The 227,500-nt window shown below is 44.5% G+C and overlaps 3 protein-coding genes and 1 pseudogene across 11 annotated transcripts in view; 3 read left to right on the top strand and 1 right to left on the bottom strand.

Moving 5' to 3' along the window:
• LOC139547290 (divergent protein kinase domain 2B-like) overlaps window positions 1–38,776 on the top strand; it is a 40,184-nt pseudogene extending 1,408 nt beyond the window's left edge.
• A 7,611-nt stretch (window positions 38,777–46,387) lies between these two features.
• Window positions 46,388–153,910, bottom strand: LOC139547138 (lysine-specific demethylase 6A-like). 8 transcript variants are annotated; one of them, XM_071356168.1, is made up of 31 exons: window positions 153,406–153,908; window positions 153,209–153,272; window positions 142,104–142,212; window positions 141,420–141,469; window positions 136,059–136,117; window positions 132,567–132,611; window positions 124,410–124,530; window positions 111,788–111,842; window positions 110,278–110,312; window positions 97,545–97,638; window positions 95,677–95,803; window positions 87,486–87,584; window positions 86,707–86,926; window positions 86,051–86,200; window positions 84,248–84,370; window positions 83,880–83,957; window positions 74,009–74,116; window positions 73,370–73,816; window positions 71,639–72,549; window positions 69,916–70,045; window positions 67,799–67,904; window positions 64,247–64,452; window positions 63,943–63,989; window positions 63,753–63,827; window positions 63,272–63,420; window positions 61,175–61,289; window positions 60,722–60,909; window positions 60,233–60,374; window positions 59,988–60,114; window positions 57,067–57,237; window positions 46,388–47,843 (listed from the first exon to the last, which is right to left on the bottom strand). In XM_071356168.1, the coding sequence occupies exons 1-31, from the start codon at window positions 153,564–153,566 to the stop codon at window positions 47,817–47,819; spliced, it is 4,539 nt and encodes a 1,512-aa protein (XP_071212269.1). In that variant the 5' UTR covers window positions 153,567–153,908; the 3' UTR covers window positions 46,388–47,816. The 8 variants fall into 8 exon arrangements, with proteins under 8 accessions (XP_071212269.1, XP_071212274.1, XP_071212267.1 ...); XM_071356166.1 differs by lacking the exon at window positions 46,388–47,843 and adding an exon at window positions 56,157–56,831 and having other exon boundaries at window positions 153,406–153,910; XM_071356169.1 differs by lacking the exon at window positions 46,388–47,843 and adding an exon at window positions 56,157–56,834 and having other exon boundaries at window positions 153,406–153,909.
• A 2,187-nt stretch (window positions 153,911–156,097) lies between these two features.
• On the top strand, window positions 156,098–158,952 carry LOC139547144 (FUN14 domain-containing protein 1-like). Its single transcript, XM_071356189.1, has 5 exons — window positions 156,098–156,210; window positions 156,763–156,919; window positions 157,148–157,223; window positions 157,423–157,551; window positions 157,805–158,952. Exons 1-5 carry the CDS (start codon window positions 156,192–156,194, stop codon window positions 157,880–157,882), a joined length of 459 nt encoding a protein of 152 aa, XP_071212290.1. The 5' UTR covers window positions 156,098–156,191; the 3' UTR covers window positions 157,883–158,952.
• A 35,160-nt stretch (window positions 158,953–194,112) lies between these two features.
• The window catches only part of LOC139547145 (norrin-like), a 43,900-nt gene continuing 10,512 nt past the window's right edge, over window positions 194,113–227,500 (top strand). Inside the window, exons 1-3 of one of the 2 annotated variants that reach the window (XM_071356191.1) lie at window positions 194,113–194,363; window positions 225,188–225,340; window positions 226,342–227,406. In XM_071356191.1, the coding sequence (XP_071212292.1) occupies window positions 227,203–227,406 (204 nt within the window). In that variant the 5' untranslated portion in view covers window positions 194,113–194,363; window positions 225,188–225,340; window positions 226,342–227,202. The remainder of the gene's footprint in view (window positions 194,364–225,187; window positions 225,341–226,341; window positions 227,407–227,500) is intronic. The other variant, XM_071356190.1, reaches the window with a different exon arrangement.

The raw sequence follows: 227,500 nt of genomic DNA on the forward strand, positions 1-227,500 counted from the left end.
TGTCATGGCTTTAGAGGCTTCTGATCAAATGGAGGTGTACCTGTGGATGTATTTCTAGGCCTACCTTCAAACTCAGTGCCTCTTTGCTTGACATCATGGGAAAATCAAAAGAAATCAGCCAAGACCTACACAAGTCTGGTTCATCCTTGGGAGCAATTAACTGAAGGTACCACGTGCATCTGTACAAACAATAGTGCGCAAGTATAAACACCATGGGACCATGCAGGCGTCATACCGCTCAGGAAGGAGATGCGTTCTGTCTCCTAGAGATGAACGTACTTTGGTGCGAAAAGTGCAAATCAATCCCAGAACAACAGCAAAGGACCTTGTGAAGATGCTGGAGGAAACGGGTACAAAAGTATCTACAGTGAGGGAAAAAAGTATTTGATCCCCTGCTGATTTTGTACGTTTGCCCACTGACAAAGAAATGATCAGTCTATAATTTTAATGGTAGGTTTATTTGAACAGTGAGAGACAGAATATCAACAAAAAAATCCAGAAAACGCATGTCAAAAATTTTATGAATTGATTTGCATTTTAATGAGGGAAATAAGTATTTGACCCCTCTGCAAAACATGACTTAGTACTTGGTGGCAAAACCCTTGTTGGCAATCACAGAGGTCAGACGTTTCTTGTAGTTGGCCACCAGGTTTGCACACATCTCAGGAGGGATTTTGTCCCACTCCTCTTTGCAGATCTTCTTCAAGTCATTAAGGTTTTGAGGCTGACGTTTGGCAACTCGAACCTTCAGCTCCCTCCACAGATTTTCTATGGGATTAAGGTCTGGACACTGGCTAGGCCACTCCAGGACCTTAATGTGCTTCTTCTTGAGCCACTCCTTTGTTGCCTTGGCCATGTGTTTTGGGTCATTGTCATGCTGGAATACCCATCCACGACCCATTTTCAATACCCTGGCTGAGGGAAGGAGGTTTTCACCCAAGATTTGACGGTACATGGCCCCGTCCATCGTCCCTTTGATGCGGTGAAGTTGTCCTGTCCCTTTAGCAGAAAAACACCCCCAAAGCATAATGTTTCCACCTCCATGTTTGACGGTGGGGATGGTTTCTTGGGGTCATAGGCAGCATTCCTCCTCCTCCAAACACGACAAGTTGGGTTGATGCCAAAGAACTCCATTTTGGTCTCATCTGACCACAACACGTTCACCCAGTTGTCCTCTGAATCATTCAGATGTTCATTGGCAAACTTCAGACGGGCATGTATATGTGCTTTCTTGAGCAGGGGGACCTTGCGGGCGCTGCAGGATTTCAGTCCTTCATGGCATAGTGTGTTACCAATTGTTTTCTTGATGACTATGGTCCCAGCTGCCTTGAGATCATTGACAAGATCCTCCTGTGTAGTTCTGGGCTGATTCCTCACCGTTCTCATGATCATTGCAACTTCACGAGGTGAGATCTTGCATGGAGCCCCAGGCTGAGGGAGATTGACAGGTCTTTTGTGTTTCTTCCATTTGCGAATAATCACAGAAACTGTTGTCACCTTCTCACCAAGCTGCTTGGCGATGGTCTTGTAGCCCATTCCAGCCTTGTGTAGGTCTACAATCTTGTCCCTGACATCCTTGGAGAGCTCTTTGGTCTTGGCCATGGTGGAGAGTTTGGAATCTGATTGATTGATTGCTTCTGTGGACAGGTATCTTTTATACAGGTAAGAAACTGAGATTAGGAGCACTCCCTTTAAGAGTGTGCTCCTAATCTCCGTTCGTTACCTGTATGAAAGACACCTGGGAGCCAGAAATCTTTTTGATTGAGAAGGGGTCAAATACTTATTTCCCTCATTAAAATGCAAATCAATTTATAACATTTTTGACATGCATTTTTCTGGATATTTTTGTTGTTATTCTGTCTCTCACTGTTCAAATAAACCTACCATTAAAATTATAGACTGATAATATCTTTGTCAGTGGGCAAACGTACAAAATCAGCAGGGGATCAAATACTTTTTTCCCTCACTGTATATCCATAGTAAAACGAGTTCTATATCAACATAACCTGAAAGGCCGCTCAGCAAGGAAGAGGCCACTGCTCCAAAACCGCCATAAAAAAGCCAGACTACGGTTTGCAACTGCACATAGGGACAAAGATCGTACTTTTTGGAGAAATGTCCTCTGGTCTGATGAAACAAAAATAGAACTATTTGGCCATAATGACCATCGTTATGTTTGGAGGAAAAAGGGGGAGGCTTGCAAGCCGAAGAACACCATCCCAACCGTGAAGCACTGGGGTGGCAGCATCATGTTGTGGGGGTGCTTTGCTGCAGGAGGGACTGGTGCACTTCACAAAATAGATGGCTGAATGAGGCCGGAGAATTATGTGGATATATTGAAGCAACATCTCAAGACATCAGTCAGGAAGTTAAAGCTTGGTCGCAAATGGGTCTTCCAAATGGACAATGACCCCAAGCATACTTCCAAATTTGTGGCGAAATGGCCTAAGGACAACAAAGTCAAGGTATTTGAGTGGCCATCACAAAGCCCTGACCTCAAATCCTCAAGAAAATTTGTGAGCAGAACTGAAAAAGCGTGTGTGAGCAAGGAGGCCTACAAACCTGACTCAGTTACACCAGCTCTGTCAGGAGGAATGTGCCAAAATTCACCCAACGTATTGTGGGAAGCTTGTGGAAGGCTACCCAAAACGTTTGACACAAGTTCAACAATTTAAAGGCAATGCTACCAAATATTTTTGAGTGTATGTAAACTTCTGACCTACTTGTAATGGAAGAAATAAAAGCTGAAATAAATCATTCTCTCTACTATTATTCTGACATTTCACAATCTTAAAATAAAGTGGTGATCCTAACTCACCTAAAACAGGGCATTTTTACTAGGATTAAATGTCAGGAATTGTGAAAAAACTGAGTTTAAATGTATTTGGCTAAGGTGTATGTAAACTTCTGACTTCAACTGTATTTGATAGGAGAAAACTGAGGATGATCAACAACATTGTAGTTACTCTACAATATTAACCTAATAGACAGAGTGTACAGAAGGAAGCCTGTACAGAATAAAAATATTCCAAAACATGCATCCTGTTTGCCACAAGGCACTAAAGTAATACTGCAAAAAATGTGGTAAAGCAATTCACTTTGTCCTGATTACAAAGTGTAATGTTTGGGGCAAATCCAAAACAACACATTATTGAATATCACAATCCATATTTTCAAGCATGGTGGTGGCTGCATCATGTTATGGGTATGTTTGTAATTGTTGAGGACAGGGAAGTTTTTCTGAATAAAAAAGAAACGGAATGGATCTAAGCACATGCAAAATCCTAGAGGAAAACCTGGTTCAGTCTGCTTTCCACCAGACACTGGGAGATGAGTTCACCTTTCAGCAGGACAATAACCTAAAACACAAGGCCAAATCTACACTGGAGTTGCTTACCAAGAAGACAGTGAATGTTTTCCGAGTGGCCGAGTTACCGTTTTGACCTAAATCTGCTTGAAAATCTATGGCAAGACATGAAAATGGTTGTGTGGCAATGATCAACAACCAATTTGACATAGCTTTAAGAATTCTGTACAATCCAGGTGTCCAAAACTTTTAGAGACTTATCCATAAAGACTCACAGCTTTAATCGCTGCCAAATGGGTTTTCTACCATTTATTGATTCAGGGGTGTGAATACTTATGTAAATGAGATATTTCTGTAATTCATTTTCAATAAATGTACTAACATTTTTAAAACATGTTTTCACTTTGTCATTGTGTGGTATTATTGTGTGTAGATGGGTGAGAGAGAAAAATCTATTTAATCCATGATTTTATTCAGGCTGTAAACCAACAAAATGTGGAATAAGTTGAGGAGTAAGAATACTTTCTGAAGGCACTGTATATTCAGGGTAAGTTCCAAAACCATGTTTACAATGTGCAGGGATACTGGAATGAGGAAGGTAGATATATATATAGGGGTAAGGTGACTAGGCATAATGATATGTGATAAACAGAGTAGAAGCAGTGTAGATGGTGTGTGTGTGTGTGTGTGTGTGTGTGTGTGTGTGTGTGTGTGTGTGTGTGTGTGTGTGTGTGTGTGTGTGTGTGTGTGTGTGTGTGTGTGTGTGTGTGTGTGTGTGTGTGTGTGTGTGTGTGTGTGTGTGTGGTGAGCTGCGATTGCGTGCACGTTCGCATGTGTGTCTGTGTGTGTGTGTAGTAATCAGCTGCTAACACTTTTTCCACTGGGGAAGACAAACCTGTTCCATATCACGTGATTCTCTCTGTCACATACACTCTCTACACACACTTTCCCCATGCACAGCAGACAGCACTTCCTCCTAGAGTAGAGTTGACCTGGGAGTGAATGGAAAATAGTGATGAGCTGCTGTATATTTTATCATAGGGGACACAGTCAAAGACCCTGAGACTGACACACAGCCCTGGGAGAAACATTCAGTCAGTGGGTGAAAGACTGAGAGGGGTAAGATGGTGAAAGACTGAGAGGGGTAAGATGGTAAAAGACTGAGAGGGGTAAGATGGTGAAAGACTGAGAGGGGTAAGATGGTGAAAGACTGAGAGGGGTAAGATGGTGAAAGACTGAGAGGGGTAAGATGGTGAAAGACTGAGCGGGGTAAGATGGTGAAAGACTGAGAGGGGTAAGATGGTGAAAGACTGAGAGGGGTAAGATGGTGAAAGACTGAGAGGGGTAAGATGGTGAAAGACTGAGAGGGGTAAGATGGTGAAAGACTGAGAGGGGTAAGATGGTGAAAGACTGAGAGGGGTAAGATGGTGAAAGACTGAGAGGGGTAAGATGGTGAAAGACTGAGAGGGGTAAGATGGTGAAAGACTGAGAGGGGTAAGATGGTGAAAGACTGAGAGGGGTAAGATGGTGAAAGACTGAGAGGGGTAAGATGGTGAAAGACTGAGAGGGGTAAGATGGTGAAAGACTGAGAGGGGTAAGATGGTGAAAGGCTGAGAGGGTTAAGATGGTGAAAGGCTGAGAGGGTTAAGATGGTGAAAGACTGAGAGGGGTAAGATGGTGAAAGACTGAGAGGGGTAAGATGGTGAAAGACTGACAGGGGTAAGATGGTGAAAGACTGAGAGGGGTAAGATGGTGAAAGACTGAGAGGGGTAAGATGGTGAAAGACTGAGAGGGGTAAGATGGTGAAAGGCTGAGAGGGTTAAGATGGTGAAAGACTGACAGGGGTAAGATGGTGAAAGACTGAGAGGGGTAAGATGGTGAAAGACTGAGAGGGGTAAGATGGTGAAAGACTGAGAGGGGTAAGATGGTGAAAGACTGAGAGGGGTAAGATGGTGAAAGACTGAGCGGGGTAAGATGGTGAAAGGCTGAGAGGGGTAAGATGGTGAAAGACTGAGGGGTAAGACAACGGGGGTAAGACAACGCAGGAGTGGCTTCGGGACAAGTCTCTGAATGTCCTTGAGTGGCCCAGCCAGAGCCCGGACTTGAACCCAATCGAACATTTCTGGAGAGACTGAAAAGAATGAGAGAAACTCCCAACATACAGGTGTGCCAAGCTTGTAGGGTCATACCCAAGACAAACTTGAGGCTGTAATCGCTGCCAAAGGTGCTTCAACAAAGTACTGAGTAAAGGATCTGAATACTTATATTAATGTCATATTTTGTGTTTTGTGTTTTTAATACAGTTTTTGCTTTCTCATTTTGGGTTATTGTGTGTACATTGAGGAGGGGAAAAAAGCAATTTAATCAACTTTAGAATACATTTCAACCTTTATTTAACTAGTCAAGTCAGTTAAGAACAAATTCTTATTTACAATGACAGTCTACTGGGGAACTGCCTTGTTCAGGGGCAGAATGACAGATTTTTACCTTGTCAGCTTTGGGATTCGATCCAGCAACCTTTCGGTCACTGGCCCAATGCTCTAACCTCTAACTAGGCTGCCCCAAGGCACCTAGTGGTTGTAACGTAACAAAATGTGGAAAAAGTCAAGGGGTCTGAATACTTTCCGAAGGCACTGTATGCCCACCCAGCCCCCCCAATGGCTGCGCCCCTGCCAATGGCTGCGCCCCTGCCCAGTCTTGTGAAATCAATAGATTAGGGCCAAATTTTTATTTTTTAATTAGCTGATATCCTTATATGAACTGTAACTCAGCAACATCTTTGAAATTGTTGCATGTTGCATTCATATTTTTGTTCAGTATATTCAATTCAATTCAATTCAATTAGAGTCTTGATTGTCAGTTGTTGTAAAGGGAACCAAAACGTCTGACTCCTCTGTAAACTTAAGGGTTAACCTCACAAAGCAGAGACTGAAATCTGAGAACTGACAGAGGAAACCGAAAGAGAGAGAGAGAGAGGAAATGGGGACTGGTGACTTATGGGTATTGAAGAAAAGAGGAAGAATCCCTCGTTCGCATTGAGGGCTGTCCTTCTGCTATTCTGACTGACACAACCCACTCTCTCTCCCCCGCTCTCTCTCTGTCTCTTTCCATCCCGTCCTCCTCCGTTAGTGCTGTCTTTGGTCTGACAAGGCAGGACTGGACAGGAAGCCACAGAGGGGGACCACATTCAGTGTCGCGCTATCACAGACGGTACTTGCTGAACCGTTATATTGTTCCCTCACTTACTGCTCTGGGCTAATTCAGCCTCAAGGAATGTGCTAGAGCTGAGTCACACTTCCTCCTCGATATGACAGCACTTCCTCCTGAATATGACAGCACTTCCTGTCCGCCACGCTACTGATGTAACCCCACCCTCTCCCTGCTTCCCTCAATCCTCCTCCCTCAACCCTCTCTTCCCCCCTTCCCCCGCCCAATCTGCTTCCTCTTAGAATTAAAGGTTTTAAGGGGACATTAGCAACAGCCACAATCAATGGATCTCTGAGGCGCCTGCACAGTACGTCTCTCTAGCTTAGCACAGGTCTACAAACAGCTGTCATTCAGTCATTCGTTGTACAGTACGTCTCTCTAGCTTAGCACAGGTCTAGAAACAGCTGTCATTCAGTCATTCAAACTGCTACAGACCTAAATCTATCCTACCCTGCCTTTCTAAGGTCTTCGAAAGCCAAGTTAACAAACAGATTACCGACAATTTCAAATCCCACCATACCTTCTCCGCTATGCAATCTGGTTTCAGACCTGGTCATGGGTGCACCTCAGCCACGCTCAAGGTCCTAAACGATATCTTAACCACCATCGATAAGAAACAATACTGTGCAGCCGTATTCATTGACCTGGCCAAGGCTTTCGACTCTGTCAATCATCACATCCTCATCGGCAGAGGGCCTTGGTTAGCCTTGGTTAGCCTTGATAGCCTTGGTTTCTCAAATGATTGCCTCGCCTGGTTCACCAACTACTTCTCTGATAGAGTTCAGTGTGTCAAATCGGAGGGCCTGTTGTCTGGGCCCTGGCAGTCTCTATGGGGGTGCCACATGGTTCAATTCTTGGACCGACTCTCTTCTCTGTATACATCAATGATGTCGCTCTTGCTGCTGGTGAGTCTCTGATCCACCTCTACGCAGACGACACCATTCTGTATACTTCTGGCCCTTCTTTGGACACTGTGTTAACAACCTTCCAGACGAGCTTCAATGCCATACAACTCTCCTTCCGTGGCCTCCAATTGCTCTTAAATACAAGTAAAACTAAATGCATGCTCTTCAACCGATCGCTTCCTGCACCTGCCCGCCCGTACAACATCACTACTCTGGACGGCTCTGACTTAGAATATGTGGACAACTACAAATACCTAGGTGTCTGGTTAGACTGTAAACTCTCCTTCCAGACTCACATCAAACATCTCCAATCTAAAGTTAAATCTAGAATTGGCTTCCTATTTCACAACAAACCATCCTTCACTCATGCTGCCAAACATACCATTGTAAAACTGACCATCCTACCGATCCTTGAGTTCAGCGATGTCATTTACAAAATAACCTCCAATACCCTACTCAATAAATTGGATGCAGTCTATCACAGTGCCATCCGTTTCATCACCAAAGCCCCATATACTACCCACCACTGCGACCTGTACGCTCTCGTTGGCTGGCCCTCGCTTCATACTCGTCGCCAAACCCACTGGCTCCAGGTCATCTACAAGACCCTGCTAGGTAAAGTCCCCCCTTATCTCAGCTCGCTGGTCACCATAGCAGCACCCACCTGTAGCACGCGCTCCAGCAGGTATATCTCTCTGGTCACCCCCAAAACCAATTATTCCTTTGGCCGCCTCTCCTTCCAGTTCTCTGCTGCCAATGACTGGAACAAACTACAGAAATCTCTGAAACTGGAAACACTTATCTCCCTCACTAGCTTTAAGCACCAGCTGTCAGAGCAGCTCACAGATTACTGCACCTGTACATAGCCCATCTATAATTTAGCCCAAACAACTACCTCTTTACCTACTGTATTTATTTATTTATTTTGCTCCTTTGCACCCCATTATTTCTATCTCTACTTTGCACATTCTTCCACTGCAAATCAACCATTCCAGTGTTTTAATTGCTATATTGTATTTACTTCGCCACCATGGCCTTTTTTTTCCTTTACCTCCCTTAACTCACCTCATTTGCTCACATTGTATATAGACTTATTTTTCTACTGTATTATTGACTGTATGTTTGTTTTACTCCATGTGTAACTCTGTCATGTTGTATGTGTCGAACTGCTTTGCTTTATCTTGGCCTGGTCGCAATTGTAAATGAGAAATTGTTCTCAACCTGCCTACCTGGTTAAATAAAGGTGAAATAAAAAAAATATATTAAAAAAATGTCTTGTACAGTATGTCTCTCTAGCTTAGCACCGGTCTAGAAACAGCTGTCATTCAGTCATTCATTGTACAGTATGTCTCTCTAGCTTAGCACAGGTCTAGAAACAGCTATCATTCAGTCATTCATTGTACAGTACGTCTCTCTAGCTTAGCACAGGTCTAGAAACAGCTATCATTCAGTCATTCGTTGTACAGTACATCTCTCTAGCTTAGCACAGGTCTAGAAACAGCTGTCATTCAGTCATTTGTTGTACAGTACGTCGCTCTAGCTTAGCACAGGTCTAGAAACAGCTGTCATTCAGTCATTCGTTGTACAGTACGTCGCTCTAGCTTAGCACAGGTCTAGAAACAGCTGTCATTCAGTCATTCGTTGTACAGTACGTCTCTCTAGCTTAGCACAGGTCTAGAAACAGCTGTCATTCAGTCATTCATTGTACAGTACGTCTCTCTAGCTTAGCACAGGTCTAGAAACAGCTGTCATTCAGTCATTTGTTGTACAGTATGTCTCTCTAGCTTAGCACAGGTCTAGAAACAGCTGTCATTCAGTCATTTGTTGTACAGTATGTCTCTCTAGCTTAGCACAGGTCTAGAAACAGCTGTCATTCAGTCATTCGTTGAATTGTATGTGAAAGTTTCAATTCATCGATTGAGGCATCAATTGAGTGAGTTGAAATGGAATGAAGCCCGACCTTACTAAGTCATTCCTATCCTTAGTTTTTAAACTAAGCTCCCATTATGTTATCTATCAAGGGTTAAAGTTCAGGTTAGGTTTAAGGTTAGGGTCCCATTCTTAGCCTGGTCAGATATAGAGAAGACTGTGGGATCCAATTTTATTAAACAATGGTGTGGGGTGTTTGCACAATCTGATCCACTTTGTCACTGTGATTATTACAATGACAACTAAAGTGACCTAAAAAAGTATTGGGACAATTTTGTTGTTGTTTTGTCTCTGTACTCCAGCACTTTGGATTTTATAGGATACAATGACTATGAGGTTAAAGTGCTTTAATTTGAGGGCATTTTCATCCATATCGGGTCAACCGAAATTACAGCACTTTTTGCACATAGTCCCCCCCCCATTTTAGGCCCCCAAAAGTATTGGGAAAAATTCACTTATATGTGTATTAACCCCTTTTCTCAATAGGGGGGCGCTGTTTCCACTTTGTAAAAATGCGTTCCCAAATTAAACTGCCTCGTACTCAATTCTTGCTCGTACAATGTGCATATTATTATTACTATTGGATAGAAAACACTCTCTAGTTTCTAAAACCGTTTGAATTATATATGTGAGTAAAACAGAACTCAAGTTGCAGCAAACTTCCTGTCAGGAAGTGAGAAATCTGAAATCGGGCACTCTGTTCCAGGGTCAGTTTATTAATTTGCATGTAATCTATGAGTCGACATGCACTGCATACGATTTCCCCTAGATGTCAGTAAGCAGTGAGAATTGGAATGGGGTTGCTAGGTAGATCTGAGGCCGTATAAAGGCTCTTGGAACCGGGGATGCACTCTTTTCAACGTTCGTCATGACGCAAGACAGACCTCAGGAATGCATTCTGAAAAGCTCTCGTTATAGGAGTTAGATTTATCCGGCTCTGATTTTATTCGATATACAGTGGGGAGAACAAGTATTTGATACACTGCCGATTTTGCAGGTTTTCCTACTTACAAAGCATGTAGAGGTCTGTCATTTTTATCATAGTTACACTTCAACTGTGAGAGACGGAATCTAAAACAAAAATCCAGAAAATCACATTGTATGATTTTTAAGTAATTCATTTGCATTTTATTGCATGACATAAGTATTTGATCACCTACCAACCAGTAAGAATTCCGGCTCTCACAGACCTGTTAGTTTTTCTTTAAGAAGCCCTCCTGTTCTCCACTCATTACCTGTATTAACTGCACCTGTTTGAACTCGTTACCTGTATAAAAGACACCTGTCCACACACTCAATCAAACAGACTCCAACCTCTCCACAATGGCCAAGACCAGAGAGCTGTGTAAGGACATCAGGGATAAATTGTAGACCTGTACAAGGCTGGGATGGGCTACAGGACAATAGCCAAGCAGCTTGGTGAGAAGGCAACAACTGTTGGCACAATTATTAGAAAATGGAAGAAGTTCAAGATGACGGTCAATCACCCTCGGTCTGGGGCTCCATGCAAGATCTCACCTCGTGGGGCATCAATGATCATGAGGAATGTGAGGGATCAGCCCAGAACTACACGGCAGGACCTGGTCAATGACCTGAAGAGAGCTGGGACCACAGTCTCAAAGAAAACCATTAGTAACACACTACGCCGTCATGGATTAAAATCCTGCAGCGCACGCAAGGTCCCCCTGCTCAAGCCAGCGCATGTCCAGGCCCGTCTGAAGTTTGCCAATGACCATCTGGATGATCCAGAGGAGGAATGGGAGAAGGTCATGTGGTCTGATGAGACAAAAATAGAGCTTTTTGCTCTAAACTCCACTCGCCGTGTTTGGAGGAATAGAAGGATGAGTACAACCCCAAGAACACCATCCCAACCGTGAAGCATGGAGGTGGAAACATCATTCTTTGGGGATGCTTTTCTGCAAAGGGGACAGGACGACTGCACCGTATTGAAGGGAGGATGGATGGGGCCATGTATCGCGAGATCTTGACCAACAACCTCCTTCCCTCAGTAAGAGCATTGAAGATGGGTCGTGGCTGGGTCTTCCAGCATGACAACGACCCGAAACACACAGCCAGGGCAACTAAGGAGTGGCTCCGTAAGAAGCATCTCAAGGTCCTGGAGTGGCCTAGCCAGTCTCCAGACCTGAACCCAATAGAAAATCTTTGGAGGGAGCCGAAAGTCCGTATTGCCCAGCGACAGCCCCGAAACCTGAAGGATCTGGAGAAGGTCTGTATGGAGGAGTGGGCCAAAATCCCTGCTGCAGTGTGTGCAAACCTGGTCAAGAACTACAGGAAACGTATGATCTCTGTAATTGCAAACTAAGGTTTCTGTACCAAATATTCAGTTCTGCTTTTCTGATGTATCAAATACTTATGTCATGCAATAAAATGCAAATTAATTAATTAAAAATCATACAATGTGATTTTCTGGATTTTTGTTTTAGATTCCTTCTCTCACAGTTGAAGTGTACCTATGATAAAAATTACAGACCTCTACATGCTTTGTAAGTAGGAAAACCTGCAAAATTGTCAGTGTATCAAATACTTGTTCTCCCCACTGTAGGTGTTAAAAACATCATAATGTAGTTAATTTAAACCGAGTTATATCAGTTTATATCAGTATATTGCGATTTTCGGTATTTCATTTGTGCTGCGTTATAGTGAGTTGGACACGTCTTCGTCACATGGCTAACGTTTGCTGCTAATTCCAAAGTTGAAGACGACAATCTACAACCGAGCAACGATTCCTCTGGACAAAGGACAACTTGCACAAGATTCTGATGGAAGCTCATCAAAAAGTAAGAACTATTTATGATGTTAATTCGTTGTTCTGTTGAAAAATGTTACACTACTATTCCGCCATTAATTTCGGTGCGGTCTCGCTTTAACGCACGCTGTATGTCGTAGTAACGTTAATTTTAAAAATCTAACACAGCGGTTGCATTAAGAACTAATGTATCTTTCATTTGCTGTCCAACCTGTATTTTTTAGTCAAGTTTATGATTAGTTATTGATTAGATTAGGTGCCTCTCCCAAGATTTCTCCCGACATTTTGTTGGCAGCTTGGCTACTATTCTCATTGTATAACCACGATTTGTGCCGCTAAATATGCACATTTTCGAACAAACAATATATGTATTGTGTAATATGATGTTATAGGACTGTCATCTGATGAAGTTTTGAGAAGGTTAGTGAAAAATGTAATATCTTTTGCTGGTTTATTCGCTATCGCTAACGTGCATGAATCAATGCTGCTGTGTGGTTGGCTATTGTAGTAAGCTAATATAATGCTAAATTGTGTTTTCGCTGTAAAACACTTAAAAAATCTGAAATATTGGCTGGATTCACAAGATCTTTGTCTTTCATTTGCTGTACGCTGTGTATTTTTCATAAATGTTTTATGATGAGTATTTAGGTAATTCACGTTGCTCTCTGTAGTTATTCTAGTTGCTTTGGTGAGAGTTGTGATGGTGGCTGCAATGTAAAACTATGATTTATACCTGAAATATGCACATTTTTCGAACAAAACATATGCTATACAATAAATATGTTATCAGACTGTCATCTGATGAAGTTGTTTCTTGGTTAGTGACTATTTATATCTTTATTTGGTTGAATTTGTGATAGCTACCTATGCAGTAAAAAAATGGTGGGGAAAAAAAGTTGTGTCTTTTACTATCGTGGTTAGCTAATAGAAATACATATTGTGTCTTCCCTGTAAAATATTTTAAAAATCAGAAATGATGGCTGGATTCACAAGATGTGTATCTTTCATCTGGTGTCTTGGACTTGTGATTTCATGATATTTAGATGCTAGTATTTACTTGTGGCGCTATGCTAGGCTATGCTAGTCAGCTTTTTTACTGATGATGGTGCTCCCGGATCCGGGATTGTGTGCAACTAGAAGTAGTAGTAAAAAGTTTAGCATTTTGTCCCATATTCCTAGGATGCAATGATTAAATCAATCTTGAAACTCTACCAAATTGTTGGATGCGTTTACTTTTTTGATTTGGTTGTATTTCAGATTATTTTGTGACCAATACTAATGAACGATAAATAATGTATTGTCGTTTTGGAGTCACTTTTACTATAAATAAAAATAGAATCTTTCTAAACACTTCTACATTCATGTGGATGCTACCATGGTTACGGATAATCCTGAATTAATCGTCAATTATGATGAGTGAGAAAGTTTACAGACAAACAAATATATCATATCAAAATATTGGGGGTATGATATTTGTGCGTCAATCTTTCTCACTCATCATTATCCATAATTCACTCAGGACTGTAATTTCTAAACCGTTCAAAATACCCCCAAATTACAGCTGACAGTTTGCACTTTAACCTCATGGTCATTGTATAATTTCAAATCCAAAGTGATGGAGTAGAGACAATACAACAAAACATGTATCACTGTCCCAATACTTTTGGAGCTCACTGTATGATTCACTCACTGAAGTCCTGCTCCAAGACTCTTGGGCTGGAGCCAAGGGACTCACTCAGTCCAAAACCCCCTTACTTCCCTCTCCTTCACACACACAGACAAACACACACGCCCGTGCACGCGCACACACACACAGGACTGTGCACAGACCTTTCAGGGGCAGGTGTTCAAAATGAAAGAACGAACTTTGCTGCTTGTAACAATCAACCAGACCGGATAGTGATGATGATGTAAATCAAGTGTTTTCAAGCTTTAATCAAATGTTATGCTGCTATGGCATTACTGTTTAAATTAGGTAGCTAGCTACACACACTCCACCGGTGACCTCATCTCAAGCCATGCATGTTTGGATACCGGGGCGTGCACAATCTCCGTACAGGTCAGACTGAGAAAGAGGTGTGTGTGTGTGTGTGTGTGTGTGTGTGTGTGTGTGTGTGTGTGTGTGTGTGTGTGTGTGTGTGTGTGTGTGTGAATTATCTAATCATTCTAGTTGTTAGAGCAATGGAGTTCCCCTTGTATCCCAGGTAGCTGGTCAGTCTGCCCTACTGCATCACCTGCTCAGAAGACCAATACTCAGGGAACTAAAACCCTTTTCTTATTAAAAAGCTAAAGCAATGTCCTAAATGCATTCCATGGTAGAAAAATAGAATCCTGTATGTAGGCAATACCGCTGGATCTGCCAAGAGGTCTGGACTATTATGGCACATGATAACCACAGAGTCACTGGTTCAAGCTTCCATCTAGCTGTTCCTTCTTAACTGTTACATTATTAATGAAGTCATTAGAGATATTGAGGGAGCGTTGACCCTTCACCTACTTTACTCTGTATGATTGTAATGTGTCTGGATATGACTAAACCTTATCCACAATGGATTAACATGTGCCCACTGTTTCAAATGAGCAATGTGCTACAGGCACGTTGTAGGCTATTTACTGGAACATCCCTGTGTCTTATTTTTTTTTAAATTGTTCCAACATTCAACTGACAAAAATAAAGGCGGGTTTGTAAAAACCTCTCACCTGTAGGGTAAAGGTCTCCTCCAGTGATATCAATGTCTGACAACAACAAAAAGTCCCATCTCATGTGTTGGCCTTACAAAAAAAGATTGAGCTGAATAACAGTTATACTGCAATCTAACCACAAAATTACTGCAATAAAAAAATGGGTGTTATTTTTGCACAGCGTATTGCAGTATACTGCACTTTGACTGAAATATTTTTTCCAAAGGGCGATGATACATATTTGTTGTGAACAGTGCCACCACATGGCTTTTTTCTTTGTCAATATTGACCACGTGCATCAAGTAGGAGAGACTACATTGATGAATGTCAACTTTTTAATGGAAAAACTATGGAAACCAAGATAAACAAAATCTTTACCCAATGCAATCCTTCTAACAATAAGATGTATCATGTTTGGTATAACTAAGGCATCTTATCATATTCAGTTGTAGAGCACAAGTCTCCGACAAGAATGTCCTGTGGCGCAAACTTAAAAGTAACCAATGTGTGTTACTCACAATGGGAAATATAATCCCAATTAATAAAAAGAAAAAAAATATTTAAACGCTATAACTAGACCGTTGTGCCCAAACCAATTTAACATCAATGTCTCACTGCAGAGCGACCTGAAGGTCCTAATCCCCAGATCTGCTTTCACTCCTGAATCAGTCATAGGCCATAGAGGAATGCACAGGAGTGGTGTTGACAAATATAGCCTGAGTGGACAGAGCTTCCCATTGAGTCCTCCTCCAGTCTGCAAAACACGACTACGGCTCGGTGGATGAAAGCAAAGTGAAGTAGTTCATTATTTTACACCTGGCATATTATATAAATCCTGTGACTCGGTGCGTTACGATGCAAACCTCTAGAAACAACACCCGGCGCATCCGATGAGTCATGACAGGAATGTAGGGGAATTCTACCAGATTGTGGCTTTATAGGCATTAGCGATGCACTGGTTGACTCATAACCCGCAGTCCCCGTGGTTATATCTGCAGGGCGGACAGGTTTAGAGGTCGCAGGCGCCATATGGAGGGTGTGATGCAATATCCGGAGCCTCTGGAGGCACACAGAGGACAAATTGAGCTCCGTACCGCGTCGGTAAGTACCTCTGAAATCGTTCAACAATGGGGAGGGCTTCGTATAGCTCTGCATTGACATGATTGGTTGACAGTAGGTGAGGGCAGGAGGTACTGTATAAACACAAACTCACTTCCTTGACAACTTCCTTCACAACAGCTCTACCACTGCTTGGGAAGTGCAAGAAGTATGAATGCCCTGACTTCTGCAGAGGCCATTTCACTGTAAATGATGCACGACCTATGCAGAAGTCAGCATGAACATGCAGCGCCTTTAAGGTATTTCAATGTACCATAGCTATGTGGTAAAACACAAAGACTAAATGGTGTGTTAACCTCTCAATCAAAACAGAGTGCTTTAGACACACCCACTCCTGTCCACACGCCTACTACTTTCCTTTAGACACACCCACTCCTGTCCACACGCCTACTACTTTCCTTTAGACACACCCACTCCTGTCCACACGCCTACTACTTTCCTTTAGACACACCCACTCCTGTCCACACGCCTACTACTTTCCTTTAGACACCACCTCAACATATTGGGCTGCAGCTCCCCAGTTCTCTTCATATCCGGAGGGGACCGCAACCGCAAAGGGCATGAGCGCTCTGTGACTCACAGGGCGCGCGAGGAACCTATTTCTGGGCCGTATATATAGAGCCATGCGCACATGTGGAGACAAAGTTCTACTACAGTAGTTGACAGACAGGAGACAAGAGACTGAATCTGAAGGACAGACAGAGCAGTGTGGTTCATTGCACTGTCCTTGTTCATTCCTGTTGACTGTTGAACAACTGAATGGCAACGTGAGATCGTGTCATTGTAATACCTTTACTATGGGACTAAGATACAATATGCTTGCACAATAGTCCTAGTGAAAGTTGGATAACGCAATTAAGATTGCGTTATCAGATTGCACTGTGATGGTCCCGATGTTTCAGAGCAGAAGTGATAAAGACTGTCCATCTTCTACCAAAGATACAGCCTCTGCATTGGCTGAAGCATCGTAAAAGGCACCTTCAAATGTAACTGCATAAACTGTATTTAAAATCATAAAATATAAATTTCATATATTAGCATATTCTGGTTGAGAAACAGAATCTTTCCAATCCTTTATCTCTCTCTCTCCCTCTCCCATGAACATGCTTCTAACCCAATGAACCTTGACCGTCACATTTTTCAACAGCCCACCACTTCCACAACTGACTGTGCTTCCCTCTGGGCTGGTGAAATATTATTCTACCCTGCTGTACATCCAGTTTCCTCTCCCAAAACATTGACATGTGTGTTATGTGCTGAAGTGTGTGTGACTCACGGGATATAAGAGTAACAACAAACTGGAATGGAACGCACTCCAGCTGAGTCACTCTGTGAGTCACACACTTCAAATACACCTTCAGCGTTTAACAACTGCTTTGAACTAAGAACCTGTTCCTTCTTGTATGGGTGGGTGTCAGAGGAGGCTGGTAGGAGGCACTATAGGAGGATGGGCTCATTGTATTGTCTGGAATGGAATTAATGGAACGGTATCAAACACATGTAACAAATGAAACATGTTTGACTGTAAGGGTGCGTGCTGGTGGCAGGGAAGTCAGGTGCAGGAGATCGAACTTGGTAGAAAACGGAGCAGTTTAATAAGTGCTAAAAAACCTCCGAAAACCAAAATATACAAAATAATACATGTGGGTATGAAACCCGTCGCACACCAGAACATATCTTACAAACAAACAATCCCAGACAAGGACAATGGGGGGAAACAGAGGGTTAAATACACAACATGTAATGAATGGGATTGGAACCAGGTGTGATGTAAGACAAGACAAAACCAATGGAAAATGAAAAGAGGATCAGCGATGGCTAGAAGGTTGGTGACTTCGACCGCCGAACGCCGCCCGAACAAGGAGAGGGACCAACTTCGGCGGAAGTCGTGACATTGACTCCGCTCCATTTGAATATGTCTGATGTGTGGAGTAATTACAATGTTGTTGATCCATCCTCAGTTTTCTCCTGTCACAGCCATTAAAATCTGTAGCTGTTTTAAAGTCACCATTGGCCTCATGGTGAAATCCCTGAGCGGTTTCCATCCTCTTCGGCAACTGAGTCAGGAAGGACGCCTGTATCTTTGTAGTGACTGGGTGTATTGATTATAAATAATGTATAACCATGCTCAAATGGATATTCAATGTCTGTTTGTTTTTGTAAATCTGCCAATAGGTGCCCTTCTTTGCGAGGCATTGGAAAACCTCCCTGGTCTTTGTGGTAAAATCAGTGTTTGAAATTCACTGACTGACTGAGGGACCTTACAGATAATTGTATGTGTGAGGTACAGAGATGAAGTAGTCATTAAAAAATCATGTTAAACACATGCAACTTATTATATGATTTGTGAAGCGCATTTTTATTCACACTTGTGTGACGGGTACAGGTGTCTATGGGTACAGGTGTGTATGGGCTAATTTGTATCCCTGAATGTATTTAGGCTTGCCATAGCAAAAGTGGTTGAATACTTATTGACTTAAGACACTTCAGCTTTTCATTTGTAATTAATTTGTAAACATTTCTAAAAACATAATTCCACTTGGAATATTATGGGGTATTGTGTGTAAGCCTGTTACATGAAATCTCTATGGAATGAATGTTAAGTTCAGGCTCTAACAACAACATGTGGGAAAGGTTAGGTTCAGGCTCTAACAACAACACGTGGGAAAGGTTAAGTTCAGGCTCTAACAACAACATGTGGGAAAGGTTAAGTTCAGGCTCTAACAACAACACGTGGGAAAGGTTAGGTTCAGGCTCTAACAACAACATGTGGGAAAGGTTAAGTTCAGGCTCTAACAACAACACGTGGGAAAGGTTAGGTTCAGGCTCTAACAACAACATGTGGGAAAGGTTAAGTTCAGGCTCTAACAACAACACGTGGGAAAGGTTAAGTTCAGGCTCTAACAACAACACGTGGGAAAGGTTAGGTTCAGGCTCTAACAACAACACGTGGGAAAGGTTAAGTTCAGGCTCTAACAACAACACATGGGAAAGGTTAGGTTCAGGCTCTAACAACAACATGTGGGAAAGTTTAGGTTCAGGCTCTAACAACAACACGTGGGAAAGGTTAGGTTCAGGCTCTAACAACAACACGTGGGAAAGGTTAGGTTCAGGCTCTAACAACAACACGTGGGAAAGGTTAGGTTCAGGCTCTAACAACAACACGTGGGAAAGGTTGAGGGGTTGTGAGTACTTTCTGAAGGTACTGTATTATTATTGGTGTCACTACGTCAGACTTACCACTGGACCACCTCTCTCAAGTTTAGCTAGAGTGACACCTACTGGTTATGCATTAGTTCTGCACACTACAATTATAAGACCAGAATGTTCATACTTAAAAGGCCCAAAGCAGCCATTTTTATCTCAATATCAAATCAGGAAGTATCTTACTGTGACTGTTTTCAATTAAAATTGTTTTGAAAAAAAGACACATTTCTCAAACAAGAATTTAGCTTGGACTGTCTCGGAGTGGTCTGAGTAGGGAGGGGAAAACTGAAAACTAGCTGTTATTGGCAGAGAGGTTTGGAACTCTGTCTTTTTGGTCTATTAACTAATTAACCGCCGGACAAATCTCCATCCCACCAAAACAGGCTGAAATTTTCGGCGGTCATTTCAAACAGTATTTACACTAAAAGGGCATTATCATCATTTTCACAATTTCACATTATTATTCCAACCTCAGTGTGGAAATATATATAAAACACAGGGAAATCACGTTTTTGACTGCACTGGGCCTTTAACTATGTAAGACAAAACAAGACTGTTTCTTCACTTCAATTAATCAATCAAATGTATTTATTAAGCCCTTTTTACATCAGCAGACGTCACAAAGTGCTTACACAGAAACCCAGCCTAAAACCCCAAACAGCAAGCAATGCAGATGTAGAAGCACGGTGGCTAGGAAAAACTCCCTAGAAAGGCCAAAACCTAGGAAGAAACCTAGAGAGGAACCAGGTTCTGTGGGGTGGCCAGTACATGGTCATTAAGGCCAGATCGTTCTCCAAGATGTTCAAACATGACCAGCAGAATCAAACAATAATCACCGTGGTTGTAGAGGGTGCAACAGGTCAGCACCTCAGGAGAAAATGTCAGTTGACTTTTCATAGGTCAAGACAGCAGGTGCGGTAGAGACGGTGGTGGTAGTGGTGGTGGGGGGGGGGGGGGGTCTGGTAACACATCAGGGTTCCATAGCCACAGGCAAAATAGCAGAAACTAGATCAGCATCACGACCAGGTGGACTAGGGACTGGGACAGCCAGGAGTCATCAGGACAGGCAGTCCTGAGGCATGGCCCTAGGGCTCAGGTCCTCCGGGAGGGGGGAGAGAGGTGGAAGAATTAGAGGAAGAATACTTAAGATCACACAGGACACCAGATAAGACAGAAGAATTACTCCAGATAGGACAGACTGACCCTAGCCCCCCGGCACATTGACTATCACAGCATAGATACTGGATGCTGAGACGGACGGACGGATGGACGGAGGGGTTGGGGGACACTGTGGCCCTGTCCAACAATACCCCTGGACAGGGCCAAACAGGCAGGATATAACCCCACCCACTTTGAAAAAGCACAGCCCCCACACCACTATAGGGATATCAACAGACCGCCAACTTACAACCCTTAGTCAAGGCTGAGTATAGCCCACGAAGATCTCTACTGTATATGTCCTGTGCGTTTAAGTACTGTATGTTCCTCACACACCTCAATGTTACAGTAATGTGTGGCAAGAGTCCGAATGTGTAAAGTCTTAAGGAATATTATGACACAAGTACAGTAGATAATGGTGATACACCTAAAATACATGTCCCAAGATACCCGTTAAACTTCTGTCATCTACCAGAGAAAATTGTTATATTTCCATTGTTTCCAACGGATATCGTGCAATGGCCAGAAAATATCAACTAAGCCTCAATTGTGTTCCAAGACTAATTTCCTTTCCTCAGGTTCGATTGGTGGATGTCCCCGGATCCCACTCTCCCATTGGCTGAGAAGCAGAGTTTCCCGGGGAGCCTTACGGATGATTCGTTGAGCTGGCGTCCGGTGGTCTTGTCGTTCCTCGATATGGACATATGGGCTCAGGGACAAGTGTGAATAGATGTTAACGGGTACAGGTGTGTATGGGTACAGGTGTGTATGGGTACAGGTGTGTATGGGTACAGGTGTGTATGGGTACAGGTGTGTATGGGTACAGGTGTGTATGGGTACAGGTGTGTAAAGTTCAACATTCTGGAACGTGGCACACTCCTGAACCCATGACTGCACCCCTTCCAGGATCTGGTTCCTCCCCTGCTGCATTTCCCCTCCCAGAGGCTTTGATTTAACTAGGCCAGGCTGCTGGACCGCATTGTGTGCCGCTATGCTGAGGTGTTGGACGTGGGCAGTGTTCAGATGAAGCACTTCTCAGAGAGAGTCAAACTACAGCTGCTCTACACGCTAGCTGTCAATCAACAGCCTCTCATACTGCAGGTGGGCCAGAGATATATGTAGATAGATACTCAGAGCCGGATTTCCCTCACACAGATAAAGCCTAGGACAAAAACAACCATGTTAAATTAACATTCTCCATTGAAAGTGTACATTTTTTTTACAAGGACTAGGAATAATCTGTGTCCAGGAAACCAGCCCTTGAGTTTAGGCATAAGTATACTGTAGCATCCTACGTGCAAAACCAGCAACCTTGTGGACCTCTTTGTGTAATGTCTTGGTTTCGTAAAGGATTTGGACAGATGGATGGTTGTTTCTTCTACACGTGCTACCCAAGGGCTTTACCAGTTATATATCTATATTAGAACAAAAGTGACAGTGAAAGTTATAGCTACTGGTATACTTTAATCTCCTAAAGTCTATTGACGGTGCATCAATCTAAGTAACATAATTTAAAAAATAACCATCAAAATCCATCAGTTAAAGCTAGATATATATTTTTTTGCATGGGCTGCATCTCAATCCACCACATCCATCTATGTCGGCCTTCCGCATCTGTGGTGGATTGAGATGCAGCCCATACAAAAAAAACATCTGCTGTGGAAAGTGGCAGAGCTACAGAGCCGTTTGTCAGACCAGGAGACAAGAAAAACCGGGTCTTCTGGCGAAAACGGCCTACTATCTAATAGGACCACTCTATACAATAGTGTTCTTCGTTTTGCTCCACGACCCCCCCAAATGTCACGGGACTAGTCTGAAGTCGGTAATGTTGACGTGCCAACGTTTGTCTGTAGCGTCCGAACCGATTGGGCTACAAACTAATAGAATGGGGAGACTCTCACAAAGGTTTTCTCCGTTTTGCTCTACGACCCCGACAAGTCACGGGACTCGTCTAAAGGTAACCCATACATATTCATTTAAGTATTTTTGTGCCAATAAAATAAGGGGTTATATGTGTAAAATAAATTATATATATATATATATTTATATTTACAGTTGAAGTCGGAAGTGTACATACACTTAGGTTGGAGTCATTAAAACTCGCTTTTCAACCACTCCACACATTTCTGTAGCTTTGGCAAGTCGGTATGTGCAGCCACAAGTCATTTTTCCAACAATTGTTTACAGACAGATTATTTGACTTATAATTCACTGTATCACAATTCCAGTGGGTCAGAATGTACACTAAGTTGACTGTGCCTTTAAACAGCTTGGAAAATTCTAGAAAATGATGTCATGGCTTTAGAAGCTGCTGATAGGCTAAGTGACATCATTTGAGTCAATTGGAGGTGTACCTGTGGATGTTTTTCAAGGCCTACCTTCAAACTCAGTGCCTATTTGCTTGACATGATGGGAAAATCAAAAGAAATCAGCCAAGACCTCAGAAAAAAAATTGTAGACCTCCACAAGTCTGGTTCATCCTTGGGAGCAATTTACAAATGCCTGAAGGTACCATGTTCATCTGTACAAACAATAGTACGCAAGTATAAACAACATGGGACCACGCAGCCGTCATACCGCTCAGGAAGGAGATGCGTTCTGTCTCCTAGAGATGAACGTACTTTGGTGCGAAAATGCAAATCAATCCCAGAACAACAGCAAATGACCTTGTGAAGATGCTGGAGGAAATGGGTACAAAAGTATCTATATCCACAGTAAAACGAGTCCTATATCGACATAACCTGAAAGGCCGCTCAGCAAGGAAGAAGCCACTGCTCCAAAACCACCATAAAAAAGCCAGACTACGGTTTGCAACTGCACATGGGGACAAAGATCATACTTTTTGAAGAAATGTCCTCTGGTCTGATGAAACAAAAATGGAACTGTTTGGCCATAATAACCATCGTTATGTTTGGAGGAAAAAGGGGGAGGCTTGCAAGCCGAAGAACACTATCCCCACCGTGAAGCACGGGGGTGGCAGCATCATGTTGTGGGGGTGCTTTGCTGCAGGAGGGACTGGTGCACTTCACAAAGTTGATGGCATCATGAGGGAGGGAAATTATGTGGATATATTGAAGCAACATCTCAAGACATCAGTCAGGAAGTTAAAGCTTGATCACAAATGGATCTTCCAAATGGACAATGACCCCAAGCATACTTCCAAAGTTGTGGCAAAATGGTTTAAGGACAACAAAGTCAAGGTATTGGAGTGGCCATCACAAAGCCCTGACCTCAATCCTATAGAACATTTGTGTATTTAACTGGAAAAAGCATGTGCGAGCAAGGAGGCCTACAAACCTGACTCAGTTACACCAGCTGTGTCAGGAGGAATGGGCCAAAATTTACCCAATATATTGTGGGAAGCTTGTGGAAGGCTACCCGAAACGTTTAACCCAAATTAAACAATTTAAAGGCAATGCTACCAAATACTAATTGAGTGTATGTAATCTTCCGACCCACTGGGATTGTGATGAAAGAATTAAAAGCTGAAATAAATAATTCTCTCCACTATTATGCTGACATTTCACATTCTTAAAATAAAGTGGTGATCCTAACTCACCTAAAACAAGGATTAAATGTCAGGAATTGTGAAAAACTGAGTTTAAATGTATTTGGCTAAGGTGTATGTAAACTTCCGACTTCCACTGGATATTATAACTCCTAGATAGAGGACAGACACTTCAAAACTTTAATCTACATGATTTATTTTTTGACTGTCTTTTCTGCCTTTTATGAATGTGTTATTCAATGCATTTCTATGGGCTATAGTAGTAAAGACCAAATTCAATATTTTATGAAATAAATACACTGACCATGGAGATCACAATAAAAGCAGCAGAGAGGTGACTCTCTGTCCAGAACAGAAGGAACCCCTTTGATGCAGCTGCTGCCTTCATTCCCTCTGTACGTGGATCAAAGGGGTTCCCACTGTTCTGGAGACAGAATCACGGAACAACCCAGGGGCAAGCATACTGATGTTTGTTCACCATCTTACCCTCCTCCTCTCCTCCGCTGCTCTACTCTGTATCCTGTTTCCTCACCCAGGACCTGGGCCACAACAGCCTGGGCTTCCTGCTCTACTATACCCGGCTAGGGGAGGACATATTCGGCTTGCTAGACAACCAGAGAGTGTTCATCACAGATGCCAGCAGCATAGGAGTCATCGACCTGGAGCAGGGTGAGTGGAATGAATGGCTACCAGTGCTGACGTTACCGGAGGATGGGGAGACCGATGATGATGATAAGGGGTTGCACTTTCCCAAAGTACTCAAAGCTATTTTACATGTAGGTGGTGGGCCGAAGCCAAAAAACGTGATATTGATCCATCCCCTTTGAGGGAGGAGCATCATTTTTGTTTATGACATTAAAACATTCTTATGATGATTATAAAATTAGTTGACATCTTCAATTCTTGGCCATTTTCTCATAAAAAATATTTCAACACTGTCTGCTCAGGCAAATTTGCTGAACTGCTAAATGTAGAACCAATCAGAACTCCTGTACATTCCCTTCGTAATGAAGGCAGCCAACGGCCTGCTCCAATCTACATTTACATTTACATTTAAGTCATTTAGCAGACGCTCTTATCCAGAGCGACTTACAAATTGGTGCATTCACCTTATGATATCCAGTGGAACAACCACTTTACAATAGTGCATCTAACTCTTTTAAGGGGGGGGGGGGTTAGAAGGATTACTTTATCCTATCCTAGGTATTCCTTAAAGAGGTGGGGTTTCAGGTGTCTCCGGAAGGTGGTGATTGACTCCGCTGACCTGGCGTCGTGAGGGAGTTTGTTCCACCATTGGGGTGCCAGAGCAGCGAACAGTTTTGACTGGGCTGAGCGGCAACTGTACTTCCTCAGAGGTAGGGAGGCGAGCAGGCCAGAGGTGGATGAACGCAGTGCCCTTGTTTGGGTGTAGGGCCTGATCAGAGCCTGAAGGTACGGAGGTGCCGTTCCCCTCACAGCTCCGTAGGCAAGCACCATGGTCTTGTAGCGGATGCGAGCTTCAACTGGAAGCCAGTGGAGAGAGCGGAGGAGCGGGGTGACGTGAGAGAACTTGGGAAAGTTGAACACCAGACGGGCTGCGGCGTTCTGGATGAGTTGTAGTGGTTTAATGGCACAGGCAGGGAGCCCAGCCAACAGCGAGTTGCAGTAATCCAGACGGGAGATGACAAGTGCCTGGATTAGGACCTGCGCCGCTTCCTGCGTGAGGCAGGGTCGTACTCTGCGAATGTTGTAGAGCATGAACCTACAGGAACGGGTCACCGCCTTGATGTTAGTTGAGAACGACAGGGTGTTGTCCAGGATCACGCCAAGGTTCTTAGCACTCTGGGAGGAGGACACAATGGAGTTGTCAACCGTGATGGCGAGATCATGGAACGGGCAGTCCTTCCCCGGGAGGAAGAGCAGCTCCGTCTTGCCGAGGTTCAGCTTGAGGTGGTGATCCGTCATCCACACTGATATGTCTGCCAGACATGCAGAGATGCGATTCACCACCTGGTTATCAGAGGGGGGAAAGGAGAAGATTAATTGTGTGTCGTCTGCATAGCAATGATAGGAGAGACCATGTGAGGATATGACAGAGCCAAGTGACTTGGTGTATAGCGAGAATAGGAGAGGGCCTAGAACAGAGCCCTGGGGGACACCAGTGGTGAGAGCACGTGGTGCGGAGACAGATTCTCGCCACGCCACCTGGTAGGAGCGACCTGTCAGGTAGGACGCAATCCAAGCGTGGGCCGCGCCGGAGATGCCCAGCTCGGAGAGGGTGGAGAGGAGGATCTGATGGTTCACAGTATCAAAGGCAGCCGATAGGTCTAGAAGGATGAGAGCAGAGGAGAGAGAGTTAGCTTTAGCAGTGCGGAGCGCCTCCGTGACACAGAGAAGAGCAGTCTCAGTTGAATGACTAGTCTTGAAACCTGACTGATTTGGATCAAGAAGGTCATTCTGAGAGAGATAGCAGGAGAGCTGGCCAAGGACGGCACGTTCAAGAGTTTTGGAGAGAAAAGAAAGAAGGGATACTGGTCTGTAGTTGTTGACATCGGAGGGATCGAGTGTAGGTTTTTTCAGAAGGGGTGCAACTCTCGCTCTCTTAAAGACGGAAGGGACGTAGCCAGCGGTCAAGGATGAGTTGATGAGCGAGGTGAGGTAAGGGAGAAGGTCTCCGGAAATGGTCTGGAGAAGAGAGGAGGGGATAGGGTCAAGCGGGCAGGTTGTTGGGCGGCCAGCCGTCACAAGACGCGAGATTTCATCTGGAGAGAGAGGGGAGAAAGAGGTCAAAGCACAGGGTAGGGCAGTGTGAGCAGAACCAGCGGTGTCGTTTGACTTAGCAAACGAGGATCGGATGTCGTCGACCTTCTTTTCAAAATGGTTGACGAAGTCATCAGCAGAGAGGGAGGAGGGGGGAGGAGGGGGAGGAGGATTCAGGAGGGAGGAGAAGGTGGCAAAGAGCTTCCTAGGGTTAGAGGCAGATGCTTGGAATTTAGAGTGGTAGAAATTGGCTTTAGCAGCAGAGACAGAAGAGGAGAATGTAGAGAGGAGGGAGTGAAAGGATGCCAGGTCCGCAGGGAGGCGAGTTTTCCTCCATTTCCGCTCGGCTGCCCGGAGCCCTGTTCTGTGAGCTCGCAATGAGTCGTCGAGCCACGGAGCAGGAGGGGAGGACCGAGCCGGCCTGGAGGATAGGGGACATAGAGAGTCAAAGGATGCAGAAAGGGAGGAGAGGAGGGTTGAGGAGGCAGAATCAGGAGATAGGTTGGAGAAGGTTTGAGCAGAGGGAAGAGATGATAGGATGGAAGAGGAGAGAGTAGCGGGGGAGAGAGAGCGAAGGTTGGGACGGCGCGATACCATCCGAGTAGGGGCAGTGTGGGAAGTGTTGGATGAGAGCGAGAGGGAAAAGGATACAAGGTAGTGGTCGGAGACTTGGAGGGAAGTTGCAATGAGATTAGTGGAAGAACAGCATCTAGTAAAGATGAGGTCAAGCGTATTGCCTGCCTTGTGAGTAGGGGGGGAAGGTGAGAGGGTGAGGTCAAAAGAGGAGAGGAGTGGAAAGAAGGAGGCAGAGAGGAATGAGTCAAAGGTAGACGTGGGGAGGTTAAAGTCACCCAGAACTGTGAGAGGTGAGCCATCCTCAGGAAAGGAACTTATCAGGGCGTCAAGCTCATTGATGAACTCTCCAAGGGAACCTGGAGGGCGATAAATGATAAGGATGTTAAGCTTGAAAGGGCTGGTAACTGTGACAGCATGGAATTCAAAGGAGGCGAATCTATGATGTAAACAAAGCCTCTTGTGAAAACGTGAGCTGCTGTCTAATGAAGAGGAACAGATATACACTATATATACAAAAGGATGTGGACACCCCTTCAAATTTGTGGATCCGGCTATTTCAGCCACACCCGTTGCTGAGGTGTATAAAATCGAGCACACAGCCATGAAATCTCCATAGACGAACATTGGCAGTAAAATGGCCTTACTGAAGAGCTCAGTGACTTTCAACATAGCACTGTCATAGGATGCCACCTTTCCAACAAGTCAGTTCAAAAATGTTCTGCCCTGCTAGAGCTGCCCGGGTCAACTGTAAGTGCTGTTATTGTGAAGTGGAAACGTCTAGGTAAGCCACACAAGCTCACAGAACAGGACCGCTGAGTGCTGAAGAGCGTAGCACGTACAAATCCTCAGCTGCAACACTTACTACCGAGTTCCAAACTGCCTCTGGAAGAAAATCAGCACAATAACTGTTCGTCGGGAGATTCATAAAATAGGTTTTCATGGCCAAGCAGCAACAAACGAGCCTAAGATCACCATGAGCAATGCCAAGCATCAGCTGGAGTGGTGTAAAGCTCACTGCCATTGGACTCTGGAGCAATGGAAACGCGTTCTCTGGAGTGATGAATCACACTTCACCATCTGGCAGTCCAACGGACGAATCTGGGTTTGGCGGATGCCAGGAGAACGCTACCTGCCCCAATGCATAGTGCCAACTGTAAAGTTTGGTGTAGGAGGAATAATGGTCTGGGGCTGTTTTTCATGGTTCAGGCCCCTTAGTTCCAGTGAAGGCACATCATAATGCTACAGCATACAATGACATTCTAGACGATTCTGTGCTTCCAACTTTGTGGCAACAGTCTGGGGAAGGCCCTTTCCTGTTTCAGCATGACAATTCCCCTGTGAACAAAGCGAGGTCCATACAGAAATGTTTTGTTGAGATCGATGTGGAAGAACTTGACTGGCCTAGACAAAGCCTTGACCTCAATCCCATAGAAAACCTTTGGGAGGGTTTCGAACGCCAACTGCGAGCCAGGCCTAATCGCCCAACATCAGTGCCCGACCTCACTAATGTTCTTGTGGCTGAATGGAAGCAAGTGCCCGCAGCAATGTTCCAACATTAGTGGAAAGCATTCCCAGAAGAGTGGAGGCTGTTATAGCAGCAATGTTCCAACATTAGTGGAAAGCATTCCCAGAAGAGTGGAGGCTGTTATAGCAGCAATGTTCCAACATCTAGTGGAAAGCCTTCCCAGAAGAGTGGAGGCTGTTATAGCAGCAATGTTCCAACATTAGTGGAAAGCATTCCCAGAAGAGTGGAGGCTGTTATAGCAGCAATTTTCCAACATTAGTGGAAAGCATTCCCAGAAGAGTGGAGGTTGTTATAGCAGCAAAGAGAGGACCAACTCCATGTTAATGCCCATGACTTTGGAATGAGATGTTCGACGAACAGGTGTTCACATACTTTTAGTCATGTAGTGTAGCTAGCTTCCAAAGACTGAAATAAGATAAATATCTGTTTTCGAGTGCATTTAAATATCTGTTTTCGTTGACCATTTAACCAATTTTTTTAAAGCTAGCCACTGTTAATTTGACTAGCCTAGCCAGCTACTGTAAATGTCTATTTGCGTTTCATTACCTCTCTGTCAGTGAATTCAATTTTTGAATCATGTTTTGGCATGATTATACACTCAGTGGCCAGTTTATTAGGCACACCCATCTAGTAGAGTCAGATCCCCCCTTTCCATCCAGAACAGCCTGAATTATTGGGGTGTGGAAACGTTGCTCAATTGGTATCAAGGGACCTAACGTGTGCCTGGAAAAAATTCCCACACCATTCCACCACCAGCCTGTACTGTTGACACCAGACAAGACGAGGCCATGGACTCATGCTGCTTACGCCAAATCCTGACCAGGCAATGGTTTTCCACTCCTCTGTTGTCCAGTGTTGGTGATCGAGTGCCCACTGGAGCTGCTTCTTCTTGTTTTTAGCTGATAGGAGTGGAACCTACTGTAGTCGTGTGCCCACTGGAGCTGCTTCTTCTTGTTTTTAGCTGATAGGAGTGGAACCTACTGTAGTCGTGTGCCCACTGGAGCTGCTTCTTCTTGTTTTTAGCTGATAGGAGTGGAACCTACTGTAGTCGTGTGCCCACTAGAGCCGCTTCTTCTTGTTTTTAGCTGATAGGAGTGGAACCTGCTGTGATCGCGTGCTGCAGTAGCCCATCCGTGATACAGACCGATGAGTTGTGTGTTCTGAGACGCCGTTTTTCACAACGCTGTTGTACTGAGCCGTTATTTGTCTGCCTGTTCTCTTGCAAGATTCTTGCCATTCTCTCATCAACAAGCTGTTTTCACCCACAGGACTGCTGTTGGCTGAATGTTTTTTGTTTGTTTCACCATTCTCGGTAAAACCTAGACACCGTCATGCGTGAAAAGCCCAGCCGTTTCTGAGATACTGGAATCGGCGCGCCTGCCACCAACGATCATACCACGCTCAAAGTCGCTTAGGTCACGCGCTTTATTAGGTGGTGTACCTAATAAACTGGCCAATGAGTGTATGTATCATTTCAAGTAACTAGTAGCAGGCTTAAAGAAACATTAAATCATATACTTTGCAAAACCCAAACAAAAGCATGTAGATGGTAAGGTGTGTGTGTGTGTGTAAGCAAACTAAGTGTGTGAGTGTGCGTGTCATGTATACTTAATTAAATTGGCCTTTTATTGTCCACAGCACAAGCTGCACCTGTGTAATGACCATGCTGTTTAATCAGCTTCTTGATATGACACACCTGTCAGGTGGATGGATTATCTTGGCAAAGGAGAAATGCTCACTAACAGGGTTGTAAACATTTTTAAATGTGTATTAAAGGAACACAATTGCCTCTGAATTACGAGCACACAAAAGAAACCTGGGTTGGGTTCGATAGGGAAATAAAGTTTTGAAACAGGGCGGTGCAACCTGAAATTACACTGAACAAAAATATAAATAATAATTTTTTTTTTTTTTTTTTTTTAGCTCATTAAACATGGGACTAACACTTTATATGTTGCGTTTATATTTTTGTTCAGTGTAAGTTGTTTCAAAACTTTTTATTTCCCTATTGAACACAACCCAGGTTTATTTTGTGTGCTCGTAATTCAGTGGCAATTGTGTCCCTTTAAGCCTGACTGTAACTCTGTATTAGCCGGACAATTTACTGAGATGCTGTAATTGTCTACAACAGATGAAAATGCTACCCCGTGAGCAGTGAGTGTACAAACAGAACATCTAAAAACAGTCAGATAAATAGTTCTAATAATCACGAGTCCTAAGATCAAACAGTAGTTGTCTGAAGTAACTGCGAAGTTCCTGTTGCATATGAAACAAAAACAATATGTTCCACTATTCTATCAGATCTACAGAAGCTCAGTGGGGATATTTAATGATGTCTGCTGTCTTTGTGTATGGTGGCATCATATGGAAGATTGGGTTGGAATTGCGGGGGAAATAGGCCCACACACAGACTAGGGGAGAGAAGCTGATTTCAGACAGTATTTTAGAATTTTGTATTTTATTAGGATGTCCAATTAGATGCTGCCAAGGAATTGGCTACTCTTCCTGGGGTCCAAACAGAAAACAAAACAACTAAAATACATACTATACATAATACACTACATAGCACACTACATAGTACACTACATAACACACTACATAGCACACTGCATAGTACACTGCATAGTACACTGCATAGTACACTGCATAGTACACTACATAGTACACTGCATAGTACACTGCATAGTACACTACATAGTACACTGCATAGTACACTGCATAGTACACTGCATAGTACACTGCATAGCACACTACATAGCACACTACATAGCACACTGCATAGTACACTGCATAGCACACTGCATAGTACACTGCATAGTACACTACATAGCACACTACATAGCACACTACATAGCACACTACATAGCACACTACATAGTACACTACATAGCACACTACATAGCACACTGCATAGTACACTACATAGTACACTGCATAGTACACTGCATAGTACAATGCTAAATGCAATACAAAATATATCTCCGTGTCTCCTCACAGTCCCCGTTGTGCCGTAAGGTGTTCTTTATCCGGTTTTTGAATCTGGTTTTATTGCTAGATTGAGTTACCTGGGATGGCAGAAAGTTCCATGTAGTCATGGCTCTATTTAATACTGTGTATTTCCCAGCCTCTGTTCTGAACCTGGGGACTGTAAATGTCTTGTACCGGTGAGTGTCCGAACTGTGTGTCAACTGCTTGAACAGACAGTTGGGTACCTTCGACACATCAATACCTCGCACAAAGACCTATAATGATGCAGTCAATCTCTCCTCAACTTTGAGCCAGGAGAGATTGACATGTTTTCGTTGACATTCGGTGTACATCTAAGTGTAATACGTGCTGCTCTGTTCTGGACCAACTGCAATTTTCCTGTCCTTCTTTGCCGCACATGACCACACAACTGGGCAATAGTCCAGGTGCAACAAAACTAGAGCCTGTAGGACCTGTCTGGTTAATTGATATAAACACAGAGTATACCGTGCCTTCGGAAAGAATTCAGACCCTTGACTTTTTCTAAATGTTGTTATGTTACAGCCTTATTCTAAAATGGATTTAAAAAATAATATAAATCCTCAGCAACCTACACAGAATACCCCATAATGACATCACAATACCCCATAATGACAAACCAAAAATAGGTTTAGACATTTTTGCACATTTATTAAAAGTAAAAAACAGAAATACCTTATTTACATAAATATTAAAACACTTTGCTATGAGATTTGAAATTGAGCTCAGGTGCATTCTGGTTCCATTGATCATCCTTGAGATGTTTCTACAACTTGATTGGAGTCCAGCTGTGGTAAATTCAATTGATTGGACATGATTTGGACATGATTTGGAAAGGTCCCACAGTTTACAGTGCAAGTCACAGGAAAAACCAAGTCATGAAATCAAACAAATTGTCCATAGAACTCCAAGACAGGATTGTGTCGAGAAACAGTGTCACGTTCCTGACCTGTTTTCTGTTAGTTTTTGTATGTGTTAGTTGGTCAGGACGTGAGTTTGGGTGGGCAGTCTATGTTTTCTGTTTCTATGTTGGTTAATGGGTACCTAATATGGTTCTCAATTAGAGGCAGGTGGTTTTCATCTCCTCTGATTGAGAACCATATTAAGGTAGGTGTTGTCACATTGTTTGTCATGGGTGGTTGTCTCCTGTGTCTGTGTTTGTTTGCACCATACGGGACTGTTTCGTTCGTTCATCGTTTTATGTAGTCATTTTTCCTGTTCGTGCGTTCTTCGTGTTATATGTAAGTTCGTATGTTCAGGTTTGTCTACATTCGTTTTGTTGTTTTGTAAGTATTCAAGTGAAGTTCTTGTTTTTCGTCTACACTTAAATAAATTCATTATGTCTAAATACAACGCTGCAGTTTGGTTCAATCCCTGCTCCTCCTCTTCGGATGAAGAGGAGGAGGAACGCCGTTACAAACAGATCTGGGGAAGGGTACTAAAACATTTCTGTAGCATTGAAGGTCCCCAAGAACACAGTGGCCTCCATCATTCTTAAATGGAAGAAGTTTGGAACCACCAAGACAATTCCTAGAGCTGGCCTCCCGGCCAAACTGAGCAATCGGGGGAGAAAGGCCTTGGTCAGGGAGGTGGAGATCAAGCCTTTATGGTAGAGTGGCCAGACGGAAGCCAATCCTCAGTAAAAGGCACATGACAGCTCACTTGGAGTTTGCCAAAAGGTACCTAAAGACTCTCAGACCATGAGAAACAAGATTCTCTGGTCTGAGGAAACCAAAATTGAACTCTTTGGCCTGAATGCCAAGTGTCATGTCTGGAGGAAACCTGGCACCATCCCTACGATGAAGCATGGTGGTGGCAGCATCATGCTGTGGGGATGTATTTCAGTGGCATGAATTGGGAGACTAGTCAGGATCAAGGCAAAGATGAAGGTAGCAAAGTACAAGGAGATCCTTGATTAAAACCTGCTCAAGAGCGCTCAGGACCTCAGACTGGGGCGAAGGTTCACCTTCCAACAGGACAACGATCCTAAGCAAACAGCCAAGAAAACAGGAGTGGCTTCGGGACAAGTCTCTGAATGTCCTTGAGTAGGGCTGTGGCAGTCACGAAATTTCATCAGCCGGTGATGAACTGTCAGTCTTACGGTAATTAACCAATAATTAACATAAACACATTTAGCATCTCCTGGCTTCCACACATAACCTACAACCCATTTAAAAAGTATAATAATCCATGAAATATAGCCTACACCTTCACAATGAATCCATTATTTGTTTTAGACAGGTCGAAAGAAGCATGATATGAAGAAAATGTAGTCTATTTCAGAAGAAAAGAGTAGCATACTGAGTTGTCTTTATGTTAGGTCCTGATGTGGCTATACCAAATGGCTGTGGGCTACACTAGTTCATTTGGCAGACAATATTTGCTTATAATTGGCACTATTTTATATTATTTTATAGTATGAAGAATACAATTGAATAAAGCTGAATTAAATATTATCTCCTAAACGATTTGAGGGAGTGCGCACATGCGGCTATTCTGTGTTGAGCGGTTAATAAAGAAATAGGTACTCCTCAATGCTTAATATACAGTTATTAATGTAACTTTAGATGTTCTACAAATGTTGGGCTATATGTTTTGATTTTTAATACATTGTGATGAGATTAGAAATATGATTTGAAAAAAATGTGTGTGACAGGCATGAGCTCTACTTAGATTTTTGCTGGCTGTACACACTCCAATAGTCTCTCATTCACAATTTGACAAGCACTAATGCCTCGAATTTCACGGCAGCATCCCATTTGTTGCCGTAATGCACCCTAAAAAAAGTAGACTTTTTGCGGCCCGGAGTGCTGCGAAACATCGGCTACTGGCCACGTCCTTATGCAACTCCGAGGTGCATATTGAAGATATTGGATGAACTGTCTACATTTACTTTTCGTCAGCCAACAAGATGAATAGTTCTAACGAACAGGAAAAGCACGAGCCTGTCAATCTACTATCCCCCATAGTACAAAAGTCGACCAATTCTATTCTGTGCGAGAAATACATATTCCAAACATAGTCTGGGATAGTTGTGGGATGCGATAGATCCCATATTCATACAACCTTTAGCATCCCAAAACCTGTTTTAGCTTAAAATGTTGATAAACTATTAGGCTATTTCTTCACATTATAAGCGCAGCAATGTCCACATGATAATAGGCTATAAGCACAAATGTTCCATTAGCAGAATTCACCATTATCAACAGTGACCGCAAATGCAGTTATGCATGTAATGCTTTTATTATAAAGATGCATTTTTATGGTGAAAATAACGTAACAAAATGTGGAAAAATGACCGCCATCTCAGCAGTAAAAGACGATGCAATGGCCAAACTTGTTTGTTGATATTACAAAATAGGGAATGGATGCAGAGAAATTGTATACGTATATGTATCAAAATGTACAGGCAGGTCCATAATTATTGGCACCCTTGATAAAGATGAGCAAAAAATAATAATACAAATACTGAGCAATATTGTATGCTACATTTTCTTTTGCAAATGTTATTTATACTTGACATCATTCGACTGAGTTTATGGATTGTCCTCTTCAATTCAAACCACAGGTGTTCAATAGGGTTCAAGTCCAGAGACTGAGAAGGTCATGGCAAAATGTTGATTTGTGGTCAATTAAGCATTTCTTCGTGGATTTCGATGTGTGCTTGGGGTTACTGTCTTGCTGGAAGATTCAATTGGGGCCAAGTGTCAGCCTCCTTGCAGAGGCAACTAGGAGAAAATGTCCTGGTACCGGATAAAGTTCATGATGCCGGTGACCTTAACAAGGGCCACAGCACCAGTGGAAGTAAAATAGCCCTGTAATATAGAAAACGCACCACAATATTTTACAATAAGTATGAGGTACTTTTCTGCTTATGCTTCTGTTTTTCGATGCTAAACCCACCACTGGTGAGCATGGCCAAAGAGCTCCGTTTCCATGTCATCTGACCATAGCATCGCCTGGAGTTTGCTAAACGGCATTGGCACTTGGATTGGAACCGGTGCTATGGTCAGATTACATGAAAATAGAGATCTTTGGCCACGTACACCAGGCTCAATAGTGTCATCCTCACAAGGGAAGGTTGCTAGAGTGTTGAAAACAGGGAAGGCAATCATTTTGACCCCTATCTTTTTTAGATGTACTTGTTGAACAAAATCTCTTTCTCTGAGCAACTGAATTAGTATAAAATAATTTCCCCTTTTTTTAATGCATACAATATAGCTCAGTATTTGAATTATTTATTTTATACTGTCAATGGGTAGGTCCATGGTTAATATTGAGACTCCCCTCTCTCTCTCTCTGTCTCTGACATATTGTCCTGCCTAGGTCAGGGTGCGCCCCCCTCCTTGCAGCTCCGTCCACCCCACCCAGAGCCTCACTCTGCTCTGCACAGCCCTGCTGCCCTGACTGCTGCTCACATCCAGGGAGAGGGGTGGCCGAGCCAACCAGGCTACCCAGGGAGGCGGACGCAGGTATGCCGGAGACGTGTCACTGTTGCTGAGAGTGGGTGCAGACCCGAGCTGAAGGATCATGGCAGCAGTAAGATCTCTGAGGGACCTGCTTAAACCCCTGATGCCCAGCAACTCACGCTACGCCTACAGATACCCAGAGTGCAGATACAACCAGGAATACAGAGAGATGGCAGGACTACAGTACCCATACTTCCCTGCTATAGACAATGTTAAGTCCACAGGTGCAGATATGACCAGGGATACTGAAACCTGGTGGGACTGCAGAGCTTTGAGATTGGACTGGCACAGGGACTTTAGAACGTTATGGAACAGGACAGAACTGATGCCAGGGTGGTGTGTGCTGGAACTGACTATGCACTGAGCTGAATTGCCTATGCATACAAAGGGGGTGGTGCTTCTACACAGGGCTGTGCATGTGGTCTGTAGTAACAGCTTGTAGTGCTTGCTTGTGTAGTAATGAGGACTGTCAGAGTTAACTAATTCACTTTTTGTAATTTTAGTGTACTAATATTTTTTCATTGTGATGAACCGCATTGCGATCAAAATACACTGAAAACATCCGAAATACATAATCTACAGCTAAATACAACAATGTGATGTCAAAAGTTGACATTGATGTTAACCGTTAAAGTAATGCTTTATTAATTTACCTGATTCTGGCATGGGCACAGATGAGGATCTACCTGTGCAGAGCAGCACATGCCCCTTTGCCCTTCCAGTCTCCAAAGTGCCCTTTTTGTGGTGGTATAATTTCCTATACATTTTTGGCCAGTTGTTCTTTAAATTGTCATCTATGCTTCAGAATCAAAAAGTTGCGCGTCTTGATTCTTGACCAGTCATCAGCCTTGGTTATCAAAGTGGGCATGCACATCCAGAGTGACCAAAAGTAAAGTTTTTTTAAATTTACTCCAGTTTTGCAAAAACAGAGTTGGCCTACGTTTATCATCCATTGAAAATTCAGTTTAGCAAAATCTACTAGTGACTCATCTTCACTAGAACAAAAGACTACCTGGCGATCTACTAGTGACTCATCTTCACTAGAACAAAAGACTACCTGGCGATCTACTAGCGACTCATCTTCACTAGAACAAAAGACTACCTGGCGATCTAATAGTGACTCATCTAGAACAAAAGGCTACCTGGCGATCTACTAGCGACTCATCTAGAACAAAAGGCTACCTGGCAATCTATTAGCGACTCATCTAGAACAAAGGCTACCTGGCAATCTACTAGCGACTCATCTAGAACAAAAGACTACCTGGTGATCTACTAGTAACTCATCTAGATCAAAAGGCTACCTGGCGATCTACTTGCGACTCATCTAGAACAAAAGGCTACCTGGCGATCTACTAGCGACTCATCTTCACTAGAACAAAAGGCTACCTGGCGATCTACTAGTGACTCATCTTCGCTAGAACAAAAGACTACCTGGCGATCTACTAATGACTCATCTAGAACAAAAGGCTACCTGGCGATCTACTAGCGACTCATCTAGAACAAAAGGCTACCTGGCGATCTACTAGCGACTCATCTAGAACAAAAGGCTACCTGGCGATCTGATTGATCACTTTCATATTTCAGATACTGTAGGTGCAGTTCGGGTGGCTAGGGGCAGATCATACACACATACCCGACTTAGACACAGGCAGTAGTGCTGACACAACACTGACAACAGATTAGTGTTTGTCAACCATTTCCCGTACCAGTGACTGTTGAGACATGGTCCTCCTCTTTTTTAACCAGGTCATGCCACGGCTGCAGATCTGACTTTTTCTGGATTTTCTGTGCGTGTTTAGTAGAGAACATACAGTAGAGAACTCCGGATCTTTTAGTTCGAGGTCTAAAGATCCAGAAAAAGTTGGATCCGCAGCCAAAACATCAAAAACAAATACAATATGTCAAAACACCCCAGGAGATAAAATTCACCACTATAACTGTTCCTCTGGAGATACAACTCACCACTATAACTGTTCCTCTGTCTGGAGATACAACTCACCACTATAACTGTTCCTCTGTCTGGAGATACAACTCACCACTATAACTGTTCCTCTGTCTGGAGATACAACTCACCACTATAACTGTTCCTCTGTCTGGAGATACAATTCACCACTATAACTGTTCCTCTGTCTGGAGACACAACTCACCACTATAACTGTTCCTCTGTCTGGAGATACAACTCACCACTATAACTGTTCCTCTGTCTGGAGATACAACTCACCACTATAACTGTTCCTCTGTCTGGAGATACAACTCACCACTATAACTGTTCCTCTGTCTGGAGATACAACTCACCACTATAACTGTTCCTGTCTGGAGATACAACTCACCACTATAACTGTTCCTCTGTCTGGAGATACAACTCACCACTATAACTGTTCCTCTGTCTGGAGACTCAACTCACCACTATAACTGTTCCTCTGTCTGGAGATACAACTCACCACTATAACTGTTCCTCTGGAGATACAACACACCACTATAACTGTTCCTCTGTCTGGAGATACAACTCACCACTATAACTGTTCCTCTGGAGATACAACTCACCACTATAACTGTGCCTCTGGAGATACAACTCACCACTATAACTGTTCCTCTGTCTGGAGATACAACTCACCACTATAACTGTTCCTCTGGAGATACAACTCACCACTATAACTGTTCCTCTGTCTGGAGATACAACTCACCACTATAACTGTTCCTCTGGAGATACAACTCACCACTATAACTGTTCCTCTGTCTGGAGATACAACTCACCACTATAACTGTTCCTCTGTCTGGAGATACAACTCACCACTATAACTGTTCCTCTGGAGATACAACTCACCACTATAACTGTTCCTCTGTCTGGAGATACAATTCACCACTATAACTGTTCCTCTGTCTGGAGACACAACTCACCACTATAACTGTTCCTCTGTCTGGAGATACAACTCACCACTATAACTGTTCCTCTGTCTGGAGATACAACTCACCACTATAACTGTTCCTCTGTCTGGAGATACAACTCACCACTATAACTGTTCCTCTGTCTGGAGATACAACTCACCACTATAACTGTTCCTCTGGAGATACAACTCACCACTATAACTGTTCCTCTGTCTGGAGATACAACTCACCACTATAACTGTTCCTGTCTGGAGATACAACTCACCACTATAACTGTTCCTCTGTCTGGAGATACAACTCACCACTATAACTGTTCCTCTGTCTGGAGACTCAACTCACCACTATAACTGTTCCTCTGTCTGGAGATACAACTCACCACTATAACTGTTCCTCTGGAGATACAACACACCACTATAACTGTTCCTCTGTCTGGAGATACAACTCACCACTATAACTGTTCCTCTGGAGATACAACTCACCACTATAACTGTGCCTCTGTCTGGAGATACAACTCACCACTATAACTGTTCCTCTGGAGATACAACTCACCACTATAACTGTTCCTCTGTCTGGAGATACAACTCACCACTATAACTGTTCCTCTGGAGATACAACTCACCACTATAACTGTTCCTCTGTCTGGAGATACAACTCACCACTATAACTGTTCCTCTGGAGATACAACTCACCACTATAACTGTTCCTCTGTCTGGAGATACAATTCACCACTATAACTGTTCCTCTGTCTGGAGACACAACTCACCACTATAACTGTTCCTCTGTCTGGAGATACAACTCACCACTATAACTGTTCCTCTGTCTGGAGATACAACTCACCACTATAACTGTTCCTCTGTCTGGAGATACAACTCACCACTATAACTGTTCCTCTGTCTGGAGATACAACTCACCACTATAACTGTTCCTCTGGAGATACAACTCACCACTATAACTGTTCCTCTGTCTGGAGATACAACTCACCACTATAACTGTTCCTGTCTGGAGATACAACTCACCACTATAACTGTTCCTCTGTCTGGAGATACAACTCACCACTATAACTGTTCCTCTGTCTGGAGACTCAACTCACCACTATAACTGTTCCTCTGTCTGGAGATACAACTCACCACTATAACTGTTCCTCTGGAGATACAACACACCACTATAACTGTTCCTCTGTCTGGAGATACAACTCACCACTATAACTGTTCCTCTGGAGATACAACTCACCACTATAACTGTGCCTCTGTCTGGAGATACAACTCACCACTATAACTGTTCCTCTGGAGATACAACTCACCACTATAACTGTTCCTCTGTCTGGAGATACAACTCACCACTATAACTGTTCCTCTGGAGATACAACTCACCACTATAACTGTTCCTCTGTCTGGAGATACAACTCACCACTATAACTGTTCCTCTGGAGATACAACTCACCACTATAACTGTTCCTCTGTCTGGAGATACAACTCACCACTATAACTGTTCCTCTGTCTGGAGATACAACTCACCACTATAACTGTTCCTCTGTCTGGAGATACAACTCACCACTATAACTGTTCCTCTGTCTGGAGACACAACTCACCACTATAACTGTTCCTCTGTCTGGAGATACAACTCACCACTATAACTGTTCCTCTGGAGATACAACTCACCACTAGAACTTCCTCTTCTGTAGCCATTTGGTTTGCCTAACTGTTGTGCTGTCTATCTGTCTAGCATCTTCTCTGCTGTCACTCTGTGCTTCTTCTTGTTCTCTGTCTGTCAGCCTGCTTAAGCCTTATACGTTATAAAGGCTAAGATAACGGCTTAGGTTATATTGCAAATGAGTGTCTGTCATATGTGTTCCCCTGAATCAACACCTACCCTATGTGTTAATTATTATTACAGGCCTCCAGACTAACATTTTCCCTTGGCCCCTGACCAAATCATGAGTAGTCATCTTACAAAGTAATTCATCGTGCTTTTTTAAGAATGTAATAAATAGACTACTGAGCTATTCAAGAAATACGTTATTTCATCTAACTCGTCCAAGCAGGAATGCATGATTTTCTGCAACCTAATCCAGTGATTGTCAAGAATTTGGGGTTGACAATTAGACTATAGTTACTCTTATTTTACTGTCAAAATAGGACTCCTTTACAGATTTATTTTTGTTCAATAGAGATGAATTACATACATATTTATGTGCACTAAGTAATATCACAGGAATTTGGGGTTTAACACCTAAGGAAGTGGAAACTCAACACATTAACTACAGTGAGGTCCAAAAGTATTGGGACAGTGATACATTTGGTTGTTTTGGCTGTGTACTCCAGCATTTAGGACATGAAATTATACAATGACTGTAAAGTTAAAGTGCAGACTGTCAGCTTTAATTTGAGATTATTTTCATCCATATCAGGTGAACTGTTTAGAAATTACCACACTTCTTATACATAGCCCACCCCATTTTAGGGGACCAAAAGTATTGGGACAAAATCACATTTGTGTATTAAAGTAGTAAAAAGTAAGTATTTGGTCTCATTCATAGCACGCAATGACTACATCCAGCTTGTGACTCTACAAATGTGTTGGATGCATATTGCTAGATGGTCAATCCGCCCTACTACTGGCTATATGTCTAAAGAGAAGCAGCTGTAACATCGCACAGCCTTAAACCTGATAGGATGAAGATGTAATATTCTGGTAAATGTATAGCACTCTGCAGGCAGGCTGCCCTCCACAATGACAAAGTGAAAACATGTTAAGAAAAGTTTGCAAATGTATTGAAAATCAGATACAGAAATATGTAAATGAGATAAGTATTCACAGAGTCAATACATGTTAGAATTACCTTTCTGGGTTAGTCTCTAATAGCGTTGCACACCAGGATTGTACAATATTTGCACATTATTCTTTTAAAATTCTTCATGGTCTGTCAAGTTGGTTGTTGATCATTGCTAGAAAGCCATTTTTAAGTCTTGCCATAGATTTTCAATATGTTGATTGTGGCTTGTGGAATGTTGTCCCACTCCTCTTCAATGACTGTGTGAAGTTGCTGGATATTGGCGGGAACTGGAACACACTGTCATACATGTCGATCCAGAGCATCCCAAAAATTCTCAATGGGTGACATGTCTGATGAGTATGCAAGCCATGGAAGAACTGGGAAATGTTCAGCTTCGAGGAATTGTGTACAGACCTTTTGACATGGGGCCGTGCATTATCAAACATGAGGTTATGGCGGCGGATGAATGGCACGACAATGGGCCTTAGGTTCTCGTCACGGTATCTCTGTGCATTGAAATTGCCATCAATAAAATGATGTGTTCGCTGTCCGTAGCTTATGCCTGCCCATACCATAACTCCACCATGGGGCACTCTGTTCACAACATTGACATCAGCAAACCACTCGCCGACACAACGCCATACACGCTATCTGCCATCTGCCCATGAAGAGCACACGTCTCTGAAGTTGGTTACGACGCCAAAGTGCAGTCAGGTTAAGACCCTGGTGAGGACGACGAGCTTCCCCGAGGCGGTTTCAGACAGTTTGTGCAGAAATTCTTTGGTTGTGCAAACCCCCAGTTTCATCAGCTGTCCGGGTGGCTGGTTTCAGATGATCCCGCAGGTGAAGAAACGTGGTGGGGAGTTCTGGGCCGGCGTGGTTACACGTGGTCTGCGGTTGTGAGGCTGGTTGGACGTACTGCCAAATTCTCTAAAACAACATTTGGAGGCAGCTTATGGTAGAGAAATTAACATTAAATTATCTGGCAAAAGCTCTGGTGGACATTCCTGCAGTCAGCATGTCAATGGCACACTTCCACAAAACTTGAGATATGTGACATTTTAGCCTTTTATTGTTCCCAGCACAAGGTGCACCTGTGTAATGATCATGTTTAATCAACTTCTTGATATGCCACACCCGTCAGGTGGATGGATTATCTTGACAAAGGAGAAATGCTCACTAACAGGGATGTAAACAAATTTGTGCACAACATTTGAGAGAAATAAGCTTTTTTGTGCGTAAGAAAAATGTCTGTGATCTTTTATTTCAGCTCATGAAACATGGGACTGACACATTACATGTTGCATTTATATTTTTGTTTAGTGTATGAAGTGTGGCGATGTGTTGTGTTGGATTTGCCCCCAACAAAATGCTTCGTATTCAGGACAAAGTTTATTTTTTTGCAGTTTTACTTTAGTGCCTTATTGTTTTGGAATGGAAAGGCTACCTTCTGTTCACTGTCATTTACGAGGCCAATGGTGACTTTAAAACCGTTAAGAGTTTAATGGCTATGATAGGAGTAAACGGAGGATGGATCAACAACATTGTAGTTACTCCGCAATACTAAGGTGAAATCCCTGAGAGGTTTCCTTCCTCTACGGAAACGGAGTTAGGAAGGACTCCTGTATCTTTGTATCGACTGGGTGTATTGATACACCACCATCCAAAGTGTAAATAATAACTTCACCGTGCTCAAACGTATATTCAACGTCTGCATTTTTCTATACCCATCTACCAATAGGTGCCCTTCTTTGCGAGGCATTGGAAGACCAGCAACAAAAGTCAAGGGGTGTAAATACTTTCTAAAAGGCACTGTAGGCAGAGTAAAAATAATATGAGTAAAACAGGGAACAGTAGCAGCAGCGTTTGAGTGGGAAAGTATGGTGTGGTCTCAGTATGTGAATCCAGCGATTAACTCGATTACATTTTTTAAAACCGTTTGATAGCCCTAGTAGTAATGCTTGCCTGCCGCTTGCCTGCTTCAGACCTCAGCAGTGGTGTATTGATGCCTGGAGAAGTGGGTATACTCTAAATTTTTTCTCAAAATCTCAAAAAGTGACACGCTGAATGACCTAAAATTATCAACCCCATAAATGGTCTTTCACAGTAAGGCCAACCCAAGTTGTACAAGTAGGCTAATAGTAGAACTACTATTGAAACATGAGGCTATCAACTGAGTCAGAAATTCACAGGCTTCAGAGGTTTAATTTTCTTCAGGTTCTCTCTCTCTCAAAGTCCCACTTATTTTTCTAGAAATACAACATAGAATGTTCTAAGTCCACAACAATCCTTAAACCACATCAGGACACCACCTTTGAGGTCTGGGGAAAATCTTAGAAATGTAGATTTGAGTGTAGTTACCCTTTATTTCACTGTGCAGGCACCTTGGTTTCTGTAGTGCACACAAGATGGATTATTGATGCAAATAAACACAATATCATTGTGCCAGGTAAGCATATGCTACTTTGGAGATACAGCAGTTAACGTTGAATGGAGGATTTCGGGAAAGCCATTCCATCTACCAGAAGACTGTTAAGGCCTATCATTAGCATCGCTATGTCTTACCTTGCTTCAAAGCAGCCTATAGCCAAAATCCCACCATAGAAATGCGGAGGCAATTATTTAAAAAAATACTTCCTCATATGCTCTCTCCTGTTCTTTTGGTTTTCAAATCAACTTTCTTTCATAGTCTAGCAGCCAAAAGCTTTATCCTAGTTATATTAGCAACCCAAATGTAGTTTTTGCATCTTTAGATCTCCCCTCTTTCTAAATTCCTAATGGGATATTTCCATCTCTGTCCACGAAACTGCTCGCATGTGTGGTGTGCATTTTATAACCGTGTCTTTTGCGAGTAGGCCTACCACCTTGTGCACATTGCTGTGCTTAAAATGTGAAGAAGCAGTTTATCAACACTATAAGCTAAACGTTCTGATCTGTTCCATCAGCCTTATTAATTGACATGGCGTATACCTCCACTACACTACTTTGATACACATCGTGGGGATTAAGGAGTATACTCAATGCTGACAAAACGAAGTGGGTATACCCACCACTGCACAACTGGACCTTGGCTAGCTACTATCAGGTAGTGAAGCGGTCAGTAGCTGACCTCGGCTAGCTACTATCAGGTAGTGAAGCGGTCAGTAGCTGGCCTCGGCTAGCTACTATCAGGTAGTGAAGCGGTCAGTAGCTGACCTTGGCTAGCTACTATCAGGTAGTGAAGTGGTCAGTAGCTGACCTTGGCTAGCTACTATCAGGTAGTGAAGCGGTCAGTAGCTGGCCTCGGCTAGCTACTATCAGGTAGTGAAGCGGTCAGCAGCTGACCTCGGCTAGCTACTATCAGGTAGTGAAGCGGTCAGTAGCTGACCTCGGCTAGCTACTATCAGGTAGTGAAGCGGTCAGTAGCTGACCTCGGCTAGCTACTATCAGGTAGTGAAGCGGTCAGCAGCTGACCTCGGCTAGCCAGTATCAGGTAGTGAAGCGGTCAGTAGCTGACCTTGGCTAGCTACTATCAGGTAGTGAAGCGGTCAGTAGCTGACCTCGGCTAGCTACTATCAGGTAGTGAAGCGGTCAGCAGCTGGCCTCGGCTAGCTACTATCAGGTAGTGAAGCAGTCAGCAGCTGGCCTCGGCTAGCTACTATCAGGTAGTGAAGCGGTCAGTAGCTGACCTTGGCTAGCTACTATCAGGTAGTGAAGCGGTCAGTAGCTGACCTTGGCTAGCTACTATCAGGTAGTGAAGCGGTCAGCAGCTGACCTCGGCTAGCTACTATCAGGTAGTGAAGCGGTCAGCAGCTGACCTCAGCTAGCTACTATCAGGTAGTGAAGCGGTCAGTAGCTGACCTTGGCTAGCTACTATCAGGTAGTGAAGCGGTCAGCAGCTGACCTCGGCTAGCTACTATCAGGTAGTGAAGCGGTCAGCAGCTGACCTCGGCTAGCTACTATCAGGTAGTGAAGCGGTCAGTAGCTGACCTCGGCTAGCTACTATCAGGTAGTGAAGCGGTCAGCAGCTGGCCTCGGCTAGCTACTATCAGGTAGTGAAGCGGTCAGCAGCTGACCTCGGCTAGCCAGTATCAGGTAGTGAAGCGGTCAGTAGCTGACCTCGGCTAGCTACTATCAGGTAGTGAAGCGGTCAGCAGCTGGCCTCGGCTAGCCATTATCAGGTAGTGAAGCGGTCAGCAGCTGGCCTCGGCTAGCTACTATCAGGTAGTGAAGCGGTCAGTAGCTGGCCTCGGCTAGCTACTATCAGGTAGTGAAGCGGTCAGTAGCTGACCTCGGCTAGCTACTATCAGGTAGTGAAGCGGTCAGCAGCTGGCCTCGGCTAGCCATTATCAGGTAGTGAAGCGGTCAGCAGCTGACCTCGGCTAGCTACTATCAGGTAGTGAAGCGGTCAGTAGCTGACCTCGGCTAGCTACTATCAGGTAGTGAAGCGGTCAGCAGCTGGCCTCGGCTAGCTACTATCAGGTAGTGAAGCGGTCAGTAGCTGACCTCGGCTAGCTACTATCAGGTAGTGAAGCGGTCAGCAGCTGGCCTCGGCTAGCCATTATCAGGTAGTGAAGCGGTCAGCAGCTCTGTGCATCAGAGGAGAGAAGAAACTAGAGAAGAAACACGAGAGAAGTTCCAGATGTAAATAAAGACAACTTCTGTTTAATGACTCAAACAATAAAACCATTTCAAGGAATCTCTGGAAAAATGCATTGCTAAAGCAGTTTTATTCATATAGAAAACATAGGAAGGGTTGTGTATAAAATGACAAATCCTTTAAATGGCAGGTAATCTGGGGGAAAAAATTACAGCATTCGATCAACAAATATTTTCAAGCAATAAATATACATTTTATAAATAGTGTAAATTTACAAGATTAGAAAAAAAAAAGTTCATTCAATAAAAGTCTCTTGGTGACTTGGCTGTTAATATTTCTCTCATTAGAATACTATTTTACCTACTGAACCAAACCATATGGTTCCAAAATAACAAAGGCAGTAAAAAATATATATTACTTTACAAAATGTTTTTTTCTTATTTTCTTGCCCAAAGACAACTTCTATGTACTAACATACAAAAGACCAGCGATTCTATGACGTAGACTCAAGGGGGGGGACACCAACTCAGAGAACGTTTGTATCAGCCCACAAACAGAATTAATAAAGGGAAACGTGTATCAAGTCAGTAGTCTTTGTGTGTGATGTTGTTGCCAGTTTTAACTAAATATATACAAAAGAAATGCGGTCATCAGTTTTGTCAGCTATTGTGCCAGACAGCAATTAAGTAGTTTTTTTGGGAGTATCTGTACTTTACTATTTATATTTTTGACAACTTTTACTTCACTACATTTCTAAAGAAAATGTACTTTTTACTCCATACATTTTCCCTGACACCCAAAAGTACTCTTGAAATGCTTAGCAGGACAGGAAAATGGTCTAATTCAGTGATCTAACTGGTCTAACATCCCTGGTCATCCCTACTGCCTCTGATCTGGCAGACTCACTAACCACAAATGCGTCATTTGTTAATGATATCTGAGTGTTGGAGTGTGCCCCTGGCTATCTGTAAATGAAAAAAATTATAAAATGTGTCCGTCTGCTTTGCCTAATATAAGAAATGTGTAATTATTTATACTTGTACTTTTACTTTTGATTAAGTATATTTTAGCAATTACATGTACTTTTGATACTGATGTATATTTAAAACCATATAGTTTTAGACTTTTACTCAAGTAGTATTTTACTGGGTGACTTTCACTTTTACTTGAGTCATTTTCTATTAAGGTATCTTTACTTCTACTCAAGTATGACAATGGGGTACTTTTTCCACCATGGCTGGTGGTGGAGGCAGGAGTAATGCCCTCCCCCTCCAGTCCTCTAGGAGGAGACACCTCACCACTCTGGGCAGGTTGCATAGACACACAGCTTTTCACCCAGCTGCCTTGTGGAATATCTACAGAAAGCAGTGGAGGACTGCTGGCTCACTTCCTGAATATCAGAAAAGGGGCTTCCGGTGGGTTCTGGGAGTCCAGCATGGATTCTTATTGTCCTCAGAACAACAGAATGTTACCGTCAAGACAATGATGGCAGAGGAGGAGCCTGTGGAGGGAGAATGAGATAGGGATGAGAGAGAGATGAGATTCATGTAAACTGGTTAAAGACTTACTAATGAACAAGCTAGTACCTTAAAAAAAAAAAAAGTGCATGCTCAGACTCTTACTTGAACTAATATGAATTTTGACTCACTAGTGTGTAGACATACTACTGTGAATGCCACCATGTGTAGGGTAATGCTTTTTAAGGGGTGCCCACGTATTGACACCATGTGTAGGGTAATGCTTTTTAAGGGGTGCCCACGTATTGACACCATGTGTAGGGTAATGCTTTTTAAGGGGTGCCCACGTATTGACACCATGTGTAGGGTAATGCTTTTTAAGGGGTGCTCACGTATTGACACCATGTGTAGGGTAATGCTTTTTAAGGGGTGCCCACGTATTGACACCATGTGTAGGGTAATGCTTTTTAAGGGGTGCCCACGTATTGACACCATGTGTAGGGTAATGCTTTTTAAGGGGTGCCCACGTATTGACACCATGTGTAGGGTAATGCTTTTTAAGGGGTGCTCACGTATTGACACCATGTGTAGGGTAATGCTTTTTAAGGGGTGCCCACGTATTGACACCATGTGTAGGGTAATGCTTTTTAAGGGGTGCTCACGTATTGACACCATGTGTAGGGTAATGCTTTTTAAGGGGTGCTCACGTATTGACACCATGTGTAGGGTAATGCTTTTTAAGGGGTGCTCACGTATTGACACCATGTGTAGGGTAATGCTTTTTAAGGGGTGCTCACGTATTGACACCATGTGTAGGGTAATGCTTTTTAAGGGGTGCCCACGTATTGACACCATGTGTAGGGTAATGCTTTTTAAGGGGTGCTCACGTATTGACACCATGTGTAGGGTAATGCTTTTTAAGGGGTGCTCACGTATTGACACCATGTGTAGGGTAATGCTTTTTAAGGGGTGCCCACGTATTGACACCATGTGTAGGGTAATGCTTTTTAAGGGGTGCTCACGTATTGACACCATGTGTAGGGTAATGCTTTTTAAGGGGTGCTCACGTATTGACACCATGTGTAGGGTAATGCTTTTTAAGGGGTGCCCACGTATTGACACCATGTGTAGGGTAATGCTTTTAAGGGGTGCTCACGTATTGACACCATGTGTAGGGTAATGCTTTTAAGGGGTGCCCACGTATTGACACCATGTGTAGGGTAATGCTTTTTAAGGGGTGCTCACTTATTGACACCATGTGTAGGGTAATGCTTTTTAAGGGGTGCTCACTTATTGACACCATGTGTAGGGTAATGCTTTTAAGGGGTGCCCACGTATTGACACCATGTGTAGGGTAATGCTTTTAAGGGGTGCTCACGTATTGACACCATGTGTAGGGTAATGCTTTTAAGGGGTGCCCACGTATTGACACCATGTGTAGGGTAATGCTTTTTAAGGGGTGCTCACTTATTGACACCATGTGTAGGGTAATGCTTTTAAGGGGTGCTCACTTATTGACACCATGTGTAGGGTAATGCTTTTAAGGGGTGCCCAAGTATTGACACCATGTGTAGGGTAATGCTTTTAAGGGGTGCCCAAGTATTGACACCATGTGTAGGGTAATGCTTTTAAGGGGTGCCCAAGTATTGACACCATGTGTAGGGTAATGCTTTTTAAGGGGTGCTCACGTATTGACACCATGTGTAGGGTAATGCTTTTAAGGGGTGCTCACGTATTGACACCATGTGTAGGGTAATGCTTTTTAAGGGGTGCTCACTTATTGACACCATGTGTAGGGTAATGCTTTTAAGGGGTGCTCACGTATTGACACCATGTGTAGGGTAATGCTTTTAAGGGGTGCCCACGTATTGACACCATGTGTAGGGTAATGCTTTTTAAGGGGTGCTCACTTATTGACACCATGTGTAGGGTAATGCTTTTTAAGGGGTGCTCACTTATTGACACCATGTGGAAGTGACTGCAGTAATTATGCAAGGAAGAATGATAGCTTAGTGAAGTGAATGTTGGCTCCTTGCATAATGCCCATTTCCTTCTGCATCTGGCTTGTCAATATCCTGTTTCAGTGTCCATTTTTCCACTTGTTTAAACCTCCATCCTTGGGAGAGTAACTAAACTAAAAAAGAAACGTCCTCTCACTGTCAACTGCGTTTTTTTCAGCAAACTTAACATGTGTAAATATTTGTATGGACATAACAAGATTCAACAACTGAGAAATAAATTGAACATGTTCCACAGAAATGGAATAATGTGTCCCTGAACAAGGGGGGGGGAATCAAAAGTAACAGTCAGTATCTGGTGATACTTAACAAGAAGTTAAGCTTTTAAATGATGTATGACACATATTTTCATGAATGTTTAATATTACGATTTCTGTCATTTGAATTTGGCGCTCTGCAATTTCACCGGATGTTGGCCAGGTGGGACGGTAAGCGTCCCAAAGATCCGCAAGAAGTAAGTAAGTACAGCAGTGTATTTCCTCCTCATGGACTGCACCAGATTTGCCAGTTCTTGCTGTGAGATGTTACCCCACTCTTCCACCAAGGCACCAGCAAGTTCCCAGGCATTTCTGGGGGAGGGGGGGGGGGGGGGGGCCCTGGCACTCACCCCCGATCCAACAGGTCCCAGATGTGCTCAATGGGATTGAGATCGGGGCTCTTCGCTGGCCATGGCAGAACCGACATTCCTGTCTTGCAGGAAATCACGCACAGAACAAGCAGTATGGCTGGTGGCATTGTCATGCTGCAGGGGCATGTCAGGATGAGCCTACAGGAAGGGTACCACATTCCCTGTAACGCACAGCATTGAGATCGCCTGCAATGACAACAAGCTCAGTCCGATGATGCTGTGACACACCGCCCCAGACCATAACGGACCCTCCACCTCCAAATCGATCCCGCTCCAGAGTACAGGCCTCGGTGTAACGCTCATTCCTTCAACAATAAACGTGAATCCGACCATCACCCCTGATGAGACAAAACCGCGACTCGTCAGTGAAGAGCACTTTTTGCCAGTCCTGTCTGGTCCAGCGACGGTGGGTTTGTGCCCATAGGCGACGTTGTTGCCGGTGATGTCTGGTGAGGACCTGCCTTACAACAGGCCTACAAGCCCTCAGTCCAGCCTCTCTCAGCCTATTGCGGACAGTCTGAGCACTGATGGAGGGATTGTGCGTTCCTGGTGTAACTCGGGCAGTTTTTGTTGCCATCCTGTACCGGTCCCTCAGGTGTGATGTTCGGATGTACTGATCCTGTGCAGGTGTTGTTACACGTGGTCTGCCACTGCGAGGACGATCAGCTGTCCGTCCTGTCTCCCTGTAGCGCTGTCTTAGGCGTCTCACTGTACGGACATTGCAATTTATTGCCCTGGCCACATCTGCAGTCCTCATGGCTCCTTGCAGCATGCCTAAGGCACGTTCACGCAGATGAGCAGGGACCCTGGGCATCTTCCTTTTGGCGTTTTTCAGAATCAGTAGAAAGGCCTCTTTAGTGTCCTAAGTTTTCATAACTGTGACCTTAATTGCCTACCGTCTGTAAGCTGTTAGTGTCTTAACGACCGTTCCACAGGTACTGAACGATATCATAACCGCCATCGATAAAAGACAGTACTGTGCAGCCGTCTTCATCGACCTGGCCAAGGCTTTCGACTTTGTCAATCACCGTATTCTTATCGGCAGACTCAATAGCCTTGGTTTTTCTAATGACTGCCTCGCCTGGTTCACCAACTACTTTGCAGACAGAGTTCAGTGTGTCAAATCGGAGGGCATGTTGTCCTCTGGCAGTCTCTATGGGGGTACCACAGGGTTCAATTCTCGGGCCGACTCTTTTCTCTGTATATATCAATGATGTCGCTCTTGCTGCGGGCGATTCCCTGACCCACCTCTACGCAGACGACACCATTCTGTATACTTCTGGCCCTTCCTTGGACACTGTGCTAACTAACCTCCAAACGAGCTTCAATGCCATACAACACTCCTTCCGTGGCCTCCAACTGTTCTTAAACGCTAGTAAAACCAAATGCATGCTTTTCAACCGTTCACTGCCCGCACCCGCCCGACTAGCATCACCAACCTGGACGGTTCCGACCTAGAATGGACTATGTAAACCAGATTTCTAAGCGACTTGCTTTCAGTTCCTACGGCTTCCACTGGATGTCAACAGTCTAGAGAAATTGGTTGAGGTTATTCCTTTGTGTAATGAAAAAATACGGCCATCTTGAATTCGAGTCACTCTAGGTGTCCTGTGAGATAGAAGCGCATGACCAGAAGGCATGCTACGGTTGGTTTTAATCCTGTAGTGAACACAGATTATCCCGTCTTCAAATGTATCGATTATTAACGTTAAAAAATACCTAAAGTTGTATTACAAAAGTAGTTTGAAATTTTTTGGCAAAGTTTACAGGTAACCTTCGAGATATTTTGTCGTCACGTTTGAGCAAGTTGGAGTGTTTTTCTGGATCAAACGCGTCAAATAAATTTTGGATATATATCGACGGAATTAATCGAACAAAAGGACCATTTGTGATGTTTATGGGACATATTGGAGTGCCAACAACAGAAGCTCATCAAAGGCATGAATTATATTTTTATTTCTGCGTTTTGTGTCGTGCCTGCAGGGTTGGAATATGCGTATCTCTCTTGGTTTACAATGGTGCTATCCTCAGAAAATAGCATCGTATGCTTTCGCCGAAAAGCCTATTTGAACTCTGACATATTGGCTGGATTCACAACCAGTGTAGCTTTAATTTGGTATCTTTCAACTGTGATTTAATGAAAGTTTGATTTTATAGTAATTTTCATAGTAATTAATTTGAATATGGCGCTCTACATTTTCTCAGGCTTTTTGCCAAGTGAGACAGTAGCGTCCTGCCTAAACTCAGATTTTTTTTATATAAATATGAACTTTACCGAACAAAATATAGATGTATTGTGTAACATGAAGTCCTATGAGTGTCATCTGATGAAGATCATCAAAGGTTAGTGATTCATTTTATCTCTATTTCTGCTTTTTGTTACTGCTCTCTTTGGCTGAAAAAATGGCTGTCTTTTTCTGTGACTTGGCTCATACCTAACATAATCGTTTGGTGTGCTTTCGTCGTAAAACCTTTTTGAAATCGGCCATTTTGGCTGGATTTACAACAAGTGTAGCTTTAAAATGGTGTAAAATACTTGTATGTTTGAGGAATTTAAATTATGGGATTTCTGTTGTTTTGAATTTGGCGCCCTGCAGTTTCACTGGCTGTTGACGTCCCACATACCCTAGAGAAGTTAAGTAAATAAGGTCTCCGTTTTTTATTTGTAATATATTTGCAAAAAAAATCTAAAAACCAGTTTTCGCTTCGTGATTATGGGGTATTGTGTACGTTGAAGAGGGAAAACATTAAATTAATTAATTTTAGAATAAGGTTGTAACGTAACAAAATGTGAAAAAAGGGAAGGGGTCTGAAAACTATCTATGTATGATTATACAGTACCAGTCAAAAATTTGGACACCTACTCATTCAAGGGTTTTTCTTGATTTTTTAAAACTATTTTCTACAATTTAGAATAATAGTGAAGACATCAAAACTATGAAATAACACATATGAAATCCAAAATATATTTTTGATTTTAGATTCTTCAAAGTAGCCACCCTCTGCCTTGATGACAGCTTTGTATACTCTTGGCATTTTTATTAATATCTTGTAGCAGCATCTTGGTCTTCTTGCCATTGCAAATTACGCACACTCTCACTGTGTACTCCAAGTAAGTCAGAGTAAACTGAAAACTACTGATATTGTGTAGATAAAATGTTGAGATTATAATTAGAATATACCAATACAAAAGAATGTCCCTCCCTGTTCTTCATTCACAAATATGACTCGTTTCAGGAAACTAGGCGTACGTTGCGCGTCACAGGAGAGCCATTTAACCTACTTATAAAAAAATTATAATTATCAGTTTTTTGGCAGAATTACCTTCTGGAATATGTGAACTTTGATGTGCCTTAATAACAAACTTGTATGCCATCTGTAAATACAAATACAATTGTTAAAATTATGAACCTAGTTGGTTTAGCCATGTAAAAAGTCGGCAACCTTCCCGCGAGCCATGATTGGCAGAGATAATGAGTGGGCTGAACATACCGAGAGATGAGTTCGGATTGGTCTGCCATGTAGCAAGCTTCTGTCTATAATATTAGCTGGTCAGTATGTGTAGGTAATCCTGTCTATAATATTAGCTGGTCAGTATGTGTAGGTAATCCTGTATATAATATTAGCTGGTCAGTATGTGTAGGAAATCCTGTCTATAATAAGAGCTGGTCAGTATGTGTAGGTAATCCTGTCTATAATATTAGCTGGTCAGTATGTGTAGGTAATCCTGTCTATAATATTAGCTGGTCAGTATGTGTAGGTAATCCTGTCTATAATAGGAGCTGGTCAGTATGTGTAGGTAATCCTGTCTATAATATTAGCTGGTCAGTATGTGTAGGTAATCCTGTCTATAATAGGAGCTGGTCAGTATGTGTAGGTAATCCTGTCTATAATATTAGCTGGTCAGTATGTGTAGGTAATCCTGTCTATAATAGGAGCTGGTCAGTATGTGTAGGTAATCCTGTCTATAATAGGAGCTGGTCAGTATGTGTAGGTAATCCTGTCTAATAGGAGCTGGTCAGTATGTGTAGGTAATCCTGTCTATAATATTAGCTGGTCAGTATGTGTAGGTAATCCTGTCTATAATATTAGCTGGTCAGTATGTGTAGGTAATCCTGTCTATAATATTAGCTGGTCAGTATGTGTAGGTAATCCTGTCTATAATATTAGCTGGTCAGTATGTGTAGGTAATCCTGTCTATAATATTAGCTGGTCAGTATGTGTAGGTAATCCTGTCTATAATATTAGCTGGTCAGTATGTGTAGGTAATCCTGTCTATAATATTAGCTGGTCAGTATGTGTAGGTAATCCTGTCTATAATATTAGCTGGTCAGTATGTGTAGGTAATCCTGACTATAATATTAGCTGGTCAGTATGTGTAGGTAATCCTGTCTATAATATTAGCTGGTCAGTATGTGTAGGTAATCCTGTCTATAATAGGAGCTGGTCAGTATGTGTAGGTAATCCTGTCTATAATATTAGCTGGTCAGTATGTGTAGGTAATCCTGTCTATAATATTAGCTGGTCAGTATGTGTAGGTAATCCTGTCTATAATATTAGCTGGTCAGTATGTGTAGGTAATCCTGTCTATAATATTAGCTGGTCAGTATGTGTAGGTAATCCTGTCTATAATAGGAGCTGGTCAGTATGTGTAGGTAATCCTGTCTATAATATGAGCTGGTCAGTATGTGTAGGTAATCCTGTCTATAATATTAGCTGGTCAGTATGTGTAGGTAATCCTATCTAATGCGGCTTTTTTAAAAAGATATCACATAGTAGAACTGCATCAATGTTGCTCTCCACTGTCTGGTGGACCGAGTTTTGAAATCAGTGGAATTAGAGTATGACAGCTAAGGAAATGCAGAAAATTCTGCCGTTTTGATTGCAAATATGCAGACGGAGTCGAAAAGAGAACACACAGAAGGCTGTTGTATAAATCACCCGTCTCCGGATTACATCTTCAAACTATGTGGAATCCGTGACAGCGAGTGAGAAGTGTCCATCCATGTATACAGGTAAGATAGTTTAGCTAGCTACATTTTCAGATATTACACGTTTCTAATTTTGTCGCTTTCATTTAAACTTTAAGTGTACTGTTAAAGCTGTCTGGCTTGCTAGCTAATGTTACATGTATGATCTGTGTAGTAATATATTTCGTATCTCAGAGCCATTTGCATTGCTAATTATAGCCTAATGTTAGCTAGCTAACATTGAACCTGGTTGGTTAGCTACCTGCAGATTCATTCAGGTTAGTAATGTTTTGAGTTGGGATTATGGTTCATTGTTTACCTCGCTAGCTAACATTGAACCTGGTTGGTTAGCTACCTGCAGATTCATTCAGGTTAGTAATGTTTTGAGTTGGGATTATGGTTCATTGTTTACCTAGCTAGCTAACATTGAACCTGGTTGGTTAGCTACCTGCAAAATTCATTCAGGTTAGTAATGTTTTGGTTCATTGTTTACCTAGCTAGCTAGCTAGAGCACAGAATAACTGACACATTTACGAACGCTCAACACCCTGTTGAATATGGCCGGTGTCAGTGAACGTTGGCAAAAAAGCATCATTAAATTGTTGCCAGCAGCACAGTTGCAGTCACCAAAGCTCTGGATAACATAAAAACAGCCTACCCAGCTCTGTTAGAACACTCAGTTTTACGAACTCCCAGAAAACACTCTGGCACTCCAGATGAAATTTACGAACACACCAGTCGTATAAATCAACCTTTAGTCTTTTAATCTTTGGTTGTTTAGCACATGGCCTCACATGTGAATCTTTAAAGAGATGGGTGTGGCTAAAGCTTAAGAGGGTGTGAACGATGCTGAATGGGTGTAGACAAAGAAGGGCTCTCCAGTAGTAGTACCAAAACATACAAATGCCATTTTCTCAAAAGTGATTTTACAAGTTTATCAACTTTCAAAGCAGAATGACTTTCCCACCGTTCCTCAACTGTAGTGTATGACATACAATTTCAGAGCTCCGAGTCTACTTTTATCGAATGTAAAAAACACAATTTCAAATTTTACTACATAAGACCCGAACGAATCGAGACGGTCGGTCACAATTGGTGATTACACAATAATGCATTGTTTGTGTCCCCTCGCTCATCAACTCATCCATTCTCCCCCGTTCTCATCCATCATACTTTTTTCTTCATTTATTTAATCTGTTATATGTCTGAAATTAGGTACAATTTAGGTTCGCCCTTTGGGACTCCCAATCACGGCCGGTTGTGATAGAGCCTGGAATCGAATCAGGGTCTGTAGTGACGCCTCTAGCATGGACATTCAGTGCCTTAGACCGCTGCGCCACTCGGGAGCCTTCGGGAGCCCAGGGTATCAACTGGGCACCGTACCTTCCACTGTTGTGAGAAGGAGCAGAGCATGCCCTACTGTCGGGAAGGAGGAAAACCATTCAGAAAATGGCATGCTGGTTAAAACTCCAGGTCTGTTTGTGATATTAACACTCTAACAACGACAATTATAGAAAAAGTCAAAGACGGGGGGGGGCATGGCAGAGTAATAAACGGTTTTAAATTCACAAGCAGTCAAAATGAATGCTTTAGATGTTCAAGTGTTAACCTACTGGTCATCATATAGTCACTAGTGTCCTTGTTGACTTACGAGTGTGAACTGGTCGTAGACCTGTGTGAGGTCGTCCATCTTGTACTGCTCCAGCACCACAAATCTGTCCAGGTTAGAGCTCCCCCTACGGGCACAGTCCTGACAGTGCACCACGTACGTCTTCCTGCTGTTACTCTCACTGGTTACAAACAGTAGGGCAAACACCTCCACCTGGAAATAGAGCAAGAGTGAGTGTGTGAGGAGAGGTACATGTGTTTTTTTTGCTTTTACTATCCTTCTGGGGACAAGAAGTCCTCACAAGGAGAGTAAAACAAGGAAAATGCAGACAAGAGGGGACATTTCGCCAGTCCCCACAAGGAAAAAGGCTATTTTAGGTTTAGGGGTTAGGTTTAGGGTTAGAATTATGGGTTAAATGGATACTTCGGGATTGTGGCAATGAGGCCCTTTAGTTACTTCCCCACAATTTGCATGCCTCTGTGTCCAGTATGAAGGTATTTTCTAGTGTTAGTGGAATGACTGGAAGTCTATGGTATCTGCTAGCATTGACAAGCTTTCTAGCAGATACCCATAGGCTTCCAGTCATTACGCTAACGCTAATTAGGGGCAGAGTTCCCATTTGGGAAAGGTGACGCCAGACAATGCGACCCGGGAAGATTTTAATTTAGTGTCCGTTTGAGAAGTATTACTGAACCATATGCATTGGGTGCATAAAGCCATTACGGTGTCCACCCATAGTGCTCAGAATGATAGAAATCACATTTACAATATGATAATGCATCTTAACGGAACATGCAACACATGTAATGAAGCAGCCAAGAAAACGTCAAACATTTGACAAAAATGTAATTTGCGGTAAATGACAACCTTCTGAACAGAGCACCCTGATAGTGTTTCCATATCTGAACAGAGCACCTGATAGTGTTTCCATATCTGAACAGAGCACCTGATAGTGTTTCCATATCTGAACAGAGCACCTGATAGTGTTTCCATATCTGAACAGAGCACCTGATAGTGTTTCCATATCTGAACAGAGCACCTGATAGTGTTTCCATATCTGAACAGAGCACCTGATAGTGTTTCCATATCTGAACAGTTAGAAACTTAGTGGTAATGTGATGATGTAACAACTAGGATGGGTTGCTAATACGACTAGGATTGTGCCTTTGGCTTCCGCACAACAAAATAAGGTTTATATGAAAACCAATGGTATGCTTCCCCAAACTTGAAACTCACGCACCTCCTATAAATCTTCATAAAAGAATTGCCTCGTTTCCATAGTCGGATTTGAAGCAAGGTAGGACATGCCTCATAACATGAAATAAAACAGTCAGGATACAAACAATAAAGTATGTTTTAAAATGCATACTGCCTCCAGCTCACATTGTTAAGTGGTGGGTGAAATGCTGATATCCTGTTGCCTGCACCTGAATGGTGAATGGGAGGCGTGCTTCAACTACCAGTTGAGAAATAAAAATAGTAGCTCTTTTTAAATCGTGCACTACATGTTTTACTCCAGCAGCAACCAGCTGAGGAGCAGCAGGAGAACCACATGGTTTACTCCAGCAGCAACCAGCTGAGGAGCAGCAGGAGAACCACATGGTTTACTCCAGCAGCAACCAGCTGAGGAGCAGCAGGAGAAGCACATGTTTTACTCCAGCAACAACCAGCTGAGGAGCAGCAGGAGAAGCACATGGTTTACTCCAGCAGCAACCAGCTGAGGAGCAGCAGGAGAAGCACATGGTTTACTCCAGCAGCAACCAGCTGAGGAGCAGCAGGAGAACCACATGTTTTAAACCAGCAGCAACCAGCTGAGGAGCAGCAGGAGAAGCACATGGTTTACTCCAGCAGCAACCAGCTGAGGAGCAGCAGGAGAAGCACATGGTTTACTCCAGCAGCAACCAGCTGAGGAGCAGCAGGAGAAGCACATGTTTTACTCCAGCAACAACCAGCTGAGGAGCAGCAGGAGAAGCACATGGTTTACTCCAGCAGCAACCAGCTGAGGAGCAGCAGGAGAAGCACATGTTTTACTCCAGCAACAACCAGCTGAGGAGCAGCAGGAGAAGCACATGGTTTACTCCAGCAGCAACCAGCTGAGGAGCAGCAGGAGAACCACATGGTTTACTCCAGCAGCAACCAGCTGAGGAGCAGCAGGAGAACCACATGTTTTAAACCAGCAGCAACCAGCTGAGGAGCAGCAGGAGAAGCACATGGTTTACTCCAGCAGCAACCAGCTGAGGAGCAGCAGGAGAACCACATGTTTTACTCCAGCAGCAACCAACTGAGGAGCAGCAGGAGAAGCACATGTTTTAAACCAGCAGCAACCAGCTGAGGAGCAGCAGGAGAAGCACATGGTTTACTCCAGCAGCAACCAACTGAGGAGCAGCAGGAGAAGCACATGGTTTACTCCAGCAGCAACCAGCTGAGGAGCAGCAGGAGAAGCACATGTTTTACTCCAGCAGCAACCAGCTGAGGAGCAGCAGGAGAAGCACATGTTTTACTCCAGCAACAACCAGCTGAGGAGCAGCAGGAGAGCCACATGGTTTACTCCAGCAGCAACCAGCTGAGGAGCAGCAGGAGAAATCCCACTCAGAATAGACTCTGTATGCTGTACGCATGTGATAGTTGTGTTGGACAAATAAGATACATGGTGACTAACGAAGAAAAAAAAGACTGGCCAATTTAATTCCAGTAAATTAGGAAAATTAACCAATAGACTGATAAGCATGACGGTCAACTGTATTTCTATGAAGTGGTATTACCATCAATTAATAAAAAGCATTATTTAGCAATGGGATAATTGTTTCTCCCAGTCGTTTTGGTCGGCAACAGTTTTACATAATCAGCTATACCTCCTTTTTTAAATCATCACAGACTAACGGAAACCCTGCTTAGGGAAGATAGGATTTTGAATGGGAATCAATTGTTTGGGCCCCACAAGGACAGTGTGTGTGTGTGTGTACCTCACAGATGCTGCAGTAGTGTGCGGGCTCGTCCCTGGTCCTGCCGTGCCACACCAGCTCCTTGCCTGACGCCTGCAGTAGCTCCCGCACCATCTGACACTGCTTCAATGTCCGCAGAAGACAGTACCTAGCAGAGACCGAAAGACACAGGGGTTAGGTGTGTGTGTGCGTGCACAAGTGTGTATGAGTGAGAGGGCGAGCGAAAGGGAATTGTGTGTGTGTGTGTGTGTGTGTGAGAGACTCACTTGATCATCTGGAAGAGCTTGCTGTCGGAGACTTTGATATTCCTGGCCATGTTCCAGGAGAGGTGTATCATGGGAACAATGGACTTGACGCTCTGCAGCTTATTCCATTCATATCGCTCTGCTGCCAGCTTATACTGGTAGGCTGAGGAAGGAGGGAGGGAGGGAGAGAAAGAGAGCCAGAAAGTGAGAGGTAGAGAGAGACAGAAAGAAAGAGAGAGCGAGCGAGCAACAGAAAGAGAGAGAGACAGAAAGAGAGAGAGAGCGAGACAGAAAGAGAGACAGAAAGAGAGAGAGAGCGAGCGAGACAGAGAGATCAAGAGAGAGCGAGAGAGACAGATAAAGCGAAAGTGAGGGTGACAGAAGGTAGAAGGGGGTATTAATGACAATATCATTTCAATTTCACAATGTCAAGGCTTATCAGAATCCATCTATCATATTTAAATGATGCATGTTCATAGTAAGCATATCCCCTTGTTCTCCCCGTCTTACCAGTGAGGGGTCCTACGTTCCAGGCGATGTTGTTGCACCAGCCGATGGCCTGGACCCAGTGGACGGTGCCCGTGTTGAGCCACACCAGGTCTCCGGGGCGCTGGATGAAGCGGTACACAGGGACATCTGCCTCGTACAGGTCCTCCAGGTTGGGCCACCATGAACCCATCAGGAAGTTGATGTTGTTCCTGGAGGAGAGAGACACACACAGGATGTTAGAAATACAAATACTGCCGACTCCTTGCAGTTGATCAAATCAAATACATTGTTACATCATTTCGACAATGAATGAAAATATGGAAAAAATTATTCTACTTTTATTAGCATTAGGTCCACTATAGTCAAAGCAGAGTTAGACTTGTCTGTGACTTCAGATTGTATTGGCTGTAAACAAACAGAGGTAGGAGATCCACTTTGTGTTGAGTTAGAAGCAGGAGATTTTTGTTGACGTACTTTTCACAGAAGTGGTTGATGATTCCCCAGTAAGGCTGGGGCACAGAGAACCACTCACAGTCCCCCGGGCCGATGTTGATGTTCACGGAACAGAAGCTGTTGTTCTCTTGGTGACCTAAAAGACAAATACCTCATAAAACAAAATGCATAAAACAAAATGACTACAAAAAAACAAATTGTGTGTCAGACCTGGAATCAAATATATGATTATTTGTTATTTAAATACATATTTTCTGTGTATTTCCGTACTTTCAAATAATGCAGCCTGAATCAACCACTTTAAGTATTTTATTATGTTTTATAGTCACATAGAACAGATAGGTGCAGTGAAATGTGTTGTTTTACAGGGTCAGCCACAGTAGTACGATAGGTGCAGTGAAATGTGTTGTTTTACAGGGTCAGCCACAGTAGTACGATAGGTGCAGTGAAATGTGTTGTTTTACAGGGTCAGCCACAGTAGTATGATAGGTGCAGTGAAATGTGTTGTTTTACAGGGTCAGCCACAGTAGTACGATAGGTGCAGTGTAATGTGTTGTTTTACAGGGTCAGCCATAGTAGTACGATAGGTGCAGTGTAATGTGTTGTTTTACAGGGTCAGCCATAGTAGTATGATATGTGCAGTGTAATGTGTTGTTTTACAGGGTCAGTCATAGTAGTACGGCGCCCCTAGAGCAAATTAGGTTTAAGTGCCTTGCTCAAGTTCACGTTGACAGGTTTTTCACCTTGTCGGCTCAGGTATTCAAACCAGCGACCTTTCGGTTACTGGCCCAATGCTCAAATACCTGGCTTAAATGCATGGGACTTAATTTGAGTCAGTGTATTTGAGTATTTCTAAATACATTCCAATATTCAACTCCTCGTCTTAAAAAATAACATTTCAATATTTACTTGGAAATGTATGTGAAAGTAACGTAGATATTTGAAAAAGTATTTGAACCCAGGTCTGGTGTTTGTGTTGCATTTAGGTGTGCATACAGTGTGCACAGTGTGTATGAGTGCATCAGTGTGTGTGTGTGTACAGTGTGTATGAGTGCATCAGTGTGTGTGTGTGTGTGTGTGTGTGTGTGTGTGTGTGTGTGTGTGTGTGAGTGCATCAGTGTGTGTGTGTACAGTGTGTATGAGTGCATCAGTGTGTGTGTGTATGTGTGTACAGTGTGTATGAGTGCGTGTGTGTACAGTGTGTATGAGTGCATCAGTGTGTGTGTGTGTGTGTACAGTGTGTATGAGTGCATCAGTGTGTGTGTGTGTGTGTGTGTGTGCGTGTGTGTGTGTGTGTACAGTGTGTATGAGTGCATCAGTGTGTGTGTGTGTGTGTGTGTACAGTGTGTATGAGTGTGTGTGTGTGTGTACAGTGTGTATGAGTGCATCACTGTGTGTGTGTGTGTGTGTACAGTGTGTATGAGTGCATCAGTGTGTGTGTACAGTGTGTATGAGTGCATCAGTGTGTGTGTACAGTGTGTATGAGTGCATCAGTGTGTGTGTACAGTGTGTATGAGTGCATCAGTGTGTGTGTGTGTGTGTGTGTGTGCGTGTGTGTGTGTGTGTGTGTGTGTACAGTGTGTATGAGTGTGTGTGTGTACAGTGTGTATGAGTGCATCAGTGTGTGTGTACAGTGTGTATGAGTGCATCAGTGTGTGTGTACAGTGTGTATGAGTGCATCAGTGTGTGTGTGTGTACAGTGTGTATGAGTGCATCAGTGTGTGTGTGTGTACAGTGTGTATGAGTGCATCAGTGTGTGTGTGTGTACAGTGTGTATGAGTGCATCAGTGTGTGTGTGTGTACAGTGTGTATGAGTGCATCAGTGTGTGTGTGTGTGTACAGTGTGTATGAGTGCATCAGTGTGTGTGTGTGTGTACAGTGTGTATGAGTGCATCAGTGTGTGTGTGTGTACAGTGTGTATGAGTGCATCAGTGTGTGTGTGTGTACAGTGTGTATGAGTGCATCAGTGTGTGTGTGTGTACAGTGTGTATGAGTGCATCAGTGTGTGTGTGTGTACAGTGTGTATGAGTGCATCAGTGTGTGTGTGTGTACAGCGTGTATGAGTGCACAGTGTGTGTGTGTACCAGGCGTGTATGAGTGCACAGTGTGTGTGTGTACCAGGCGTGCGGCTCCCAGGGACCTTCATGTAGAGCTGGACAGTGTTCATGCCCAGGATGGTGTGTCCTACGTGGCTGAGCAGGTTGCCAGCAGACACCACCCTGGCGAACGCAGGCAGCTTACTGAGCTCCTGCAGATGCAGTTTCCACCTTGGATGAGGTCAGAGGGCAAGGGTCAGCAGTAAACTCTACTGCACAGACACACATCGCACCCAACCTCAGAGATCCTCATGATGATAACAATGCCTAATCCAAAACCAGCCCTTGTCCCTTCTCCCTAGGCCATACCCCGTGTCTGTTTCTACAACCAAACGGTCTGGAGATGGCTCCACCTGTAGACCCTAACCAGTCTGTTTTTGGACCATGATATAATCTGGTTTATATGAAGAGGTAAATCGACTCACATTAAAAATTGTCAAACTAAAGTCTCTCGTTAACAGAACTACATAATGTTGTCAGTGAGAGTTGGGTGGAACACTTACTTCCTATCGTCAGACAGGTCGATGTTGGTGCCAAACTTGATGTGTTTGAAGGGCCCTTTCTTCCGCCACGGCGCACTGCGGGATCATGGCATATGTAGTTTAGACAGAGCAGAGCGATATCACACACAGACCGAGAGAGAGACAGACGGCCAGGGAGGCAGAGACAGACGGCCAGACAGAAACGTCTTACCTCTCTGCGTTGGCTGCCTCTGCTTCCAGCTCCATCTTCTTCTCCTCCTGGGAAATACATTCAATATAGATTTATGTTGTCTAGTTTGAGTGACAGAGTCAGGAGAGAACATGTGAATATTCAGTGTCTGACAGGGGTTGGTCTCAGCACAGTGAACACACGGCCTTCAGAGAACAGGACCCCGCTCAAAACTCTGTGTGCCTCTAATCAACAAGGCCTTGTATTGAGAGCATTTGCAATGGTGATGGTTCTCTGTGTCGGTCTGTCTGTGTGTCTGTATCCTTCACCTGCTCCCTCTACTAACCCGTAGTGATTCCTGGAAGGACGACGCCTGGTATTGGGCGTACTTGGCGATGGTGGTGTGTGACTGGCTGCTCTGGCAGCGCCACATCTTCCTGGTGCCGCTCAGGTCCCAGTTCTCATCGGTGGGCTGAGACAGCTGGGTCCGGACCTCCACCAGGTGGTCTGGGTTAGCCTCCACCAGGGTCTTAGTAGAGAACAGACCCAGGTCTGACAGAGTGGACGAGCGAGAGAGAGAGCGAGCGAGAGAGCGAGCGAGCAAGCGAGAAGACAGCGAAGGAGAGGAAAGAAGTGGGAGACAGAGAAAGGGATCGGAAATGAGGAAAAGTGGAGAGATGTGATGTTTAGTAAACTCACAACTTGCATCTGCAAAGAATATGTCACTAAAAATCAGCTAATTTCTGACAGCATGGCTGAAAAGTATTACACTGCACCTATCATACTACTATGTCTGACCCTGTAAAACAACACATTACACTGCACCTATCATACTACTATGACTGACCCTGTAAAACAACACATTACACTGCACCTATCATACTACTATGGCTGACCCTGTAAAACAACACATTACACTGCACCTATCATACTACTATGACTGACCCTGTAAAACAACACATTACACTGCACCTATCATACTACTATGGCTGACCCTGTAAAACAACACATTACACTGCACCTATCGTACTACTATGGCTGACCCTGTAAAACAACACATTACACTGCACCTATCGTACTACTGTGGCTGACCCTGTAAAACAACACATTACACTGCACCTATCGTACTACTGTGGCTGACCCTGTAAAACAACACATTACACTGCACCTATCATACTACTATGGCTGACCCTGTAAAACAACACATTACACTGCACCTATCATACTACTATGGCTGACCCTGTAAAACAACACATTACACTGCACCTATCATACTACTATGGCTGACCCTGTAACACACCACATTACACTGCACCTATCATACTACTATGGCTGACCCTGTAAAACAACACATTACACTGCACCTATCATACTACTATGGCTGACCCTGTAACAACACATTACACTGCACCTATCATACTACTATGGCTGACCCTGTAACAACACATTACACTGCACCTATCATACTACTATGACTGACCCTGTAAAACAACACATTACACTGCACCTATCATACTACTATGGCTGACCCTGTAACAACACATTACACTGCACCTATCATACTACTATGACTGACCCTGTAAAACAACACATTACACTGCACATATCATACTACTATGGCTGACCCTGTAAAACAACACATTACACTGCACATATCATACTACTATGGCTGACCCTGTAAAACACCACATTACACTGCACCTATCATACTACTATGGCTGACCCTGTAACAACACATTACACTGCACATATCATACTACTATGACTGACCCTGTAAAACAACACATTACACTGCACATATCATACTACTATGGCTGACCCTGTAAAACAACACATTACACTGCACCTATCATACTACTATGGCTGACCCTGTAAAACAACACATTACACTGCACCTATCATACTACTATGGCTGACCCTGTAACAACACATTACACTGCACCTATCATACTACTATGGCTGACCCTGTAACAACACATTACACTGCACCTATCGTACTACTGTGGCTGACCCTGTAAAACAACACATTACACTGCACCTATCGTACTACTGTGGCTGACCCTGTAAAACAACACATTACACTGCACCTATCATACTACTATGGCTGACCCTGTAAAACAACACATTACACTGCACCTATCATACTACTATGGCTGACCCTGTAACAACACATTACACTGCACCTATCATACTACTATGGCTGACCCTGTAACAACACATTACACTGCACCTATCATACTACTATGACTGACCCTGTAAAACAACACATTACACTGCACCTATCATACTACTATGGCTGACCCTGTAACAACACATTACACTGCACCTATCATACTACTATGACTGACCCTGTAAAACAACACATTACACTGCACATATCATACTACTATGGCTGACCCTGTAAAACAACACATTACACTGCACATATCATACTACTATGGCTGACCCTGTAAAACACCACATTACACTGCACCTATCATACTACTATGGCTGACCCTATAACAACACATTACACTGCACATATCATACTACTATGACTGACCCTGTAAAACAACACATTACACTGCACATATCATACTACTATGGCTGACCCTGTAAAACAACACATTACACTGCACCTATCATACTACTATGGCTGACCCTGTAAAACAACACATTACACTGCACCTATCATACTACTATGGCTGACCCTGTAACAACACATTACACTGCACCTATCATACTACTATGGCTGACCCTGTAAAACAACACATTACACTGCACCTATCATACTACTATGGCTGACCCTGTAACAACACATTACACTGCACCTATCATACTACTATGACTGACCCTGTAAAACAACACATTACACTGCACCTATCATACTACTATGGCTGACCCTGTAAAACAACACATTACACAGCACATATCATACTACTATGGCTGACCCTGTAAAACACCACATTACACTGCACCTATCATACTACTATGGCTGACCCTGTAACAACACATTACACTGCACATATCATACTACTATGGCTGACCCTGTAAAACACCACATTACACTGCACCTATCATACTACTATGGCTGACCCTGTAAAACAACACATTACACTGCACCTATCATACTACTATGACTGACCCTGTAAAACAACACATTACACTGCACCTATCATACTACTATGACTGACCCTGTAAAACAACACATTACACTGCACCTATCATACTACTATGGCTGACCCTGTAAAACAACACATTACACTGCACCTATCATACTACTATGGCTGACCCTGTAAAACAACACATTACACTGCACCTATCATACTACTATGGCTGACCCTGTAACAACACATTACACTGCACCTATCATACTACTATGGCTGACCCTGTAACAACACATTACACTGCACCTATCATACTACTATGGCTGACCCTGTAACAACACATTTCACTGCACCTATCATACTACTATGGCTGACCCTGTAACAACACATTACACTGCACCTATCCAGTGTGTGTTGATGTGGCATGAAACAGTAGAGAACTGATGGAGTGAGGGAGCCAATATATATTCTTTGCAGCAAATACTTTACTCTACATGCCTACATTGAATGTAATGACACTCTCTGCTTGCAGGTGGTGCTGTTCTCATACATGTAAAGTTGTTCAACAGACACACACACCCCCAAGCCAGTGAATGAGTACACACACACACACACACATACACACACATACACACAAAGAAATGAGTGCATACAGATACACAAAGCTTTTACTACGTTAAACAAAAATTTGAATGATTTCCCAAACAGGACTAGACAGAAGACTTGTATTTATTTTGCTGGAGTGGAATGCCACCAGCAGCAGTACTGTATGTAATGACGGTGTATGACTGCCAGCAGTGTGTGTAACTCACCCAGTTTGAGCGCCCCGGCCAGCCCTCTGATGACAGTGACAGGGTTGGAGGGGTTGGTACAGAACTGATGAAGCGGAGGGAAGAAGGCGTCTCTCTTATTCTCCAGCTAAACACCATGGGAGAAACAGACAGATCAGAGACCACACACGCTCTAATGTCGAGTATAGCCAAACCACACTACCAAACTGTAACCAACTGACTACCAAATTATTTACATTTACATTTTAGTCATTTAGAAGATGCTCTAATCCACAGCGACTTACAGGAGCAATTAGGGTTAAGTGCCTTGCTCAAGGGCACATCGACAGAGCCTTGTCAGCCCAGGCATTCGAACCAGCAACCTTTCAGTTACTGGCCAAACGCTCTAACCACTAGCCGACCTGCCCACCTCTAACCCACTAGCCCACCTCAATTACCTCTAACCACCACCAGGCCACCTCTAACCACCACCAGGCCACCTCTAACCACCACCAGGCCACCTCTAACCACCACCAGGCCACCTCTAACCACCACCAGGCCACCTCTAACCACCACCAGGCCACCTCTAACCACCACCAGGCCACCTCTAACCACCACCAGCCCACCTCTAACCACCAGCCTACCTGCCACCTTAAATGGTGACTTTTGACTTGAAATGCAAACTAGACCGTTAGTTGTAATAAACACTAAGACCATAGAGCCCAGACCAGCCATAGAGCCCAGGCCAGCCATAGAGCCCAGGCCAGCCAGATGACAACTACATTTACCTGAGAGAGTAAAAAGCACAGGGGAATGAAATCCCAACCAGGGTTTCTGTTTGGAAAATGTGGCGCCGGATATTTGACCGGCAACATTTTAAATTTACCGGACATTCGAGAAATCTGCCGGACCCATATGCATAACCTGATTAGGGCGTCCACCCACAAGTGCTCAGAATGACATCACATTTAGAATATGGTAATTCATATTAACAGAACATGCAAGTCGAGGATGCAACCTTACAAAGCAATGAGTCTGATGCAACAGATCAGAACGTTTATCTTAAAATGTTAATAAGCTATTATTTGTTCACATTATAAGCGCAGCAATGCACACAAGGCAGTAGACTACAAGTGAATGTTTGTCCCATAATGCAACTGGCAGGAAACCACAGTGTCAAAAGGGCGCCTCTCACACAAACGGTTTCATGTGACAGATATTCAAATATGTGTTAGAAATGTAGAACGAGAGGAGATCTAGTAGGCTACTTTGAAGCAAGATAAGACATGCCTCATATGTTTTAAAATGTCCAGGTTTCAAACAATTAATTAGGCATAGCCTACTGACTTCAGATCATTGCAAAGTGACATGTGACACACTGATGAATCTTGCCATCTTTATGTAATACATGTATCACTAGCCACTTTAAACTATGCCACTTTATGTTTATATACCCTACATTACTCATCTCATATGTATATACTGTACTCTATACCATCTACTGCATCTGCCTATGCCGTTCTGTACCATCACTCATTCATATATCTTTATGTACATATTCTTTATCCCTTTACACTTGTGTGTATAAGGTAGTAGTTGTGGAATTGTTAGGTTAGATTACTCGTTGGTTATTACTGCATTGTCGGAACTAGAAGCACAAGCATTTCGCTACACTCGCATTAACATCTGCTAACCAATGTGTATGTGACCAATAAAATTTGATTTGATTTGCCTTCTGATGAATGTTTGAGATGCAGCAGCTTCAGCAGCTCTTGAGCAGTCTGACAGATTTTACACTCAAAGGCTCTGTATCTGTATGTTGTATGCGTGTGATAAATAAGATAATGAATATACTGTAGCCCACACACACACCAATTTAATTCCACTAAATGATGCAAATGAACCTATAGACCGATAAGCATGAGCAGTCAAATGTATTTACATCCACTGGTATTTCCATCATTCAAGAGGCTAAAAAAACATATTTCACAACGGGATTTTTTCTTCTTCTCCCGGACAATCGGCCAGCGCCAATTTCATTCATCTGGTTTTTCTAAAAATAAAAAATAAATAGTCCAAAAGCCGGCTATTACAGGCTAACGGAAACCCTAATCCCAACATACAGACATGACTAAAAACCCTCACAGCTATTTACTCACGTAGATACTGGGTGTGGAGGGGTTGAGTTTGTCCTTTGGCAGCGAGGGTGAGGGGGGCAGGGGGGGCCGGGGCGGGGGACACTGATCAAGGAGGATACTGCTGCTGGACAGGCCATTCTTCCCCAGGTTCCTAAAGACACGGGGAGGGGGAGATAGAGTAAACACTAGGTCTTAGTATAAACAGGAATTTTAAACTGTTCCAATAACAATGCTTTTTGTTGTATCTCTCCCATCTCTCCTCTGTAATTGGCTAGGTGAGAGAGCACAGATCACTTTTCAGCTAATAGGAGCAGCACAAACCAACACAATGAGTCTAGACATGCATTGTGGAGCGGAAAACACTTAACAGAGTACAGATTAACTGGTACTATGGCTGTGTTTACACAGGCAGTCCAATTCAGATAAACATTTAAAAAATATATATATATATTTTTTTTTTAACTTTTCACAAATCAGATCAGCTTTGGATTAAAAAATAAATAAAAAATAAAATCTGATGTGAAAATTTGACAGACATATTCTAATTGGGCTGCCTGTGTAAACAGCCTAATGAAGTGCTTCAGTAAGAGAAAGAAGCCTAGAGAAGCGGTTAACCAAATCTCCAATCATATACAGAGCTGTATATAACAGCTATGGCTCAGGTTGTGTACACACAAGGCTTACTGCTCAGGAACTCTACAGCCCTGTCAGTTACTGGCCACTCCCTGTAGACACTAAACAGAATGGGGCCTCCAGATGTGGTAAAAACAAATAACCCACCCATCCAGAAACATCCAGAAACATCCCTTAGTGCCCAGCCTAGTCACTGGTGTCCATCTGAGGACATCCCCATTGCCTATCAGATACTGCCATGTTCATCATGTCCAAGTCCTTCAGATCCACACTTTTTTAATTTTTTTTTATTATTAACCTTTATTTAAGTCAGTCAAGAACAAATTCTTATTTACAATGACGGCCTAGGAACAGTGGGTTACCTGCCTTGTTAAGGGGCAGAACGACAGATTTGTACCTTGTCAGCTCAGGGATTGGATCTAGCAGCCTTCCGGTTACTGGCCCAATGCTCTAACCACTAGTCTACCTGCCGCCCCCTAATAAGCACAACACTGATACAACTATTTGGTAACCCAGAGCGGAACTTAAACAGGTAAGGCTAACTAAGGCCTAACTAAAAGGCTAACTAATGAAAGGGGGATACCTAGTCCGTTTTACAACAATGCATTCAGCTGAAATGTGTCTTCCGCATTTAACCGCGTCAGCTCAGGGATTCGACCCAGCAACCTTTCGGTTACAAGTCCAACGCTCTAACCACTAGGCTACCTGCCGCCAACTAAAGGCTAACTAAGAGCTACAGGCCCATTAAGGCCAGGCTGGCTGGCTACAGCACAAAGACCTTCAAAAGGCAACTCAAACCACAGCCGTCTTTCTCACCAAAATAAATAAGTCATCAGCGACTCTGCAAGGCACCACAGTCAGGCACCACAGTCAGCCACCACAGTCAGCCACCACAGTCAGCCACCACAGTCAGCCACCACAGTCAGCCACCACAGTCAGCTCCATGTGACTCAGACAGTGAACTCTAGTTAGTATGACATTTACAATGGAAACACTGCATAACAACACATAGCCTTTACCACATCCATCTAATGGGCGTACACTCCGATCAAAACGCAAATTGGCTACAATTGAAGTGTGACTGATGTGACAGAAGGATATGATTTCCTACCTGCATGCTTTGAGCACCTGGTTGGAGCTGGGGTAGATGGATACTGAGGACCATGAGGCCAGGGCTGGCCTTCTGTGAGCCAGCTCAGTGGGATCCACCTTGACTGGGCTGCAAGAGTCCTCTAGCCGCTTACCATTGACCTGTGGGGTAGTGGTGGTACCGGTGGTTCCGCTGTTGGACGGGCTGCTGTTAAGGCTGGCGAGGTTGATGGCTGTGGGGGGGTGGGGGTTAGTGGAGCGAGGGGGGGAAGGGGTGGTGACGGACATGGCTGAGAGGGGCCAGGAGGCCACAGAGTGTTCCGACAGGGGTTTTGGACCTCCATGGTGGATGTTGTTGACCTTGATGTTATCGTCCGTGGTGGCTCCTTGATTAACGCCACAATGATGATGATTATTATTATCATGGTTATCATCATCCTTATTATTGTCCTTTCCTCTGAGCAAGGCTGAGAGCTGAGGGTCGTCTGAACTGAGCGCGCCCGGGGGAGAGCCGGGCTGGGATTGGCTCCCCGAGCTGTACGTGGTGGTCACCGCCCCCTGCTGGATGTGATTAGCCAATCCCTGTGTAAGGGCGGTGGAACTGGGACTGAGCAGTGTCCCTGCAGGGGTAGCCAATCCACTGCTGCTTCCTAAAGGCGTGGTCTCTTTGGTTTGGGCCCCTGAGGTAGTGGTGGCGGAGGGGAGGGGAGAGGAAGGGAGATGGTTGGGGGCACCGCCCCTCTGTGGCGAAGAGGAGAAGGAGGAGAGGGAGGAACAGGAGGAGGAAGAGGAGGCAGGGCAGGGCCCGGTGGAATGTCCGACCTGATTTAGACTTTGAACACCAGGGCCAGCAGCCTGGGTGGGATGGGAGGGGGAGGAAGGGTGTTCTCCGTTGGGACATGCCGAATATGAACCTGGACCTTTGTGAAGCCCCTGACGGAGAAACAAAACAGCAATGAACGTTAGAGGGTGAGACAAAACAGCAACGAACATTAGCGGGTGAGACAAAACAGCAACCAACATTAGAGAGTGAGACAAAACAGCAACCAACATTAGAGGATGAGACAAAACAGAAACCAACATTAGAGAGTGAGACAAAACAGCAACGAACATTAGAGGATGAGACAAAACAGCAACCAACATTAGAGGATGAGACAAAACAGCAACCAACATTAGAGAGTGAGACAAAACAGCAACCAACATTAGAGGGTGAGACAAAACAGCAACCAACATTAGAGGGTGAGACAAAACAGCAACCAACATTAGAGGGTGAGACAAAACAGCAACCAACATTAGAGAGTGAGACAAAACAGCAACCAACATTAGAGGGTGAGACAAAACAGCAACCAACATTAGAGGGTGAGACAAAACAGCAACCAACATTAGAGAGTGAGACAAAACAGCAACCAACATTAGAGGGTGAGACAAAACAGCAACCAACATTAGAGGGTGAGACAAAACAGCAACGAACATTAGAGGGTGAGACAAAACAGAAACCAACATTAGAGGGTGAGACAAAACAGCAACCAACATTAGAGGGTGAGACAAAACAGCAACCAACATTAGAGAGTGAGACAAAACAGCAACAAACATTAGAGGGTGAGACAAAACAGCAACGAACATTAGAGGGTGAAACAAAACAAGAAAGAGTGAGTGTGAGACCAAGTCAGAGCGAACGAGAGTGAAAGAGAGCTAGAATGATAGAGATAGACAGACAAGAGCAGTTCCCAGAGACAGTACCATCAATATGTACCTGAGGGGAGTTGGTGTGTTGCTGGCTCTTCCAGGCCTCCTCTGCATTACTGGTACTGTTACTGTGGTGACTGGTGTTGTTGCTGGTGGGGGTATTGGTATCACTAGTGGCTGTGCAGTTGTGAGGTAGACAGTTCTGCTGCAGGTAAGGCACGTTTCTGTTACTCCTGCCACCTCCCGTTAGACCCCCCGGTAAAGTGTCTGCACCCGGTAGACCGGGTGTGTGATTATTGCCCATGGTCCCCGCCTCCTGATTACCCAGCTGTCCCAGGTGACTTAAAGATAAAGGTCCGTTGGCCATTGGCTGAGGAGTGCAGGGAGGGTGGGCTGTGGTGTGACTGACAGGTGAAGTCCGGGAGAGGGGGTGAGGCGAGGGGAGGAAGTTTGGGGACAGCGAGGGGCCATTGGGTAGGCTGGGCCACAACTGGCCTACTGCCTGCTGTTTTACCTAGCAAATTAAAATGGAGAGATGGGAGAGAGACAGAAAGGTATCGTTAGTGGAAATTTAAAATAAAACAACGTTATACTAGCACGTCTTTTTCTTATATATAACACTCCAATTGTCTTTAAACACTGGAAGGGAATGGAGGCTGAAGTTATTCATACAGAAAGACACAGGTTCGTTTGAGTGTGTGTGTACCTGCTGTTGATGCTGCTGCATGAGGGAGAACTGGTTTTCCAGCTGATCCAGAATCTGTACCTGTGGTGGTTTCAGACTGGTCCGGTTGGTCCGGAGCTGATCCAGGAGCTAGAGGTGGAGGGAAAGGCATTTAGAACCATCCTTAACTGGTTCTAAACGCTTACGACTTAAATGCTTACGACTTGTATTCTTACTATTCAGTCCTCAAGTTGCATTGGAAAAGGGCTGTAGAGTCTAAAATTACTCGCATTAAAACCAGGCAAAGCTGATTGACGCTCTACAGCTTCAAACACTGACGTCCTTTTGAATCCTGACTCCCTCCCCCTGTGTGTTTATACTAGAGACGTACCGCTGAGCTGCAGCTCCCCCTGTGTGTTTATACTAGAGACGTACCGCTGAGCTGCAGCTCCCCCTGTGTGTTTATACTAGAGACGTACCGTTGAGCTGCAGCTCCCCCTGTGTGTTTATACTAGAGACGTACCGCTGAGCTGCAGCTCCCCCTGTGTGTTTATACTAGAGACGTACCGCTGAGCTGCAGCTCCCCCTGTGTGTTTATACTAGAGACGTACCGCTGAGCTGCAGCTCCCCCTGTGTGTTTATACTAGAGACGTACCGCTGAGCTGCAGCTCCCCCTGTGTGTTTATACTAGAGACGTACCGCTGAGCTGCAGCTCCCCCTGTGTGTTTATACTAGAGACGTACCGCTGAGCTGCAGCTCCCCCTGTGTGTTTATACTAGAGACGTACCGCTGAGCTGCAGCTCCCCCTGTGTGTTTATACTAGAGACGTACCGCTGAGCTGCAGCTCCCCCTGTGTGTTTATACTAGAGACGTACCGCTGAGCTGCAGCTCCCCCTGTGTGTTTATACTAGAGACGTACCGCTGACCTGCAGCTCCCCCTGTGTGTTTATACTAGAGACGTACCGCTGAGCTGCAGCTCCCCCTGTGTGTTTATACTAGAGACGTACCGCTGACCTGCAGCTCCCCCTGTGTGTTTATACTAGAGACGTACCGCTGAGCTGCAGCTCCCCCTGTGTGTTTATACTAGAGACGTACCGCTGAGCTGCAGCTCCCCCTGTGTGTTTATACTAGAGACGTACCGCTGACCTGCAGCTCCCCCTGTGTGTTTATACTAGAGACGTACCGCTGAGCTGCAGCTCCCCCTGTGTGTTTATACTAGAGACGTACCGCTGAGCTGCAGCTCCCCCTGTGTGTTTATACTAGAGACGTACCGCTGAGCTGCAGCTCCCCCTGTGTGTTTATACTAGAGACGTACCGCTGAGCTGCAGCTCCCCCTGTGTGTTTATACTAGAGACGTACCGCTGAGCTGCAGCTCCCCCTGTGTGTTTATACTAGAGACGTACCGCTGAGCTGCAGCTCCCCCTGTGTGTTTATACTAGAGACGTACCGCTGAGCTGCAGCTCCCCCTGTGTGTTTATACTAGAGACGTACCGCTGAGCTGCAGCTCCCCCTGTGTGTTTATACTAGAGACGTACCGCTGAGCTGCAGCTCCCCCTGTGTGTTTATACTAGAGACGTACCGCTGAGCTGCAGCTCCCCCTGTGTGTTTATACTAGAGACGTACCGCTGAGCTGCAGCTCCCCCTGTGTGTTTATACTAGAGACGTACCGCTGAGCTGCAGCTCCCCCTGTGTGTTTATACTAGAGACGTACCGCTGAGCTGCAGCTCCCCCTGTGTGTTTATACTAGAGACGTACCGCTGAGCTGCAGCTCCCCCTGTGTGTTTATACTAGAGACGTACCGCTGAGCTGCAGCTCCCCCTGTGTGTTTATACTAGAGACGTACCGCTGAGCTGCAGCTCCCCCTGTGTGTTTATACTAGAGACGTACCGCTGAGCTGCAGCTCCCCCTGTGTGTTTATACTAGAGACGTACCGCTGAGCTGCAGCTCCCCCTGTGTGTTTATACTAGAGACGTACCGCTGAGCTGCAGCTCCCCCTGTGTGTTTATACTAGAGACGTACCGCTGAGCTGCAGCTCCCCCTGTGTGTTTATACTAGAGACGTACCGTTGAGCTGCAGCTCCCCCTGTGTGTTTATACTAGAGACGTACCGCTGAGCTGCAGCTCCCCCTGTGTGTTTATACTAGAGACGTACCGCTGAGCTGCAGCTCCCCCTGTGTGTTTATACTAGAGACGTACCGTTGAGCTGCAGCTCCCCCTGTGTGTTTATACTAGAGACGTACCGTTGAGCTGCAGCTCCCCCTGTGTGTTTATACTAGAGACGTACCGCTGAGCTGCAGCTCCCCCTGTGTGTTTATACTAGAGACGTACCGCTGAGCTGCAGCTCCCCCTGTGTGTTTATACTAGAGACGTACCGCTGACCTGCAGCTCCCCCTGTGTGTTTATACTAGAGACGTACCGCTGAGCTGCAGCTCCCCCTGTGTGTTTATACTAGAGACGTACCGTTGAGCTGCAGCTCCCCCTGTGTGTTTATACTAGAGACGTACCGCTGAGCTGCAGCTCCCCCTGTGTGTTTATACTAGAGACGTACCGCTGACCTGCAGCTCCCCCTGTGTGTTTATACTAGAGACGTACCGCTGAGCTGCAGCTCCCCCTGTGTGTTTATACTAGAGACGTACCGTTGAGCTGCAGCTCCCCCTGTGTGTTTATACTAGAGACGTACCGCTGAGCTGCAGCTCCCCCTGTGTGTTTATACTAGAGACGTACCGTTGAGCTGCAGCTCCCCCTGTGTGTTTATACTAGAGACGTACCGTTGACCTGCAGCTCCCCCTGTGTGTTTATACTAGAGACGTACCGCTGAGCTGCAGCTCCCCCTGTGTGTTTATACTAGAGACGTACCGCTGAGCTGCAGCTCCCCCTGTGTGTTTATACTAGAGACGTACCGCTGAGCTGCAGCTCCCCCTGTGTGTTTATACTAGAGACGTACCGCTGAGCTGCAGCTCCCCCTGTGTGTTTATACTAGAGACGTACCGTTGAGCTGCAGCTCCCCCTGTGTGTTTATACTAGAGACGTACCGCTGAGCTGCAGCTCCCCCTGTGTGTTTATACTAGAGACGTACCGCTGAGCTGCAGCTCCCCCTGTGTGTTTATACTAGAGACGTACCGCTGAGCTGCAGCTCCCCCTGTGTGTTTATACTAGAGACGTACCGCTGAGCTGCAGCTCCCCCTGTGTGTTTATACTAGAGACGTACCGCTGAGCTGCAGCTCCCCCTGTGTGTTTATACTAGAGACGTACCGCTGAGCTGCAGCTCCCCCTGTGTGTTTATACTAGAGACGTACCGCTGACCTGCAGCTCCCCCTGTGTGTTTATACTAGAGACGTACCGCTGAGCTGCAGCTCCCCCTGTGTGTTTATACTAGAGACGTACCGCTGAGCTGCAGCTCCCCCTGTGTGTTTATACTAGAGACGTACCGTTGAGCTGCAGCTCCCCCTGTGTGTTTATACTAGAGACGTACCGTTGAGCTGCAGCTCCCCCTGTGTGTTTATACTAGAGACGTACCGCTGAGCTGCAGCTCCCCCTGTGTGTTTATACTAGAGACGTACCGCTGAGCTGCAGCTCCCCCTGTGTGTTTATACTAGAGACGTACCGTTGAGCTGCAGCTCCCCCTGTGTGTTTATACTAGAGACGTACCGCTGAGCTGCAGCTCCCCCTGTGTGTTTATACTAGAGACGTACCGCTGAGCTGCAGCTCCCCCTGTGTGTTTATGCTAGAGACGTACCGTTGACCTGCAGCTCCCCCTGTGTGTTTATACTAGAGACGTACCGCTGAGCTGCAGCTCCCCCTGTGTGTTTATACTAGAGACGTACCGCTGAGCTGCAGCTCCCCCTGTGTGTTTATACTAGAGACGTACCGCTGAGCTGCAGCTCCCCCTGTGTGTTTATACTAGAGACGTACCGCTGAGCTGCAGCTCCCCCTGTGTGTTTATACTAGAGACGTACCGCTGAGCTGCAGCTCCCCCTGTGTGTTTATACTAGAGACGTACCGCTGAGCTGCAGCTCCCCCTGTGTGTTTATACTAGAGACGTACCGCTGAGCTGCAGCTCCCCCTGTGTGTTTATGCTAGAGACGTACCGTTGACCTGCAGCTCCCCCTGTGTGTTTATACTAGAGACGTACCGCTGAGCTGCAGCTCCCCCTGTGTGTTTATACTAGAGACGTACCGCTGAGCTGCAGCTCCCCCTGTGTGTTTATACTAGAGACGTACCGCTGAGCTGCAGCTCCCCCTGTGTGTTTATACTAGAGACGTACCGTTGAGCTGCAGCTCCCCCTGTGTGTTTATACTAGAGACGTACCGCTGAGCTGCAGCTCATGGCCTGCTTTCTTTCTCCTGTTATAAAATGTGCGCCTATTCCATAACATGGGGCTTGTGAAAGCTGACCTTTTCTACACGAGAGGATCCGGATAAGAGAATCGTCATGATATCGTCTAAAACCTGAACAATGTAAGCTACAAAGTACACTGAACAAAAATATAAACGCAACATGTAAAGTGTCAGTCCCATGTTTCATGAGCTGAAACAAAAGATCACAGAAATGTTCCATATGCACAAAAAGCCTATTTGGCAGACAGCGTGTATGATGTCATGTGGGCGAGTGGTTTGCTGATGTCAACAATGTGAACAGAGTGCCCCATGGTGGAGGTGGGGTTATGGTACGGGCAGGCATAAGCTACAGACAACGAACACAATTACATTTTATTGATGGCACTTTGAATGCACAGAGATACCGTGACGAGATCCTGAGGCCCATTGTCGTGCCATTCATCCGCAACCATCACGTCATGTTTCAGCATGACAATGCACGGCCCCATGTCGCAAGGATCTGCACACAATTCTTGGATGCTGAAAATGTCCCAGTTCTCCCATGGCCTGCAAATTCAGACATGCCACCCATTGAGCATGTTTGGGATGCTCTGGATCAACATGTCTGACAGCGTGATCCAGTTCCTGCCAATATCCATCAACTTCGCACAGCCATTGAAGAGGAGTGGGACAACATTCCACAGGCCACAATCAACAGCCTGATCAACTTTATGCGAAGGAGATGTGTCGCCCTGTATGAGGCAAATGGTGGTCACACCAGATACTGACTGGTTTTCTGATCCATATCTGTGACCAACAGATGCATATCTGTATTCCCAGTCGTAAAATACATAGATTAGGGCCTAATGAATTCATTTCTCAATTGAATGATTTCCTTATATGAACTGTAACTCAGTAAAATCTTCGGGGAAAAAATATAAACGCAACATGCAACAATTTCAGTGTATTATGTCACCATTATGGAAAGGGGAGACTCTCACAAACACAATAGTGTCGGTTGTTTGGCTCTACGACACCCACACATTTTATGGAAATCCTGATTTTGAAGAGGTCTTCTCACAAAACCAACTGTCCAGACCAAACCGTTGGGAGCTACAAACCAATGTCACCAATAACGAACAGGGACACTCTCAAACACAAAGGTGTCGTTTGATCTGCTCTACGGCGCACACAAGCTTCAGGGGGCGTCGTCTGAAGGTAACCCAGAACCAGTGGTGTAAAGTACTTACGTAAAAATACTTTAAAATACTACCTTAAGTGGTTTTTTTGGGTATCTAATTTACTATTTATATATATATTTTTACAACTTTTACTACACTATATTCCTAAAGAAAATGTACTTTTTACTCCATACATTTTCCCTGACACCCAAAAGTACTCATTACATTTCAAATGCTTAGCAAGACAGGAACATGGTTCAATTCACAGATATCAAGAGAACATCACTGGTCACCTCTACTGCCTCTGATCTGGTAGACTCACTAAACACATCAAGAGAACATCCCTGGTCATTCTTACTGACTTTGTCTGGCAGACTCACTAAACACAAATGCTTCATTTGAGTGTTGAGTGTTGCAGTGTGCCCCTGGCTATCCGTAAAAAAACAAGATTGTGCCGTGTTGGTGCCGTGTTGGTTTGCTTAATATAACGTGACAAAACATGGGTCTAAAATATATAAATACAAATCCTGCCTTCTTATATCTCTCAGATATAGGACAAACACTTTAAAACATTGTTCCTGATGATTTATTTTTTGACTGTCTGTTTTGCCATTTATAAATGTGTTATTCAATGCGCTTCTATAGGCTATAGAGGTAAAGGCCAAATAAACTCAGCAAAAAAAGAAACGTCCCTTTTTCAGGACCCTGTCTTTCAAATATAATTCGTAAAAATCCAAATAACTTCACAGATCTTCATTGTAAAGGGTTTAAAAACTATTTCCCATGCTTCTTCAATGAACCATAAACAATTAATGAACATGCACCTGTGGAACGGTCGTTAAGACACGAACAGCTTACAGACGGTAGGCAATTAAGGTCACAGTTACGAAAACTTAGGACACTAAAGAGGCCTTTCTACTGACTCTGGAAAAACACCAAAAGAAAGATGCCCAGGTTCCCTGCTCATCTGTGTGAACGTGCCTTAGGCATGCTGCAAGGAGGCATGAGGACTGCAGATGTGGCCAGGGCAATAAATTGCAATGTCCGTACTGTGAGACGCCTAAGACAGCGCTACAGGGAGACAGGACGGACAGCTGATCGTCCTCACAGTGGCAGACCACGTGTAACAACACCTGCACAGGATCGGTACATCCGAACATCACACCTGCGGGACAGGTACAGGATAGCAACAACTGCCCGAGTTACACAAGGAACGCACAATCCCTCCCTCAGCGCTCAGACTGTCCGCAATAGGCTGAGAGAGGCTGGACTGAGGGCGTGTAGGCCTGTTGTAAGGAAGGTCCTCACCAGACATCACCGGTAACAACATCGCCTATGGGCACAAACCCACCGTCGCTGGACCAGACTGGACGTCATATGGCACTGAGCCCAATAAACCAGTGGCGGGGTTCTGTGTCAGTACCCTGACAGAGTCAATAAAGTAGGAATTGAAGGCTATTGCTATTTCGACTGCATCCTGTGTTAGATTGTTATTCACCATGATTTCTAGTCTTTTTGCAGTGTTACTATGGTCTTTCCCTGTTAACTTTTTTAGATTCTCCCAGATCAATTTAGAATTTCCCTTTGCTTCACCAATTATGTTAATAAAAAAAGTTTGCCTTGGCCTGTCTGATTTCTTTCATCACCTTATTTCTCAACATGGTAAACCTACGTCTGTCATGCTCTAATTCGGATCTAAGGGCTATTTTTAGAGCATAATCTCGTTCTTTCATCAATTTCCAGATTTCTCCATTTAGCCAAGGCAGAGTGAAATTTTGGCCAGGTTTGGATTTGATTTTCTTTAGGAAACCATTTATTGTAGTCTGGATTGTGGATAGAAAAACCTGACTATCAGCTTCCACGTCTGACAAGAGATCATTCCAGTAAATTCCCTTAATTGCGTTTTCAAAATAGTTGAATTCACTCTTAGGTATTCTTAGTTGTTCCGGCTTTCTAACAGTAGAGATGTTAAACCTGCTCTTAGACAGCTTTCTGGCTGTAAGTGTCAGATTATGATCAGATAGCCCAGTAACCATATTGAATGATTTAGTTACTCTCTCTGGTTTATTACTGAACACCAAATCAATCTGTGTTTTAGAGCAACAAGTCACCCTGGTTGGCCCTTTAACTAGCTGTGTAAGGTCAAAGGTATTAGTGATCCGTTTGAGGGTTTTCCTACAAGACTTGTCTTCATAATTAATATTAAAATCTCCCATTAAGATGACCTCTTTCCCTTAAATCACATTCCCTAAGCATGTTATTAAACTGATCAAAAAACACACTTTTGGTGGAAGGTGGCCTATTCATTCCAATGAGGGTAAAAGACATTTGGGGAGACAGTGTAACGTTCAGGCCAATACAGTCTAGTTCATTATCACATGACCACTCAATTTCTTTACATCGGATATGTTCTTTAATGTAAATCATCACACCCCCTCTTCCTTCAATCCTGTCTCTCCTGAAAACATTGTAGCCAGGCACAATCAAAGCAGCATATGGATAGTTTTTATGGAGCCATGTCTCTGAGAGGCAGAGGAAGTCAAGGATGGAGTCTGAGTAGATGTTGAATTTGATCACTTTTTGGAATGACACTACGAATGTTCAAGTGCCCCTCTAGTAGTCCCTTGGGCTTCTCTCGTGGGTGCCAGATGGCTCAAGAGTGATTGACACATTGAAAAAAGTAACATTTTCTGTGTTTTCTGACGGCTGGGTTTAGGCCGTTTTGTTTCGTTTTGATTAGGGGCAGTTCGCAATTAACAATCCCTCCCACCTGAACTGGATGCCGTGAACTAATTAAAACAGCTTGCGTACCAGAAGCAGAGTCAGGGACCGCATATAGCGACTTGGGTATGTTTGAAGAGTCAAAATCTATCCTGGAGCCGGGTGAGTCGAGAGAAACCATGGGACCATAGCACTCACCCACTTCCACAGTGGCGACGATCAGTGGACGAGGCCATCCACTGCTTTCCACTCCGGTGAGTATCGCTGGCTCGGTGACGTTAGGCCTAGGATTGAGTTGCACATCCCCGGAGAGCAGGAGGGTAGTGAACAGGTAGTTTCCGATAAAATGTTGGACTTGTGTTTGTTACACCTAAACGGTTCAGTGGAATAGGGAGCGAGGTAGACTTGGCCATTATTCAGAACATTATGGTATGCTGTGTACTGTCCGCTCCCGTGGAATGGTGAACCAATGTGTTTGGTGTTGATATTCTCCGGCAGTAGATTTATTGTGTCATCCCAGCAAGGACGCACTGAGATTATCAGTAGAGCAGCTACATAACTGACAATCATGGCAAAGTACTGGAGATAAGACATAATTGCGCTTTAACTCTTTGCATGAGTTACTTAGCTGGGGTCGGCGTACACCTGATGTTTTAGATATAATAACAGCATTCGTTTGAGAAGCGGCACCTGGCGCACCACCCTGTCTTCAGTCCGCCATTATCAGAAAAGAGCCAGCGAGTAGCGATGTTTGAAACATGGTCTGGGGCGGTGTGTCACAGCATCATCGGACTGAGCTTGTTGTCATTGCAGGCAATCTTAATGCTGTGCGTTACAGGGAAGACATCCTCCTCCCTCATGTGGTTCCCTTCCTGACATGCCCCTGCAGCATGACAATGCCACCAGCCATACTGCTCGTTCTGTGCGTGATTTCCTGCAAGACAGGAATGTCAGAGTTCTGCCATAGCCAACAAAGAGCCCAGATCTCAATCCCATTGAGCACGTCTGGGACCTGTTGGATCGGAGGGTGAGGGCTAGGGCCATTCCCCCAAGAAATGTCCGGGAACTTGCAGGTGCCTTGGTGGAAGTGTTGGGTAACATCTCACAGCAAGAACTGTCAAATCTGGTGCAGTCCATGAGGAGGAAATGCACTGCAGTACTTAATGCAGCTGGTGCATTATACCCCAGAATCGAATCTGATTTTACTGTTTAAGCCAATGTGTGTAAATGTGTCTGATTTTAGCTGAGATTATAGATCTTTAAACCTACTCTGACACCTCTTGATTGATTTGAGGATCCCTGTTGCCTTAAAGTGACCCTTCAGTACCCTTCAGATACTGACTGTTACTTTTGAATTTGACCCCCCCTTTGGTCAGGGACACATTATAACATTTCTGTGGAACATGTTCAGTTTATGTCTCAGTTGTTGAATCTTGTTATGTTTATACAAATATTTACACATGTTAAGTTTGCTGAAAATAAATGCAGTTGACAGTGAGAGGATGTTTCTTATTTTTTGCTAAGTTTATATATATTTTATTTGTATACCTACAGGGGCCCTAAAATTCACAATCAAATGGCTTCATCATCTTAAAACAATTCCATATGTTAACTTAGTTGCATTGCAATTTAAGGGCTTAGACCTACAGGGGTTAACAAATACAGTTCAAGGTCTGACTGACAGAAAATAACCCACCTGTAGTCTCTGTGGCGTTAGGTACCAGCTGGGGATCTGCTGTTGTACCGGATTGTTTGTCCACAAGTCCACACCACTCTGTGCTCAGAGAAAAGAGAGATGCTCGTCAATGTACCTTGTAAACGTTTCAGCGTCATTCCTGTTTGCGTTCACCAGTTGTGTGATGGAGTGGACAGTTCCCAGGCTTTAGTACCCGAGCTGGATTGTTGTCATTAGGCACCAAATGGATGGAAACTTACTGAAAAAGTGAGGGACTACCTGGACTTGTCCAATAAGAAACACTCACTTTAGTTATCCGTTGAAACACATCTGAATGAATATGACCCTGGTTTAGGGTCAGTTGGGCTGGGTAAAAGACTGAACCCTACCTTCGCTGGGCTGGTGGTGCGTTTCCTCTTAGCAGGGCTGGACTGACTGTCAGTGTGGCTGGGATGGGGAGAGACCTGTGTCTGTACCTGGCCTCCCTCACCACCCTGGTGGGGCTTACATGCCTGGAGGGGGGGCAGGAGAGGAAGGTTATAAAGGGAGGCAGGAGAGGAAGGTTATAGGGGGAGGCAGGAGAGGAGGGGTATAGGCAGGAGAGGAGGGGTATAGGCAGGAGAGGAGGGGTATAGGCAGGAGAGGAGGGGTATAGGCAGGAGAGGAGGGGTATAGGCAGGAGAGGAGGGGTATAGGCAGGAGAGGAGGGGTATAGGGGGGAGGCAGGAGAGGTATAGGGGGGAGGCAGGAGAGGTATAGGGGGGAGGCAGGAGAGGAGGGGTATAGGGGGGAGGCAGGAGAGGAGGGGTATAGGGGGAGGCAGGAGAGGAGGGGTATAGGGTGGAGGCAGGAGAGGAGGGGTATAGGGTGGAGGCAGGAGAGGAGGGGTATAGGGGGAGGCAGGAGAGGAGGGGTATAGGGGGGAGGCAGGAGAGGAGGGGTATAGGGGGGAGGCAGGAGAGGAGGGGTATAGGGGGGAGGCAGGAGAGGAGGGGTATAGGGGGAGGCAGGAGAGGAGTGGGAGGGAAAAGAGGGGGTCAGAGCAGATGCCACAATCCTGACAACAACGTAAGTGATACTTCTAATCAGGAATCTTAAAGCCAACAAAATGTGTGAAAGTCTTTTTTTCTTGGCAAGAGGAATGAGATGAATTTTAATGTGAGAAACATAAGGAACAAAAATATGGGGGTTACAACCATTTGCCATCAAACCTTTGGTGCCAAGGTAGTTTTAATGTCAAACGCTCATCCAAGAAAAAAAAGACAAGACATGCAAGTTGACAACAGCATATCAGTAGTTTACATTCATTCTGTACACGTCATGTCAAACAGGTAGTCAGGGTGAGGAGATGGGGTGAGTGAGAAAAGGAGTTGACTTATGACCTGTACTGCTGTATTAGGAACCACACAGAGAATTACACCTAGTAAATCTACTGTATTAGGAACCACACAGAGAATTACACCTAGTAAATCTACTGTATTAGGAACCACACAGAGAATTACACCTAGTAAATCTACTGTATTAGGAACCACACAGAGAATTACACCTAGTAAATCTACTGTATTAGGAACCACACAGAGAATTACACCTAGTAAATCTACTGTATTAGGAGCCACACAGAGAATTACACCTAGTAAATCTACTGTATTAGGAACCACACAGAGAATTAGACCTAGTAAATCTACTGTATTAGGAGCCACACAGAGAATTAGACCTAGTAAATCTACTGTATTAGGAACCACACAGAGAATTAGACCTAGTAAATCTACTGTATTAGGAGCCACACAGAGAATTAGACCTAGTAAATCTACTGTATTAGGAGCCACACAGAGAATTAGACCTAGTAAATCTACTGTATTAGGAACCACACAGAGACTTAGACCTAGTAAATCTACTGTATGTGAGCTTAGTGTTTGTGAGGGGGATTCTCTCAACTCAACTCCTTTGGTTTGTCTGCACTGATGCAAAACATTTCTAGACCGGTCGGGTGAATGCAGATATTACTAGAGGGAATCCACTGTATTTCAACTATACTGAGTTTGCAGATCAGTGCCAATGAGAGGAGGAAGACGAGGAAAGATATAGGCTATTAAGATGCACCAGGACAGGTTAGTTTAGGTAGTAGTAGTAGTAGCAGGGGTTTGTTAGCTGGGTGTTACATTATCTGGAGGGGGGGTCTCTAGAGGTCTCACCTGCTGCTGCTGTGCCTGTGGCCCTGGGCTGCCTGCTGCAGTGTTCAGGCCCCCCTGTCTGGAGGTGAGCTCAGCGGGGATGGGCAGGCTCCACGCCTCCTCAATACTAGGAAGCATGTTACCACCCTTCCCCACCGCAACACTACCTGTCTGAGGGTTACACAACCCAGCCGATAGGACGAGGGGGGAGGAAATGGCATACAGACACATTTCAGTACTGCTCTACGTTATGGTAGGACAACCCACTGACTGAGCACCTTGTTACACTAGAGGTAATTGCACATGAAATACAGCCTCTTCGGGGAGATGAGATGAAGTCAAATGAAAATAAATCACTCAAATAATGGTCAATGCTATGAGATGATGTCTTACATTACTGGTGAGAATGTGTAGTATCACATCACAATGAGTCAAATACAAAACTGAATCATCACAGCCTGTACAATAAACAGGGATACACACATGATTAAAACACAACTCTTTCAGAGAGTGAATAATGTCCTTGGTTTTAAAACACGTACATACACAACACACAGCACTACGTTTAACAGAAAACAGCCAGTCAAATCATTTGTTTCTGGTTGGTGTGTGTGTGTGTGTGTTTACATATCTCTGCATGTGTGTATGTATCCCTCCCTCTCTGCGTCCCTGCCTACCTGCAGCAGCTTAATGCGGTGTGTGAGGGCAGCGGTGTTGGTGCAGGCCTTGCTGCGCGTGGCGTTGATGTAACACTTGATGGCGTCGTGAGGCTGCCCGCAGGACTCGTAGAGCGTGCCCAGGTCCATCCAAGCAGCGGCATGACTGTGGTCCAGCTGCACTGCACAGATGTACGCCTGCAGAGCGTCCATAGGCTGGTTCTGCTGCTGGTACAGAACACTGGGGGATGGAGGGGGGAGGAGAGAGAGGGCAGGAGGGAGAGTGAGAGGGGAGGGAAGGAGATAGAGAGAGAGAGAGAGAGAGAGAGAGAGGGAAGGTGAGAGGGGGGAGGGAGGGAAGGAGAGAGGGGAAGGAGGGAGAGAAGGAAGGAGGGAGAGAGGGGAGGAAGGAAGGATGGAGGGAGGGTGAGGGAGGGGGAGAGAGAGAGGGGGGGAGACAGAGAGGGAAGGAAGGAGGGAGAGAGGGGGCGAGGGAGAGAAAGGAGAGGGAAGGAAGGGGGAGGGAGAGAGAGAGAGGGAGGGAAGAAGGAAGAGAGAAAGTGAGAAAGAGCAAGTGATGGGGAGAGGGGGGAGTGCATGGAGTTTTTAGTGTCCTCTCTCCCTCGGGTGGCCACACGCCAAGTCTATCCATATTTAACTCTAGGGACCACTACCTCCCTCCTGTTGCCATGGCCAACACCTAAAAGCCTTCAGATTGAGCAATCCTTCAAGACTTCTCCAAGGGTCCTACAGACAGATGATAGGTGAGTACACGCTGGCTGCAGTGAGTCAGGTCTTACCCTATGGAGCACCAGGTGTCAGCGCTGGCCTCAGACTTGTCAATGGACTGTCTGTAGGAGATGAAGGCATCCTGGACTTTCCCAATACTGGAGTAGCACCTGGAGAGAACACACATTATGTTTAGTACTATCAATATGAGTATGAAGAGATACTGTCAGACCGTCAGAGAGAACGAGAGGTGAGAGACCGAGAGGGGAGAGACCGAGGGGAGACATAAAGGGATCGAGAGTGAGACAGAAAGGGATCGAGTGTGAGACCGAGTGAAAGAGGCCGCGAGAGTGAGACAGAGAGGGAGCGAGAGTGAGACAGAGAGGGAGCGAGAATGAGACAGAGAGGGAGCGAGAGTGAGACAGAGAGGGAGCGAGAGTGAGACAGAGAGGGAGCGAGGTTGAGACAGAGAGGGAGCGAGAGTGAGACAGAGAGGGAGCGAGAGTGAGACAGAGAGGGAGTGAGAGTGAGACAGAGAGGGAGCGAGAGTGAAACAGAGAGGGAGCGAGAGTGAGACAGAGAGGGAGCGAGAGTGAGACAGAGAGGGAGCGAGAGTGAGACAGAGAGGGAGCGAGAGTGAGACAGAGAGGGAGCGAGAGTGAGACAGAGAGGGAGCGAGAGTGAGAGTGAGACCGAGAGTGAGACCGAGAGTGAGCGAGAGTGAAACAGAAAGGGGTGAGAGAGGGTGCAAGAACGAGAGAGAGAATTAACAAAAAACTGAAAACTAGAATGCTATTTGGCCCTAAACAGAGAGTACACAGTGGCAGAATGTCTGACTGACCCAAAACGAAACTTTTGAACTTTAACTATTTGCACATCGTTACAACACTGTAACAAATGACATTTTAAATGTCTCTATTCCTCTATTAACTGTTGTAAGTGTAATGTTAACTGTTCATTTTGTGTTTCACTTTTGTTTATTATCTATTCCACTTGCTTTAGCAATGTGAACATATGCTTCCCATGTCAATAAAGCTCAATACAATGGATCAGTCCACTCAAAGAGGAGCCAATCAGACAGGTGTCTTGTACACCATTTTTTTGGTGTTGTTGCTAGTGCTCCATTAAAGAAATCTTGGTCGACCAACAGCCTATCAACCAAACAATTGACCGGTTGACTAAATGGGGTCAGCCCTAAAGCTAACACTCTGCACGTCTACAAGCTCAAAGGGTGACTACAGCTCTTCAGAACCATTAGCTGTTGTATTCAGTGGCTCTACCACACAACAACCAATAGCAAAAATCCCACGGCCTGCACTTGACTTCTCCTACTTGCACCAACTTTGACGACAACTACTTTATTGAGAGAAAATGTACTTGCTACGACTGTGATGTGGTTGTCTCACCTAGCGATCTCACCTAGCTCAGGCTCCCGAGTGGCGCAGCAGTCTAAGGCACTGCATCACTGTGCTAGAGGAGTCAATACAGACCCTGGTTGGAAACCAGGCTGAATCACAGCCTGGATTTCAGTGATTGGGAGTCCCATAGGGTGGTGCACAATTGGCCCGACGTCGTCCGGGTTAGGGTTTGGCCGGTATGGCCGTCATTGTAAATAAGAATTTGCTCTTAACTGACTAGCCTAGTTAAATGAAAACAATAATAAAGGGGCAATCTGTAGTTCCTTCAGAAAGTATTCATACCCTTTGACTTATTGCACATTTTGTTGTGTTACAGCCTGAACCCATCTACACAAAATACCCCATAATGATAAAGTGAAAACATGATTTTAGAAATGTTTACACATTTATTGAAAATGAAATACAGAAATATCTCATTTACATAAGTATTCACACCCCCGAGTCAATACTTTGTGATGACACCTTTGGCAGCGATTGCAGCTGTGAGTGTTTCTGGGTAAGTCTCTAAGAGCTTTCCACACCTGGATTGTGCAACATTTGCCCATTATTCTTTTCAATATTCTTCAAGCTCTGTCAAATTGGTTGTTGATCCTTGGTAGACAACCATTTTCAGGTCTTGCCATAGATTTTCAAGTAGATTTAAGTCAAAACGGTAATTGGGCCACTCAGGAACATTCACTGTCTTCTTGGTAAACAACTCTAGTGTAGACTTTTGTTTTATGTTATTGTCCTGCTGAAAGGTGAATTAATCTCCCAGTGTCTGGTGGTAAGCAGACAACCAGGTTTCTACTCCTTTTTTTATCCTGAAAAACACCCCAGTCCTTAACAATTACAAACATATCCACAACATGATGAGGGTGGTACTCAGTGTTGTATTGGATTTGCCCCAAACATAACACTTTGCAGTCAGGACAAAAAGTTAATTGCTTTGTAACATTTTTTGCAGTATTACTTCAGTGCCTTGTTGATACAGGGATGTATGTTTTGGAATATGTTCTATTCTGTACAAGCTTCCTTCCTTTCTTTCACTGTCAATTAGGTCAGTATTGTGGAGTAACTACAATGTTGTTGATCCATCCTCAGTTTTCTAATATCACAGCCATTCAACTCCGTAACTGTTTTAAAGTCACCATTGGCCCCATGGTAAAATCCCTGAGCAGTTTCCTTCCTCTCCAGCAACTGAGTTAGGAAGGACGCCTTTATCGTTGTAGTGACTGGGTATATCATTACACATCCAAAGTGTAATTAATAACCACCATGCTCAAAGGGATATTCAATGTCTGCTTTTCTTATTTTTACTCATCAACCAATTAGGTGCCCTTCTTCGCGAGGCAGTGGAAAACCTCCCTGGTCTTTGTAGTTTAATCTGTGCTTGAAATTCACTGCTCGAGTGAGGGACCTTACAGATAATTGTATGTGTAGGGCACAGAGATGAGGTAGTCATTCAAACATCATGTTAAACACTTATTGCACACAGAGTGAATAAATGCAACTAATTATGTGACTTGCTAAGCTTATTTTTTACTACTGAACTTATTTAGGCTTGCCATAACAAAAGGGGTTAAATACTTATTGACAAGACATTTCAGCTTTTCATTTGTTATTCATTTTGTAAACATTTAGTAAAACATAATTCCACTTTGACATTATGGGTTATTGTATCGACACCAGTGAATATCAATTGAATCTATTTTAAATTCAGGCTATAACAACCAAATGTGGAAAAAGTCAAGGGGTGTGAATGCTTTCTCAAGGCTAGGGTTGTGAAAATTTTCCATGGTAACTTAAGCCTGGGAATTTGGGGAATTTTGCTAAAAATTCATCAAAAATGTTAGCTTATAACGGTGAACCTTTTTTTGTGGGATACACATAAGGCAATTCTAGGTCTTGTGGTATATGTTGGTTAATGTAAGGGCTGTCGCTTTCCTCATCCTCAGATGAGGTGAGGAGAGAAGGATCTTCGGACCAAAATGCGGAGTCAGGGAAATATGCCATCTTTATTTTTAATACGAAAACTGATGACACGAAAACAAACACTTACAAATTTACAAAATAACAAAACGACGTAGAACGGAACCTGAACATAAACTCACATGACAAACGTAAACTCACGAACAGGAACGTTACATCGAAACACACGAACAGCCAAACAGTCCCGATAGTGAATAACATCGACAACGACGAAAGACATCACAGGAGACAATCACCCACAAACAAACAGTGAGAATGCCCTACCTAAATATGACTCTTGATTAGAGAAAAACGCAAACCACCTGCCTCTAATCAAGAGCCATACCAGGCAAACCAAAACCAACATAGAAACGAATAACATAGACTGCCCACCCAAAACACATGCCCTGACCATAAACACATAAAAACAACATAAAACAGGTCAGGACTGTTACAGTACCCCCCCCTCAAGATGCGCACGCCGGGCGCACAAGCACAAAGTCCAGGGGAGGGTCCGGGTGGGCAGTTGACCACGGTGGTGGTTCCGGCTCAGGACGCTGTCCCCATACCACCATAGTCCATCCTAACTTCCTCCCTCCAAGAATGTCCACCCTCTTTTGACCCCCACAAAATCCCCTTAACAACATATCTAATAAGGACAACACCGGGACAGAGAGATAAATCAAGACAGAGGGATAGATAAGAATATAGAAGTAGATAAAGATAGAGAGGGAGATCAGGATAGAGGGGCAACTCCAGACTGAAAGGCAGCTCCGGACAGAGAGACAGCTCTGGACTGATGGGCAGTTCTGGGTATCTAGCCTTTTCAGGCTGAAGGGCAGCTCATGGCTGACTGACGAATCTCGACGCTCATGGCTGGCTGACGGCTCTCGACGCTCATGGCAGGCTGACGGCTCTCGACGCTCATGGCAGGCTGACGGCTCTCGACGCTCATGGCAGGCTGACGGCTCTCGACGCTCATGGCAGGCTGACGGCTCTCGACGCTCATGGCGCTCTGACGGCTCTGGCTGCTCATGGCGCTCTGACGGCTCTGGCTGCTCATGGCGCTCTGACGGCTCTGGCTGCTCATGGCGCTCTGACGGCTCTGGCTGCTCATGGCGCTCTGACGGCTCTGGCTGCTCATGGCGCTCTGACGGCTCTGGCTGCTCATGGCGCTCTGACGGCTCTGGCTGCTCATGGCGCTCTGACGGCTCTGGCTGCTCATGGCGCTCTGACGGCTCTGGCTGCTCATGGCGCTCTGACGGCTCTGGCTGCTCATGGCTCGCTGGCGGCTCTGGCAGATCCTGTCTGGTTGGCGGCTCTGGCAGATCCTGTCTGGTTGGCGGCTCTGGCAGATCCTGTCTGGTTGGCGGCTCTGGCAGATCCTGTCTGGTTGGCGGCTCTGGCAGATCCTGTCTGGTTGGCGGCTCTGGCAGATCCTGTCTGGTTGGCGGCTCTGGCAGATCCTGTCTGGTTGGCGGCTCTGGCAGATCCTGTCTGACTGACGGCTCTAGCGGCTCCTGTCTGGCTGACGGCTCTAGCGGCTCCTGTCTGGCTGACGGCTCTGTAGGCTCATGGCAGACGGGCGGCTTTGCAGGCTCATGGCAGACGGGCGGCTTTGTAGGCTCCTGGCAGACGGATGGCTCAGACGGCGCTGGGGAGACGGATGGCTCAGATGGCGCTGGGGAGACGGATGGCTCAGATGGCGCTGGGGAGACGGATGGCTCAGATGGCGCTGGGGAGACGGATGGCTCAGATGGCGCTGGGGAGACGGATGGCTCTGGCCGGATATGGCGCACTGTAGACCTGGTGCGTGGTGCCGGAACTGGAGGCACCGTGCTAATGACAAGCACCTTCCTACTAGTGCGGGGAGCAGGGACAGGGCACACTGTATTCTCAAAGCCTACTCTATCCCTGATGCGTGGTACCGGCACTGGTGACACCGGGCTGAGGACAAGCACATCAGGATTAGTAGGGGGAGAAGATACAGTGGGTTCAGGGCTCTGGAGACGCACAGGTAGCTTAGTGCGTGGGGCCGGAACTGGAGGCACCGGGCTAGATACACGCACTACAGGGAGAGTGCGTGGAGGAGGAACAGGGCTCAGGATACGCACTGGTAGCCTAGTGCGTAGTGTAGACACTGTAGGTACTAGGCTGGGGCGGGGAGGTGGTGCCGGAAATACCGGACCGTGGAGGCGTACTGGCACTCTTGAGCATTGAGCTTGCCCAACCTTACCTGGTTGAATACTCCCGGTTGCCCGACCAGTGCGGGGAGGTGGAATAACCCGCACCGGGCTATGTAGGCGAACCGGGGAAACCATGCGTAAGGCAGGTGCCATGTATGCCGGCCCGAGGAGACGCACTGGAGACCAGACGCGTTGAGCCGGCCTCATGACACCTGGCTCAATACTCAATCTAGCCCTACCAGTGCGGGGAGGTGGAATAACCCGCACTGGGCTATGCACTCGTACAGGAGACACCGTGCGCTCTACTGCGTAACACGGCGCCTGCCCGTACTCCCGCTCTCCACGGTAAGCCTGGGAAGTGGGCGCAGGTCTCCTACCTGCCCTTGGCCCACTATCTCCTAGCCCCCCCCCAAGAAATTTTTGGGAATTACTCACGGGCTTTTTTGGCTTCCGTGCCAGACGCGTTCCCTCATAGCTCCGGTTCCTCTCCCAGGTAGCCTCTGCTCTCCTCAATGCCTCCACCTGTTCCCATGGGAGGCGATCCCTCCCAGCCAGGATCTCCTCCCAAGTGTAGCAACCCTTTCCATCCAAAACATCGTCCCATGTCCATTGCTCCTTTCTCTCCTGTCCCTTACTCCGTTTCGTTTTCCCTTGCCGCTTGGTCTTAGCGTGTAGGTGGGTGATTCTGTAACGGCTGTCGCTTTCCTCATCCTCAGATGAGGTGAGGAGAGAAGGATCTTCGGACCAAAATGCGGAGTCAGGGAAATATGCCATCTTTATTTTTAATACGAAAACTGATGACACGAAAACAAACACTTACAAATTTACAAAATAACAAAACGACGTAGAACGGAACCTGAACATAAACTCACATGACAAACGTAAACTCACGAACAGGAACGTTACATCGAAACACACGAACAGCCAAACAGTCCCGATAGTGAATAACATCGACAACGACGAAAGACATCACAGGAGACAATCACCCACAAACAAACAGTGAGAATGCCCTACCTAAATATGACTCTTGATTAGAGAAAAACGCAAACCACCTGCCTCTAATCAAGAGCCATACCAGGCAAACCAAAACCAACATAGAAACGAATAACATAGACTGCCCACCCAAAACACATGCCCTGACCATAAACACATAAAAACAACATAAAACAGGTCAGGACTGTTACAGTTAAACTATCCCCAATTCAATGGAATTGAAACCCTCTGCATGCACAGTGCACTCTTCCATCACATGTACAGCTGATTCTCAAGATCTTGCACACTAATGAGATGCTATTGAGCCCACACTACTACACTGTCTGAGCCAAGGACTACATGCTTTCTGGTAAGTTTTGATTACAGTACTGGGTGGGGTGAATATATTTTATATGACATACGTGATTTTTTTGTTAATTAATTAGTAAATAGTAGCCTACAGCAAAGTGTGTTAAAATAATTTCTAAATCATTTTAAATCATAACAATTTCTACTAGTTAGTTTTAGCTTGAGCCTGCTAACTGAGGAGTGTTATTTCACCCGTTTCAATACATGTTTCATTTTAAAACATTATCTTACAAAGGAGTTGTTTAATCTAACTGCTTAACTATTTATCTGTACATGGGGTTTTTCTAATCTTTACAGGAAAATGCCACGGGCACGCTCAGGTAAAACTATTAGGATAATCTATACTTCCAAGTCCTATTCTAGAAGATCAAGGGGTGTAACATTTATTGGAATGACTGGAATTCTGATTGACTTTGGTTTTGAATGTAAAGATGTAATTAAATCATATTGTTATATGTAGTAGAAAGCGATGGGTTAGAAGAAGCCTACGTAACCAACCCCATAAAGTACAATGTAACATCCATATATTGCCAGCTATGTAAACTTTTACAATGATTTATCCTGCAATAGACGTTGATCAATTGGTAACATACATATTTGTCTTCTAATGCCTCTTTAGAGGAAAGTAATCTAAAAGTAACTGAACGTAATCAGATTACGTTACTGAGTTTGGGTAATCCAAAAGTTACGTTACCGATTACAATTTTGGACAGGTAACTAGTAACTAACATATTACATTTATAAAGTAACCTACCCAACCCCGCTTGCTAGCCATTAACTTCTCTCACAGCCGCTAACTCAACAACAAAAACATACTGCTGCAGCCCTCAGTGGTACTACAGGATTTAGCCTAGCACAAGCACCTGGACTGAAGGGCTGACAGACAGGAGGCCATCTATCCACTGCAACACTGTCTGCCACACTAGCCAAACCAGGTCAACTGTGGTCTAATGATCTATACTAAAATCAGTGGATTAAATAAGTAAGCCTTTATAAAAGTGTGTGGAATAACAGCAAGGAAAAATTCCATCTAATTAATAGCTCAGATTTACAGAGCTATTAATCATTAGGTCTCTGTGTAACACACTGTTTTCCCAGAATGTGCAGACTTGAATCAATAATAATCAGCGTGATCGGGAGGAGCAGCTCTGAAACAGCAGCTCTGAAACAGCTCCAGTTTCTCGGCCTACAGATTGTAGAGAAACAGGTGAGACAGGAGCTGAAGAGAGACAAGACCTTCAGGGCAGAGTCTTATTCAACACACAGCGGTTTAACGTTTTACACACGTGCTAAAAGGAAAACAATAGCTAGCAGGAAATCACTATGAAAGAAAATGCCAAAATGTTTACGAAAGAAAATACTTTTACCTGCCGAGGAAGTACCAGGACTGTCCAGAGTTGGGGTCTGCTTCTAGTGACTTCTGCAGACACTGGATGGCATAGCTGTCCTTGGAGCCTTGGTCCCCTAACTGCTCCACTGTGTGATGCATCCAGCCTGGAGGAGACCAGTGGAGTTAGCAGGGGGAAGGATCCAACAACCACCACTGCTAGTTTGGGTCCAGGGCTAGCCTTCTGCTAGCTGGTCAACAGAACCACTGCACTTTACACCACTGCTAGTCTGGGTCCAGGGCTAGCCTTCTGCTAGCTGGTCAACAGAACCACTGCACTTTACACCACTGCTAGTCTGGGTCCAGGGCTAGCCTTCTGCTAGCTGGTCAACAGAACCACTGCACTTTACACCACTGCTAGTCTGGGTCCAGGGCTAGCCTTCTGCTAGCTGGTCAACAGAACCACTGCACTTTACACCACTGCTAGTCTGGGTCCAGGGCTAGCCTTCTGCTAGCTGGTCAACAGAACCACTGCACACCACTGCTAGTCTGGGTTCAGGGCTAGCCTTCTGCTAGCTGGTCAACAGAACCACTACACTTTACTGTCTCCAATAGTAAGTCAACACAACTGATCCTGCAGATACTTCTGCTAGTCCATTATCAGGTCTAGTAGTACATATTAAAACGACACTAGACTGTCAGTCACAGAGGGGTACACTGCCTTCTGCCTGGTGTGTAAAAACACCAGTCTCATAAAAAGGACCAAAAGGCTCATCTATCTTTCTGAAGAAGAGGGAGGAGAAAGAGGGAGGGAGGGAAGGAGAGCAGGGGATTCGTCATCCATACACACATCAGCCGTGTCTTCAAAGGTCTAAACAACTCACCCCTGGGGTCGCTCCCACCTCTCTCTCTACACACACACACACACACAGACACATCTCCCCATCGCTCCACACAACAGCTGTGGCGAGCCTTGCTGGAAGGCCAACAATAAATAACATTTTATCGGTCACACACATATTCATCAGATGTTATTGCTGGTGTAGCGAAACGCTTGTGTCCCCTAGTAGGGTGGCTGGCAGGGCAGAAAAAGAGAATGTTTTTCAGACCCGAGGGAACATCCCAAACTGGGGAAGACGGCAAGAAACAAGACAAAAGCTGTCTGTGTTCAGAGAGGACTATGTCGGGGAAGGTATGTGTGTATAGCGTGAGGGTTGGGGTACAGACACTAACACCTCCATAATGAGCTGTTGCATCCGTCAGTCCAGGGCAAGGAGAGACTGGAGGCTTGGGAGAGACTTGGGAAAAGTGCGATGGGAGCAGGGAAGAGGTGGGGATCTGGGAATACTGTCCAGTTGGGAATATGGTAAACAACAAGGAGCACAACTTCTCCCAGAACACAATGCAATCCTGTGTTATCAGCCTTATACATCTGGTACATAGTAGCACCTTCAGCAACAAATGGTGCAGTTTGAGGACATGTGGAAGAAATGTATTAGGGTGCTGGAGATAGGGATAGTGGATATGGGCAGGTGTCATGCAGTAATGTTTGTATGTGTATGTTTTGTTTATAAAATAAAAATATATTTTATAAAAAATAAAATACAAAGTACTAGAGAGGCATAAATGTGGTAAAGTAACTGACGACTAAAAACACCACACCCTTCCTATAGACACTGCTCTAGAAAGTTCAACACTTTTTGTACATAACATGTAAAAGACTGCACTTTTCAAATAGAACCTTCAAGAACAAACTAGGAAATATTTTCAACATATTCAACAAGACGCAAAGAAAATTATAGGTTAAAAGGACATGTCAACAAATGACATATTGCTTGTAACAAGTAGGCCCAAATGCATCGTCTTCGATGCAGTAGTACATAGGAGAGAGGAAAGAGGAGGACTTACCTAGTTGCTGCAGTGTAGCAGCCTTCACCTGTGCAGGAAGATTCTCTGTCTGTAGTAAATTCTCATACGCTTCTTTTGCTGCTCTGAATTTCTTCTGCAGAATGACAGTGGGGGAAAGAGAGTGTGAGAGAGAGAGAGAGAGAGAGGGGGAGGAAAAGAGAGAGGAAGAATGTTTAAGTCAGACCGAAGAGTCAGTGTGTTTTATGGTCTCACTGGTCAGACACAAAAAAAAGTTTGGACAACTCAGACCACCCCCAGATACACTACAGGCTAAAAGTATGTGGACACCCCTTCAAATGAGTGGATTCGGCTATTTCAGCCACACCCGTTGCTGGCCGGTGTATAAAAATCGAGCACACAGCCATGCCATCTCCATAGACAAACATTGGTAGTAGAATGGCCTTACTGAAGAGCTCAGTGACTTTCAACGTCATAGGATACCACCTTTCCAACAAGTCAGTTCGTCAAATTTCTGCCCTGCTAGAGCTGCCCCAGTCAACTGTAAGTACTGTTATTGTGAAGTGGGAACGTCTAGGAGCAACAACGGCTCAGCCACGAACTGGTAGGCCATACAAGCCCACAGAACGGGACCGCCAAGTGCAGAAGTGTTTTTGCATTCCAGTTGAACATTTACCTGCTCTGTCACAGTCTATCATTAGAAACATTGAAGAAACATTGAAGACCACACGTGTAAATGTCATGCCATTTGAATTTGAGCAATATGACTGGCCGTTCAGCCAAGCACCACCACGCTGTCGCAAGTCACAACTTCTGGAGCAGTACATGAGTGGATGCCTTCACACAGCACGTCAGCTGTTCAGAGAAAAAAAACAAGTGCCCATCAATCTACTTGCTGAGCTTATTTTAGAAAAAGTAATTTACAAAAATAAACCTTTAATAGTGAACATAAAATATGCTAGCTACGGTTGATAGTCTGTAAAGAATGATAGAAAGACAACTACTGTAGCATTGATACACAGTGAGGCGGGGTTTAACTTGACCACGCCCCCTGAGTAGGGTACATAATAGCCAGAGGCCGGACTTGAACCCTATCGAACATCTCTGGAGAGACCTGAAAATAGCTGTGTAGCGATGCTACCCATCCAGCCTGACAGAGCTTGACAGTATCTGCAGAGAAGAATGGGAGAAACTCCCCAAATACATGTGTGCCAAGCTTGTAGCGTCATAACCAGGAAGACTCGAGGCTGTAATCACTGCCAAAGGTGCTTCAACAAAGTACTGTGTAAAGGGTCTGAATACTTATATAAATGTGATTTAGTAAAAAAGAAAAAGAAAAAAAAGAAACCTAAAAAACTGTTTTTGCTTTGTCATTATGAGTTATTTTGTGTAGATTGATGAGGGAAAACAAACCATTTCATCCATTTTAGAATAAGGCTGTAAAGAACAAAAAATTTGAGGGGTCTGAATACTTTCCGAATGCCACGTGCTGGTGTATAGGTTATTTACTAATGGTGTGCCAAATAGTCGGACAAAACGAGCATCTTAACGGATTTTTGCAATTTACTGTATACGACTACGATGTTATTCTTTTTTGTAAGGATCATCTGAAACTAATACATTTTCGGGTGCCAGCACACATCTTTCTCATGTCAGTCAGTCATGTGTCTGTAAAGAGACACATGACTGGCTGTATGTTGATCCTGGTGCTCTGATTGGACAGAGTGAAGTTGTATTTCTCCATCCGCTCGCTTCATAATTTCACCCAATCAGTTATCCCTTGCATGTTTTCGGTCTGATAATTTAGATTGCCGCTGCCTGTTACTATGGTAGATCACATGCCGATGGACGTTTGTCATCAAGCTATCATTTTGCATAACATCTAACAAGCGAGGCATGGGTAGGGTAAATATGAAAAGGTGATGCGCATTCTGACTGAGTGACAGCAAACTTGGCTGCCGGCTGCAAGTTGACAGACACACACACACACACACACACACACACACCTCAAAATCTGCAGCAGTTAAAATGGGCACGTAGTTATTTTGCCAACATCTACTTAAGCATATTAAAACACTTCTGTTATTTTCATTCACAAGTATTATTCCATCCCATTATCAACTGTCAATTTATGGATACGATTACGAGTAAGACCATGTGGGCACACCCATACTATTTACTGTGCTTTGATTGACAAACGGCACGCTTGACTTGTTTGTAAAAGTTGTCGAACTGACTAAATAAAGTCGATCTCATATCGTTGCCTTTCATAAATCATACAACCTAGTTTATATGTCCATGGTGTCGCATCCAGACAACTACTCTAAAGATCTTGTTTGCATTTTCCGATATGAAGTCCATCCGGACTCGCCAGAAAGTGACATTGAAGTGAGTGACTCGTCAGTAGCCTACCGAATTGTCTCAGTAAGAGAGCTGTTCATTTGGCTTCCCTAATATGCATACAGGTAGGCTTTTTGGCAATGATCTGCAGATAAACTATGAAAACATTCAATAAAGATGGTGGATGCTCCTCACTGCAAGAACAATAGGTAGGCTAGTGGAGAGAGCCTCACTGTGGTACACTTTCAAACAAAGTCAACAACGCAGCCACTGCTAGCTAGCCTATTTCACCAGCCAGCAGTACTATATCATTTTAGTCAATAAGATTTTTTGCAACGTAAGCTTAACTTTCTGAACATTCGAGACGTGTAGTCCACTTGTCATTCCAATCTCCTTTGCATTAGCGTAGCCTCTTCTGTAGCCTGTCAACTATGTGTCTGTCTATCCCTGTTCTCTCCTCTCTGCACAGACCATACAAACGCTTCACACCGCGTGGCCGCTGCTACTCTAACCTGGTGGTCCCAGCGCGCACGACCCACGTGGAGTTCCAGGTCTCAGGCAGCCTCTGGAACTGCCGATCTGCGGCCAACAAGGCAGAGTTCATCTCAGCCTATGCTTCCCTCCAGTCCCTCGACTTCTTGGCACTGACGGAAACATGGATTACCACTGATAACACTGCTACTCCTACTGCTCTCTCCTCGTCTGCCCACGTGTTCTCGCACACCCCGAGAGCTTCTGGTCAGCGGGGTGGTGGCACTGGGATCCTCATCTCTCCCAAGTGGACATTCTCTCTTTCTCCCCTGACCCATCTGTCTATCGCCTCCTTTGAATTCCATGCTGTCACAGTTACCAGCCCTTTCAAGCTTAACATCCTTATCATTTATCGCCCTCCAGGTTCCCTTGGAGAGTTCATCAATGAGCTTGACGCCCTGATAAGTTCCTTTCCTGAGGATGGCTCACCTCTCACAGTTCTGGGTGACTTTAACCTCCCCACGTCTACCTTTGACTCATTCCTCTCTGCCTCCTTCTTTCCACTCCTCTCCTCTTTTGACCTCACCCTCTCACCTTCCCCCCCTACTCACAAGGCAGGCAATACGCTTGACCTCATCTTTACTAGATGCTGTTCTTCCACTAATCTCATTGCAACTCCCCTCCAAGTCTCCGACCACTACCTTGTATCCTTTTCCCTCTCGCTCTCATCCAACACTTCCCACACTGCCCCTACTCGGATGGTATCGCGCCGTCCCAACCTTCGCTCTCTCTCCCCCGCTACTCTCTCCTCTTCCATCCTATCATCTCTTCCCTCTGCTCAAACCTTCTCCAACCTATCTCCTGATTCTGCCTCCTCAACCCTCCTCTCCTCCCTTTCTGCATCCTTTGACTCTCTATGTCCCCTATCCTCCAGGCCGGCTCGGTCCTCCCCTCGTGCTCCGTGGCTCGACGACTCATTGCGAGCTCACAGAACAGGGCTCCGGGCAGCCGAGCGGAAATGGAGGAAAACTCGCCTCCCTGCGGACCTGGCATCCTTTCACTCCCTCCTCTCTACATTCTCCTCTTCTGTCTCTGCTGCTAAAGCCAATTTCTACCACTCTAAATTCCAAGCATCTGCCTCTAACCCTAGGAAGCTCTTTGCCACCTTCTCCTCCCTCCTGAATCCTCCTCCCCCTCCTCCCCCCTCCTCCCTCTCTGCTGATGACTTCGTCAACCATTTTGAAAAGAAGGTCGACGACATCCGATCCTCGTTTGCTAAGTCAAACGACACCGCTGGTTCTGCTCACACTGCCCTACCCTGTGCTTTGACCTCTTTCTCCCCTCTCTCTCCAGATGAAATCTCGCGTCTTGTGACGGCCGGCCGCCCAACAACCTGCCCGCTTGACCCTATCCCCTCCTCTCTTCTCCAGACCATTTCCGGAGACCTTCTCCCTTACCTCACCTCGCTCATCAACTCATCCTTGACCGCTGGCTACGTCCCTTCCGTCTTCAAGAGAGCGAGAGTTGCACCCCTTCTGAAAAAACCTACACTCGATCCCTCCGATGTCAACAACTACAGACCAGTATCCCTTCTTTCTTTTCTCTCCAAAACTCTTGAACGTGCCGTCCTTGGCCAGCTCTCCTGCTATCTCTCTCAGAATGACCTTCTTGATCCAAATCAGTCAGGTTTCAAGACTAGTCATTCAACTGAGACTGCTCTTCTCTGTGTCACGGAGGCGCTCCGCACTGCTAAAGCTAACTCTCTCTCCTCTGCTCTCATCCTTCTAGACCTATCGGCTGCCTTTGATACTGTGAACCATCAGATCCTCCTCTCCACCCTCTCCGAGCTGGGCATCTCCGGCGCGGCCCACGCTTGGATTGCGTCCTACCTGACAGGTCGCTCCTACCAGGTGGCGTGGCGAGAATCTGTCTCCGCACCACGTGCTCTCACCACTGGTGTCCCCCAGGGCTCTGTTCTAGGCCCTCTCCTATTCTCGCTATACACCAAGTCACTTGGCTCTGTCATATCCTCACATGGTCTCTCCTATCATTGCTATGCAGACGACACACAATTAATCTTCTCCTTTCCCCCCTCTGATAACCAGGTGGTGAATCGCATCTCTGCATGTCTGGCAGACATATCAGTGTGGATGACGGATCACCACCTCAAGCTGAACCTCGGCAAGACGGAGCTGCTCTTCCTCCCGGGGAAGGACTGCCCGTTCCATGATCTCGCCATCACGGTTGACAACTCCATTGTGTCCTCCTCCCAGAGTGCTAAGAACCTTGGCGTGATCCTGGACAACACCCTGTCGTTCTCAACTAACATCAAGGCGGTGACCCGTTCCTGTAGGTTCATGCTCTACAACATTCGCAGAGTACGACCCTGCCTCACGCAGGAAGCGGCGCAGGTCCTAATCCAGGCACTTGTCATCTCCCGCCTGGATTACTGCAACTCGCTGTTGGCTGGGCTCCCTGCCTGTGCCATTAAACCCCTACAACTCATCCAGAACGCCGCAGCCCGTCTGGTGTTCAACTTTCCCAAGTTCTCTCACGTCACCCCGCTCCTCCGCTCTCTCCACTGGCTTCCAGTTGAAGCTCGCATCCGTTACAAGACCATGGTGCTTGCCTACGGAGCTGTGAGGGGAACGGCACCTCCGTACCTTCAGGCTCTGATCAGGCCCTACACCCAAACAAGGGCACTGCGTTCATCCACCTCTGGCCTGCTCGCCTCCCTACCTCTGAGGAAGTACAGTTCCCGCTCAGCCCAGTCAAAACTGTTCGCTGCTCTGGCACCCCAATGGTGGAACAAACTCCCTCACGACGCCAGGTCAGCGGAGTCAATCACCACCTTCCGGAGACACCTGAAACCCCACCTCTTTAAGGAATAGGATAATAGGATAAAGTAATCCTTCTAACCCCCCCCCCCCCCCCCCCTTAAAAGAGTTAGATGCACTATTGTAAAGTGGTTGTTCCACTGGATATCATAAGGTGAATGCACCAATTTGTAAGTCGCTCTGGATAAGAGCGTCTGCTAAATGACTTAAATGTAATAATGTAATGTAATGTCCAAAATGGGATAATGGCGCAGGAGGGAATGACGGCCATTTTACGGGGTCCTGACCAATTGAACCATTTTGTGTATTTTTGCCACTGATAGTAATTTTTTTATTTTTTTATTTTTTTTACATAATGTTTCTGCCATCCTATGACTGAAAAGAGCTTCTGGACATCAGAACAGTTATCCCTAACATCCATTTGGACAAGAACTTCTACTTCAATGAGTTGGAGGCTGGATGAAACTGGATCAGCTCCGTTCGAGTCCATCCTATCAATGTGATCTGAAGAGCTGTAATATCCTAGGTTTCTCTGGGTCGTGGCTGAACAAGGACACGGTAAATAGAAATCTAGCTGGTTCTCTATACATCAGCAGAACAGAACGTCTGCATCGGGGAAGCTCAGAGGGGGTGTGTCTCTTTGTTAACAACAGCTGCTGCACCATCTCTAATATTAAGGAAGTCTCGAGGTTCTGCTCGCCCGAGTTAGAATACCTCATGATGAGCTGTAGACCTCACTATCGAGAAAGAGAGTTTATCTATATTGTTTGTAGCCGGTTTACCGCCAATAACCGATGCTGGCACTAAGGCGACACTCAATGAGATGTATAGGGCCATAAAGCAAACAAGAAAATGCTCACCCAGAGGTGGCGCCCCTAGTGGCCGGTGACTTTAATGCAGGAAAACTGAAATCCGCTTTACCCAATTTCTACCAACATGTCACCTGTCCAACTAGATGGAAAACAACTCTAGCTCACCTTTACTGCACAATTAATCAGACTCATTCAAAGCTCTGACCTCAGCCTTCATTTGGCAAATCTGACCATAACTCTATCCTCCTGACTCCTGCTTACAAGCAAACACTCAAACAGGAAGAAGCAGACTGAAATATGTTCCGGGATTGATTCGATGGCATTGAGGAGTGTATCACAGTAGTCACCGGCTTCATTAATAAGTGCATTGATGACGTTGTCCCCACAGTGATTACAGGCAACATCCACACTGAGCTAAACATCATTTTTGATATAAAAAAATATTTTAAAAAATTTAACCTTTATTTAACTAGGCAAGTCAGTTAAGAACAAATTCTTATTTACAATGACGGCCTACCCCGGACGACGCTGGGCCAATTGTGTGCCGCCCTATGGGAGTCCCAATCACGACCGAATGTAATACAGCCTAGATTCAAACCAGGGACTGTAGTGATGCCTCTTGCATTGAGATGCAGTGCCTTAGACCGCTGTACCACTCGGAAGCCCTAAAGGCTAGAGCTGTTGCTTTCAATGAGCGGGACACTGATGTGGCAGAGCTTGCAAACTATCATGGATTACGAAGGGAAACGCAGCCACAAGTTGTCCATTGATGCGAGCCTACAAGACAAGTTAAATACCTTCTATGTGCTTTGAGGCAAGCAACATTGAACTATGCACCAGCTGTTCCGGATGACTGTGTGATCAAACTCTCTGTAGCCGATGCGAGTAAGACCTTTAAACAGGTTAACATTCACAAGGCCGCAGGGGTTACCAGGACTCGTACTCAAGAGCAAGCGCTGACCAGCTAGCAAGTATCTACAATTACATTTTCAACCTCTCCCTGACCCAGTCTGTAATATCTACATGTTTTAAGCACACCACCATAGTCCCTGTCCTAAAGAATGCCAACGTAACCTGTCTAAAAAATGACTATCGCCCTGTAGCACTCACATCTGTAGCCATGACATGCTTTGAAAGGCTGATCATGGCTCACATCTACTACACCATCATCCCAGACACACAACAATTTGCTTACCGCCCCAACATATCCACAGATGACAATCTCTATTGCACTCCACAATACCCTTTCTCACCTGGACGAAAGGAACACCTATGTGAGAATGCTGTTCATTGGCTGCAGCTCAGCGTTCAACTCCATTGTGCCCTCCAAGCTCATTACTAAGCTAAGGACCCTGAGGGGGGGGAAAAAACACCTCCCTCTGCAACTGAATCCTGGACTTCCTAAAGCCCCCCCCCCCCCCCCCCCAGGTTGGTGACGGTAGGCAACAACACATCCGCCACGCTGACCCTTAACACAGGGGCCCCTCAGGGGTGCGTGCTTAGTCCCCTCCTGTACACCCACAACTGCATGGCCACGCACCACTCCAACACCATCATTAAGTTTGGAGACGACAACGATAGTAGGCCTGATCACTGAAGACAATGAGAGAGCATATAGAGAAGTCAGAGACCTGGCAGTGTGGTGCCAGGACAACAACCTCTCGCGCAACGTCAATTTAATATATTTTAAATTCAGGCTGTAACACAGGGATGTCAAACTCATTCCATGGAGGGTCTAGTGTCTGCGGGTTTTTGTTTTTTTCCTTTCAATTAAGACAGACAACCAGGTGAGGGGAGTTCCTTACTAATTAGTGACCTTACTTCATCAATCAAGAACAAGGGAGGAGCGAAAACCCGCAGACACTTTTGTTGTAACAGTTTGAGACACGTACTGTAACACACGAAAATGTGGAAAAAGTCAAGGGGAGTGTGTACTTTCTCAAGGCTCTGTACATATCTACCTCAATTACCTTGTACACCTGCACTCGGTACTGGTACCCCGTGTATATAGCCAAGTTATCCTTACTCATTTTCTAGTTAATTCTTGTTATAATTTTTCCATTTATTTCTTGCGTTATAATTTTTCTATAAAATGTAAGCGTTTCACCGTTACTCTACACGTTGTTTACAAAGCATGTGACAAAATAAAATGTTATTGGATTTTGATTTGAAATATGATAAAAGAAAACAGATTGAATTGTTTTAAAAGTTAACACCTGCTTCATTCTTCAATCATACCTGTATTGCAGAAAGCTGAGAAAGTGCCTCTTAAAAGGAAGCTTGAAGCCTGTGGAAGTCAGCAGTAGAAATAATGTTTGTCTGGGGGTTTTATATCATATTGTACAACAGTTAATGAAACTAACACTGTAAAAGTGTGACATTTTTTTTAAATGCAGTGTTATTTCCTGATAGTTGCTGGTTGAAAATACAATCTAGCATTATAATGTACCAGAGGCCACCAAATTAGAGCTTGTCCTTGGAACCTGGCTGGCTACTTCTTCTATTTGGCTAGCTACTCCATGTGTTTGTGGAAAAAGGTGTGTGTGTGTGTGTATGTATGTGTGTGTGTGTGTGTGTGTATTATCCCACCTTCAGTGCTGTTTTGTATCTGGGTAAACCTGAAAAGCACACAGACTTGTTTTTTATTTTTCTCATTGATATTGAGTCTGATCCGGTTGTGTGTAGTCTGGAGGGCTCTGTTCTTATCTGCTCTTACTCAGTCATCACCAAGGCGAAGCACCTCCATGTCTGTAGCCGTGAAGGCCCTGATACACACACACAGGGCCATAAAGCAGTCTGGCTTTGGGCTCTTCCTGCCTGTCTACATCTCAACGTGAGGTGGTGTTTACCTTTCCAATACGTCCGATTAGAAAATACGTTGGGATTTGCCAGGGACCTTACGATACGATATTATCACGATAAGATACGTATTGCGATTGTCACGATTCTAAACTCAGCAAAAAAAGAAACGTCCTCTCACTGTCAACTACTTTTATTTTCAGCAAACTTAACATGTGTAAATGTTGGTATGAACATAAGATTCAACAACTGAGCTATAAAACTGAACAAGTTCCACAGACACGTGACTAACATAAATGAAATAATGTGTCCCTGAACAAAGGGGGGGTCAAAATCAAAAGTAAGAGTCAGTAGCTGGTGTGGCCACCAGCTGCATTAAGTACTGCAGTGCATCTCCTCCTCATGGACTGCACCAGATTTGCCAGTTCTTGCTGTGAGATGTTACCCCACTCTTCCACCAAGGCACCTGCAAGTTCCAGGACATTTCTGGGGGGGATGTCAATCCGGCTCCAAATCGATCCCGCTCCAAAGTACAGGCCTCGGTGTAACGCTCATTCCATCGACGATAAACGCGAATCCGACCATCACCCCTGGTGAAACAAAACCGCGACTCGTCAGTGAAGAGCACTTTTTGCCAGTCCTGTCTGGTCAAGCGACGGTGGGTTTGTGCCCATAGGCAACATTGTTGCCGGTGACGTCTGGTGAGGACCTGCCTTACAACAGGTCTACAAGCCCTAAGTCCTGCCTCTCTCAGCCTATTGCAGACAGTCTGAGCTCTGGAGGGATTGTGCGTTCCTGGTGTAACTCGGGAAGTTGTTGTTGCCATCCTGTACCTGTCCCACAGGTGTGATGTTCCACAGGTACATGTTCAGTAGTTGTTTATGGTTCATTGAACAAGCATGGGAAAGTGTTTAAACCCTTCACAATGAAAATCTGTGAAGTTATTTGGATTTTTACGAATTATATTTGAAAGACAGGGTCCTGAAAAGGGGACGTTTCTTTTTTTGCTGAGTTTATATGAATTGCGATTCGATGTTCCAAACATATTGCTCACCATATGTCTGCTGCAGAGGGACAACAGCCATGAGGAGTCAATATACGTTTCAAAGGCTGATTAAAACTAGTCCTACTAACTGTAAATCTGAAATTCAACTCATTCTAAAGCTTTGGACACACCACGAATGGCTAAAAGCAGCAGGGCAGGTAGCCGTCCTATGGCTTGCTGTCACCAGTGTGTTTCAGGGACCAACAGCAAGGTGTTACCAAGCAGTAGCTGTCTTAATCAACTGAACATGTCTACTATCCAGAAAATAACCATGTTCGCCCCTAAAACACCTCATTACCCATTTGAAACTATGTGTTGTTGCCCTGGCATCACCACAGCTCTAGGCATGGCAGAGAAGAGCTGATTGGAGGAGTGAGTGGGGGGATTGAAGCAGACTATAGCAGGTTAGGAGAGCACTGTGACTGGAGCTGTAGAGTTCTCCTGGCTCACGTTGTCACTGGACACTGATCTGAGGTCAGTTTTGTTTTTCACCAAAGTCATTCCTTGGAGAGCCAAGTATCTGCGGGTTTTTTGCTCCTGACTTGGGGGGGATCAGAGATCCGGCATTTACAAAATTACACTGATTGGCCCAAGGGGGGCGCTACAATAATCAACTGAAATTCCAAACTTTGAACAAGCTTATATCCTATCCCTTTTGAGCTATAGTCATGACATGTTGTACATACAGTACCAGTCAAAAGTTTGGAAACACCTACTCATTCCAGGGTTTTTCTTTATTTTTACCATTTGTTTAACCAAAAAAAGTGTTAAATCAAAATATATTTTATATTGGATATTCTTCAAAGTAACCATCCTTTGCCTTGATGACAGCTTTGCACACTCTAGGCATTCTCTCAACCAGCTTCATGAGGTAGTCACCTGGAATGCATGTCAGTTAATTTGTGGAATTTCTTTCCTTCTTAATGCATGAGCTAATCAGTTGTGTTGTTACAAGGTAGGGGTGGTATACCGAAGATAGCCATATTTGGTAAAAGACCCAAGTCCATATTATGGAAGGAACAGCTACAAATAAGCAAAGCGAAATGACAGTCCATCATAACTTTAAGACAAAGGTCAGTCAATTCGGAAATCAGAGTTCAAGTAACAGACATCTCAACAACTGTTCAGAGGAGACTGTGTGAATCAGGTCTTTATAGGTCAAATTGCTGCAAAAGAAACCACTACTAAAGGACACCAATAAGAAGAGACTTGCTTGGGCCAAGAAACACGAGCAATGGACATTAGACCGGTGGAACTCTGTCCTTTGGTCTGATGAGCCAAATTTGAGATTTTTGGTTCCAACCGCTGTGTCTTTATGAAACGCACATGTGTTTATGAAACGCACATCTCCACATGTGTGGTTCCCACCATGAAGCATGGAGGAGGTGGTGCGATGGTGCTTTGCTGGTGACACTGTCAGTGTTTTTTTTATTTTTTAGAATTGATGGCACACTTAACCAGCATGGCTAACACAGCATTCTGCAGCGATACACCTTCCCATCTGGTTTGCACTTAGTGGGACTATAATTTGTTTTTCAACAGGACAATGACCCAACACACCTCCAGGCTGTGTAAGGGCTATTTGAGAAAGAAGGAGAGTGATGAGTGCTGCATCAGATGACCTGGTCTCCACAATCACTCGACCTCAACCCAATTGAGATGGTTTGGGATGAGTTGGACCGCAGAGTGAAGGAAAAGCAGCCAACAAGCCAGCATATGTAGGAACTTCTTCAATACTGTTGGAAAAGTATTCCTCATGAAGCTGGTTGAGAGAATGCCAAGAGTGTGCAAAGCTGTCATCAAGGCAAAGGGTGGCTACTTTGAAGTATCAAAAATCTACTTAGATTTGTTTAACACTTTTTTTGTTAGTACATGATTCCATGTGTGTTATTTCATAGATGTCTTCACTATTCTTCTACATTATAGAAAACATAAAAAATAAAGTAAACCCCTTGAATGAGTAGGTCAAAACTTTTGACTGACTCGATAAGCTCATTCACAAAAAGTTCACATTTTATAAGTGTGTGTAGACTATGTATAGGTACTTTAATTCCATACAGATACAGTTGACAATAAATGTTGTTAATATTTCTAGTTGTCACTAACAGGCCCTGGGGGGGGGGGGGGGGGGGGATCTGCATCATTCGAGGCGGACGACATGTTTACAGTTACCTTGTTTCAGTTTGTATATGCCTACTTCCTGCTGTCACAGAGGACAAAGAATAACGGTTTGTGCAGACCACAAGGTAAACAGACCACAGCTAACTTCCCTTTTAGGAGTAATGACAACAACTGATAAGGGATTACAAGATAGGCTATATTATAAGGTATAAAGTGATACTAGGTCACTCGAAGTTCTATATTGTATGAGGTCAACTCAACCTATCCACCACCAATATGTACAGCAGACTTCACAGCAGCCTTCACTACCAGCACCAGAGAAAAAGGGGAAATAAGGAAGGATTTCTTACCTGAATCTCATATAAATGAGCGATGTGGAACTGGACTGTAAATAGAAAGAGAGAGTTACAAACTGATAGAAAGGACTGGAGATTAAATCACTTACATAGTGTGCTCTCTCACATTTCCCCTTAGTGATGAAACCAAACAGAAGCTCCAGCTGGTAGAAATTCATGAAATGGAGAAAAACACGTTTTTTACAGAGAGAGTTATGGCAAATTCATCCATGCACTGCTTCTGACTCCCCTGGGGCACCGCTTCTGACTCCCCTGAGGCACCGCCTCTGACTCCCCTGGGGCACCGCTTCTGACTCCCCTGGGGCACCGCTTCTGACTCCCCTGGGGCACCGCTTCTGACTCCCCTGGGGCACCGCTTCTGACTCCCCTGGGGCACCGCTTCTGACTCCCCTGGGGCACCGCTTCTGACTCCCCTGGGGCACCGCTTCTGACTCCCCTGGGGCACCGCTTCTGACTCCCCTGGGGCACCGCTTCTGACTCCCCTGGGGCACCGCTTCTGACTCCCCTGGGGCACCGCTTCTGACTCCCCTGTGGCACCGCTTCTGACTCCCCTGTGGCACCGCTTCTGACTCCCCTGTGGCACCGCTTCTGACTCCCCTGTGGCACCGCTTCTGACTCCCCTGTGGCACCGCTTCTGACTCCCCTGTGGCACCGCTTCTGACTCCCCTGTGGCACCGCTTCTGACTCCCCTGTGGCACCGCTTCTGACTCCCCTGTGGCACCGCTTCTGACTCCCCTGTGGCACCGCTTCTGACTCCCCTGTGGCACCGCTTCTGACTCCCCTGTGGCACCGCTTCTGACTCCCCTGTGGCACCGCTTCTGACTCCCCTGTGGCACCGCTTCTGACTCCCCTGTGGCACCGCTTCTGACTCCCCTGTGGCACCGCTTCTGACTCCCCTGTGGCACCGCTTCTGACTCCCCTGTGGCACTGCTTCTGACTCCCCTGTGGCACTGCTTCTGACTCCCTGGGTGCAGACGGAAGGAGTCTGCATGGTGTGTGGCTACAGATGGGAGAGAGGTTAGGTTCCCAATGTGTGTGTGTGCATAAAATTGCTCACATGTACGTGTGGCAGAGTCTGAGCTCTAGCGAGCAGCTCTCTGCCGATTCCTTCTAATGTGGTCTCCTAGGCAACTCAATCTCAGGCAGGTGGTCGGAATGAGCGTGTGTGTGTGTGTGTGTGTGTGGCCTTGAAAACCCCAGGGTCAGGCGTACAGACCATGGGGAAATGGCACGGCAACCGGGAGTAAATAACGAAATGATAAAAATATCCAGACAGCGTTCTATGCCCTTTCCTTTACGTGGTTAAAACTGACAAATGACCAAGTCAACATGACACTGTCATTATGGATAATGCATTATCTCACATAGCTAGTGAGTACATAACTCCACATGCTGGGGACAAAACAGGAAGGAGAATTCATTGGGGTTTCAGTGACGGTACCAAACAGGAGAGGAATGGTGTGCTTGAGTGTGAGTGTAGAAGTGGGGGTGTAATGTTACTTACTTTCAGCTTTGGACAAAGTGCAGGGGTTGGAGTCAATCAAAGCCAGCTGAAAATGCTGCAGAGAGAGAATGCATGTCATTAAGGAGGGTTTCTATGCAGCGTTGGTCCGTTATGACAAAGGTTAGCATTTCACATGAAGTATACAAACATGTCTGGTCCCGCCAGGCTTACGAACAACAGCTAAAGTATGACAGTGCAACGGACAGAGAGGACGTTCAAAGACAGGGTTGACCATGTGACTAGCCTCCACAACCCTGCTGCAGTGTCTCCTCCACAGCAGACCCAACTCTCTGCGGATGCACACGGCCTTACGACCAGCCTCTCTAACCCTGTTCCTGGAGAGCTACCGTCCTGTAGGGTTTTTTCCCCAACCCAAATCTAGCACACCCAAATCTAATAATTAGCTGGTTGATAAGCTGAATCAGGTTAGTTACAACTGGGGTTGGAGTGAAAACCTACAGGAGGGTCTCTCTACAGGGACAGGATTGGAGTGAAAACCTACAGGAGGGTAGCTCTCCAGGGAAAGGGTTGGAGTGAAAATATACAGGAGGGTAGCTCTCCAGGGACAGGATTGGAGTGAAAACCATACAGCAGGGTCTCTCTACAGGGACAGGATTGGAGTGAAAATATACAGGAGGGTAGCTCTCCAGGGAAAGGGTTGGAGTGAAAATATACAGGAGGGTAGCTCTCCAGGGAAAGGGTTGGAGTGAAAATATACAGGAGGGTAGCTCTCCAGGGAAAGGGTTGGAGTGAAAATATACAGGAGGGTAGCTCTCCAGGGAAAGGGTTGGAGAGCCCTGCCTTAGAACATATCATTTCCCCAACTCCTAGTCCTGTGTGTGTAGACCTGAATGGGACTGGATGTGTGTATAGGGTATGTTGTTCCCATGGTGACTATTAAAACCTACTCAAAACCTAGAGTCCTCAGAGCATGTGCAGACCAGCTGCCTGGAGTGTTTACGGACATACTCAATCTCTCCCTATCCCAGTCTGCTGTCCCCACTTGCTTCAAGATGTCCACCATTGTTCCTGTACCCAAGAAATCAAAGGTAACTGAACTATCGCCCTGTAGCACTCACTTCTGTCATCATGAAGTGCTTTGAGAGGCTGGTTAAGGATTATATCATGTCTACCTTACCTGACACAATAGACCCACTTCAATTTGCTTAACGTCCCAAAAGATCCACAGACGACGCCATTGCACTGCACACTGCCCTATCCCATCTGGACAAGAGGAATACCTACGTCAGAACGCTGTTCATTGACTACAGCTTAGCCTTCAACACCATAGTACCCTCCAAGCTCATCATTAAGCTCGAGGCCCATGGGTCTGAACTCCGCCATGTGTAACTGGCTCCTGGACTTCATGATGGGCCGCCCCCAGGTGGTGAAGTTAGGAAACAACATCTCCACTTCGCTGATCCTCAACACAGGAGACCCACAATGTTGTGTGCTCAGCCCCCTCCTGTACTCCCTGTTCACCCATGACTGCGTGTTCACGCACGCTTCCAACTCAACCATCAAGTTTGCAGATGAGACAACATTAGTAGTCCTGATTACCAACAATGACGAGACAGCCTACAAGGAGGTAGTGAGGGCCTTGGCAGAGTGGGGCCAGGAAAATAACCTCTCTTTAGACGTCAACAAAACAAAGGAGCTGATTGTGGACTTCAGGAAACAGCAGAGGGAGCATGCCCCTATCCATATTGATGGGACAGCAGCAGAGAAGGTGGAAAGCTTCAAGTTCCTTGGTGTACACATCACTGACGATCTGAAATGGTCCACCTAGAGACAGTGTGGTGAAGAAGGCGTGACAGCGCCTCTTCAACCTCAGGGGCCCTCAGAAACTTTACAGATGCACAATTGAGAGCATCCTGTCAGGCTGTATCACCGCCTGGTACGGCAACTGCACCGCCCACAAACGCTGGGCTCTCCAGAGGCTGGTACAGTCTGCACAACGCATACTGGGGGGACACCTACCACACCCGATGTCACAGGAAGGCCAAAAAGATCATCAACCATCCAAGCCACTGCCTGTTCACCCCGCTATCATCCAGAAAACAAGGTCAGCACAGGTGCATCAAAGCTGGGACCGAGAGACTGTAAAACAGCTTCTATCTCATGGCCATCAGACTGTTAAATAGCCATCACTAGGTGGCTACCACCCGGCAACTCAACCCTGCACCTTAGAGGCTGCTGCCCTATATACATAGACATGGAATCACTGGTCACTTTAATAATGTTTACATACTGCTTTACTCATCTCATATGTATATACTGTATTCTATTCTACTGTATTTTAGTCAATGCCACTCCGACATTGCTCGTCCTAATATTGATATATTTCTTAATTCCATTATTTTACTTTTAGATGTGTATTGCTATCAATTGTTAGATATTACTGCACTGTTGGAGCTAGGAGCTCAATCATTTTCACTACAATCACAATAACATATGCCAAATATGAATTGATGTGTAATCAATATGGAGATGGCTCATGCGTTGGCGCCTGAATAGCAGACCAGCAGCGGAGAATATCAGAGCTTGCAGAACCACTGGGAATGGTTAACACCCTTCTGGTCACTCTTTCCAGGCTGGGCAGGGATGTATAGTTGTTTTTTCCTGTAGGTAGGCCTAAAGGATTATAGGTAAAATAACCCTATCAAAACAGAAAGCTTCTTGAGCGGTAACTTGCCAGGCCGATTGGGCCAAAATCAACGATGGCCTATTGTATAGATAATATAACGAAAACTAATATAACTTTTAAGAGGTCAGATTTTTTTGTTTTGCTACATTGACACACTTAGCTAGCTACCCACCTCATTCCTTTATGTTATAGCATGTGCATGTACTAAGTACAACATCATGCTTTTGGGATACTTGTCTTTTCAGATTTCACAATGATTCTTTAAATTACATAAAAAATACATTTTTATTAGTTTTTAGGCTACCTGTCTGGCTCCTGAAATATTTAGAGTGTTTATTTGCTTTTTAAAAACGACATGTCGTCCATTTGAAATGAGTGATTTTAATGAATGGAGCGAATTTGGAGCGTCAGTTTTTTTTGGAGGAGCGGTTTTTAACGGAGCTGTTGGAAAGGATGTGCACAAGCACCACTCCATGAGCTTTGATTTCCGACCGCTCAGCTCACATACTCTGACCACTACACAAATACACCGTGACAATAATGCTTAAGCTACAAAAAACATATCACAGGTTCTGCAGCACACCTTATTACTCTGTCTTAGACAACATCTTATTGCCATCACCAGCCTGTGACATACCAACAGAACATAGTATAATTAAGCAGTAAGGCACGAGGTGGTGTGGTATATGGCCAATATATCACAGCTAAGGGCTATTAGGCGCGACACAAACTCCCGAGGTGCCTTATTGCTATTATAAACTGGCTACCAACATATTAGAGCAGTAAAAATACATGTTTGTCATACCCGTGGTATACGGTCTGATATACCATGGCTGTCAGCCAATCAGCATTCAGGGCTCAAACCACCCAGTTTATAATAAAAGACATACTGTAACATATGCACATTCTGTACTGGTAACGCAACACTGGAAACTGGAAGCACACTGTACTGGTAATGCAACACTGGAAACTGGAAGCACACTGTACTGGTAATGCAACACTGGAAACAGGAAGTAAAGGACTGTAACCCAAATCAAAGAGATAAGGCATAACACCTCATCAAAAATAACAACAGACTGAGGCGCCTGTCTAAAATAAATATACTTAACAGTGTCACACACACACACACTTGTCAATGTCAGGCAGATAGAAATCAGGGTACCTCAGCCAACCTCCCTCCCCCCTCTCTATTTCCCACACCTCAGTCAGGGCTGGCAGAGTGTAAGTTACAGTTCAGCTAATCAGACACACGTGCACACACACACACGTGCACATCAGCTGAGGAGATATACCTGGAACAAACAAACACATCTTCAAAGTCACACACACTCAACATTGAAAATGTATCACTAGACCAAAACACAAACAATACTCTACTATGCATGCCAAACCTTCTGTACGGTGAAGGACCAACATCTTCCAGCAGCTCTCTAGAGCTCCCCCTTGCCCCTTCTCTCCCTCTACAGCTCCCCCTTGCCCCTTCTCTCCCTCTACAGTTTCTCCTTGCCCCTTCTCTCCCTCTACAGTTTCTCCTTGCCCCTTCTCTCCCTCTACAGCTCCCCCTTCTCTCCCTCTACAGCTCCCCCTTGCCCCTTCTCTCCCTCTACAGCTCCCCCTTCTCTCCCTCTACAGCTCCCCCTTGCCCCTTCTCTCCCTCTACAGCTCCCCCTTCTCTCCCTCTACAGCTCCCCCTTGCCCCTTCTCTCCTTCTACAGCTCCCCCTTGCCCCTTCTCTCCCTCTACAGCTCACCCTTCTCTCCCTCTACAGCTCCCCCTTGCCCCTTCTCTCCCTCTACAGCTCCCCCTTGCCCCTTCTCTCCCTCTACAGTTTCTCCTTGCCCCTTCTCTCCCTCTACAGCTCCCCCTTCTCTCCTTCTACAGCTCCCCCTTGCCCCTTCTCTCCCTCTACAGCTCCCCCTTGCCCCTTCTCTCCCTCTACAGTTTCTCCTTGCCCCTTCTCTCCCTCTACAGCTCCCCCTTCTCTCCCTCTACAGCTCCCCCTTCTCTCCCTCTACAGCTCCCCCTTGCCCCTTCTCTCCCTCTACAGCTCCCCCTTGCCCCTTCTCTCCCTCTACAGTTTCTCCTTGCCCCTTCTCTCCCTCTACAGCTCCCCCTTCTCTCCCTCTACAGCTCCCCCTTCTCTCCCTCTACAGCTCCCCCTTGCCCCTTCTCTCCCTCTACAGCTCCCCCTTGCCCCTTCTCTCCCTCTACAGCCCCCCCTTGCCCCTTCTCTCCCTCTACAGCTCCCCCTTGCCCCTTCTCTCCCTCTACAGCCCCCCCTTGCCCCTTCTCTCCCTCTACAGCTCCCCCTTGCCCCTTCTCTCCCTCTACAGCTCCCCCTTCAGCTCCCCCTTCTCTCCTTCTACAGCTCCCCCTTGCCCCTTCTCTCCCTCTACAGCTCCCCCTTCTCCCTCTACAGCTCCCCCTTCTCTCCCTCTACAGCTCCCCCTTCTCTCCCTCTACAGCTCCCCCTTCTCTCCCTCTACAGCTCCCCCTTCTCTCCCTCTACAGCTCCCCCTTCTCTCCCTCTACAGCTCCCCCTTCTCTCCCTCTACAGCTCCCCCTTCTCTCCCTCTACAGCTCCCCCTTCTCTCCCTCTACAGCTCCCCCTTCTCTCCCTCTACAGCTCCCCCTTCTCTCCCTCTACAGCTCCCCCTTGCCCCTTCTCTCCCTCTACAGCTCCCCCTTGCCCCTTCTCTCCCTCTACAGCTCCCCCTTGCCCCTTCTCTCCCTCTACAGACCCCCCTTGCCCCTTCTCTCCCTCCATCTCTACAGCTCTCTACAGACTGCTGCAGTAGAGGATCTCCCTCCCTCCCCAGGAAGAAGGATTCTCATCAGGTGACTAACATGTACCAGTAATTCCTCTAGTGATCCCTTACCCTCGCCCTCTGTCTCCCTCACTGCCTACATTAGCACCTGCTGAGAGAGTGACTGAGTGGGTGTGTTTGTTGTAGATACAGTAGCATGTGGTGTCAAAAGCACATCAATTTATGCAAAATGGCTGGATATTTCCATAGGTTGGCTCATTGATTCCTTTTACATGAAAATACAAAACTGTCTCCATGCCTTTTCTCCATCCAGCCAACTTCCACTGCCTCTCCCCCCCCTCCCTCTTTCAGGAGGGAGGGAAACAACTTCTATTAGGCCGTATGCACCAACCCTCCCTTTTCTATCTCTCCCCTCCTTTACCTTCTCATCACTCAGCCTCCCTTCTATTCAGTCTGCTTGTACCCTCTCATCACTCAGCCTCCCTTCCATTCAGTCTGCTCGTACCCTTCATCACTCAGCCTCCCTTCCATTCAGTCTGCTCGTACCCTCTCTTCACTCAGCCTCCCTTCCATTCAGTCTGCTCGTACCCTCTCTTCACTCAGCCTCCCTTCCATTCAGTCTGCTCGTACCCTCTCTTCACTCAGCCTCCCTTCCATTCAGTCTGCTCGTACCCTCTCATCACTCAGCCTCCCTTCCATTCAGTCTGCTCGTACCCTCTCATCACTCAGCCTCCCTTCCATTCAGTCTGCTCGTACCCTCTCATCACTCAGCCTCCCTTCCATTCAGTCTGCTCGTACCCTCTCTTCACTCAGCCTCCCTTCAATTCAGTCTGCTCGTACCCTCTCATCACTCAGCCTCCCTTCCATTCAGTCTGCTCGTACCCTCTCATCACTCAGCCTCCCTTCCATTCAGTCTGCTCGTACCCTCTCATCACTCAGCCTCCCTTCCATTCAGTCTGCTCGTACCCTCTCATCACTCCTCCCCTCCTATTTTCTCTCTGCTCACACCACCTCCCGCTCTCTCTGTGTAGATAACTGGGCTAGTGTGTGTGTGTGTGACTAAGGAAGAGAGAGGACGTGCAGCATGCGTGTAGACTGTTCAGCTCAATACTGCTGCTTGCACACACACGGTAGCCTCATGAACCCAGTGCTGCACACACACACACACACACACAGTGTTCCACAGAGCTGATAGGCCGTCAGCAGCCAATCAACGGGAAGCCAGTGCAGAACCAGAGACAGACAACTGGCCTGTTCCTCTCCTCTCCCAAGGTAGGATGTCCCTCGCTGGCCATCTCCCCGGTCCTGAGAGAACCCAGAGTCTCCATAACAACATGTGTATCCATCCACAGACAGTGTTTTAGATTAGGTCACTTTCTAGGACTAGAGTGATGGAATTCAACATGCTGAGAGGGAAAGCTGTAGCTGAAGCAGCCTTATTTGGACAGATCCCTGAGGACTATTCCCCTAATCCAATATACTGCATGCAAATCCACAGTTACATATAGCATGCAAATACATAGTTACATATAGCATGCAAATCCACAGTTACATATAGCATGCAAATACATAGTTACATATAGCATGCAAATCCACAGTTACATATAGCATGCAAATCCACAGTTACATATAGCATGCAAATCCACAGTTACATATAGCATGCAAATCCACAGTTACATATAGCATGCAAATCCACAGTTACATATAGCATGCAAATCCACAGTTACATATAGCATGCAAATACATAGTTACATATAGCATGCAAATACATAGTTACATGGTAAGTAGCCTAGCGCAGGGGTTTTCAAACTGTGTCCACTATTGAAAAAATATTTGTAGGGATTTGTCTTTTTAAAAATCATTATTTTATAAATATCGCTAGCTGCAACAGAATACCATCATGGATACCACTTATATGTCTCTGCGTCCAGAATGAAGGAAGTTATCATGCTAGCTGTTCCTGTTCATCCAACTCTGGTTGAAGTAGATAAAGGGATTCATTGACAAAATCTCAAACTATCCCTTTAATATGGAGCTAATTACAGGTTTTCTTTCTGTATAGATAATTCTTAGGTGGGCCGACTTAGTGGACATTTCCGGAATGTAAAAACAGTTTGTGTCAACTTAAACGACCAAAACTAGATAAAAAGTACACTGAACTATATATATATATATATATATTTTTTTTTAATAATACCATCTCTGTGAACAAACAATCAAATAAAATCTGGACAGTCAGGGAGAATAGAACATTCAGGGAACATGCACATTGATTTAGTTCCATGTTTAAACAGCGGAACAACATTAGCCATGGCAAAATGCATAGAATTTGGGGAAATTAGCTTTAACTGCAAAAGGGTCCCTCATCTCCATGCCAAATGTGTAGAATTTCCCAAAATTTGCTTAAAAGCTGGTAATTTTCTCTTAGCTCAATGGAAACATTTCTAGAATTGCAGAAAATGTGCTTTGCAAAAGCAACATGTTCTCTACACCGCCATGATACCTTTCTAGCTAATAGACTGTCAGAGTTTACACTTAGTTCCATATTCCATGTAAACCCACCGTTCCATATTCCATGTAAACCCACCGTTCCATATTCCATGTAAACCCACCGTTCCATATTCCATGTAAACCCACCGTTCCATATTCCATGTAAACCCACCGTTCCATATTCCATGTAAACCCACCGTTCCATATTCCATGTAAACCCACCGTTCCATATTCCATGTAAACCCACCGTTCCATATTCCATGTAAACCCACCGTTCCATATTCCATGTAAACCCACCGTTCCATATTCCATGTAAACCCACCGTTCCATATTCCATGTAAACCCACCGTTCCATATTCCATGTAAACCCACCGTTCCATATTCCATGTAAACCCACCGTTCCATATTCCATGTAAACCCACCGTTCCATATTCCATGTAAACCCACCGTTCCATATTCCATGTAAACCCACCGTTCCATATTCCATGTAAACCCACCGTTCCATATTCCATGTAAACACACCGTTCCATATTCCATGTAAACACACCGTTCCATATTCCATGTAAACCCACCGTTCCATATTCCATGTAAACCCACCGTTCCATATTCCATGTAAACCCACCGTTCCATATTCCATGTAAACCCACCGTTCCATATTCCATGTAAACCCACCGTTCCATATTCCATGTAAACCCACCGTTCCATATTCCATGTAAACCCACCGTTCCATATTCCATGTAAACCCACCGTTCCATATTCCATGTAAACCCACCGTTCCATATTCCATGTAAACCCACCGTTCCATATTCCATGTAAACCCACCGTTCCATGTTCCATGTAAACCCACCGTTCCATGTTCCATGTAAACCCACCGTTCCATGTTCCATGTAAACCCACCGTTCCATATTCCATGTAAACCCACCGTTCCATATTCCATGTAAACCCACCGTTCCATATTCCATGTAAACCCACCGTTCCATATTCCATGTAAACCCACCGTTCCATATTCCATGTAAACCCACCGTTCCATATTCCATGTAAACCCACCGTTCCATATTCCATGTAAACCCACCGTTCCATATTCCATGTAAACCCACCGTTCCATATTCCATGTAAACCCACCGTTCCATATTCCATGTAAACCCACCGTTCCATATTCCATGTAAACCCACCGTTCCATATTCCATGTAAACCCACCGTTCCATATTCCATGTAAACCCACCGTTCCATATTCCATGTAAACCCACCGTTCCATATTCCATGTAAACCCACCGTTCCATATTCCATGTAAACCCACCGTTCCATATTCCATGTAAACCCACCGTTCCATATTCCATGTAAACCCACCGTTCCATATTCCATGTAAACCCACCGTTCCATATTCCATGTAAACCCACCGTTCCATATTCCATGTAAACCCACCGTTCCATATTCCATGTAAACCCACCGTTCCATATTCCATGTAAACCCACCGTTCCATATTCCATGTAAACCCACCGTTCCATATTCCATGTAAACACACCGTTCCATATTCCATGTAAACCCACCGTTCCATATTCCATGTAAACCCACCGTTCCATATTCCATGTAAACCCACCGTTCCATATTCCATGTAAACCCACCGTTCCATATTCCATGTAAACCCACCGTTCCATATTCCATGTAAACCCACCGTTCCATATTCCATGTAAACCCACCGTTCCATATTCCATGTAAACCCACCGTTCCATATTCCATGTAAACACACCGTTCCATATTCCATGTAAACCCACCGTTCCATATTCCATGTAAACCCACCGTTCCATATTCCATGTAAACCCACGTTAGACTCAGACAGTCTACTACATGCTACTCCTCTCTGAGCTCTGCTGGGAAGCACCATTCAACCCCTAGCCCTATCCAATGCATGGCAGCTCTAACCCTGTCTGGTTCAGAAGCCCTCAGGTGCGTGTGTCTGGTCTGGACAAAACAAAGTATACATTCAGACGTATCACTTTCACAGAGGAGAAAAGACACAGAGATCCACCCTAGCTTATAGTGTCAATGGCACCAGACAGGCCTACACACCCACCAAACAGGCTATTATTTTCTACACATAATCCAGTAGGGAAGATCGTTCTGTGAAATAGGAGACATAGACGGTCATAAAAGAGAGCACTGATTTAATCGTGCAGAAGAGAAGCTGATAAGACCATGCTAGTGTTAGACTGGGGAGGGATCTGTTGACCCCTAGAGGGTACTAGGGCAGTGGGTCTCACTCCTGGTTCTGGAGGGCTGCAGTGTGCTGGCTAAGAGGGTTGTGTATCATGTACAGTACTAGATAGGCTACATACCTAGGCTTACCCAGCAGCAGGCTGTCCCCGACTAAAGAAAATCTTGGTCGACCAAAAGTTGTCTGTTCTTTCAACCAATCGATTGGTTTACATTTTTAAAAGGGTATTTTTACATATATAGACACACCCTTATGTGTTTTAATAAAATCAACCATATGCATTGAGCTGGTCTGATTCTTTAAGCTTACGGTTTGATGAATTAAGACAAAATGATTCAAGAGAGGCAGAGATCTAGATATGTTGACATTCTCGATATTCTAAAAAAAAGACCCAAGCCAATAATAACACATGCCTAATGATACACTTCTCCAATCATTCATTACTGCTGCAGTGTGTGATGTAGCGCTGAGTGGAAATAGGAAGAACATTTCATGTTTTATAAAAATAAGTGTTGAAAGTGCTGTGTAAGAACTTAAAACATCAATTCAATCAAAAACCGCAGCTCTTTGCTGTATTCTTTGACAGTCTCGCTCTAGTCATTGCTTTAAATGTTTTGAAATCTCACAGTATCAACTTCGCTGTAGCTTTCTTTTATGCGAGCGGTAGATTTATAGTGCACTTGATTTGCTCACAATAAGGATTAGGCACAATAGAGGAATTTGTGGTTTTCCTTCAAAATAAAAGTGTCATTGACAGTGATGCAAATTAATACAAAAAGTAGAATGTCATACTTTTATTTTGAAGGCTAACTGCAAAATCCACTATTGTGACTAATCCTTATTGTGGCTAGCTTCACATAGATGGGTCCGACCACCATTAGTCAAATAAGAACTGTCTTATAAATTAGGGTTATTTTAGATGATGACACCTAGATTGTCATTTTGCTATGTTTTTGGGGAAGAACATTGTTTGCATCCATGAGCTAGCTTTTTTTTATGACCAGCACTGTAGGTGCGCCAGACAACTTTACCATCATCATGGCATACGTATCAATGAATCATTGTGACATGAAATACGAGTGATAGTGTAATCAATGTGTAATAACTACGAAAGAAATGTATGAATGCGTTAAATTATTATGTGACGTGCAGTCATATTCAGGTCCTGATTGGTCAACAAGCTTATTTGACACCTCAAATAGTGTTATTTGACGTGTATATTTTTTTGACGCGCACATTTAAAAAAAATAATAAGTTATCGGTATCTTTTTTTTTGGCAAGGAAAATATCAGATATCGGTCAAAAATGTCATATCGGTGCATCACTACCCAAAATGAGTAATGGATCTCCTGCACCTAAATATAAACAGTACCAGCACCCAAAATGAGTAACAGAACCTATTTCAGTCCAAGTCAAGCACTGATAAGAAGTAAATCAGGTAGGCATGTTCTATGATGTTTCCACTGGATCAGAACATGACATTTATCTCTTTCACGCTGAGAGGTTACTGAAAGGGAGAGCGCTGGAAAGATGTTTCAAATACATTGAGGAACTGTTGTCATTCTCAATGGATGTAGAAACAAGACTTTGTTTGCTTGATGTTTGAAGTGAAGAAAACATTACTTTGAGAAGCTCCACAGGTCATTAGTGGTGGTGTGTTAAGCAAATCAAAAATACTAAAATCAGATCCCCCATATACATTTGCTCGCAGCCCAGGTAGCCTATATACTTCTACGCATAAATCAGGTGCTCAACATTGACAGAATCGCTCCAAACTAAAGATAATGACTAAATTGAATTGACAAAACTTGTAAATGGAATGAAATAAACAAAAACTTGTTTCTTGCAAGCGTAGCATAGGTGGTGCGCTCTGCAAACAATGTGTCCCCTCCAACAATGTGTCCCCTCCAACAATGTGTCCCCTCCAACAATGTGTCCCCTCCAACAATGTGTCCCCTCCAACAATGTGTCCCCTCCAACAATGTGTCCCCTCCAACAATGTGTCCCCTCCAACAATGTGTCCCCTCCAACAATGTGTCCCCTCCAACAATGTGTCCCCTCCAACAATGTGTCCCCTCCAACAATGTGTCCCCTCCAACAATGTGTCCCCTCCAACAATGTGTCCCCTCCAACAATGTGTCCCCTCCAACAATGTGTCCCCTCCAACAATGTGTCCCCTCCAACAATGTGTCCCCTCCAACAATGTGTCCCCTCCAACAATGTGTCCCCTCCAACAATGTGTCCCCTCCAACAATGTGTCCCCTCCAACAATGTGTCCCCTCCAACAATGTGTCCCCTCCAACAATGTGAACGTAAGACTGGAATAATTAAAATAATAATAAATCGAATGCATTAACATAAATGACCATAATCTAACAAACATAGATTAGAAATGACAGGAATTACAGTAATCGTACTACTGGTGATACATGTAATGAGGAAGTGATATAGACTAAAATGCAGTCGACTAATTGGGATCAGCCCTTTAATAGTAGTAGTACATACCTTCAGACTGGACTCGTAATCGGTGTTGCCTTTAAACATGAGGCCCAGTCTCATGTGGATCTCTGTGGCTCGGGAGAAACTGGGGTCAATATAGAGCCCATCCTGAAATGCTTTTATCGCCCTGCATACAGAGAGAAACAGGAGGAGAGCGTTAAACATAGGATGGAACAAAACACACACAAAAAATAACTAATTCACAAAAGCAAAATGTGTAGAAATAACCATATGTTAAATGAGGATGCTTTTTTTCTGGGATAAAAAAAATCGAGGAACAAAAACCTTGACACGCTCCTACTGTTGTTAAATACATTTGTATTTTACATTCAGAGGCATGGAAGAGTCCTGCAGTTCTTTACTAGAGCATCTCTGGATTGAGCCACAGAGATCGAGAGAGAATGAACAGAAGCAAGAGGGAAAGCACTGCTGTTACCGTGGCAACATAACCCCCACCCATAACAACACTGATGTAAACCACAAACTATATAGGCTGCAAAATAAACCTGACCCACACTAATGCTTCACCCCTCTGATACACAAATACCCATATTCAACACATAACCAAACAATTACAAGAACCTACACAAACAAAAAAATCCACTCACAGTGCAGTTGTGAAAACAAAGGCTATAACATGTCAGGGGACTGCCACAGCACGAGAGACTATAGTAGAAACACTGATCTCACTACACACAAACACATAGGACAAGCATTCTGAACCCATTGGCCTCAATACCCCTCCTTTCCCTGTTTTAAATCCTTCATCCCTCCCGCTCTCTTATTCATCCGTTCCTTCCAGAGTGGTAGGCACATTACCTTCTCTAGGCTGGAACAGATTGGCAGTGAGAATGAGTGAAAACAAGCTAACAGAAAACCAGACAGGTAGAGACAGGAGGCATACCATCAAACAGTCCCCAGGCCAGACAGACTGGTAGAGACAGAGGGAGAACATTAAACAGTCCCCAGGCCAGACAGACTGGTAGAGACAGGAGGCATACCATCAAACAGTCCCCAGGCCAGACAGACTGGTAGAGACAGAGGGAGAACATTAAACAGTCCCCAGGCCAGACAGACTGGTAGAGACAGGAGGCATACCATCAAACAGTCCCCAGGCCAGACAGACTGGTAGAGACAGAGGGAGAACATTAAACAGTCCCCAGGCCAGACAGACTGGTAGAGACAGGAGGCATAACATCAAACAGTCCCCAGGCCAGACAGACTGGTAGAGACAGGAGGCATAACATCAAACAGTCCCCAGGCCAGACAGACTGGTAGAGACAGGAGGCATAACATCAAACAGTCCCCAGGCCAGACAGACTGGTAGAGACAGGAGGCATAACATCAAACAGTCCCCAGGCCAGACAGACTGGTAGAGACAGGAGGCATAACATCAAACAGTCCCCAGGCCAGACAGACTGGTAGAGACAGAGGGAGAACATTAAACAGTCCCCAGGCCAGACAGACTGGTAGAGACAGAGGGAGAACATTAAACAGTCCCCAGGCCAGACAGACTGGTAGAGACAGAGGGAGAACATCAAACAGTCCCCAGGCCAGACAGACTGGTAGAGACAGAGGGAGAACATAATGTAAGTCGCTCTGGATAAGAGCGTCTGCTAAATGACTTAAATGTAATGTAAATGTAAATGGATCTCCCGGTTGCGGCCGGCTGCGACAGAGCCTGGGCGCGAACCCAGCCCAGCCTGGGCGCGAACCCAGAGACTCTGGTGGCGCAGCTAGCACTGCGATGCAGTGCCCTAGACCACTGCGCCACCCGGGAGATTAGAGACAGGAGGCATAACATCAAACAGTCCCCAGGCCAGACAGACTGGTAGAGACAGGAGGCATAACATCAAACAGTCCCCAGGCCAGACAGACTGGTAGAGACAGGAGGCATAACATCAAACAGTCCCCAGGCCAGACAGACTGGTAGAGACAGAGGGAGAACATTAAACAGTCCCCAGGCCAGTAGGACCAGACTACTGGTCTACTAGTCCAGCCCTGTAGCTCTCTAGGACCAGGGTTGGTTGGAGACCACAGCTCTAGGACCAGGGTTGGTTGGAGACCACAGCTCTAGGACCAGGGTTGGTTGGAGACCACAGCTCTAGCCCTGTAGCTCTCTAGGCCCAGGGTTGGTTGGAGACCACAGCTCTAGCCCTGTAGCTCTCTAGGCCCAGGGTTGGTTGGAGACCACAGCTCTAGCCCTATAGCTCTCTAGGCCCAGGGTTGGTTGGAGACCACAGCTCTTGCCCTGTAGCTCTCTAGGCCCAGGGTTGGTTGGAGACCACAGCTCTTGCCCTGTAGCTCTCTAGGCCCAGAGTTGGTTGGAGACCACAGCTCTAGCCATGTAGCTCTCTAGGCCCAGGGTTGGTTGGAGACCACAGCTCTAGCCCTGTAGCTCTCTAGGCCCAGGGTTGGTTGGAGACCACAGCTCTAGCCCTGTAGCTCTCTAGGCCCAGGGTTGGTTGGAGACCACAGCTCTTGCCCTGTAGCTCTCTAGGCCCAGGGTTGGTTGGAGACCACAGCTCTTGCCCTGTAGCTCTCTAGGCCCAGGGTTGGTTGGAGACCACAGCTCTTGCCCTGTAGCTCTCTAGGCCCAGGGTTGGTTGGAGACCACAGCTCTAGGACCAGGGTTGGTTGGAGACCACAGCTCTAGCCCTGTAGCTCTCTAGGCCCAGGGTTGGTTGGAGACCACAGCTCTAGCCCTGTAGCTCTCTAGGCCCAGGGTTGGTTGGAGACCACAGCTCTAGCCCTGTAGCTCTCTAGGCCCAGGGTTGGTTGGAGACCACAGCTCTAGCCCTGTAGCTCTCTAGGCCCAGGGTTGGTTGGAGACCACAGCTCTAGCCCTGTAGCTCTCTAGGCCCAGGGTTGGTTGGAGAACACAGCTCTAGCCCTGTAGCTCTCTAGGCCCAGGGTTGGTTGGAGACCACAGCTCTTGCCATGTAGCTCTCTAGGCCCAGGGTTGGTTGGAGACCACAGCTCTAGCCCTGTAGCTCTCTAGGCCCAGGGTTGGTTGGAGACCACAGCTCTTGCCCTGTAGCTCTAGGCCCAGGGTTGGTTGGAGACCACAGCTCTAGCCCTGTAGCTCTCTAGGCCCAGGGTTGGTTGGAAACCACAGCTCTAGCCCTGTAGCTCTCTAGGCCCAGGGTTGGTTGGAAACCACAGCTCTAGCCCTGTAGCTCTCTAGGCCCAGGGTTGGTTGGAAACCACAGCTCTAGCCCTGTAGCTCTCTAGGCCCAGGGTTGGTTGGAGACCACAGCTCTAGCCCTGTAGCTCTCTAGGCCCAGGGTTGGTTGGAGACCACAGCTCTAGCCCTTTAGCTCTCTAGGACCAGGGTTGGTTGGAGACCACAGCTCTTGCCCTGTAGCTCTCTAGGCCCAGGGTTGGTTGGAGACCACAGCTCTTGCCCTGTAGCTCTCTAGGCCCAGGGTTGGTTGGAGACCACAGCTCTTGCCCTGTAGCTCTCTAGGCCCAGGGTTGGTTGGAAACCACAGCTCTAGCCCTGTAGCTCTCTAGGCCCAGGGTTGGTTGGAAACCACAGCTCTAGCCCTGTAGCTCTCTAGGCCCAGGGTTGGTTGGAAACCACAGCTCTAGCTCTGTAGCTCTCTAGGCCCAGGGTTGGTTGGAGACCACAGCTCTAGCTCTGTAGCTCTCTAGGCCCAGGGTTGGTTGGAGACCACAGCTCTAGCCCTGTAGCTCTCTAGGCCCAGGGTTGGTTGGAAACCACAGCTCTAGCCCTGTAGCTCTCTAGGCCCAGGGTTGGTTGGAAACCACAGCTCTAGCCCTGTAGCTCTCTAGGCCCAGGGTTGGTTGGAGACCACAGCTCTAGCCCTGTAGCTCTCTAGGCCCAGGTTTGGTTGGAGACCACAGCTCTAGCCCTGTAGCTCTCTAGGCCCAGGGTTGGTTGGAGACCACAGCTCTTGCCCTGTAGCTCTCTAGGCCCAGGGTTGGTTGGAGACCACAGCTCTTGCCCTGTAGCTCTCTAGGCCCAGGGTTGGTTGGAGACCACAGCTCTTGCCCTGTAGCTCTCTAGGCCCAGGGTTGGTTGGAGACCACAGCTCTTGCCCTGTAGCTCTCTAGGCCCAGGGTTGGTTGGAGACCACAGCTCTTGCCCTGTAGCTCTCTAGGCCCAGGGTTGGTTGGAGACCACAGCTCTAGCCCTGTAGCTCTCTAGGCCCAGGGTTGGTTGGAGACCACAGCTCTAGCCCTGTAGCTCTCTAGGCCCAGGGTTGGTTGGAGACCACAGCTCTAGCCCTGTAGCTCTCTAGGCCCAGGGTTGGTTGGAGACCACAGCTCTAGGCCCAGGGTTGGTTGGAGACCACAGCTCTTGCCCTGTAGCTCTCTAGGCCCAGGGTTGGTTGGAGAACACAGCTCTAGCCCTGTAGCTCTCTAGGCCCAGGGTTGGTTGGAGACCACAGCTCTAGGCCCAGGGTTGGTTGGAAACCACAGCTCTAGCCCTGTAGCTCTCTAGGCCCAGGGTTGGTTGGAAACCACAGCTCTAGCCCTGTAGCTCTCTAGGCCCAGGGTTGGTTGGAAACCACAGCTCTAGCCCTGTAGCTCTCTAGGCCCAGGGTTGGTTGGAGACCACAGCTCTAGCCCTGTAGCTCTCTAGGCCCAGGGTTGGTTGGAGACCACAGCTCTAGCCCTGTAGCTCTCTAGGCCCAGGGTTGGTTGGAGACCACAGCTCTAGCCCTGTAGCTCTCTAGGCCCAGGGTTGGTTGGAAACCACAGCTCTAGCCCTGTAGCTCTCTAGGCCCAGGGTTGGTTGGAGACCACAGCTCTAGCCCTGTAGCTCTCTAGGCCCAGGGTTGGTTGGAGACCACAGCTCTAGCCCTGTAGCTCTCTAGGCCCAGGGTTGGTTGGAGACCACAGCTCTAGCCCTGTAGCTCTCTAGGCCCAGGGTTGGTTGGAGACCACAGCTCTAGCCCTGTAGCTCTCTAGGCCCAGGGTTGGTTGGAGACCACAGCTCTAGCCCTGTAGCTCTCTAGGCCCAGGGTTGGTTGGAGACCACAGCTCTAGCCCTGTAGCTCTCTAGGCCCAGGGTTGGTTGGAGACCACAGCTCTAGCCCTGTAGCTCTCTAGGCCCAGGGTTGGTTGGAGACCACAGCTCTAGCCCTGTAGCTCTCTAGGCCCAGGGTTGGTTGGAGACCACAGCTCTAGCCCTGTAGCTCTCTAGGCCCAGGGTTGGTTGGAGACCACAGCTCTAGGCCCAGGGTTGGTTGGAGACCACAGCTCTTGCCCTGTAGCTCTCTAGGCCCAGGGTTGGTTGGAGACCACAGCTCTAGCCCTGTAGCTCTCTAGGCCCAGGGTTGGTTGGAGACCACAGCTCTAGGCCCAGGGTTGGTTGGAAACCACAGCTCTAGCCCTGTAGCTCTCTAGGCCCAGGGTTGGTTGGAAACCACAGCTCTAGCCCTGTAGCTCTCTAGACCCAGGGTTGGTTGGAGACCACAGCTCTAGCCCTGTAGCTCTCTAGGCCCAGGGTTGGTTGGAGACCACAGCTCTAGCCCTGTAGCTCTCTAGGCCCAGGGTTGGTTGGAGACCACAGCTCTAGCCCTGTAGCTCTCTAGGCCCAGGGTTGGTTGGAGACCACAGCTCTAGCCCTGTAGCTCTCTAGGCCCAGGGTTGGTTGGAGACCACAGCTCTAGCCCTGTAGCTCTCTAGGCCCAGGGTTGGTTGGAGACCACAGCTCTAGCCCTGTAGCTCTCTAGGCCCAGGGTTGGTTGGAGACCACAGCTCTAGGCCCAGGGTTGGTTGGAGACCACAGCTCTAGGCCCAGGGTTGGTTGGAGACCACAGCTCTAGGCCCAGGGTTGGTTGGAGACCACAGCTCTAGGCCCAGGGTTGGTTGGAGACCACAGCTCTTGCCCTGTAGCTCTCTAGGCCCAGGGTTGGTTGGAGACCACAGCTCTAGCCCTGTAGCTCTCTAGGCCCAGGGTTGGTTGGAGACCACAGCTCTAGGCCCAGGGTTGGTTGGAAACCACAGCTCTAGCCCTGTAGCTCTCTAGGCCCAGGGTTGGTTGGAAACCACAGCTCTAGCCCTGTAGCTCTCTAGGCCCAGGGTTGGTTGGAAACCACAGCTCTAGCCCTGTAGCTCTCTAGGCCCAGGGTTGGTTGGAGACCACAGCTCTAGCCCTGTAGCTCTCTAGGCCCAGGGTTGGTTGGAGACCACAGCTCTAGCCCTGTAGCTCTCTAGGCCCAGGGTTGGTTGGAGACCACAGCTCTAGCCCTGTAGCTCTCTAGGCCCAGGGTTGGTTGGAAACCACAGCTCTAGCCCTGTAGCTCTCTAGGCCCAGGGTTGGTTGGAGACCACAGCTCTAGCCCTGTAGCTCTCTAGGCCCAGGGTTGGTTGGAGACCACAGCTCTAGCCCTGTAGCTCTCTAGGCCCAGGGTTGGTTGGAGACCACAGCTCTAGCCCTGTAGCTCTCTAGGCCCAGGGTTGGTTGGAGACCACAGCTCTAGCCCTGTAGCTCTCTAGGCCCAGGGTTGGTTGGAGACCACAGCTCTAGCCCTGTAGCTCTCTAGGCCCAGGGTTGGTTGGAGACCACAGCTCTAGCCCTGTAGCTCTCTAGGCCCAGGGTTGGTTGGAGACCACAGCTCTAGCCCTGTAGCTCTCTAGGCCCAGGGTTGGTTGGAGACCACAGCTCTAGCCCTGTAGCTCTCTAGGCCCAGGGTTGGTTGGAGACCACAGCTCTAGCCCTGTAGCTCTCTAGGCCCAGGGTTGGTTGGAGACCACAGCTCTAGCCCTGTAGCTCTCTAGGCCCAGGGTTGGTTGGAGACCACAGCTCTTGCCCTGTAGCTCTCTAGGCCCAGGGTTGGTTGGAGACCACAGCTCTAGCCCTGTAGCTCTCTAGGCCCAGGGTTGGTTGGAGACCACAGCTCTAGCCCTGTAGCTCTCTAGGCCCAGAGTTGGTTGGAGACCACAGCTCTAGCCCTGTAGCTCTCTAGGCCCAGAGTTGGTTGGAGACCACAGCTCTAGCCCTGTAGCTCTCTAGGCCCAGAGTTGGTTGGAGACCACAGCTCTAGCCCTGTAGCTCTCTAGGCCCAGAGTTGGTTGGAGACCACAGCTCTAGCCCTGTAGCTCTCTAGGCCCAGAGTTGGTTGGAGACCACAGCTCTAGCCCTGTAGCTCTCTAGGCCCAGGGTTGGTTGGAGACCACAGCTCTAGCCCTGTAGCTCTCTAGGCCCAGAGTTGGTTGGAGACCACAGCTCTAGCCCTGTAGCTCTCTAGGCCCAGGGTTGGTTGGAGACCACAGCTCTAGCCCTGTAGCTCTCTAGGCCCAGAGTTGGTTGGAGACATCTGGTAACATTACATCTGATAGTGCTGCATTCCTCTGTAGCCTCTAGCTGTTGAAAGTAAGTTGTAGTACATAGAGGGAACCCAGATGACATGCTTCCCTGTAGCCCCCTAATCAAAGTTTGTTTGCGTACACAGATTTGCAGAAATGTTTGTGTTTCTAGCTCCAACTGGGCAGTAAGACCTAGCAAGAAAAAAATACAACGATAGATATATAATCCAGGTCGAGGTGAGAATTATTTAAGATACTGTTTGAAGATTAGGGTTTCAGATGTTTTCGGAAGATGGCCAGGGCTCTGCTGTCCTAGCTGAGCGGGAGCTGCCCTCCCGTAGGAGCAGGGTGACATGAGAACTTAGGAAGGTTAAAGACCAGGCGAGTTCCAGTGTTCTGGATAAGTTGCAGGACTTTGATGGCACAAGCAGGGAGCCCAGCCAACAGAGAGTAGCAGTAGTCCAGATGGGAGAGGACAAGTGTCTGGATTAGGACCTGCGCCACTTCCTGTGTGAGGTAGGGTTGTACTCTACGGATGTTGTAGAGCATGAACCTGCAGGAGCGGGTCACTGCTTTGATGTTTGCAGAGAACGTGAGGGTGTTCTCCAGGGTCACGCCAAGTTTCTTTGCACTCTGGGAGGGGGATACTGGAGTTGTCTACCATGATGGTCCGACTGTTGGCTTTACTACACGTAGATTCAAGATGGCTCCTAGTCAGGGCAGTAACACTTCCTAGCTGCATCATTCTCTATGGAATTACTCAAATGTAGATGCATAATGAATGCCTAGACAACATGTAGATTCAAGATGGAATCAAGTTAAATCAAAGACACATTCTAGCAGAATTTCTCCATATGGAAACCAACATAGTGGGCCTACCTTCTCTGTCCTGCCTGGGCCTCTGAGGAGGAGGGCTGCACTGACCTAGACAGGGAGAAAGGGCACCTACAGTAGTCAATATCAGGCAATGCCACAGATGCCTAACACCACTACACAGCCAAAGCAAAGTACTTACTCAACAATGTCCCAACTTCAACTCCAAAGTACAGTAATATATTCCCTATAATAGCTATATGGGGAGTGAGAGTATTTTGGTAAAAAGCTTCTGTTGTGATTTAAAATGATTTAGTTAGGCTTATTTGGTTATAGTGGCATCCAGTGGTAGTCGCTCGTCCCATACACTTTACAGGCTTGGATAGTGGTAGAAAACAGTGAGGTAAGCATGTGAAGAGACCGAGACACAGTACTGTTAACAACACAGCAGGGTCTGGTAACTGGTTACCTGGCTGAGACAGACAACGAAGACTGAACACTGGATTCCACACACAAAGCACCCTACTGCAGAGGCAAAGTGTGAGCAGACAAATAAAATTGTCCGGGAGAAAAATAATATCCCATTGTGAAATAATGTTTTTTTATCCTATGGAAATACCAGTTGATGTAAATCGGTCTATGGGTTCATTTGCATAATTTAAAGGAACTAAATTGGTGTGTATTCGTTATGCATCTCATTTATCACATGCACACAGCATACAGACAGAGAGAACGGAAAAACCGTCAGACAACGCTTTTATAAGCCCAATCATAACGCAACCATTCTAAATGAAATCGTGTGTTTAAAAAAGTTTTGGGGCCATGATTAAAAAAGTGTGCTTCTCATTTTAAGAAATTATAGTTTATCAACATTTTAAGCTAAATGTTCTGATCAGATTCATTGCTTTTTAAGTATTTTATTGTAGTCTAGACCTACTGGTTGTATGAATTTGGGATCCATCGTCCCACAACTGTTTCTGGAGTCTGTTTGGGCTATTTCTTTCTCGACAAGTTGACCAATTGAATAGGTCAACTTTTCTACTATGGGGCAAAAGTAGATTAACTTAGGCTCATAGGCGGCGCGTCCATACGGTTAGGGGAAGCTTTCCCCAAGTAATTATATAGCCTACTTCTGTCTATACATAAATAAATACAATCATTCAAAATAGGCTACGAAAGCATGATTTGAACACAGAGGATCATTAGCTTGTTTTAAACCGCATTGCCTACAGTTGGAAAGGCAGGCAGCGCATGTAATTTGGGCAACGCGCGTGAGTTATACCAAATAGACGATTGTTGAGTTGCAACTGCCAGCGAAAAGTAGAGGCCCAGCCAGGCATATTGCAATATTTAAAAAATGTAAATCGCGGGGAAAAAATACGTTTGGAAAGCAAATGGCTCTTGCTGTAAAGAGAACACAATTTAAAAAACAAATCTGCTTTTTAATTAATCAAAATTCTCACCTTAATTGATCGAACAACAGTAGGCCTATAGCCTATCTTATTGGCACCAGTGGAAAGCATCGGCCATATTCCCGGTGAGTGAGCACTGTGCATATTCACCATCATTGTTGGGTGTTTAGACAATAATTTCCCCCTCCAGTTTAGATGAACGTCATATTCTATTCGTCTCCCCCCCTTCTCATAAGCCTTATATACACAACCGTTCAAAAGTTTGTGGTCACTTAGAAATAGCCTTGTTTTTGAAAGAAACGCTCATTTTTTGTCCATTAAAATAACAAATTGATCAGAAAGTGTGCACAGTGTACAGATTGTTAATGTTGTAAATGACTATTGTAGCTGGAAACGGCTGGTTTTCAATGGAATATCTACATAGGCGTACAAAGGCCCATTATCAGCATTCATCACTTGTGTTCCAATGGCACGTTGTATTAGCTATTCCAAGTTTATAATTTTAAAAGGCAAATTGATCATTAGAAAACCCTTTTGCAATTAAGTTAGCACAGCTGAAAACTGTCGTTCTGATTAAAGAAGCAATAAAACTGGCCTTCTTTAGACTAGTTGAGTATCTGGAACATCCGCATTTGTGGGTTCGATTCCAGGCTCAAGATGTCCAGAAACAAATAACTTTCTTCTGAAACTTGTCAGTCTATTCTTGTTCTGAGAGATGAAGGCTATTTCATGCGAGAAATTGCCAAGAAACTGAAGATCTTGTACAATGCTGTGTACTACTCCCTTCACAGAACAGCACAAACTGTCTCTAACTAGAATAGATCGAGGAGTGGGAGGCCCCGGTGCACAACTGAGCAAGAGGACAAGTACATTAGTGTCTAATTTGAGAAACAGATGCCTCACAAGTCCTCAACTGGCAGCTTCATTAAATAGTACCCGCAAAACACCAGTCTCGACAGTGAAGAGGTGACTCCGGGATGCTGGCCTTCTAGGCAGAGTTGCAAAGAAAAGCTATATCTCAGACTGGCCAATAAAAATAAAATATTAAGATGGCCAAAATAACACAGACACTGGACAGAGGAACTCTGCCTAGAAGGCCAGCATCCCGGAATCTCCTCTTCCCTGTTGACGTAGAGACTGGTCGCACCCCCAACACAAACTCTGTCCGCAATAATGCTATTTAAGACAGCATATCACACTACGCCCTCTCCCCACACTTTAACCTTTTCATGATCGTAACTTAAGCTCGAGTGTATGAACGTAAAAGGATTTCCTTTCCCTGAACTGTCAGCTGCCTAACTTCCTCTTCCCCCCCCCCCCCCCCACCCCACCCGAAACTCAAACAGGCTCTAGTCTTGCTGCATATCAAAACGTCTATATTTACTGTAAGTAGTATTCTGGGCTGTCTGACCTACAAATGACAGAAGCAGTAAAAAGCAACATTCTTAGAAAAACAAGTGTCATACAAAGCAATGGCAGCACTAATAAACAGAATTTACCGAGAGAATGGAAAACAGCTTCTGTCTATGGCCATCAGACTGCTAAACAGCCATCACTAACACAGAGAGGCTGTTGCCTACATTGAGACCCAATCACTGGACACGTAATAAATGGATCACTAGTCACTTTAAACAATGCCACTTTAATAATGTTTACATATCTTACATTACTCATATCATGTGCATATACTGTATTTTATACCATCTACTGCACCTCGTCTATGCTGCTCGGCCATATACTTACATGTACATATTCACCCCTTTAAATGTGTGTGTATTAGGTAGTTGTTGGGGAATTGTTAGATTACTTGTTAGATATTACTGCACTGTCAGAACTAGAAGCACAAGCATTTTGCTAAACATCCTCTAACCATGTGTATGTGACCAATAAAATGTTATTTGAATTTAAAGTATGAGTTTATAGAATGAAAGAAGCACAATTGACTCATCAACAGTCAATCCCATCAGTCAGGTAAGGGTTCAATGAAAACATACACACAGTAAGGAACATACAACAGCTACACAAATGTAATGTACTATATAGCCTGTGTATCACTACACAGGCCCACGAGGCCAAGCAACTCCAGGTCTCAAGCTAATGAAAGCACACTATAGTCCAAAGGAAAATACTGTGAACGCGTACTTACCAGTGAAATGTGTTGTAATGGAAGTAGACCAAACCAAGGCCATATAAAAAGCCAGCATTCTTGAGAGAGGGAGAAAAAACATTAGTGGCAGGAACATTTAGTCTATTTCTCAAACAGCATTGGTAAAAAAATAAAAAAATAATAATAATAATTAAATAAAAAAATTAAAGATACCATGTCTGAACAACACCGATTACTCAGTCAAGTTTCAACAACAAAAAGGACACTTCACATCCCTCTAGGATTCATCTGGGATTTTGTTGTGATATTTGCAGAGGGGGGGGGGACACTTCACAATCCCTCTAGGATTTATCTGGGATTTTGTTGTGATATTCGCAGAGGGGGGGGACACTTCATTTCGCAGTGCCAATTGACATTTTTGCATTGCAATATGCAAAGATACAATTTGTCACGAAAAAGCACAAAATGTAGATGGTTTTATTGTTTTATGAGGAAACAGTGCTGTGATTAGTCAAGTTTGCAGGCCCTTGCATAGCATAATATGAAGGGAATTGTTGATTTTGCCCACAAAAAATGATAATGCAATCCTGGAGGGATTGATATCACTAACATACAGTCCTGACTGAGTCATCTAAATGGAAAGTGTTTAGTTGGCCTAGTCAAAAAAACAGTAGCTCCTCATCCCTCTCAGGATTAAAGTGCATTCTATGCCCATAAGGTCAATGGCAGAGTAGAGGCCTAAATACCTACTGCAGTTCGTTTCCAAAGAGTGAAATTCAGAGGTTACCATTGTGTCCCAGTAATTCACCTTTCAGAGGTTACCATTGTGTCCCAGTAATTCACCTTTCAGAGGTTACCATTGTGTCCCAGTAATTCACCTTTCAGAGGTTACCATTGTGTCCCAGTAATTCACCTTTCAGAGGTTACCATTGTGTCCCAGTAATTCACCTTTCAGAGGTTACCATTGTGTCCCAGTAATTCACCTTTCAGAGGTTACCATTGTGTCCCAGTAATTCACCTTTCAGAGGTTACCATTGTGTCCCAGTAATTCACCTTTCAGAGGTTACCATTGTGTCCCAGTAATTCACCTTTCAGAGGTTACCATTGTGTCCCAGTAATTCACCTTTCAGAGGTTACCATTGTGTCCCAGTAATTCACCTTTCAGAGGTTACCATTGTGTCCCAGTAACTCACCTTTCAGAGGTTACCATTGTGTCCCAGTAATTCACCTTTCAGAGGTTACCATTGTGTCCCAGTAATTCACCTTTCAGAGGTTACCATTGTGTCCCAGTAATTCACCTTTCAGAGGTTACCATTGTGTCCCAGTAATTCACCTTTCAGAGGTTACCATTGTGTCCCAGTAATTCACCTTTCAGAGGTTACCATTGTGTCCCAGTAATTCACCTTTCAGAGGTTACCTTTATGACTCAGTAATTCACCTTGGAGGTTACCATTGTGCCATAGTTTCACATGACACTTTAGTACCGGTATCAGTCACAACTGAAAGCCTCTAACCACAGAACCTCCAACTCATACAGACATACCAATCAACCAGAAAACAAATGTCATTTTCAATACCAATCAGATGTAAATGTTCTTAATAAGAATTAAATTTTTTGGGGGTGAGAGGAAGAGAGTGGATCAGACAGAGAGCATGGCTGAGTTAGGAGGAGAGAGGAGAGGATCAGACAGACAGCATGGCTGAGGAGTTAGGAGAGGAGCAGACAGACAGCATGGCTGAGGAGTAAGGAGGAGAGGAGCAGACAGACAGCATGGCTGAGGAGTAAGGAGGAGAGAGGATCCGACAGAGAGCATGGCTGAGGAGTTAGGAGGAGAGAGGAGAGGATCCGACAGCATGGCTGAGGAGTTAGGAGGAGAGGGGAGAGGATCCGACAGACGGCATGGCTGAGGAGTTAGGAGGAGAGAGGACCAGAGACAGCATGGCTGAGGTCAATATCATTACATGAGGTCAATATCATTACATTTGACTTTTTAGATTTGAATGTATGCATTAATGAATCAATTATTTAAATCACACAGTCAATTTGACAAACTGTTTCCCTTCCATTTGGGACTTATTTTATTGATCAACAACATCTGCATAGAAGAAGCAATCTGTTATTTTATAAAAGTCTGCGCTGTCTCTTTAAGACCCATTACATCTCAGACACAGACAGACAGCGAGGCTCGAGCTAAGATGATCTTGACTGGGAAAGAGGTGAGGCGGGGGAGATGAAGTGAATGAATAAAGTTATGTTATAATGGACATTGTTTTGCGAACAGTAATTAAATATTTTCAACATTTCTACATACATTATTAGAGTTGAACTTCTGTGCAGCGTAACTGATGCAGCCCAGACTCCCAGTGAGTGCAGTGGTTCCTCAGGACAGACAGACTCTAGCCTCTAGAACTAGCTATGAGTAAGTGGAGCAGGCGATAAGGGGACATCGGCTGCTCTGACAGACTTGATCCTCTCTCTCAATCAGTAGACGACGTGAGACACATTTGACAGAAGTACCGAAAGCAACAAACATTTCAGTACCAAACCGTTTTTCAGGTTCTAGCATCGGAAAAAGTACAGAAGTTTCAGTATACCATGCAACACCAGTAATAATTCATCGATACGCATCGGTCCCCAGAGTAAGACGATGTGAGAGTTGAGAAAGTGAGAGAGGATGCGTGAGTCTGAGTAAGAATGTTTCTGACAGCCTGCCAGCCTATCCTTCACATTCACCTCACGTATCCCATGAGACAGACAGACTCAGTCAATGTTTTGACCATTTCTTCCACAGACTCAGGGAGTATAGCCTACCTCCCTGCTCCTCCCAGTCTCAGCATAGCTCAGTCAAGTCCTCTACCCCAGACCTGGCTCCTCGCCAACAGTCTCACACTCAAGCTCCAACCCTACACCCCAGCTTCAGCCCTCTGCCCAGTCCCAGGTAGCCCTTCCTTACTTCAGTCTAAAGCCACAGCCCTTTCTCCCAGGCAGCCCCAGAACCCGAACCGCAGCCCGGGAGAGATCATCAAACACTTCCCCAGCTCTGCAGCAGTGAACAGGGGCAGAAACACAACGCTGTCTGTCCCCATCACGGTCATATCCCAAACACCTCATCTCCACTCACACGCCAATGGGCACCACGGCAGACTGGAACTAACATCCATCCTCCTCTTATCCACCCACACTGGGCAGGGAGAGGACACACCGCATGATAAGAGCTGGTGGCTGGCCTGGCCGGGTCAAACGGTCGACTGAATATGACCCTGGAGAACAGCTTCCCTGGTCTAACACCATTCCTTTATGAACAGACAGGCATCGTCAAGGTGGTTGTATGCAGTTGAATGCCAAGACAACAAGGGATCAGCAGTCGACAGCTAGATCTACTTGGACACATGGTGTTTCAGAAAGTAGCAATTCGACAGCTAGATCTACTAGGACACATGGTGTTTCAGAAAGTAACAGTCGACAGCTAGATCTACTAGGACACACGGTGTTTCAGAAAGTAGCAGTCGACAGCTAGATCTACTAGGACACACGGTGTTTCAGAAAGAAGCAATTCGACAGCTAGATCTACTAGGACACACAGTGTTTCAGAAAGAAGCAATTCGACAGCTAGATCTACTTGGACACACGGTGTTTCAGAAAGTAGCAATTCGACAGCTAGATCTACTTGGACACACGGTGTTTCAGAAAGTAGCAGTCGACAGCTAGATCTACTTGGACACATGGTGTTTCAGAAAGTAGCAGTCGACAGCTAGATCTACTTGGACACGTGGTGTTTCAGAAAGTAGCAGTCGACAGCTAGATCTACTTGGACACGTGGTGTTTCAGAAAGTAGCAGTCGACAGCTAGATCTACTTGGACACGTGGTGTTTCAGAAAGTAGCAGTCGACAGCTAGATCTACTAGGACACACGGTGTTTCAGAAAGTAGCAGTCGACAGCTAGATCTACTAGGACACATGGTGTTTCAGAAAGTAACAGTCGACAGCTAGATCTACTAGGACACATGGTGTTTCAGAAAGTAGCAGTCGACAGCTAGATCTACTAGGACACACGGTGTTTCAGAAAGTAACAGTCGACAGCTAGATCTACTTGGACACATGGTGTTTCAGAAAGTAGCAATTCGACAGCTAGATCTACTAGGACACATGGTGTTTCAGAAAGTAGCAGTAGACAGCTAGATCTACTAGGACACATGGTGTTTCAGAAAGTAACAGTCGACAGCTAGATCTACTAGGACACATGGTGTTTCAGAAAGTAACAGTCGACAGCTAGATCTACTTGGACACATGGTGTTTCAGAAAGAAGCAATTCGACAGCTAGATCTACTTGGACACATGGTGTTTCAGAAAGAAGCAATTCGACAGCTAGATCTACTTGGACACATGGTGTTTCAGAAAGTAGCAGTCGACAGCTAGATCTACTAGGACACATGGTGTTTCAGAAAGTAGCAGTCGACAGCTAGATCTACTTGGACACATGGTGTTTCAGAAAGTAGCAGTCGACAGCTAGATCTACTAGGACACACGGTGTTTCAGAAAGTAGCAGTCGACAGCTAGATCTACTTGGACACATGGTGTTTCAGAAAGTAGCAGTCGACAGCTAGATCTACTTGGACACATGGTGTTTCAGAAAGTAGCAGTCGACAGCTAGATCTACTTGGACACATGGTGTTTCAGAAAGTAGCAGTCGACAGCTAGATCTACTAGGACACACGGTGTTTCAGAAAGTAGCAGTAGACAGCTAGATCTACTTGGACACATGGTGTTTCAGAAAGTAGCAGTCGACAGCTAGATCTACTTGGACACACGGTGTTTCAGAAAGTAGCAGTCGACAGCTAGATCTACTAGGACACACGGTGTTTCAGAAAGTAGCAGTAGACAGCTAGATCTACTTGGACATACGGTGTTTCAGAAAGTAGCAGTCGACAGCTAGATCTACTTGGACACATGGTGTTTCAGAAAGTAGCAGTCGACAGCTAGATCTACTAGGACACACGGTGTTTCAGAAAGTAGCAGTCGACAGCTAGATCTACTAGGACACATGGTGTTTCAGAAAGTAGCAGTCGACAGCTAGATCTACTAGGACACACGGTGTTTCAGAAAGAAGCAATTCGACAGCTAGATCTACTAGGACACATGGTGTTTCAGAAAGTAGCAGTAGACAGCTAGATCTACTTGGACACACGGTGTTTCAGAAAGTAGCAGTCGACAGCTAGATCTACTTGGACACATGGTGTTTCAGAAAGTAGCAGTCGACAGCTAGATCTACTAGGACACACGGTGTTTCAGAAAGAAGCAATTCGACAGCTAGATCTACTAGGACACATGGTGTTTCAGAAAGTAGCAGTAGACAGCTAGATCTACTTGGACACATGGTGTTTCAGAAAGTAGCCACTCACCTTCCAGTAGTCCGACTGTAAACTGTAGTACCTCTGATATGCAGATAATGCTGAGAGGAGAGACCAGTTAGTGAACAGATCAGAACAATACTGTAACAATTAGCCTACATTACATCATCTTCATCCACTCAACACAATCTTATGGTGGCACTACCTCATCAGCAATACAGGCCAAATACAACCCAAAGCATAACAATAAACAGCTCTTCCAACTTAAACACTCAAGCATGAATACACACAAACTACATTTCTTCAAGAAACTCCTCCAGACTTGTAGTCATATAAAGCCCAGAGCCATCCGCAAACAATGGCAGTGGAATTACATAACGGCAGAGAAGACTCAGACTATCTGTGTGACAACAGAGACAGCAGAGCACGCCACACACCAACATAACTGCCTACTATTATTTGTAATTTTCCAGACACTTTTTACAGGGTTTGGGAAGAATAAGAGTGTAGTCTGTCTGGCAGCTGCTGCTACTTTTAAAGGACAAATTCCAACACCGAAATCCTACATTCTGCCAAACATACAATTTCAAAAGCATTGTTATTACTAAATTAAGGATGTCATCTGGTGTAGACTGTGTGTGTGTAGACTGTGTGTGTGTAGACTGTGTGTGTGTAGACTGTGTGTGTGTGTGTGTGTGTGTGTGTGTGTGTGTGTGTACTTATACGTTTGATCACCTTTTGGATAGTTCTCCAGGAGAAGATTGAAGTGGCCCAGCTGACAGAACATCTCTGGCTCTACTTTCCCTTCTGACTTCAGGATGGCAGAGTCATAGCAGATTACAGCCTACGGGGAGAGGGGGAGAGGGGAGGGAGAGGGGATGTGGAGAGGGAGAGGGGGCGAGGGGAGAGGGGGAGAGGGGATGTGGAGAGGGAGAGGGGAGAGGGGAGAGAGGCGAGGGGGAGAGGGGGAGAGGGGGAGAGGGGAGAGGGAGGGGGAGAGGGGGAAATCATTTCAACACCCCGTATTAAAAATGGTGGCCTAAAGAAGGCCCCAACTTTTAGAAGTCCACACTAAATCAGTTTGAGCTTATAGGCCTAAGTCTCCTAAAAACTCTGCACGTTGGTTGCGGTCTGTCTAATAACAAAACATCCTGATGAGGAACATATGAAAAGAATAACAGCCATCTAATGTGTTACAAAACAGCAACTACAAGTCCCTAAAATAACTTGATCATCACCGAACCATATCGCTGTACCTCTCATAAAAATAGATACAGGTTTATGGCAGGTCGCCCCAGACACACAGGTGTCCCCTCCTACCTTTCAGTGGGAGGGTGCATTGCAAAGCTTTCACCGCCCAAGTAATTTGGCAAGGTGACAAGCCAAGGCTCCCATGCCAAAGTTGGGGTTATAGTCTGGCAAAATGTAAATAACAGCCACACAAAATCACCACCACAGACTTTCAAAGAGGGAAGAGGGAGGTGTGCCTACCCAGTTTGGCTGAGAGCCAAATGAGAGAGAGCAGCACCTAGAAACAGGCAGTGAGCTGGAGGATGGAGATTCACTGGCTGAATAAAAAGTATGTGCACCCCAGCTGTATATCACCAGGACCAGTGGCCGGGATATAGCCTATCCACTCAGAGAGAGAAAAGGGAGCAGTTCGCTCGAGCCATTTCAAATCCTCCAACTTGATATCAAAACAACATTTGTTAGGTATGTTATCACAGTGCAGGAGCAATGGCATTCCAGGAACCAGGGTAAAGCGGTGGTCATGTGTTCCTCATTAGACGCACAATGTAGAGCAGGTGACACTGTAGAGCTGTATTGACTACGAGGGGGATCTCAGAGTCAGTCAGGCAGCCAAAGGTGTCAGACAGAGTGAGTGAAAAGAGAGAAAAATAAAGGAGAAAGAGAGAGAGGTCAGTGCAGTCCTGAGGGGAGACCGAGACACACAGACAGCATAGTCTCAATCGTCACACCACAGCCCTGTCTCATCCATTCAGATCTAGCCAGCCAGACACAGACATCCCAGACACTGTGCTACAGGATCACTCAAGACCTGACTGAAGCAGACAGTGGCTGATATGAACCAGACAAATGTCACCCCTTTCCCCCCCCAAACACCCCCCCACCCCAAAAAAAACACACCATTCCAGGTCACCCCTTCCCCCCCAATAACACGCCAATGCAGTCACCCCTTTCCCCCCCAAATAACACACCATTGCAGGTCACCCCTTTCCCCCCCAAATAACACGCCATTGCAGTCACCCCTTCCCCCCCAAATAACACACCAATGCAGTCACCCCTTTCCCCCTCAAATAACACGCCATTGCAGGTCACCCCCCCCCCCCCCAGAGCACTATTTGACCACCCTATGGGGGCTATATTTCCCATATACCCCTGGGTACAGGGCTCTGTCCTGAGTTGCCAGATGAAGAGAGCCAACCGTCCAATCAGGCACTGCAGCTAGGCTCCATAGCATGAGATGCCAGCCTAATGAAGAACAGGGAACCAATAGGAGGGCATGAACTATGGTCCCACAGAAATGTTCAAACTTCCTCGACATGCTGCAATTCTATTGCAGGGTAAAAAATATATATACTTTCAGGCAAGCAGGCAAAGGTACATCAAATCAAACTTACAGGCCCTTCCCAACAATGCAGAGAGAGAGAAAATAGAGAAATAATAGAAAATGATATCTAAAAAAAAAAAGATGTATTTAATAGAACAGTGAAACGCGTACAGTAATAATAAAAATGCATAAAATGCACAGTGTGTGATAACTTTGCCAAACACAGGGAACCAGTACAGAGTCGATGTGCAGGGGCAGGGTCTAAAATGAACAGCCTGCGGGTTGATTTTGGCATTGGCGGGTAAGCTATCCATTCACCAGCCACGTTGGCGGGTGTTCAGGGCTCCACAGTTTGAGCATTTATTGAATAAAATAAAAGTCAAGTATGATCACATTTATAGTCAAATAAATGCTGCAGTAGCTGTTTAAGTATTTCCTCCGTTTTATTTTATAGCTGGTAAATGAAAGTCAAACTACGAATCCTGTATAGCCTATTCCACCTGGCACTGCAACTGCCTGGCTGGGGGATCTGTGCACACGTAAAGAGCTGAGTGAAAGATTCCTTTTTATAAGCCCTGTAAGCCCTGTGAACAGGCATAAAATTTAGTCTAATTGACTTGGCTATTTACAATGTTTTGATCACAACATTTGTTGATTTTCGGTTTGAGTTTCAACTGCAAGGGAAGAGAAGACAATGCTGCTACTAGTCGGACTCAATCTCAACGGCACAAACACGACTCAGGTAACACAAATATAAACATAGCATGTCAAGTGTTGGTCCCATGTCTCACGAGCTGAAATAAAAGATCCCAGAAATGTTCCATATGCACAAAAAGCTTATTAATCTCAAATGTTGAGCACAAATTTGTATACGTCGCTGTTAGTGAGCGTTTCGCAAAGATAATCCCTCTGACAGGTCAGGTGTGGCATGGCAGGAAGCTGATTAAACAGCATGAACACTACACAGGTGCAACTTGTGCTGGGGACAATAGAAGGCCACTAAAATGTGCAGTTTTGCCACACAACTGCAGTTCTGTTCAACAGAGCTGTTGCGGGCAAATTGAAAATAAATGTCTCTACCATAAGCCACCTATAAAAACATTTTTTTAGAATTTGGCAGTACATCCAACCGGCCTCACACCCATAGACCACGTGTAACCACGCCAGCCCAGGACCGTCAAATCTAGCATTTACACCTGCGGGATCATCTGAGGGGGGGGGGTTGAGAAGTAGTTCTGTCTGTAATAAAGCCCTTTTGTGGACATTCTGACTCTGACCCGCAAAAACCCAGTCTCAACGTCAACAGTGAAGAGGTGACTCCAGGATGCTGGCCTTCTAGGCAGAGTTGCAAAGAAAAAGCCATCTCTCAGACCAGTCAATAAAAATAAAAGATTAAGATGGGCAAAAGAAAACACAGACACGGGACAGAGGAACTCTGCCTAGAAGGCCAGCTTCCCGGAGTCGCCTCTTAACTGTTGACGTTGAGGCTGGTGTTTTGCAGGTACTATTTAATGAAGCTTCCAGTTGAGGACTTGTGAGACATCTGTTTCTCAAACTAGACACTCTAATGTACTTGTCCTCTTGCTCAGTTGTGCACCGGGGCCTCCCACTCCTCCTTCTATTCTGGTTAGAGATAGTTTGCGCTGTTCTGTGAAGGGAGTAGTACACAGCGTTGTACGAGATCTTCAGTTTCTTGGCAATATTATAAAAATGTGAAATTTCAGAATAAGAAGAGAGAATTATTTATTTCAGCTTTTATTTCTTTCATCACATTCTTAGTGGGTCAGAAGTTTACAAATTAGTATTTGGTAGCATTAGCTTAAAATTGTTTAACTTGGGTCAACCGTTTTGGGTAGCCTTCCACAAGCTTCCCACAATAAGTTGAGTGAATTTTGGCCCATTCCTCCAGACAGAGCTGGTTTAACTGAGTAAGGTTTGTAGGCCTCCTTGCTCGCACACGCTTTTCAGTTCTACCTACAAATTTTCTAATGGGATTGAGGTCAGGGCTTTGTGATGGCCACTCCAATACCTTGACTTTGTTGTCCTTAAGCCATTTTGACACAACTTTGGAAGAATGCTTGGGGTCATTGTCCATTTGGAAGACCCATTTGCAACCAAGCCTTAACTTCCTGACTGAGGTCTTGAGATGTTGCTTCAATATATCCACATAATTTTCTTCCCTCTTGATGCCATCTATTCTGTGAAGTGCACCAGTTCCTCCTGCAGCAAAGCACCCCTACAACATGATGCTGCCACCCCCATGCCTCACGGTTGGGATGGTGTTCTTCAGCTTGCATGCCTCCCCCTTTTTTCCTCTAAACATAATGATGGTCATTATGGCCAAACAGTTCTATTTTTGTTTCATCAGACCAGAGGACATTTATCAAAAAAGTATGATCTTTGTCCCCATGTGCAGGTGCAAACCGTAGTCTGGCTTTTTTATAGCGGTTTTGGAGCAGTGGCTTCTTCCTTGCTGAGAGGCCTTTCAGGTTATGTCAATATAGGACTCGTTTTACTGTGGATATAGATGCTTTTGTACCTGTTTCCTTCAGTATCTTCACAAGGTCCTTTGCTGTTGTTCTGGAATTGATTTGCACTTCTCGCACCAAAGTACGTTCATCTCTAGGAGACAGAACGCATCTCCTTCCTAAGCAGTATGACGGCTGCGTGGTCCCATGGTGTTTATACTTGCATGCTGTGGTTTGTACAGATGAACGTGGTACCTTCAGGCATTTGGAAATTGCTCCCAAACATGAACGAGACTTGGAGGTCTACCATTTATTTTTCTGAGGTCTTGGCTGATTTCTTTTGATTTTCCCATGTCAAGCAAAGAGGCACTGAGTTTGAAGGTAGGCCTTGAAATACATCCACAGGTACACCTCCAATTGACTCAAATTATGTCAATTAGCCTATCAGAAGCTTCTAAAGCCATGACATCATTTTCTGGAATTTTCCAAGCTGTTTAAAGGCACAGTCAACTTAGTGTATGTTCTGACGCACTGGAATTGTGATACAGTGAATTATAAGTGAAATAATCTGTCTGTAAACAATTGTTGGAAAAAAGTTTCTGTCATGCACAAAGTAGATGTCCTAACCGACTTTACAAAATTAGTTTGTTAACAAGAAATTTGTGGAGTGGTTGAAAAACAAGTTTTAATGACTCCAACCTAAGTGTATGTAAACTTCCGACTTCAACTGTACATATACACATAATAGTTTTTTTTATATCGCACCTCGCGCGCACATTCAGTAATACCATATACATGGTCCTGCCATGGTACAGAAACAGTATGAACATCTGGATACCATCCAAACTACTAACAACGCCAAGTCAACTAATTAAATGTCTGTCAAATGTCCAAGCAAAGCAAGCTACTATGGTATCTCCAAACATGCCCTAATAAAAGGGTAGCCTACATCAAGCTTACCCGTCCTGCTTGTCCATCCATTGGCATGACAAAACAACAGTTGACAGTTTCTATAACAGGAACTAGTGCACACAGTACAGTAACCAAACAAAGCCTTCCAATCCAGGGCAACACTTTCACATCCCCCTCTCTCCCCCCCTTTCTGGAGCAGGTCCAGAGCTGGCTAACACTGTTTTCATGCCTTAATTATCAGCTGAAAGCCGGCCATGTGCCAAGAGAGGAGGGTTTAAAAAAAAGGAAAGTGAAGTGGTGTACTGGCTGGATGCCAAGTGGTCCAACGTCCCCGCCCAATAATGTTTGTACCATGTTATGTTGCTACCATGTTGTGTTGCTGCCTTGCTATGTTGTCGTCTTAGGTCTCTCTTCATGTAGTGTTGTCTCTCTCGTTGTGTGTTTTGTCCTATTTATATTGTATTTATTTATTTATTTTAATCCTAGCCCCCGTCCCCGCAGGAGACCTTTTGCCAGGCCGTCATTGTAAATAAGAATTTGTTCTTAACTGACTTGCCAAGTTAAATAAAGGTGAAATAAAAAATGAATTGACCTGTCTTTAGCTCCAGCAGAGCTCTCTCTGCCCTGCATGGTGCCGGGCCCGCCAGAGCCCCCTGTGACTTAGCAATATGACTACTGATTATACCAGAGACATTACTCATCTCCTCACAGATCATTACTCAACCAGTCAAATATATATTACAGGCCTCATATTAATGTAGTGTTACATTCTGAAGTTGATGGAGTTAGGTCAATGGTTTTCAACATGGTGGGTCAGACTCAGAACCCCGCGGTGGGCTTGTCTTGGGTCCTGCCACGGAGTGGTTTCTTTGATGTGTTACAAGACGTCACAATGCTTCAGATTGGTCATCATAACACACTGAATTGCCATTAACCATGAGGGAAGTGGTAGCCTTACTACTAACTCCCAGCTAACTAGTTGTACATATAAAAAGCAAAACATTTATAAACCAAATGTTTCCATGCAAACACTAAAATAATAAACACTAAAAACCTACACTAGGCTGTGAGTGAACTAGCCTACAAAATACACTGCATAGGAAATCCGCGCCATGCATGGTGTTGTCATAGAAACCAACAACTTTGATTGATGATTATTTCATTTGGCTCCCAGCGCAAAATCTGGGAGGGACACTGTGGCAAGTTCTAGGCAGCTCAACAGATTCTCCATTTTCAATAACCCTGTATGCTCAATGGCAAATCACATTTCATTGGTCACATACACTCGCATTAACATCTGCTAACCATGTGTATCAAAATGCTTGTGCTTCTAGTTCCGACAGTGCAGTAATATCTAACAATTCCTCAACAACTACCTAATACACACAAATCTAAATGGGTGAATGAGAATATGTACATATAAGTATATGGATGAGCGATGGCCGAGCGGCATAGGCAAGGTGCAATAGATGGTATAAAACACAGTATATACATATGATATGAGTAATGTAAGATATGTAAACATTATTAAAGTGGCATTATTTAAAGTGGCATTGTTTAAAGTGACTTGTGATCCATTTACTAAAGTGGCCAGTGATTGGGCCATTCTTTTACTGAACAAAAAGTCAATATATAAAGGACAAAAAGGAGCAGTAGACCATTAAGTAACAGGCCTTCATCAGCCATGCGTCTGTAGGTAACCTAGTACCGGTAGTAAGTGTGGAGTCCGCCAGCCTCGCCTCCCCTCCCCCACGACTAGCTCTGATCAAACAGCACTTTATTTGAGCTTGACAGTTATTTGACGGGACAGTTCCAATATGAATGGGACATTTGAGCTATGAAGTCTGTTGCCAACACATAAAAAAAAAAAGTTGTTTGTTGTTGCTTATTAGCAGGCATTCCTGTATGTAAATGATGTAAAAACAATAACAAAGCTGTCTCCCTGCCCCTGGTTTGGTAGAAAGCGGAGTGATGCGGCTGGAGAACTCTAACCACTCAAATTCAGAGAGAGAGCTATGGATGCAAGGACTGACCATCCATGATATCAAAATTATAGTTTTAACTATGTTTTGAGGCTATATAGTGTTTGATTACCTATTGTTTGTTAACAGAGTAAAACAAGCTTAAATTTGGGTTCCGATGGGATACGACAGTTGAACTAAGCTCATGAGGTGTTAAGTTAAATTCTTCAAGAATCATATAATTATTTTATAAGTCCAAAATGGGATATAGTAACTTCTGATTGCCCCTTTAATATGAAGTAGCTAGCTACCATGTAATTGTGTTACGGTATAAGTGCATGGTGACTGGTGATTAGTATTGCACGGTATACTGAAACATCAGTACTTTTTCCGATACTAGAACACAACATTTTTGTTACTTTCAGGACTTCTGTCAAATGTGTCTCCCGTCATACACGGATTGAGAGGATGAAGTCTGTCTAGTAATTTGTCCGAGTCTTCTCAATGGGGCAGCAGTAAGCTACCCAGGCTACTTGCGCTTGCAGCTGACACAGCCACTTTTGAGAAGCAAACGAGAGAACAGAAAAAGCCAACAGCATGGTTTCTAACGAAAACATACCTCCACGCATTATACTCATGTGACAGAGGGTATCACGTCCGCTGCATGCACAGTTGATGAGCATATTTCTCGAGTCAGTTGTTCGAATGGAGCTAGCTAGTGTGTTCATGTTTCCAAGTTTCAAACATGTTCTCAAATGCCATTGAAATGTCAGCAGCGGTATGACAACCAGCACATTCATGAGCATGCAATACGGCTTTCCTCAGTACGAAAGCCTTGACCACTCACTGATGTCAGACTCAGCATGTTCATGGGGCTGATATCGCTGGTCCAAATATCAGTCGTGAAGCTAATAGCAGTGACGCTATTACTATGTAACTCCGGTAGGGCAACATCTGAAAAATAGCGCACTTGTTAGTGTGTACCGGTACTCGAACATTTTGCGAAAGCCAACATCACCCACGACAGAGAACGGTTGATTGTCAAGGGCAATGAATTCCATTATCTTGGCGTTAATGGACTTCACCTTTGAGTTGTCTCGCTGAAATGTTCTTACTCTTTCAAATGCTCGACTTGTTGACTGCTCGATCCACACAGCAGACATTGTGGGCTATGTTAGGAATGCTGTGTTGCACGTGTAGCGCAAAATTTTATGTGGTGCCATTACGTCATGTACCTACGTTATATAGGTATGCACGTCAGCTTTGACATCGGTTTTGCACATCAATCGCCGTTAAACTAGACATCGGGTTGATGTTGGCATTTTTAGCTAATATTGTCCGATTCCAATATGTTCACCCCTAACATACACTAAGGAATTTGTGAAAATGCTATAGTAATACAGAGTAGGAAAGTGGACGTGCGTTTGGACAATTAATAGACGCTGAAGCAAATAAAACCTAATAAAAACATCTGTCTCATCCAAGACTAGAGTCTACGCCATAGCCAATCAGAGCTACAGTAGACCTTTATTTGCCACACAGGCCTGCCATCATTCACTTTGAACTAGACTGTGTGTTTACAGGCAGTAACAACAGCGTGACTTTACATCATTAGAACACATTCGTCAAAAGCCACAAAATACACCTGAATGGATTTCTGCAAATATGTAATTACCACTTGGGAGTCCTCTTACATTTGGGAACTTTACAGTCCTATTGATCAAACAACCATGAAAAAGGTAGGCTCTCGCTCCCTCAGTCATGCATATCAACAACAAGATCAACAACTAATGCTAGACAGAGAAAGATGAGCTCAAATCTAATGAAAGAACATTACATAAACCCTCAAAATTGCACTGAAACGATGGGGAATTGTAGCCTACTCGTCCTTCTGCAGCCTGGCTGACAACAGTACATGCTTGTCCCAACCAAGCACCCAAAGTTAACTTGCTACAGTATTTCCAAACACAAATGAGACAACACCTCACTCTGACCATTTTACTCACCCTAGCAGAGCTGGTTAGGCTGTTTACATGTTATCTAGAGCGTTCTTGACTAACTATTACTTTCTTTGCCTACGTTTACTAACACCGGTTGGTCATATTCAGTGGGTGTTGCGCTTTTGTAAATTCATCAGTTATTCTGTGCTCTTGCACACTCAGACGAGAGTGCTTTGAAATAGGAGTAGATAGCGAGAGTGAATTGGCAAAAGCAAGCGATATATATGCTAACGGGATAAGAGTTGTTCAAGTTCTTGCTAGCTAACCAAATGACACCTGCATCTCTAGCTGAGTATAGTATAGCCACCAAAAAAACAATATGAGGGGGAAAAGTGTCACTCACCCACTCCTCCAATGACATGACATGTAGCTAATGTTAGGCTCCATGTTTTTAGCTTGCTACATAAATAGATGTGCTAGCCTATTAGCCACGTTATGACTGATCTTATGACAGATCTTTGCCTTTGCTAGTTTGATTGTATTGACATTCCCAGCCTTAGTTACATTATTCCATTTTTTTTCAAAAATATTGACCCATTAAAACTCAAACAGTGCATCCTAATGGAGGCAGCAAACAATGTACCAGGCCAGCTGTGATTTTCAACCTGATAGCAATATTTTGGACTACCAAGAAAAGCATTTTTATTTTGCCTTTATTTAACTAGGTAGGCCAGTTGAGAACAAGTTCTCATTTACAACTGCGACCTGGCCAAGATAAAGCAAAGCAGTGCGACACAAACAACACAGAGTTACATATGGAATAAACAAACGTACAGTCAATAACACAATAGTAAAAAATGTATATACAGTGTGTGCAAATGAGGTAAGATTAGGGAGGTAAGGCAATAAATAGGCCGTAGTGGCGAAGTAATTACACTTTAGCAATTAAACACTGAAGTGATAGAGTGTTGGTGAATTAAATGTATTGGTGAATTATATTAATCAAGCATTGAAATACATCCATCTATTCTTCCAACAATACCTTAGTGTATGTCATGGAATGTTGAGGAAAACAGAACCTATTATTAAAACCTCTTATAAAGTTGGTTTTGTAGCATAAACTGGGAAATGTATATTTTTGACTGATATGATTGTCTGTTTCATATCTGCAAAGTAGTTAAAACGCCATCAGTTCCACTTTAAGGAACGAACATTAGTATGTAGCCTACTGCCATGTGCAAATTGCTGTGCTTATAATGAGATTAAATAATAGTTTTATCAACATTTTAAGCTAAAAGTTCTGTTCTATTGCATCAGCATCATTAGTTTCCCATTTTTGGCAGATGTAGCCTAGGCCTACTGGTAGTATGAATTTAGGATCCATCTTCCCACAACTGTCCCCGAGTTGGTTTGGAATAGCATATTTCTTTCTCGCACATAACGAAAAACTGACCAATAGAATGTTAACTTTTCTACTATGGGGGAATAGTAGATTGACATAGGTTAGTGATTTTGCTGTTCATTACTGGTCTTGATGGCTGAGGAAAAGTAAATGTGGCAGTTATTCTAACATGTTTAAATGCGCATCTGAATTTGGTCAGGACGCACGCAGTTGCATCCTACAACTGCATGTTCTGTTAAAATTAATTACGATCATCGAAATGTGACTTGGGTCATTATGAGCACCGTGGGTGGACGCCATAATCAGGTTACGCACCCAATGCATTTCTCAAATGTCCTGTAACGTTAGTTAAATTAAAATGATGCCGGACAAATGTCCGGAGCCACTTTAACAAGATACAACTATACTTCATACTGACTGGAAAGGGAATTCATTAACGTAATATCCACCCACTTGTACGCCTGGCTTCTGGCTAATGGAAGGGGATTGTGGTTAAATGTCCAGCAGGTCCCTGACACTTATTCCAGATATGCACGAATCAGGAGTGACAGCGGAGGGGCGACTCTGGTCCTATCTGTGACATACCTTTAACAGTAAGGTCTTCGTTCTGGCGCCATCTTCATGAAGCCTCTGAAATCCAAATAGTGAACTGCAAGCAGAGGACAACACAGGCGGTTCCGTATTACTTGGGACATATACTTCGTTTTAAAGACTTTAATGTACGAAAACTCAATAGACAAAAACGTAGACAAAGAAAGCAAATGCATTGCTCATTTGCTAACCTGTCAATTTCGACCAAGCTTTCTCTCTCCTGCGCTGTTAGCTTCGGAAAGTCCAATTCGATTTCATTCGCTTTTCCCGCCGCCATTTTCTTTTCCTCATCGCCAGCAGTGCCGAGACTTCGAGCAGCAGCGGCGTCGAGCGACACTCCGCACGATTTCATAGAAAATGAACAGGGAAGCGGCGACAAACTCCACCAAAATATAAGAACGAAAGTACACCACGGTATGTAGGACTGAAAACGTAGCTAGCTCAGCCGAGTGATTGCCAAATCCTGAAGGAAAACAAGACCCGTCCAAAAAAGCCTTATCGCATGATTGTACACAAAATACTAAATGTATGTAATTGCCAAATAATGCATGGAGTAGAGTTGATGCCGGTTTTTACGATAGGACGTTATTTGGTAATATAGTAAACTTCCCCCCACACCAACTCAAAGTTGTTGTAAATGTGTCACATAGGCGAATGCACGCCGCCACCGTAGGAACGCCCTCTCCTCACTGTGACCAACGAATGTATCTGTGTGTAATCATGTGACTTAATTTTTCTTGGGTGTCGTTCCTCACACACATGAATAACAAACCCTCAACTTTACGCAGTTCCACAGCTTCTTTCGATTGGTTTCCCATGTTGCATTGTGATTAGTATTACGTATTTGTAGGTCTACTTTGAGGTATCTTATTGGTTAAGGTGTCCTTTTCAAGGGTTGCCAGTATGGTTAGTGATAATTTGGGATCCTTGGGGCATCCCTACACTAACCCTAAATCTAACTAACCTTTACTATAAACTTTTAACAACCCTTACTTAAAAAAAATGTTTTTATTTAACTAGGAAAGTCTAGTTACCTAACCCTAACGTTAACCCTTACCATGACCATTTGAAATCTAAACTACATGGGGTATGGACGTCCCAAGGATTCTGGAGAGCATGGATGGGAGGGGGTACAGGTCAGTTGGTTGCCAAGGGTTATGCATGAATGCTGCAGTGTTGCTATTACTATTTTATCTGATGTTATTGCTTTATTATCACTGTTTGCAATAACAATGTAGTGTGTGATTTACAAAATGATAGTTTGTAATAGTTCAGAGAATGCCAAGAGTTTACAAAGCTGTCATCAAGGCGAAGGGTGGCTACATTGAACAATATAAAATATATTTTGATTTGTTTAAAACTTTTTTGGTTACTACATGATTCCATATGTGTTATTTCGTAGTTTGATGTCTTCACTATTATTCTACAATGTAGAAAATAGTATAAATAAAGAAAAACCCTTGAATGAGTAGGTGTGTCAACTTTTGACTTGTACTGTATATAAGTGCTATGTGTTACAAGTGTTAGCATAGACTAATGTGTTTATTTTTGCAAGATGCCATTGCCATTGTAGGCAAAACATATGCCAAACTAGAACTTGCCAGAAAGGCATTTCACTGTACTTGTGCACGTAACAGTAAAACTTGAAGCTTCTCTAAATGGTCTGATGCTGGAGTACTCATATGGGAGCTGACTAAACATGCCCATCACAACACAACAGGCCTTGGGGAGTTGGGGTTGTTACCAATGTTCAACTCATAATGACATAAGGTGAAGATTTGGGTAATTGGATGAAGTATATGGGGAGCCTTGATCCTGCTGGCTGTTGTTGTTGTTGTCTCCTGCAGACGATGTGGCTTCGTCCATCAGACTTGATAACTCAGAGCAGAGGTCGCTTTCCAGTTCGATTGGAATGCCCACAACGCCCCACCCCCCCTCTCTCTCTCTCCTGCCACAAATTGTCTGGGCTGTAAATCTGTCATCACTGTCATGGTGGCAGAGATAGATGGCCACCTGTCGCCGTCTTGTAACAGGAAGCAGTGAGGTTTGAGGGGGAAAAAAGAAAGGGATCAAATTAAGCTCCTGGTTTCAATTAAATCAATGAAGCATAATGGTTATCAAACACATAGGCAGCAAACACCATTATGCATAGGCCTACCAAATCTGCTAATTATTTTACCCAAGATTCAACAGTACATCATTTAGCATTGTAGATATACTGTAGAAACACAGATAACTTTTGCACCTGGAGTTTATCTAATAAAATCTGTCCATTTAATGGGTGGCTGCCAAAGAGATGAAACACAGACTCCAGATTGTGCCTTTTCAATATAAAGGAAATAATAACCGACCATGAAGTCAGAGAATAGGCTTAGTTACAAAAAGCTCAAGAGCTCTTAGACATTGGACATATTGAGTTAGGTTATGTGTAATCCTAAAACATCTCCCAGAATTCCAGTCCAGTTGTCATAGTGTCATACTGTACAGTTGTCATATCACATACCATACAATAGTACCACAGGGTATATTATCCATAAATCACTCTGATGAATGTTAATATGAAATACACAAAAAACATTAAACATTAAAACGTTAATCAGTCATTTATTGCAAAGGCTGCAGACCCGACTCTATTATAGCTATAATCATGCTCCAAAATAACAGACTGAAGTAGCCTATTCTGTGCTGTTGCATTTACTGTGTACAGTTGTATATTTTGTAAGCTATACATTTTTGTGGGGTAAAACATGTTATTTGTTAATATGTCAGTTTTGTTTATTTGTGAGGCAACCTACATGTATGAAACCTGCATTAAATTATAAACTGTATTGAGACATTCTAATAAGATCAATAATTAGAGTGATATTTTTTAAATGCATGAAATTCTGTTTGACTGTCTGACAAACTATGCAAACCATGTATCCCATCACGCCTGTGACAGCATTTGTCAACATCATTCAAATCAAGACACTCCAAAATGGCGGATCGTGAAGAGGGTAAGTGTCGCTCTCAAACCAAAAACGACCTTTATGTTTCCATATTTGGACCCATATTTCCATCTTAGATGTACGCTATAGAGCATTAAATCATATCCATATATGTCAAATATGTGGCAACCTACTCGCTAAAAAACTGTTAGGTCTACTCTCTCGGTCTCTGATCGCACTCACTCGGTGTGTTTCAATGTATCAACGTCATAGGTTATATCAAGATAAATAGGAATGGCTACAGTTGCAACATTTTAACCACCTTATAACACTATGCAATTTGACGTTTTAGACTGCTATTTCCCCACATACGCGAATAGATTATTATGCCAAGATGTGCCTGTAAGAAATTAGACTCATAATCCTCTCCTTCCAACATGTTTTTACGTTAACGTTACTTCATTTAACGTTCTACTGTTTCTCACGAAAACGAAACAGACTTTGCCAATGGAATATGGCACAATCAGCCAAAACGTCTGACGGGGATATTAATACTTGTGCTATTGCCAATTGTTCGCCTCTTGTACATAAAGTGCTCTACTTTGTTTCTCCCGTCCCAAGAACCAGAGAATGAGGACACATATGAGGTGGTCGACCTGACACAATATGCCAGGCGTCAACAATGGTGGGGCTGCCTATTTGGTGGGAACAATTCGGGTCCTATGGCTGAGAAGTATTCGGTGGCCACACAAATAGCATTGGGTGGTGTGAGCGGCTGGTAAGTCCTGCAGGCCAAGGTAGCCTATATTGATTAAACAACGGAGCATCCTCAGGACTGTTCTTTATCATTTGATATCTCTCTCACATGGTGGTCAATGTTACTGTACTTGAATGCATGGTATGATCAAAATACAGGCTTCCTCTGTAGAGGATTCTATTGCCCTGTTTAGTGTACTACATGCAGGATAGGGTTTAATTTGAGTTTTGCATTGTCTCTCGCTGCCAGGTGTGCGGGATATCTTTTCCAGAAGGTGGGGAAGATCGCAGCCACCGCTATGGGTGGAGGATTCCTGTTATTACAGGTAGGAACTCAACACAAGTTATTAATGTACAGTATAAAAGTCTAAATGAGTTATTTCACATGCTGCAAAGAGAAGCTTGCTCTTTGGCTACAATACTATTAGCTAAAATCCTTATTGTCATAGATTATTTTACCAAGCATTTTTGCTTAGTTTTTTTTAATCGTCCCGAAGAAAAAAAAATGTCTATTCTATTCTCCAGATAGCCAACCACAGTGGCTATGTGCAGGTGGACTGGAAGAGAGTGGAGAAGGATGTCAACAAAGCCAAGAGGCACCTGAAGAAGAAAGCCGACAGGGCTGTACCAGAGCTCAACTCTTTTATCGACCAGGTAGCCCTACACCTGTTGTATTCGGCGCATGTGACAAATAACATTTGATTTGATTTGATTTGTGCATGACAAAGCATTGTGAATTGAACTACATTCATACTGACATAATACAAATTCTGCCTACTTGTACAGACTAGGCTGCTAAGTCAAAGGATCAATTATCCATATGCATTCAGATTTGTTGTTTGTCTTAAAAGGATATTGCACTTTTCTTAAATTTTAATACCGTTATTTATCTCAATCTCTCTCCCAGTCCACAGAGTTTGTGAAGACAAACATTATCGTCACCAGTGGATTCTTTGGAGGCTTCTTGCTTGGGCTGGCATCCTAAGAACACAACAGGGGCCTGCAGTTTTATATAGGAATCATTTGAGAGGTCTGGCTGTGAAGTGAAGTGCCCTTTTAAAAACGTGGTGGGAACAACAAGAACAAATGCACAGCACAATATATCAAATTGAGCCAATTACACAACCCGCAAAAAGGTACCGCAGTTGTAAATACTCTGTAATGTGTACTTACTGTACTGTTTCACAATACCTACCTGTCTACCTACCATGTAATTGCATGGTTTTAGCACCACCTGATAGAAACTGGAAAAGATTTCCTGCTGCTCCACCATATAAACAAAACCGTGTTTCTAGCTAGGCTTTAGCCCCCAACTCAAGGCAATCGGGTACAACCCAAAAGGAACTAGCCAATGGGTCCTGTGGGAAACGCTGGTCTACAAAACAGTTATTAATCAAAACGCGATAAGAGCACACAGGTGTTGCGACCCTGTAGATGGGATCCAGTGTTCCTGGCTCACTCTGATTCATATATTCATCATATGAACAGATAGAAACATACTCACTTCCAATGGCTTTGAGCTGGTGCTGGAGATGGACGTATGTACATATGTAAAAAGGATAGAAAGATGCAAAACACTGCGATTGATGCTGTATTTATTCAGATCGACGGTGTGGTCTTCATCAGAACGTCATGCATGTGTACAGTATATGCACAGTGTACTGTTGCACTTGTTACACATACACACCTAATTGGGCTGCAATGCGGGAACTTATTGATTACATCTGGGTCTAGTTCTTTGGAGTGTTTTCTGGTCAATATAGTCCTACACCGCAGGTATACCCAAGTCATGCAGTGCACCATGTTTCCACAACATATGCCCTTTTCATTCATTGTATGAGTTAATACTTCAATCACATTATATTTATTGATTTAGGATTACCATGACTATCTTTCTTTTGCCTTTACGAGCGGTGCAATATTTGCTTGGAGGTAATTTAGCCTCTTTTGTGTGTTCTCTTTCACATGAAAGAAATGTACCTTTGTTATTGAATTACAATGCTGTTGTAGTTTGTGTATATATTCTTATTATAAAAGACCAAAAGCAACCAACAATCATGGCTTTCTTTCTTTATTTCAAATGAAAGACTAGGCCTACGTCTGTGTCAAGTTTAGCTTTAAAAAACAGATTAAAACACATTGTATCACAGCGCCTCTACTATTTCTAAAGATCTAATTTACCTGTACTGTATATAAAAATGTATGTATAGTGTGTAAATTATATTTTTGTTGTCTCTTGGTGTCTCCTAAATATAACTTATTTTTTATTTAGTGTAATATATTTCATTTAATGTAATATCTTATTGTTCTTGTCTATTACTGTTCTGTACTTTGTCATGTATTTGAGTGTTTTATGTGGACTCCTGGAAGAGTGCAGTAGCTAATAGGGACCCTAATAAACTAAACTTCCTACAGTACTTTGAGTTTAGGGTGCAGATAATTTCCTGCCCTCCAATTTGAGTTAAATTACTTTAAATAGCAAGCATTTATCTTTCAAGTCATCGTTACTATGTCATTGAAATTGTATATTATTTCCAAATGTTGTTGCAATATTGCAAAATGTTCCTGTGCAGTGTTACCATTTTCAGAGAAGAATGTTGCAAAAAAAGTAAAACTGAAACCCTAGATTCTGACGCTGCACGGCAACGGACCATAGCCGGCACGCTCCATGGCAACCTAAAACTGGTGAAGAACGGAAGAAGTTCTCAGGAGTTGGACGAAGTATAAAGTACATTTATATTCCAAATACTGCCTCTATGGCGCTGCCGATGGTGCCTGGCAATTCTCTTATCAAAAACGTAAGTTTTGTAGTGGATATATTTGACTTTATTTTGTTTATTGAATGACCATATAATCCTCTGCTAGGCGAATTGAAGCGAACAGCTCACGCTGACTAACGTTATATATCGACTAGGTGCGTCCACAGATTGTGCAAGTGCATGGCCTTATATAGTGCATTCCTGTTTGCTGCGAGGAAATTAGGGCAGTAATTTGCATGTTATGAATTCCTGCTTGTCTGACTTTATCCTCTTACCACAAACCATAATATTCCCCTGCAATTGGCTCTGTTGTCTGTGCTTGACTCATTTGTGACTTCCTTATCCTACAGTTGGGGAAAGACATATTCCACAAGTCCTGGGATTTTGACTGTTTCAAAGGGGGTCCCTATGATGGTGGGTTCAGGGAAGCCAGGCATTGAAGGGGAGTTGCTGCTGGGCCAGAAGGCGCAACCAAACTACTCTTGTCTTCCCCAAAGGAGAGGGCAGGGACACTGTCATGGGTGGCTTTTGACAACCAGGTCTGTCATGGAGCTGTTTTGGGCTTTCCAAAGATTCTTGGAAAGAGTGCATACACATTGTGGTTAATTGTTGTCAAGAAGGATGACTACAGACAGACTGCTATATTTTCACCATCTCTCTCCCTCAGGTGCTGAGCTTCGACACATTCTTTTGGGAGGCTGTGCCTCAGAAGCGAAAGGAGAAGTATCACTTAATTTTGTTAAAGTTAAAATGTTTTACTTAACCTTTATTTAACTAGGCAAGTCAGTTAAGAACAAATTCTTATTTACAATGACGGCCTACCGGGGAACAGTGGGTTAACTGCCTTGTTCAGGGGCAGAAAGACATATTTTTACCTTGTCAGCTCGGGATTCGATCCAGCAACATTTCAGTTACTGGTCCAACGCTCTAAGCACTAGGCTACCTGCCGCCCCCCCAAAAAACAAGAGCACCCAATGTGGGACGCGAACCCACGACCCTGAAATTAAGAGTCTCATGCTCTACCGACTGCGTGTAAGATCTGTTTCCATCTGGAGGACAACGCCATCCAGGTGGTAGACCCAGAATTCAAGAACAGTGGGAGACAATTGAGTGGCCAGGCCAAGCTTGCAAAACCAGGTATGAGCCTACTGTAATAACCAGCGAATCCGAGGAAAGACTGCACTTGTTTTACTGTCTGAGGGATAGCCCAGCCAGCTCTGGACAATGGCAATCTTTTCTGGATCGGGGGCAACTCACTGACAATTTGTCCCAGGATCTTGTTGTTTGTGAAACAAAGTACATTTGTCAGGGTGCAGTTTCAAGCCAAAATTCTTCAGCCTTTCAAACACTATATCCAGGTCAAGTGTTTCAAAGTCTGCTAAATACACAATGAAACCGTCAAGTTAGACCAAAGGGGACTCTGCTACGAAGTTACCCAAACAGCTTTGCATTAGTCTTTGGAAGGTTGCGGGGGCATTGCACGACCCAAGGGGCATGCGTTCAAACTTCTAAAGGCCAAGCGGGGTTCAGAAAGACCTTTTCTCATGGTATTGGTCTGTCACTTCCACCTGGCCAAATCTAGGGTGGAAGAGTAACGTGCTTTTGTGAGTGTGCTCGGTGATTCCTCAATTCTGGGCAACGGATGGGCATCTTTTATGAGTTTACATTTTTCATTTTCTGATAATCAACACAAAAATAGAAGTTCTCCATTCTTCTTTCTGACTAAGACAGTTGGTGCGTCCCTGGGGCTTCTGCTTCCCTTACTACTCCTGTTTTCAGCACGGTCCCTAAGAGACTATCAACCTCCTGGTACATGGTGGGAGGTATGGCCATGTATTGTGGTAGCGTGGCAATATGACTGGAAAGGAGTTTAGATTCTTCACCCTGACTGGTACCCACACCTTTTATGTGGGTGTTGTGGAGGCCTTGATCCGTGGCTGAGGGGTCAGCAGATGTTGGAAAGAACTCATTTTTAATCTGTGAATCAGAGAGAAGCGTATCCTGTCGTGATGCATTGATGTGCAATGAGTTCACTCCTTGAAATCACAATCCCATTGTACTTCAACACAAGCTCTCCCACCTTTACATCTGCTAGTACATAGCCAACGTAAGGGATTTGTAACCCATTTGCTGCAGTCAGTGTCAGCCAGCCAAGGTCCTCCTTGGAGCCAACATCCTGTTCTGGAAAAAGTTGGTTAAAACAAGCCTCTGTCATAAGGGTAACTTGGGACCCAGTGTCCATTTACAAAGAAGTGTCCTCATACCTCACCCTGGTTCCTCAAAGCTTTCCCAGATGGTTCAGCTGAGGTCTGCCATTTGCTCCTTCATCTCAGCCAGCGGTTCTCTTTTTACCTCTTCTTTCCAAGAATAATGTTTGGGTTATTTGGAAGATCCCAAACCACTGCGCAGGTTGGTTCATCTTTATATTGGCCACGCCCATCTTCCTCAAGGTACAGGGCCTCCCGGTGCAGCTGATGGAAGTTATGGTCGGGGCCATAGTTTCTGACCTTTCTCGCAGGCCCGAGGATGTACTGGTCATGTGTGTCTGTCTGCTCGGCGGTGGTCCTGTGGGTCTCAGTTTTGAAAGCACTGTGCCAGCTCACGTAGGCGTAGGACATATGAATGTGCAGACTCCTCAGGCTTCTGTCTCCAATCAAAAAACAGAGCACGTAAAGCACCAGTAGATATATCAAATATGGGAAAATTAGTATAGGGTTAGCTCGTACGTCCTCTTCAAGAATGAAGATTTCTCTACGGGCCTCTCCTTCCAATGCACTCATGATGAAATCACATTGCTGAGCTTCCGACCACATTTGCGCGCAACATGGCTTGAATTTGATCTTTCCAGTCTTCATAGCGCACGTCTGAGCCTTGGAATTTTGGCACCCATGGTGCTCCAATCAAAAATGTAAGGCATACCTTACACTCATGGGGCTTCTTCTGCAATGTCACTCATTGTTACGGTCCTGGGTTCCAAATACTGTAGTCACAATCCTGCCACTACTCCACCTGATGGAGGTTTGGAGACCAGGACTCTTAAATGTATAAGGTTGTCATGAGCAGTTGGGAACCACACTAATCATAAAACACAAGGAGGTGTGATTTCAGCAAAAAGCTTGGACATTTATTTTGAACGCAAATAAATAGGTAAAAATGTAAGCCACCTACTAATGGGATAAAGTGGAATTTCGTTCCACAAAAAGAGAAAAGGTCTTCCTCCAGTTTAAGGGGTGGGGAAGTCCGATCATGGTTTTCCTTCTGCTCTGTCCTCTCCACCTCCTCTGGGTTAGGCCCGAGGAACAAAGAAATGTTGAGCAGTACAATGCCACACAATTGTCTTTGAGTATATATTTACAATAAACCACAGTCTATTCCTTAAAAAGCAAAATCCGTTCTTTAAAATAACGTGATTCCTGTCCAGTGGGGGGGGGGGGGAACGGTGGACTTCCCAGTCCGTGTTTTCCATCAATGATGCGGCCAGAGCTCCACCCCATTTCCAGTTTCTCCGTGTTCATTTGTGATCCTTCCTCATCAGCGCCGTGAGCCGTTTTGCCTCCATGCTGCTTCTGCAAGGGTTTAAATACAGGCTACAATATGCAGTGAACCAATGGGAATACATCTGAATGATTGTACCTGCATTCTCGCAAGGGGATTGGTGTGCCAACAGGTCCATGAGTTCCTCTGCTTTCCTCCCGTTGTTAATCTCCAGTGAATATAGGCAGTGAAAGTGAAATCATACCATACACATGTAAAAAAGAGTAAGAGCAAGCCATTTCCTGGTAGAATGCACAACATTTTCATTTGATTTCGTCATATCATGACAGAAGTGTAGTCAAGAGGAAAAGTGCCTCTTTCTCTTTGCTTGGATGGCTTCTCCCTCACTCCTTCCCTCACAGATCTCTCATCCACTCTGACAGGTCTCTCTCTCTCTATCAGTCTCTCTCTTTCTTTCTCTCTCCCTCCCTCTCTCCTTCTCTCAATCGCTCCTTACCGCCCTCCCTTCCCTCACATAGCTCTCATCCAACCTGACAGGTCTGCAGTAATGGGGGTGTCAGGTAGCCTAGTGGTTAGAGTGTTGGACTAGTAACTGAAAGGTGGCAAGATCAAATCCCCGAAACGACAAGGTAAAAATCTGTCGTTCTACCCCTGAACAAGGCAGTTAACCCACTGTTCCTAGGGTGTCATTGTAAATAAGAATTTGTTCTTAACTGACTTGCCTAGTTAAATAAAGGTAAAAAATACCAACATCTAGCTGTCACTGTTCAGACACTAACTCAACATAAAAAATACCAACATCTAGCAGTCACTGTTCAGACACTAACTCAACATAAAAAATACCAACATCTAGCAGTCACTGTTCAGACACTAACTCAACATAAAAAATACCAACATCTAGCAGTCACTGTTCAGACACTAACTCAACATAAAAAATACCAACATCTAGCTGTCACTGTTCAGACACTAACTCAACATAAAAAATACCAACATCTAGCTGTCACTGTTCAGACACTAACTCAACATAAAAAATACCAACGTCTAGCTGTCACTGTTCAGACACTAACTCAACATAAAAAATACCAACATCTAGCAGTCACTGTTCAGACACTAACTCAACATAAAAAATACCAACATCTAGCTGTCACTGTTCAGACACTAACTCAACATAAAAAATACCAACATCTAGCTGTCACTGTTCAGACACTAACTCAACATAAAAAATACCAACATCTAGCTGTCACTGTTCAGACACTAACTCAACATAAAAAATAACAACATCTAGCTGTCACTGTTCAGACACTAACTCAACATAAAAAATACCAACATCTAGCAGTCACTGTTCAGACACTAACTCAACATAAAAAATACCAACATCTAGCTGTCACTGTTCAGACACTAACTCAACATAAAAAATACCAACATCTAGCTGTCACTGTTCAGACACTAACTCAACATAAAAATTTGCTCATTTGTTTCCAGTTGTTTTCCTTGTTCTTTTTCTCCAGAGATTGTCATGCTGTTTGTTTCGGTTGCCTCTCTCTAAATGTCATCCTGAAAGGTTCCATCTGAACCTCCTAGCCAGTGGCACATAAGGATTTTCCCCAGATAAAAAAGTAAGCCTGTCCCTCAAGACAAATTATAATGATTTGGTCTGTTTGTCTTCTTTCTCTTTCTCCCTGTTATGTTGCTTCCATTCCCAAGGACTAGGAGGCAAGAACCAGCCACTTGTGTGGAGGTGGTGTGGTGTGTGTGGGTTTTAGCTTGGCACGTGTGTGTGTATAAGTGTGTGCGTGTGTGTGTGTGTTTTTAATTCTGACTCTTCTCCATCTGTGCGTTTTCTCCTCTGTTCTCTCCTGCAGCATACTCCCATTCCCAAGCATCAGCCCGGAGAGATCACAGACCGCAGGGTGCTCAACATGTTTGGTCCTATGGGCCAGGCAGGATGCTACATCCTGGACACCCTCAAAGTTAGGTGTTGCTAGGGAGATTTTACGCAGTAAAATGGCCACATTTGGCAATGTCGAATGTGAAATAGAAAAGAAGCCTATAATTTGGTGACCTGTAAGGGATGTTGTAGAAACACAGTTCTGTTCTTTAGAGTGTAGGTCAGTTTGATCCATCATATTTTACTGTTGTATTCCTCTTTCTCTCACTCTCTCACTCTCTCTCTCTCTCTCTCTCTCTCTCTCTCTCTCTCTCTCTCTCTCTCTCTCTCTCTCTCTCTCTCTCTCCTCTCTCACCTTTTCTCTCTCTCTCTCCTCTCTCACCTTTTCTCTCTCTCTCTCTCTCTCTCTCTCTCTCTCTCTCTCTCTCTCTCTCTCTCTCTCTCTCTCTCTCTCTCTCTCACCTTTTCTTCCTCTCTCTCTCTCAATTCAATTCAATTCAAGGGGCTTTATTGGCATGGGAAACATGTGTTAACATTGCCAAAGCAAGTGAGGTAGGTAATATACAAAAGTCAAATAAACAATAAAAATGAACAGTAAACATTACACATACAGAAGTTTCAAAACAATAAAGACATTACAAATGTCATATTATATATATGCAGTGTTGTAACAATGTACAAATGGTTAAAGCACACAAGTTAAAATAAATAAACATAAATATGGGTTGTATTTACAGTGGTGTTTGTTCTTCACTGGTTGCCCTTTTCTCACCTTTTCTTTCTCTCGCTTTGTTTCTCTCTCTCTCTCTCTCTAGCTCTCTCTCTCTAGCACTCTCTCTCTCGCTTTCTCTCTCTCTTTCTCTAGCTCTCTCTCGCTTTCTCTCTCCTCTCCTCTCTTCTCCTCTGTCAGATGGGTGCGGTCCATGAGAAGTTCTATAAGAAGGGGGACACTGGGAGGTGTGGTCAATGTGTGGGGACGCAGGGTGGTCATCTGTGACTGTGAAAATTTCAGCAAAGCATTCTACTGCTCCAAATACGAAGTTGGTGAGTCACACAATACAAACACACACCAACTTTGGTAATCTGTTTTATCCCATACCTTAGCCCATTGCCTGCAGTTCTGGTGTATAACCACTGGATGTCAGTATAAGTATAATATAAACTTCACTGCATTGCTCTGGCAAACTCAAGTGCACCCATGTTTGCTGTTTTCAATGTCAAGTATTTCCATCATCTTTACATTTTTTAGATTGACCCCAAGATGCTCTCCATATCTGAATTTAGATTTTGTCATTCATATTTAGTGAAGGTTCGATATGTGACCGGCTGGAGATGAAAATTATATTATAATAATTTTTACCATCAATATGATAATAATTTTTTATGGAAATTTCTCCACTGCATCAAAACCATGCAACTCTTAGAATAATCACTGTCAATGAATCAAAATGTGTTTATATACTGTATATAACAACAACATATGTCACAAAGTGCTTTACAGTAACCAAGCCTGGACGCTTGGGTGATAGAGCGGCGTTTACAGTAACCAGGCCTGGACGCTTGGGTGATAGAGCGGCGTTTACAGTAACCAGGCCTGGACGCTTGGGTGATAGAGCGGCGTTTACAGTAACCAAGCCTGGACGCTTGGGTGATAGAGCGGCGTTTACAGTAACCAGGCCTGGAACCTTGGGTGATAGAGCGGCGTTTACAGTAACCAGGCCTGGAACCTTGGGTGATAGAGCGGCGTTTACAGTAACCAGGCCTGGACGCTTGGGTGATAGAGCGGCATTTACAGTAACCAGGCCTGGACGCTTGGGTGATAGAGCGGCATTTACAGTAACCAGGCCTGGACGCTTGGGTGATAGAGCGGCATTTACAGTAACCAGGCCTGGAACCTTGAGTGGTAGAGTGGCGTTTACAGTAACCAGGCCTGGACGCTTGGGTGATAGAGCGGCATTTACAGTAACCAGGCCTGGACGCTTGGGTGATAGAGCAGCGTTTCCAGCACTGACATCATAGTAAACAAAGCTTTGACTCTCATGGTGATATCAGCAGTTCAAGCCCACTGTGTGAACATAGTCTTACCCATAGTTGGAGTTCTGGAGGCTGTGGAATTCCAGATGTCATTTAGAACTCTTTCCAACACCAAAGCAGCAGCTCCAGGCCTGTCCGTCTCCTGTCCCTGACTGACAGTAGATACTCCACCTCCACCTGATGATTCGCCACTGTGAGCGAGAAGCTTTGAAGTTAATCCGCTATCATCATGATTCATGTGCTTGTTTTTTCGGTAACATGTCCGCCGTATTGCACCATCCAAATGGGGCCCACATTTCTGTAGACGGGAGGGTTTAGGAGAGGTGGGGTTCAACCAGTCTGCAGTAATCTAACTCTTGTCTGTGGGTGTGTGTTGGTCACTCCACCCCACTCTGCTTCCCCTCCTAGGTATCTTGGTAAGGTTAAACTGACTATGGGGGGGGGCTCCCTGTATTAGTCACAGACTATCCCAGGGCCCCCCCCATGATGGAGAGGCCTGATGGGGACATCAGGGGGTCAAATGTTGTATAGGTCATTGTCTGAGGCTCAGGTCTGTTAGGGATGGATCACCTAACCCACTGTTGCCTTCTCTCTCCATCTCTACTACCTTCTCCTCTCTCTTCCTTCAAATGTTTTGTCTCTCTCTCTCCCTATCATTCTATCTATCAATCTCTGGACTGATTCCCTAAGAAAACATTCAGGTAGGAAATGCTGGACTGATTCCTTAAGAAAACATTCAGGTAGGAAATGCTGGACTGATTCCCTAAAAAAACATTCAGGTAGGAAATGCTGGACTGATTCCCTAAGAAAACATTCAGGTAGGAAATGCTGGACTGATTCCCTAAAAAAACATTCAGGTAGGAAATGCTGGACTGATTCCCTAAAAAAACATTCAGGTAGGAAATGCTGGACTGATTCCTTAAGAAAACATTCAGGTAGGAAATGCTGGACTGATTCCCTAAAAAAACATTCAGGTAGGAAATGCTGGACTGATTCCTTAAGAAAACATTCAGGTAGGAAATGCTGGACTGATTCCCTAAAAAAACATTCAGGTAGGAAATGCTGGACTGATTCCCTAAAAAAACATTCAGGTAGGAAATGCTGGACTGATTCCTTAAGAAAACATTCAGGTAGGAAATGCTGGACTGATTCCCTAAAAAAACATTCAGGTAGGAAATGCTGGACTGATTCCTTAAGAAAACATTCAGGTAGGAAATGCTGGGACTGATTCCTTAAGAAAACATTCAGGTAGGAAATGCTGGACTGATTCCCTAAAAAAACATTCAGGTAGGAAATGCTGGACTGATTCCCTAAGAAAACATTCAGGTAGGAAATGCTGGACTGATTCCCTAAGAAAACATTCAGGTAGGAAATGCTGGACTGATTCCTTAAGAAAACATTCAGGTAGGAAATGCTGGACTGATTCCCTAAAAAAACATTCAGGTAGGAAATGCTGGACTGAGGAACTAGAACCCCAGAACCAATTTAGTAGTCAAGAAACGATGGTGTTTGAATCAAATGTTACCGGTTGGTTATTGTGTGTGTGTGTGTGTGTGTGTGTGTGTGTGTGTGTGTGTGTGTGTGTGTGTGTGTGTGTGTGTGTGTGTGTGTGTGTGTGTGTGTGTGTGTGTGTGTGTGTGTGTGTGTGTGTGTGTGTTTGCCAGGTGCTTGCTGGGGGGTCTGTCAGAACCCGAGGTGATGATGTCGAGTCGTAGTTTCTGTGAGCGCCAGCAGCCCGAGGCGGAGGTGGGCCTCATGCCGGCCGTGGCTCAGGACCACCTCCGCAAGAAACACTTTGAGAGCTTCTCCGACATGACCCGATCCTTCACAAACAAGGACCGACACAGGTAGGGAGCCATACACACGCACACACACACACAAGCGCACACACACACACACACACACACATACATACATACATACATGCATGTGTGTGCACACACTTTAACACAAACATACACACATACCTTGACCCCAAAAACAATATTTACCCCAAACCCAAACAGACAGAACCACACAGACAGGCAGCGACACGGCCTGCCAACAATCAGCTGGCCAATGGCCCCAGATCCCTAGCTGCTTGAGTAGCAGCCCTTAGTTCCAGCACTGTGTGAGTGAAGCATTGGAACCAGAAGATCCCCACAGACCAGCATGTCAGGAGCCACACACACACAGTAGATTGTAGCATGTAGGAAATGTCTAGCCACGCCACAGGGTCAATCAGCTTGTTTATGTGGCCATGTGGTTACCCTGGGTTAGTTTCAGATTTGTCTTAAATGTCTTCCTCCTCCTCCTCCTCCCTATCCAATGCAGCTGTAATGAAGATGGTATGTCATAATGTCAAGGACTGGCTCCAGACTCCTCAACAACACACGGAAAACAGCTGTGTCCTCACACAAAAACGTGCACGCACGTCTTGCATCTCCTCTTTCAAGCTTGGCATCAATGATGATTTCTCATCTGTGCTCGTCTGGTCTCCCTTGACTAATCTCTGCGCTCGTCTGGTCGGGAGAGAGATGGAGGGAAAGGGGGAGAGTGAGGGAGGAGGGAAAGGTGGATAGGGAAAGTGGGAAGGAGGGAGTGAGAGGAGGGAGAGAGATAGGGAATGGAACGGAGAGAGGGAGGGAAAGGTAGAAAGAGGGAGGGAGAGAGGGGGGGGGGGGGGGGTGGAGGGAGAGGGGGGAGGGAAGGGGAGAGAGAGATACTCTGTTCACAAACAGAGCCCGTAGAGCCACAGGACAGCAACACAATTAGACCCAGCCAAATCATGAGACGTATTGGAAAGCATCAACAGAGAGAACACAGTGGCAGAATACCTAACCACTGTGACTGACCCAAACTTAAGAAAAGTTTTGACTATGTACAGACTCAGTGAGCAAGACCTGACTCTCAGGCTATGTGCCCACAACTCACAAAATGAGGTGGAATCCAAGCTGCACTTTCTAACCTCCTGCCAAATGTATGACCATATTAGACACGTGTACACTACATGACCAAAGGTATGTGGACACCTGCTGGTCAAACATCTCATTACAAAATGATGGGCATTAATATGGTGTTGGTCCCTCCTTTGCTGCTTTAACAGCCTCCGCTCTCCTGGGAAGGCTTTCCACTAGATGTTGGAAAATTGCTGCGGGGACTTGCTTTCATTCAGCCACAAGAGCATTAGTGAGGTCGGGCACTGATGTTGGGTGATTAGGCCTGGCTCGCAGTCGGTGTTCCAATTAATTCCAAAGGTGTTCGATGGGGTTGAGTGTGCAAGCCACTCAAGTTCTTCCACACCGACCTCGACAAACATGCTGTCATGCTGAAACAGGAAAGGGCCTTCCACAAACTACTACCACAAAGTTGAAAACACAGAATCGTGTAAAATGTCACTGTATGCTGTAGCGTTAAGATTTCCCTTCACTGGAACTAAGGGGCCTAGTCCGAAGCCATGAAAAACAGCCCCAGACCATGATTCCTCCTCCACCAAACTTTACAATTGGCATTATGCATTTGGGCAGGTAGCGTTCTCCTGGCATCCGCCAAATCCAGATTTGTTCGTCAGACTGCCAGATGGTGAAGCGTGATTCATCACTCCAGAGAACGAGTTTTCACTGCTCCAGAGTCCAATGGCGGCGAGCTTTACACCACTCCAGCCGACGCTTGGCTGCTCGGCCATGGAAACGCATTTCATGAAGCTCCCGACTAACAGTTATTGTGCTGACGTTGCTTCCAGAGGCAGTTTGGAACTCAGTAGTGAGTGTTGCAACCGAGGACAGGCGGTTCTTACGCTCTGCTGGGGGCTACTCTGCCTTTCTAAACCAGCTACACGGACACACCAGAGAATAACAATGGCTGCCGTGACTTTGCATCATCACGTCCTCACGTCTCTGTCTCACAGTGATGACATCAGAAGAGTTGCTTGATTCTGCTTGTGGACTTGCTTTGGGTTGTTTGCCCCATCATCCAGGCTCTGTTATTTTCCTGATTGTCCGCTTCTGCTGATGCCTGGCATCTACAGTACCTATGTCATCCTGGGACTCCTGTTTGAACATATTGTTTCAGTTTTGATTTAGTTTTGTTACCACTAACATTGCACTTTTTCAAAGCCAAAGCTGTTATGTTTTGTGAATGTATTTGATCTGCATCTATTTAAGTTCAGGGATGTTACTAGTGTGACAATTATTTAATTTAGGACTTCTAACCCACTGGGCACACACTAGTTGAATCAAAGTTGTTTCCACGCCATTTCAATGAAATTACATTGAACCAATGTGGAATAGACGTTGAATTGACATCTGTGCCCAGTGGGAACCTTTATTTAACCAAACAAGTCAACTGTCATCCTCAATGAGGGACTTGTCCAGTCCTATATTGTGTGTTGCCTTGAGCCCTTTGTTCTGATATTGTTGAATTGAATCGACTTAATTGATTGTCCACAGTTTGACATGGACTGGAGGTGAAGACCATTAACTACTCTGTCCTCCTGGAAGATATGTTCGGTAGTGTCCAGACCAACATCGACCCAACACTCTAACCGACCCAACACAGGCAACACAGAGACAAAGATATGAGAAGAAAACCGCCAGATAGATCATCAGCCTATGAAATCAATCACCTCACTGCTCGCTGTATATATTATCCTCTTTCAATAAAAGACATGGATTATGGCCTCCCTAGTGGCACAGCACTCTAGGGCACTGCATCACAGTGCTAGAGGTGTCACTACAGGCCTGGGTTCGATCCTGGGCTGTATCACAACCGGCCCTGATCTGGAGTCCCATAGGGTGGCACACAATTGTCCCAGTTTTTTCTGGGTTAGGGGAGGGGGAATAGGCATTGTCGTGCCCTCTTCACGACTGTCTTGGTGTGTTTGGATCATGATAGTTTGTTGGTGATGTGGACACCAAGGAACTTGAAACTCTCGACCCGCTCCACTACAGCCCCGTCGATGTTAATGGGGGCCTGTTCGGCCCGCCTTTTCCTGTAGTCCACGATCAGCTACTTTGTCTTGCTCACGTTGAGGGAGAGGTTGTTGTCCTGGCACCACACTGCCAGGTCTCTGACGTCCTCCGTATAGGCTGTCACATCGTTGTCGATGATCAGGCCTACCACTGTTGTGTTGTCAGCAAACTTAATGATGGTGTTGGAGTCGTGTTTGTCAACACAGTCGTGGGTGAACAGGGAGTACAGGTGGGGACTAAGCACGCACCCCCGAGGGGCACCCGTGTTGAGGATCAACGTGGCAGATGTGTTGTTGCCTACCCTTACCACCTGAGGGCGGCCCGTCATGAAGTCCAGGATCCAGTTGCAGAGGGAGGTGTTTAGTCCCAGGGTCCTTAGCTTAGTGATGAGCTTTGTGGGCACTATGGTGTTGAACTGTAGTCAATGAACAGCATTCTCACATAGGTGTTGCTTTTGTCAAGGTGAGAAAGGGCAGTGTGTAGTGCAATTGAGATCGCATACTCTGTGGATCGGTTGGGATGGTATGCGAATTGGAATGGGTCTATGGATGATGGTGTTGATATGAGCCATGACCAGCCTTTCAAAGCACTTCATGGCTACCGACGTGAGTACTACGGGGCAGTAGTCATTTTGGAAGGTTACCTTCGCTTTCTTGGGCACAGGGACTATGGTGGTCTGCTTGGAACATGTAGTTATTACAACCTCGGTCAGGGAGAGGTTAAAAATGTCAGTGAATACACTTCCCAGTTGGTTATAAAAGGCATTTAGCCTGTCTGGTAGCTTGTCTGGGCAGCTCGCGGCTGGGTTTCCCTTTGTAGTCCGTAATAGTTTGCAAGCCCTGCCACATCTGACGAACGTCAGAGCCGGTGTAGTATCATTCAATCTTAGTCCTGTATTGATGCTTTTCCTGTTTGATTGTTCGTCTGAGGGCATAGCGGGATTTCTTATAAGTGTCCGGATTAGTGTCCTGCTCCTTAAAAGTGTCTGCTCTAGCCTTTAGCTTGGTGTGGATGTTGTCTGTAATCCATGGTTTCTGTTTGGGAAATGTACTTACGGTCACTGTGGGGACGACGTCGTCGATGCACTTATTGATGAAACTGGAGACTGAGGTGGTATACTTCTTATGCCATTGGATGAGTCACGGAAAATATTCCAGTCTGTGCTAGCAAAACAGTCTTGTAGCGTAGCATCCGTGTCATCTAACCACTTCCGTATTGAGCAAGTCATTGGTACTGCTTTAGTTTTTGCTTGTAAGCAGGAATCAGGAGGATAGAATTATGGTCAGATTTGCCAAATGGAGGGCAAGGGCGACCTTTGTATGTGTCTCTGTGTTTGGAGTAAAGGTGGTCTAGAGTTCTTTTCTCCTCTGATTGCACATGTGACATGCTGGTATAAATGAGGTAAAACGGATTTAAGTTTGTCTGTATTAATGTCCCTGACCACTTGGAGCGTCGCTTCTGGATGAGCATTTTCTTGTTCGCTTATGGCCTTATTCAGCTTGTTGAGTGCGGTCTTAGTGTCAGCATTGGTTTGTGGTGTTAAATAGTCAGCTACGGAAAAATATAGATGAAACCTCTCTTTGTAGATAGTGTGGTCTACAGCTTATCATGAGGTATTCTACCTCAGATGAGCAAAACCTCGAGACTTCCTTAATATTAGACAGTGCGCACCAGCTGTTATTGACAAATAGATACACACCACCACCCCTCCTCTTTCCGAACGTAGCTGTTCTGTCTTGCCGATGCACGGAAAGCCCAGCCAACTGTATATTATCTGTGTGAAACATAAGATATTACCGTTTTTAATGTCCCGTTGGTAGGATAGTCTCGAACGGAGCTCATCCAGTTTATTCTCCAGTGATTGCATGTTGGCCAATAAAACGGATGGTAGAGGCGGGTTACCTACTCGCTGAGGAACTGAGAAAGCACCCGGATCTGCGCCCCCAGTTTCTCCATCTTTTCTTCATGCGAATGACGGGGATGGGCCTGGTCCAGGAGCAACAGTATATCCTTCGCGTCCGACTCATTAAAGAAAAAATCTTCGTCCAGTACGAGGTGAGTAATCGCTGTTCTGATATCCAGAAGCTCTTTTCGGTCATAATAGACGGTGGCAGAAACATTATGTACAAAATAAGTTACAAACAACGTGACAAAACACACACAATAGGGGAGAAGGGTAGAGAATGGGACCGCAGCCTGTGCCTGACAGTAGTTATAGCCTTCTGGATTGTAAGCTAAGTTTGGATGCCCCTGCCTTGTCAGAAGCTTATCCCTTATCATGCCGTTTCTTATCTAGTCGGAGCAGCAGAGGGAATACAGGGGATCCAGTGTAATCAGAAGCGTACCTGTCTGCCTGTGGATAATGGCGCCGGGGGGGATGGCTGCTGTTTTATAGTTCCTAACCAATCAAATCAAATCAAATTGTATTTGTCACATGCGGCGAATACAACCTTACCGTGAAATGCTTCTGACTTTTAGGGTTTTAAGCAAGCGGTGTCAGAAAAGTTACCACATGGATAACTGGCTTGTGGCGGCCAAGCGTTCATAGCGACGTCGCTTTTTGATGTCGGCTCTTCCTATCATTGTGAAGCAGAATTCACCAAGCGTTGGATTGTTCACCCACTAATAGGGAACGTGAGCTGGGATTAGACCGTCGTGAGACAGGTTAGTTTTACCCTACTGATGATGTGTTGTTGCAATAGGTTAGTTTTACCCTACTGATGATGTGTTGTTGCAATAGCCCTTAACCAACAATGCAGTTCAAGAAATAGTCAAGATAATATTTACTAAATAGACTAAAGTAAAAAATTAAATAAAAAGTAACACAATAAAATAACAATAACAAGGCTATATATAGGGGGTACTGGTACAGAGTCAATGTGCGGGGGTACAGGTTAGTCGAGGTAATTTGTACATACTATGTATAGATAATAAACACTGAGTAGCAGCAGTGTAAAAAATAGCCTTACATCACCTCTCAGTATGATTATAATGAACAAGTGTCTATCTTGCACCGTTATGAAATTATTAAGAGACTAGATACAAGTAGCCAATCCTGACCAATGTTCTAGCATTACTTTATTGAGGCAAGCAGATCAGAGACGTCAAGGTGGAACCCAAGCATGTGCTATGTGTATAGTGTAAATAACAACTACCAATAGACCTGCTAAATTATAAGCGTTATGGTCAATCAAATAATTACTTTGTAAAACCAGGGCTGCATTTACTCAATTCAACTAATATAATGTATTAGTCAAAAATAATTAACACTCAAACAATTCCAGTGTACATGAAATGCATGATTCCAGAGTACTCAGAGTAAATGACTATCACCAATAGGTTAAGACTTAACGTGGTTTCCACGTGTCTTCATTCCAGAATCATCTCTTCAGAGGAAGAAACGATGTGTGTCTGATACACACAGGAGCTTGATTGCAAGATCTCTAAATATGGGCGAATTCACTGCCCTTTTAACCAAATACAAGCAGGAACGCACCCCCAACATGAATTAACATGTCTTAGCACCATGCTAGTGAAAACAAAAGACAGGAAAACACACCCAGATTGTAATCTAATCAACTCAATTTAAATGATAGGAGTGCACCTCCTGTGTTGTTCTTGTTATTTCACATTTTCATCAGTCTTCACACCTCTCCTAGCTTCAGTGACCCCAGGACTTCCGTGAGAACGTCTCTTCCTTCAGATTGCCACAGATAAGGTGTGTTTGACCCCAGTGATAGCCCACAGATGGTCTGCCATCCAAACAATGTCATAAATCGTGATTGAGTCATCACACTGTGCTCCCACGCTAGCTAGTTGCGAGTATATCACCTTCTCTCATTCTTCCACTGCATCCACACATCAATAAATGTACTTCTAAAAATGAACAGGTGTTAATCAATGTCAGGGCATGAGTAATCAGGCAAGACTTGATTATGTGACGTATGACATTATGACAATCGCCACAGTCCTCTGTCCTCCTTTCCTATTTTCTCTTCTCCTTTCCTCTGCTCTCCTCTCCTCTGTCGTCCTCTCCTCTGTCCTTCTCTTCTCTCATGTCCCCTCCTCTTCTCTCCTCTGTCCTCTTCTCTTCTGTCCTATTCTCTCCTCTGTCCTCTCCTCTGTCCTTTTCTCTCATCTCCTTTTCTCTTCTTTCATTTCCTCTGTCCTCCACTTCTCTCCTCGGTCCTCTTCTCTCATCTCATTTCCTCTCCTCTGTCCTCCTCTTCTCTCCCAACCTCTCCTTTTCTCTCATCTGTCCTTCTCTCCCCTCCTCTCCTCTGTTCTCCTTCTTTCTCTGTCCTTCTTTTCTCTGTCCTCTTCTCTCCTCTGTCCTCCTCTTCGCTCCTCCTCTTCTTCTTTCCTCTCCTCTCATCCTCTTTTCTGTCCTCATCTTCTCTCTTCTTCTCTCCTTTCACCTCCTCTCCTCTCATTCTCTCCTCTGTCCTCCTCTTCTCTCCTTTCACCTCCTCCCGTCTTCTCCTCTCATCCTCTTCTCAGGCTCAGTGGACTACCCTCTATGTACCATGATGATCATGATATTCTTGGGGTCTTTGGCGGCCTGTGTGTGTGTGTGTGTGTGTGTGTGTGTGTGTGTGTGTGTGTGTGTGTGTGTGTGTGTGTGTGTGTGTGTGTGTGTGTGTGTGTGTGTGTGTGTGTGTGTGTGTGTGTGTGTGTGTGTTTTTTGCTCTCGGGGTATAAAAAGTAACGGCAGGTTGGTCGGCAGGTTGGTTGAAATTAGAGCCTCCATCTATGTCACTGATATGTTTCTCTGGTCCAGGGGATAACTCAAACATTTGCTAATCAACCATCCAATCCCCCGCCTCTTAAACAGGGAACAGAGAGATCCCAATCCATCAACACAAACACACTCACACACACGTGCGCAGCATACACACACAACCCCCCCCCCCCCCCCCTCCCACAACTCGGAGCTCAGAATGAGTGTATGACATCACCTCTAGGGCATTATTGGGTCTTCACTGTCTGCTTTCACACCTACTCAAATATTACCCTCCCGAGTCATACACACTCCTGCCCGGTGCCTCCACCGCCACCCGCTTAAACAAACTAAAAACAACTCTTGACGTCATCTGGAGGAAGGGGGAGGAAGGGGAGGCTTGAGTGCATACTTGTCCTTTTATGCATCCTGAAACAGAGTGTGAGGAGGGACAATAACCCTCACATCCTTCCCTCCTCCCCCTCCCATCGGACTATGTAACACAGTCACTGGACCAAAGACAAAGTTACCAGGACATAGAAAAAGCACAGGTCACATTTCACAGGTCAGACTGACCTCCCTCCAGATGCTATGGTGGTGTGACCTGGGGAGTGGGAAAGGAGAAGAGAGATGAAAACACACCCAGGTGGGGAGTATGTAATGTTGTCCTTTCCTTGTTTAACTTTACTGTCGTCCTGCTCCCTCCCTCGGTACTGGCTGTAAAACACTGTAAAATACGATACGCCGGAAAAGGTCATAAAAGTCTCTGGGGTTAAAAGGTCTCCTGTGAACACGTGCGTGCGTGTGCGTGTTAGCTACATGTGCTAACAGAAGAATGCAGGCTTGATGCTGCCTGGGCCAATGTTGGAAGGACTGACTCGTTACAGACCCCAGTGAACGATAGGGGAAAGTTTTCTAGTGTGTTTAACGACAGACTTTTCTCGTAGTACCGACTCCTTTAACAGGAGACAAACACAAGGAGAGGCTGCGTTCCAGCTGATTCAATTTTTTGTGTGACACCTTGCTCTACAGATAACTGTGGATAGGTCAAAGGTCGATGAATAGGTTAATCTATCTGATATATAATCTGACATACAGCCCTGCATGTAGAATATGCAAGTAGCTAATTACAGAAAGATCATATTACAGTCTGGTTAAGACATTTTTGTGTGGTAGTTAAAACATCATTTTTGTGTGGTAGTTAAAACATCATTTTTGTGTGGTAGTTAAAAGTGGTTGGTTTTCAACCAGCATTCAACCTGATCACAGCATCACAAAACAACGCCAGCCTGATGTTTCTTCATCCAATTTTGCATTTAGGGTAGCCTTAGTAACTGCATTACTATTCAATAAAATAGGCCCCTGCTGGAGAAGAGATTCCGATGCTTTTAGTTAAATGCATATTCTACAGATGAAACAGAGGAGCAGTTCTAATGAGAGATGAAGAGAGAGATAAAGAGAAAGACGAAGAGAGAGATAAAAATAGATGAAGTGAAAGATGGAAAGAGAGACAAGAGAAAGATGAAGAGAGAGAGAGATATAGAGTGATGAAGAGATGAAGAGTGAGATGAAGAGAAATTAATTGAGATATGAGGAAATATGAAGAGACAAAGACAGAGATGAAGAAAGATAGAGAGAGATTAAGATAGATAAAGAAAGAGATAGAGAGAAATAAAAATATATGAATTGAGAGATTAAGGGAGATAGAGAGAGATGAAGAAAGATTAAGAGAGCTAATTAGAGATAGAGAGATGAAGAGAGAGCTTAGATAAGAGATGAAGAGAGAGGAAGAAAGATAAAGAGAGGTGATAGAGGGGTGAATTTAGAGATTACGAGAGATGATGAAGAAAGATGAATTTAGAGATAACGAGAGATGATGAAGAAAGGTGAGGAGAGTGCGATGAAGAGAGAGATTAAGAGACTAGGAGGCTGGTTTTGGCTGCTGTCTTTCATTCCATTATCCCTTCCTTCCTGTAATTCCTCAGTACCTATAGGTGTTGGCAGCAGACCAGACTTTCAAAGTGTCAACCAAAGCCAGGTGCACATGGGGAAACAGTTACTCTTTATATTTGTTAATCCCCCCCCTCTCTCTCTCTGTGAAAACCTTTTTTTCTGGATCTCTCTCTCTCCTTGCTCTCTTAAAATAATATATCTTTCTTCGTTCTCTCTCTCTGAATATCTCTGGTGTGTGTGTGTGTGTGTGTGTGTGGGTGGGTGTGTTTGTTTATGTGTGTAAAGAATAATCAGCTAAATTCTTGGGAAAATGCTGGGAGAAAATCAGTGAAAATGCCCTACTTCTTCAGACAATTCCCCATTTCTTTGACATTTTGTTCCCGTAACAGTCATTATCCATTTACTACCTCCGCCTAAAAGGTTCTGAACACTTGTTCAGCAGAAGTCTATCCCCCGATGCTCAGTCAAACCTGGTACACTAATCAAACATACGTGCGCGCAGACACACACACACAGGTTGTTTTTGGCAGCGAGCGGGCATAACATTATTCTAGCTGCTTAAATAAAGAGAAGTTATTCTACACCGGCTGTAAATTAGTTCTAGGGGACTATTTTCATTTGGACTATCATTCCCGGTAGAGCCCATTTTGGAGGCGAACAGGCCTGTTTGTCTGTTGCGCACCGGTCAACATAAATCTCCCCAAATGATGGGCCCTTTCCCTTTTTTCATGTAGCTGGAAATCGATCTCCTAAATGAAGACAAATAAGGCTGGAAATCAATCTCCTAAATGAAGACAAATAAGGCTGGAAATCAATCTCCTAAATGAAGACAAATAAGGCTGGAAATCAATCTCCTAAATGGAGACAAATAAGGCTGAAAATCAATCTCCTGAATGAAGACAAATAAGGCTGGAAATCAATCTCCTGAATGAAGACAAATAAGGCTGGAAATGAATCTCCTGAATGAAGACTGAATGTGTTTCTGGCCCATAAGTTAGAAGTATAGTCTCTGCCCCTCTCACGCAATAACACCAAGCAGCCCTGCAAAAGCCTGCTGCTGCTACTGCTGCTGCCAATGCTACCGCTGCTACTGCTGCTAATACTGCTACTGCCGCTACTGCTACTGCTACTACTGCTAATGCTACTACTAATACTGCTACTGCTACTAGTGCTATTACTGCTACTAATACTACTGCTACTACTGCTACTGCCGCTACTGCTAATGCTACTACTAATAATGCTGCTACTGCTACTTCTGCTCTGCTACTGCTACTACTACTGCTACAACTGCTACTGCTGCTACTGCTAATACTGCTGCTGCTATTACTGCTACTGCTGCTACTGCTACTACTACTACTGCTGCTACTACTGCTACTGCTAATCCTGCTGCTGCTACTACTGCTACGGCTACTGCTACTAATGCAACTGCTACTGCTGCTACCGCTACTACTACTACTACTACTGCCACAACTGCTACTACTTCTACTGCTACTGCTACTACTGCTACTTCTGCTACTTCTGCTACTACTAGTACTACTGCTACTGCTACTTCTGCTACTTCTGCTACTACTAGTACTACTGCTACTACTGCTACTACTGTTACTACTACTACTACTACTACTGCTACTACTGTTACTACTACTACTACTACTACTGCTACTGCTACTTCTGCTACTACTACTGCTACTACTACTACTGCTACTACTGCTACTACTACTACTACTGCTACTGCTACTTCTGCTACTGCTACTACTACTAATGTTACTTCTGCTACTGCTACTACTACTACTGTTACTTCTGCTACTGCTACTACTGCTACTACTACTACTGCTACTACTGCTACTACTACTACTGCTACTACTGCTACTACTGTTACTACTACTACTGCTACTACTACTACTACTGCTACTGCTACTTCTGCTACTACTACTGCTGCTACTGCTACTACTGTTGCTACGGCTGCTATGGCTACTGCTGCTACTGCTGCTACTGCAACTGCTGCTGCTACTGCTGCTGCTACTGCTACTACTGCTACTACTACTACTTCTACTGCTGCAACTGCTACTGCTGCAACTGCTACTGCTACTGCTTCCTCTGCACCTGCAAGTACTATTACAGCTGCTACAACGGCTACTGCCACTACTGCTAGTACTGCTATTGCTGCTGCTACTACTGCTACTGCCGCTACTGCTACTACTGCTAATACTACTACTTCTACTGCTGCAACTGCTACTGCTACTGCTTCCTCTGCAAGTACTATTACAGCTGCTACAACGGATACTGCCGCTACTGCTACTTCTACTACTACTGCTACTACTGCTACCTCTGCTACTGCTACTACTACTACTACTGCACCTGCTCCTACTGCTACTACTAATGCTACTACTGCTACTTACGCTACTGCTAATGCTACTACTAATACTGATACTACTACTACTGCTGCTACTGCTACTACTGCTAATGCTACTACTACTACTGCTACTTCTGCTACTGCTGCTACTGCTACTACTGCTACTGCCGTTTCTGCTACTGCTGCTGCTGTTATTGCCGCTACTGCTTCTGCTCCTGTTACTACTGCTACTGCTACTACTGCTGCTGCTACTGCTGTGCTGCTATCACTGCTACTGCACCTGCTGCTATTGCTGCTACTGCCGCTACTGCTACTGCACCTGCTGCTACTGCTACTGCTTCTGCTAGTGCTACTGCCCTCACTCCCTCCTCTCACTGCCCTCAACCCCTCACTCCCTCCCCTTACTGCCCTCAACCCCTCACTCCCTCCTCTCACTGCCCTCAACCCCTCACTCCCTCCACTCACTCCCCTCAACCCCTCACTCCCTCCTCTCAACCCCTCACTCCCTCCTCTCAACCCCTCACTCACTCCCTCCCCTCACTGCCCTCAACCCCTCACTCACTCCCTCCCCTCACTGCCCTCAACCCCTCACTCACTCCCTCCCCTCACTGCCCTCAACCCCTCACTCCCTCCTCTCACTGCCCTCAACCCCTCACTCCCTCCCCTTACTGCCCTCAACCCCTCACTCCCTCCTCTCACTGCCCTCAACCCCTCACTCCATCCACTCACTCCCCTCAACCCCTCACTCACTCCCTCCCCTCACTGCCCTCAACCCCTCACTCCCTCCTCTCACTGCCCTCAACCCCTCACTCCCTCCCCTCACTGCCCTCAACCCCTCACTCCCTCCCTCACTGCCCTCATCTCTGTTTTCTTATTATATGTAGATCAACTGTGGATGACAGCTAATTCATCTTTACTGAAGACATGCAGGACTGAAACTTCCTCTCTTCTCCTTACAATGAAAAAGTGATTTTCTTCATCATTCACTGTCTACCATGGAAGGCAATGTCTCTATTTAATGTGCCACTGAGATGAAATCCCGTTTTAGGAGGAAGGAAAATCATTTCTAGAGAATGAAAGACCCCTGTCATAAATTGACCAGCCCCAATCTTTCCCTAGTTCATCCATTAAAGGCCAAAAGTATTTGGGTTTTAGTGGATGCCATGTCGGGACGATTTTAGTGCTGAGGCGGTTTTACCACACTGAGGTGGTTTTACAGTGCTGTGGTGGTTTTACAGTGTTGTGGTGGTTTTACAGTGTTGTGGTGGTTTTACAGTGTTGTGGTGGTTTTACAGTGTTGTGGTGGTTTTACAGTGTTGTGGTGGTTTACAGTGTTGTGGTGTTTTACAGTGTTGTGGTGGTTTTACAGTGTTGTGGTGGTTTTACAGTGTTGTGGTGGTTTTACAGTGCTGTGGTGGTTTTACAGTGTTGTGGTGTTTTACAGTGTTGTGGTGTTTTACAGTGTTGTGGTGGTTTTACAGCGCTGTGGTGGTTTTACAGTGTTGAGGTGGTTTTACAGTGTTGTGGTGTTTTACAGTGGTGTGGTGTTTTACAGTGTTGTGGTGTTTTACAGTGTTGTGGTGTTTTACAGTGTTGTGGTGGTTTTACAGTGTTGTGGTGGTTTTACAGTGTTGTGGTGTTTTACAGTGTTGTGGTGTTTTACAGTGTTGTGGTGTTTTACAGTGTTGTGGTGGTTTTACAGCGCTGTGGTGGTTTTACAGTGTTGAGGTGGTTTTACAGTGTTGTGGTGTTTTACAGTGTTGTGGTGTTTTACAGTGTTGTGGTGTTTTACAGTGTTGTGGTGTTTTACAGTGCTGTGGTGTTTTACAGTGTTGTGGTGTTTTCCAGTGCTGAGGTAGTTTTACAGTGTTGTGGTGTTTTCCAGTGTTGTGGTGGTTTTCCAGTGTTGTGGTGGTTTTACAGTGTTGTGGTGGTTTTACAGTGTTGTGGTGTTTTACAGTGTTGTGGTGTTTTACAGTGTTGTGGTGTTTTACAGTGTTGTGGTGGTTTTACAGTGTTGTGGTGGTTTTACAGTGTTGTGGTGTTTTACAGTGCTGAGGTGGTTTTACAGTGTTGTGGTGGTTTTACAGTGCTGTGGTGGTTTTACAGTGTTGTGGTGGTTTTACAGTGTTGTGGTGGTTTTACAGTGTTGTGGTGGTTTTACAGTGTTGTGGTGTTTTACAGTGCTGAGGTGGTTTTACAGTGTTGTGGTGGTTTTACAGTGTTGTGGTGGTTTTACAGTGTTGTGGTGTTTTACAGTGCTGAGGTGGTTTTACAGTGTTGTGGTGTTTTACAGTGTTGTGGTGGTTTTACAGTGTTGTGGTGGTTTTACAGTGTTGTGGTGGTTTTACAGTGTTGTGGTGTTTTACAGTGTTGTGGTGTTTTACAGTGTTGTGGTGTTTTACAGTGTTGTGGTGGTTTTACAGTGTTGTGGTGGTTTTACAGTGTTGTGGTGTTTTACAGTGCTGAGGTGGTTTTACAGTGTTGTGGTGGTTTTACAGTGCTGTGGTGGTTTTACAGTGTTGTGGTGGTTTTACAGTGTTGTGGTGGTTTTACAGTGTTGTGGTGGTTTTACAGTGTTGTGGTGTTTTACAGTGCTGAGGTGGTTTTACAGTGTTGTGGTGGTTTTACAGTGTTGTGGTGTTTTACAGTGTTGTGGTGGTTTTACAGTGTTGTGGTGGTTTTACAGTGTTGTGGTGGTTTTACAGTGTTGTGGTGGTTTTACAGTGTTGTGGTGGTTTTACAGTGTTGTGGTGTTTTACAGTGCTGTGGTGGTTTTACAGTGTTGTGGTGGTTTTACAGTGTTGTGGTGGTTTTACAGTGTTGTGGTGTTTTACAGTGCTGAGGTGGTTTTACAGTGTTGTGGTGGTTTTACAGTGTTGTGGTGTTTTACAGTGCTGTGGTGGTTTTACAGTGTTGTGGTGTTTTACAGTGCTGAGGTGGTTTTACAGTGTTGTGGTGGTTTTACAGTGTTGTGGTGTTTTCCAGTGCTGTGGTGGTTTTACAGTGTTGTGGTGGTTTTACAGTGTTGTGGTGGTTTTACAGTGTTGTGGTGTTTTACAGTGCTGAGGTGGTTTTACAGTGTTGTGGTGGTTTTACAGTGTTGTGGTGGTTTTACAGTGTTGTGGTGGTTTTACAGTGTTGTGGTGTTTTACAGCGCTGTGGCGGTTTTACAGTGCGTAGGCGGTTTTACCACGCTGAGGTGGTTTTACACTGTTGTGGTGGTTTTACAGTGCTCTGGTGGTTTTACAGTGCTGAGGCGGTTTTACAGTTTTGTGGTGGTTTTACAGCGCTGAGGTGGTTTTACAGCGCTGAGGTGGTTTTACAGCGCTGTGGTGGTTTTACAGCGCTGTGGTGGTTTTACAGCGCTGAGGTGGTTTTACAGTGTTGTGGTGGTTTTACAGCGCTGTGGTGGTTTTACAGCGCTGTGGTGGTTTTACAGCGCTGTGGTGGTTTTACAGCGCTGTGGTGGTTTTACAGTGCTGTGGTGTTTTACAGTGCTGTGGTGGTTTTACAGCGCTGTGGTGGTTGTACAGTGCTGAGGTGGTTTTACAGTGTTGTGGTGGTTTTACAGTGCTGAGGTGGTTTTACAGTGTTGTGGTGGTTTTACAGCGCGTTGTCAGAGAGCAGCTGATGACACACACTGTCAACCCCTCTACCAGTACTCCTCCAGGCTTCAACACATAAAGGATACACACGTACACACACACGAATGCACAAACACACAAGCACACAAACACATGCTCACACACACACACAAACACACACACACAAACACAATCTACTGCAGAGATAGCCTGCAGTTCTATCTTACTATCCAGGTCTGTACCAAAACAATTCAAGCTTCTACTTCTAAAAATACCCCTTTCCAGAAACAAGTCTCTCACTGTTGCCGCTTGCTATAGACCACCCTCTGCCCCCAGCTGTGTCCTGGTTGTCCGGTCCTCTGGCAGTCTCTATGGGGGTACCACAGGGTTCAATTCTCGGGCCGACTCTTTTCTCTGTATACATCAATGATGTTGCTCTTGCTGCGGGCGATTCCCTGATCCACCTCTACGCAGACGACACCATTCTATATACTTCCGGCCCTTCCTTGGACACTGTGCTATCTAACCTCCAAACGAGCTTCAATGCCATACAACACTCCTTCCGTGGCCTCCAACTGCTCTTAAACGCTAGTAAAACCAAATGCATGCTTTTCAACCGTTCGCTGCCTGCACCCGCACGCCCGACTAGCATCACCACCCTGGACGGTTCCGACCTAGAATATGTGGACATCTATAAGTACCTAGGTGTCTGGCTAGACTGCAAACTCTCCTTCCAGACTCATATCAAACATCTCCAATCCAAAATCAAATCAAGAATCGGCTTTCTATTCCGCAACAAAGCCTCCTTCACTCACGCCGCCAAACTTACCCTAGTAAAACTGACTATCCTGCCGATCCTCGACTTCGGCGTCATCTACAAAATAGCTTCCAACACTCTACTCAGCAAACTGGATGCAGTTTATCACAGTGCCATTCGTTTTGTTACTAAAGCACCTTATACGACCCACCACTGCGACCTGTATGCCCTAGTCGGCTGGCCCTCGCTACATGTTCGTCGTCAGACCCACTGGCTCCAGGTCATCTACAAGGCTATGCTAGGTAAAGTGCCGCCTTATCTCAGTTCACTGGTCACGATGGCTACACCCACCCGCAGCACGCGCTCCAGCAGGTGTATCTCACTGATCATCCCTAAAGCTAAAACCTCATTTGGACGCCTTTCCTTCCAGTTCTCTGCTGCCTGCGACTGGAACGAATTGCAAAAATCTCTGAAGTTGGAGACTTTTATCTCCCTCAACAACTTTAAAAATCTGCTATCCGAGCAGCTAACCGATCGCTGCAGCTGTACATAGTCCATCTGTAAACTACCCACCCAATTTACCTACCTCACCCCCCATACTGCTTTTATTTATTTACTTTTCTGCTCTTTTGCACACCAGTATCTCTTCTTGCACATGATCATCTGATGATTTATCACTCCAGTGTTAATCTGCTAAATTGTAATTATTCGATTTATTGCCTCTCATGCCTTTTGCACACATTGTATATAGATTCTCTTTTTTCTACCATGTTATTGACTTGTTTATTGTTTACTCCATGTGTAACTCTGTGTTGTCTGTTCACACTGCTATGCTTTATCTTGGCCAGGTCGCAGTTGCAAATGAGAACTTGTTCTCAACTAGCCTACCTGGTTAAATAAAGGTGAAATAAAAAAAATCAAAATAAATCAAAAAATAAATATATGAATTGATTGCCCCCCATCTATCTTCTGAACTCGTGCTGCTAGGTGACCTAAACTGGGACATGCTTAACACCCCGGCCACCCTACAATCTAAGCTTGATGCCCTCAATCTCACACAAATTATCAATGAACCTACCAGGTACAATCCCAAATCCGTAAACACGGGCACCCTCATAGATATCATCCTAACTAACTCGCTCTCCAAATACACCCCTGCTGTTTTCAACCAAGATCTCAGCGATCACTGCCTCATTGCCTGCATCCGTAATGGGTCTGCGGTCAAACGACCACCCCTTATCACTGTCAAACGCTACCTAAAACAGTTCAGCGAACAGGCCTTTCTAATTGACCTGGCCGGGGTATCCTGGAATGACATTGGCCTCATCCCGTCAGTAGAGGATGCCTGGTTATTCTTTAAAAGTGCCTTCCTCACCATCTTAAATAAGCATGCTACCTTTAAAAAATGTAGAACTAGGAATAGTTATAGCCCTTGGTTCACTCCAGACCTGTCTGCCCTTGACCAGCACAAAAACATCCTGTGGCATTCTGCATTAGCACCAAATAGCCCCCGTGATATGCAACTTTTAGGGAAGTTAGGAACCAATATACACAGGAAGCTAGGAAAGCTAAGGCTAGCTTTTTCAAACAGTAATTTGCATCCTGTCGTACAAACTCACAAAAGTTCTGGGACACTGTAAAGTCCATGGAGAATAAGAGAAGCTCCTCCTAGCTGCCCACTGCACTGAGGCAAGGAAACACTGTCACTACCGATAAATCCACAATAATTGAGAATTTCAATAAACTTCTTTCTATGGCTGCATGCTTTCCACCTGGCTACCCCTACCCCGGTCAACAGCCCTGCGCTCCCCACAGCAACTCGCCCAAACCTCCCCTACTTCTCCTTCACCCAAATCCAGATAGCTGATGTTCTGAAGAGCTGCAAAATCTGGATCCCTACAAATCAGCCGGGCTAGACAATCTGGACCCTCTCTTTCTAAAATTATCTGCCGAAATTGTTGCAACCCCTATTACTTGCCTATTCAACCTCTCTTTCGTATCGTCTGAGATCCTCAAAGAAGACTGGAAAGCTGCCACGGTCATCCCCCTCTTCTAAGGGGGAGACACTCTAGACCCAAACTGCTACAGACCTATATCTATCCTACCCTGCCTTTCTAAGGTCTTTGAAAGCCAAGTTAACAAACAGATTACTGACCATTTTAAATCTCATCGTACCTTCTCCGCTATGCAATCTGGTTTCAGAGCTGGTCATGGGTGCACCTCAGCCACGCTCAATGTCCTAAATGATATCTTAACCACCATCGATAAGAAACAATACTGTGCAGCCGTATTCATCGACCTGGCCAAGGCTTTCGACTCTGTCAATCACAACATTCTTATCGGCAGACTCAACAGCCTTGGTTTCTCAAATGGTTGCCACGCTTGGTTCACCAATTACTTCTCCGATAGAGTTCAGTATGTCAAATCGGAGGGCCTGTTGTCCGGACCTCTGGCAGTCTCTATGGGGGAGCCACAGGGTTCAATTCATGGGCCGACTCTCTTCTCTGTATACATCAATGATATCGCTCTCGCTGCTGGTTTTTCTTTGATCCACCTCTACGCAGACGACACCATTCTGTATACCTCTGGCCCTTCAATGGACACTGTGTTAACTAACCTCCAGATGAGCTTCAATGCCATACAACTCTCCTTCTGTGGCCTCAAACTGCTCTTAAATGCAAGTAAAACTAAATGCATGCTCCTCAACCGATCTCTGCCCGCACCTGCCCGCCCATCCAGCATCACTACTCTGGACGGCTCTGACTTAGAATATGTGGACAACTACAAATAGCTAGGTGTCTGGTTAGACTGTAAACTCTCCTTCCAGACTCACATTAAACATCTCCAATCCAAAATTAAATCTAGAATCGGCTTCCTATTTCGCAACAAAGCATCCTTCACTCATGCTGCCAAACATATCCTCGTAAAACTGACCATCCTACCGATCCTCGACTTCGGCAATGTAATTTACAAAATAGCCTCCAACACTCTACTCAACAAATTGGATGCAGTCTATCACAGTGCCGTCCGTTTTGTCACCAAAGCCCCATATACTACCCACCACTGCGACCTGTATGATCTCGTTGGCTGGCCCTCGCTTCATACTCCTCGCCAAACCCACTGGCTCCAGGTCATCTACAAGTCTCTGCTAGGTAAAGCCCCGCCTTATCTCAGCTCACTGGTCACCATAGCAGCACCCATCCGTAGCACGCGCTCCAGCAGGTATAACTCACTGGTCACCCCCAAAGCCAATTCATCCTTTGGCCGCCTCTCCTTCCAGTTCTCTGCTGCCAATGACTGGAACGAACTGCAAAAATCTCTGAAGCTGGAGACTCTTACCTCCCTCACTAGCTTTAAGCACCAGCTGTCAGAGCAGCTCACAGATCACTGCACCTGTACATATACCATCTGTTAACAGCCCATCCAATCTACCTCATCCCCATACTGTATTTATTGATTTATCTTGCTCCTTTGCACCCCAGTATCTCAACTTGCATATTCATCTTCTGCACATTCTACCATTCCAGTGTTTAATTGGTATATTGTAATTACTTCGCCACCATGGCCTATTTATTGCCTTACCTCTCTTATCCTACCTCATTTGCACATGCTGTATATATATTTTTCTACTGTATTATTGATTGTATGTTTGTTTATTCCATGTGTAACTCTGTGTTGTTGTATGTGTCGAACTGCTTTGCTTTATCTTGGCCAGGTCGCAGTTGCAATTGAGAACTTGTTCTCAACTAGCCTACCTGGTTAAATAAAGGTGAAATAACTAGCCTACCTGGTTAAATAAAGGTGAAATAACTAGCCTACCTGGTTAAATAAAGGTGAAATACATTTAAAAATTAGAAAACATGCGCACACACACAGCATCTCCTCTCCTGCTTTAATACGTCATCCACAGTACTACTCTCCTGCTTTAATACGTCATCCACAGTACTACTCTCCTGCTTTAATACGTCATCCACAGTACTACTCTCCTGCTTTAATACGTCATCCACAGTACTACTCTCCTGCTTTAATACGTCATCCACAGTACTACTCTCTCAGACTTACTTCATGTGGGATTTGCTTTTTGCTGTAGCGGAACAATATGAAGTATATTATTTTATTACGTATGTGATTATATTATATTATTTTGGGGATTATTGTGTGCTTGTTGACATTTACTGATTGATAGGAACATTTGGTTGCAGCCGCCATAAAACCTGCCTAAATGGTTATGTACGCGACCAATAACATTTGATTTGATTGATTTTATATTATATTTTGTAACATCAGTTCCTAGACTCATTTAATATGTCACCACCTCATGCTAACACAGGCGTTCTATTCCAAACAGGGATACTCTTTGTCTTTGTTTAAAGCACGTTGAATATCTTTGTTACAACATGCTTTTTCTCTTTGTCTTTGGTGTCCTTAGACAGTGGAATCTGAAGGTAACATATTCCTCTCTCTCTGTCTCTCTCTCTCATTTGTATTCTGTTTTCCACTTAGAATCACTGAGGCGATCCTTTAAAACCAGTGAAACTATTAAAGCTCTTTTCAAAATAGAAGTACAGTCTCTTGGATCTCTCCAAGCTGCCTGTTGGTGAGGTGTAACTTTCCACTCTGTCTCTCTCAGCTGTAAATCGCTCCTGTCAGAGACGGGTGAAGGGATGTGTGTGTGTGTGTGTGTGTGTGCGTGCGTGCGTGCGTGCGTGGGTGGGTGGGACAGAAGGTGAGATCTTTTGAGGGTCAGCTAAGGTCTTTCAGGTATAGTTGTGAGGCTTGCCTCCTTATTTCCCCAGAGAGTTTAGACTGCATACCAGGATGTCTGTCTGTCTGTGATATGAATGATTATCTAGGTATATGTTGTCATTAGACACACAGCTTTTATTATAATACTCACTCAGTCATATTTGATTCGGCTTGGTTGTTATTCTTAGATTGTCTCAGGCGCCTGTTGTTTAAAGCACGTTGAATATCTTTGTTACAACATGCTTTTTCTCTTTGTCTTTGGTGTCCTTAGACAGTGGAATCTGAAGGTAACATATTCCTCTCTCTCTGTCTCTCTCTCTCTCTGTCTCTCTGTCTCTCTCTCACTCTCTCTGTCTCTCTCTCACTCTCTCTGTCTCTCTCTCTCTGCTGGTCTCTGTCTCTCTCACACTCTGTCTCTCACTCACTCTCGCTCTCTCTGTCTGTCTCTCTCACAATCTCTCACTCTCTCTCTCTTTTTTGCTCGCTCTCTAAACTTTGTATTTTTGTATGGGATCCACACTTCATTTTGCAGATTACATTCTCACCACTGGTGCCAGTATTCCTGGTAATATGATATTGATCTTCTCAAATTGTGTAAAAATTGCACAAATACATTAAGAAAAGAGACATGAAACTGTAATATTAGCAGCATCTGTGTCCGCCTTGGGAGAAGGTATGGCTACTGCTGTATCCCACTAACACCTTGGGAGAAGGTATGGCTACTGCTGTATCCCACTAACACCTTGGGAGAAGGTATGGCTACTGCTGTATCCCACTAACACCTTGGGAGAAGGTATGGCTACTGCTGTATCCCACTAACACCTTGGGAGAAGGTATGGCTACTGCTGTATCCCACTAACACCTTGGGAGAAGGTATGGCTACTGCTGTATCCCACTAACACCTTGGGAGAAGGTATGGCTACTGCTGTATCCCACTAACGCCTTGGGAGAAGGTATGGCTACTGCTGTATCCCACTAACACCTTGGGAGAAGGTATGGCTACTGCTGTATCCCACTAACGCCTTGGGAGAAGGTATGGCTACTGCTGTATCCCACTAACGCCTTGGGAGAAGGTATGGCTACTGCTGTATCCCACTAACGCCTTGGGAGAAGGTATGGCTACTGCTGTATCCCACTAACGCCTTGGGAGAAGGTATGGCTACTGCTGTATCCCACTAACACCTTGGGAGAAGGTATGGCTACTGCTGTATCCCACTAACACCTTGGGAGAAGGTATGGCTACTGCTGTATCCCACTAACACCTTGGGAGAAGGTATGGCTACTGCTGTATCCCACTAACGCCTTGGGAGAAGGTATGGCTACTGCTGTATCCCACTAACGCCTTGGGAGAAGGTATGGCTACTGCTGTATCCCACTAACACCTTGGGAGAAGGTATGGCTACTGCTGTATCCCACTAACGCCTTGGGAGAAGGTATGGCTACTGCTGTATCCCACTAACGCCTTGGGAGAAGGTATGGCTACTGCTGTATCCCACTAACGCCTTGGGAGAAGGTATTGCTACTGCTGTATCCCACTAACGCCTTGGGAGAAGGTATGGCTACTAATGTAGCAGGTAGCCTAGAGGTTAGAGAGTTGGGTCAGTAACCGAAAGGTTTCTAGATCGAATCCCTGAGCTGACTAGGTAAAAATATGTCGTTCTGCCCCTGAACAAGGCAGTTAACCCACTGTTCCTAGGCTGTCATTGTAAATAAGAATTTGTTCTTAACTGACTTGCCTAGTTAAATAAAGGTTGAATAAATTGCGATTAACAAAAGCATTTGAGTTGTTTGGAGGATGTTTTTACTCTGACGTCTACCGTCACATCCAGCAGAGGTAAGTTACCCTGCCCCCCCCCGCCCCCCTCCTCACCCCAACCCCCTGGTGTCCTATAGTGATTGGTCGTGCGCGAACAGGAAGGCCAGGGGACCAGTTGTTTTTAAATAAACTAATTCTGCTAACAGTTTTATAACCCCGACCTCGTAAAACTGGCCCAGGCTTTTGGTCGGCCCTCTGATGGCGCAAGTAGAGCACAGCACTCCCTGCCTGGAATACCCATTTGCCTTGTGGGAGCTTGTCTGTGTGTCAGCTGGTGTGTCTGATGTATGACTACTGTGTCACGTTCCACATCAAACGCATCCAAGCCCTTCCCTTTTTGTTTCCCCCTTAAAATAGGGAGTGTGAGAAAGAGAGAGAAAGACTGAGATAGAGAGAGCGGGTTAGAAAGAGAGAGAGAGTGAGTGAGCATAGAGGAAGAGCGGGAGAGTAGAGAGAGAGGAAGGGCGGGAGAGTAGAGAGAGAGAGGGGAAGGGCGGGATAGTAGAGAGAGAGGAAGGGCGGGAGAGTAGAGAAAGAGAGGAAGGGCGGGAGAGTAGAGAGAGAGAGGAAGGGCGGGAGAGTAGAGAGAGAGGACGGGAGAGTAGAGAGAGAGGAAGGGCGGAGGAGTAGAGAGAGAGAGGAAGGGCGGGAGAGTAGAGAGAGAGGAAGGGCGGGAGAGTAGAGAGAGAGGACGGGAGAGTAGAGAGAGAGAGGAAGGGCGGGAGAGTAGAGAGAGAGGAAGGGCGCTAGAGTAGAGAGAGAGAGGATCCAATTAGGATCTGGCTATAAAATACTTGAATCAGTTATAGAACCCATTGCCCTTTATTGTGAGGTCTGGGGTCCGCTCATCAACCAAGAATTCACAAAATGGGACAAACACCAAATTGAGACTCTGCATGCAGAATTCTGCAAAAATATCCTCTGTGTACCACGTACAACGTGGTCCCGTGTGGCTCAGTTGGTAGAGCATGGCGCTTGCAACGCCAGGGTTGTGGGTTCATTCCCCACGGGGGGACCAGGATGAATATGTATGAACTTTCCAATTTGTAAGTCGCTCTGGATAAGAGCGTCTGCTAAATGACTTAAATGTAAATGTAAATGTAAAACACCAAATAATGCATGCAGAACCAAATTAGGCCGATAACCGCTAATTATCAAAATCCAGAAAAGAGCCATAAAATTCTACAACCTCCTAAAAGTAAGTGATTCCCAAACCTTCCATAACAAAGTCATCACCTACAGAGAGATGAACCTGTAGAAGAGCCCCCTAAGCAAGCTGGTCCTGGGGCTCTGTTCACAAACACAAACAAACCCCACAGATCCCCAGGACAGCAACACAATTAGACCCAACCAAATCACGAGAAAACAAAAAGATAATTACTTGACACATTGGGAAAAAATTCTCAGAAAAACAGAGCAAACTAGACTGTATTTGTCCCTGAACAGAGAATACACAGTGGCAGAATACCTGACCACTGTGACTGACCCAAACTTAAGGAAAGCTTTGACTGTGTACAAACTCAGTGAGCATAGCCTTGCTATTGAGAAAGGCCGCCATAGGCAGACCTGGCTCTCAAGAGAAGACAGGCTATGTGCTCACTGCCCACAAAATGAGGTGGAAACTGAGCTGCACTTCCTAACCTCCTGTCAAATCTATGACCATATTAGAGACACAAACAAACCCAATGTTGATAAACTCCCATATCTATTGGGAGAAATATCACAGTGTGCCATCACAGCAGCAAGATTTGTGACCTGTTGCTACAAGAAAAGGGCAACCAGTGAAGAACAAACACCACTGTAAATAGAACCCATATTTATGTTAATTTATTTTCCCTTTTGTACTTTAACTATTTGTGCATAATATGACATTTGAAATGTCTTTATTCTTTTGCAACTTTTGTGAGTGTAATGTTTACAGTAAACAAAAAATGGTTTCACTTTTGTTTATTTTCTACTTCACTTACTTTGGCAATGTTAACATATCTTTCCCATGCCAATAAAGCCCTTAAATTGAAATGTAATTGAAATTATATTGAATTGAAGTGAGAGGGAGGGAGGGAGAGCAGAGAGAGGGAGGGTGGGAGAGCAGAGAGATGGAGGGAGGGAAGAGTGAGCGAATCAAAGAGCGAGAAAGGGGGTGAGCAAAGCTCACACGATCAGTCTGCACGAGTCTGTGTGAGAGAGAGAGACAGAAAGAGAGAGACAGAGATATATAGAGTGTGACAGAGAAAGATAGATAGATAGATATATAGAGAGAGAAAGAGAAAAAGAGAGAAGGAGAGCAAGTGAAATAGGGGACAGAGGGATTGAAAAGCTATTGTAGAAGGAAGAGGAGACTCTACTGGCTGTGTCGGATCAGCAGCAGCTGTTGGATATTCCTGTCTTCCTGTCTACGGTGGCGGGTTGAAGGTAAGACCACCATGGAACCACCAGAGATCTGGAGGTGACCCAGGGCTCCTCTCACTCTCAACCCAGGATCGGTGCACCTTCTCTGGATTTGATACTCACGATCACTGGGTGTCCTCAGGGGTTATTCCATCATAACTGGCATTTATGGGGTACATTAGCATACTGTCATGTTCAAACTGAATGTAGGTTAATACTGTGGTTTACAGCATTAGGGCTCCAGTATGCTATTGCCTGCACATATAGACAGAATAACTGTGATATCATGTTTTCCATCAAAAGGTATTTTACCCGGTAAGCAATTAATGTTCAAACTGAATGAAGCGTAATTATAGCACAGCATTGCTTTAGGTAATGGTTGCCTTATCTTATGTACTATACAGACAAATATATCAACAGTAATGTCATTCCTTCCATCAATAGGAAGATGATATATAATACAGGTATTTTTAAAGCCATTAGAGGATGGTTGAGGCATTGGTCCTGCCTGGTTGTGTCAGCTCATTGCGTAGTCATTCAGCCGCAGTCATCAGGTATTTCCTGACTTCGCTGTGGTATTTCTAGCCTCATGTGTCCAGGCACTGTTCTGGTTAAAAACACACATTTCAACAGCCTGACCCTGCCACTTTGTTTGGTAAGCTGAGGGATGAGGCTGGATGCATCAACTGACAATACATGAGAAGTTTTGAAACAAACACATTGTTTGTTTCTAAATACTTATTACAATAATTGAATCTCTACATTTTGGGTAATGATATAACATTTAGAAGTTCAATTCTTTGAGTATCAATATGCACTATTAAAATGATCAGAAAATCAGAAACAGATTTAGCATTTAAGGACTGTGATGATCATACAACCATAGACATGGATAGATGGAGTAATACATCTAGCTATGTAATGTTGAAGGTATTACATTACTCAACATACTCTATGTAATGTGTTGAAGGTATTACATTACTCAACATACTCTATGTAATGTTGAAGGTATTACATTACTCAACATACTCTATGTAATGTTGAAGGTATTACATTACTCAACATACTCTATGTAATGTTGAAGGTATTACATTACTCAACATACTCTATGTAATGTTGTTGAAGGTATTACATTACTCAACATACTCTATGTAATGTTGTTGAAGGTATTACATTACTCAACATACTCTATGTAATGTTGAAGGTATTACATTACTCAACATACTCTATGTAATGTTGAAGCTATTACATTACTCAACATACTCTATGTAATGTTGTTGAAGGTATTACATTACTCAACATACTCTATGTAATGTTGAAGGTATTACATTACTCAACATACTCTATGTAATGCTGAAGGTATTACATTACTCAACATACTCTATGTAATGTTGAAGGTATTACATTACTCAACATACTCTATGTAATGTTGTTGAAGGTATTACATTACTCAACATACTCTATGTAATGTTGAAGGTATTACATTACTCAACATACTCTATGTAATGTTGTTGAAGGTATTACATTACTCAACATACTCTATGTAATGTTGAAGGTATTACATTACTCAACATACTCTATGTAATGTTGTTGACGGTATTACATTACTCAACATACTCTATGTAATGTTGACGGTATTACATTACTCAACATACTCTATGTAATGTTGAATGTATTACATTACTCAACATACTCTATGTAATGTTGAAGGTATTACATTACTCAACATACTCTATGTATTGTTGAAGGTATTACATTACTCAACATACTCTATGTAATGTTGTTGAAGGTATTACATTACTCAACATACTCTATGTAATGTGTTGAAGGTATTACATTACTCAACATACTCTATGTAATGTTGAAGGTATTACATTACTCAACATACTCTATGTAATGTTGAAGGTATTACATTACTCAACATACTCTATGTAATGTTGAAGGTATTACATTACTCAACATACTCTATGTAATGTTGTTGAAGGTATTACATTACTCAACATACTCTATGTAATGTTGTTGAAGGTATTACATTACTCAACATACTCTATGTAATGTTGAAGGTATTACATTACTCAACATACTCTATGTAATGTTGAAGGTATTACATTACTCAACATACTCTATGTAATGTTGTTGAAGGTATTACATTACTCAACATACTCTATGTAATGTTGAAGGTATTACATTACTCAACATACTCTATGTAATGTTGTTGAAGGTATTACATTACTCAACATACTCTATGTAATGTTGTTGAAGGTATTACATTACTCAACATACTCTATGTAATGTTGAAGATATTACATTACTCAACATACGCTATGTAATGTTGTTGAAGGTATTACATTACTCAACATACTCTATGTAATGTTGAAGGTATTACATTACTCAACATACTCTATGTAATGTTGAAGGTATTACATTACTCAACATACTCTATGTAATGTTGAAGGTATTACATTACTCAACATACTCTATGTAATGTTGAAGGTATTACATTACTCAACATACTCTATGTAATGTTGAAGGTATTACATTACTCAACATATGTGTTGTTGAAGGTAGATATATAAATCAGAGTGTGACCACAGCGCAGACAGACAGACAGACAGACAGACGATGACAGAACTGGAAGGTGTTTATGTGAACATTTGTATGAAGTGGTGTGTGTGCATGTGTGTGTGTGTGTGTGTGTACATGTGTGTGTGACCATGGCTGCTTGTATTGCCAAATATCTTATTCATAATAGCCGTAAGAACATTGTTACTGTCAGTGTGACAATCATTATGCTGCTGTGTTATGATGTCAAATCAGTCCACATAATTACACCCCTGGCTCATAGAACGGTGTGTGTGTGTGTGTGTGTGTGTGTGTGTGTGTGTGTGTGTGTGTGTGTGTGTGTGTGTGTGTGTGTGTGTGTGTGTGTGTGTGTGTGTGTGTGTGTGTGCACACGCTGATGAGGGAGACACACAGAGAGGAGCCAGACAGGAACAAAAGGACTGTTTATTAAGTTGACGTGTGAAGGAAGGTTGTGTGTTTATGCGAGAGTATCAAAATATCAAATAAAATCACATTTTATCGGTCACAGATACGTGTTTAACAGATGTCATTGCGGGTGTAGCGAAATGCTTGTGTTTCTAGCTCCAACAGTGCAGTTATTTCTAACAAGCAATAATCTAACAATTTCACAACAATACACACATATCTAAAGTAAACGAATGATATAAGGAATACATCAATATTTATGTGTGTGGGGGGGGGGGGGGGTTGTGGGTGAGAGGATTTATAAGGTGAGGTTTGTTGTGCCTGAATTATGTACCCGAGGGACATGGCTTTTTCAGTGTGTGTGTGTGTGTGTGTGTGTGTGTGTGTGTGTGTGTGTGTGTGTGTGTGTGTGTGTGTGTGTGTGTGTGTGTGTGTGTGTGTGTGTGTGTGTGTGTGTGTGTGTGTCAATGTGAGTGTGGGTCTGCGTGTGTGAGTGGGTGTGTGTGTGTGTGCGTGTGTGCAGGGTTAGTACTGGGGTTATGGCCTCATGCTCAGTGGCGATGATGACAGCTACAATGGGACACCGGTAGAGAAGAGAGACAGATTGCTGGATAGAGAGAGAGACAGAGAGAAAGAAACGCATACTTCCATCCAGACATCTCACTTCAGTCGAAGCCAACGATACCAGCTGAGAAACACCTCATGCTCATTGTGTGTGTTCTGCTGGTGTGAAAATACTGTTCTTGAATTGTTTGGAGAAGAGTAGGAGGAGAGGAGGTGTGTTTGAAGGGTCAAACACGTCTCCAGAAACATGTGTAGTCAGACCAATCCAGGTGTGTGTGTTCGTGTGTGTGTCTATCCATCTATGTGGGGATCGTTCTCTCACCATCACACACCATCACACACCAGTGTGTGATTCTATTCACCAGTGTGTTTCTATCCACCAGTGTGTTTCTGTCCACCAGTGTGTGTTTCTATCCACCAGTGTGTTTCTATCCACCAGTGTGTGTTTCTATCCACCAGTGTGTTTCTATCCACCAGTGTGATTCTATTCACCAGTGTGTTTCTATCCACCAGTGTGTTTCTGTCCACCAGTGTGTTTCTATCCACCAGTGTATTTCTATCCACCAGTGTGTTTCTATCCACCAGTGTGTTTCTATCCACCAGTGTGTTTCTATCCACCGGTGTGTGTTTCTATTCACCGTGTGTTTCTATCCACCAGTGTGTGTTTCTATTCACCAGTGTGTTTCTATCCACCAGTGTGTTTCTATCCACCAGTGTGTTTCTATCCACCGGTGTGTTTCTATCCACCAGTGTGTTTCTATCCATCAGTGTGTTTCTATTCACCAGTGTGTTTCTATCCACCAGTGTGTTTCTATCCACCAGTGTGTGTTTCTATCCATCAGTGTGTTTCTATCCATCAGTGTGTTTCTATCCACCAGTGTGTTTCTATCCACCAGTGTGTTTCTATCCACCAGTGTGTGTTGCTATCCACCAGTGTGTTTCTATTCACCAGTGTGTGTTTCTATCCACCAGTGTGTTGCTATCCACCAGTGTGTTTCTATCCACCAGTGTGTGTTGCTATCCACCAGCGTGTTTCTATTCACCAGTGTGTTTCTATTCACCAGTGTGTGTTTCTATCCACCAGTGTGTTTCTATTCACCAGTGTGTGTTTCTATCCACCAGTGTGTTGCTATCCACCAGTGTGTTTCTATCCACCAGTGTGTTTCTATCCACCAGTGTGTTTCTATTCACCAGTGTGTGTTTCTATCCACCAGTGTGTTTCTATCCACCAGTGTGTTGCTATCCACCAGTGTGTTTCTATTCACCAGTGTGTGTTTCTATCCACCAGTGTGTTGCTATCCACCAGTGTGTTTCTGTCCACCAGTGTGTTTCTATCCATCAGCGTGTTTCTATCCACCAGTGTGTTTCTATCCACCAGTGTGTTTCTATTCACCAGTGTGTTTCTATCCACCAGTGTGTTTCTCCACCATCCACCAGTGTGTGTTTCTATCCACCAGTGTGTTTCTATCCACCAGTGTGTTTCTATCCACCAGTGTGTGTTGCTATCCACCAGTGTGTTTCTATTCACCAGTGTGTGTTTCTATCCACCAGTGTGTGTTTCTATCCACCAGTGTATTTCTATCCACCAGTTTGTTTCTATCCACCAGTGTGTTTCTATCCACCAGTGTGTTTCTATCCACCATGTGTTTCTATCCACCAGTGTGTGTTTCTATCCATCAGCGTGTTTCTATCCATCAGCGTGTTTCTATCCATCAGTGTGTTTCTATCCACCAGTGTGTTTCTATCCACCATGTGTTTCTATCCACCAGTGTGTGTTTCTATCCACCAGTGTGTTTCTATCCACCAGTGTGTTTCTATTCTCCAGTGTGTTTCTATCCACCAGTGTGTGTTGCTATCCACCAGCGTGTTTCTATTCACCAGTGTGTTTCTATTCACCAGTGTGTGTTTCTATCCACCAGTGTGTTTCTATTCACCAGTGTGTGTTTCTATCCACCAGTGTGTTGCTATCCACCAGTGTGTTTCTATCCACCAGTGTGTTTCTATCCACCAGTGTGTTTCTATTCACCAGTGTGTGTTTCTATCCACCAGTGTGTTTCTATCCACCAGTGTGTTGCTATCCACCAGTGTGTTTCTATTCACCAGTGTGTGTTTCTATCCACCAGTGTGTTGCTATCCACCAGTGTGTTTCTGTCCACCAGTGTGTTTCTATCCATCAGCGTGTTTCTATCCACCAGTGTGTTTCTATCCACCAGTGTGTTTCTATTCACCAGTGTGTTTCTATCCACCAGTGTGTTTCTATCCACCAGTGTGTGTTTCTATCCACCAGTGTGTTTCTATCCACCGATGTGTTTCTATCCACCAGTGTGTTTCTATCCACCAGTGTGTGTTGCTATCCACCAGTGTGTTTCTATTCACCAGTGTGTGTTTCTATCCACCAGTGTGTTGCTATCCACCAGTGTGTTTCTATCCACCAGTGTGTGTTGCTATCAACCAGTGTGTTTCTATTCACCAGTGTGTGTTTCTATCCACCAGTGTGTTTCTATTCACCAGTGTGTGTTTCTATCCACCAGTGTGTTTCTGTCCACCAGTGTGTTTCTATCCATCAGCGTGTTTCTATCCACCAGTGTGTTTCTATCCACCAGTGTGTTTCTATTCACCAGTGTGTTTCTATCCACCAGTGTGTTTCTATCCACCAGTGTGTGTTTCTATCCACCAGTGTGTTTCTATCCACCAGTGTGTTGCTATCCACCAGTGTGTTTCTATTCACCAGTGTGTGTTTCTATCCACCAGTGTGTTTCTATCCACCAGTGTGTTTCTATCCACCAGTGTGTGTTGCTATCCACCAGTGTGTTTCTATTCACCAGTGTGTGTTTCTATCCACCAGTGTGTGTTTCTATCCACCAGTGTATTTCTATCCACCAGTTTGTTTCTATCCACCAGTGTGTTTCTATCCACCAGTGTGTTTCTATCCACCAGTGTGTTTCTATCCACCAGTGTGTTTCTAGTCACCAGTGTGTTTCTATCCACCAGTGTGATTCTATCCACCAGTGTGTTTCTATCCACCAGTGTGTTTCTATCCACCAGTGTGTTTCTATTCACCAGTGTGTGTTTCTATCCACCAGTGTGTGTTTCTATCCACCAGTGTGTTTCTATCCACCAGTGTGTTTCTATTCTCCAGTGTGTTTCTATCCACCAGTGTGTTTCTATTCTCCAGTGTGTTTCTATCCACCAGTGTGTTTCTATCCACCAGTGTGTGTTTCTATCCACCAGTGTGTTTCTATCCACCAGTGTGTGTTTCTATCCACCAGTGTGTTTCTATCCACCAGTGTGTTTCTATCCATCAGTGTGTTTCTATCCATCAGTGTGTTTCTATCCACCAGTGTGTTTCTATCCACCAGTGTGTTTCTATCCACCAGTGTGTTTCTATCCATCAGTGTGTTTCTATCCATCAGTGTGTTTCTATCCACCAGTGTGTTTCTATCCATCAGTGTGTTTCTATCCACCAGTGTGTTTCTATCCACCAGTGTGTGTTTCTATCCACCAGTGTGTTTCTATTCTCCAGTGTGTTTCTATCCACCAGTGTGTTTCTATCCACCAGTGTGTTTCTATCCACCAGTGTGTGTTTCTATCCACCAGTGTGTTTCTATCCATCAGTGTGTTTCTATCCACCAGTGTGTTTCTATCCACCAGTGTGTTTCTATCCACCAGTGTGTTTCTGTCCACCAGTGTGTGTTTCTATCCACCAGTGTGTTTCTATCCATCAGTGTGTTTCTATCCATCAGTGTGTTTCTATCCACCAGTGTGTTTCTATCCATCAGTGTGTTTCTGTCCACCAGTGTGTTTCTGTCCACCAGTGTGTTTCTATCCACCAGTGTGTTTCTATCCACCGGTGTGTTTCTATCCACCAGTGTGTGTTTCTATCCACCAGTGTGTTTCTATCCATCAGTGTCTTTCTATCCACCAGTGTGTTTCTATCCACCAGTGTGTTTCTATCCACCAGTGTGTTTCTATCCACCAGTGTGTACGTCCATTTATTTGGACCGTGGTGACACTCAGATGGCCAGTTTGCTGGTAAACTAGTCTGGTAATCTAGTCTGATGAACTATGTCTGGTGAACTAGTCTGGTGAACTAGTCTGGTGAACTAGTCTGGGGAACTAGTCTGGTAAACTAGTCTGATGAACTCTGTCTGGTGAACTAGTCTGGTGAACTAGTCTGGTGAACTAGTCTGGGGAACTAGTCTGGTGAACTAGTCTGGTGAACTAGTCTGGTGAACTAGTCTGGTGAACTAGTCTGATGAACTAGTCTGGTGAACTAGTCTAGTGAACCAGACGTTCACCATCTCTAGGAGACACAACACGTCTCCTTCCTGAGCGGTATGATGGCTGCATGGTCCCATGGTGTTTAAACTTGTGTACTATTGTTTGTACAGATGAACGTGGTACCTTCAGACTTTTGGAAATTGCCCCCAAGGATGAACCAGACTTGTGGAGGTCTACAATTTTTTCTTGGCTGATTTTTAAATTTTTTCCCCATGATGTCAAGCAAAGAGACACTGAGTTTGATGGTAGGCCTTGAAATACATCCACATGTACACCTTCAATTGACTCAAACTATGTAAATTAGCCTATCAGAAGCTCACTGTAGCAGGAACGTGCCTTTGACTGATGAACACACTGCAGGTACAGTAAATTCATTCTGATGAACACACTGCAGGCACAGTAAATTCATTCTGATGAACACATCAAGATGCTGGAGGAAACAGGTACAAAAGCATCTATATTCATACTAAAACGAGGCCTAAATCAACATAACCTGAAAGGCCGCACAGCATGGAAGAAGCCACTGCTCCAAAGCCGCCATAAAAAAGCCAGACTACAGTTTGCAACTGCACATTGGGACAAAGATCGTACTTTTTGGAGAAAAGTCCTCTGGTCTGATGAAACAAAAATGGAACTGTTTGGCCATAATGACCATCGTTATGTTTGGAGGAAAAATGGGGGACGCTTGCAAGCCGAAGAACACCATCCCAACAGTGAGGCACGGGGTTGGCAGCATCATGTTGTGGGGTGCTTTGCTGCAGGAGGGACTGGTGCACTTCACAAAATAGATTGCATCATGAGGGAGGAAAATTATGTGGATATATAGAAGCAACATCTCAAGATATCAGTCAGGAGGTTAAAGCTTGGTTGCAAACGGATCTTCCAAGTGGACAATTACCCCAAGCATACTTCCAAAGTTGTGGCAAAATGGCTTAAGGACAACAAAGTCAAGGTATTGGAGTGGCCATCACAAAGCCTTGACCTCAATCCTATAGAAAATTTGTGGGCAGAACTGAAAAAGTGTGTGTGAGCAAGGAGGCCTACAAACCTGACTCAGTTACACCAGCTCTGTCTGGAGGAATGGACCAAAATTCACCCAACTTATTGTGGGAAGCTTGTGGAAGGCTACCCGAAACGTTTGACCCAAGTCATTGTCAATGATCTAAGCCCAGTCATTGTCCATTATCTAAGCCCAGTCATTGTCTATGATCTAAGACCAGTCATTGTCTATGATCTCAGCCCAGTCATTGTCTATGATCTCAGCCCAGTCATTGTCTATGATCTCAGCCCAGTCATTGTCTATGATCTAAGACCAGTCATTGTCTATGATCTCAGCCCAGTCATTGTCTATGATCTAAGCCCAGCGGTGGGTAGTATAGTAGAGTGTTGGAGGCTATTTTGTAAATGGCATCGCTAGAGTCAAGGATCGTTATGATGGTCAGTTTTACGAGGGTATGTTTGGCAGCATGAGTGAAGGATGTTTTGTTGCTAAATAGGAAGCCAATTCTAGATTTAATTTTGGATTGGATATGCTTAATGTGAGTCTGGAAGGAGAGTTTACAGTCTAGCCAGACACCTAGGTATTTGTAGTTGTCAACATATTCTAAGTCAGAACCGTCCAGAGTAGTGATGCTGGACGGGCGGGCAGGTGCGGGCAGAGATCGGTTGAAGAGCATATATTTAGTTTAACTTGAATTTAAGAGCAGTTTGAGGCCACGGAAGGAGAGTTGTATGGCATTGAAGCTCGTCTGGAGGTTAGTTAACACAGTGTCCAACGAAGGGCCAGAAGTATACAGAATGGTGTCGTCTGCGTAGAGGTGTATCAGAGAATCACCAGCAGCAAGAGCGATATCATTGATGTATACAGAGAAGAGAGTCGGTCCGAGAATTGAACTCTGTGGCACCCCCATAGAGAGTGCCAGAGGTCCGGACAACAGGCCCTCCGATTTGACACACTGAACTCTATCAGAGAAGTAGTTGGTGAACCAGGTGAGGCAGTCATTTGAGAAACCAAGGCTGCTGAGTCTGCCGATAAGAATGTGGTGATTGACAGAGTCGAAGCCTTGGCCAGGTCGATGAATACGGCTGCACAGTAATGTCTCTTATCGATGGTGGTTATGATATCTTTTAGGACCTTGAGCGTGGCTGAGGTGCACCCATGACCAGCTCTGAAACCAGATTGCATAGCGGAGAAGGTACGATGGGATTCGAAATGGTCGGTAATCTGTTTGTTGACTTGGCTTTCGAAGACCTTAGAAAGGCAGGGTAGGATAGATATAGGTCTGTAGCAGTTTGGGTCTAGAGTGTCTCCCCTTGGAAGAGGGGGATGATCACGGCAGCTTTCCAATCTTTGTGAATCTCAGACGACACGAAAGAGAGGTTGAACAGGCTAGTAATAGGGGTTGCAACAATTTTTGGGAGATCATTTTAGAAAGAGAGGGTCCAGATTGTCTAGCCCGGCTGATTTGTAGGGATCAAGATTTTGCAGCTTTCAAAACATCAGCTATCTGGATTTGGGTGAAGGAGAAATGGGGGAGGTTTGGGCTGTCAAGGCTGTGGGTAACTGGTGAAAGGAGTCAGGCACAGGAGAGCTGAGATGCGTGGGCAAGGTATTTAATTCAAGAAAACACCAGTGCAAACACAATACTATGGTGCTGGAAAAATACCGGTACCACGAATAAACGGACGTAACAACAAAACCCGGCAACAATAATACCAGCCGTCAGATACAGCCTAACAATAAAACAAACACGCACACAAAAATTGGGGAAACCAGAGGGTTAAATAATGAACATGTAATGTGGGGAATTGAAACCAGGTGTGTAGAAAACAAAGACAAAACAAATGGAAAATGAAAAGTGGATCGGTGATGGCTAGAAGGCCGGTGACGTCGACCGCCGAATGCCGCCCGAACAAGGAGAGGGACCGACTTCGGCGGAAGTCGTGACATGGGCGAGTTGCTGTGGGGGGTGCAAGGCAGTTGACCGGGGTAGGTGTAGCCAGGTGAAAAGCATGGCCAGCCATAGAAAAATGCTTATTGAAATTCTCAATTATAGTGGATTTATCGGTGGTGACAGTGTTTCCTAGCCTCAGTGCAGTGCGCATTTGGGAGGAGGTGCTCTTTTTCTCCATGGACTTTACAGTGTCCCAGAACTTTTTTGAGTTTGTGCTACAGGATGCAAATTTCTGTTTGAAAAGCTAGCCTTAGCTTTCCTAACTGCCTGTGTATATTGGTTCCTAACTTCCCTGAAAAGTTGCATATCACGGGGGCTATTCGATGCTAATGCAGTATGCCACAGGATGTTTTTGTGCTGGTCAAGGGCAGTCAAGTCTGGAGTGAAGCAAGGGCTATAACTGTTCCTGGTTCTACATTTTTTGAATGGGGCATGCTTATTTAAGATGGTGAGGAAGGCACTTTTAAAGAATAACCATCGAATAGGACAGTCGTGAGTGATTAGTAGGGTTCCGTGTAACAAAGTGGTCCAGTCCAATTGGCAAAATAGGTATAGTGGCCCAAGAAATTGGGTGTGTGATTAGTCTGGAGAGGCCTCAGTGATGTAGTTGGTCCTGGTCAATAAATATAATCATTAGACAATGACTGGTCTTAGATCATAGACAATGACTGGTCTTAGATCATAGACAATGACTGGGCTGAGATCATAGACAATGACTGGGCTGAGATCATAGACAATGACTGGGCTGAGATCATAGACAATGACTGGGCTTAGATCATAGACAATGACTGGGCTGAGATCATAGACAATGACTGGCTAGTTAGACAATGACTGGGCTGAGATAGACAATGGGCTAGATCATAGACAATGACTGGGCTGAGATCATAGACAATAGACAATGACTGGGCTTAGATCATAGACAATGACTGGGCTGAGATCATAGACAATGACTGGGCTGAGATCATAGACAATGACTGGGCTGAGATCATAGACAATGACTGGGCTGAGATCATAGACAATGACTGGTCTTAGATCATAGACAATGACTGGGCTTAGATCATAGACAATGACTGGGCTTAGATAATGGACAATGACTGGGCTTAGATCATTGACAATGACTGGGCTGAGATCATAGACAATGACTGGGCTAAGATCATAGACAAGGACTGGGCTGAGATCATAGACAATGACTGGGCTAAGATCATAGACAATGACTGGTCTTAGATCATAGACAATGACTGGCTACTGGGTAACTTTACTAACTCCAATCTTAGGCAAAGCCAAACTATAAAGCTAACAGAAATATTGCTAGCAATTGCCAAGAAATGTATTGCCTTGAAATGGAAATCGGATTCCTCCCTGCCAGTTTCAATGTGGCTATCAGAAGTTAATAGTTGTATCCCACTGGAGAAAATCACTTACTGCTTGAGGAATAAGTTAAAGACATTTTACAGAATTTGGCAACCTTTTATTGACTATATGGAGAATCTCCCCCCACATCACATTGATTGAATCTCTATATAATCCTTATATAATGTTTAACACGTAATGTATAATATGTAGCTTACGACTGGTCTTAGATCATAAATAATGACTGGTCTTAGATCATAGACAATGACTGGTCTTAGATCATAAACAATGACTGGTCTTAGATCATAGACAATGACTGGTCTTAGATCATAAACAATGACTGGTCTTAGATCATAGACAATGACTGGTCTTAGATCATAAACAATGACTGGTCTTAGATCATAGACAATGACTGGTCTTAGATCATAGACAATGACTGGTCTTAGATCATAGTCAATTGGATTACAGAGGGGTCTTAGCTACTGAGCCCAGGGATGAGGAGGTCCATTCATATAAAAGCAAGGATAACAGGACAACAGGATCAGAGGGGTGTACTGGACCACATAAAGTACACACACACACACACAGACACAGACTTGCAGGTCAGTCAGTCAGTCTCTCTCTCTCTCTCTCTCTCTCTCTCTCTCTCTCTCTCTCTCTCTCTCTCTCTCTCTCTCTCTCTCTCTCTCTCTCTCTCTCTCTCTCTCTCTCTCTCTCTCTCTCTCTCTCTCTCTCGCTCTCTCTCTCTCTCTCATCAATGGTAAACCTAACTTGGCTCACATGGCTGCCTATCATTGGCTGAAAACCAGCCTCAAATCCACACTGTTTGTCTTATCTCTACCAGGGGGATATATTTAGAGAGGGGCTTAACTTTGAAGGGTCTGTCAGTGTGTGTGTATGTGTGCCTCTCTAAAGAATCTGCCCTTTAGTTTATTCAAAGCTGGTGAAACAATGGAGGAAGGGATTGAACAGAAAGCGACGACGTAAACTTGGCATGGTGTGGGGAGGGAGAGAGAGAGAGAGAGAAAAATAGACATCCAACTTTTTACCTACAAACACTCCCCCCCCATCCCTCCCTGTCTTCCGCTGCAGTTATGTGTCTGTCAGGCAGCAGTTACCTATGGGGACAGACAGGTCCCCATAACAGCTGTGGACTGCTTCCAACACACAGATAAAGATGAGAGGACCCTTCAGAAGATATTATTTCCCAGCCACACTAGAATACCAGCAATTCACATACACACACATGTACATGTATGCGTGTCTCTATTCTCCAGCCAAAGACCAAAAAGAGAAGTTGGCACCACGCAGGGATATTTATGCACCTCATCACAACTCACCGACAGCAATGACAAAACACCTGGGTCGTTCCACCAATGTGGTGCCTTTTGAGAAGTCTACCTTGGTAAAAAAAATAAAAATTACATTCTGTCTTAAAGAGCACATGTTCGACTTCATAAAAAAAAACATTTTTCCCATACCAAAAGGTTAAATAAAAAAATTACTATAGTAAGTGCCTATTAAGTGCCAAATAAAGCTTACCTGCTTCTACTCTCTGATTTTACTTTTAGATGTTCAATGCTTCTTTTGATAAAATAAAAAGGAATAGTTTCACCATGGAACAGGTTTGACCTTAAACCGTATATGTTAATTATTCACTAATCACAAGAAATAAATCATAATCCTCAGAAATTACTTTGCCAAAGCAACAAAATAACTTTACAATGATGGTGAAACTTGGATACATTTGGGGATTGGGTTAAAGTTTGGGTTAAATCAAGTTTATTTTAAGTTTATTTTATATAGCCCTTCGTACATCAGCTAATATCTCGAAGTGCTGTACAGAAACCCAGCCTAAAACCCCAAACAGCAAGCAATGCAGGTGTAGAAGCACGGTGGCTAGGAAAAATTCCCTAGAAAGGCCAAAACCTTAAAGTTTAAAATCTTCTTAGAAGTGACACAGGGTTGATGGAGGGACATGTCAAAATACAGATTTTTTTACTTTATCAGGCTTTATTCATATAAAAGAAATTTAATTATCCATGTGGTTTAAATTAAAGAGCACTTCATTTAATATAAAAGGCTTTTAATATTCAATATTGGTGCACAATTTCTACTTAAAATATAAAAACAATATCCACTTTTGTGGAAAGACCCACCTATTGTGTAGTCAAACTTGGTGGGAATGAAAATGTGGTATGTGAAATCTTACAGAATCCCTGTCTGCCTCAGTTTAGCAAAGAAACTCCTCGCCTGCAGCCTCCAGGGGGTCGAGTTGTGTGTGTGTTTGTGTGTGTGTGTGTGTGTGTGTTGGCGTGTTCGTGCATGTGTCAGCTAGGCATCCACCATAGCATGGGAAAACACTACAAACTAATCTCTCCCTTTCTTTCTCATTGCCTTAAAACCCTCTAGACTCTGAGCCCTGTCTAAGCCAGGGGAGGGGGGAGGGGGGGTCATGCCAAGGATCATTTAGCTATTTGATTTGGAATTTTAATACACTTTAAGGTATCAAAAAAATATATGAAAAAATTATTGGATGGAACATTGAATTTGGCATTACATGGAACAACAGACAGTCCAATAGAGAATCTAAAGGAAGTTTGTTCTGAAGTGTCTGTCCTATATCTGAGAGATATAAGAATGATCAGGAAACGTATTATTATTTATTTTTTATTTATCCCTTATTTAGGAACTAAACTATCTCCATATATACTTCCATTCATTTTTTTAACTGGCGAACGCCATCGTGTTGGTGAGAGCCTCATCTTTTAACAGAGTGGTCATAATTGTAGGCCAAACCGTTCGGACGCTACAGACATTTTTGTAAGAAGATGAACGGTCGGGATGTCTCATGGTCTGACAAACACGATCTAGCTTTGCCACCTTTCAAATCCAATCCAAATGTATTGGTCACACAGCTCCGACAGTGCAGTAATATCTAACAAGTAATATCTAACAATTACACAACATATACCCAATACACACAAATCTAGTAAAGGACTGGAATTAAGAATATAAAATATATGGACGAGCAAAGTCATAGTGGCATAGAATAAGATACGGTAGAATGTTATAGGATACAGTATACACATATGAGATGGGAAATGCAAGATATGTAGACATTATTAAAGTGGCTAGTGTTCCATTTATTGTTCTTGTGATGGCTAATTAACAGTCTGATGGCCTTGAGATAGAAGCTGTTTTTCAGTTTCTCGGTCCCAGCTTTGATGCACCTGTACTGACCTCGCCGTCTGAATGATAGCGGTTTGAACAGGCAGTGGCTCGGGTGGTTGATGTCCTTGATGATCTTTTTGGCCTTCCTGTGACATGGGGTGCTGTAGGTGTCCTGGATGGCAGGTAGTTTGCCCCCGGTGATGTGTTGGGCAGACCACACCACCCTCTGGAGAGCCCTGCGGTTGGGAGCGGTGCAGTTGCCGTACCAAGCGGTGATACACCCCGACAGGATTCTCTCTATTGTGCATCTGTAAAAGTTTGTGAGGGTTTTAGATGACAAGCCAAATGTCTTCAGCCTCCTGAGGTTGAAGAGGAGCTGTTGCGCCTTTTTCACCACACTTCTTCACCTTCTTCACCACACTGTCAGTGTGGGCTCCCGAGTGGCGCACTGTATTTCAGTGCTAGAGGTGACACTACAGGCACCCTGGTTTGAATCCAGACTGTTTCACATCTGTCCGTGATTGGGAGTCCCAGGGCCTTGAGCTTGGAGTGTAATATGGTGTTGAATGCTGAGCGACAGTCAATGAACAGCATTCTTACATATGTATTCCTCTTGTCTAGATGGGTTAGGGCAGTGTGCAGTGTGATGGCGATTGCATCGTCTGTGGATCTATTGGGGCGGTAAGCAAATTGAAGTGGGTCTAGGGTGACAGGTAAGGTGGAAGGGCGATATCGGAGGATGCGGTGGATACGCAGCTCTAGCTTAAACATTTCCCGCGGGAGCGAGGAAATTGTAGGCTAAGGGTTTAATTATTAAGATCCTCAGCTATTGGAGATTCTACTAAGCTAACATATGGAATTGTTTTAGAATGGTCATACCATGGCTCATTTAGCTGTTTGATTTAGAATTTTAGGACCCCTGTAGGTATCCCCCCAAAATATTTTTAAATTGTTTGATAAAATATTGAATTAGGCCTTCTACTTTAGCCCATTGAAACGCATTGAATAACACATTCATAAATGGCAAAACAGACAGTAAAAATAAATCATAAGGAATAAGGTTTTGAGGTGTGTGTCCTATACAGTATACTTGGAAAGTATTCAGACCCCTTGACTTTTTCCACATTTTGTTATGTTACAGCCTTATTCTATAATATATTAAATTGTTTAATTTCCTCACCAATCTGCACACAATACCCCATAATGACAATGCAAAAATGTATTTAAAATAAAAAACTGAAATATCACATTTACATAAGTATTCAGACCCTTTACTCAGTACTTTGTTGAAGAACATTTTCCTCATCAATCTACACACAATAACTAATAATGACAAAGTGAAAACAGGTTTTAGACATTTTTGCAAATGTATTAAAAACAAAAAACAGAAATACCTTGTTTACATAAATATTCAAACCCTTTGCTTTGAGACTCGAAATTGAGCTCAGGTGCATTCTGTTTCCATTGATCATACTTGAGATGTTTTTACATCTTGATTGGAGTCCACCTGTGGTAAATTCAAATGATTGGACATGATTTGGAAAGGCACACACCTGTCTCACAGTTGTCAGAGCAAAAACCAAGCCATGAGGTCAAAGGAATTGTCTATAGAGCTCCAAGACAGGATTGTGTCGAGGAACAAATCTGGCGAAGAGTACCAAAACATTTCTGCAGCATTGAAGGTCCCCAAGAAACACAGTGGCCTCAATCATTCTTAAATGGAAGACGTTTGGAACCACCAAGACTCTTCCTAGAGCTGGCCACTTGGCCAAACTGAGCAATCGGGTCAGGGAGGTGACCAAGAACCCGATGGTCACTCTGACAGAGCTCCAGAGTTCCCCTGTGGAGATGGGAGAACCTTCCAGAAGGACAACCATCTCTGCGGCACTCCACCAATCAGGCCTTTATGGTAGTGGCCAGATGAAAGCCACTCCTCATTAAAAGGCACATGACAGCCCGCTTGGAGTTTGCCAAAAGTCACCTAAAGGACTCTCAGACCATGAAAAACAAGATTCTCTGGTCTGATGAAACCAAGATTGAACTCTTTGACCTGAATGCCAAACGTCACGTCTGGAGGGAACCTGGCACCATCCCTATGGTGAAGCATGGTGGTGGCTGCATCATGCTGTGGGGATGTTTTTCAGCAGCAGGGATTGGGAGACTTTTTAAATTAATTTTTTATTTTACCTTTATTTAACTTGGAAAGTCAGTTAAGAACAAATTCTTATTTTCAAAGACAGCCTAGGAACAGTGGGTTAACTGCCTTGTTCAGGGGCAAAACAACATATTTTTACCTTGTCAGCTGTGATGTGATGTGGATTTGCAACCTCCCGGTTATTAGTCCAACGCTCTAACCACTAGGCTACCTGCCGCGATTAGTCAAAATTGAGGGAAAGATGAACGTAGAAAAATAGATTCTTGTTGAAAACCTGCTCCAGAGCGCTCAGGACCTCATACTGGGGAAAAGGTTTACCTTCCAACAGGACAATGACCCTAAGCACACAGCCAAGACAACGCAGGAATGACTTCGGGACAAGTCTCTGAATGTCCTTGAGTGGCTCAGCCAGAGCCTGGACTTGAACCCGATCGAACATCTCTGGAAAGACCTAAAAATAGCTGTGCAGCAACACTCCCCATCCAACCTGACAGAGTTTGAGAGGATCTACAAAGAAGAATGGGAGACACTCCCCAAATACAGGTGTGCCAAGCTTGTAGCGTCAAACCCAAGAAGACTCAAGGCTGTAATCGCTGCCAAAGGTGCTTCAACAAAGTACTGAGTAAAGTGTCTGAATACTTATGTAAATGTTTTTTAATTCGATTTTTTTTAAATAAATGTTTGCTTTGTCATTATGGGTTATTGTGTGTGGATTGATAAGGATTATTATTTTTTTAATCCATTTTAGAATAAGGCTGTAACATAACAAAATGTGGAAAAAGTCAAGGGGTCTGAACACTTTCCAGAAGGCACTGTATCTAGAGATATAAAGGAAAGGTATCAGTTTTCTGGACACAGATTTTACCCATTTTTTTATTGCCACAAAACTACCTCCATACTTTCATTCATTTTTTTAACTTGTACAGGGTTACCTTCAGACAGTCCCATGACACTTGTGGGGAATGTAGAGCAAAACGGAGAACACAATCGTATTGGTGAGAGTCTGACAAACACTACTGTACTGTAACTCGGCCACCTTCCACCGCAGATTCGGAAGGCTGACAAGGCAGATGTGCAGCAGAGACAGTATCTTTAGTTTAAACTGACGGATTTTGATGGGGATTTAGAAATGGATTGTGGTATGTGTGCCATTCAGAGGGGGAATGGGCAAGATAAAATATTGAATTGCCTTTGAACGGGGTATGGTAGTAGGTGCCAGGTTTGTGTCAAGAACTGAAACACTGCTGGGGTTTTTTACGCTCCCGTGTGTATCAAGAATGGTTCACCACCCAAAGGACATCCAGCCAACATGACACAACTGTCGGACGCATTGGAGTCAATCTGGGCCAGCATCGAAGCAGTGGGTGGTAAATAAAGTGTACGAGAGGCTTGTCCACCTGGCTGTGGAGTGTAGAAAGAACCAGGAGGACTGATCATCAGGATGTGTAAAACATGAAGACTGATCATCAGGATGTGTAAAACATGAAGACTGATCATTAGAATGTGTAAAACATGAAGACTGATCATCAGGATGTGTAAAACATGAAGACTGATCATTAGAATGTGTAAAACGTGAATACTGATCATTAGGATGTGTAAAACATGAAGACTGATCATTAGAATGTGTAAAACATGAAGACTGATCATTAGGATGTGTAAAACATGAAGACTGATCATCAGGATGTGTAAAACATGAAGACTGATCATTAGGATGTGTAAAACATGAAGACTGATCATCAGGATGTGTAAAACATGAAGACTGATCATTAGGATGTGTAAAACATGAAGACTGATCATCAGGATGTGTAAAACATGAAGACTGATCATTAGGATGTGTAAAACATGAAGACTGATCATTAGAATGTGTAAAACATGAAGACTGATCATCAGGATGTGTAAAACATGAAGACTGATCATTAGGATGTGTAAAACATGAAGACTGATCATTAGAATGTGTAAAACATGAAGACTGATCATTAGAATGTGTAAAACATGAAGACTGATCATTAGGATGTGTAAAACATGAAGACCGATCATTAGAATGTGTAAAACATGAAGACTGATCATTAGGATGTGTAAAACATGAAGACTGATCATTAGAATGTGTAAAACATGAAGACTGATCATTAGAATGTGTAAAACATGAAGACTGATCATTAGAATGTGTAAAACATGAAGACTGATCATTAGAATGTGTAAAACATGAAGACTGATCATTAGGATGTGTAAAACATGAAGACTGATCATCAGGATGTGTAAAACATGAAGACCGATCATTAGAATGTGTAAAACATGAAGACTGATCATTAGGATGTGTAAAACATGAAGACTGATCATCAGGATGTGTAAAACATGAAGACTGATCATCAGGATGTGTAAAACATGAAGACTGATCATTAGAATGTGTAAAACATGAAGACTGATCATTAGAATGTGTAAAACATGAAGACTGATCATTAGAATGTGTAAAACATGAAGACTGATCATTAGAATGTGTAAAACATGAAGACTGATCATCAGAATGTGTAAAACATGAAGACTGATCATTAGAATGTGTAAAACATGAAGACTGATCATTAGAATGTGTAAAACATGAAGACTGATCATTAGAATGTGTAAAACATGAAGACTGATCATCAGGATGTGTAAAACATGAAGACTGATCATTAGAATGTGTAAAACATGAAGACTGATCATTAGAATGTGTAAAACATGAAGACTGATCATCAGAATGTGTAAAACATGAAGACTGCTCATCAGGATGTGTAAAACATGAAGACTGATCATCAGGATGTGTAAAACATGAAGACTGATCATTAGAATGTGTAAAACATGAAGACTGATCATTAGAATGTGTAAAACATGAAGACTGATCATTAGGATGTGTAAAACACGAAGACTGATCATCAGGATGTGTAAAACATGAAGACTGATCATCAGGATGTGTAAAACATGAAGACTGATCATTAGGATGTGTAAAACATGAAGACTGATCATCAGGATGTGTAAAACATGAAGACTGATCATCAGGATGTGTAAAACATGAAGACTGATCATTAGAATGTGTAGAACATGAAGACTGATCATTAGGATGTGTAAAACATGAAGACTGATCATTAGAATGTGTAAAACATGAAGACTGATCATTAGAATGTGTAAAACATGAAGACTGATCATTAGGATGTGTAAAACATGAAGACTGATCATTAGGATGTGTAAAACATGAAGACTGATCATTAGAATGTGTAAAACATGAAGACTGATCATTAGGATGTGTAAAACATGAAGACTGATCATTAGAATGTGTAAAACATGAAGACTGATCATTAGAATGTGTAAAACATGAAGACTGATCATTAGAATGTGTAAAACATGAAGACTGATCATTAGGATGTGTAAAACATGAAGACTGATCATTAGGATGTGTAAAACATGAAGACTGATCATTAGAATGTGTAGAACATGAAGACTGATCATTAGGATGTGTAAAACATGAAGACTGATCATTAGGATGTGTAAAACATGAAGACTGATCATTAGGATGTGTAAAACATATACTAAACTATGTTCATCTGTAAACGAAAAGGTACAATAGACTGATATGTGTTTTGTTACACTCAGAGTCAATAATGGGGCACTGAGATTGGCTGTTAGCAAAGGTGTGAAAGGTTTGAGGGGAGCTTGACTTGTAGACAGTCTAGTTGTGTATTGTTGTCTACGAGCACCTACGGTCATGCTGTTGAGTAGACAAGCACTGCCAACAATAGAGTGAATATGCTAGAATAGTACACTAACAGCCCCTCTCCCCCATGCCAAAGAACTGACTGCAAGGGTGTGAAAAGTTTGAGCAGCACTTGTCTTGGTGATTTTGTTTTCTAAAGAGGGTATTGTGCTTTTATAAATACCTTTGGCTGTCCTAGCTTGTTTCAAAGTCAGATGATGTTGAGCTTGTTGCAGGCTGAAACATTTCATCCAGTGTGTCTATAGACTCTACAAAAGCTGGTGTCAAGATCAACGTCATCAGCAACAGGATGTCTGTAGGACTCAGTCAAATCAAATCAAACTTTATTTGTCACGTGCACCGAATACAACAGGTGTAGACCTTACAGTGAAATGCTTACTTACTAAACAACAGTGTCATTTGTAAGTAAAACAATTGGTATTAGGTGAACAATAGATAAGTAAAGACATAAAAAACAACAGTAAAAAGACAGTGAAAAAAAACAGTAGCGAGGTTATATACAGTAGGGAGGCTATAAACAGACACCGGTTAGTCGGGATAATTAAGGTAGTATGTACATGTAGATATGGTTAAAGTGACTATGCACATATGATAAACAGAGAGTAGCAGCAGCGTAAAATAGGGGGGTGGGGCACAATGCAAATAGTCCTAGTAACCATTTGTATACCTGTTCAGTAGTCTTATTGCTTGGGGGTAAAAGCTGCTGAGAAGCCTATTGGTCCTAGACTTGCCGCTCTGGTACCACTTGCCATGCGGTAGTAGAGAGAACAGTCTATGACTGGGGTGGCTGGGGTCATTGACAATTTTTATGGCCTTCCTCTGACACCGCCTGGTGTAGAGGTCCTGGATGGCAGACAGCTTGGCCCCAGTGATGTAGTGCCTTGCAGTCGGAGGCCGAGTAGTTGCCGTACCAGGCAGTGATGCACCAGTCAGGATGCTCTCGATGTTGCAGCTGTAGAACCTTTTGAGGATCTGAGGACCCATGCCAAATCTTTTCAGTCTCCTGAGGGGGAATATGCTTTGTCTTGTCCTCTTCACGACTGCCTTGGTGTATTTGGACCATTCTAGTTTGTTGGTGATGTGGACACCAAGGAACTTGAAGCTCTCAACCTGCTCCACTACAGCCCCATCGATGAGAATGGGGGCGTGCTAGGTCCTCCTTTTCTTGTAGTCCACAGTCATCTCCACGTTGAGGGAGAGGTTGTTATCCTGGCACCACACGGCCAGGTCTCTGACCTTATTTTACTGGCAGCACACTTCCAGAGCCCTTACCTCCTCCCTGTAGGCTGTCTCATCGTTGTCGGTGATCCCCCCTCGTCTTACCGGAGTGTGCTGTTTTATCGAGCCGGTGCAGCATATATCCTGCTAGCTGAATATCCATGTCATCATTCAGCCACAATTCCGTGAAACATAAGATGTTTCAGTTTTTGATGTCCCATTGGTAGGATATTCGTGATCGTACCTCGTCTAATTTATTGTCCAATGATTGTCCATTGGCGAGTAATATTGACGGTAACGGCAGCTTTCCCACTCGCCTTCTGTGGATCCTTGCGAGGCACCCCACTCTGTGTCCTCTGTACCTGATTCTCTTTCTCTTGCCAATAACGGGGATGTTGGCCTTGTTGGGTGCTAGCAGTATATCCTATATCCTTTTTTTGCCGTAAGATACGGTGGCAGAAACATTATGTACAAAATAAGTTGCAAAAAACCCCGCATATTACCACAGTTGGTTAGCCACATTTTAACATATGCTTAGACTAGTCGGTGATAAACCAACATTTTACTACTTTTCCCCCATCAATACACACTCAAACAAGGCACTATCCACCCACCCCCTTCATGTTAATAGATCATGCATACTAACCTTCACACACAGTACCCACACCCAACAGACACCAGTCAATCACCAACACCATCCCCTCCTTACTAATACCTCCTTTTCTCCAATTTAGACTTCATGCCTTGCATGAACAATCAACTAAGCCTCCATAATACAGAGAGAACTACAGTAGAAGTTGTAGTCCAACTATGGACCATGTTTATGCCCTGCGCCAATATATTTATTTGCTCATTTCGGAGTCATAGAAATATTTAGTTGATTTTAATACAATTTTAGAAGGTGACTTACACTAATTCCTGGTGCTGAGCTTGATGTCCTCTGCAGATCCTCTGCAGATGTTGATGGGATCAGACTCTAAATAGAACACAGTCACGTTAGCCTCTGCGGTAGTTAGTTTTCTAGCTAGCTAATGTTAGCTAACGTAACCTAACGAAACTAAGGTTAGCTTGCAAAGTTGCAAATCACATCGCCAGATAACAGCCGCCTAATTACATTGATATGCTTTGGAATTTCTAGCCAGCGTATTATGAAAGCTAGCTAGATATTGGTTTAGATAAACAAACGTAGTTCGCTAGCTAGCTAGTTATCTAGGTAAAGTTAGCTACATTACCTAAGCTTGACTTATTTTCTCTGCTATGCTGATGTTGGCTGATCGGATAGCTCCCTATTTGATGTGAAGGGGAAAACTGATAGAATGGTATCACGTTTCAACATTCGACAACATGGCAACCCAATCAGTTGAAACTTCAGTTCCATTTCTAAATGCTCTGGCTGATTACCAGGATGTGTACTCCGAGCATGTGTTGACCAACTGGCAAGTGTCTTCACTGACATTTTCAACGATGAGCCTATACGGAGGAGGTCAGAGACCTGGCCGTGTGGTGTCAGGATAACAACCTCTCCCTCAACGTGGAGATGATTGTGGACTACAGGAAAAGGAGGGCCGAGCACACCCCCATTCTCATCAACGGGGCTGTAGTGGAGCAGGTTGAGAGCTTAAGTTCCTTCTTGCAACTATAGGGGGTGCTGTTCCGCATTAGCATATTTGGGTCTCCAAATTAAACTGCCTCGTGCTAAATTCTTGATCGTACAATATGCATATTATTGTTATTATTGGATAGAAAACAGTCTATAGTTTCTATAGGAGTTGAAATTTTGTCTCTGAGTGGTACAGAACAATTTTTACAGCACTTTTCATGACAGGGTTCAGATTTCAGAAATTTTTACCTCTGATCTGGGGTCTGTTTATAAGGCCACAGTGAATGCTATGAAGAAACCGACACTACCTACGTCTTCCTCTGGGTGTCTGTACGTCATCACGTTTTCAATGAACTCGATGGGATATTCCCAGCCATTATAAAAGCCCAAAATGTACAGAGACCCCCCTTTCTCAACGTGCGCCTCAAGCGTGAAGGCCATCGGACCTGCCTCGTTCCAAATCGTTTTCTAACCAGCTATATTTCTCCGGTCATGTTTTCAGTCGTTATAGTTGTTAAAAACATCATAATGTAGTTAATTTTAATCGTTTTATAGCAATTTATATCCGTTTAGTGCGATTCTGAGGAATTTATTTGTCGTGCACTTTCTAGCTTTGGGAACGTTTCGCGGTCTCGGTCGTTGTTAGTGGACATTTCGAAGGACAGAGGACATCTATCGACCAAAAGACGTTTATAACATAGAAAGGATACATTGCCCAAGAATATGATGGAAGATCAGCTCAAAGTAAGCAATATTTAATATGATAAACCGTGTTTCTGTCGAAATATTTTAAACGCATACATCGCCATTTTGTTTGGTGTAGCTTCACTTGGCCAACCCTGTATTGAAAAGTAAGGATAATTTTAAAAATGTAAATCAGCGGTTGCATTAAGAACTAATTTGTCTTTCGATTCCTGTCAACCCTGTATTTTTTAGTCAAGTATATGATTAGCTTTTAATTAAACTAGATCACTCTGATAGATGACGTCAGACATATTGAGGCTTGATTTCCTAGTATTTTTATTGTGTAACCACGGTTTTGTATGGCTAAATATGCACCTTTTCGAACAAACTGTATATGTATGTTGTAAAATGATGTTACAGGAGTGTCATCGGAAGAATTCTGAGAAGGTTAGTGAAAAAATTAATATCTTTTGGCGGTGATTACGTTATAGCGCTCTTTGGCTGGAATCGATGCTCTGGTAACGTTTTCACATGTAGTATGCTAACTTATCGATTTATTGTGTTTTCGCTGTAAAACGCTTAGAAAATCTGAAATATTGTCTGGAATCACAAGATCTGGGTCTTTCCATTGCTATGCTTTGTCTATTCTTATGAAATGTTTTATGATGAGTAAATTGGTCATACACGTTGCTCTATCTAGTAATTCTAGTGGATTTGTGATGGTCGGTGCAATTGTAAACTGTGATTTCTACCTGAAATATGCACTTTTTTCTAACAAAAACTATCCTATACCATGAATATGTTATCAGACTGTCATCTGATGGTTTTTTTTATAGGTTATTGGCTATCAATATCTTAGTTGAGCCGAATTGGTGATAGCACCTGAAGGAGTAAGAAACTGATGGAGTTAGAATAGTGGTGTATTTTGCTAACGTGTTTAGCTAATAGATTTACATATTTTGTCTTCCCTGTAAAACATTTTAAAAATCTGAAATGGTGGCTTTATTCACAAGATCTGTATCTTTCATCTGGTGTCTTGGACTTGTGATTTAATGATATTTAGATGCTACTATCTACTTCTGAAGCTATGCTATCTATGCTAATCAGTGTGTGGGGGGTGGGGGGTGCTCCCGGATCCGGGGTTGAGGTTCGGTAAAGGTTAAGAGATTGTTGGGCAGTTAAGGGGGGGGGGGGGGGGGTATGGAGAGGTGGTGTGTGGAGGGTTGGGAAAGCAGTGTGTGTGTGCGGCTGTGTGTGCATCCGTTTGTGCGTGTCTATGTGTGTGTGTGTGCGTGTGTGTGTGAGTGAGTGAAGGCCGTGGCTCACTGTCTCGAGACCCTCTCAATAACAGGTCTCCAGATCAGGGCCTGACCCTCTCTGTAACAGGACTTCAGATTAGGGACTCACCCTCCCTGTCACGGCCGTTGAAAGAAGTGGACCAAAGTGCAGCGTTGTGAGCGTACATATTCCCTTTTATTAGGTGAGGACGCCGACAAAACAATAAACAATACCAAACAACCGTGAAGCTTAAAGCTAAGTGCCACAAACAAAGTTAACTTCCCACCAAGACAGGTGGGAAAAAGGGCTACCAAAGTATGGTTCCCAATCAGAGACAACGATAGACAGCTGTCCCTGATTGAGAACTCTACCCAGCCAAAACATAGAAATACAAATAATAGAACAAAAGAACATAGAATACCCACCCCAAATCACACCCTGACCAAACCAAATAGAGACATAAAAAGGATCTCTAAGGTCAGGGCGTGACAGAACCCTAGTCCAAAGGTGCGGACTACGGCCGCAAAACCTGAACCTATAGGGGAGGGTCTGGGTGGGCATCTATCCGCGGTGGCGGCTCAGGTGCGGGACGCAGACCCCGCTCCACCACTGGCTCACCCCACTTTGGTGGCACCTCTGGTGCGGGGACCCTCGTAGCGGGCCCCGGACTGGGGACCCTCGTTGCAGGCCCCGGACTGGGCACCGTCGCTGGAGGCTGCGGACTGGAGACCGTCGCTGGAGGCTGCGGACTGGAGAACGTCGCTGGAGGCTCCGGACTGGAGAACGTCGCTGGAGGCTTCGTGCCATGGATCATCACTGGATGCTTCTTGCCATGGATCATCACTGGAGGCTTCGTGCCATGGATCATCACTGGAGGCTTCTTGCCATGGATCATCACTGGAGGCTTCGTGCCATGGATCATCACTGGAGGCTTCGTGCCATGGATCATCACTGGAGGCTTCGTGCCATGGATCATCACTGGAGGCTTCTTGCCATGGATCATCACTGGAGGCTTCATGCCATAGATCATCACTGGAGGCTTCTTGCCATGGAGCATCACTGGAGGCCTCATGCCATGGATCATCACTGGAGGCTTCTTGCCATGGATCATCACTGGAGGCTTCGTGCCATGGATCATCACTGGAGGCTTCTTGCCATGGATCATCACTGGAGGCTTCGTGCCATGGATCATCACTGGAGGCTTCTTGCCATGGATCATCACTGGAGTGAGGAGACGTATGGGAAATCTGGTACGTGGAGCTGCCACAGGGCTCACCAGGCTGGGGAGTCATACAGGAGGATTATTTCTGGGCGCAGGCACAGGACACACCAGGCTGGAGAGACATACAGGAGGCCTTGTCCTTGGCTGAGGCACCGGATACACTGGGCCGTGGAGGCGCACTGGAGGTCTCAAGCTTGGAGCCTGCACCACCCGTCCTGGCTGGGTGGTTATCTTCACCCTGCAAATGCGGGGCGCTGGCACAGGACGCACTGGGCTGTGCAGACGTACCGGAGACACAGTGCGCAGAGCCGGCACAGGATATACTGGGCCGAGGAGGCGCACTGGAGGCCTGGAGAGCAGGGCTGGCACAACCCATCCTGGCTGGATGCTCACCCTAGCCCGGCAGATGCGGGGAGCTGGAATGTAGCACACCGGGCTAAGAACGCGTGCTGGAGACACCGTGCGCTGCACCGCATAACAGTGCGGTGCCTGACCAGTACAACGCTCGCCACGGTAAGCATGGGGAGTTGGCTCAGGTCTCCAAACTGACTCAGCCAAACTCCCCGTGTACCCCCTCCCAAAAAAACATTTGGGGGCTGCCTCTCGGGCTTCCTTGCTAGCCGTGTTCCCTCGTAAAGCTGCCGCTCTGCTTTTGCTGCCTCCAGTTCCTCCCGTGGACGGCGATACTCCCCAGCCTGCCTCCAGGGTCCCTTCCCGTCCAGTATCTCCTCCCATGTCCATTTCTCCAGATAGCGCTGCTCCCCCTTACCACGGTGCTTGGTCTCTTGGTGGTGGGAAGTTCTGTCACGGCTGTTGAATGAAGTGGACCAAACCGCAGCGTGGTAAGTGTACATATTCCCTTTTATTAGGTGATGACGCCGACAAAACAATAAACAATACCAAACAACCTTGAAGCTTAAGGCTAAGTGCCACATACAAAGTTAACCTCCCACAAAGACAGGTGGGAAAAAGGGCTACCAAAGTATGGTTCTCAATCAGAGACAACGATAGACAGCTGTCCCTGATTGAGAACTCTACCCGGCCAAAACATAGAAATACAAATAATAGAACAAAAGAACATAGAATACCCACCCCAAATCACACCCTGACCAAACCAAATAGAGACATAAAAAGGATCTCTAAGGTCAGGCCGTGACCCTCTCAGTAACAGGACTCCAGATCAGGGACTGACCTGTTCCTACAGAGGAAATTATCCTAGTGGGACTTTTGACATAATAATGTAGAGTATTGTTGTTGTTTTGACATAATGTAGGGAATTGTTGTTGTTGTTGCACCCTCGACAACCACTGTGATTATTATTATTTGACCCTGCTGGTCATCTATGAACACTTGAACATCTTGGCCATGTTCTGTTATAATCTCCATCCGGCACAGCCAGAAGAGGACTGGCCACCCCTCATAGCCTGGTTCTTCTCTAGGTTTCTTCCTAGGTTCTGGCCTTTATAGGGAGTTTTTCCTAGCCACCGTGCTTCTACACCTGCATTGCTTGCTGTTTGGGGTTTTAGGCTGGGTTTCTGTACATCAGCTGATGTAAGAAGGGCTTGATAAATACATTTGATTTGATTTGATTTATACATAATGTAGAGTATTATTGTTGTTTTGACATAATGTAGGCTAGTATTGTTGTTTTGACATAATGTAGGCTAGTATTGTTGTTTTGACATAATGTAGGCTATTGTTGTTGTTTTGACATAATGTAGAGTATTATTGTTGTTTTGACATAATGTAGAGTATTATTGTTGTTTTGACATAATGTAGGCTAGTATTGTTGTTTTGACATAATGTAGGCTAGTATTGTTGTTTTGACATAATGTAGGCTAGTATTGTTGTTTTGACATAATGTAGGCTATTGTTTAGCATTTTTCTTCCTTTCCACTCAACTCTGCTGTGGTTTCCTCATTTGTAAAAGTACAGAATAAAATATTCATTTAAAACAACCCCCCCTCCCTCCTTCCTTCCTTCCTTCCTTCCATTCCTCCTTCCCTCCATCCCTCCCTCCCTCCTTCATTCCATTCCTCATTCCCTCCATTCCTCCCTCCTTCCTTCCATTCCTCATTCCCTCCATCCCTCCCTCCTTCCTTCCATTCCTCCTTCTCTCCATTCCTCCCTCCTTCCTTCCATTCCTCATTCCCTCCATTCCTCCCTCCTTACTTCCATTCCTCCTTCCCTTCATCCCTCCCTCCTTCCTTCCATTCCTCCTTCCCTCCATCCCTCCCTCCATCCTTCCATTCCTCCTTCCCTCCATCCCTCCCTCCTTCCTTCCATTCCTCCTTCCCTCCATCCCTCCCTCCTTCCTTCCCTCCCTCCTTCCTTCCATTCCTCCTTCCTTCCCTCCCTCCTTCCTTCCATTCCTCCTTCCCTCCATCCCTCCCTCCATCCTAGTGTTTTTCTTCGTAATTCCTCCTGTTAGGAATAGAAGTATCAGTTGGCCTGTTAAAATAAATACTGCCTGTGATGTTTAGCTGGCCGGTAACCTGCTGCTACAGGGTTTAGACAGCACAGCAGACATCCCAGTCTATTCTTACTGAGGAGAACAGCCTAGCTCTACCTCTCAAACTCCCAGCCTTCACGGTTGTTTATCCCACAGCTCCTTTCAATATCACACATACCTGGCTGGCATAGCAACTGGTTTTATCTTTGTCATCGTTTCCATAGTTATCATAGTTGTCATAGTTATCATTGTAGTCATTGTTATCATCGTAGTCATAGTTATCATCATCATCATCCTCATGTCAGAGGAAGGCCCCAAAAATTGTCAAGACTCCAGCCACCCTAGTCAAAGACTGTTCTCTCTGCTATCGCACGGCAGGCGGTGCCGGAGCGCCAAATCTAGGTCCGGGAGGCTTCTACACAGCTTCTACCCACAAGCCATAAGACTCCTGAACACCTAATCAAATGGCTACCCAGACTATTTGCATTACCCCCCCTTTTACACCGCTGCTACTCTCTGTTGTTGTCATCTATGCATCGTCACTTTAATCACTCAACCTACATTTACATGACTAGAAAGGATGAGAAAAGACTAGAAAGGACTAGAAAGGATTAGAAAGGACTAGAAAGGACTAGAAAGGACTAGAAAGGATTAGAAAGGACTAGAAAGGACTAGAAAGGATTAGAAAGGATTAGAAAGGACTAGAAAGGACTAGAAAGGATTAGAAAGGACTAGAAAGGACTAGAAAGGATTAGAAAGGACTAGAAAGGATTAGAAAGGATTTGAAAGGACTAGAAAGGACTAGAAAGGACTAAAAAGGATTTGAAAACACAAATAGCTGTGGAATCAATTGAGATCCTACCATTTCCTGCTATGACTTCAATAGCTACTGTAACAGTATAAATCACAAACGTTTGGAAACGATGTATCCCTTGTGTGTAGTCCATGAGGAGCCAGAGAAAAACACAAAGGTCCGGAGCTCTTCTGTAAATGTATGAATTCATACCACTGATTGGCCGGGGATTCTACTCACCTAGTGTCCCAGGTCTGAATCATTCCCTGATTAGAGGGGAATAATATAAACCACACAGTACTTTTCACCTTAATATCTTAGTTTGAGAAAAGGGGGTTTAGAAAATAGAGATGACCCACCTCTCCTCCCGTCTTTCTCTCCCTCTTTTCCCAGATCCAGACCAATAGACAGGAGCGATGGAGAGGTCCAGGAAGAGGACCAACAGAAGCGCTTACCTCCCCCCCAGCAGCACCCTGGGCCAAGGCTAGGAGCTCCACACCAACACCCACTGTAAACCCTACCGCATTTTGAACTCAAATACTTCTCGTAAGTTGAACTCAAAGTTGATGAAAAGTCATTATTACTTAAAATGTATATGTGGATCTGATTCAAAGTCTCATCAACTCTATTTTTTTAAGTTATGATAACAAAGGAAATGTTTTACCCAGCATGCTCTACTGCAGGCATATTTTGGGGAATTATTCTAAATATCTGTGTTTTTACATGTTCATTGAATGACAGATTCATCTTATGCTACACAAAGATAAATAACATACATTTTTGTAAACTAATCCAATCATTTAGGTCAAATTTTTTGCACTCGTTACTGAAATGGTTGTTCCAGTTGAAATGGTTTCGGTCGTCTCCTCACACACTTCCTGACCCTGGCAGTCATTATGAATGCAGGTTGCGGGTGAATGCTAACTGTTGGATAGCAAAGCTCAGGATTCCAATAGGAATGGCACTTTGCAAGCCAGCATAATGTGACTTGCAGGTAGGGTTGCAAATGGCTGGTAAATTTCCCATGTTTTTCAGAAATCCTGGTTGGCTGATTCCTGAAAATTTGGGGAAAGGTAGCAGAATTATGCAACCCTACTTGCAGGCCTGATTTGGCTTGTAAACCATGTGTTTCAGGCCACTGTATTAGGGTGAAGATAGGCCCCAAAATAATGTATTGTCATAAAGAGTTTAATGACAACATTCACTTAGGAACTCGTTTGGTGAAGGCCACAGAACTAAAAATGAATGAATTCAACAACCATGTCTCTGTCACTAACAAATACAGTCATGGGGGGTAACCCTACAATTCACTCAAAAAGACAAGTCACACTGGGAAATTATATTGAAGGCGTAGCTTAGCTGGGGCGTTTCTCAAAATGTTCAAGCTGACACAACTCAAATCTGGACCCCTACAGCAGGGGTGTCGAACTCATTCCATGGAGGGCTTAGTGTCTGCATGGAATGAGTACTTGTTCCTTTCAATTAAGCCCTGGACAACCAGGTGTAGGGAGTTCCTTACTAATTCGTGATCTTAATTCATCAATCAGGTACAAGGGAGGAGCCAAAACCCGCAGACACTCTGGCCCAACGTGGAATGAGTTTGACACCTGTTCTACAGGGTCACAGGTGACTCTATCGGTTTGAGTAATAACTACAAAATACTTTTATGTAACTGTAGGCTACTCAGACATATTAAGTGCAACAGGCTTCCTAAAAACAATGGGGTAATGACAGCACATTGGGGTTTACACTGCCATTACAGAGAGAGAAGCAGGGAAAGCCTCACTCCATCACGTCAGTAAAGAGAACAAGAAAGAAACCGAAACAGAGAGAGAAAAGTCACTCCCAGTGAGAAGAGATGCAAACAGATAAACAGAGAGAGAAAAGTCACTCCCAGTGAGACGAGATACAAACAGACAAACAGAGAGATAAGTCACTCCCAGTGAGAAGAGATGCAAACAGACAAACAGAGAGAGAAAAGTCACTCCCAGTGAGAAGAGATGCAAACAGACAAACAGAGAGAGAAAGGTCACTCCCAGTGAGAAGAGATGCAAACAGACAAACAGAGAGATAAAAGTCACTCCCAGTGAGAAGAGATGCATACAGACAAACAGAGAGATAAAAGTCACTCCCAGTGAGAAGAGATGCAAACAGACAAACAGAGAGATAAAAGTCACTCCCAGTGAGAAGAGATGCAAACAGACAAACAGAGAGATAAAAGTCACTCCCAGTGAGAAGAGAACAGACAAACAGAGAGGCATAAAAAGGAGTGGAAAGGGAGAAAGAAAGAGGGTGTCTCTCTCTCACCATCTCTGTGTCTCCCTCTGAAATTCCTCCATGCCACTTTGACTTTACCCCCTACTCCCTACACCCTTCCCACTTCCCAGCCAGCCCTCCCTGGCGCCAGTATGCGTCCCCCAGACCCCCTTTCTCCCCCCTCAGGGCTGCTGCTGTTGCTGGTCTTCTGCCCCCTAGTAGTGGTCGTGCAGGCCAGCAGCAGTAAGATGGAGAGCGGACACAGCACACACCATGGAGATACAGACCCAGACCGCTGTATGAGGCATCACTTTGTGGAGACCATCACACACTCCCTCTACAAGTGCAACTCCAATGTAAGTCAGCTGAATGTACACACACACACACACACACACACACACACACACACACACACACACACACACACACACACACACACACACACACACA

This window comes from Salvelinus alpinus, chromosome 20 (assembly GCF_045679555.1).
Source record: "Salvelinus alpinus chromosome 20, SLU_Salpinus.1, whole genome shotgun sequence".
NCBI lineage: Eukaryota > Metazoa > Chordata > Actinopteri > Salmoniformes > Salmonidae > Salvelinus > Salvelinus alpinus.

What these genes read in the sequence shown, in the direction of transcription:
- LOC139547138 (XM_071356166.1), bottom strand. Translation starts at nt 153,566, where the DNA reads ATGAAATCGTGCGGAGTGTCGCTCGACGCCGCTGCTGCTCGAAGTCTC. An exon ending in TACAGTCGGACTACTGGAAG is followed by an intron (nt 136,118 to 141,419) that starts GTGAGTGGCTAC and finishes CCCTCTCTCAAG; the next exon opens with AATGCTGGCTTTTTATATGG. An exon ending in TCTACGACCAGTTCACACTC is followed by an intron (nt 56,832 to 57,066) that starts GTAAGTCAACAA and finishes TCCCGACAGTAG; the next exon opens with GGCATGCTCTGCTCCTTCTC.
- LOC139547144 (XM_071356189.1), top strand. An exon ending in TTGGGTGGTGTGAGCGGCTG is followed by an intron (nt 156,920 to 157,147) that starts GTAAGTCCTGCA and finishes TCTCGCTGCCAG; the next exon opens with GTGTGCGGGATATCTTTTCC. An exon ending in GAGGATTCCTGTTATTACAG is followed by an intron (nt 157,224 to 157,422) that starts GTAGGAACTCAA and finishes TCTATTCTCCAG; the next exon opens with ATAGCCAACCACAGTGGCTA.